Source organism: Centropristis striata, chromosome 1, assembly GCF_030273125.1.
Source record: "Centropristis striata isolate RG_2023a ecotype Rhode Island chromosome 1, C.striata_1.0, whole genome shotgun sequence".
Lineage (NCBI taxonomy): Eukaryota > Metazoa > Chordata > Actinopteri > Perciformes > Serranidae > Centropristis > Centropristis striata.
In genome coordinates this window covers 37,672,623-37,960,980 of record NC_081517.1, presented here as the reverse complement: position 1 = coordinate 37,960,980, position 288,358 = coordinate 37,672,623, and the positions used below count along the sequence as shown (strand labels likewise).

General features: G+C 38.2%; 9 protein-coding genes, 1 long non-coding RNA gene and 1 pseudogene across 15 annotated transcripts; 10 read left to right on the top strand and 1 right to left on the bottom strand.

Annotated features, from left to right (window-relative positions):
• The first annotated feature begins 36,211 nt into the window (after nt 1-36,211).
• On the top strand, nt 36,212-50,737 carry dkk2 (dickkopf WNT signaling pathway inhibitor 2). Its single transcript, XM_059330567.1, has 4 exons — nt 36,212-36,724; nt 48,517-48,670; nt 49,160-49,291; nt 50,487-50,737. Exons 1-4 carry the CDS (start codon nt 36,521-36,523, stop codon nt 50,735-50,737), a joined length of 741 nt encoding a protein of 246 aa, XP_059186550.1. The 5' UTR covers nt 36,212-36,520.
• A 46,200-nt stretch (nt 50,738-96,937) lies between these two features.
• aimp1a (aminoacyl tRNA synthetase complex interacting multifunctional protein 1a) lies at nt 96,938-116,988 on the bottom strand. The gene is made up of 7 exons (XM_059341437.1): nt 116,876-116,988; nt 110,550-110,680; nt 109,320-109,433; nt 105,235-105,390; nt 101,962-102,170; nt 100,268-100,436; nt 96,938-97,253 (listed from the first exon to the last, which is right to left on the bottom strand). Coding segments are annotated over exons 1-7 (948 nt in total). The 5' UTR covers nt 116,878-116,988; the 3' UTR covers nt 96,938-97,086.
• A 226-nt stretch (nt 116,989-117,214) lies between these two features.
• tbck (TBC1 domain containing kinase) lies at nt 117,215-240,126 on the top strand. 4 transcript variants are annotated; one of them, XM_059341381.1, is made up of 26 exons: nt 117,215-117,339; nt 117,945-118,157; nt 165,010-165,082; nt 165,739-165,853; nt 166,468-166,541; nt 167,927-168,068; nt 168,212-168,272; nt 168,358-168,419; nt 169,973-170,034; nt 170,535-170,683; nt 171,745-171,883; nt 171,999-172,098; nt 173,078-173,127; nt 173,253-173,382; nt 174,973-175,071; nt 175,155-175,217; nt 175,317-175,443; nt 176,480-176,530; nt 176,622-176,705; nt 180,472-180,557; nt 184,730-184,766; nt 190,028-190,189; nt 202,676-202,848; nt 220,881-221,044; nt 229,085-229,244; nt 239,987-240,126. In XM_059341381.1, exons 2-26 carry the CDS (start codon nt 117,965-117,967, stop codon nt 240,095-240,097), a joined length of 2,667 nt encoding a protein of 888 aa, XP_059197364.1. In that variant the 5' UTR covers nt 117,215-117,339; nt 117,945-117,964; the 3' UTR covers nt 240,098-240,126. The 4 variants fall into 4 exon arrangements, with proteins under 4 accessions (XP_059197364.1, XP_059197382.1, XP_059197356.1 ...); XM_059341399.1 differs by having other exon boundaries at nt 117,257-117,339; nt 118,039-118,157; XM_059341373.1 differs by lacking the exons at nt 117,215-117,339; nt 117,945-118,157 and adding exons at nt 161,876-161,974; nt 162,970-163,171.
• Nucleotides 120,523-125,033, top strand: LOC131977980 (uncharacterized). Its single transcript, XR_009394921.1, has 5 exons — nt 120,523-120,906; nt 121,467-121,523; nt 122,300-122,411; nt 122,833-122,969; nt 123,070-125,033. It is a non-coding gene; the product is annotated as an uncharacterized LOC131977980 (long non-coding RNA).
• Nucleotides 133,486-141,868, top strand: LOC131977969 (polyunsaturated fatty acid lipoxygenase ALOX15B-like). The gene is made up of 14 exons (XM_059341458.1): nt 133,486-133,840; nt 134,449-134,668; nt 135,333-135,414; nt 135,676-135,798; nt 135,908-136,011; nt 136,177-136,349; nt 136,492-136,635; nt 137,683-137,886; nt 138,062-138,148; nt 138,263-138,432; nt 139,541-139,662; nt 139,809-139,909; nt 140,526-140,696; nt 140,894-141,868. Exons 1-14 carry the CDS (start codon nt 133,688-133,690, stop codon nt 141,071-141,073), a joined length of 2,034 nt encoding a protein of 677 aa, XP_059197441.1. The 5' UTR covers nt 133,486-133,687; the 3' UTR covers nt 141,074-141,868.
• On the top strand, nt 149,145-160,633 carry LOC131977930 (hydroperoxide isomerase ALOXE3-like). Of its 3 annotated transcripts, none has more exons than XM_059341426.1 (16): nt 149,145-150,586; nt 151,535-151,631; nt 151,742-151,895; nt 153,308-153,512; nt 153,916-153,997; nt 154,533-154,655; nt 154,747-154,847; nt 155,470-155,636; nt 155,768-155,911; nt 156,677-156,880; nt 157,078-157,164; nt 157,278-157,447; nt 158,171-158,292; nt 158,439-158,539; nt 159,055-159,225; nt 159,343-160,633. In XM_059341426.1, the coding sequence occupies exons 3-16, from the start codon at nt 151,767-151,769 to the stop codon at nt 159,520-159,522; spliced, it is 1,986 nt and encodes a 661-aa protein (XP_059197409.1). In that variant the 5' UTR covers nt 149,145-150,586; nt 151,535-151,631; nt 151,742-151,766; the 3' UTR covers nt 159,523-160,633. The 3 variants fall into 3 exon arrangements, with proteins under 3 accessions (XP_059197409.1, XP_059197394.1, XP_059197402.1); XM_059341411.1 differs by having other exon boundaries at nt 149,145-150,597; XM_059341419.1 differs by lacking the exon at nt 149,145-150,586 and having other exon boundaries at nt 151,243-151,631.
• A 680-nt stretch (nt 240,127-240,806) lies between the features above and the next one.
• On the top strand, nt 240,807-251,362 carry LOC131977958 (polyunsaturated fatty acid lipoxygenase ALOX15B-like). Its single transcript, XM_059341447.1, has 14 exons — nt 240,807-241,183; nt 243,666-243,870; nt 244,007-244,088; nt 244,362-244,484; nt 244,591-244,694; nt 244,798-244,964; nt 245,083-245,226; nt 246,327-246,530; nt 246,664-246,750; nt 246,855-247,024; nt 248,817-248,938; nt 249,029-249,129; nt 249,753-249,923; nt 250,083-251,362. The coding sequence occupies exons 1-14, from the start codon at nt 240,953-240,955 to the stop codon at nt 250,260-250,262; spliced, it is 2,091 nt and encodes a 696-aa protein (XP_059197430.1). The 5' UTR covers nt 240,807-240,952; the 3' UTR covers nt 250,263-251,362.
• Nucleotides 251,363-251,851: 489 nt separating this feature from the next.
• LOC131968361 (polyunsaturated fatty acid lipoxygenase ALOX15B-like) lies at nt 251,852-259,051 on the top strand (annotated as a pseudogene).
• Nucleotides 259,052-259,591: 540 nt separating this feature from the next.
• LOC131968734 (arachidonate 12-lipoxygenase, 12R-type-like) lies at nt 259,592-265,997 on the top strand. Its single transcript, XM_059329737.1, has 15 exons — nt 259,592-259,608; nt 259,816-259,988; nt 260,410-260,614; nt 260,773-260,854; nt 261,098-261,220; nt 261,367-261,470; nt 262,026-262,192; nt 262,355-262,498; nt 262,645-262,848; nt 263,014-263,100; nt 263,214-263,383; nt 264,269-264,390; nt 264,533-264,633; nt 265,179-265,349; nt 265,549-265,997. Exons 2-15 carry the CDS (start codon nt 259,836-259,838, stop codon nt 265,726-265,728), a joined length of 2,013 nt encoding a protein of 670 aa, XP_059185720.1. The 5' UTR covers nt 259,592-259,608; nt 259,816-259,835; the 3' UTR covers nt 265,729-265,997.
• A 4,446-nt stretch (nt 265,998-270,443) lies between these two features.
• LOC131971896 (hydroperoxide isomerase ALOXE3-like) lies at nt 270,444-274,201 on the top strand. Its single transcript, XM_059333598.1, has 7 exons — nt 270,444-270,666; nt 271,059-271,263; nt 271,422-271,503; nt 271,636-271,654; nt 271,751-271,894; nt 273,626-273,784; nt 274,022-274,201. The coding sequence occupies exons 1-7, from the start codon at nt 270,514-270,516 to the stop codon at nt 274,199-274,201; spliced, it is 942 nt and encodes a 313-aa protein (XP_059189581.1). The 5' UTR covers nt 270,444-270,513.
• An 836-nt stretch (nt 274,202-275,037) lies between these two features.
• LOC131966094 (polyunsaturated fatty acid lipoxygenase ALOX15B-like) lies at nt 275,038-282,511 on the top strand. The gene is made up of 14 exons (XM_059328548.1): nt 275,038-275,246; nt 276,362-276,566; nt 276,720-276,801; nt 277,072-277,194; nt 277,294-277,397; nt 277,596-277,762; nt 277,925-278,068; nt 278,429-278,632; nt 278,973-279,059; nt 279,167-279,336; nt 281,106-281,227; nt 281,369-281,469; nt 281,995-282,165; nt 282,332-282,511. The coding sequence occupies exons 1-14, from the start codon at nt 275,094-275,096 to the stop codon at nt 282,509-282,511; spliced, it is 2,013 nt and encodes a 670-aa protein (XP_059184531.1). The 5' UTR covers nt 275,038-275,093.
• Nucleotides 282,512-288,358: the final 5,847 nt, after the last annotated feature.

The following is a 288,358-nucleotide window of genomic DNA, read 5'->3' as shown; positions in this document are numbered from 1 at the left end:
AGTACATGTACTTTGTTTAGATTTCACCACTGACTAAGGTCTATAAGGTCTAAAGCTTGGTGAAACGTTTTATTTTGTGGTTATCTCTAACACTGGAGCATGATCACCAAAGAGGAAAAGACAAGATTTGACTGGGGAACCAAGAGGGAAAAAAAGGAAGAAATATCAACACAAATGGAAAGTTCTTGTAGTTTTTAAAAAAAAAAATTGCCATCAGACAAATGACTTATAAAACGGCAACATAAACATAACATTATATTTAAGTTAATACATTTTTTTTCTCTCAAAATATATAGTATGTTATATGGACTTTTTTGGTGACAGAGAAGCTTTGAAACATTGGCACAAATTCACAAATCACTTTATGGTTGATAAGAAACAGATTCACTGCTGATACAGCAAGCAATAATCGTTTCATCAGAGTCACTGTGATGGGGACATATTTATTTCCAGACATTTCAATCTGTTTCCAAACTTCAATATTATGAAGCAGTTGAAAGTTTCGTGTCTTGACTGTGTCATAAGCTGCCATCTCAGGTACTCTGGTTTCTATCTTTGAGACAGAGTGTTTAACTTTTAACAAAAACTGGATCAGAGTTGATTGGATTGAGTATTTGAGTGATTTTCCATTTCTGGTGGGTTTTTGGATATATTCTAAACTGAATAAACCTCTGTCAAGCCCTTTAACAGGAGCTCTTTTTATTGAGTTACTCACGCCAAATTCTATTTGGAATTCAATGGTTTATTGAACCTGGACAGTTTGTAACAGCCTGCATGTTTCTGCTATACAACAATCACAATTTTTCCAACTGACGTTCTACAATATGTGTGTGTTCACAGGTGCAATTTAATGGATGAAAGAGCACAGCTGGCAGAGAACAATCCACTCAGCAGATCGCATTGTCGGCTGTTTGTTTGCAACAGAGCATTTCTTGATTCGAGGAAGCAAAGTTCTCACAGGTTGCCAGAGAGTTTAACCCTGACCACTGCCAGGTGTATGAGGTAGCAAAGCCAAGCTGGAGGTTTAATAGATTTGTGAAAACCATGTGAGAGATGAGCCATGTGAGAAACGTAGGGGGGGGCTTGTAATGTCTCAGAGTAAATGAGATTTTGGAAACATCCAGTGCAAATCCACCACAGGCACACTGAAAACAGGGGGGAAATGTTGCTGTGGATCACATTATCATTACTTAATGACCCTTATAGGTAGAAGGTTATATTGATCTCAACAACATAATGCCTTATTGAGTAGCAGATTTAAAAGAAGCATACGCTAATTTTCAGGTTCATACTTGGGTTTTAGGTTTGTACCAGAACATTTACATGCTTTAATGTTCAAAAAACACATTATTTATTTAATATACAAAAAGACAAGTTTTCTCTGATTGGTCATAGTTGTGAGTTTTTTGCATTTGTGTTTTGCATTTGTGCTCTTGGTGTCTCTGCACTGTAATTGCAGCCAGGGAATGACTGTCAAGTCACAGACAGTTTCTACCTATAAATAGTGATGATTCCTTTAAAGACACAGTTACTGAATACAGGCTGTGTCCATCATCTGTGGATTGAGCATTTTGTGCCCAGAGCTGCTTTATAATAAAAAAGGACACAGAAATCTCACATTTTACAATATGGGACATTGATTATTTGTTTAACTGTATTGACTAACAACTAATTACACTTTAAGCAATCCTAAATTAATTAGAATATTGTTGTTTACAGATTACTGAGCTACATTTAACATTACATATACAATTTTAGGGTTCTTTACCTCAATACATGTGAGTTGTTTCCAGCCCCCTAACGATAAAAGTGTATTCCATGCAGTTTTCTGAGATTTTGTGGGTTCTAAATGAAATCTGGTCCAGTCAAAAGTTTTGACACACCTTCTCATTTAATGGTTTTTATGTTTATTTTTTTATTTTCAACATTGTAGAAACATGTCAAACAAACCAGAATATGTTTTATATTTTAGACTCTTCAAAGTAACTCCCTTTTGTTTTGATGGTCTCAAACACATTAAGACAAGAAATTCCACAATTTAACTCTTGACAAGGCGCATCTGTTAACTGAAAACCATCCAGGTGAACACCTCATGAATCTGACTGAGAGAATAACAGATGTGTGTAAAGCTGTCATCAAAACAAGAGGTGGATACTTCGAAGAAGCTCAAATATAAAACATTCTTATTTTACTATATAATTCCGCATGTGTTCTTTCATCGTATGTTTTCAGTATTAACCCACAATGTTGAAAATAATAAAAAATAAATAAAAACCATTGAATGATAAGGTGTGTCCAAATATATATATATATATATATATATATATATATATATATATATATATATATATATGGTTTAACTGATTTTGAATATTTCTTCACATTTCTGCACGCACTGTAAAAAAAGATAAACAATAGCTACACAATAAAATTGAGGCAACAGATTGCACGCAATATTATTAATTAAATCTAAGTTACAAGTTGAGTTAATAACAAAAACGGACTAATTCTATTGTGTTGGATTCATTAAAAATTCTCTTGATTTAGAATTACATACACATAAAGATTATATTTAATGTGATCAAAAAAGGTTGATTCTATCTCAAACATTTTTATATTAAAGTTACTTAAACAACTGCCTCAAAATCAAGGACGCGTTTATATTTAATACATTTTATTGAATATATTAAGTAAAATGAAATGACTACAGAATAATTTATTACAGTGTGATATGAGCCCAGAGAACAGTTTCACCAAAGGAAATAAAGTATTTCAGTTGCATGCACATTAAGATGATCCGTGTTGGATACTTTGCAATTAGAAGCTTGGTCAGCTGAAAAAAAATCTGGTGGACATTTTATGTCCTTTCAAGACTTTACACATCCATGTGACAATGGGACTCAGATGTATTTTAAAGACTGTCCTGCTATGTGTTTAGGAGTTGTTGCTTTACAATTTCCTTTTGGTGCATCAAAACAGTCTCTTCACATAGCACATGGGCAAATAGTGTCCACACAATAAAGAAAGTTTAATTATAACGTTGAGATAATTATTTTGTCTGATTCATGTGGCAAACTTAAAATAAGCGCCCTATTTTGGGAGGCGACAGATAAAATTTGCAAAGCTGTTGTTTGTCCTTTTGAAAACAAGTGAGATGGGAGTGAGCTGCTGAGCAGATGGATCACAATGCAGTGAACTTTAGCTGAGGGGACTAGAGCATGGCAACATCTGGACATGGAAATCAGTGCACGTTTACCAAAAAGGTTGCAGGGGGGGGCTTCACCTCCTACGAATAAGGGCTTAGAGAGTGTGGGAGTTATCACTAGTTTAACTTTTTCAGTAGCTTGTATAAAAGGTTTCTGAACAAATGAAATAATTGAACTGGTTTAATTAACTGAGCCAGTAAAGAAGCATCTTCATTGTTAATGGAAAATTAAAATATAATAATAATAGGTCAAGGTAGAGGGGCACGAAGAGGTCAAACCACTGAGTAAATTAAAATATAGCAAATTACATTGTAGAAAGCTGGATCGATGTAGAAATATATCAAATAATTAGTTCTCTACTGGATTACCGTGTTGCAAAATGGCATACAATTAATGAAAGAATGATGCTTTGTGGCTTTGATGTATCATCTGGTATTTCCCGTGTTTTCCTAGAAGTTAGTAGCCTGGGTATACCCATACTGCCTTGCGCGCTCGAATTTCATTTCGAAACCTCCAGGCAGTCTGGCAACCAGGGCCGTTTCTTAGTCTTGTTTTAGGGATCCAATCAGAGAACGGGGAGGGACGGCAAGACGATGACGCGTACTACTCGGCAGACGGAAGCTTGTAGTTTTGTAGTTTTCTTACGGATCCAACATGGCTGCAGCAGACTCCTGTTTCACCACGAAAAAGGATGTTTTAGCCTTGCTTCCGACAGGATTTGGGAAAAGTGTAATCTACTTATCTACCAATTGGCGCCACTACTAGCCCCGCTACCAGCCCCGCTACTAGCCCCGCTACCGTAATGCCGGTGATCTCGCTACGAGCCGGGGGACAGCGGAGCCGCCGAGAGACCCGCAGCAGCTTGTTTATTGCCCATAAAATCAGTGGAGGTGTGTGGCTGAATGTGAACATGCTGCAGAAAAACGTTGCAGAAGCAGAATTGAGCATTTTAGCCTCAAAGTAGAGATGGGCTAGTCTGGCTATGTAAACCATCGATGTAAGCATCAATTTCTGTCGCTCTACATACGTCATCTGGTATAACTGATACGATTGGCTAAGAGCTACCTACAGATGGTTTTGATAGACATTCTAAGCGCCCAATAAACGGCTCTGGAGGATGGTAAACCACGCCTCCTCTACAGAGAAATGAAAGGCTGGTTTCCAGACTAATCTCATTTGTGATTAGTCTGGTGTTAGCCAGGCTAGGAAGTTAGAGGAACTAGAGTGGTAAAAGGGGATATGACCAAATAAAAAGCAGTTACCTGCAATCAAATTACAGATTTTGCTGGGTTTATACATTGTTAGAAGTGTACAACTCAACAAAATATATAACTAGATCGAGTAATTTTAAGATGGAAATGTTGTATGTTATACCTTAACCCTCTGAAATCTTGGGCTATTATGTCCTTTAAAAAAATCTGTTAAAAATCTTTACCATGCCATGTTGGTATCAGTTTTTTCAGCGTTACCTCACCGATATGTCCTGATAATTCATTTTTAACTTTGACTTACTTGATAAAAATGTTGAACCCAAAAGAAACAAAGGAGAACATAAAATCTGATCTTGCAAATTATATTTCAATACACAGAACTTTAAATGTTGCAAATATGAATACAGGTTGCAAATATTACATATAACAGGTAAAACAGTGATAATCTCTCGTTCTATATTTTTTATACTAAATATATTTGACATTATCTCCGGTTTTACTTGGCCGAATATAATCCAAAAAATATCTGGTATGGAGTTTCAAGCCAGAACTTTAGAGGGCAGCTGTTGGCTGAAGGCTCAATGTTGCTTCATTTTTATGTCTTCACGTCATGAAGAAGTAATGTGCAGGTGCTTTCATGGACTCCAGAGGGTTAAAGTACTGTTACATTCCAACACTGCCCTGAATATAAAGTTGTATGTCAAACCATATCATATACCATTTATTTGACTACATTTTATGAGCCTACATTATATGAATAAATAAATTGGTTCTGGCAGGACATAAATTGAAGCATCACAGCGTGCTGAGTCAGCTGACAGCTGCCTCACCACACCCATCACCTCTTACGGTGCTGATCTGGCAGCCCGCACGCTGTCACTCAGTCTGTCTGCTGGTGTTTGCTTGTGTCTGTTGGCAGGAGCTTCATTCACCCGAGCCTCCGCCTGCTATTGTTTTCCTCAGTGGCATAAACCTTAGACTGTGTTTATGTCTAGATTTACATGCGCCCTGTGTGTTGTTTATGATGTTGTTATGTCGTCCGTGTTTTCATGTCACAAAAGGGAGCAAGTCCAAACATTCTGCCATCTCCAGTTTGGAAATATATTGATCACCAGCAACAATTATGATGCTCTTTTTTGTTGTTTCATGAAACTGTTTAAATATTTCCCTGCATTCATTCATTTATCTGTTTTGAAATTTTATTAAAGGTTAAATGTCTTAAGATGCACCATATTGTTTTCACAGGAAAAGATGGAACATGGACGTTAACAAACATTTAAGCACATGAATAAATAATAATAAAATTATATATATATACATATACATATATGTATATATACACACACACACACACACACACATATATACGTATATATATATATATATATATATATATATATACGTGTATATATATATAAAAATACATTAAACTGTATTTAAAAGCAGAAAGAGTAAAGTTACTTTGATCAATGACAAAGGCAAATTTGTTTTAAAAAAAATGTTGATTTCGCTTTAAAATCATCAGAGGAAAGTAGAGCTGGAGGGTGAATATCAGTTAATCAGCTCATTGGCACCAGCTGTGCCACCTGCTCAGGTGCAATCAGTTAGACTGATGATGTCACAGGCACACTGCTGCTCCTCGTTAGACTTTTTTTCACAGCAGAAATTCGACTAAAGATCAAGTTTTTTTGAAAATACCATTAACAATGGCTTTGTTTCATTCAGGTGGCCCAGTAAACCAAACACCAGGATGCTGAAACTAGAACAGATAAATTAAGTTGATCATTCTTTTTTTTTCTTTTTTATTATTATTTATTTATTTTGCCTGATCTAAATTGATTGAAGGAAAAGGTTTTGGTATAGGACTAAAAAAATAGGTTTGACCAGGATATTTTTTCCATGTGACTTTTTCGTCAGTTAAAATAATGGTTTATTTTTGAAAAAAGCCAGAATGTGTGTCACGAAAAAAACACAATGTCAAACAAATGCCAAACTGGCGCAAGATCATTCAGTGTGCGTTGGTATCATAAGCCGAGGGCCGTGACAAAACTTGGGCGAGTTATGATGAGAATGCACTGAGATATCGCCACAAGTTATGCAATATTCATAAGAAAACAAGCCATGGGGAAATGATGTGAGTCTCGTGTTTAAGAGAGATTTTAGACATGAGGATTTGTGAATTCAAGAAAACAAAAACATAAAATCCTAAAAATATTTTGTCCTAACGCAGATCTGTACCACATCCCCTTCCATATTTTGTGAATCATAAATCATGTGTTGCAGTTCACGCCGAGTTCATGAGGTCGACTCATACATGAAGACATAATGAGTACCTGTGATTGACTTCTAGCCGCTTTTGCCTGGAAAAAAAAAAGAAGTGTGGTGTGGTTTCAGCCTCTCCCTGCCTGGCACGGCTCACTCAGGCAATCTCAAGTTCCCCCATATCATCAGATGTACTGCTATCCGATGCCACGATTGTATTTGTCTTGGACATTGTTCTGGCTTTGATCATAAATTGCAGTAATTACTCTGGGCCTTATCCTTCCCTCTGGAAACAATGCGTGGAACAGGAGAAGCCAGTGCGTACACAAGAACCGACACAGAGGCCTACAGTATGTGGGAGCACCGGTGAGAGGATAAATAGCCTAATTAAATGCAGCCTTTATGTTTTTCATCCGCAATGGACTTCGCAGTTCGGCTACCAGTGTGCAGCCACTAAGCAGCGGATCACTTAAGTCCGGATGTGCTAACGAAACAGGGTGTTGTGTAATTGAACCAGATCTTTTTCTGCCTCCTCCTCCGCCTTCCCTCTCCTTTTATCCTTACGTCTCTGAGCACAAATAAATAAATGAGCAGAACCTGAGACGTGACTACAGGGAATTGTTCATTATGGACTGGAAAACAGCAGCAATCAGGACTAACAACAGGCTCTGTGAATCATTTTGATCCCTGAATAGTACAGGGGCCACACAATTAACCCCCCACTTGCCACATGGCCTTTCATCTACTTCACACAAAAATGGTGTCTTTTGTAGCCTCCCCTCAACAGGAAACAAACATGTTTGAATTCCAAGTGCTGCGTGCATACCATGATACATTTTTGTAATTAGAATTCCTTTCATACTACGCTGTAACTTCCTGGAATATCATGAACCTCCATCTCTGGGAATTAACACCAGGCCGCGGTGGGACCTCAGTGTGGTTATCCAAAAATATGGTGACAGAGATTCCAAAAATTCTCTATTTATAACCATAAAACCTTTAATGATGTGAGATCTAACTTCCTGTGGTGTTAGGTCACTTTTTTCTTTCAAGCAAAGAGGTTGTGTGAGCGAGCTGATCTTCCTAAAGTGCTCCAGTTTTCCCTCCGACAATCAGAGCATCGACATGTAACACTGAACTTTGTGAGGGTATGTGTGATATATTTTTTGTCCATTATGTTTAACCCTCCGGAGTCCATCTATTTATTGAAAATACACGTTTTATTTACACTAATAACTTTATTTATATATGATATGTAGACAAGATGAGAAAGCCAATTGAAAGAGCATCAAAGGAGCTTTCACAGTGTGCCATTTTTTTTTTCATTGTTTTAGACCATTTTTGAAATGTGAATTTTCTTTTTACAGTTAAATATTACTATTACTTTTTTAAATTTACATGCAAATAGACTGTTTTGTAGTTTTATTCTTTTTTTCTGCTGTTTTTTTGTGTATAAATGGTAAAAAATGGTACATTTCCATAGACACCTTTGTCTTTTGTTTGTATTTTTGGTTCCTGGCAGCTTTATACTTTGTTAATTAAAATAAAATGAAAAATCTGACTGATAGCCAAGTTTGTGTCAAGAAAAAGGAGCCATGCTAATTTGAACCAAAATCTCCTGGACTTCAGAGGTTTAAAATCATGTTTCAGCACAACCCTGCTGCCAGAATAAATTTTGGCAGTGTATGTTTTTGCATACCCCAAATAACATTAAATCTCTACATTTTTAAACATAAACATGTTGAATATAAATGTTTCCGAACTGCGGCGACTGCAATTGCAGATTGTAAACGTGATGCTCGCTGCTTTGAACACTTTGAAGGAAACATTTGCGTAAAGTTAGGCAGCAAAACTACTTTAAGATTAGGTAAATCGTCTCCAATTTCACCGAGCCCATTGTGATTGCTTCATCACTAGACCAAAAAAAGCAAACGTTTATTAATGTGAACATGATAATGAAGGTCCTCTAACCTCAAATAATTTCTTATGTTCACCCAAATGATGATGTTTCCTTAACACCTTTATTATGTAGGTGGATGCCATATGTGAACACAATCTTCTGATGATGTAATTCCACTAAAAGCTCTAAATCAACTACAAAATTAACCTTAAGGTTGCTTTCCTAACATTAACAGTGTTTTAGTTTTTGCTTGATGATTCCTTTCAGTCTAACGTTCCAGTTTATTTGATAAATCCTTTAATCAGGTTATATAATTGACACACGCTTTAATTTGATTGTTTTATTGTTGTTTCACAAGATTGTTTATCTTTTACCCCTGTGTGTGTGTGTGTGTGTGTGTTTTGTTCAGCCTGTTGGGTAGATCAGCTGCTCAATCAGGGATAGTGAAAACAGGTGTGCATCATTATTTCCTGGGAACGGTTAAGATGTAGACAGACAGGTAAGATAGTTCTTATTAAATTAAATTATCAATCAATCAATCAATCAGACTTCATTTGTATAGCACTTTTCATACAAAAGAAATGTAACACAAAGTGCTTCACATAAAAATGAGAAAATAATAATAATAATAATAATAATAATAAAACATAGAAACAAGCAAACACCCTCCATCCCACCTATCCCATTACAAACAAAGCACAAACTGAAGAAGCGCCGTCTTAACATGGAGCAGTGAGGAAACAGTGGAGGCAGGTTATAAATTAATTAGATAAAATAAATAAGAATAAATTAAGGTAAGATAAAATAAAATAAAAACAAAAGTAAATTATAATAACAATAAAAAGTAAAAAAGCTAGATAAAAAAAGATGAAAACAATAAATAAATAATTAAGAAGTAGAGCACGATAAAAAAAATATAAAAATAGACTAATAGAATAAATAGTAGTAAATAAATAAATAAAAGAGAAGATGTAATACTAAGATGCATGGGCAAAGAAATATTTTAAAATGGTTCAAGTAAAAGCCAAATTAAAAAGATAAGTCTTCAGTTTGCTCTTAAAAATATGAACAGTCTCTGATGCCTTCAGGTCTTCAGGGAGGCTGTTCCACAAACGTGGACCACAGTGACAAAACGACGCCTCACCGTGGGTTTTAGTTCTTACTTTTGGTATTATTAAAAGGCTACTTCCAGAAGACCTGAGAGTCCTCGAGGGTTCATAGGATAAAAGTAAATCAGATAGATAGGCTGGACTAAGACTATTAAGAGGTGTAATATGAGCTCTCTTTCTGGTCTTTGTCAACAGACGAGCAGCTAAATTTTGTAATAACTGTAATCGATCAAATTTTTTATTAAAATAGGTGTAATATGAGCTCTCTCTCTGGTCTTTGTCAACAGACGAGCAGCTGAATTTTGTAATAACTGTAACCGATCAAATTTTTTGTTAGGCAGACCAGAAAGTAGAGCATTGCAATAGTCAATTCTACAGGTGATGAAAGCATGAATCAGTGTCTCTGTATTGGCTTGGGAGAGAAACGGTCGTACTTTGGCAATGTTCTTAAGATGATAAAAGGCAGTTTTGGTAATATTTTTAATGTGGGGCTCAAAGCTAAGATCACAATCAATGATAACTCAGGTTTTTAACTTGTTGACAAGGGTTAAAATTCAGTGTTTGGAGTTTCATAGTTAGTTTTTTTGTCTCTGTGCTTCAGTACAGATAATTAAAACTTCGGTTTTGTCCTGGTTGAGCTGTAAAAAATTCTCTGCCATATAGTTTTATGTTTAAAATACAGTTAAAAAGGGCATCTATTGGCCCTGAGTCATCAGGAGACGCGGCATTGTAAAGCCGTGTGTCATCAGCATAACTATGGAAGTTAATGCCGTGTCTCCTGATGACGTCCCCAAGTAACAGCATATAAAGGTTAAAAATAGTAGGTCCTAAAATTGAACCTTGGGGAACACCACAATTCATTTTTAAACTACTGGATGAACAGTCACCTATACTTACAAAAAACTCTCTGTCATTAAGGTAAGATTTGACCCAGTTAAAAACAGTACCAGAGATGCCAAACACATTATTCAGTCTATTTAAAAGAATTGAATGATCAACTGTATCGAAGGCTGCAGGTATGTTACATTTGGTGCAGTCATTGGTATGTATGGATGCTCATAGATAAACTGTGATGTCAGCAGTAACTCAGAACTCTTACATTTATATTTTCTTAATCGTTTTGTTTGATTTTGAAGCTTGTAGTCAGTTTAGCTATTCCTGATGGGGTGGTATGGTCCAATTAGGTGAGACAGAGAAGATAAAAGAGTAGTGGGGTAGAAGGAGGTGGCAGCCGACTGTGAGGCTGCTTGATTTAGTTTTGTTGATTTCCCCAAGTTTGTCTCTGTTTCAGAAATCTTTTTGTTGATAAGTGCCAACCCTTTATCCACTTTCCCCTGCCCATCAACCTGCTTCTTCAACATCCCTTTTTAAGTTTATTGGTGCCATGTGCCATCTTCTGCCCTTTATGTTCACACATATTTCTCAATCAGCTACTAGAAAGCCACAAAGCTGACACATCCACTGATCTAATGTCAAAAATGTGACTGTGATTCAACTAGTGTTCCCAGGATTTGAGCCAAAAGTCTAGAATGGTGATCTAAGGAATGTCATGCTGCCAGGAATTTAAAACCAAATTCCATGCGCATTAGTTTGAGATTAAATGCTTTTTTGGACTATCAGAATATCTAATGAAGTTTACAGGAAAGACTAAACCCTGATGAAAAGCAGTGTTTCGAAATAAAATTACTGTTAACAGGGTAAATCTTTGCCAGTATCTTCATTTGACCTAAAACAAGACGGAATGATTTCAGAATCAGCCCCAGACTAGCACTGAATTGTGCAACGCTTAGGCTGTGCTGATTTCCATTACATTTTGTATTGGAAAACATGCTCAGTACACAGTGAGGGAAATATGCACCCACCAACAGTATCAGATTTGTATCCTGGGGGATGTCATTACTTTATGATGTGGTGTGTTCAGATGCCAGCATGAAATGATCCACCTCAAGACGGTTTGTTCACTGTCTTCCACAAATACTTTTGACATTTCCAGGGCTGTATTTGAGCATTATTCACACAAATCACAGATCGCCTGTTACCGCATGACACATACCTAAAAGGAAAATCATGTTCTAATTTCATTGTTGAACACAGAGCTGTGTTCTTTGGAAAACTTTACATTTTTGTTATCACGAAAAGCATTGCATCTATGCTAGCATATCATAACTGGTTATAACTCCAGCAATTCAATTTTATTTTTGTCTCTATTTGAGTCAAAAAAGGTCCACTAATAAAAATTCACTTTATTAGCTTGAAGCTAACTGGTAAAATACTGCAATCATATAATCTATGTTTAATGTTGTACAAGGCCTCTTTCAAATAAGAAAAGAGCCTATGCTCACCTTGATATGGACCTTCATTATGATGCATTTGGAATTTTTTAGCCACCTGATGAAAGTAAATCCAGTATTGGCTCGGCCTTCAGCTCTGCTTTGGTCTCCAACAACGCAGGAGGGAAATCATAGATTGCATAAAACAAATGCAAGTAGCTTCCTGTTCTGGAAAGTGAAGACTATGCAGCGGAAGCACCTTAAAACCTGGATTCTTTCTAATGACCAGCAGGGGGCGACTCCACCATTTGAAAAAAAAAGTCTAAAGTCCATGAGAAAACTTCTTCTCACTTGATTTATTACCCCAATAAACATTCTCCTAATAAGTTTCTGGTCTTAATCACTAGTTTCAAGTACAAGAATAACCTGCCAATCAGGATTGAGGCATAGCAATTTATATTCATGGCACCGTGTAGAGTCGATGAATTTACATTTGGGTCTTGTCTTGTTTTCCTCTTAGCAGTTTGACCCTTTCACAGTGTGTTTACATTTCATTAAAGTTTTTCTAACATTCTGGTCGCCTTAAAGTGTTTTGTTCAGCTTCTGGTTCAAAATAAATCAAGAAAATGTGGTTTGAAAATTCTTTTGGGCGCTTTCACAAACCGAAGTTTACTCCGTTTTAATCAAACTCTGGTGCCTTGTTACGGTTCGTTTGGTTGCTTGTGAACGCTCCAATTGTACTCTGGTGTGCGCCAAAACAACCGGTCCGAGACCACTTGCAGAGAGGGTCTTAGTCCGTTTCCAAGTGGCCCCTAGTGCGGTTTGATTGCACTGTGAACGTAATCTGACCAGAATCAGACCAAATTAAAGGAAATGAACCAAAACGCAGTGGATTGAGGGCTACCTGCGCAGTGAGATATACATAGATAATATTATAAAGATGAAATTTGTGTCCCTCAGTTTCATTCTGTAGGCTACTACTGAGCTAAAGCTAATTCGCCATTGCAGAATTATCAACATATTGCTCAGAATAACTTAATATGTACCTTTGTGATAGAGGCAGATCGTGGTAGGAGCATCAAGGCTCACCTTCTCTCATTATACAGGTTGTTCATCACAGCACGTTGGAAATAATGGAGCTCATTCTGAGCGTTTCTCTTCAAATTAGTTTTGGTTGGAACACCAGAGCAGATTACATCCGGGATGATTATAGGTACTCTGTTTGCACTCGGTTGTGTGAATAGATTTCCAGCCCTCCACCTTCGTACATGCCCCTCTTCAAATCTTTTTTTTATTTGGTCTGCTCACATTTCTGCACTGTGATGACAAACCAGACTAAATACAAAAAACAAAACAAATGTATCAATCTATCAAAGTTGTGAAAGCACCCATACAGAGCGGTTGAGGGCCGGAAAACTAAAACGATGAGCTGAAAGAGATTAAACGAAATATCCATTAAGATGACAGGGACGAGAGTCAGGTGATTTTGACCCTTATTTTTTAATGAATGCGGACTAGTACAGCTTTAAAACTGAGGCTTAATATGAAATATAGTCACTGAAAGGCTGTTTAAAAAATGGTTTCATGCAAGATGCCTCTACAAAACTTTTACTTTTCACTGTATGCAAACACATTAAAGTGCTTGGGTGAAAGTGATCCTAACTCTAAACGGTTCTGTTTTTCTATATCCTCTGTGGTTTCTGAAAATCAAACAAACTCTGTTGTAATGAACTGCCTTCAAATTAATTTAGCTGTACATCAAGGTGAAGTTAATGCCCTGTTATATAATTGTGTTTACTATTCCACATAAAGTCGAGAACTTACCCAGCTCTGTGTGGTTGGAGTTTTTAGCCCGAGGCTCAGCTTGCTCTTTCAGTCATCAGTTGTGTCACAGCCTGAACATCAACATTATAATATTATCCTGCATTAGCCTGGGGTTAAGGACCTCCAGTAGATGAACACCCTGTCTGATGGTGTTCATGTACTGTAAGTACACATAAGCAGTAATATCATACAGTGTAAACAGATTTTTTTTTTAAATGTTCAGAGTTTGTGATTCTTTCCCAGGATCCCTGTTTGTTAACTACAATAACCACCCATTCAGAAAGCTTCTTCACTGTTTTCACCACACTTCAATTTGGCCCGTTTTCTGGAACAATTCTGACCAAAGCAGTGTTCAGTCTTGTCTCAGATTCAACCTTATAATATAATATTATTCAGGTGATGCCTCATGATATTGTATCTGGGTAATAAAGGGTTTAAGTGAAATAGATAATGTTCAAGACCTACTCTCACTGCATGAGTCATGCATGAGAGCAACACAATGAACTTACAGTTTAGTAAAAGTCATACATAACATCCAAGTATTTTTTGCTATTAAATCAAAAAAGACAGAGCCAGGCCAACTGTTTCCAGGGTTTATGCTAAGCTAGGCTAACCTGCTGCTGGCTCCAGGTTCAAATTAAGGGACAGATGAAATAGTGCAGGCTGTTGTCAATCACTGTTTGAAGTTATACATACAAAACTTAATGCACTATAACTGGCATATATCCCATGTAATCCTGAGTCAGGAGATTCAGATCATTATGTGGTGTCTTTTAACAGCCGTAGTAATTATGAGGCAGTGAGGTGATGTAGTATAAGGAGTGATAAAGTCCACAATCTGAGGAGGTCGGGGTGAATGGATGGATGTGTTTTAAAAATTACCTACCTATTATCCTTAACTGCTTATCCGGGGTACACCCTAGACAGGACTATCACTGACACATAGAGACGTCGGTGCGGCTGTGGCTCAGTTGGTAGAGCGAGTTCTGATCGGAAAGGTTGGTGGTTCGATCCCCGACCATGGCAGCTACATGCCGAAGTATCCTTGAGCAAGATACTGAACCCCAAATTGCTCCCGATGCTGCGTTCATCAGTGTGTGAATGAATTCCCAATGGTGGCAGGTGACACCGTTTAGGGTAGCCTCTGCCACCAGTATGAATGTGTGTGTGAATGGGTGAATGAGCGTAGTGTGTAGTAAAAGCGCTATGTAAGTGCACCCCAATCACACTCATTCACTCCTACGGGCAATTTAGAGTCACCAATTAAACCTAAGTGCATGTTTTTGGGAACCTGGTCTCTCAGGAATCCGTGGAATAGCCACGGAATAACTAAAATTTCCGTGAAACTGACACGGATTTCGTTACAATGCAAGTTAATGACAGTCATATCCCGTGGCTATTCTATGGATATTTTTTCCTATTGGTTTGTTCCAAGTCACATGACTTTCAAGGTCCCGGCGGTCAGAACAAAAAACATGGCGGACAGTTCTCTCATTTTTAGTGAAAAAAATCAATATTTTGACTTAGTTTCTGCATAAAAATGGATTTTGATCACATTTCTAGCGAGAAATATATGTTTTATTTTCTAAATATTCACTCAGTGAATGTACATAATCACTTTGTATGTTGGAATAACTTGCATTGTAGCGAAATCCGTGTCAGTTTCACGGAAATTTGAGTGATTCCGTGACTATTCCACGGATTTTGAGTTAAGCAAATCAGTGGCTATTTCACGGATTCCTGTGAGACTATGTTGGTTTTTGAAGTGTGGGAGAAAGCCAAAATGCCTGGTGAGAACCCACATTGACACGGGGAGAACATGCCAACTCCACACAGAAGAGCTGCAGGCCGGAGTCGAACCGGTGACCCTCTTGCTGTGAGGCAAGAGTGCTAACCACGACTAGCCCCTCAATGTTACATTCCATATTTAAATTAACTTGTAAACTATCTTCTACAGGTAACTATGACAGCATTGTACCTCACCTTATTTACATAACCTAGTAGTAGTTATGTACAGAACTATTTATTTATGTTTGTTAGGTGGTGTCCTTTAATTATTTTTAGTAATTATGAGGCAGTGAGGTGATGGAGTATAAGGAGTGAAAAAGTCCACAATCTGAGGAGGTCAAGGTGAATGGATGGGTTAAAAAATACAGAATTTTTACCCAGGTGGCTCATGTCCCCTGAAGTCAATTTTACATTCCATATTTAAATTAACTATCTTCTATATGTAACTACCATCACCTTATTTACGTAACCTAGCAGTAGTAATGTACAGAAGTATTTATTTCAACCCAAGCCCTGATCTTTATTCTAAACTAAAGTAGTTTTGTTACCTAAAACCTAACCAAGTAGTTTTGTTCACAACACGTAACCTCGTGTTCAAAGCAGAGACTGTTTCACAATGCTAAAGAGAACATTCTTTTTCCATAAGATATAACACAAACTGTTGTGTCAGGATGCATTGAGGAGTGTTATCAATTTTTCTTCTCAGTGAGCAAGAAAATAAGCGTATGTTCCTAAATGTAGAAGTATCTCTTTAAGGGTGTACCAGTCATGATGTTTAGGTGTTAAATGGTTTGTTTTTTTAGTAAATATGTTGTTTGTTTGTAGTAAATGTTATACCACACGTGGCAGATTTGCCTGATAAAGTTATTAAATGGACCTTCAGTTTAGTTTTTGCTTCTATAAAATGTCTTTTTGTTTCTAAGATATAGCAATATTAGATACAACGGCTCCACTTGTTGGCTTTCACTGCGAACAAAACAAACCCCAAAAAAGTCCTTTGTGGTCATAAATAACATTTCAAGGCTACTCCATTAAAATACAAACCATAATTTGTTTCATTTGTATTGAGGTTAAACAGTTTCACAAACCACAAAGATTAATTGTTGATATTTATAATAAATCATTGGCTCAATGTGAAGACATTCAGTGTACATTACTGATGAAATGGTAATAATTCCATTGTTGTTGCTGACAAGTTAAAACTCTGGTTTTCCAAAATGTCAGCTCTTCATAAAAATAAGAGAAATAGGTTTTTAAAAATGTAATAACATTACATCTTAAGAGTTTAACCAGTGGGTTTAAAAGGGCTTTTTGAGGACAAGAGCATTTTTCCGACCCAAACATATAAACCCTTTTAACTGATGTGAAAACATGATGAGTTATGAGGTTGTAGCATGACAACAGCAACATGCAATATCACACACGAAGAAACCAGAAGTCAGCTCTTTTATGTTGGTCCAGAGACATTTTTTTTTCATGTGTGCGGCAAGCCACTTCTTCATATTTGATTCTTTTGCATTGCCTGCATTTGATCAGAAACCCAGCTGAATTATACTGCTGTGGAGGAAATGTACTTATGATTACTGATGAAATTATGGGTTAACATTCACAGAAACAAGAATCCAAACTGAATGATTTACAGCTTTCTGATCCTAATGGGATAAAACCAGCAGATTCATCTTGTTTCATTGGTTACAGTTACTTAAAACCTAAGCAGACTATTTCAAAATTCATGTTTAAATGACAGCAGCTATGCCAATCTCAGTCCAGTCAATGAAATAAACAAAACCAGCTGCGAGAGAGTACAACAGTTGTGTGGAGGGAAGCTGGGCAGCCAGGTCTCACTTCCAAATTTTCACATACCAATATTTTGTCAAGGCCCATGGAGTGTGATACTGATGTACAAGACACGCTGTAGCATGTGCATAAGACACACCAGGATTTCCATGGACTGTAAACTGAACTTGTCCACAGCAGATCAGAATTTGACCCAGGAGATCAGTGTTTGTGTCCCTTGTGAAACCAAGAGACCAGCGTTGTAACTGCATCCAGGAGAAGTACGAAATTAGTTGTTTTAAAGCCCAACCTTGTTCTTTGAAGCCAATGCAGCGGAAGTGCCTCAAACCTGCATTCTTTTGACTGGCCAGCAGGGGGCGACTCCGTTGTTTGAAAAAGAAGTCTGAAGTTAGAGAAAATGACTCTACTTCTCTCTTGATATATTACTTCAGTAATTTTCCAAATATGTTTATGGTCTCAATCGCTAGTTTAAAGTCTTCTTCAATACAGTATGATGTTAATTTTGTAAATAATGGTCCCATTTAAAGTGAAATAGTCAATAAAGCAGGGTATGCCTCAGGGCGTGCCAACCATGAGATTGACAAGCTGGTTTTAAGGTGATAAATAAACACCTTGAATGTGAATGCAAAAGAACATTTTGGTAAACCATTATGCATGTAGCTAGTGGAAAGTCGCCGACACATTTTCAGTTTGGCACATTATTTTTCTAATACTGTACTGGATATACCTGTATTCACTTTCTGTCTGAAGCACTCTGTTTAAGTCTCTTTAAGACACCTTCACAAAAAAGCCAAGTCTGCACTGATTTGTTGGTGTTTCTAGGTTTACCGCATCTGTACTCTCTGTCTCTGCACCATCATTGCAGCCAGGGAATGACTGTAATGCCAAAAAATATACCAAGCAACAGCAAAGTGCAGCTTTTAGGCGAGCTGCTGTGCAATGCCTGATGCAAGCAGCGGTGGCTGTTTGATTCTGTGGCCAAAATAAAAACTGTGGCTAGTTTAACTCTTGGCTGCAAATTTTGGCCAGAGAATACCTGCAGTAAATGGAGTCCTGTGACACGTTGATAAAGTATTACCTCCACTGAAAAATGTAACTATTATGGCGAGCCAAACTTTGCGGCTGCTTGGTGTTGTTTCGGCATATCAGGTCCGTAGCATCACTTTCTACCTGTACGACATTTCTTATATAATTTGTTAGCTTGATGGTCTGACTGACTGAATACTAGTCAAGCAGGTGAACCGTGGGATTCTTCTTGGTAACACAAAACAAAAACCTTTCATGCAAAAGTATTTCACATACTGCCGCCACTGTTTACAACACAAACTCCTGGTGCTGTCACTGGCTCATGAGTTGACCTCTCTGTAACATCCTCAGCACAACACTGACACATCATCTCCTCTTGTAATTACCGCGCTGGCATCATAAAAGGATATTTATATGTCAGCCCTGTAATCTGCTTTTACTGGCAAGCTTTGTATGTGTAGTTAACATGAAAACCTGTCTCAATAACACAGGATTTGGTGACGCTCAGTGGTATTGTATAATATTAATACATGCTTTAATTTAATTCAGCTGTGAGAAATGACACTTAGCTGTTTCTAATTGTTTCTGTGTAATTTCTTATCCAACCATATTTTCCTAAGTTCTCCATTTTATCCTCACAGTCCAAGATGTTTTTGGCTGCAGGGTTTAATGTAATAGGTGAAGGGTTCCAGTTTCACATGGCCTGGAGCTATTATGTTATATAAAAAAAAATCTAGGAAATGTTTTGAGTGTCATTTACATGCAAGAAAAGGGACATTTTGTTCTTCACAGTCGCCTGAGGGAAGGATCTTCTCTTTGAGGTTTCGCCCACTGACCACACTTTGTTCACTTTCTTAAGGCAGGATTCCAACCAACATCCACGGCATCTGCACGGTGACTGAGGATAAAAACATGCCCAATATGCATCACATCTGCCCCAACAACTCCCAGGGGGGGAGCGATGGGTCAGCATGCCTCTGAGAAATTCCCAAGACCCCGTGAGCATTCGAGTGTTGTCAAAACCACCATGACAAATGTGGTTCTGCACCACAATTAGGGCCAACTGAAATTTTACCAAATATTGCTGAAGACTAAAGCGTGTTCATGACATGCTCTCTGACACTGAGAATTTAAATTAACTTTCTTTGACTGGGCTGTGTTGCTCTCACTGCCAACCCAACCATTGCTGTTTAATTTGGTTTGACTCAGTGCTTTTTAGAGTCTTTCTAATGTTTTTGAGGCAGTCAGTGTAAATCAATGGTCTTTTCAAGTAGCAGACCTCCATGAAGTCTAACATCTGCTATGTAAATATGCCTGCCCAACACGGCCCGCTTCGCATCACTCATCATGTTGTGGTGTCATCTGAAGCAGTTACAGAAGCTGTCTCACATAGTTTTAACCAACCTTGCATCACTGCAGCATCACAGGTCCACTGCCAGCGTGTTTTCACGTTTGTCAAGGTCACCTATCAGGTCTTTTGTACTTTATTGCTCCTCTACGTGAGAACGGCTGAGCGCCTGGCATCTATTACAGCACATATTGGATTCACACATGTACAGAGACACCAAGGTAAACACGCTGAATCACTGACTTTGTGTTATCACATTTGTCATACCTTCCCTGCTTGCATGTGGATCTTATTTGTAAAGCCGAAGTCAACAGCTCTTTTCATCTTTTTTCTTCAGGCCTTTTAGTGAGTGACACTTTGTTTGAAACCAGTGGCGTTGCAGGAAGCAACAAGGGCTTTGGCTTTGACTTTGATAAGAGAAAACAGAAAGTTCAACGCACACAATGTACACACAGAGCTGTAAACAACTTATAGAAATATTCGTTTTCTCATGACTTTAGCCGTTCTTACTGTGGGTCAATCTAACTTTGCACTCCCTACATCTGTTAAGATTCAGATAAAAAAACAACAACAACAAAGTGCAATACCTGTATCCGTCAAAACAATCATCAGGGCGAGCAGTATGGTCCTCCTAAAGCTTTCACAAAAAAAAAAAGAAGAAAAAAAACATTCTAGAAAAAAATAATTAAAAACACCTTTTGACACTCAGAAAGTGCTTTAAAAGTCAGGTAGCATAGTTTAAAGAGTGAGAAAGTCCGTGTAGGGAGGACAAATGTTACTTTTACCCAGCAGATCGCTATTTGTGTCTCCTGTGAAACCAAAAGTTAACGTAGACTTATTTATATTGACTATTTAACTTGCCTATGTAACTTAATAAACGTACTCATTTTAATCCCATTTACTACCTTTTCCAAAACTTAACGTAACCAAGTAGTTTTGTTCGAATTCACAATGCTAAACACGTGTTAAAAACCGCAACTGCATCTGTAATGAGTTGGGGATAATGGCGCACGAAATGTTCATAAAAGTGTAATATTGTGTTTACAACCAAGACAATTATCTTGTGTTTTGAAAGTGTCTAAACATTACCATAAAAAGCTTAATATTGGTGTAGGTGCTGCGGACAGATGTTGTATTGGAAGACTGGATATTTTGATAAAAAACAAATTAAATATGTTGACACTAAATTCAGTCATCAAAAAGCAATCCAGTTGCATTTAATTTAGCCTTCTGCCAAAATGGGTTATTCCTAGAAGAAAGGGTTGATTTTTACAAAACAGATTTCTCAGATGAGAATAAAATGGAAGAGGAGGGACAAAGAATAGAGAGAGAGACTGAAGAAACTGGTGGTGTTCTTGTGGTCACTGGTCTCCACAGCTGACTGAGGAGGAAAAGAGAGACTTAAAACGTTTTGTAGAAGCAGCGGCGGTTAGTCCAGCAAATCATATTTCCCAATTGTGGACAAAAACAAAAGAAATGTAAGAACAAAATACTAAATGAAATGAGTGTAAACCATCAACAACAAGCAGAAAAACTCACAATGTAAAGGCAGTTTCCATCATTCATGAAAGCCTGTTTTTTCCATCCCAGCAGGATATGTGAACATCTATGAATGTTGTTTGATCAGCGATGGCTGATCTGAAGCTTGATGGTTTTCTTTACAATTTAGAAAAAACTTTAGGTTGTCCACTATGAATACTTCCTGTTTCAGGGCTTTTCTTTGGACGACAGCTGAGTGCTGGTTGTTGGAGGATGAGCAGAGGAAAAGGACACAACATGGTTAAGATGTACTGTAAACAGCAGCATTGGTCTGTCCAGCACAAAGAAGCCAGTGATTATATTTTGTAAGTGGAGAGTGGGTGCACCTCGCCACATGGTCATAAAGCATCATTTCTCAGTGGTGAGATCATGCGCTGCCAAGATAAGCGCTCAGCTAATTGAATGGGCGGCTCAGAAACAAGACGGATGTCTCTTATTTGCTTGTTGTCTCAGAAATGTCTCGGGAGTGCTTAGTGTACAGAAATGGGCCGAGGACACATGAAAGGAAGTATTCCCTGAAAGATGCTCTTTCAAAAGTTGCCAGGTTTGACTTATCACTGTTAGCATATACAAATTGCTTTGGTTTTACATTGCTGTAGAGAAATTGAAAACATACCACAAGAATATGTTTCATCTTCGTTCTCCTAATTTTTTTTTCTCTGTGGGACAAAGACAAAACAAGTTTTACCAGGTCAAAGTTAACACCTAGAGACATCTGGTCCCATCACATCAAACCAATAAAAACACCAAGGATCAGGACGGATGACAGTAATAAAAAACACCCAGACATTTTTTTTCCCCGGTTGTTCTGTGATGTATGGATGTTTCACACGCCGCGGCAGTTTAGAAGACGTCCAGAGTTTGTCCAGGGGGGTTAAGTCTTGTGCCTCTGGGATATTGCTGATGCTAGAAGGGTGAAAGGTTGTGACAATGTTAGAGGCCCACTGCTGAGGAAAAATTCCAGTAGGATTATTTTATTAAGAAGTGGGTGTCCAGAGAGATAATAGTCCTTCCGGGGGACCATAATTCATAGCTACGCCAATGCACATGTGAAGCTCAAAGCTTGGAAACCGAGAGACCACAGATTTGTCTCCTTGTGTCTCACCTAGTTTGTCACATAAATAAGCAAGAGAGTGAGCAGACTTTTCACTTTGCTGATTTTAAAATTATTATTTTACATTTTGAGACTGCAACAGCATTCCTACGTTCCTACATTTCATTTTTGATTATGTTTTATTACAACTTCTTGTTGTCATAGTTTTGGCCATGACTTCTTTATTCAACAAGTTAACTGCTGAGATCTCCAAACACAGCCATATTGCTTAAAAGTTAACAGAGCAAATAACACAAGCTGTCAGACAATCATAAGGAATTTAAATAAATCCCCAGGGTAGCCACACCTATTTGCAGGAAACAAAAGGCTCCCTTTTGATTTATACCCTAATGGTTTCAGCCCCCCTATGCTCTGTGATATTACAGTGATCTTATAGGTTCATATTATGAGAGATAGGTTTAGGTTTGTCAGAATATGTCAGACAATGCAATAATAATTTTGTATCATGTCAGATTGTGCAGTATAGGTCTTGGGGGGAAAAAAAGAGACTGTCTTCCCCTGAAACACGACCCAATGCGATATTTGTACAGCACCTTATTACACCCTATATTTATGTTTGTAGGATGCCAAAACAGAAATGTGAGAAAACAAAGAAGAACCAACAGGTCCACTTAGTGAGAGTGGGACACATGCACAAACCTAGGACATTCACCCAGGAGAGCATAAAAACATTATTTAAAGTAATGGTACTTCACTTTAAGAAGTTAAATTTCTGACACTTTCATGAATCCAGTTAAGGCTGACTTTGATGCCCAAATTTCTGGATGTGTCTTCGTCTGGTACAGCCCAAAATCACACTGTTCATGGGTCTTGGGATAAACTGTTTTGAAAGCTTTATGATCATCTGTTTGCTGTTCCCGGATCTCAGTAGTCACTTTATCGTAACTTCAAGAAGGGATGGCCAAAACTACATTGTCAGAAAGTCCAAACTTGTAATAAACTGGAATGATTCTTTAACAATGTCTGGTAACAAAGCTGTAAAGCTATTATATCTGCTGGCCTCCACGAGTGGGAATAATAAGATTTTCAAGGTCCATGCATGTAAGGATGTAGGATTTATGCACCTAAAAACATGCGCGTGACAACAGGATGCTGCGGCCAAGATAAATGTGCTAAACTATTTTGCTTTGCGGATGGGTGATTATTGGTGTTGACTGAATGCTGGCAGATAGTTTGTCCATCTTTGACCAAGAACCCTCGCTGTCCAGAGATGAGTCTTTTTACGATGGGAGGGTCGGAGAGTTTGAGCTGTGACTTAACAATGTCTTCACACTTGTCCAAACCAGAAATATTCAAACACTGACCAACACATCTGTGTGTCCTATGACAGAACCAGAAAACATCTGGAATTTAAAGGCGAAGTCAAAGATGTTTGAGGTCTTGTGGTGAACGGTGGTATTGGGAGTATTGAAAGAAGCACTTGTCCCTTCCTCATTAACATTGCTATGGGTCCATTGAGCAAGGCTCTCAACCTCCAACTGCTTCACAGGAGCTGCTCATCCAACGGATAGGATTGTGTTTGTACTGATAAGCCACATAGATGACTATCTATCTCATTTTATTGGGCTTGGTTTGACTTAAGGATTCTTAAATTGGGTGTATGCTTGGGAAGAGCTAGTTTGTATGATGATTCCCATGTTAAAAACTTGAGATTGCTCATCACTGGTCATCAAGACAGTTGCATTATAAAGGAGTTGATGGTGTGAGAATGAAAAACCACAGTGCATTGACAATATACACCATCCATTAAACTATTGACTTTAGCTGATGTTCTTCAGATACTTCCATCAAATGGGCCAAGTCGGAAACATCAGAGAAAAATCTTTCTGAAAATCTTTTCCGAAAAAAAGTTTCCGAGGTGTAATTTTGATTTGGAAGATGACACAAATGCTGTTTAAGGAATTCGTAGCTTTGCACTTAGCTAAACACGCAAACACACTGAAACAGTTGTGTAAAGAATGAAAAAAAGAGAGCTTGAGAAAGAAGTTCAAACCCTAACTAGGACTGCAAGCAGTACTGAACGGGCCCTCGCAGTACACGCGTGTCGGGGCATGCTGCCGTCGGGGTGTGTACGTTACAGGGGCCAGTCTATACCACCCCTATGAATTTCATTGCCTTAAGTGTTATAGTGTGGCCACGGTACCAAATATGAAATTAGACTGCCACCACAGTGCCACCTAGGGGCCGATCAATAAAACCTTAAAGGGTTATCCTCAGGAGGGCATTGACAATAATTGTACCAAGTTTTGTATAATAATGCACAAACTATCCCTTTAATCCTCATACAGTTTCGGAAGGAGGACTCTTAACTGATATGTAGAAGTTAGAAGAGGCAGGTAGCAATGGTGGAAAGTAACTATCTACATTTACTCAAGTACTGGACTTAAAGTAAAATTTTGAGGTACTTTTATGTACATTTTATGTAACTTTATACTTCTACTCCACTACATTTTGAGGCATATATTGTACTTTTTACTCCTCTACATTTAGCTGACAGCTTTAGTTACTTTTCAGGTCAAGATTTAAAATGAAGACATCGACATGGAAGATCAGTTGGTTGCCGGAGTTAGCCCAGTCGCATCAGTGTCGTCACGATCAAAATAGTCGCTAAATGATTACGTAGCATTGAAATAGATGCAGAGTGTTTACGTAATCAGCAAAAAGGCGCGAGGGAATTGATGTAAGTGGAGATACGCTGTCTGAGAAGTAAGCAGGAGGGGTGACTATTTCACAGTTCATGCATAACCATCACCCTGCAATAAACATAACGCACCACGTGATCTAGGTGAAAAAGTGTGTGCATGTGAGTCACCAGGGCATTTCTGAGGAAGCGAGTATTGCCATCTGCAAAACTCAAATGAATAAATAAAAATGAAATGTTTACTGTTAATAGATTACACAACTCAAGCAGGTCTGCTGATCGATTTTTTTACTGTGTTGAAGTTCATGGTGAGGCGGTCCAGAATGTGGGCCCAGCACTAATGTACATATGACGTGCTTAGGGAGCTAATTGCAAATACACTGGTACACTACCACTACCTTCAATGCCCAACACCTCTGCCTGTTGAGCTATTATCTCAAAAAGAGATTTCGAGATGAGTTACAAAATAAAACCTCCATAAGACTAGTAGGCATTAAGTTAATCATATAGTCCACAAACAAGCTAAGGAATGCCTGGGATTTTCACAGGCAAACAGTGCTGAATTGACTGAGTGGTCACAAATGTGCAGGGATGAAAAGATCTGAGAGGGAATTACTCTGAGAGAAGCCTACGCTTGAAATGTACAAAGAGGTCCACCTCCGAGACTTTCCTGTGCACCAACATCACAGGTTTGGGGACAATGGAGCATTGTGTGGCAGTCATTTAATCCAGTACTACGCAGTAACACTGATAGCGAGTGATCACAGAAAAATGATGTCACCACAGCTGCTTGCAAGAACAACAAAGAAGTACCTTTTAGGATGGGCAGATCTGAAGTCAGATTAAAGCCAGAAGGGAACTCAGAGTTCGAACAGCCCCCAAAATAACACACACACACACACACACACACACACACACACACACACACACACTAACAGAAAAAGAGACACTGATTACATGGCACTGTTGGGTGAATTTCTCAGAAGATGTGACTGTAAACCAGGGTCAGGGGTCACAAGTATTTTAAACATTGCAACTGCTTTTTAAATTTGAATGCCTTTGAATCTCTCATTGAACTCCCCACAATTTAAATTAAAGAATAACCTAATAACAAAACACAAAGACTGACAGTCCAAGGACTAAATCTCAAACCTGCATAAATTCATGTTTAAGCCACCTGGGGTCAGCAGAAACAAGCAAAAAAAAAAAAAACTGACATTTTAGCATGATTTATAGTTGATAAAGTGAGCTTTTTAGTAAACATAATTTACAAAACACTTTTTTAACTAAAAGTAATTTGGAGTCAAATTTGGGGAACCCATCGGCTCTGTCTGATGATGATTTTGCATCTGAGGGGAGCACTAATGTTTCTGGAGTTCCGAGGTAGCCAGCGGATGTCCAGATAACATATCTGGACGAAGGCTTCCTCTTTTGCGAACTGGTCATTGTTGCGAGAATGGAGTTGGAGTTGGGAGACAACATCTATAACTTGATTTTTTCATAAAAAGCCAGTTTAGCTAAGTTAGTTAAGCTACGAAAAAAATGATCATCAGACGATAGCAGATGCATTTTAACTGATGCGTTGCACCTTTTTTTCTCTGCATGGACTGTTTATCTTCAGTTAATCTAACCGACTCAAACATGGTTAGTAAATACTGCTCGGACTACGAAATGACAACAACCCACTCCTGAAACCTAAATATGGTCTTGTTGCCTACAGATTCCACACACCCTTATGATGAGTTCAAGGATAGGTTAAGTCTGATACACAATGTTTTGTATGATATCTTACGAACTATATCCATTGTATTTTACAAAACAAGTTGCAAGATATTGGAGATCTCTCAACATTGGCAACAGATTTAAAACATGTGGTCAAGCAACTGCATCTGAAATGGAAACCAACAGTTTTCTGGTTGGATTCCTATATGGCGCTGAATGACACAACTTCTTAACATTTATGAGAATCAGAATCAGCTCATGTTGTCTGTCAGTCTGTCTGTAATCCAGCTCATGTTGCAGAGAAAAACAAGACTGTTAGTTTTATGACAGTAAAGTCACATTAGTACCAGGACTGAATGTTCTGATTCTTTAAAGCCATGGTTTCAGCATGTCTGTGTACAGCTCTTCCACCTTTACAGCACACTGTATAACTCCTGGAATAAAATTAGCCGACATGCTGATACAGCTATTGGCTGCAGTACCTACAAAACCTGAAAACACTGCACACACACAGGTCTGCAAGCTGCAGACCAAAAAATTGTACGCTATAGTAATTACCGCAGACATTTTAAAGCAGCACTTTAGGGTAAACTGCCGAGTGTATGCGTGAGCCAGACATAGCATGTATACCACCAGGCTCACATGCAGGCTGGCTTCAATTAAAACACAATTACTGTCAAAACTAATCAACACTCCTCATGGGGATCCCAGCAGGAATAATTAAGCTTACATTTATCTGTGCTGTCCATGCACCGCTGGGCTCTAAGTATGCTATTAAAATCCCACAGATGGTATTATCTAATTTTCTGGTTTACCATATTGATTCAGTGGAATATTTGGAAAATCACAGTTTATCATGAGAACATGGTATTTATAGCCCATGTTGGTCAGGCACATCATAAATCTCATTTGGAGAGTCGGCCACAAGCTGCCAGAGTCTGGCCCCAGTGCACGCTGCTCTGCTGAGTATGTACCTGGTGCCTGTTATTCACGGTTCACGCTGGTCCGAACCACAGGCTGAAATTTTCTTTTCAAATATGTCAGCCTCAGCATAGACAACTATATTTAATCCTCCCTCCTCCCATGTAATATTGCAGAGGCCTCTGCGTTGAAGAATGAACAAAAGCCTTGTATGTATGCAACCTATTGTTCTGCGGGATACCTGTCTTTTGGTTTACGTCTTTGTGATACTGTGCATTAGCCCATGAGACATGATGATGGAATGCCAGAGCTGCCTTTTCTTTCATATCAGTTGTCTATAGTGAAACTTCAGGAGGACAGCCAGCCGCATCTTTAAAGAAGACCTCAAATAACAGGGGCAGCAGTGACAGTGCGCCTCTGTGTGTCGCCACTTCCCACAGCCCAAGGCAAAGAGGGCATCGTTTGATTTAAAGGCAGGAATGGCCTTCTGGGCCCTTGATTACCAGAACCCTGCCTGCTTTCATGTGGTCAGCATTCTGCCAGAGAAGGGTCACTGTTATCGATTAAATAATCTGAGTCAGTTAAAGGCAGAAACAGGGAGCATTCATGTGCCAAACTGAAGGCCCGACTCTTTCGGAAATGGCCTAATCCATCTTCCCAGGAAATGAGAGGATAGGAACAATTATCTGCCGAAGCAACATGTCGTCTTTTAAACAGAGCCGTGCCCACCGCTCGCTTCAGCCTCCAGTTCATCTTCCTGGAATGTGTGGTTGAAAAAAGTTATGAAAGCAGTGTTAAAGTGATTAAAGTGATGCTGTTAACGATCCAGATCAGAGCTGCAGGACATGTAGTGTATGGAGACCGGGCCTCGCTGGAACAATGGATCATTTGATTTGGGAGGAAGTTATTCAGCGGTTTCAGTTCCACTGGCTCTAACATGAGTGAACATCGAGAGCTACTCCACGCTCCTGTGTGCCTGAACGTCTCACAAATGACTTTCATTCATTGACTAATGAACAGACACATATGGCAGACATTACCAAATCAGAACTGATACTACACTAATGACAATATAATTACGTTCGCTCAAGTACCATCGATGTAATTAAGCACTTTGAATGTTTTTTTTGTGTCATTGAGATCACAAATGTAAGGAAAACATTCATACATTATGTTTGATGTATTGAAAGTTTGTATTAATTCTACTAATAATCCTTAAAGCACTTAATTGTTTCCTAGTACATTTCTTACATGCTCACTGACTACAATCTCAGGTTGTGGTTTTCTGTTTTTATTTTATCTTACATACCATATGTTGCTTGATTTGAATAAATAATTAAAGTATACTCAAAATATTTTTTTTTCGTATGTTTATGTCCCCTAAAATGTCTGATCTTGACTATACTGACTTGTACCTGGTTAGTTTGTCAGAGATGGGTTTTTCCCCTGCATTATTCTACTGAATTTGGAAATGTCCATGCACATCTCTAAAATCTATTATCTGCCAGTTACAAGGTAACAAACAACATAAAAAATGCTAGCTACACTTTCCTTTGTGATACGCCTGCTAGTCGCTGATTTTCTTGCAAACTAAGAGATTCCTCATCGGTGTCTGGAGGCTGACTGATGTTTCCTCTAACAGAGAAAATGGACCAAACAGTGAAATTACGTCTTCAGTATGCAGATTGTGTGCTGCGGCCGATTTGCACTACTCTTTCACCGGTCAACCCAGCATGCGCATCGGTGGCGGGTATGGCCAAGACCAGATTGAAAAGTTTCTTAATTTGGGAGAAAGAATAGATGTGCAATCAGCCCCTTCTCAAAGGTTTTCTTTCCACTTCTGAGAATGGGTACTCTATAGTTCCCATATTGTAAAAAAAAGTGTGATTTACATGGCTTTTTGATTATAAAGCAGATCTAGGTACAATATAAATACTGTGAAAGTATCTAAACGCTCAATCTATGGAGAAATGCACACGGCCTGAATTTGGAAGCTGCAGCTTTTTAAACGAGGAGACAAATCAGAGCAAACTGGGCTTTTTCGGGAGGAAGGCTTAAAGACATATGCACTAAAACAGAGCAGAGGGTGAATACAGGTATATTCAGACAGATAAACATCAAAGCATATGAACATGTTCTAGTAGAAACCCAAAGTATGAACCTGAAAAACAGCACAAAATGTCCTCTTTAAAGAGGTGACAAACTGTACTTGTTTCCCAGTACTGTCCACAAAAACATTTTAAAAATCCTTTGATCTCTAATTTCTTAATTTCTGGCTAGTTCCTGTATCTCCGACAAAGCTCACCCTTTATTATAAACATATGCACAAGATGTTTTTTGTAGCTTATTTGGGAAGAGATGAGAGGACTTTAAAAGAAAACCGAAATATACCCATCTCTACAACTGATCGTTCTTATCAAGGACTTAAAAATAAAAAATAAAAATTAAGTCGACCATTGGAATAAGCAAACTGAAATCCTGTTTGGAAACAACTCCTAATGAGAAGAGATTTCCACATAATCCATCATCAATGTCATCCCGAAGGATTCCAGTAATAAAAATAAGACCAGTCATCTGCATTTAAAATCAAAACAACTCCCAAGAAATGTGTTTTTCTTGTGACGTCCAAATGCTTCATTCTGGAACTCGACCTGCTTCCTGTTGGCCCGCTGCTCTAATGGTTAGCCACCTGCCGTAGGGCCGCCGTCATCCAGCCGCCAGCTCACATCTGCCGGCCACAGAGGTAGTGATCTACTAAAGGAGGGAGTGACAGTCTCTTGGATCATTTGTTTATCATCTAGTGTGGGTGTAGTCCATATGCATGTTCTGTGTGAGTCACATCAAAGTCAGCAAGACAGCCTTTCACTGATCTCCACCACACTAACAAAGCATGATTTACCGACATGTTGCTGGGTCACAACTGTGGGGAACCCCATATTCTGCACAGAGCAAAAACACCCACATTTCTGAACACAACCCCTGAATCAAAGGCAGACTCAGGGTGGGCTGACTGATGTGTTGTACTGATGCGTGTCTGCGGGTGGTCAACCAGGAGGGTGAAACCAGTCCTGGACTGTGTGATCCATTAATAAGAACCAGTCTCATCGTGCCACAGTGAAACTGGTCTACACTGTCTTCAGTTACATGAAAGGATCAACCCACAGTCATTTTAACCCCAGTCCAAGAATTTTAATCCCAGTTCAGACTTCACACAGCATGTAAGATGTTGTGTCTACAGACTACTGCTTTCATGAATGTTACATTATTTGGTTTATACATTGTGTCATAACCATTTTACACATACTTCATTGTACATTACACAATGTTAACTCAATAAGCAGATATAAAAGAAAAGACAACCATGGGCAAGGTGCACAGAGACAAACATCTTAGACTTGAATGTAACTTTAAGTTGGAGACTCTGAACCTCTTGTAGTCAGTTTGTTTTTAAATATAATACACAGTTTATTTGCCTTGTGTAAAGTGCTTTGAATTGCCTCTGTTTGAAATGTCCTATATAAATAAACCTTTCTTGCGTTGTCTTGCCTTGTGGCTAGACCAGCTTGACTTAGATAGCCAAGCGCGCAATACGTATTAAGTCAAATCACTTCAAGAAAAAAGGATGACAAAACAAATCTAACCTTCACTTTTCTCCAGCTTGTTTGTTGACAAAAGTTTTCAATTTGAGAGTAGGAGGATCATGAGAGGAATGGCAGGCAAGCAATGCAACATTCAGGCCAGGGCCACTCAAAAGAACATAAACCCACTGATATTCAAAATGTCGTAAATGTTTAGGAAAAATGGTTCAAAAACATGCTTTGGGAAATTTTTACTTTTAGTTTCACCTGCATTTATTTGTTCTTATATTTGTCTGGCCACTTGGGTCAGTGCAGAAACCTGTAAAGACAAATCTGACACCTAATCTAACTAAAATGGAAGGAGCCTCTGTCTGTCCTTCGATTATCTCATGAACTGTTCATTCGACTGACTTCACATTTGGTAGATGTATTGTTGAGCACCAAAGGAAGTGCAGTGTTGAGTGAGATCTTAAGATTTATGATCTATGATCATACTTAGTAGTAGTGCGTTATGTACAACTCTGTGGTTTTTTGAGAGGCAACCCTATCTGTTCCACAATAACACTCAGGGTAGAGCTTGCTGCCTGCATTTCATGCATCAGCAATGTAACTTTTTTTCAATAAATGCTTTTGCTCCTAGAATTAGCCTGCACACAAAAAGCTAGCCGTTTGCAAATGACTATATACTCTAGCATTTCTAAGGGATGTAACTTTGTCATGGCAGGTATTTTGCTCAGGGTTTAAGGATGTGCAGTATTTAGTTGTATGCTGTTTGGATGAGTGGTTCTTGAACAGGCATGTTTTAAAGGGGCACTGCAGTTCTTTACAGTTTTTGAAGAAAACAGATGTCTCCTGCATCTGGAGATGATGGTGATGAGAGCGGTGAGGCTGGAGTCGCAAAACCAAAACAATGAGCTGAAACCTTCTAAAATCCTTCATGGAGACGCGGAGTGAAAGTAGTCTTTGGGCTTGCCACTATGAGAAACCCTTCTCATATTTTATATTGCTATTTCAGCCATTGTTAACAGAGAAATACTGAATATTCCATGTCTGTTGGTCTTATTTATGTCTGTATGTTTAACCCATAAGAACCCAGAGCCAGTAATCCTTAAAAAGGAAAATTATGGGGGATATACCATAGACCAAGTGGACCTTATGATATATCTTATTTTTAAATGAATAAACTAGACACCTTTTCTGCTTACAGAAACACAAATTTGCCTTTTTCTTTGCCTCTCCACCACATATATCATAATTGTGACTTTAATAGTGCTGTTAGACAACAAATTCCATTTCAGATTTGTTTTTAAGTAACAAAATAATAATAAATCGAGAATAAATTAATATAAATAACACTGCCTTATTGGACGGCTTCTCAACAAGCTACTGTAGCTGTAGAACACTAAAAAACACACTTATGTACTTGAGAAAACATACATGAACATTACTAGAACATTTAAAATGTTTGTGACACCCATGTCACCGTGGGTTCTTATGGGTTAAGAATCTTGAATCTAAATTGATTACAGCAGCTTTAACTAAGACAAAATGAGGGGAAAAGTGACCAGTAAATTAAAAGTCATCCAGTTTTACTATTTGTGCAAGAAATGATTTTTCTCTCCTTAGTCTAACTCAACAATCTAAGACCAGTCTTGAACTATATTTATGCTATTAGCCCTGAACATTCAACCATGTCAGCCACAGATTGAAACTGTGGCGCCTGGCAGATGACCACCTGCGTCACACAGCTGTCTCTGCGAGCATTAACATTACTATTATTCCACTGGAGAAGACCTTTTCCCAGTTATGATTCACCTGCGAATGATGCCAGAGTTATCCAGTCTGGCGTCAGGGGGGACTACCTGCCATGAAGTGACTTTAATCTTCCCCTCAAAACAGATTGCAAATCAGCAGCGGTTTGCTTTCCTCGTTGTCAGGTGAACTGATATTGATACGTTCTCGGATATTGTTTTACACATGGTTTGGATTCTTTCACATCTGAGACACAGTAACTTGGTTGTGTCGTCAGAGCATTAGCGCTGCGCAAATAGTGGTCAAAATGTGATTACTGTGTGCAGGCCGGGGTGATGATAGCATGTCAGAACACAAGATAATCCCACGGTAAACTCTTTCCAACTGAGTGAGCCAAGAAAACAATCATACATCTTGGCCCGGGTGTTCTTGTCTGTATGTCTATGACGCCAAGCTGTAAAGAAACTGAGCCTGCTTCCTCTCTTTTTTTTTCTCCAAAGACCCATTTTGACACTAATTGGTGACATCCTCAAAGCTCTTTGTTAATCCACAGTGTTGAAAAAAGTGACAAAGCACCAGCAGGGGCGTACTCACACCACCATCCTTAAAAATGTGCATTCAGTAACCACATGCAGAACCTTTATCTAAGGCAGCAGAAGCTTCGCTGTCCAAAACATTCACATCACCTTCCCTCCATCGGGATACTCTATCATCTGTTACTCAGATTCCTGTCACATCTCATCTGCTATGGTTCCTCTGGACATCTCCACACTTATCAGCACCAGAGCATCAACATGCTGCTTTTTGCCCTCCGGGGTTTCAGCAGTATGACATTTTAAGTGTCTCCTCTTTTCTACTTGCACGTATTAAAGTGATGAATGTGTTTGAAATGCCAACCAGCCCCGTCCCACTTTGAGCCACTTTCACTGTCTCTTCAGGGACTTTTTCAGCTGTTTAATCAGCGGGATCGAAGGCAGACAAAATCCAGCTGGGTATCACCCGCCGTTTATGGAATAAATCAAAGGTCTTTCCTGCGAGGCATTGTTTTTGTTTTGCTTGGTTATTTGAACATCTTTCATTTAACCCAGTGGCGGACTGAGAACTTTTACTAAATAGGCCAGCCCAATATGGCACTGGATCTTCTTCATTCTAAGGGCACCCTGGAGGACGCTTTATTACATTTTTTTCTAATGAAAGGGCACCCTAGAAGGCAGTTTATTCTTATATTACATATATTATTTCTCATATTTTCTCCATTGACAGGCACCCTAAAGGGCGCTTCATTTTTTTTCCCATTGATGCTCCCCCTGGAGGGCACTTTGTCACATTTTTTTTCTTCTAGAAGGCACCCTAGAGGGCCCATCACGTTGTTTTCTCCATTGACAGGCACCCTGGAGGGCAATTTACCTTGTTTTCTTCATTGACGGATTATCCTAAGGGGAACTAAATTATGTTTTCTCCACTGAAAGGGCACCATAGAAGACATTTTCTCATGTTTTCTCTATTTTTGGGCACCCTGGAGGGCACTTTACCTTGTTTTCTCCATTGACAGGTTACCCTAAGGGGAACTTTGTGCAATTTGTTTTCTCCACTAAAATAGTTTTTTCTCCATTGAAGGGCACCCTAAAGGGCACTTCATTGAAGTGAATTCACTGATTTTCCCACGGACAGCATAAGTGACATATTCCTGATAGCAGTCGTGGCCCTTGAAAAGTTGGGCAGTGTCACTCTTTTCTGAAATGTCAAAACTTTGTCAAGCAAGTAACTCTTCCTGTAAAAATAGATGATTTCTGAAAAAAATCTATTTCTGCAACAAAGCCGCTGTCTGACGGCAGTCTTTCAAGGTAAATCACTGTGCACTCAGGTGACAAAGGTGGCTATAAAAGTATCACCTCTAAGCATCTACAGTTACATCAAACAAGTCCAATACTTCCTCCCACTCCCCAGTTCAGTTGGTTGTCCATTGTCTCCAACAAAGGAACTTGACACTTTGAATTGGAGCCTGTGATGGATCGCTTTTGAGGTCAGAAGCCTTTACCGGTATACTGATTTCATCCCAGCCCAGCCGAGCTTCCAGCCTTGAATAGATCATTCCAACTGTGTGTGAAGACTAAAGCATTAGGCGTATAGTCACATGGCCATTGTGGGAAAGATGGTGACCAGCTGCTTATTTCTTCACATTGATAAAATGGCTTTTGTGCTTAATTTTCACGTGGTTTCTATTTGCACATCATATTTTCGGAGATTTTCAGGAGATTATGGTGTTAGTGTACTGAGAAGAAGATTTTGGTGGATGTTTCTGTTTTATAATCGCTGCTGAATCTAAATAATACCTATCACAACAGTATACATCCATCAAAGAAGTCAGTAGAAGGCATATATTTACAAAAAATGTGGCGTTACAAAACTATAGGCAGAAGATTTGTCCATGTACTAAATGCATTATTCTTCCTAAATCTCAGGCTTTACCTGCCTGAAACTGAAAGAGTCCATTGTGCCTCCATATGTATTATCTAACCAACATGAATATAACTTATCCTGATGCAAGACTCTAACTATCAAACAAAGGAGTCTCTATAATACTTATATCACTAACTTTATCACCATTGGCATTCCATGCATCATGAGGGACGCCTTTCCCACAGAGGGAAAACAATGGTTATCAGATAGGTTTTTTTATTCTAAGTTATTCTGGAATGCTGGTTAAATGAACCCTGAACCGCCTCCTGCTTATTTACATTTGGTCAGGACAGCATTTCAATGAGCCAAAGTCTAAATAATGAAGCGTTCTGCCTTTGAGGTGACCTGAGTGTGTTATTTTAGATTTTTATGCACACAGGTAAACGTTCCTAGAAACACAAACCCATCCTTGTGATCACAGAAAAAATGTTCCCTACAAACTATTTTTTTCCATATCCTGTACGCGCCCAACCACCTAGCAGTAAAAAGGGTCAAGCGCCCAGTTAAAATACACACTGTATAATTTTATAGCTTTTTCCCAACGGGGCTCCTGGTGCCGGTGTCGAGACGACAATGTGCGAGCAGCAGTGCCGCACACAGATCAGTTTCATTCTTTGTCAGTTGTGAATAGGGGCGGAGGAAGCAAACTCATTAGAATCCTATAAAAAGAAAGTATCCGAGATCATAAAACACTCTGCTGCAGGACTAAGTGCTCACTCACAGCCAGACAGAGACAGAGAGGAAACCTCTTGTCAACTTACTTTTCTGACCCTCAGAGCATCTGCGTTTTAACAGATTCACTTCTTCATTGTTTCCCTGCTACACTGGGCTCTCTGTGTTTGTCAGATAACTGTGTTGATGGCAGTCATTCTTCCGAATATCTGATTCTCAGGAACAAAAACGTGGCCTCATCACCTTACTCTGAATCGCAGTCGGCCAGCGTGACGCATGGACAGTGACAGGGCGCACACTTCTCATTGAGAAACTTCACTTCTGCGAAGTTATTTAAGTGTTTTCCCCCGTTTTTTTTTCCAGTATTTTTTTTTTCAAGGATGCTCGTCTTAACTTGGAATAGATGCTGTGCTGTGCTGTTTCTCGTCGCCACACTGAAGACGGGGACATCCCAGGTATCAGAGGCGCGCCCAAAGGCGAACTTAATCAAGCCGTCTCTGTCGGAAGAGACACCTACAGCCGCTCCAAACCGCTCCACCACTGTCCACATCGGGATCACCAAGAAATATAATGTCCTAGCGCAGGTAATTGTAATTATTTAATTGTCCAAGGACTTATAATGCCAGCTGTACATTTACGCACAGAAATAAATTGGGAAGAGGGATTAGTAGTACTTTATTATTAGTGGTTATAATGACTTAACGATTCCAGAAGTAGTTATTATAATAAGCATGGCAAGAAAGAACAGTTTTTTTATTTAAATTACTTTATGAGTGTGCGGTTGATATAGATAATCGTGCGTAATTGTGCGATACGTCTCCAAAACTGAAGTATTTTGAGGTGTGTGAGTAAAATAGCCCCATGCCTTGAAAGAGCTCTCTCACGTGTGAATCGTTATTGGAAATTGCAGGGATTGGACCCCTCATAAACCCTAATTGCCTTTCAGACCTGACGCCACAGTCGGGTGCAGCAGCACTTCCACAGTAAATCATTAATGCCAGCAGAAATGTGAGAAAAAGTTAACACTTGAGGTAATTTTCTGTCTGGGTCTTAGTGTCATTAAAGTGGTCCAGACGCTTGCTGGGATTATGAGATTCTTACTGTGGGGCCTCTGAGGGGTACTCTTACCGACCACTTAATACCCACTCAAAGAGTTATCAATTCCTGCTGTTTCAACAAAGTGCCATATTACTGTAGTTTGACAGCAAACCTGGGATCTAAAATGTAAAAAGATTTGGCACGTTTCATTCTGGCACAAAGTTGTGAACATTATGAGTGATTTTTATCAAGTGGGAAATTAGAGCTGTACATTTATTGCTTGGCCAGGAAAGCAACGCTCTCCAGAATTATTTCTCATAGGCAGATTATTATTTTATGAAGAGGAAAACTGATACTGCTGTGGGACTGAAGCATGACACATCAATCAATCAAAAAAAAAAAAAAAAATGACAAAAGACAGATGTTTTTTTTCATCTCCCAGCACAATTACAACTAACTCTTAAATTTGAATTAAAATGTAGGAGTCTCATTATGTTGAGTATCTTTTCGAGCAGCAGATGGCACTGCCACATCTCCATCACAGCAGCTGTTCATCAGCTCACTGAAACAGCTGACTACTCGTCTCCTTTCTTTATAAAAATAATAACTTTACTATGTATTTTGTGAAGCAATTTGTGACCTGATGAGTTATACAAATAATCATACAAAATATACTTATATTCCGGGGGAAAAAAACAAAATAAAGCAATGCAACACAAAAATTACAAATCATGCATTAAGAAAGGATTTCATATATAAATGTGTTTTAAGTGATTATTTAAAACAGGCAACGTGCTGGTAAGCCTCAGGCAGAGAATTCCAGAGCTGAGTGGGATTGATGTCAAAACCCAGTCCCCCCCAGTTACCACCATTGACCCTGGGACAAGGAGCGAGGGTCGGCTAGAGGATCTCAGGTCACCACTTTGAACATAGAGTCAAAAGCGCATTAATATAACTGGGGACTAGACCATGCAGGGCCTTTAAAAGTTATTAAAATAATCTTAAATGATGGTTTCACCCTCTAGATCTAACACTCACTTGTGTTTACATTTGGCCTGTTCCACTGTCTGTAATATCACTTTCAGCAGTGATAGTGTTGGATATCTGTGAAGCGCGTAGTGCTGAGAGCAGCGCTCTGACATCTAGCTCAGGCAGCAGAAATTATGGAAAAGCCACTTTCTCTCCTCTGCGGAGATCCAACCTCAGGCAGGCCTGCCAGACCTCAATTTGAACGCCTGCTTACATCTTTGCCATTGCAATAATCTGAGGTGGTTTGGAAGAGTGGACTGAGGGGAAACAATATGTGTGCGCAGAGACCACCACACTGTTAGAGAAGTAAAATGTCATGGTGCCGTGTGTCCAAATGAAGATTGTTAATAGCATTCATGGCAGGAGGGGGTATATATATTTATACATATAGATGTGTATGTTCAGGCTGCCAGGAGGTTTTCCAGAGTTGTAAAGTAACAGCCACAGCTCAGCCTTGGCCAGATATGCGGTTTGATGCTGGCAAGAGAACTTCACTGACCTTCTGCATCTCATCATACAGTGGCCATTTATGAGCAGAATAAATCAAAGATAACAAGTCTGCTCTCTTCATGAGGCTGTACCGGCAAAGTGTGGCATATATTTTGTCTTGGAGTGATCACAGGGAGTGTACTACTGCAATTACTCTACCTCGAGATTTTTTAATTATGATAAATGCCTTGAAACAGGTTTTTATTAGAGTCATTTTCTTTCTGAAGTGGTTCACAGCATACACCCCCAAATATTTTCATCTTCGTCTGCATTTGTGAAGTGAATTACTGCTGATTAAGGTTTGGGTGTAAGTTTGGAAAATGGGCATGCATCAACTCAAATTTCTTCTCTGGCGTGTGCATTATGGGAAACCTCAGAGCTGATATCCTACAAGTAGATTTATGGTCAAGTCGTCATGCTGTTGAGTTTGTTACAATTGTTGAGGAATAGTTGGCAGATTATCACACCTCTGGAGAGTTAACAGTGGGTTCAGGATGTGAGTGATTGTCAGCTTGCCAGATTTCAGTTTTTTATTTTTTTACCTACTTTGGTCCAAAGTCGATCACAAAAATAGAACATTTTAACATGGTGTGATGCAGCTCTTTCTCTCACAGTTAAAGATTATAATTACAAGAAATCTACCCAAAATTAACCCTCAGCGGCTTAGTTTCAAATGTAGCAAATTATCGTGGGAGAGAGACCAGCCACCCTGCAGAGGCGAGCCGCTGCAGCAGGAAACAAGGGTGTAATTTGATGTTTTATCCATCAGATTAGAAACGCTGTTCAAATCCTTTTCGGTTACTTGACAGCTTAATGTGTTTTTATTTCCTGTAGCTGCTGACAACGTTTGGGGATAAAAGTTACATTAATCACACACAAACCAGGGTCAGGTTTTGACTATCCCTTGGCGTTCGGTTTTGGGGGTGAACTGCTGAGTGTTTTCCCCCGTTGTCTCACCCATTTTTACATCAGCCTGGCTTGAGTGAAACCGACAAAACCAAAAAATGTAGACCTTGACAGCCGGTGCTCGTGGGTGGCACTGTTGGCTCCTTGGAAGGGAACCAACAGAAATGGATAGCACGGGCAGGCAGTACTCACCACTGTAACCTCTGAACCCACAAGGGAACCGACAGCGTGGCGGCATTCATGCAGTACGTGTCTGTAAAACATCAGCAGCCGGTCAGTCAGCCTTAACAAGTTGCTTTATTTAATTCAACACAGAGATTACTTTAACAAGCCATCTCTGAGAGCTCTGCCCATAAAAGCAGAGCCACGTCCTTTCTCTTTCTCAGCCCGGCCTGCCCGCTCTGTAACCTAAAATGAATGTTTAGTGATCCTAATGAGCTGAGAAAAGAGGTGTGAGAGCTAGTTAGCGCGCGGCTCAGTTTGGGCTCCAGTCTCTTGTCCTGTGGCCTTTCCAGTCTGTGGGTCCCTTGGGCGCTGAGAGGGCTCTGCGCTGGAGCCATTAGGGGTCTCCTGTGGAAACCTCCTTTACTGAAATTGGACCTGTTAATGAGAGAGGAGACCTGTGCACCTCTCATTCCACAGGATTACACCTTTTAGAGCTAGATTACCATCAAGAGCTTCCCCCTCCTTTCCTTTGATAGTGTTTGAAGAGAGCAGTCATGTACGCTGACTGTGTGCCTCTCTATGTGTCCGATGAATAAGATCAACCCACAATGTATACTTAACTTAAGGAAGGTCTAGTTTCTGGAGACTTTGGATTCTAGCACTCAAAGGGACATGCCCATAAACACATGTGTTTTGAGTGATGAAAGACGCCAAGTTTGTGTTTGAAGACATGGTTTGTACGAGTGACTTGTGTGCAGCCATCCCTATGTTATCTGATACCGGCTGTCTGTGCTTTCAGGGCATATGAAGTTTGTTTATTCAGTGACATCGTTTATTTGACTCTGTAAGGCCCCTGCCACTCATTAACACCATTCACAGTTTCAGGTTACGGGGCTGATTTCTGAAGGTCAAGTGTAATCACGACACAGAGCTTAAAAAGTGTGGATGTGTACTCAGTGTTTGAAGAAGTCCTTTACATAAGATTTATTGTTGTTTATGACTCAGGGGATGGATAAACTGTTATTACTCAGGCAGTGGTTGGTTAGGAGCCCTTCATGTTGGTTAGGATGGGTGGATGGGGGGGTGGGGGGTCAGAAAGGGGGAGGGAATTGTAGTTTTTATTTTTTTACTTTTCTGGGAGAGCTGAGGAGTGTCCCTTTCTCTCATGTCTGTGCAAAAAATGGCTTTGTTCTGTTTAGAGAAATATCAAGATTTTGGTTAAAGTTATTACCTTATTAAATTAGGGTATTGCTATCATGGTCACATGATAAGCCAAAAAAATGTAAGCCTATGCAGTAGTGCGTTAAACCTGCATTCTACCTCATGGCCAGTAGGGGGCAAGCCACTGGTTAAGTTTCACAGTATGAAAGCCTCTACTTCCCCCTTGACTTATCACCTCAGTAAACATTTTCTGAATACGTTTATGGTCCTAATTGCTAGTTTCAAGTCTTCTTCAATTCAGCATGATGGGAATTTACCATTGAGAGTAAAATTGGCAATAAAGCAGGGTATGCTTCAGGAAGAGGCTACCTTATGATTGACAGGTTGGTTCCGTGGTGCACTGTATTTTTGTCTTAGAACTTTCAGTGTGTTTTCAGTTTAATCGAAGTGCGTTAGAACATTTGTTCAATGTACAGTTGGTCTAAAACACATTTTAATGAGTTGGCTGTTCTTTTTGAATAAAGGATGCCCCTTGCTAACCAAGTTAGTGCTAGTTTTGCCCAATAACATTTTGTCCTTATGTCTCCCTATGCATTCAACGCATGCAACTGAATGACTTAGCAAAAATCCAAGATGGAGACAGACAAAATGCTGAACTGAACCCCAAACCAATGGATACTACATCCATTATTTTTTTGAGTCTACTTAATAAACTATTGGTTAAGGCACAATTTGTTAAAAAAAAAAAAAAAAGCGAATAGAACAGCCACCTGTGTTAAAGGCCGATATCATGTTGATCGATCTATCCCCTTTAACCTCATCTCTATGGAGACTTTGTGGCTCTAAAATAACCCTACTTCTCTATTTTCTACCATTACAATAACTAAGACTGCTAGAGGGCTTTGTCCCTTGAAAGTAAATAGGATTTAAATTTGATGGTGTGTCTTAATTTGGGGTAAAACAAACAGCAAAGAAATTTAACAATTTAACAATATTTTTTGGGACTTGTTGTGGGTGTTGCAGTTTTTCTATTGCTTTCTCATAAAGTGAAACATAAGGTTTGACCCCCATCACCATCCCAATACTTTTCATACTGTTCCAACATTTTAAACCCTCAGACTTAAACTAAACATTAAAGGTAATACTTTGTGTTATTTTTACGCATTACAGGGCACTTCCAGCGAATTATATCAGTGCTTTGGAATGAGTCTACAGAGGTAAATAAGGGACCCAAAGACCAGGGGGGAGGGTTCAAAGCCCTGTATATCCGGCAGTAAATCCCTTGTAGATTGTTGCTCCTGCACATTTAAGGTTCCTCTTCAAAGCCGTGGCGCTTTACCAGCACGAGAGCTGCACGAGACAAGGCCGGGGGCTTCCCTTATGACTCTCTGTCTGTCTCTTCCTTTATCGTCTCACCAGCATACCAAGAGAAGCTGTAGAGTACACAGTTTTCAGCCCACTTCCTCTGCAGGATCCAAGGCTGCTCTTTTATGTGCAAAGGCTGTCCAGGGAAAAATAAGGGAGCAACAGAAAAAAAAGATGTGAGATAAATGAGATGCATCCAAATGAAGGCCCATCCCTCAGAAGATGCGAATGAGGCGTTTTAAAACATGACAAGATAAGGCGAGATTATCAGCCGTGATTCGGGGTCAGCCTTGTATCATTGGGTTTCAAAGGGCTGTCTTGCGGTTTGAGCCGTGATGGAAGAGGTGAGCCCTGTGCTGCTCCTTCTTCTGTTCCGCTCCCCTTCCATATGCACTATACACTGTAATCGATCCAAGCCTGCTGGCCAGAAAGGCAGATAGGAATCAGAGCAGGTAGAATGAAGCACTACTGCACGTGGCCGGGCCCATTTGTCTTCATATTTAGATAACAGCACATTTTTCATGTCAGGGAAAAAAACTCCCACTGCACTTTCTTGAACTTTTCTTTGGCCCATTTTTTTTAAAGCATATTTCTCCCCTCAGCTGTTATTATACCAATCACCCATGGCTATGTACATGTTTCTTTGTATGGGCTGCAAAAACAGGCCTCCGATGAGGCTGACAGTTCATTTTTTACTTTAGAAATAGTAGTTTGTCTCTAAAGATCTTAACTTAAATCTTTATGGTCTTTCTCAGTTTAGCAGACTCCATTAGCTGAAGAAGACTGTGAGATGTGGTTAAAAGCACTAGAAAACTGAATAAAGGAAGCCTGCTATATGTAACTGTATATCTGTTTTATATGCTTTGTCTTGCCAATTTGTAAACGGATTGTACTGCAGCAAAAACGTTCTTGATCTTCAGCCTTTAGACTGAAAGAAATCCAAAGGATGTGACATTTATGCATGCCCCCAAATTCCTCTCTTCACTCCCCCTACACTGGCACCAGTATGCAACACTAGCTTGCTTCTCGCTAACATTGTTGCAAGAAAAATACTGTTAGTTGGCTAGTCTACCAAATTACTCCATCAGCTAACCTATTCAATGATTCTAAATTATGCATTATGAGTAATTGTTTGTTTTTGTTTTTGTTTTTAGCGGATAATAAATTATGCAATTCTACAAAGCAAAAACGTATAACCAGCTCTCTACTAGCCAACTAACTGTAAGCTAAGCTAAGCTAATGTTATCCAGCAAGCTTCGACTTAGCTATGTGCCATGGTTGCTTCATAACGTTAGCTGATAAAGCATTTGCAGATGGAAAGCTAGTTAGTATCATGGTGCCAATGGTCCCAGTGAAATAGGAACAATACAGATGTTTTTATTTTCCAGCAGTCTTTCATCTTGACAGTCCTACTGCCTACAACCTTTGTCACATCACTGTTTTTTCTCCTTGCGCCTAAAGAGCGTAAGAAAGAGCGTGAGCAACAGGATGCTGACTGCAGTTCACTAAACGGCCAGCGGTGTCATTTAGTATTTTCCGAAAATTCAAAAGTGGACTTTGAGTTTCACTTTCTGGCTGAGAGTTAGATGAATACTTCCGAAATGTCTGTGTTTTAAAAAACAGCTGGGGTGTGATTATATATTAATTAGGATAAAGGGGGGAAAAACACCAACCACAGCTCCTCCAAAGCTTACTTATTAACACATCATATGCTGTTTCTGTAACTTGAACACAAAAACAGAATGGAAATTCACGGTTTTAAAGCGTGCTAACCTTTTTGACCTTTTTTTTTTTTTTTTTTTTACATTTTTGCCTATTTGCAGATTAAACAAAAGAGAAACATCATGTTAATGAGTGATCTTGGTGGGCAAAGAGAGCCAGGCTAACTGTTTCCACCTAGCTGTTGCTTCCTGGCTCCAGCTTAATGGATAAACATGAAGCGGTATAAATTTTCTGCAAGAAAGCCCAAATCTTGTGAATTAGGAGCTCATATATTAAGGGCTACTCAAGTGATTTCATGTTGCACTTCAATAAAGTCAGTGAACTTAAAGAGAGCGTTTAAACTACTGGTCAAAATGCTGGTTCCTACTCTTCCCATAATGCAACTTATGGCATCTATTAGACCCCACCTGCCATGTCTTTCAAACCCCCAGTTTATGTAAATACTGTAGGGTCTCTGTTTAAAGATGTGATTTCCTCTTTCTGCATTGAATTATCGATCCAGTCAGAGAGAGAGTGACGGGAAATGACACAAAGTTGAAGGTATTTTAAAAACTTAAAAGATTTGAAGCATTTGAGAACACCAGCAGCCACCCTCCCGCCCCCGGCTAACTTCTCCCGATGACGTGTAAACAGGTCTTTATGCCTACAATTGTGTACAAGTGTCCCTTTGAAATAAGGCCTTTGAATATATTGAGAACAGCTCTGAACACAGTAGTAATTAAGAAATATTTAGAATCCATCAAACATCAGGGCTTTGTTACTTTCATCAACACATTAAACATTTGCAATGTGGGATTCTGTCATAATGATGGATGAGGATTCAGTTAAATATTTCTGCTCATTTTTCTACGCCTGTATCATTGCCTCCATGTGTTTCTATCCTGAGAAAGTGAGTATGGCTTCAGTCCAATGAGTCTAATCTTGTTCACTTTTTGAAGCACATGCACGTCACAGCTCCTAATGTGCTGAAATATTTATATTTCTGAGGATAAGTTTTAGCATGTGGTGAACATTCCAGTTAACCTATTCTTTTTGGGCATGGCAGCCACCGTCCGCTGACCTTTATACCCCAGATTGAGTTTTCTATTTATTGTGGCTATAATGATTTTACTCTGATCTTGTTCATTTTCATGTTTATTGTTCCATGTTTGTCAGCGGTAAGCCACACTAAATCAAATCTGTCAGCGCAGTGCCAACTCAATGTGGTTGTGGTGCCGATGGTGGTGTGCCAGCCGAACATGCTGTTCTAATGTCGGTCTACACCGGACAAAATTTACACAGCCCGAATCATTATCCTGCTAATTTTTACTGACCTGCACACTTGAATAAGTGTCTAATAAATATGAGATAAAGATGGGCTGCAAACGGAGGAACACAGTGACCTCACCTGTATTATGTGTCCCTGCAGCTGTTCAAAATATCCGTCTCTCTTCAGTGCAAAACGTGTGACATTATTTTATTTGAGTTCATTTGATGTGCAAAATAATTTACAACCAAAGTCCTTTGCTCCTGCTCCAAGTCTAACAGGGAAGGGACTTGCATGTGCAGGGAATTATATCCAGTTCCAGTAAAACTTCCCGTCGGGGCACACACTTGTTATGGAAAAAGCGAGCTTGGCTTTAATTGCACTTTATTGCTGCTGTGGACAGTGGATGTTGTATTTGTAAAAGGTGGTCATTTCAGTGCACTTACAGAAAAGACTTCTTTGTGTGCTTTGTTGGACAACAAAATATGTCTCAAACTTTCAATGTAAACACAATAAATACTAAAGCAAAAACAACGCCAAATTGACTATGAAGGAGTATGATTAGCTAAGGTAATTGCCCCTCAATTATGTCTGAAGACTCATTAAGCCTCTGAACACTTTGAGAGAAATTGAGAGAAACTAACTTTGGAACTTCTAATAGCTCCATTGTTTGGGACCCGAAACGAATGACCACACTAGTGAGAGACATGTTAATCCCTACAACATGTTGTCCTCTAAAATTGGACGCAGGGAGACCGCAGCTTGCAGTCCGTTCACCCAAAGCAAACAACCCACATATTTTCCCACTTACCCCCAATGGTATCTGGCCATGCAGAGAGTTAGAAGGTTTCTAAATTCACTGCTTGCTGCTCAGGCATATGTCACTATCTCAGAACTATAAAGTTGAATTGTAATTTGGTTTTAATGTCCAAAAGATCACAAACTAGATTTGTGATGTTAAACAGCACTGTCCCTTTCTAGAACCAATCACACTACTCTCAAACTGTGACTAAACAACCAAAAAGTGACTCTTAAAGTAACATTCAAAGCTTCATATACCTCTTTTCCCTCAGTATAAGATATAACATTTCTGTCTTAAAGCAATGACATGCCATGCTCTTTAAGTGCACACAAACACAAATTCTCTTACTGATGGCTTCCTTGACAAAATGAGATTCTGGCTTTAGTTGGGTACTTCTCAGGTCCTGTTTTTGGTCCGACCAAAGTTTATTTTCTTGTGGTAAAGTGTCTCTAGAGACCTCTAACCTGAGTTTAACATGGGTTTTATTTGACTTGTTAACTGCTGCAATTTCAATTTTGAAACCTGAAAAACCTGAGGTGCATGGGATGGAAATTAGAAGGAATGTAGTTACTGTGTGCAATCATATGTTGCGGTTTGCTGGATTACGACCAACAAAATAAAAAAAAGGAACAGGAGCGTTCTTTTTTTTTTGGAACAATGTTGCCCCTTGCAACAAAGCATGCTAATAATCTGGGAGAAATATTATAATATTATAATATATCTGATGCCCATGTGTTGGAGATAGCACACCACCGTAAAATATACCCCCTAGTTATTTAAACCCATTTGGCACATTGGTTTGCCATCCCAAGAGGAACCATTGACCAACAAAAAGAGACAATGGCTGTAGCTTAGTGGCTAGTATAAATGATGTAATTAAGAGAATGTGTTACACGCATGCCACAGCCACATGTCACCCACAGGCAAATATATCAAAGTCAAATATCAAAGGCAACATTTTTTCGGAAAGATTTGAGTTTTTAAATAAGACCTGCTCAGGGTCGGCACTATAAAGCCACAATAATGGAACAAAACATAACAGCACCATGTGACACGCACCTTTGACGTAATCTGAGCAGACAGGACACGCAACTACATTTGCACCAACATTTGCACCAACATTGCACTTCAGGGCTCGATTCTTACAATCACACTTCCACAAAAACACATTGTACATGCAGTGGAGTGTTGCACTGAGTCAGATCTTTGTGCCACCTCATCCAATCAATGCTATGTAAAGAGAACCACAAGGTGTTTTAGTTTCAGTTTTTTAGCTTCAGGCTGAGCTGTTCATTGAAGGTGCTACATGACATTCAGAAAATAACTATAGCAGCAAACAACTATTTGCTATGTAAGTCTTCCAAACCATAAGACCATATAGGTCAGTTGTTTCTTACCCCATTGACGCCTGAAACGCCTGTAAAACCTCTGGGTGATTTTAAAATAAGCCCCTAAAACCTGAAGTTTTTCTGGAAATTCAACAGAAGTGTCAACGCTTCTACTAAATAATAGATTTTTCAGCCTCTGTAGCAGATAGAAATGAAATTCAAAAAGTATTTGAGAGCTTATACAAATACTACAAAACGACGTATCCGCTTTCCAGGCTTCAATGGGTTAAATATGAGCCATAGAAGCATTACATAAATTGGCGCCCCAACTGCTGCCAGGATATCTACACATCCTCATACCTCACAACAGTATTGACTTTTACTTTTACACAGGATCCAAACAGGGTCTCCTGGGTCAAAGACTTGTGTTTGATTGACCGATCCTTTCCACTCAACAGAAGTGGACTTTGTTGTTCTTTATACTCTGTATCCTCGTTTCCACCTTTGCTTGACCACTACATAACGTCACTTTGGCCTTGTCTTCCTTCGTAATTAGTGCAGCCATTCGAGGGTACTGCTAACTACAAACAGTAATATGGGTTGTAACAGACTACTGCCCAGAGGACCCATAGGATTGTCTTTTGGGGGAGGACAGTCTCTTAAATAATGGCATCTTGACAATGAGGACACACTCCCTCTGTGTGTGTTGTAATCTGAGCTTTTCTGGATATTTGGCCCAAGGCTTCCTCTTTCATGTGCTGGTCATTACTGACCTAGTATCTACATCACTGTCTGATAAGCAACTTAAGACACGGAAGTAGACAACACTAAGTTTGCTAGGCTTATAAAAGGCTAAATCACCGTCAGATGACAGCCAATGGGTTCAGAGATTGCATTCCGTTCCACCTCTTCTGCTCTCCACGTGGACTATTTATCTGCATGCAACCAAAGTTTGCTAAAACATGATTGGTCAATACTACTTGGACTACAAACAGAAACCAGAACGCGTCTGATATTACTGAAATTATGCACTTTAAAAACACCTGTGAGATAAATGTGTGCTCCCACAATGCAGGATCCTTCATGGATTGAGTAGATTTATTGAGAATGCATGTTTCTCTTCAGCAGGTGTATCCATGCAGCAACGATAAGGAGTGCAGCGTGGGAAGCTACTGCCACAACCCTCAACAGGCTCGCTCCCGCTGCATCAACTGCCGCAGGAGGAAGAAGCGTTGCCATAGAGACGCCATGTGCTGTCCTGGGAACCGCTGCAGTAGCTGTACGTACCCTACACAAACCCATTTTCACTGCATGTCAGTTTCAGTTATCTTGTGACTGCAGGGTTCGATTCTGAAATTTGATTTCTTGTCTTATGCAGATATTGTGGAAAAAGTGACTTGTACAGCTTATAGCCCAGAGACTTAGCGATGCAGCCAGAACATTTAAATAATGTTAAACACATGCTTTCAGACAGGATCCTGAACTTTGGTTTCAATTGATGCCCAGCGTTTAGGGAACAGAGGTCACATTTTAGAAGGTGTTGTGCCCAAAAATTGTTCTTTGTTTAAAATTTGCATAGCTGACCAGAACTGTAGCAGTTAGTTCTCCTGAAAGCCTAATTTAGCAATCAGTTTGTTTTAACTCGTTGGCCTTCAGGTTGAACAATTTCTTGCGTAGTTTCTTAACAAAATAAGCAAAAGCAAAATAAAGCAAAAGCATGCCTGGAATTGTTTTCCATCATGTTTGATCTCTTTTTTCCTGTCTGCAGATATTTGTGTCCCTATCTCAGAGAGTGTGCTCTCACCTCACATCTCGCCTTTAGACGAGCACAATAAACTCCCCACCAAAGAGCACAGCTGGAGGAAGACTGGGAAGGCACACCCTAAGCATTCTCTCAAAGGTGAGATAATGTTTAAAACATGTCCACTGGAAATCCTGCCCTCTCCAAACACTGTCGCTGTTGTTTTCCCTCTCTCCTCTTTTCTGCTGTCGGTGGCTGAATCTTTCTGTTGTTCACCGTCTGCGTGTCCTACAGAGTTCATGGGCGACGCCAATCCACAAACTATGTTGATAATTACCTCTCAGCTCATGTGTCAGTGCCTGTGAGCCCAAAGCACAGCATGGGGAGCCTGCAAGAAACCACAAAGCCCCTGCTGTTTCTGCACCTACATAAAGCTACTTTCATTGACAGCACACACACTTGTGTGATGCACAAGTGAAAAACCACAGAATGCAGGTTTGGCATGATTATAGCGAATATCTCTCTCTATGCCCCCTGCTTAACGTTCATGTCACCTGATTTAACTTCATGTAAAGGCCCGTCCATAAAGCAATACGTTTAACGAGACACTCAACTCTAAATGCACCCTCAAGAAAGCAGGCCGCATGTTAAAATCAATGTGAAAATAGCAGCAGTACTTAAAGCTGCTATAAATAAGACCATTTACTTTTATTTGTGCTTGCCTCACTCGCTCCTTAAACATTATTACATTATAATGGTATTATGCACCAAGAAGAATCAGTGGTGTGAAAGCAGGCTTAGCAGTCCATCACGCTGACGCTTGGAGCTTCATGTTGAAATCAGCAAAGTGTGGTTTTGTCAGCGATACAGGACGACTGGTTTGAATGATGAAGCTTTTGGCAGGACGTGAGGCAGATTAAAAAACTGCATGACTAAATTACACTAATAAGGCATTCTTAAGAGCAATACTAACATCCTGCCAAAAATATTGGGCTCAAAACCAGATGGGACGATATGGTTAATATATAGAATAAGCAAATTGTTTGCTTGATTTATGTTAAAAAAAAAAGCTTCATTTTTTTCTTTTGCCTCTGACATGGCCACACATAATGGAATCTGAATTGAAATGCATATGGAAAACATAACAGCTTAATGAACAATAATCATACATTTCCTGTGCTTATTTAACTGAAGCACACAGCAAGACGCTGGGTGATTTATAATTTCATGCAGGTCTTTTTTGTCTCTGATGAAGCATTTGTTTCTGTTTTTCTGAGCAGACATGTCAGATTTATACACTGTATTGTTCGCGGTTCCCCACTGATCTATGCTGTTTCTCGTCTTGTTTTTTTAGGGCATGAGGGCGACCCTTGCCTGCGTTCATCCGATTGCTCGGAGGGCTACTGCTGCGCCCGCCATTTCTGGACCAAAATCTGCAAGCCGGTGCTGAGGCAGGGAGAAGTGTGCACCAAGCAGAGGAAGAAAGGCTCTCACGGCTTGGAAATCTTCCAGCGCTGTGACTGTGCCAAGGGCCTTTCCTGCAAGGTGTGGAAAGACGCCACCTCCTCGTCCAAGTCCAGGCTCCACATGTGCCAGAAGATCTGAAGCGGAGAGGAGGGGGGGGCAGCTGCTGTCGACATCGAGGCCTCTGTCTCCATCTGCCAGAGAAAAAGATTTTTTTAAAGGATGGGTTGTGGCTGTATTGAAAAGGACCAAAAGACAGAGACTAACAAGAGACAGAACAGACTGTGTGGGTTCAAGCTCGCTATTCGGCAAGCAGAGAGTGAATGGGATTGCTTTAATGTGTTGGCTGTGAGTGGTCCATCCCTGCACCTACATACAAACACCTTCACACACACACTTACACACACACACACCTCATGGGAGATCAATGAGCTGCTTGCTCACAAATATGACAAACTTTTTACACATTCTCGTGACATTCAGGGAGCCACAAACTTAGCCAGTAGATGCTGATAGGTGTGGACCTTTTCTAGACGGAGTCTTTTTATCAAGCTTCTCATAATTAGACAGATCGACTATTTACAGAAAAGCCATATCTTCCCTGCACAGTACATTCTTTACCCAATCTTCAAAGTAAAACATCTGATGTGTGATATTCTGTGTTTCATTACTGGATCTGCCATCATTTGTTATCTGTTATGTCAAATATCTATATCTCACTCATCTTGAGGAATGCATGTATTGCTATGCAAGACATTTACAACCAGTAACAATGTCCAGACCCGGAAAATACCAGTCATATCATATGAGGAACTAATTGCATGCACCCCAGAGCTTGACTTGAGACTTCAATGCGACGCATAATACTCTTAAACCAAAGAATGAGAGAATATTTACATCAGAGTGATGAGTTTCATCTGGGACATTAGCTCCTCACCCGATTTTTTAGCCACAAGAAGAGAGATAAAGCATTGTGTCCGTTTGTGGGGAGCTCGTTTGATCTGTCAGATGCAGCTGCAATCTATTGTGATACAACTCTATGTGGGTAAAAATAAATGGCTTGCACTGAGGTAGTGCTCTGCTGCAGACTTTAGCGGCTCCGATACCCGACCAGAGAATGGTTCTGCTTTTCCAATCACATGAACGGGATTCAAGGATATCGTGGAAGTGCAATTTTTTCCGTTTACAAAGCCAGTAGGAATGGAGTCGTGAGATGATTGATTAAAGTCACAAAAATGCTCCATAAACCTGATGTTTTCAAAGAGAAATGCAGTTTGAATCTTGTTCATGGCACACAGCCCTGTTTATTTTTCTGTTTTGCAGTTTTGTTGTGCTGAAGGGCGAGGCCATGCTTTTTCTCCCCAGTTGTTACCTACATAGTCAATATAATATTACATTTTCCTCTTTTTGCTTTAATGTTTTTTAGAGCATCAACTACACATATTTTGTAACCATTTAAAATATCAATAAGCTCTTATATTGTAAATAGATCGGAAACAATGAATATGTATTTAAGAATCAATGTATATCATGTACATATAATAAAAAATATGAATCTTAAACATTACAGTAAAATGATCTAGGTGAGAAGAGGGATGAAATAGGACGAGCACAGTCTGATAGATTCAAAACAATATGTAGTTGAAATGATAAAAGCTGTGTGTATAGGCGGGGGGGGGGGGAGGGGGGGGGGGTGATAGCTCTACAGACTGGATGCATCGAAAGGATATTTACAAAAAAGGGAGACAAGCACATTAATTTCCAAAATAGTTTGTGTAAATGGTGTGTAAATGGTGTCAAGATTTATATCCCACTAAATATTGTATGTGTTAATACTTTGCATTGATTTGTTTTGTGTATTTACAATGATGAATGAATAAAAGAATGTATTTTGTATCAGTGGTTACACAGGACTGGTTATTAACTCCACCAGGGTTTTTTGCGGCGTATACAAATATTATTATTATGTAGTTAATACATTAAAATCAAGAAAAAGCTTATTATTGGTCTGGCTTGTTTTAGACTCGCAGAATGGCACTTAACAAGCTGCACATTTAAAAATTACAAGCCTATTCACCTGTTTCTTTGCATGGCAGGAACATTAAAGCCCCAAAGAACTTGGTTTCAGATCTTGAAGGTGCCCTGTGAAGTTTTCTTGTAAACAAACTTATGTTTACATTCAGTGTTCCTCGCCAAAATGTGCTGTGTGTATCCTAGAGGTCTAAAAAAATGTGCTGCATGCATTTCCATATGCAGAAAACATTTGAAAAGCATATTTTTCCAAACAGTTTAAAGCATTTATTGTTTACATCTCTGTTTACTTTCTTGCAGTCTTCCTGTGGTGCATTGTTATATTTCTTAATAATATATATTTATATATATGCAAAATAAATATATATATATATATATATATATATATATATATATATATATATATATATATATATATATATATATATATATATATATATATACACACACAAAAACGAATCAGTTTGAGTGTTAAGTATCTTGTCTTTTCTGCAACATATTTAACTGAATGAAGGTCGAAGGTTTTCACAGCAGAATGTTTTTGTAATCTGGGCTGTACAATGTTATAGTGTTGGATGTTCATTTTAAACAAGGCCCTAGTGTCTAATAATGCAGTTACACACATGTAAAACTAATCCCTGTGTGTAAAAACCTCATGTTTCATACTGCTCTGAACACACAGATTCCTATATTGTTTTTGCAGCTACATGTACAGTAGCTACATGCTAATGTCAGGGAATCATGTAATCTTGGTTGCCGATGCAAATTACAGATCACATTCCTGCTGAAACACGTATAATTTGGTAGATTTTGGATTTTATTTTTCACAATTAAAAAGTGCCAATATACTCTGTTATCAAGTCAAGTCGAAGTTTATTTATAGAGCACATTTAAAAACAACCTCAGATGACCAAAGTGCTGTACAGTTATTAAAATACAATACAAATCATACACAAACATAGTAATAAATAAAAACAATGAAAACAATAAAATAATACTAAAACAATGAAAACAATAAAATATCAATAAAAACCCAATTTTAAAAAAAGTTAAAAAAGGAAATAAAAGAATAAAATTAAGTAGTGTTATAGTCATTCCTCTGGCCAATGCGGCTGCAGTGATGGACATTACAGAGACAGTCAGTAAAAGCACAGATGCGAAAGAACTGGAAACACTGAGCTACCGGGTCAGACTGGACCTTTTTTTTAAGGATTTGGGCTCCAAGAGACAACAAAGCATTTCAGACGGAGGGTGAAAGGAGGTTCAGCAGCTGTGGAAAATAGTGTTTTTTGAACAACTTAAAATGAACGTAACGTCTCCTTTAAACATGCATGAAAAAATAAACAACAATCAAAGTTATGAAGATTAAAAATCCCCATGATTATTAGGAACTGAATGTTCTTTAAAATGTGCTGTTTCAGGACTATGTGAGGTTGGTTTGATCACAAGTGATTGACAAATTCTGGAAACATAAGCAAACTATCTCAAAATGATCATTGGATTTTGATTAAAATTGCCAAACCAAAATAATTAATATTTGTCTGAGATCAGAGAAAATATGGGCCTTTAATAAACATTATCAATAAAACTGATTTCTATGTTTAACAGTGATTGCACCTCCAGCATTGTGACAATTAATTTATTCCCTAAATAATCTATTTTTTAATTAAAACCACCATATCCATTAACAGTTACAAGTAGCTTGCAGTGCTTAAGCATAGTAAAATGTAACAGAACATTATATAATATTAGTGAGATTATACGCTGCCATGTCAGCTGACCATAATTGTAATTTAAAATATATTTTGGATGCACTGATGCGGTAAATCCTGAAACAGTTCAAAGGTCACTAAAACCACCAACCAACCAACTGTGTCTGAGATTTTTTCATGAGTACAAATAAGACTTCTTCAGGCCCATTATAGGCTGATGCATTGCAGATGTGATCTATAGACAATCTGCTTTGATTTGCAGTAAAAAGAAGAAAAAAAGAAAAAAAATCTGCAGGATATGTTTGGTTAGGTAGAGGCCACTTGCAGTTTTTTATTGCTTCTTTTACTCAGAATATGATGAAATAGAAATGCTATTCATGCCATCTTCGAATGCGATCACTGTCCTCACCACTTCAGACAATGTGTGCTGAAAGAGGCCACTTTGTAGACAAAACTCATGGTTTTTTTAGGACATTATTGAACAACTTCACTGGGTCCTATTTTGACAGTTCCCAAGAGAGGGACATATTTTTTCCATCATCTCTCACAGGAGACGTACAATTTGCAAAAAACATCAAATGCAGCATCATCATAACGGGGCTCCTATTGTTCTCCACAGTATGCCTCATTTACTATGTTCAAAAGAAGTTTTGATTTATCGACCAGAGGACTTCATGTTTCAGCTCTACTTTTTATGCCCCTTGCTCTATGTTAAAACAATGTTAAATAAAATGAAAAGCTGTTGAAACCTGCCTTAGCAGCAGTGCCATGCGGCTGCTTTGAGGCCTTTTTTCCAGGTTGTTGTAAAGGCAGTTTGAACCAGATGTGAAGTTTACGTGGCCCTACAAACTGCTACAATATATCTACTACAAAATTGTTTGGGATTTACAAGCATTGTGCAGTAAATTTTCCTGGACCTTTAGTCAGGATTCATTTACATAACAGTGTAGCCAGGAATTCCAAGATAAGCTCTTCTCATTGCGATCAGCACTGTAAGTACAAATTCTTTGGCTCCAACATCTGGCGCTACCACGAGCCGACCAGAGCACATCGGTAGGATATTTAAGGAGTCTTGCTGAGTTTGATTTGTTTTCTCTCTGTAAGTCCTCATCATTTAATAATACATATTCAATCTTTCCTTCAGTCATTAGCTTATTTTACAGAAGATGTGGAAAAGTCTCGGAGTGACCTCTTATGTATGAATGTGTTCGCCAGATGTTCAATATTTATATTCCAAAAAAAGGTGTGACTCCTCAAGGTATAAAAATTTACACAATTATCTTTTTTCCTCTTTGTCTTAATAACAAAAAGGCATCCAACATGACTTTTCTACTCAGTTTTTAAAGGATATTTTATTACTTTTTTTTCAATCTAAAGTGGTGAGAGACACAATAAATCATTTTCTCACATTCCCTGACAGTGAAAAACAGAAACCTGCAGTAATTATTCAGCACCGAACCCTGCGATCTCCGCTTTACAAGTTTGTGTTTTCAATCCAGCAAGTGTCCAGTCATTTTTTTTTTCACATGTGCTTTTGATTGAAAGTAATGACTCTACCCTACCTTTGTTTGGATAAGGTTTCTATTTGCTGAAATATTGGATGCTTTTTTATCTGAGCAGACACTGGAAAAGGGTACATTCAGGGTGACTGGAGACTTTAAGGTCTCCATGGAAAGAAGAGGTAGATACAGAAAAAGAAAGTACTTTTCTCCAGCTTTTCTCCAGGCCACCCACAGGCTCTGGAGTCTCCACCAAAAACCTGCTAATGAGAGAGTGACTGTCACTGGCTCGGCACTTTCCCGCATGTGTCAGCAGAAAATACAAATGAAGGAGTTCACACAGGCAGGTTTGACTGCCCGTGAAGTTGCCAGCTAAATAAATATGCTAAATGATTCAGTGGAAGGCTTTGATTTTGTGCCCGTGTTGGCACGCCGCACATCATAAATGTAATTTGGGATTGTACGGCTCATATCATTCACTGTGGCAGAGAGGGAAAGTCTTCTCAAGCAAACAGGCTTCATGACTTTATCACATGGACTTCTGCATCTGTGTGTGATGTGTTGAGTCAAACTTGTTGTAAGTTGATGAAAAGGATGACGAATGTCAGTTTTATGACGGCATAAAGATGGCTTTTATTTGCCTCAGGCTTTTATCTGTGTGTCTTTATTTAACACAAAACAAATTCTCCTCCTGAGCAAGGCTAGACTCATACTGCAAAAAGCCCCAAGGACAAATTCTTCAACATATGAAGAAAGTTGGGTTGACCACAGGAAACATGTGGTTGGATGCTTGGCGACATCTTACCCCTCTGTCACAGGGTCTGTTGGTCATTCTCAATTTATTCTTCTTCAGTGTGCATGGGACCCAAAGTTCAGGAATGTTCTTCTGCACTGTGATTAGGAGCGAATTACAGCAGTAATATTGTTCTGCAGGAAGTGGTTGAGGACATATGAAAAGCAAAATAATTTAGACACTGCATTTAATGGTGCATTCACATGCTCCAAGTCGACATTCCCCCAAGTTAGGAAGTTGTCCTTTGAATGACGGTGTGTTCATGAGCATTAAGTCATAATGTGGAAAAGACATGAGGCGTCTGAGATAATAGATCAGAAAATTGTTGGTTCAATCCCTGTTCATGGCAGTCTACATGTCAAAGTATTCTTAGGCAACATACTAGACTTCAAATTTCTCTCAAGAGCTGTCCCATCAGTGTATAAATGAATGTGAATGCTCTTATTTATGAATGATCAGATATGTGTGTGAACGGGTGAATGCTGACTGACCATTTTAGCACTTTGTTCATTAGGACTCGAAATGCAGTATACAATTGCAGTCCATTTACCAATTAACAATGATGCTGTATAAAAAAATAGGTTGATGGTTAAAATATTGCTTTAGTTGACAAGTCAGGGTTAATTATGTTAAACAATTTACTCATTCATTCATTATTCTTAACCAATCTTCCGAACTCTCGCAGGAGGCTACTACCAATCCCAGCTGGCTATTGGACAAGAGGCGGGATACACCTTGGACAGGTCACCAGACTATCACAGGGCTGACACAGAGAGACCTTTTCGAAGGCAGTTCCAGAGCCGGTTTGGAGCTGGTGCCTTACTTTGAACCAGTTCCTCGCTTTTCAACTGCCAAAGAACCGACTCTCGGCCAGAAAAACTGGTTAAAGAGTGGCATCAACTATTTGCTGGTCTTGATCCATGAGCCACTTACATCAGGGGCTGGGGACGGGATTATCTGACCAACAAGACCACCTAAAACTTGTTAGCGGGCTAGCATTAGCGGGCTAGCATTAGCGGGCTAGCGTTAGCTTACAACAAAGTCTTACAACAACATATTACGTTCAGTGTTAATAAGGACATAAGCACGGATAGCGATCAAGTCAAGCAGAACAAGTGTTGTACGTGTCGTGTTTGGATACCAATGTATGCAGTCTGCCATTGTTGGTCTTATAGATGCTGAGACCGGAGACGTTTCCAGTCATATACAGTGACAAAATTACGTGGCTCTCAAGCCTGTGGAGAACAGGTTCTGAGACAATTCACAAGTTGAACTAACTGCAAACCAGCACCAGCACTAGCCCAGCAAAAGAATCAGGTTTGCGTTGGTCGAAAAAGGGTCAGAGACAACCATTCATGCTCTTATTCACTCCTCTGGGCAATTTAGAGTCACCAATTAAACAATTGTCTTTAGACAGTGGGAAGAAGCTGGGGGACCCAGAGAGAACCCACTCTACACAGAAGAGCCGCAAACAATTTCAAAAGTTTATGGTATTAATCTGAAAAATTACTTGAAAATGTTTCCCTCTGCAGTCTAAATCAAAGTATACTCAAATGATTAATAAATAAGGATTAAATGAAATGTCACAGAGTAAATGCACCTTTAAAATGGAAATATTTTAGAGCTCAATTTGTGAGGGGAAAAAAAAAACATACTTTCTGGGAAGCCATTTAGGGTCATGACCCATAATCATCATCCAGAGAGAATATACATTTACTGAGGGCTATTATAAATGTATAGAATCAGCCAAAGCTATATCAGATATAGAATAACGTCTCAGCTGGCCTGGAGGCTTCTTGTTGCTTATCTCCTCTATCTATTGTAAATCTGCAGTCTGCCTGCATTGAAGCAATCATGACAACTGGCAGAGTCTTTGTTTTATCATTGCAGTAAGGTTCACGGTTATTATTTTCCACGACCTTTCTTCGCAGCAACAAATGGTCCAAGAAAAGAACCGTTTTTACGTCGGGGGTTATCCAAATAGATGAAATCTCTCTGCCAACTCTCAATCCCTGGAGCCCTGCCTGGTCAACCACTGCTTTTTGTCAGTTCTCAGTATCTCTGCTTCACTGTTATTAAACAGTTGCATTAGTCCTTAATGGAAATACCACAGTGTATGTAACGGCTGTCCAATAATCGTGAGAGAGACAAAATACTAAGTGTCATAAAGAGAAATAGTGTCATGTCATGACAGAGTAAAGATGATTGATAAGCAAATCATGTCTTATCCTACGAAAACTATGGAGTTCCTTCCATCGGCAACACTCACCAAACACTCAATTTACATCTGTGCTTTTTAAATCCTCCCAATTCCCACTGTGACTTTCTTTCTCTCTCAGTTAACCAACATCTCATTTCAATCATTTTAGTCAGAGGGTTGGTTTATCCTCGTCCATCACACAGCGTGAACTCGGGTTTCATCGATCTGTGAGTCACGAGCAAAAGCAGATGCAGGCATCTTTTTAAAGTTAATGCAACAATTTATGACAATTTTTTTTTTTCTGTCTTTCTGCACGTTGTGTATCAAATCGCTGCTAAACCAAGAACATCAGATAATCATTTTGTGTGTAATTGGGTTTATTATTTATCATTGGGTGGTGGAAGAAACATCTAAGTGAAAGTAACAATACCACTGTAAAAATATTATTAGCAAAATTAACATAATTGCAAAATTAAAAGGACTTCTTCTGAAGTGTGGGGAACAGTGTTCCCCAGTGTTTTACTATCATAAATTATGTTTTGGATTAATATTCCTGCTGCATTAATGTGTGTTGCATTTTACTGCAGTTGATGTGTATGCTTTAACTTTATATACTGCTGGGTATCTACAGCAATGCATCAGATTCTATACGAACATGAGAACAACATGTCTGTTTTCAGCTGTTTTTAGTGTTACGATGATGATTTTTCCAGCTAAAAATCCTTCAGTTTATCATGAACATTCAAAATCAAAAATTATGGAGATATATGGGGTAACACTTTATTTGAACGGGTATGCATAACCATGACATGACATCAGTCATTAAGATGAAGGAGGCTTTATGCATGCTTATGAATGTTGTCATTAACTGTTATTCGGTCAATTATGTCACCTTTAATGGAAAGTTGACATTGTTTGGGAACACATGATTACTTCCTCAAACAGAGGGCCCCGATATATTCACGTACATGTACATTTTGTCTGAAAAAAGGTTTCTTTTAACATTTGTGATCATGTTCAAACAGGAAGTAAGGGAGTAGTTAAACAGATTATGATATTGATTTATACCTACCTTAGTCAACAATGTAAGTGTACTGTATATTATTGGGAGGACTTTTCCACTTTTTTCTTTGCTGTGATAGTTTCAGCCATCTCAAACAATTTAATTTTTGTATTAAAGGTGACATAATTGACCGAATGACAACTAATGACAACATTCATAAGTATGCATAAAGCCTCCTTCATCTTATTGACAGATGTCATATCATTCTTATGCACACCCCCATAAAATAAAGTGTTAGACTGCACAGGAGTAAGATGAAAGACTGTAATATGAAAACTAACTAAAGATAATAGTAAAACTAAAACTATTTTCATAGTTAGAACTTAGATTTTTTATTTAAAATAATACTGTGGTAAGGGGAGATGCACTGCTGTGCAATGGCTATCCAGTTTTCTAAAGTACCAATACCTTGTATTTGGATATAAGTACAGTTGAGTAAATGTACTTCCATCAACAGTCATTAGTTGCTGACCAATAAGGTTTCTTAATTAAGAACCAAAGACTGGCAATTTTTCAATCACAATGAGGTCGACTTAACTACCTCTTACGTTTCCCAGTGTTCTCTGTTGTTTTTCCCACACTCACTTTTTGCCAGACTGTTTAACCAACTAATGTTGTAGATACTGTTCCGCCCTTTCAGTACCTTTTTGTGAAACTCCTTGTGTTACCTGCTAATACCTTACCCTGTATCACTAGTCATGTTTCCATCAATTTCTATGTGCATTTTGAAGACTTGCATGAGAAAAGCTTGATGAAAATACCCAAAATTTCATGAAACTTTTGAAAATGCAAATAAAACATTTTTGCGCTTGCTTGAGGTTTTTTTTTTTGCCTTTTTCAAAAAATAGATGGAAATGCTTTTTCCAAATAAGTTCTGACGTAGTAAACATTTAACTCCCATGACTGATCAGCTGCTTCCACTGACATGAAAGAACAATATAAGTTGTCCAATTGAATCATATTCCTGAAGACCTCTCCATTTTCTCTCATGGGTAGACAAAGTTTTCCGATTAGCAACCTCTTTTTTGTTGATTTTTCTCTCTTGCGCAATCTCTGCTTCTTCTACTGTTAACTGACGGATTAGCCAACAGAAATATATTACATCGCCATCTTCTGACCAAAGTACATTTCTGCAGCTTTGTTTATTGGCCCTAAACTAGTTGATGGTAACGTATGAAATTCGCATTTTCTTTAATGCAACGTTTCAGAATTTGCTTCAACTTTAATGGAAACACAGCTAGTGTCCCCTGCCTGCCTGTCCCCCACTCATCTCTGCCACAGCAGCTGAAGTCCTGTCCTCCGTTCCCTTTGCCACATTCCACCTGCTGCACCACCACTCCAGTCCCCGCCTCTCTCTGAGTCTCCTCCAGCCCCACCTGCCTAAAAATGAAACTAATAAATCCTTTCTCTGTGCCTCCTGTGTCTGTGTTCAGCTTTTGGGTGCCCTTTTGAACATAACACTCTTGAGAAGAAACCTACAGTAAAAACCTACAATATTAAAATGTTTATTTTGGGAAAACATGAAGCTCTTTCCCATTCGGTTGAGGCAGATGGCCGCCCACCCAGATCCTGCTTCTGCTCGAAGTTACTGCCTGTTTAAAGGGAGTTTTTCCTCGCTGCTGTCGCCAAGTGCTTGCTCATGATGGGAATTGTGAAGTCTCTGTAAATAATATTATAAAGAGTTCGGTCTAGGCCAGCTCTATATGAAAAGTGCCCTGAGATAACTTCTGTTATGATCTGACGCTATATAAATAAAGTTGAAATAAGTAGCAATTATCTCAACTAGCTCTGTCTAAGCTTACTCTAATTGTGCCAAACTCTAAAATTTGGGTCCCGAGTCCTCCAGATGCCCCCAAAGCCCCAGCACCACTGTGTAGCTGTTTTGTAGTGCTTTGATTCATTTAGTTTGGTCATTTACAGAGAATACATTTCAAACAAGTAAAGTACTTTCTTGACTTAAATTTCAACAAAATATGATTATAATTAAAGCTGTTAAATTCTTTAGATTACTTTCCAAATACATCTAAAGCTGTCTACAAAGGAGTCATCTGCAATCACTTCCTTGTTGTATTTCCCTGGATCTGCACATGCTGTAAGCTGGTGCCTGATTACAAAAGCGGCGACATCGGCAGAAATATTTTCTCGAGCACAGCTGCTACGTCTTATTGCTTTTTGTCTCATATGTAGAATAATTATATTGTCTGGTGAGGACAGAATGATGTAAACATTTAATTAAAAAGCACTTTAGAGATCCAGGCATGTTTTTAAAACAAAAAATAATCCTCAGCTTTGAATATTTAATCAATCGGATATGGCTTATGTATAAAAAAAGTTATTAAAGGGGCTGTACACAACAATCAGAACAACTATTAAACTATTTTTAACTACCAAACAACAACTATTAAAGATGTAGAGTATTGGTGTCCCTGACCAGAGAATGACGCTCCCTTCATGTCTCTGTGTGTGTCCCACTCACCGCCCATCCACACTGTTCTCATATGGAGGTTGTTGCCAACAACACCTGCCTGATCACGGCATTGTCGTAGAAGTGTAACAGCCACCAATAAGTTCCCCATTCAGGTTACACTGTTAGCTCTGTTTGCGGTGGCATTAGCCTCGTTAGCATGGCCGCCAGATCAGCCACCGCCATGTTTGTTTTTTTTTTAGTACCTTTTATTTTATTTTATTTTTTTTAATCTTTTTCGGCTTTACTCGATGTTTCCATTCAAATTGAAACAAATTTTGCCAGGGCTAAGCTGGTGAGCCACTGAGAAGCCCCCAGCAACCGCCATGTTGAGAGCTGCGTGCAGGAAATAAGCTTTAAATCACGAATACAACGACTCAAAACCAGAATATGCAAATGAGTTAACCACCAGTTGCAAGACGTCTCCTACTTCACCGAAAAGTCAATCATATGTTAGCTGGAGGTCTCAGGTTCCCACATCACACTTGTGTAGATTGTATATTGGACCATGATAAGGTTCCCAATGTGACGTCAGAAATCCTGCTCATACGTCCACGTGTCAAACTCAGATTTAAGGTGAGTGCCGTGAAAACAGATGAACGTGAAAACAGACTTCAAGTGTGAAACTCGGCACTAAGTGTGAAGTAACAAAAAGCAGAACACGTTTCCGAGTTAAATTCTGAACAAATAAATTGGCATTTCAATTCCACAAAGCTGAGTCATGTTAGTTTAGATGCCAGTTTATTGAGTTTTTACCCGTCCTGTTGGTTAATCCCCAGCGCTGTTCCGCTGATGCAATTTGTACGTGTGTTTATGTCTGACATATGTTCCCATCACTCCCCGGTCTGTTCCCCATAACTTACCAAATAATTTTGGAATTTGGTCACACATCATTTGACATCTTTGAAGCTGTGTTATTTGTCTCATGTTGTTTTGAAAACTTTCACATTAAAGTGTTATAATCTGTGCTCTTTTTACGACTGTTAAGTGGCATTTAACTTCATATGACCCGACTTTGTTGTAATGTTTGTCATCTCTATAAAATGACTTCAAAGTTAAAGCCATGTTAAGAGGTTTTTGTGTTATTTTATCTGCCACCTGTGTGTTTCTGGGAGTACCAGTCGACATCAAGGGAGTGAAAAAAAGACATTTTTCCATCTTTGGCAGGTTGAGATGCAGCTGAAAAGGAATGCTGCTTGACATGCCAAACCTCAAGCATTTCCTCTTTGTCCATATTGTCTGTATTTATATTATTTGATTTCTGTTTTTATAATGGTGAAGTTTAGATTTTGTAACTTTCTTTTTTGCACAACGGTGCAGGGAAACATTAGAAGACGGTCCAAAACAAGTGAACAAAAACACGTGGCGGACTGCCAAAGACTTTTGTCCGTATACTTCTCCTGAGAAGTTTCAGATGGACGCTTCATCTGGACATTAGGCAGGACATTGAAATAATAGATCCAATTACTTCATGCAGAAGTTATGAATCAGACAACATGTGCTCAAACGATTTCTGTTTTCCAAGGCCTCACATCTGCATCACAGCCTACATATAGGACCTCTGCTGGGTGATGTCTGTATATGTATGCATCCAAATATGTGCATAACCTCATGTATCTGTGTAAATAATACATATCAAGAGTTGTCAGAACTGAAGCATATTTATTATATTTATCGCTTAAGGGACAATTACCCCCTAAAAATACATACTTTTTTCCTCTAACTTGGATTGCTATTAACCAGTGGTGTGTAACGAAGTACATTTACTCAAGTACTGTACTTAAGTGCAATTTTGAGGTACTTGTGCTTCACATGAGTATTCTATTTTATGTAACTTTATACTTCACTACATATTGAGGCAAATATTTTACTTTTAACTCCACTTCATTTAGCTGACAGCTATAATTACTTTTCAGGTCAAGATTTAACATTAAAAAAAACACAATGCATTTAAAGTTATCACTCATTTTTATTATTTAACCACATATAAGTATATTATGTATATAAAATTAGCCCTACCTTGACAACATTAAATTAAAGCTTACATAAATGCATAAAAATAATAATACAGTAATATATTTCGATAATCTGGGTGGGGTCATCCTGCATGAAGAGTACTTTTGATACTTTGATGCTGACATTTTTGTACTTTTACTTAAGTAAGTTTTGAATGCAGCATTTTAACGTGTTATGGAGTTATTCTGCAGTGTGGTATTAGTACTTTTACCTAAGTAAGGGATCTGAATACTTTGGTGTGAGTGTTGGAGTTATCGGCCGTAGAGATGTCTGTCTTCTCTCGGATATAATTTAGCTAAAGGCCACTCGGTTTCTGGTGCTCAAAGTGCCAAAAGAGAGAACCCATGAACCTGTTAGTCAAGATAATCCACAGACTTGTTGGAACTATTTTCCATCTGACAACCATATCTCCACGCAGAAGGAAGCGACATGGACAAGAGGCTCATGCTCGGGCCAGCTGAGATGTAGACATTAACGTCCTGAGCTATAACGTTAGCTAGCTAGTTATGCACATTTCCTTCTGCATGGCGATAAAGTCAGTTCCTTAAAAAGAAAATAGTTCCAAAATGAAACAACAAGGTCTGTGGATTATCTTAAGCAACAAGGTCAAGATTTCTGGAAAAAGACATAGATTGGATAAGACTTTGCGGTTGAGTTTTTCTAATTTAGTTTTTTGGCGCTTCGTGCACCACAAACTGAGTGCCATCCTGTTAGATTATAGCCGATAGAAGGCAGACATCCCTACAGCTGATAGTTCCAACACTCGGCAGCTCACAACTAAACAAACTAGATTGATAAATAGGACTACAGCAAAAGAGGAAATATGCTGGGGGTTTTGGGGTGAACTGTCTCTTTAATGGTCTTAAAAAAATAAAAGGTGATTGAAATGTGCTGTATATCCAGCAGCACCTGAGCACAGAATAATTTATGAGTTGGTTCTGTACCTCATGACAGCATCTCCACCATTTATAACAAACCCGTTTACACCTGCTTGAGGCTGATCTCCAGCTCTCTTCTCCGGGGTCGTGACTCTTTTCTCACTTTTTCAATCTTGGAACATCTGTTTTGGCTTCCTCGAGTTTCGCCTCTGCCAGACTATGGAGTGTAAAAATTTATGAGAACCCCGGGGAACTAGTTGTTTGTTGGTATACGCATTGATTTTCTTTTCAGGAAACAGCATGGGGGGAATAAAGCCAATTGAAAGAGCAGGTAATTACGAGAGAAAGGCCACCCTGGTGAGTGCAGGATCTGAACCCTGGCAGTTAAGTAAGACAACAAAAAAAGAACATGTGTCAGGTCAGTTTGATTTAGGTACAACACAATTAACGCCCTGCCTAGCTTGATGTCTGTTGTTAGTAAGTAATCACGGCTAATGTTCATGCCAAACACATGTTTATGCGTGACCAATTGGGTTTCTGTTACATTTCGCAATAGAGCACAACAGGTTTTTATAAACTGACAACAGGAAACCAGAAAACCAGCTTCACATCTTCTTAACCCATAGTATAAAATCATATTTAATGACTTTTAGAGCACAGAAATCGACAAAAGTATGGCGTGTCTTGACTTGTTCATATACTTAAAACTTCCCAATGCTTTCTTCTAAAGTCGTTCTTTCAACTTTAGCTGTAATCTCTGTTAAAAAATAAACAAGTTTACTGTCTTCGTCTGAAGAGGGAAGGCAATGTGGCAGAAGTGCCATAAACCTGCATTCTTTCTGATGGCCAGCAGGGGGCAACTCCACTGGTTGCAAAGAATAAGTCAGATTGATAGAAGTCTATGAGAAAATGACCCCACTTCTCACTTCATTTATTACCTCAGTAAATATTTTCCTGATGAGTTTATGGTCTCAATCACTATTTTCAAGTGTTCTTCAATACAACATGATGTTCTTTTTTGTAACTTATGGTCCCATTTAGAGTAAAATAGACGATAAAGCAGGGTGTGCCTGAAGGTCTGCTGATTGTTCACCCTGATGGAACATGATTATCTAATCACCATCACATGTGTGATGAGGGTGTGGCCTATATATACCAGCGTCTGTGTCTCATTTTCAGTTGGTCTTGAAGAGGGCTGGTGGGCCAGAAACTTTATCAAATAAAAATAGAAATGTATATGGAACCAGAGTGTGCGACACCTCTCTTCTACTTTTAAGTCGACTTCCAATGATCATCGTTACTTTTCAATGGCTCTAGATAAAAAAAATGTCAACCTAAAAAGGTTAAGAGATCCCCAAAGTTTAAGTTAAGAGATCCCCCAACAACTCTGTCCAAGTGAACTTCCTGGTCTGAAAACTGAAGCCAATGCGGAAGTGCCTTAAGTCTGTGTTGGCCAGCAGGGGGCCACTCCACTGGTTGCAAAAAGAAGTCTGATTGTATAGAAGTCTATTAGAAAATGACCCCACTTCTCACTAAATTTATTACCTTAGTAAACAAATTTCCTGATGAGTTTATGATCTCAATCACTAGTTTCAAATATTGTTCAATACAACATGATGTTTATTTTGTAAATTATGGTCCCATTTAGAGTAAAATAGACGATAAAGCAGGGTGTCCTTTAGGGCGTGTCTACCTTGTGGTTGACAAGTCGCTACCACATTTATCCTTTGGTTCTCAGTCACAGCTCCATCCTCTTGTCCAAATATGGCTCCAAAAAAAAAGAGGTGACGGCCAAAATGCTGAACCCAAGGCTTCAAAACGGTGATAAAAAACAGAAATTTTAATAAACAACAATATTGGATGATAAAAAAAAAATCAGTTTCAAGGCTGGATTTTTAGTGTTTTTAGTGCGATTACAAATGTCAATATGTTTTTTCTATTAAGTAGAACCTTGAAGTTTCACTTTTGTAAACCACTCAACATTTGAAGGAATGCTTCGTTATAGTTGCTAAAGTGCGGATTTGGCTCGATTGGTAGAGTGGTCGGCCACTGATCGGAGGGTTAGAGGTTTGAACCCTGACCATGGCAGCCTACAAGTCGAAGTATCCTTGAGCAAGATACTGAACCCGAAATGGCTCCCGATGCTGCGTTTATCTGTGTGTGAATGAATTCCCAATGGTGGCAGGTGGCAGCGTTTAGGGTAGCCTCTGCCACCAGTATGAATGTGTGTGTGAACGGGTGAATGAGCGCAGTCTGTAGTGTAAAGCGCTTAGTGGTCACCAATTGACTAGAAAAGTGCTATATAATTAGGTCCATATATAATTGGCCCATTTACCATTAAAGTATGATAAAGACAATCACTGTTCAGGGAAGGAGTTCATTAAACAGACAGTTGTTTTGATTTTATTTGTTTTATTGCACAATATCAACTGAAATGCTTACCTGATGGGCAGATGTGATGAAGCAATGAATCCAAAGTATGACAGTAATGCAAAATTAGTGGTTTATTTGAACGATAAAGAACTTTTGCTTGAATTTAACTTGAAAAAGCTGCTGCGGCTGGTCATCTTTGTATAACATACTCCAAACTGTTGTCTCAGTCAGTGATGGTTAAAAACAAAAACTGCTTAAAAAAAAAAAGAGACACAGTATCACAAATCGTGACCAATGAGTGTGACCAATCTCCATGTTTGCGCCCAGAATGAGATCCTTCTCCGGGGAATGGTCAGATGAATTCAGCTTCAAATGAGAAGAGCGTTCAGGGCTTGAAATGGATATGGGGTCAACAAACAAGTGCTATGCTTTTGAGTGCAGCATGTGAATGTGTTTAGCGTGGAATGCAGGATATGCCATGTAAGATTCACAGCCCCGCTTTGATCAGCGCTCACCCTGATTTACAGGGCCTGGATCGAAGATTTGTGTGTGGTTTTATTGGCGAGAGTAAGTCGAGGATAGCAGTCTCTCAGTTCAAAGGCTGCTTTTTTTTGTACATAGGTGAGGGCTACGCCGACTTCAGGGCCAGATATGTCAGAGCAGGTTAAGTATTAGGTATGAAAATGTGTGCCTGTGTGTGGCGAGGGGCTGTCTTGTAGTCGTGCTCAGAAACAGTTTGTTGGTGTTGACCTCCTTAAATCACTCTTTAGTGCCTGCGTGTGTTTCTTATCACTTCTCCAGAATAAAAACTGAAGCAAAACACAATGTGAGGTCTGCAGTGTACATCCCAGAGAATAGGGCTTTAGTGAGTTGCAGGTGAAAAGAAATATTTGTGTCCAGGTTGAAATTGGTTTAAATTTTACATAAAAAGCATTTGTTTTTGGACCCTTTTCACAATATAAAAAGCATGTTACATCTGTCCTGTGAGAACACACACATATCTCTAAAAGTCATGATGTCAGAAAAAACAGCCCTGTTTTCAGCGTTGTGGTGATGCAATTTCCACCAGATCCAAGAAAGTTTTTAAAGAGTTTATTTAGCTTACAATTACGAGAATTTTCTCAACACATAGCGGAACACTTCCCTCAATTTATCACAAACATTAAAAATCAACACATCTGGAGCTGTGGGGTTTTTACTGGGGATAAACAAAATAGCTGAAGTCAGATAGATGTTGTGTAGTGTGCAATGAGATGTAGTGGAGAAGAAGTATAAAGTCCAATTAAAAGGAAAATGCGCTTCCTTTTTTCTCTTCTTCTTTTCTTCTTTAACATATAGCACTCCTGTAGCAATGACAGTTGGCTCTTAAAGTTATGTACTTACTTGATTCCTGTGGTCTATGTCTAGTACCATCAGGTTGAATGCACTTATTGTAAGTCGTTCTGGACAAAAGCGTCTGCTAAATGACATGTAATGTAATGTAATGGAAAGTAGTTAGTAAATGTATTCCACTGCTGCCTTTGTATAGCAACAATTCATTTCAGACAGTTAAGGCAGTTAACATGAGTCCTTCATTTGCAGCGGGTGACGACAGCCTGTGTTCCCATTTTGTTTGACATCTCCACTTTTTAGGGACATTGAGTGTGACTGACTGCAAACAAACACAGCCTGTGCTTATTTTACCATGGCCTCTTGGAAGTCAAGAGTAATGAGCATTCTGTTTTTTTTAGGGGGGTGAGTTGTTTTGTTGCTCAAACACGATAGTTGGTTTAACTCTTGAGTCCTTCATTGGGTGAATTTGCACATATTTCAAAGTTTAATGAGGGACAACTGTTTGGTTCATTGGAGGATTTTAACAGCTTGATTGGCAGTAGAAATTCTTCATATTGCTTGTAAACATTTAATAATATGCTCCATATTTATCTCCATCCTCTGTTGTTGTTAACAGATAACGCTCTTGCACTCGCCACGATCACAGCAGGAGATCCATTTGTCAAACAGGTAAACTTGATACCGGGCGTCATTGTGCTCCTTTCAACAGCTCCAAACGGTGACACTGCCCCTCCTACTCCCAGGGGACAAGCTTTAACCCCCACCCCGTCCCCATCTCACTGTCATCCCTCATCTCTAAAAGGAGGCTTTGTCACAACGTCTCACTTTGGCAGTTTAACTTGATAGTTGCCATTGAGTGCTTGTGGGTGGCAAAGGGTACAATTTCCTCTGGCTAGATAATAAACTCCAACAATTACTGGAACCTTCCCATGGTGGATCCACGGATCCTTTCTCTATTTGCCTGTCCTTCTGTCCTTGATCTCTTGGTTCTCCGTCCATCTATCTTTCTATTATTCTGAACCTATAGCAATCAATCTTTGGTTCCCTCCCACTGCTCCATGGTGCAGATAGTGGAATATTCCAAGCAGCTCTACCGGCTATGATTTAGCTCTGCAGCTCTGCAGCAAGCGGGAGCCAACCGACTCTGTAAGCAATCAAGACGAAGAGACAAACACATGCAGAGTCACATAGTCATGCAAGCTCTTTTTGCTATTTATTTACACCATGAGATGCCCTGGCCTTTGCTTAAAGTCTTCTTCACGCCATGTACCCCTAATTGAGCAGACTGTTGACATTATTTTTTCAGTCCCTGCTGTAAAGCAGTAATGGAAGCTTCCCTAAGGTCATCTCTGTTGCACAAATTGGACAGGGCAGACGGGAACGTTGCTGAATGTTACTGAAATTGTTTCTGAGTCGATTCCTCCCGGAGAACTTGTCCAAGGCTGTGCTGCATTTACTAAAAGTTGCATGATGGGTGGTTTGGATCCCAACAATCTCCCTTGCTCTCTTCCTGGCTGGACTAAATTCATTTAAAAAAGCACAAAGTCATGCACCATGGGGGATTCAAATCCACGCTTGTGCCTCGTGTATTACAGTTAAATGCGTGTATTAATAGAGCTGCTCCTGCCAGCTGATTCTTTTTTCTTTTACTCGAGGGGCCATTCAGGTGTTTCTGCACACGTTGCGGATGTGTTTGGATTCCATTTAAATTTGTGCAGAGTCACTAATCAAGCTTAGAAGTTCCTTGTAGAATAACTGCAAGATGTGGGTGTTTATCTGAGAGGAAATAGCAGAGCATGAACAGGGAGCGCCAAAAGGACAAGACCACACAACAGTCTAATACAGCCCATTAATTATTACCTCATGAATGTTAGGACGGTCAGAAAACTAATGGTTTCATATCTATATATGATAAAGAGTGAGGGAGAGAGTTAACTTACTGAATGGGCCTTCTGAGCAAAGGCACAGGGGCCCAAAGTGTCAAGGGCCCCCCCACTGGCCTTCACCTGCAAAATGTCACTTGAAGAGTCACATACCATCCACAGAAAGATGTAAAATGATCACAAAGAAACATAACAACTACAAGAGATGCAAAGTGACTGCTACAAACAACTACAAAAAGACACACAAAAAAACAAAAAGATGCAAAACGACTACAAAGTGACACGTGAAGGAAATTTGGTGTTTCCTGTCATGGTGGGACATGAAGTAGGTGGCGACCTACTTGGTATTCAAGAAGCAAGGCCTTCTGGGAACTCAAACTGTTCACTTAGAACACACAAAACAACTACAAAAAGAGACTTAAAGCCTGAAAAAGCTGCATGACGACTACAACAAAAACAACAAAAGAGACCAACATAAAGTCTGCTGTTCTCGTTGGGTAAGATGGTCGGGCCATTTACATGTCTGTGCCCAGGGGCCCATTGTCTCATAATCCACCCATAATCCTTGACTCTAACCCCTGTGTATAATTAAATCCATAAGAATATGCCATACAAATATCATGATTTAATCAGAAAGTAATGACTCACCAAATCCAAATGACTGAGTTACACATTTTTAAGTGAATGAAAGCTGCATTATTGAGTTTGCAAGTTGGATGGAAACTTTATAGCAGATTTTAATACTGTGTGAGAGAACTGATGAGAAAATAGAAACCAGGAAAACTAAATAAAAAGTCTAAATAAAGCCTGGAATTACCTAATGACAAAATATTTCATTTTCATATCTGTTGAACAGTTTTAAAATAGACTGAGCAAAACAACCAAACGTACGTTACTGATACGCTTTGTAACCTGCCTTTCCTAAAATCTGTTACAACCTGCAGCTGGGGCTGTCCCCATGTACTGGTATTGACGATAACTTGAAATTTAAATAGCTAAATATCATGTTATTAATACTAATATGATAATATTGTGTAAATAAGTAGTTCAGTTCAACTGGTTGCCATTTTACCATTCATTAAGTGCATTTGTTCCTTTTGTACAGCTGTGGTTCCAGACTCTTTCTCTACCTGATTATACTCATGTTTTGTGTGTAATTAATTAGCCAAAAGAATGATAAAATGCACAACAAAAACAATTAATACATTCTTTTTGGCCATGAAAATTAAGTAGTAAAGATCTGATATTGCATCATTCCTATCTGCAACAGTAGACGACATGCGTGATCCGAACTCAAGTGTGAAAGGCAGACAAGACCATGAAAAACAAATGCATGTTAAGTGAATTTAATGCACTTTTATGAGGGGCCGTATAGGCCAAATTTCATTCTTCCCTCTCACATACACACAAAAATACCTCTCACATTCACAATTTTACCTTTCACATACATTTGTAAATGTGAGAGGTATTTTTTTGTGTATGTGAGAGGTAAAATTGTGAATGTGAGAGGTAAAATTGTGAATGTAGGAGGTAAAATTGTGAATGTGAGAGGTATATTTTGTTAATGTGAGAGGTATTTTTCTGTGTATGTGAGAGGTATTGTTTGTGAATGTGAGAGGTATTTTTCTGTGTATGTGAGAGGTATTGTTTGTGAATGTGAGAGGTATTTTTTTGTGTACGGACAGGTAAAATCGTATAAGTGAGAGGGAAGAATGAATTATGGCCTTTATGGCCCCTCATACACTTTGCAGCCATTTGTTTGATAGTTTTCTTTCAGTTATATACTTCACTTATCTGCATATACATCCTCTCCTTTTCCCTCCACCTGCAGTCTTCCCGCCTCCCCCTAACAGACACACACACACACACACACACCCCTGAGGGCGATCCTTTACCAGGCTTCCCTCTCCCTCTCTGAGCGGCGTGCTCAGTGGGGACCGCAGCATGAATGAACGACCTGGAAATCTCACTGTTTCAAATGACGGTTGTGCGGAAGTGGAGCTGTGAGCCGGGCCCATTATGCTTCCCAAGATTCATTCACTAAAAAAGGGAGAGACACACATGGGGAGAGGGAGGACAGACAGAGGTATGGCCCCACCCAGCCTACACGTCCTCCCACCCCCACACCAGGGACTCCACTAATGTGACATCATGTCTCTATCACAGTGCAGACTGCATTGTTGTCAGTGACTGGCTCTAACTTTCTGCTCTCCCTCTCCCTCCCTCCTGCTCCTTTCCCCCCTTTTTTCTCTCCCTCTCTCCCCTTGTCCTCCTCTCTTTTTGTTTTGTTTTCACGAACAACAAAGGGACGCCAGAGTCAAGGCTGGAGACATCCTTCCTCTCTCTGGCCATTTAAAAAGACAGCTCCCCCTCCCATCCATTCCTCCACTTGAATAGACACCACACACACGTATACACACTTGAACCTGCACACACACACACACACACACATAGGACCTTTGGCTGCGCCCAAAGCTTTACATCGGCCTCTAATTTCCTTTTACAGCAATGCCCGTGTGCACACCGTGAAGCGCCCCGCCATGATTCCCTCCTCTCTCATGCACACACACACACACACACACACACACACACACACAACCACAAAACTGGCTGCCAACCCATCATTTATCAACAACTCGCTGGGAGGTTTTCTCACAGACACTCGAGGTGACGTCCCACTCGCTTCTTGATTAACTGCTACCACCCAGATTCATTTACCATAACAGATAGGGAGTGAGTGAGTCCTGTGTGGGCTACTTCACTTGTGGAAACCTTAAATGTCCAGATTAATATTTTCATGTTACATTACATAACATTTGGCTTTTATTTATCGTCACCACAATGGTTTCAACAGCCAATAACCTCCAGGGAAAAAAAAAATCAACCATCAAAGGTAATACGGAGCTGAGATTAATGGTACGACATGTACTATAGATATAACTGCACTACAGGCACCATGCTGTATTTATGATTAGGTCCATTATGTATACTTCATTACTCATCGTACATAGTGCTTTTTATGTGCAATATATTTCTTCTTTTGTTCTCTATCTGTCTGGAGTCACAGCAAGTGCTGTCATGTATCATCCGAGGTCACAGCACTTGTCAGAAGGAGTGATTTAACGTTATCTGTAGGGGTCCCACTGTGTTTGAACTCAGCACAATACACAGTTAGTCGCCTGATACGCCTGAGTGCCTGCTTAAAGGAAGTCTGTTTGAAGTATTTAGGCTCCATATTATGAGCATATTGTTTCATTTAGCTGCAGTTGCATGATCACTATGGTACTGTTAATGGAGTTGCTAAAATTAAACACTCATATGCTTTTAACCGTCTCCTAAAAAATGAAAGTCCGACAAAATGAAATTGCATTTTCAATAACATTTCAAGGGAAATACTTTATAGTTTCTCGCGTTTACAGTCACAGTTTTAAACACGTGGTTGCAGTTTGTTTAGGTTTAGGCCCTAAAACTACCTTGTAAGGTTCAGTAAAAGTCACAGTTTTGGTTAAAATAACAAAAAGCTTCAAACCATAGCCCACATATGCCTCTTGTTCCTACCCTCAAACACCACCCACAGGAGATCAACATGTCCTTATGCTCAAATGTCGAAATATGAATAGTGTGAAGCTCCACTCAGGGCTGGTGGGTCAAACAAACCCCAGACTTTGACCCAAGAATGAAACCAAGAATCAACATTATTATGTGGAGTCAACCCATGTAACTGCATGTGGTAGTTAAGTGTGGAAGTAGTTGTTTATAAGTGCAACCGTGTCTTTTTACCCTAAACTTAGTCAATTGGTTTTATTGCGAAAAGTAAACCGCTTCCCAAGAACACAGATGTTTATTTTGAAATGCCAATACACATGTAACTAGTGAACAGTGACACATCATCCCGACATGGACCGACACTAAAGCAAAGGGGTACTGCGTGTGTTGGTATCACACACCGAGCGCCATGACAAAACATCTGGAAGTGACTAGCAAGGTTATAAAAGTTTTGGATTTTTCATTTGTTTTAGTTTGAATTTTGTTGTTCATTTTTGTTTTCAAATTAAGTTAGTTTTAACTACTTTTTAGTGTGAGTTTGCTAGTTATAGTTTATTTTTATTTTTTTTGAAAATGCTTAGTTTTAGTTTTAGCGTTAGTTTTTTTTTTTTGTAATGGGATATTTGTTGGGTGCAAGATTCAAAGATGTCACAATAAATTTTCCATTCATTTCCTTTGCTTTATTCATCTTAGCCCCAACAAGGTTATTAACTCTTACAGCTCCGGGTGTTTTGGATTTTGGTTTGAGTGAAGTGCTGAACTTTTTAAATAACGTTAGACTGCTGCAGAAATGTCTAATGCTACACAATCCACTCACATAGTCGTGTAGACATCCCAGTCTCAATAAACATATTTACCAATGCTTCCTGTATGAAAAAAGTTGACAAAGACGAAAATGAATAATAATTTTTTAGTTTTGTAACCACACAATACAGTTTCAGTTAGTTATCATCTTTTTAAAAACACTATTTCAGTTATTTTTATTTCAGTTGACGAAAAATGTTTTTTCAATTCTAGTTTTCGTTATTTTGTATTCAGTTTTCATTAACTATAATAACCTTGGTGACGAGTTGGGACGAGAACGTGTTGGACAACTAGAGGGCACCACTAACTACACACGATTCATTGGTTTGTTTTCTTTGGATGGACAAAACAAATATGTTTGTAAAATGAGTTCTTTAGGTTTAGGCAACAGAAATAAGTGGTGAGGGTTTAGGGTTTGGGTTAAAATTAGTACATTTTTATGTAAATAACTCAACTTCGTCCCAGCAGTCTTCTGGGTAAAAGTCTTGTGATTGTTTGATCCATGCATGTGCAGACATCCCTGGACACAGATCTGACATGTTTGTGAAAAATACACCCGGAAAAAACGCGTTCCCCTGGAAGCTTAATTGACAAGTTGCATAGAAACATAATTTTTAGAGACCGGCCTGTGATGAAGCACTGTTTTTTCTCACTCAAGAAAACTCTTGCCTCTGTTTTCCTTTTTGGAAACACTGAGACACGTTAAGTGGACTGATTATCACTTTTGCGGTTCATTTACTCTCTTTTTGAAATGCAACTTTTCAGTTTCACAATAAATAAAGGGTAATTTAAAGATATTATTGACACCCTGTGGTACAGAACCAGAAATAACACAATCTGTTGATGCAGAGCAGCCAAGCAGGAGGTCTGTGTTCTGCTGCAGAACTGTAGTCCTTGGCAGGTAAACTGATCTTATATCAGAAACTATATCCTACACTGTCATAACAATTTAACAACTTTTTTTCCCCTTAAGACATTTTACACGGTATCTATAAATGCTAATGGTACACCATGTTTAGTATCCATGGTGACTGCAGTAAGACTTTCTGGAACCAATATATATTAGCAGAGCTGTGCATCTGCCGGGTCATTAGGAATACTCCTCATATGTGACATTAAAGAGATTCACAGAACACTTTGCCATGCATTGGACTTAAATGAGTAATGAGATCTGAACCATTTGTATGATGGAGCCCTTCTATGTTTTGTTTGGAAAAAAGGTGCAATGAGGTGTTTTTCATACGCATGGATCTCTGCATATTATTAATGAGCTTTGGTGTTTTCTTCTAGTAATTCTATCCATGCATAACCATGCAGAATGATTGCTTTCCTTTCCTTTGGCACACTATATCTGACAGACTTGATTACTCTTGAGACAGATGTTGCAAGATTATACTGTACAAGTGTTCAGATATCTGTTTCACAACGTCCTGATAAAGGCCCGATGGGGATTTAAAGTCAGCCTTCATGTTAAATGAATTCATGTTTGCTTCAGTTAACAGTACTCCAGTGTACAACAAATGTCTTGGCTTTTGTTGCCGCCTTTGTTGCCTGAGGAAAAAAAATCAACTCTGACAAATCACACAGTGACTGTCAGGATGTCTGCGTATTTGGGTCCTTGTCATTGTCATCATGAGGACTCATCAGTAACTAATCACTGTCTGGGTTGTGTTTCTGCTCTTTGTGTGTGTTGGTGTTGTTTTTAAACTGGATCACAAAGTTTGATACAGTGTCAGACATCATATGATTAAATCCACCTTTTAAACAATGCTCCTGCAGCAAATTTGCAATAAGCGAGTGCATTGAACATCACTCAATGTTTCTCTTTGTAGAGATTCTACATACTCAAGCAAAGTTGTAATGATTCGATTACTGTCGGACTCAAGTGAGAGGTGTGTTTCTAATGTTTCTTTCTTATTACCCAAACAAATAACATATGTCACATATTTTCTGTCTTGGTGGCTTCGCCAGTTCATATTGATCCCACCTCGAACAGTCTCTGCAATTCAACGCCTCTGTTGCTACCTCTGGCGGCGGCACAGAGCTGAAATCACTTGGTCCCCCCTTCACGCCTCTGGTACGTTCGGATCATAGACTGTATTAATAATGGACGTAGTGACCGTGACGTCACCCATTGGTTTGTGGACTGTCTGTTTGAGGCATTGACTTCAGCATTACACTCGTCGCCATCTTGTTTCCGATACGGGGAGCAGACCACATTTAGACTGTGGAGGATCGAGAGGGATCTGACGACACTGACTACACGGCTCTCTACACCTCAACCTCACTGAGAGAAGCCGCTGCTAATTGTTAGCATTAATGACTGGAATGTTAATTTTGGCTAGCAAAAAACGAAACAATACATACGAAAACTGAACAGCGACTCCTTGAAGTGCCTGTTAGTCCAACCAAACGCTGAACAAGACATTTTTAATGAACAAAATGTTGAAATAAACTGTCATTAAGTGGAAATACAATGTGAAAGGGTCAAAGTTATGAGACCAAACTGTTAAACAGCCTTTTTTTTTTTTTACTTTATTGCCACGTTGCCATGGATACGTATTGCTTTTCTTGTCTTCTGATGACGGCAGGCCTTGTTAGTGACCTGTCAATCAAAGGTAGCCACGCCCCAAATCATACGATTCTTTATCTTCTATTTTCTTCTAAATGGGGCCATTATTTACACTATTAACATCAGATTGTCTTGAAGAAGATTTTTTACTAGTGATTGAGACCATATTGTTGTCCTGAAAAAAAATTCTGAGGTAATAAATCAAGTGAGAAGTTTTCTCATTTTGTATTGAAATGAATGGACCCAAATGCTTCTGCAACCTTCGTCAGCACCCCCTGTTGGAAATTTTCGGTAGAATGCAGCTTAAGGCACTTCCTGGTTTACCTCACTGCTCAGACCCAGAGGTTGCCGTCTGAAAGGGGCACTGACTTAAGTTGCAGTATGAAGCAAAACCAAAGTATGAAGCTTTGCAACCGGGCCCGGTAATATCCACGGTCCGCCTTTTTGTCATCACCACTCACGAGGACCAGGAGCTGTCATTTAAAAAGTCCTTTATTTTCCTCTTTACTATGACAGTCACATCTCCTTCGAGTACTTCTCTATCGTCATCCATGGAGAGGAGTAGCTCTATTCCTCTAATAAAAATAAAAAAATAAAAACTCATAGCATTGGAATACAGACTTGGATGTTGATTATAATGGTAATATATGAAGCTTTGAAGCATTGGGGTCAGCCCTGTATCAAAAACATCTGTATATAAGAGCTCTGAAAACATACTTATGGATGTGCATTACCAATTGCTGCATTAATAATATTTGGAGTCATTTGTTTTGCTTCCAAAATGATATCATTCACTTTCCAAACATCTCTGGTGAGGATATAATGAGAATAAATCTTTTACGACATCCTAAATTGTTTTGAGGTTTAAAAAGCTAACATGTACATGTCAGCCCCACCAAAAGCCCTTTGACTGAAGTTATTGGTAGATTGACTGGTTTCCAAATATGAGTGGGTGATTCAGAGGGGGAATTTTACTTTGGGCCTGGATGCATTCAGAAAGGCTTTTATTTTAATATAAAGGTGGAGCCCAATCAAAACCATTTTGCTTCTTGCTTCTCCACTTTTGTCTTGTTTAAGAACTCGGAAAAAAGCAATAGATAATTCTTGGGTGAATCAAAGTCTGCGTGGCAGTTACTTGGCAGTCAGCTAAAAAAACACAGATGAAAAGTGTAAAGTGTTGCACAGTCAAGCTGTTCAGTGATTCAAACAGTGATTCAACCATCCGTCAGTGGCAGTCTCACCATCCAGCGAGTCCTCAGGTGAAATGGGTAACGCTGAGTGATGACAGTTGTTGTAAGTGACCTCTAACTTTTCATAGTTTCTTTTTCATGTCACGACCCCATTGACCATAAACTGATACACTTGGCCAAAGGCTCCATCCAAAAGGCCTCTTCGGTCCAGCTGTCTCCTCAGGCCATGACTGACTCCTGAGACAAACCCACTATACTCACCCAACTCCAATTATTATATCAGGTCTCCAGGCCATTGTTTTGAGGCTTTGAGGGATGTTTTTTTGTATTTGTTTGAGAAATTATGGGTGTCCGGTCTGCAAAGAGGAAAAAAAAGAATTACCTGGGATAGAAAATAGAGCGACCACAATGCTTTCACAATGCTTTTTGCTTCTCCTTTCTCTTACCAATACCTCATGGTGCAACCTGACTCCCCTTCTATTTTAGCTGTGTGTTTATCTAAGCGTCTCCACGGGACAGGCTGATGTGATTCTTTAGTGGACATCCTTTCAGTGCTCCACTATGAGAAAAAAGCAGGATTCCCATGCAATCTATTCTTCTCACACAACCAACACACACAGTACACTCACTCACACACACGTAAATGTATATAGGTACTACCTATGTCCTATCATGGACTTTTCTTTAAGTATTTATAAAGTAATAAAGAAGAATAGGTGATGATACAAACAAATACATCAAATAATTGTGATTAAAAAACCACAAACAGCCAGTTTAGGACACATATATATAAAAGCAACCTGTGATTAATTTAATTTATCATTTTAAAAAGTTGTGTGATAGTATTTGGTATATTTTTGCCTCTTGTATCATCTTTCTCATGGGATTCAGCACATTGGACAGCTCAGTTTTAAAGTCCCTGGTTTTGCCGCGGTGACATAATCCTAAACATTTGTTCACACATGCACAGGCCTTATATCATGTGCCAAAAATTCACCCCAAAGTGCTATGAAGGATTGTCTTTAAAATCCCCTTTAAAAGTTCTGAAGAAAAACAACCATGGAAACTTTTACCACTTGTGTCTCCAGGAAAATAAGCTATAATTCTTTCCAGTGTAATCGGCTCAGAATTGCTTTTTATAAGCATATTTAATCTATATCTGATGGAGGGTCTGCTTATCAGGGGAAATTATTTGGATGTCTTTGTCATTATGTGGAGGAATGAGCCTGTATGGAGCTCCATTTATCTCTGTGACTTTTTTTGTTTACTCCTGTAACATAATCTGAGGCCTCCTGTGAGATAAGATCAGCGAAGGGGACGGCTTTATACTCACTGGGAGCGTATCTCTCAATCAACTGCTGGACGATAAGGCAGACCTGACTGACAGGATTTTAAACTGAGGGTCACAATACTGGAATCAAGGCCAGAGATTTATCATGGTAAACCCAAAATTACATGGTTGCACTTTAGGCTGTGACTTTGACTGAGGAGCTGTGGTTGCTTGGCATGCCACTTGTGGGATTCATTGTGGAGAAACAAGATTAAGAGTCTTAGCACAGTGGTTCTTTGAGCTAAATGCTAACATCAGCATGCTAACATTCTTACCATGACAGTGGTGAGTAGGTATACAGTTCTACATGTCCACCAACTTAGTTTATGCTACGCTTTCATAGTTAGAATACAGAACTGAGGCTGAAATGGCGGGAAGCCATTAGTTTTGCAGTGATATGTGTCTAAAGCAGTGGTGGAAAAAGTATTCAGATCCCTTACTTAAGTAAAAGTACTGATACAACACTGTGAAATTACTCCACTACAAGTAAAAGTCCTGCATTCAAAACTTACTGAAGTACAAGTACAGAAGTATCAGCATCAAAATGTACTTAAAGTATCAAAAGTAAAAGTACTTCTTATGCAGAATGACCCCACTTGGATTGTTTTATATATTCTAAAAATATATTGTTGGGTTATTATTTTTGATGCATTTATGTACGGACCGCTTTAATTTTCCCAAGGTAGGGCTCATTTTTACTACTTAATATACTCTTATGATGTTCAATTTAAAACATGTTAACATGTTAGCAAACATTTCATATTAATCATGTTTTTATGTTAAATCTTGAACTGAAAAGTAACTAAAACTGGCAGCTAAATATAGTGGAGTAAAAAGTACAATATTTGCCTCAAAATGTAGTGAAGTAGAAGTATAAAGTAACATAAAATGGAAATACTCAAGTAAAGTACAAATATCTCAAAATTGTACTTAAGTATAGTACTTGAGTAAATGTACTTTGTTACATTCCACCACTGGTCTAAAGCAAAATAGTTGACCGATAAAAATGTAAAAACACTTTCTCACATTTTGGCCCACTGGCTTTCTTCAAGATCAACTCAAAATAAGGCACAGCCACTTGTATGTATAGGCCACACCCTCATCTCACATGTGATGGTGATTAGATAATCTCAACTGAAAACAGTCACCTTGGGGCCTGTTCACATTTTATGCACACTTGTACTGCTTAGCGCATAAAATGTGCTCCTAAAAATCAAGCTATAAAAAATATTATACGTTATGATATTCTACTGTCATTGTACTGATATTTTCTCCCTACATCTGACCTAATTATTGAAATATATTGTTTTTTTAACATTTTAACCCTTTATATGCCAGGTTTCTGTCATGATGCCACCATTTTTATAGACCTGGCTGCAATAACAGCTGTGTAAATAACTCTATTTTTGTTATGAGTTTGTCATGTCTCGCTAGATGGCTGCATCTTTGATGATGATCCATTTTTTAATTTATTTGAAGCATTGCATACGCGGGCACATATCACCTGTCCTAGCTTCACTTTTAGCTTTTAGAATAGATTTTAAAATGTTATTGTTTGTTTTTAAAGCTCTTAATGGCCTAGCCCCCCAGTATTTGACCGGGCTCCTTCAAATCCACGCCCCTGCCAGAACACTAAGATCCTCCAATCAGCTGCTACTGAAAACCAAAGGGAGCTGTGCCTTTGTGGCAGCGGCCCCGAGGCTCTGGATTAACCTGCCCTGGCACATCCAATCTGCAGGATCTTTTGAGGTTTTTGAATCCTCCCTAAAAACACACTTTTTCTCCCTGGCTTTTAGTTAAATTTAAGTGGACATCTGGCAAAAACACAATTTTATTCAAATTTTAACATTTTAATTTATTTTATTCTATTTTTATTTTTTATTATATTGTTGCATTGTGTTTATGTATTTTAGTATTTGAGTTTTTACCTTATTTCCTGCAACTGTGATATTTGTACAGCACTTTGGTCAACCTCGGTTGTTTTAAATGTGCTCTATAAATAAAGTTTGAGTTGAGTTGAGTTGAGTACATGCCTGTGTGTATGGATTGTGTGTATAAATTGCATGTTTTTTCTCTATATGCTGAATATGGTCAAAATGATGCAATCTGGTGGAAAGTAGTAAAAATGATCAATTCCAAGGCCAAAGCCCAGATTGACACTAAGATTGAATAAAATGCATGTATTATGCTTTAACGTAAGTGAGATCAAAAATTGCATTTTGAATGGGTTTCAGTGGTGCATTTTACGCACTCAACCTTAAGAATGTAACTATTGTTTGTACACAGTGTATTATTTTAGCCTTACTGCAGGAACTGAACTGGAAATAACAAGATCTAATAAAAACACACAGTCTTGCCAAAATTCATGCCAAAGGCATGAACACAGCCAACAAATGAAGATTGGAAAGCTTTTGCTATATATTTATAAGAATCTATTTGTGTGAATATATATAACTTTTAAATATTCAGTACCAAATCATTCTATATAAAATGTATGTGTCTGTATATTGCAAGAGACACAATTCAAGAGACACGATGTGCTCTTTCCACTTTGGGTTTTGTCTATAATCAAATTTGCAATCAACTGAAGGCCTGCTGATTGTTCACCCTGGTGGAACATGATTATCTAATCACCATCACATGTGTGATCAGGGTGTGGCCTATATATACAAGTATCTGTGTCTCATTTTCAGTTGGTCTTGAAGAGGGCTGGTGGCCCAGAAATTTTATCAAATAAAAACAGAGATGCATATGGATCCAGAATGTGTGACACCCCCTATGCTTTTAAGTTGACTTCTAGTGATCAGTGTTACTTGTCTAGAAAAAAAGATCACCAGAAACAACTAATTTTGTTTGGGGCATGAATGTGTGTGCTTTACCAAAATGCATGTCCATCCATAAAGTAGATCCTGAGAGATTTTACTCAAAACCAAGTGTCCAAGTGAACCTCCTGGTCTGAAAACTGAAGCCGATGCAGAAGTGCCTAAAACCTGTGTTCTTTCTAATGGCCAGCAGGGGGCGACTTCACTGGTTGCAAAAGGAAATCCAATTTTATGAAAGTCTATGAGAAAATGACCCTACTTCTCATTTGTTTTACTATCTAAGTAAATATTTTCTCAATCATTGGTTAAAGTCTCCTTCAATACAGCATGATGTTAATTTTGTAGATTATGGTTCCATTTAGGGTCAAATATATAAGATAAAAGATTTTTTAAAAATGGATAAAGCAGGGTGTTTTTTTTATTATTGTGTGGCTATCCAAACTAATTAGCTAGCGCTAGTGTTCGCCCTCTTCCCCAGCTTCACTCTCCCGTCCAAATATTGTCATTTCTGGTTCAAAATAACAAGATGGCAAAAGTCAAAATGCAAAGCTTCAAAGCCATGGTCCACCAAGCAATGGGTAACATGTCATGGTGACTATGGTGACTGTGTTCACTTCTTTTACACAATCTATGCTCAAAACCATAAATGTCAAGTCAGGGGCTCATCTTCTGGTAACCATGAATCTTAGCATATAGGTTTGTGTCTATCTGTTTTGTAGATGTTGAGATGTTTCACTGGATAAGTGAAAACTTGTGCATATTGTGGCGCTAGAAAAGGATCTCCATAGTCATCATGGTCCATCATCTGGCGACCAGGAATGCATTTACAAAATGTCATGGCCATCCATTAAACAGCTGTTGAGTCTGAAAGTAGTGGGCCAGCTGTGAGACGAATGACTCAGCAGAGGCCCCACGATACAATTTTATCCTGATAGAGTTATATATTGTATCGCAATACAATATTATTGCGATTTTAAGCATTTTGCGAGTATTGCGATACAATATATAACTGTTTAACTGCATTTTGTGTCCACAAAATTAACTTCAATCAAGAATTGTTTTTCCAAATAAGAGAAAATTATCTATTCATCTCACTTCAGTCTTTTTATTTCTCTACAATGAGAGTCAAACCCACAGACTGATCAACAAAGTATTCAGTCAAATTGAATTTAACTGATATCAAACATGTATGGATGACATTTTTTCTTTTTAAATGAAACATAAAAAAAGCCTGAATTTGCAGCGTTATTTTGAAAACTTCCCAACATGATATCCTTACGCATATGCCTATCGATCTTCTAGTTTCATATATTCCTAAAAGTGAGCCTGCTATGGCCTCTGGAAAAAACAAAAACGGCGAAAATTCTAATGGCTACCAGAACGCTAAATTTCGATACTTTGCGGCCATGAATCAATATATTGCCACGCAAAATATTGCGATACTATGCCGCATCAATTTTTTTCCCCCACTGCTTATTACCATATCCCCAAAACTAATCTCTGTAAGCAGATTCTACATGAGAACACAGAATTTATATTTTGGTATTGGAAGCATTCTGTTTTTTATTTGCAGTCCAAGTAGTATTCAATCCTAGACACTCACAGCTCCCAACAACCAACAGATGCAACTGTCTCTATTGGTGATGAAAGAACTGCAGGGCAGCAGTGAGTGCTGCTTCACCCTGGAGTGAGAGATCAGGTCAGGAGGAGTCATAGCTGATGTGTTTTTCCACTTAGGGGTGTCATCAGAGCCCACCATGCGCCTGTTGGCTGCTGAGTGGCGTTCGTAACCAGAACACACACACACACATCCAAACACGGCGGCATGAGTCAGCGGCATGGTTCAGGTGTGTTTTTTGGGGTCTGGAGTTCAGCCCTTTGGTCTGACTATTAGGAGACACTGAAGTCATAACACTCAGTATTTCCATTGTCTGATGTTGTGTTACTGGAGTGATGCAGAGCTTGTGTGAGTGGTCCCCCCCAAATACTCTGGCAGAACTCGTTCGCATTAGTCACAGCTGCTGAGCCATACGCAGTTGAAAAGCAGCAATACCTAATATTGGAATCACCTGCTCAACATCTGAACAGATTAATGGTGTAATAATATAATTAATAGAAATACCGCATTAGCTATCCAATCTATTCATGTTCATATGAAAACATAAAACCCTCTTCTTGGTGTATAAAGTATCCAGTTTGTGGAACACGTCAGTATATTTCTTGGATATAAAAGGTTAGGTCTGGTCTCAGTTTGATTGTGTGCATGTGTGGTTGTTTAGTGATTCAGTGTCAGGATGTCAAAACCCTGCATCAGCACTTCCCCTCCTGTCCATACACCAAGGGGTTTTCCCCCAAAACGCTATGGGAAAATAAACCAAATCAACACGCATTAAAACAGGAACATTATATCCAATGTGGCAACTAAGGACTGTGGGCACCAATAATGCCTGTCTTGGTTGTTTATAACTAAACCAGCTGCTCAGCTGAGTGCACCGCATGTTATTCAAGACAAAGCTGGATTACATGGTGCTCTTCGCTAATATCACAATATCACTTGTCCGCATATGGTAACTGACTGCATGTACGCTCCATCTGCTTTCATGTGAGTTGGACCTTGTCCTCAAACAAAATCCCTGACGGAGCTTAGAAAGGTAAACTGATCTCATTCCCTGAATAATAATGCATTATAAGACAACAACCACAGCGAAACAAGAGCTCCCACTCCAACTCTCACTCTGTAAATCAAATAATTGTGTTCACCAATTCACAAGGTATAAAATTACCCTTACCCTACACTTCTGACTGTCATCCGCCATCATACCCAAGAAGCTCATCGTCCTAACTGGTGGCACTCATGTCAGTCATGATGTTATAAGAAGGCCCTTTAATAGCTAAAAAGCCATAAACCACAACAGGTAAAGGGTCTCAACCTCAAGCCTTAATTTGTCCAAAAAGCTCCCATTCACATCTCCCTTCCTTGTTATCTTGGGTTTCACCTGTGGATGCAGGGGACAGTGGTGTCCTTGTTTGATTCTAATTATGATCCTCACCTCAAAAGTTTCCCCCTGGGAACTTCCCTCCTCCCACTCCAAGGGGCCTAAAGACACACTCAGGCTGACTCATTAACTGTCAACGAAAATTAAGACAACCCAGAGCTGTCTGAGAGGACGCTGGAGACGCTCTCTGTCAATTGTCTTATCTCCTTTGGCATGTGGAAGTGTTTCTGCAGGCCTGTTGACTGCTGAAAGATGAATGAGCTCATCAAGACGCTTAGACCCGGAGTAGAGTTTTAGTCTGGGGTCACTTCTCATGTGAGGTGTTTTATTTTTAGCTGAGTATGGTTTACCGAGCTGATCCATGATCTGTGCTGACAAATATAGCCCTTACAAAATGTTTTGAGTTATTCTGTTTCTCAGCCGTCTCCTAAGACAAATGAGGTTATAAGAGCGAAGGTTGCAACTCAAAACACATGTCCCGGCAGTCTTTTCTTTTTTCATTCTTTGGCAACAGGTCCAGTAATTAGGGAGGCTAACCACATCCTTATTTACTCTGTTCTGATAGATTTTTTGTAAACTCAAATTTCTGTTTCCAATATAGCCTTTCATCACTTTGCGCATTGATAAGAAATGGATGGCTAGATGTACCAGCCGGGTATGGATCAGTATCACAAATGGATCAGATAAGCACAAACAAAGCATTTTCCTCTGAAGGATAATTATACAGTCATATAATACTTCCTCCTCCTCTGCATCCTCTTACACATTGCTGCAGCAATGAATGATTCCACATGAGTAGGACTTTCCTTCTGCCACTTCAAATTGGCTTAAATGTCAACAGAGGGAAAAAAGACAATTCGCCGTACTAAAGGTCAGCTCAATCAAGCATGTTTAACTCTTCAGTGAAATGCACAAAGCCTATTCTTTGTGTGCCGGGGATGGTAATTTAGTGGTGGGGTTCTGCCCTCCTGTGGTCAGCACAGCAACTCTCAAGGTGTCTCAGAGGTACAATGAATTTTCCTGTTCAGTGGTTTCTGTTCTTGTGCACGATGACAATTATCTCTGTAGACAAAGACCCTTTGGTTGGTTTAAAATGTTCCCTTTGTTTTGAGTTATTCATCTCGTCAGCACATTTTGACATGTCGTAGTAGGAAAAGCGCAGGTGTAAATTGGACAATTAATGCTGGCTGAATTCCATTTAGCTGCTTCAGTTTCAGGGTCCTGTTGTTGTGCATGTTGTCTGACTGTCACACTGGCTTACTTGAATAGAGCAGAGCCACCATAAATGTTAAAAAGGGCCTACACTATGTTGCCATGTATTTAACATGTAGCCAGTATATTTGCACTTTTAAAAGGACATACAGTACTGTGCAAAAGTCAAGGCAGGTGTGAAAAATACCTAGAAGAATTTATGCTGGTTTGAAGGCAAAGGGTGGTAACACCAAATATCGATTTAATTTAGATTTTTCATCTGTTCACTCACTTTGAATTTGTTAATAAATAAAAATAAACTATTAACATTTATTTTTTTGAAGGAATTCTTATTTTACAGCATTTTTTCACACCTGGCTAAAACTTTTGTACAGTACAATATATGAGTCAAAATCCACTGGGAAGTTCTTGGAAATATTGAAAAGAGGAGTATACAGAGACAGAGTTAAAGTGAATGGCTCAGAAGACAGAAAAAAACTCAATGTTCCTTGTCATGAGAGCCAACAGGCAACCCATCTAATATTAGATACTTAGAGCAACAGAAGTACTATAAAGGGTGGGAGGGACTAGTTCTGTCAAACAACACAACACCCTGGGCTCTGACCCAGAAGAGTCCAGGGTTTGTTTGTTTTTTGTGTCCCATGTTGTTATTTTGATTTACTGTGAATTAACTTCTATGTGTCGTGACGTCACTATGCCATCTTCTACGACATGTTCCACATCCCAGTTACTACATGAGGTATGGAAGTAGGTTTTTTTTGTTTGTTTTTTACCTCCACCCTGTTCGAATGGCCTTACCTTAATCAGTATTTTTGTTGCCTACACTGCAAAAAAAGAAAAGTTGAGTGAACTCAAAATTTCAAGGCAACAAACTTCGATAAAAACTAAATATTTTAAGTTTTGTTTTTGAGTTTGCTCAACTCTGAATTCAGATTTTGGTCAACTCAACTGTAAGTTGTACTAACTTATAATTTTACATTGTAATAACTTTTAATCCTTACTTCTGCTAACTTCTGCAATGTGCTGAATTGGCACGATTGTAACGCCGCTATGAAATGTTAGCTAATGTTGTGACCACAATTTTGAGTTAGCATTGATACGCTAATGGCTACTCTTGTAGCTGTAACAAGCAGCGCCGCTAGCATCAGTTAGCCGCTAGCATCAGTTAGCCGCTAGCATCAGTTAGCAGCTAGCATCAGTTAGCCGCTAGCTTTCGCTAATGACCAAATTTCACCGCATTCCACAACAAAGAAATAAGAGTTAGCAGAACTATTGTCCCTTGTTGTGAACCTCATCTTAAAGATATAAGTAACAACAACTCACAAACTTGTTTTTGAGCAGACAACTGGCTTCCTTTGTTGTGCTAACTTACATTATTGCCCTAAATGTCAATAATTTGTATTTACAAGTTTTACCAACTTAAATCACTGTTTTAGGCCAAAAAACACAAGTTGGCCTATTTTGCAGTGTAAATGTAATCATTTCCTGTGAAGTGTGTCTGTATTTTGAAAGCCATTATGCAGGTAATGAGTGGAAATTTTGCAGATAATGGGCAGAAACTGAAAAACTGTCCCCATCCATAAAAACAGGCTCTAGAGCAGACATGGGCATTAGGCGGCCTGGGGGCCACATCCTGTCCCTGGCTGTCCCTGTCTGGCCCGCGTGAGGTTACCCCGAGATTAGAAATCAATACAACCGCAGTGCTTTTATTTTGAAGACAATTTGTGTGTGCTTGCTTTAAATAACACAAGTTACCTTGTTACCTTTTGAAAACAGTTGTAGCATAAAGTTTATAAATTGCTGGTTTACTGCATAACATACATGCTCCATATTGTTTTTGTGGTTTATGTTTAAAATAAATGGAGTTTTAACTATTTTTACTGCTATATTTGACTTCAACATTAACATAGTCTTATCATAACATGATTGAAATCTCAAGATTGGTTCTTATGTCTCTTATACTTTCATGATAATTCTTTTTTTAACTTATTGTACTGCCCTTTTTGGATTTCAGCTGTATTTTCATTCCACGTGATTTTGATGTGTTAATAGTCAGTAATCTGTTTGACCACTAATTTCTCTGTCTTGCTTTTCATCAGTTTGCTATGTTTACAGAATAAACTGATTCCTGCTTCAAGTTGGACCTGTCAGACAACATGACGCAGACTGAGGAGAACCTACAGCTGTTTCCTTTGGAATTAAGTATTATATTAGTCTGAGCTGCTCCCCAGAAGTTTATATATTCTGCGATTCCTGTGGTTGTCTTATTGTTGCCTGAGGAATTGAGGTCCTACGACAGAAAAGTCACAGCAATTAAGCAACAAGTGAAGACAATGTGCAGGAGCTGAAATTGCATTGGCTCTTCAGATTTCTATCAAAATACTCACTTCACTCAGACAAGATACAGAAATGTTGGCTTGTATGTAACTGTTGCTTTAAGATAAATAATAAAAAGGGCCCATAATATGGATAATAGATTTCCTCCAGTTGAGAGGGAAGCTTGGATAATTTTGTTCATTGTGAACACTGGCGAAGCATGAAACCACACACAGAGAAGCATGCAAGAGCGGCTCTTTCAACTATAGCCAACATGTGTCCGTGGAGGTTTGTCTTTCCCTCAGCTCTCGCAGCAGGATTTTCCACCCAAAACATGTTTCTGCCCACCTACTGCTTTTATTGAAACAAAGCTGTTGATTATTTTAATTTGTAAGCAGTTTGTTTATGGTGATCTGGTCCAAATTTTGAAAAGTCACGTTTAACACATTTTCCATTATGTAATAACCACCTGCATTATGATGGGGTTCGGAGAAATGTTTATTTTCAAATATTTAACTTCTTAAACAACATTTTTCTGGATTAACACTTCAGACCTGGTATTGATAAAGTGTGATGTCACAATCACTAAAATGAAGGTATTACTTAAGGTAATTATTAAAGCGATGAATTACTTCCATGGTTTGTGGTGGTTGTTCAGTGAGTCCAGAATAATAATTTGTAATTTCACCCCGAAGCTTAAGTGCAGAACAAGAGACTTCAAGATGAACGTAGAGTTTATAGACTGATGCAAAACACATCTCAAAAGCAAATCAAGGTGGACACTGAGGTGAAGAAGAAGGCTCCATCTCTGCCATTTACACTCCATCAGCTATGTTATCAATAATACGAAGCACAGAGTTTAATCACTTAAAGCTCTACTGATCAAAATTTAATAAAAAAAAACCCCGAACCACACCAGTTGCGACCATGGTTGCGACACCAAATTGCACCAGGGGCCTCATCTCTCCACTGTAAAACCCAATTTGATGTTTCAACTTAAATATTTGAGTGTCCATGCTGCAAAAGAATTTTAAGTCAGGACAACAAAGGCAATCAAGTTAACTCAAATGAATCTCGCTATTTGACTCAATATTTTAAGTTATAATGACTTTTGCACAAATCTTTGTTGCATTGAAAATGAAAAATTAGTGATAACAAGTGTTTTACTGTCAGGCACAATTTAAGGTAACTTGTAGTATAAACCACACCCATTTCCAGTCTTCTATCCAAGTACAGATACAGAAAGAGATAATTTTGTTAGTTGAACAGATACAGATGTTTGGTTAGCAAGGTCCATCTGTAATTCTAAATGAACAGCGGACTCCTGAGAGTATCTTAAGTACATCTGAAAGCAGAAAAATACATTTTAAGGCGACCAAAATGTTAAAAATAATTTTGAACTAAAAATATTCTAAGATAAAATGCACAGTGCATCGTAGTAGCAACCTGTCAATCACAAGGTAGTCAAACCCGAAAACCTTTATCTTCTATTTTACTGTTAAGGAGTCCATAATTTAAAAAAAATGAACATCATGCTGTATTAAAGAAGATTTGAAACTTGCAACTGATCGCATAAACTTATTAGGGAAATGTTTACTGAGGTAATAAATCAAGTGAGAAGTAAATCTTACTGACTTTTTCAGCCATTAGTCGCCCCCTGCTGGCCATTAGAAAGAATGCAGATTTGAGGCACTTCGGCAGCATTGGCTTCACTTCTCAGACATGGAGGTTGCTGCTTGATCCAAAACAGTCTGACGGGGACAGAATATTAAATGATGTTGCTTCATATTTTATTGTAAATGGCCAATTGTTAACACATCATCCGTAACAATTGACAACACCACATTATCTCAGGGCTGTGTGCGTATCAGCATTGTTGTGCTGTTCCTCTTCCCTTTCATCATGGGCAGCTTTAATCACTAAAATTTATTTTGCAAAAAAAGAAACTGTCACTCGATGACAGGAAAATTATTAAAGCCATAACACTGGCTTGGGAATTATTTACGAGGATTTGGAAATAACAATACTCGATGACATCACTATTAGTTGTAGATGAGTCCTGCCAATGTAGATTTTAAAAAAAGGAAAAAAATGTATTCTGTTATAGTCACTTAACATCAGTTAGTAGTGATGATGATAAACAAATGACGGTTATGTTGGGCAATTCCACATGTTCCTGCGTCCAGGCGAAAATCAGCTACATAGAGTAAAAACTTCTCTATGAAATCTATTTTCATTGTTACGCTGATGATGTTCAGATTTATCTCCCCATGCAAATGAATTGTAAAGACTCTGTACAATCTTTACTGGACTGCATAACTGACATCAAGACTTGGATGAGCCTCAGCTTCCTAAATCTGAATGACAGCAAGACAGAGGTCGTTGTGTTTGGGCGTCATAAACATTACAGTGACTGTGCTGATGCTCTGCCCCCCTCCTTGGTTTCAAAAAAGTGCTCTGTCATTAAGAGCCTTGGTGTCACTTTCGACAGTGATTTTAAACTAGATAAGCAAATCGGCTATGTGGTCAAAAGTGCCTTTTTCCAGCTGCGACTTCTGGCCAAGGTAAAACCGTACCTCTCTCCTAGTGACCTGGAGAAGATTATTCATGCTTTTATCTCTACAAAGCTGGATTTTTGCAACTCGCTGTATGTAGGTTTAGACCAGCGCTCATTGCGACGCCTACAACTCGTACAAAATGCTGCAGCGCGTCTTTTAACAGGCACAAAGAAACGAGAACACATAACCCCAGTTCTGGCCTCTCTTCACTGGCTTCCTGTCCGTTTCAGAATAGATTTTAAAATCCTGATGTTTGTTTTTAAAATTTTAAACGGATTGGCTCCAGCTTATTTGACCGAACTGATACAGGTTCACAGACCGACCAGAGCTCTGAGGTCTGCAAATGAGTCCTACCTGGATGTGCCTAAATGCAGGCTAAAAACTAAAGGCGATCGCTCTTTTGCAGTGGCTGCCCCGAAGCTGTGGAACAGTTTACCGCTGCATATCCGGTCGTCAAAGACACTGGACAATTTTAAATCTTCTCTCAAGACGTATTTTTTCTCCCAGGCTTTTGAACCTGCGTGAGAAGAAAGTTGTTTCTGTGTGTTGTGTTGTATTGCACATCTCATGTCATATATTATTAGATTAAATTGTCTTTTATTTTTATTTTGTGAGTTTATTGTTATTCAATTATGTATCTTGTATTGCATTGGATTTTTTGTTGTGATTCAGTTATGTAAAGCACTTTGGTCAACCTTGGTTGTATATAAAGTGCTCTATAAATAAACGTGACCTTGACCTTGACCTTGACCTTTTTGCGCTTGCCATTAATTGCATCCAAGATCAACAACTGTGTAGAAAAGAATCGACTAGAGCAAACAGCTCCTGTAAAACACTGAAATAAATGTAAACTATAACTGTCTTTGTTATAGTTTAGCATATGTTGGAAACATGAGGCCTCTGTTGATCCAACAGTTGAAGTCGACTTGCATGGGGGGATTTTATTGCTACACAACAGCTAATACATCAGTTTTGAAAACAAAGTTGGGGAAAATGTAAAAAAAACAATAACACATTTATCAATTTGACAGGACTCTACGCACGTCCAAAGGGTCTTGAAGTAATCAAGAAACACACAATGTCTTGATTCACACCAAATCGGATCAGAAATGCAAATCATGCAGTCCAATATGAATCCTGACTTTTATCCCAGAGGTTTGCATTCCTTCATAAAGACCTGTCATAGTTTGACTTTCACGCCTTGCCACAAACTGACTGCTTGGCTTTAGAAATGAGAAATATATTCCTCATGGCCCCTGCTGCTCCATGATGTTCTGTTGGGTCACTCTTTGTGTAACTTCAAACCCGACATTTAGAGAGAAATATAATATTAAATTAGCCTCTTAGTCATAGTTACCAGAACACCAAATCCTGTTTTCAGATGGGTGAGTTAAGCTCCATCACATCAAAAGACTTGTTGGGTTTTTCCAAAAATCCTTTTCTTTATATTCAATCATGTCTGAAGGTGTCAAATTTGTCTGTGTCCACCTACATAAAGGTCTGCTAGAAGAATCCTTTTTTTTTTTTTTGCGCAGGTCATTTTGAGGACATAATAACCTTGAGGATAAAGAATGAGAGTGAAATAATAAAGCAGCAGCATTTACAGATCTTTTCTTTTAGCTTTTGGCACTGAAAAACCAAACATCTCAGTGTAAACACAGTGTTTTCACGTTTGGCTAATCACCGAGGACAAAGTGTGAAATCGGTAATTATTACCGTAATGTGGCCCACACCCACTCTCGATGCTTGGTCCCAATAGAGAACAATTGATGTACTGATCGAGAAAACCCCTAATAATCCATGAATGACATATGAGCAGATATTCTCAAAGGATATAATAGGTAACTGCTGCACATAGTGTACAACAGTTGCAGCTGAAAATTCAATTAGGAAACGTGTGGTCTCCAAACGTCTGACTCAAAATATCCTGGAGTGAGTTTTCTCTCAGGTTGCAACACTTCTTGTGGTCACAGTAAACCCTGGAAGGAGTCTGAGGTTTAGGTGAGAATACACTTCAGCGGAGGTCACTTACTAGAGCTGTCTATGTCATCTAAACCAAAATGAGAAGCTTTAAATAGTTATTTTTAATTGGAGGAGTATAGGGATCCTGAGGACAGATTAAGTCATTTAAAATCATATAACCACCATACAGGACACTGTGTAATGGACAATCAGGTGTTAAAGCACTTGTTGGAGACTTTTTGTTTCCTCAATCTACATCAGAAGAATAATGGCACATTGAAAGCGTTGTGAAGCACCCTAAAAACAGTCCTGCTTTCAAAACTGCAGTTCATATCTATACTGCACTGTTTAATGAAGAAAAGTAGCAGCAGCAGCAGCATTCTTTCTAATGGCCAGGAGGGGTCGACTCTACTGGTGGAAAAACAAGCCAGATTGCATAAATATCTATGAAAAAGATTTGCAATAATTTTCCTCACAAGTTTATGTTCTCAATCATTAGTTTCAAGTCTTCTTCAATACAGTATAATATCCATTTTTGTGAAGTACTCATTTTGTGGAAAATAGACAAAGGGGCAGCTGTGGTACAGTTGGTTGGCCACTGATCGGAAGGTCACTGGTTCGATCCCCGGCCATGGCAGCCTATATGTGGAAGTATCCTTGAGCAAGGTACCCAAATTGCTGCCAATGCTGTGTTCATCAGTGTATGAATGAATTCCTTGCATATAGGGTAGCCTCAGGCATCAGTATGAATGAGTGAATGAGTGCCATCTGTAGGTGCTTTAGCTGGTTGCAAAGACTAGAAAATACATACAAGCTCTATATAAATGCAGTCGATTTATATAGCACAGTATGGTTTAGGACTATTTTGTGATTGACAGGTCACCACCACAGTGCACTGTGTGTTTTCTCCTTAGAAACCCTTTTTCATGTGTTTCAGTGTTTTCACTCTTTCACTTATTCATCCTTAACCGCTTCACAGGGCAGACATATAGAGACAGACCATCATGCTCTCATTCACTCCTACGGGCAATTTTAGAGTCACCAATTAAACCTCTGGAGTCCATGAAAGCACCTGCACATTACTTCTTCATGACGTGAAGACATAAAAATGAAGCAACATTGAGCCTTGCCATTAGCTTCCCTCTAAAGTTCTGGCTTGAAACTCCATGCCAGATTTTTTTTTTGATGATATTCAGCCAAGTAAAACTGGAGATAATGTCAAATATATTTAGTATAAAATTTTGAACTAGATATTATCCTAATTTTATGTTATATGTTATATATGCAACCTGTATTCATATTTGCAATATTTAAAATTCTGTGTTTTGAAACATAATTTTCAAGATCAGATTTTATGTTTCCTTTGTTTCTTTTGGGTTCAAAATTTTGTTCAAGTAAGTCAAAGTTAAAAATTAATTATCAGGACATATAGGTGAGGTAACGCTGAAAAAACTGATACCAACATGGCATGGTAAAGACTTTTCAACAGATTTTTTAACAGACCTAGCCGAAGATTTCAGAGGGTTAAACCTAAGTGCATGTTTTTGGACTGTGGGAGGAAGCCGGAGTACCTGGTGAGAACATCGCTACTAACAACTACACCGTGTAGTGCACTTAGATTGCCTGAAAAATAATATTGTTTAGTGTGGTTGTACTTAAAGACACTCTAAGGAGTTGGCTGTTAATTTTGAATAATGGATGCACCTTGCTAATCAAGTTAGCTGATAACTTAGTATACTCCTCCTACACTTCGGAGAAGCAGAAAAAAAGCTTTATGTTGCACTTCAAGTCACTAAATCTTTACGTTTTTTTTACAAAAAGTTTATGTTGAAGTTTATATATTAGTGTGAGACAACATAATGTTCCAAAATTCTGTTTAGTTTTGCTAACAAGTAGCAAAAACATACTGTCAATGATGTTGCTTTACATTCCTGTTCCAGTTTGAACTTTTTATAATTGATCCGACAATAACTAGACAGACCGATTAGCAATGTGCATGTGTGAATGTGAATTTCTGAGTTCCAGGCCTGCCCTATGAGGCATTTATTTAAGAAAAAAACAACTACTGGTATGCAAAAGCTTTTGTTTTTATCCTCTCCATGACACTTGGGAACCTTATGGCAAAACAGATCTAAGAAATGCCCAGTTGAACATGTGCACAAGAGCATACACTACATTTTTGGAGTACTCAGACAGTAAGCACAAGTTGTGCGCGATGGTCGGATTTGACCCGTGACAGATGTTTTTGTAAAGTGGATGGCCTTAATTACTGTTGATGTAACATTAGAGGCTCTGGTGCACAGCTCTCTGTCTGTTTCTTCTGTGTAGTTTGATACTTCCGGAGGTGGGCAGACTTTTTCTTTCAAGGAGACAATAAAACAAAGCACATGGCACTGGCATCACAGAGCCCAGACTGAGGGCCAGGGGATTGAGAGCTGGTACTGAGTACCATCTAAATAGCCTCTGCAAAGAGCTCGAGAACACGATCTGTTTTTGTTGGGCTTTGTAAAATAACATCCCTGTTTCATCTCCTGCTCATTAAAATGCCCAGGACTAGATGAAGTGGGAAGCAATGATGCATGCTCAAGTCCGGTACTGCATGTCCTTTATAGTTATAATCCTCAAAATGAAAGCACAAATCAAGCAAATGTGCCTCAGGAGAAGAGGCAATACTGGTGAATTAAAGCAGAAAACAATTGTACTGATTAACTTCCCTTCCTGGACCATGACTGCTTGTATTTTAGAGGTCAAATAAAGAACAGATTGTCATACGACAGACACTTTAAAAGTATTTTCAAATCCCTTTATTAAACATCTTCAAAGCTTTTACTTCCATTCATCGCCCTCCTGTTTCTCAACACCACCGTTGCCATTGCTGCTGATGACTGCCAAGTAAACATGGAGCTATTTCAAGCAGCTCTGTTTTTTTTAATTTATTTTATTTGATTCCACTGTTGCTCATGGTTTGAGCTTTGCACACTCCCTTGCCTGCGACTTCAAAGGCCGATCCCTTGTAGGTTGCAACAAACTGGCCGTCTGTGCGTAGGTCCGGCTGAATCTGCTCCCACACCTTCTTTTTGGGATTCAGCTCTTTGTCCGGTTCACCTGCAAGAGAAGTCAGTTTGATGCATTAGAAACTCCTCTGCTCCTCTGCTCACACATGCAGGATTTATGGATCCAGTGCTAAAGTTTTATGAACTTTTTGCAATGTGTCACGTCCTTGCATAACCTCCTGAAACACTGCTTTAATATCTTCATGCTAAGACACATTGATAGATGACTTTTTACTTTCCTTCACTGATTTTTCATAGTCAGCATACACCGATACGATCTGTGTAATAAGCCGAAGCCAATACAAATTGTGAGCAAATGACCGTGATTTATCAGGCCAATTTGAATTTTATGTCTCCCAAGTGAAATGTGAATAGTTTGACTTTCTATCATGTTCTATTAGAGTTTCAGCTTTTTAAAAAACTGCCATTTGTTCTCAGTCATAATTCAAAACATCTAAACTGAACTTCTCAGAATCAAAATATGCATCAAGGGAAAACAATTCAGCGAGGTTCTCGTTTCACGATGCCTTTTGTTTTTGATGTTGCCCGGCATTTGTGAAAAATCTGAGCCGGTACTGGCTGGCTTCTGTCTGGTGTCAGCTTTTTCCTCTCTGAACAACCATCTCAGCGTATGAGGACGCAAATGTGTTTCATTTCCCAACGCTGCCATTTCTGCCGCTTTATGACCCAAGAGTGGCAACAATCAGTTTTGATCAGAAGCGTGAAAGAGGTTTTGATGAGCAACTTGAGCACATTCTTAAGTTCAAGCAGAAGTGCTGGGCCCCATTAGTTGGGGAAATGTGGGCAATTACAACCATGTACTCACACCAGCAGTGGATTGGCTGTAATTGAATCTGCACTATGGTGCTTTGGTGGGAAAATAGAGGAAAAATGTGTGAGAGAAAAAAACTTCCTTTACCTCCTATTTTCCATTATGTAGCCATGTTTCCACTGCATGGTATGGCCCTGCTCTACTCAGCTTGATTCCCTTTTGGTACCAGATCCATTTCTCTTTTGTTTTCCACTGTGGACAGTACATTCTCAGCTGATCTCCACAAGAGGTGGGCAATATATACCGTCTATGATAATATCATTAACATTGTTTTGACAATGTGCGATTTTACATATTTAAGTATTTATACTATCTCAAAAAGAAAACAAACGAAAGGGTAACTTACGCTTTACATTAAGGTCCTTGTAATAACCATTAATTAACAAGTAATAAGGCCCTTGTAAGTCCTTACAAGATGCTTATTAATATTATTGTGTGTTTATAAGCTTATATAAGTGTTAATAATGGCATTACAAACACCCATGACTCACCCATTATGTCTTTGCCATGCCTTTATTAATCTTATTTTGTTTGCTTATTGATATTAAAATATACTTTATTGCTCATCTATTATAAGTCAACTATAAGTTAAATATGCTTTTTGCAACTATCGGATCTAAAGCGCGAACAATGCCTTATTACTTGTTAATTAATGGTTATTAAGGACCTTATTATAAAGCGTTACCAACGAAAGGCGCATAGATGGTAGAGGAGAGGTGCATGGAAGTCCTCATTTGCCAAATTCGAGCCTCAGAAGCCAATCAGTGGGCAGGATTCAGTCATGTGACGATCAGGTGATAGATAGTCTCACATGGAGGAAATAAGCATGAATCTTACGTCTCAGGAACGACTTCAGCGGATGATTTAGTGGCGAAGCATGGGTCTACCTCACTAGCCTGGAAATGGTTTGGTTTTGGCCGGACTGACATCTGTTAAGATAACGTTATTTACACGATATTTTGAAAAACTGTCACCATTAAGAGCAGCTTAAAGACCGAATAATTTTAACAGCTTTTTTTTTTGGTAAAGAAATCACATTTAAAGATATCATCAGATTGTTGTTATCGGAAAATTTTGAGAAACAATCAAGATATTGTTGTGACATCATCTTAAATGAGACACTCACTGGAGCCAGGAATGTCTGAGTCTTGATGCCCCTTGTACAGAAGTTTACACCATAGTTTTGCTGGCTCAAACGTTTTTACGGTTGTTGACAGAAGCCATTTAAAAATCGTGGGTTTGTGCAATCAGTGTATGTGAACCAAATGTTGCTTTTTTCCTTACCTTGAAAACATAATGGTTAATATTAAGCATTTCCCAAACTTTCAAGACTTCCTATAAACCCTGTCAACAAACAAGAACTGAAAACCTCATCATCATCCAATCCTGTCTTTGTGCCATCCTGCACTCCTTCTGTTCTCACTTTCCAGAGGATGGTTTGAATAGCACTCTTTTTAATGTAGAATCCATAAAAATGATTCTGGCCCGAGAGAAACCCTCATGAATCAAACAGCTTTCAGAGTGGCTGGGACATGTGTATTGCAGGGATAAAAGTCTCGACTGATGCAGCTGGGCGGTGAGCCACAGATCCACCTTCATTATATCCTCTGCCTCACTCTTTTTTTTTTAAAGGGAACTCTTATTTCTTTCTTATTGTTCTCAGAAGAATATGAGAATTACAAGACCATAACCACTAATCAGCCTGGCAAACTTCCATTATAAATGTGAATTTCACAACCAGGAAGACTTAAATCAGAACCACACCAGCCTGTAGGTGGTGGTATTTAATTTGAGGCCTAAGTTATTAGAGGCTGTGTTTCAAACACTTCACAGGAGGGACTGAGACTCTTGTACGGTCTGGTTGGTGTGTACATTAATAAGGAATACGGTTCACACAGTCTTTTTCCAAACCCATTTCAATTAGTTGAATTTAAGACACTTACTGTAGGACACTAATTCTTCCAACTGATTATTAAACAAATGGTGGATTACATTCCTAGCAATGAGCGTTGATTAGTCAGTCAAATCAGCAGTCACAGGCCATTTAGCCACCACCAAACACAAGTAAGGAGCCCTTCAATGAGAGCTTTCAGTGGGGCCTGAGAACGCATCACAACGAGTGTTGTTTCTGGCAATGAGAAGGATAAACAGCCTTTTCCTCAAGTCAGAGGCTATTCTGTTGAAACTAGGCTGGGAAAATCTGTTTAGAGGGTGCAGTGAGTGGGTGCTGGTACCTGGAAAGCCCTGGAAGGTAAGTCTGTCCCCTGGTACCGATCCACTCGGAGGGTCGAGGATTTCGACCTTGTCTGGCGAGCTGGCACACATGACCATAGCCTGGGACACCACTCCTCTCATCTTGGCTGGCTTCAGGTTACACAGCAGGACTGCCATGCGGTTTTGCATCTGCAAGGGGGGGGGGGGGGGAGACAGAGAAGAAAAACAAATTATACCCAATTGAGTAGAAGTAAGAAAAAACACCTCCAGCTGATCTGATAGAGAATTTCATAATCCAATCCAAACAACCATGCCAATTCAAGTCGCCTAATTTAAATTCACTTTGTCCGAGGTTTATGGTTTGCCTCATTTGATAAACCAAAGTGAGCAAACAGGAAAACTTTAAACTGGAGCCTGGAGACCCTTTGCGGCTTACCGAAATCTAAGAAGAAGACCAGAGGCAGTTTCTGCCAAAGGCTGAGAAAAAGAGAAATCCAGCATTCCATGAGATGATGAATACCAGATCTTAGAAAATAATCATACCTTTTTTTTTTGAGGTATTGTTGCATAAATCTAAAATCACTCTCTCAGGGTTTTGGTTGTAGTTTTCATTATTCATCTTGAGTCAGGGATTATATGTGAATGTTCCGTAACAGTATTTACAAAACAAACTGTTGGTCTTAAGCAATACTTTATGGGCAGTGCACTGTGGACATTATATTATGATTAGTCGGTCTCAGACTCATATTGATCTTGGATAACAACCTATTGTTTATCCAATAGACACTAAAGAGTACTGCCATAAAACCCATTATGCATTTCCTGACATATTTCTCTCCTGCTTGCTTGACAGAAATAAGTAATGGCCCATACAAACGAGACAGTTAGCAGGAAAGTAAAGTGAATAACTTGATTTTAGACTGAGAAATGACTGCAGACGGGAGAGCATTTCAGATTGTGCTGCAAAATGCCACTGCTGCAACATTTTAAGAAGCTAAATATTTGTTTCTGTCCTACATCCAAGTATTTTTCCTTATGTATAAGAGCTTTTTCTGGCAAAGCCGGGCTGGGTTTGTTACACATGATTTCAGCAGGCAGGCACATGGTTCCATTTATATACACTGTCTGAATACAGTATAATGCAGAAGTGTGATGCACAAAGGCTCAGACTCACAAATACTGAAGACCATAAAACTAATTCACAAATGAGTTTTCCATAAATGTGCAAGCAAAATAAACATTAAATTTCAATGGAAATCCTGAATTCCCAGCATGAAATGTTCTAAGCAGCACTGTGAGGGAGCCATTCATGTATAAAAGCTTGTGTGTCTAGTTAAAACAACTCTCAAATAGCATCTCTGCAGGGATTCATAATGTGAAGACGAAAATTTAATTTGTATTGAAGTTGAAGTAGGCAGGCAGATGTTGATTTTGACATCTTGCAACCTGGCGCCTCATTTAAAAACAAGTTTGTTTCTGTCCCTCACACTGCCTCTCCCTCCCTCCTCCCTCTATCTTATTTTTACCCAGGCTTCTCTGTACTGGACTCTGGGCCGTCCAGAAATCTCTCTCTTTATTCTGGCTGCTGGTGAATACATGTTGGATGATTGGAGAGCCCCCTGAGGCAAATTTGTGATTTTTGGCTTTATACAGTAAACAAAACTGCCTTGATATTCCAGAAATGTCCTAATCACACTGTGTACAGCTACTGTACCTGGTCCAGAGGTATGTGCTTGACCAGCCCGCTGACCACTGTCCTTGGAGAAGCTTCTCCCACATCGACCTGCTCTACGTACAGACTGTCAGCATCTGGGTGCTTCTCTGCCGTGATTATACGTCCGACACGCAGGTCCAGACGAGACACGTCCACCTTGGCATCTTCTTGGCTGGGGGCGGCCGGCTTCTTCTCTGCCTTCTCCCCTCCTGGAATACAAGAAAGGCACATAGTGTTATGCATTGCCTTTTTATATCATTTTACTATTTCTTATGTATTTGTTTGGTTATGTATTGTCATTTTAGCAAGGGCAACAGTCCGTTTTGATTGTTCGCCTATAACTGGCATCATATCCTTTGTGCATACAACTGCATTTTGGTTGTCTGCCATCAACGGACATAAATTGATTCTTCATCCATTTATTGCCACATTTTTATGATGCACTTTTTAGGTCTTGGTCGTTTTCAAGTTATTTTTTTTATTTTATTTAACCTTTATTTAACCAGGGAATATCCCATTGAGATTAAGAACATCTTTTTCAAGGGAGCCCTGGCCAAGAGGCAGCAAACACAAAATACAGTTACATATTTACATAACATAACCTTAAACACATCATGAGAAACAAGTGCATGTTGTGGAATTGGCCTCAATAACTCTTAGTTTGGATTTAAAAGTGCTCAAAGAGACAAAGTCAGTTAATTTCCATTCTTGTTGCCGCATATTCCAGCATAAGGTGCAGAGTAAACAAATGCCCTTTTACCGAACTCTGTACGAGCAGAAGGGACAGAAAGCAACAATTGATCTTGTGAACGAAGAGAATAAGATCCTGCATTACTCACAGTAATTAAGCTGCAAATGTACGAAGGCAGCAGTCCCAATGTTGCCTTATAAATGAAGGTATACCAATGACTAGCCCTTCGAGTGGCCAGAGCAGGCCATCCTACCCGAGAGTATAATTCACAATGGTGAGTGGACATCTCACAGTTAGTAATGAACCTCAAAGAAGCATGATAAACACTATCAATCATTCTAAGACATTTAGCAGCAGCATTCATGTAGAAAAGATCTCCGTTATGAGAGCAACTAGCTGAGCAAATGTTAGCAGCAGCTCAGCTCAGCCCATCAGGGAAGTTCTGTCCGCATACAGGGTCGTAGAAACACTGATTTTTAATGTGAAACCGATTTATTCTGCGTTTTTACTGGTTTTAATCACCGGGTCTGTTTGTGACCTGAGCAAATAATTAGTCTTGGGAAATAACCTCCATAATCATCCTTTTTCTAAAAAACAATTACTATGTTAGTCTTTTTGTCTTAATTCAATAGTATAGCTGGAGATTGACAGGAAAGAGGTGAGGGAGGAAGGAATCCTAACAGGGAGAAGCTAACAATGACGGCAATGGGGGTGAAGGGAACAACTCCGATAATCTAAAGCTACATTACTTCACCATGTCAACAAAGTCTGTTTTTTTATTGTTTCGTTTGAGACGCCCCTAGTGGCAAAAAAATGCCATAATACTGCGAGTTAAATTTGCAATATCAAAATGAAACTCGTATGCTTGTTGGACGTTTGCGTTGGATGCACTTCGAGGCCAGAAAGTCAGACGGTAGCTATCCATCATGTGTTGAAGAAAGGCTCGCTGTAGAAAGGCATCTGCGAAAGTTTTCATGCTATTATTTCTAAATGTGCATGATATTAGCGGAAATGTTTGTTTTAAAGCACTGAGAGTATTTCTGCCAACTGGTATGGTTCCAAGGGAAATTATAAAAAACAAATCAGAGTTGAAACAATACTGGGCATCTGTCTGGAATCTGATTTAATTTCCTCCCATAAATGAAAACAAAGCCCACCAATGACAAGCCTCAGGGTTGCATGCAGGGGCATGCGTTTCAAGTGACCCATGCATGAATAAAAAAATAAATAAAAGGACAAGACAACTTACTTTTTCACATCTTCCCAGAAATATAGAAAGACATACCTTGACTAAATGACAATACCAATACCCACTTTTGGCTGAGTGCTACATGATCCAATAACATAAGAGAATAGCAGATGCTTCCTGCTGAGAGACAAAGTACCTTTCACTCGCCTGCTTTGCTTACATTCATTCCAGTGGGTTGCACTGATCAAATGATCACACAGTCTTTAATCATTCCCCTGAGCCAACACCAGCTCTGACAAATATGAATTCCAACCCCTGCCTTTGATATTCAACATCTCTCCTCTGTGTAATCAATGCTCTGCTGTGGTGACAGCACAGCGACCTAACATTACCCACTTTGGGTTTGTAGACTAACAAGTGGTGACTGTTTGAATGAGGTGAGAACCCGGTTACATTAAAGCCTGAAATAAAGAATTTAACACGTTCGACACCTTATAAAGAGGAAGAAGTACCGCTCATTAACAGCTCCTAACATCTGGATGTAAGAAATGCCAGACACGGCAATGAATTTGTCAGTGTCTTAAAGCTTGTTTCTAAATTATAACCCCATAAACACATCCAGCGCTAACTATTCCCCATCAATGCATGACATGTTCCTCTAATTATTCCGGATAACTTATTGCTGACACAGACTTAAAGTTTTGAGGGTTTTACTGAAAATAATTGAATTCTGTCACGGGGATTTTCTTGTTTTATATTCAGAACTTATCATGAATGGAGAACTCTTTAACACCATTATATGTGACACACTGGGATGCTTTGGTTTTATGATCGGGCTCTAGGATGACGCACATCCACAAAATATTAAATCATTTTGGAATTGGGTGTAATTATTGGTGATGGACAAGGACATTGTATCGCACACGTAGCTTATTATAAATCATAGAACTTTGTAACAAATGAGGCAAAAACTCTTCCAACTGTGGCGCAGAGATCTTAGATCCATTAAAAGGCAAGTCAATCGCCGCATTACATTCATTATCACCTGATATTAGAAATGCAAGTGGAAAAACATGTTTGGAGACGCTCAATTGACTTTTTCAAGAATCGAGCTGCATCTGTCATACTGTTGATGGAAAAACCAGGATCTTAAGCAAGTTTCGAAAAAGCAATAATGATGCTGATGAAGACCAAATATACCCTGCAGTGGTGTGAGGTCACTTTTATGGCTTTAATATGGTCCATCCTGCAATCAAAATGAAATATATAACACTAAAGTTGCTATATGACATATTCTAGAGAGGTTTAATTACATTTATTGGCTGTGAAAACTTCAAAGGATTCATAATAAAAACCCTGCAATGTGTTATCATTTTCGTTCTCCAGCTGTTACCTTTCTTCTCTGGCTTCTTCTTTTTACTCTCGTCTTTGGGAGGGGGGCTCTGGACTGCAGCAGCAGGGGAGGCAGAGGGTGCTGGTCCAGAGGGAGCGGAGGGCTTCGAAATGCACTCCACACTGTTGTCCCCCAATGGCATGGCCACTGACGGCACTACAGGAAGAAACACAGGCACTAGGTCAATAGAAACAAGTGATTTAATTGTGGGTCATGGCTACTCTGAAGGCTAGTTCGGAGGTTTCTTTGAAGACTCTCTCATTGGTTAGTTTTTATCTACAAATCTATTCTTGGGCCGCTCCCTTCATATCTGTGTACATATATGTGTCGAAACCAAACTCAATGTGATCTTCGCTCTCAAAATACTGTACAGATGTTAGCTGTGTTTCCACTATAGTCGAATACCCGGAATGAGGAGGGTCTCCCTCGCCGAAAAGCCCCTAAATTGTATGTGAGACACACCCAGCGGCCGTTTGAGCGGGGTTTTTTTGGCCCCGTCGAAGAGCAGGGCCCTTTTTCTCCTCTGAAAAAAGCCTGGTTGCTGATTGGATAGAACGGTAAGCGGGATGTGACGCAGTACTCGACGCCACAACAACACGGGCCAATTTTTAAAAGCCGGCGATGTAGCGAGAGGATTCGTCTCCTCTCGTCCTTAATCATCGCCGCCATGTGTACGAACAAGAAACAAGCAAGCTCTGTTCCTCCCATCTCGGTGGCTCCTTTCTTATTGTTATGTTTGGCGTGTCTCCTGTGTTAAATCCGTGACGTATGTGACATCACGGTCGAAACTGTCGCTAACCGATTACGTGACGATCGAAAACGTCACCTCCTGAAAATAAACTCCTGAAGACCCAGCTCTTCAGAGAGCATCTTCTTCCTAGCACCACATGATAATTCTGCTCCTCAAAGAATTGTCACTAGCACTTATTGATGCACTAATAATTATTGCAGTATACCTTGATTGTTTGTTTTTACTCTTCCTGTAAGTCGCTTTGGATAAAATCGTCTGCTAAATGACTAAATGTAAATGTCACCTCCGGAGTAAATCCCTTTTGGGCCTATTTTTGTGACATGCCGAGTGCGCGGTCATTTGAAAGGGTGTGGCCTGAAGCTTTCCCGGCTGACACTTTTTTCCCTAATGGAAATGCGCCTGTCGGTGCCAAGAGTGAGAACTGAGTAAGGTAAAAAAGCTTTTAATTACTCTGCCCCTTTGTCCTGGAATAATTTGCAAAAGGACTTGAAACTGTCTGAGCTGATCACAATCAGGGAATTTAAATCGATTTTAAAGGACAAAGAAATCCCATCCATTAGCCAATGTGACTGCTCCATAGAAGCTGGCTACTGATGCTCACTCAGTGTTGTTGTGATGGCTGGATTTGTATTTAATGTCTGTGATTATTGTGTTTAATGTTGTAACTTGTCTCTTTTATATGCTGCCTTATTGGCCAGGTCTCTCTTGAAAAAGAGATTTTTTTTATCTCAATGAGGATTTTTACCTGGTTAAAAAAAAAAAGGAGATATACATTCTCTTTGACCACCGAGTTTCTCTGCATGTAGTTTCCAAAATCCCAGCCATGAACTTAGCAGCAGTGCTGTGAAAGAGGTAATTTACATCACAAATACACAAGATCCACTGCTTTATAGTTGCCCCATTTCACACACAGAGCTGGTTGCTTCAACACAGCTCAATGAAATGATACAGAGGGAGCTTTATTTACACACCCAGTGGGAGGACTGCTCTCCTGATGCAAACAGTTTGGATGGGAAAATGACAGTGTCCCAGTTGATGGAAACAAGGAAATGGAGCCATAAAGTAGGGAACAATGTCTTACAATAACTCTCCAGAAAAAAATAACCCCTCATTTAAGGCGCCTGATGTTTGAATTCCTACAAAATCGAGTGCCCGTGTCTGACAAACATCGGTCTGCAGGCACACCACCGTCGCCATAATGCTTTTAATTAACTTAATTCTATGTTAGGACCTGAGATCAGGACCTTTCCCGTTTACCTTGGAATTACGGGCAACGACCTCTTAAACTCTTGACATTCCTGCTAAGTCTGCTCTAAAAGGTTTATGACAGTGAGAACCAACTTTTTACACTCTATATGACGATATCGCTTACTGTATGTACTTAGAGTGAGGTTAAATGGTTGCATCATTATATCAAATTAAGGTACTGTAGATGTGTTGTGCATTATTACCTCCAACAGGAGGTCAGGTTTTTTTGTTAGTGTGTAAGCAGGATAAGAGAAAAACTTCTGGCTCGTTTTTTCTATGAAACTTGGTGGAAGGCTGCAGCATGGGCCAAGGAGGAACCCGTTACATTTTGGAGCAGATGTGAATCACAGGGCAGATAAATACATTATTTGTCACTTTTGTTGACATATCAAGATAGGACGTTAGCTCGGCAAAGTATCTTTAGTGATATTCCAATCCCTGGAAACTTTGGGATCTCAACTAGAATTTTAAAGTAAAGACACACTAATCAAGATTGTTGCTCGGCCTGGGCGGTATGGACCAAAAGTCATATCCCGATATATTTAGGCTGAATATCTATAGACGATATAATCCTGATATTTTTATCGCAAAGTGAGAGCAAATGTTCAGTCAAAGCCAAATATGACATGTCACAAGTAGTGTTATTGAAACTGTTAGTGAACATAAATACTGTATAACAACAGTATCACAGTATCTTTTTTTCAAATCAAAGCTCCATAAAGTGCACATTTAAAAAAAAAAAACTTAAATAAAAATAGCCTATGAAATAAAATAGGCCAATCTTTTTCTGAAATAAATATATTTATATGTGAAAAGAATAACAAACATTACAAAAGGACTAAATATGACAAACCCTAGTAAGGACAGCATTTATATATAAAAAAAGAAAAAAAATGATATAGTTCAATTCCAAATCACATTAAAAAATAGGCCGATATATTTTTTATATCAATATATCACCCAGCCCTAATTGTTGCATTAAAAAAAGTGAAAATTAAAATGGAGAGACTTCTGACCCTAACTTAGCAACTAGGTGGAGAACAAAATGAAGCATTTGGCAGCTAAAGAGACAGATATTTGAATTAGGAGTTGGTGGAGACCAAAACAGAGCATAAAGGAGAGCAAATATAGCCAGAAACAGAATACCTAACGAATGTTGCTCCATGTATGCTGGATGTGTAAATATGGACTACTTGCAATCATGTTTGCCATAACAACTTGATGAGGTGATAATATGACAACCAAAGTGGATCTACTGTCAATTCTGAGGGTTTGAACAATGCTCGTCTTCATACTTGTTGTCAACTTAAAATGCTGCTAGAGCAAAATTTCATGCTGAACTTCATTGGTCACAGTTCTTACTCCTTGGTTGCAGAACTGTTGTTTTTCTCAAGGCATTATTGTATTTGTATCCAAGAGTTTGTTCTTTTCATCTCAATAACAAATCAGCAAAGCTGCCTAAAATTCCTTTCAAAAAAAGCTTCATATTTATCCATGTTGTGATTAAGGCATGTGATGCCACCTTAAAGCCATTGAAAAGAAACCCCAAAATATAAACATCACAATTAGATACGATGTGTGGAAAAACATCGTCTCGGGTGTATTGGAATGCATTCCTTCTACGTTCCAACACTAACATATTGAGTCTTTTTGAATAAGGTTAAATTGCCAATTTTTTCCAGTTCGCCTTCATTCCTGCAGCGTCTTTTTCTGGAACGCATTAAACGTGTGTTAATGATCCGTTTGCCCTTGAATGTCAGCGTATGTCAGACGCACAATAGCTGACAGACATGCTGCCCACATCACTCTAAAGGGGGATTCTTGGAGCACTATGGCTGCTATTAATAACAACAAGATCTGGTTATAATGGGCGGAGGCGAGAATGCACAAGATGTTATCATTGATAGCACAAACCAAACAATGTTATAATGAGCAACAACTGACATCAAATGCTCCGATGTCATGGGCACGCAACTGCCTCTATAACTAGATATAAATGATAACAACATCAAGGACTTTTCTTAAAAAGACAAACAAACATTTGATCTGCAATGAAAGTCTTTGCTGGGAACCAAACTCAACATACCTCCCCTCTTCTTCTCTTTTTCCAGCAGCTGTTTTTTTAGCTCCTCGATGTCATTCTTCAGTTTGGCGTTCTCCACCATCAGTTTCTTCTCTTCTCTGACACTGGCTTGGACGCCTGCAGAAAATTCTTGTTAGCTCTCAGCACTGGAATACAATTTCACTGTCTCACAGGACATTTTAAGAAACTGCTGAACTAGAAAAGATATATGATCGAATAAAATACAGTGGCCATTAAAATCGACGTTGAGTGAGAGTTTAAAAGAAGCCATGAAATCAACTTTTTTGGATTTAAATTATAGGAAAACACTCAGTTTTTACACTTATGGAGTCATTTCTGGCAATACCTTTAAAGTATGCAATTATAAAAGATGATGGACAATATTTAAAGTGGAGCTTCTGCTCACATTACACATTGTTAAAATAAAACAGGTCACTACCTAATAACAACAATAACATGTATACAACCTTTATTATTTAGAAATGACCTAATGTCAAGTCAATGTTGATTTGAATGCCTTGTCTATAGGGTATAGAATATATTTGGCCCCACTTTTTATGAGTGAAACTGAAAGATATCTTTGGAAATTATCATCAGAATGACTTGTAAATTTAAGTGCACTTCTCCATAACTGGGGCCTCAGGTTTCATAAAACTGCAGGTAGTCCAACGGGGATTTCACTCTTTAATCTCTGAGACTGGCTGAAGAGCTGCTGACGTACATGATTCACAAACATTACGTCACTCTTTAACCCAATACCAAAACTCTTTATAAACTACCCCTGGGCATAGAACAAGGACTTTTTGCATTAAGAAGTAGCCTTTCTAACAGTGGCGAACTCAGACTGTTTGAAGGGCAGGGGCGAAAAAATAAAAAGGGCACATTCTGCACTCATTCTGCTTTATTGTATAAAGGGGAACCCTAGAGGGCAATCAAGTTTTTTCATGTGTAAAGGGCAGCCAATAAGGCACTTTCTCTCATTTTCACCACTCTAGAGGGCACTTTAGCGCACTTTTTTTAACCATGGAGGCATTTTTAACCCCCCCCCCCCCCCCCCCCCCCCCCCCCTGCCCCCCTGAGTCCGCCACTGCTTTCTAAACAAATCTGTGTACCCAAGTATACTTTTTCTTAGACTGTGTCACAATGAATTGGCCCCTAATCAGCTGACAAAACATTCTTTAGGCCTATAAAAGCGTCTTTAGTGTCCAGTCGTGTGTTTTCAGCGTCTCTTACTGGCTTTCTCCTTTAGCAGCAGGACTTGCTGTTTCAAGTACTCGATGATCTGGTCTGCCTCGGCCGCCCGCTGCTCCAGCCTCAACAAAGGATTGTGACTCGACATCTTAAACAAGGAGCGAGCTAAAAACCTAAGAGACAAAAAAAGACATTAAGCAATCTCAACATGACAAAAAGCTAGATATGAAGCTGTACAAGATATTTAGCTATATTTCAACATCATGAAATACAAACTGTAGGGGGCCAATCCTGCAATATCCTTCTGGGTTTTATAGATGGAGTATCTTTTATTTGTTTTTAATAGAGGCACAGGTTCATGCATCAAGCTCTCAAGTCCAGTGCTTATAAAGCTACCCTCAACTTTATTCAAGTGACACTAGCCATGTAAAAAGAGATGGTATTCCAAAGTATCGTGCAGAACATCTACAAAAATACATGTTTGGAGTTACAAGGTTTACATTCCAGTACAACTGCACCACAAACTACAGCCTCTAAAATGACCGCAGAGTTAAGTCAACTCCTCTCTGACCGTCTCTACAAAAACATTTTAACTTCAACAAAAGGTTGGTCTGTATGTGTTGCAGGGCTGTGATAGGACAGTAGAACACTGAACAGAAATTTCCTATTTTCTGAAACAAGGGTAACGCTTTATGATAAGGTCCTTAATAACCATTAATTAACAAGTAATAAGGCATTGTTCTCGCTTTAGATCCGCTAGTTGCAAAAACATAGTTAAGTTATAGTTAACTTATAATAGATGAGCAATAAAGTATGTTTTAATATCAATAAGCAAACAAAATAAGATTAATAAAGGCATGGCAAAGACATAATGGGTGGGTCATGGGTGTTTATAATGCCATTATTAACACTTATATAAGCTTATAAACACACAATAATGTTAATAAGCATCATGTAAGGACTTACAAGGGCCTTATTACTTGTTAATTAATGGTTATTACAAGGACCTTAATATAAAGCGTTACCATTAAGTCATAATATAATGTCGTAACTGCTTCATTAGTAAACACTTTCCTAAAGCAAAATTTAGACAATGTGGAAACAGTATTGGCTTTGCACTGTGGCTGCTCCTTTCTGCTCACTTTTGTATCACTATTGATGCCCTTTATGATATGTGCATGTGTTAAGTATGTCTGTGATGTGATTTTGAAATGCCTTTGTGATCGCTACAAACATATTTCCCCACAGAGATGAAAAAAATAATAATATTGCAATATGTCTTACAATAATCATATATACAATCATATATTTATGATGTAATGGTGATTTCCATGTGCAGCCCCACGGGTATAAACCATGTGCTTATTGTTTTTTCATGAATTTATTTTGACTGGTTGCCCAAAGCGACAAAATTTGACCTCTGTCCACGAGGCACGCTGAGACATAATCAGAAGAACATGTCCCGCTTTCTAGAGAAATGAGATGATAAATGTGCAAATTATGATCCCACAATCATGAACCTTGAATGTTTTTTTCATCATTTTAGTGTCAGAAAAAGAGTTCCAAGAACAATATAAACTGAGATAAAGAATATTTGTGACATTGTTTGTGTAATGGCAACTGTACAGCCTGAAAAATCATATGTGGATAAACTGACTGGATGTTCTTCTCAAAACTGGAGAAGTTAAATCTTATTTATTTTATTAACAAATGTATTCCATTCTAACTTTATAATGATAAAAAATATAGAAATCTACAATTTTGGATAAACTCACAAAAGCTGAATAATTTACACTTGGTGTTGTATAGATCGTAGCCTGCATGTTCCATAGAGCTGATTAGATCTGGTAACTGAATTTAATTCCCATTAGTAACCAATGTCATGTTACATTTTTTACGTTTATAATAAACCAAATTTCCTGGTTCAGATTTAAGTAACAGTCAATAACAGTCAGTCGATTTTGTAGAAAAGTCTTCATGTGAGTATCTAGTCCTATAAAAAATTAAACCAAAGGGACCTGACCAAGCACGTTGAGAATGAAAACGAGAGCCATGTGGAGGCAATCCTGACTCAGACTCGGAACCGAATAATAGATACGCTCTGAATGTCATGTACAGCACCTTTAAAGCATCAACAGTATATGCATTCAGTTTTGGAGATTAAGTTTAAAAGGAATCAGCCACTCTCCGGCCACTCAACCAAAACACAACTGGACACCAGTTTGGGGTAATCATGTTGCGCTCGGCAAATTACTTTTTCGAAGAAAGAGGAAAAGAAGGATTTTTACAAGGCTGAGGCATGGAGAAGAAAACTTCTTACACATATTACAGGGAGGCGCTGGAAAACAACAGCTGGCCCGAGATGAAAACAAAATGTTGGGGGATGAGGAAATTAGAAACACAAAAGAGCTGGATTTGATAAAATCAAGGATCAAAGCATTGCTTTTTGAGAAACTGAATTGATTTAAACAGGACCAGTGGTGGAGTAATGACAAGAGCCACAAAAAGGCTGATCTCATTTGGATAACCCCTGAAAATGGGTCCTGGGGCCGAGGTATGGTCTGCAGCATGAAGACATGAAGGGGTCATTTTTGCTTTGGATTTACAATGGAAACGTGTTAACAAAGTTAAAGTGACGTGGGCTTTCAGCAGCATTCAGGATGTCTAATTTTCTGGTCTAAATTGTATGGAAATTGCATATTCTTTGATCCATCTCCTTATGTGCAACTGTATAAATTTAGCAGGTTGACTGTGCTGATCAGGAGACAGCTGGAGCTCAACTGGAGAAGGCATCCGTCTTATCAGTTCCCTAAAAATAGACACGACTGGTTTGCTTAGTCATACAGTTCTCAACAGTCCATGCTAACACTTTATGTCTACTTCCGTTTTCAAATTAAAATATCAAAGCTAATACTGCATAGCCATACACAGGCTACACAGGTGGTTTGAATCAAATCTGTTACATTTAACCACCAGCTTTCTTTGGTATGGTGGTGGTGTGAGAGCAGACCCACAAGGGCACAAGTGTTTCCTCTTTTCATGCTCCATTCCCACAGTAAAAACATACTGTCGGAGGATACTTCCCTACCTGTCTGCCAACCAGACCATTATAAAGGAAAAGAGAGAGCAGTATGCCAGCACCACCTGAAGGCATAAGAAGGATCTACATGTTTTCACTGAAAAGACACCATGAGATGCATAGTTTTCAGCACCAGATGTACTCACTACTTTTCAGGAGACCTTTGCGCTCTTCCATTTCATATTTGCACTTTTAAATTGTTTTTTGGAATGCACAGATGAAGATAAATGTAGACATAACGGAGTGAAAAAACACAGACAGAAAACACTGAAATAATTGACAACCGTGTTTAACAGTTCTGAGGTGCATAACTATCAAATATATAACCCATTTGTGCCTGTAACTGAAATCTTGAAAGAGTTTTCTAGGCTTGCATAAGCACAAATCTGAATTTTTTTCAAAGTTAGCCAAACTGTTCGGCTGAAAAGTGATTTTTTCTTACAATTCTATAATCTAATCTTTGGGCACATGTGAATGATGTTTTTTGTAATATATTTAATTATATTTTAAGAAACAACAGTACTTCCAAGTCTCCACAGATAAATATTGTGTGATAAGAATATGACTGCATCTCAGAAAATACAAGAAGAGCGATCAAGTATTTTAAATTTATAAACTCATAACACTTTGAATATTTATGTTTTGCAAACATATGCAGTGTAAAAAAAACGTTTATATAGAAAACATCTAATAAAAACATAATGTGAAAGTTGTAGTTTTAGAAACTTGCCCCAACAATTTTTTTTTCCAGACAAATGTTGTGGAATGTGTCCTTACACTTATACTACAACTTATACTAAATATAGTTTTGGGGACACATGGGTCATATCAGTTCTTTAAGTAACACTGATTTAAATATTAAGAGCATAAAATGTAATAACGTCATGTTCGTGTTGCAATATTTTCTATTTCCAAATGCACAGACTTCTTACATTTTGAACAATGATTGGATTGGTTAGATCAGGGAGAGGAAATAATTGATGATCATTTTAAAAAGACGAATTATTATATAGCGGCATTGCAGATGTGTCCGATTTGGGATACAGTCTCTATACATATTCAAAACTTACAATATTTTAGACATTCCTTTAGAGGTAGACCAAAACATTGGCCGGCCGATATATCGGGCCGATATTTGTGTTTTTTACTTGTATCGGTATCAGCCGATACGTGTGTGCGTTCGCCGATCAATTAGCCTATTTCACTGAGCCAACAGCAACATCTGACATTCGCTGGTGAGCTGCTGCTGATACCGGAAAAAGAAAAACACATCAAATATGTGGATCATCTGAGGCGCTACCACCTCGAGGCCTATAAGAACATAGAAAAAGGAAAGGAATGTTTCTTTTTTTGTTTAAATTAAGACTTCTGTAACATTTGTTATCATTGTGTCATTTTTCTTATGTAAATGGAGGGAGAAAAGGCAATATCGGCTTCAAGAATCGGCCCCAAAAAAACGGCAGCACATATCGGGGATCGGTTAAGACTGACAAAATAATCGGCATCTGCCTTAAAAAACCCGTATCGGTCGACCACTACATTCTTTTAATTACTGGTATTGTCATTTGCTCATCAAATATTAGGATTTACGTAATTTGTTTTGATTCATCACATCAGATTAGTTTTGGTTCTGTTGTTGTGACATTCTCTCGAGTGTTATTGATAATGAAAACAAGTGTTGGCTGCAGTTACTAAGTTACCTATAACGTGAGCTAAAATAAGACAAAATACTACATAGGAATAAGGCATGGTAACATTTGAAAGTCACAGTGATCAAACAAGAACAATCTTATTTCACATTGGGGCAGTTCATATTAGGATTTTCTGATACTTTGATACTTTGATAATAAATTGCTCAACAAGGTGTAGATACTGAACATTAGTTAACGTTGTCAGGTAAATCAGTGATCTATTAGCCTGTGTTGTGTCCTTACTGGTTTCCGAACTAACTGGTTGCCGTACTGGTGTGTGCAGCTGTTTTCTGCTTCATTTAGCAGACCGTCACATATTTAATGAACATATACAGTCATGGAAAAAAATGATTAGACCACAATAGTTTCTCCCAGCTTTCTTGTTCATTTTAATGGCTGGTACAACTAAAGGTTTGTTTGAACAAATATAATGATAAAAACAAAAATAGCTGATAAGAGTTTAATTTAAGAGCTGATATCTAGACATTTAACATGGTTTTCTTGATAATGATTTTGGTTATAATCAATAAAAACATGGAAAATGCCTAGATATCAGCTCTTAAATTGACCTTTTATGAAATATTTCTGTTGTTATTATTATATTTGACCAAACAAATGTACCATTAGTTGTACCAGGCATTAAAATGAACAAGGAATTGAAGAAAACAAGGTGGTCTAATCATTTTTTCCATGACTGTAGAGGTGATGGTTCATGAACAATTAAATTGTGAGGTAGTGAATTTGAATCCAGCTCTAGCTGATCTTGCAAACATTATATTTCCATGCTTTCTTTTTATTTATAGGTGGCTGTGATGTAGTGTTCACTTATACAACAATATAATCCACAGTAGACAGGAGATGCGACCTGGAAAGCTGGAAATATGTGACGAATCTGCTAACTGAGGCAAAAGACAGCTGCACAAACGACAACATCAACCAGTTAGTGTGGAAACCAGTAAGGACACAACTATGGAAGTAAATCTGTGTCATCGGAGTTTGAAATAAAAAAGACATAAATTAATATTGCTCCTCCTTGGGTCCCCGGATGTTGCAGTTGAATTTTTTGCGGTTGAATTTTTGTGGTTGAATTTTTTTTTAGGTAAATTTTTTTGCGGTGGAATTTTTTGAGGTTGAATTTTTTGCAGTTTAATTTTTTTAGGTTGAATTTTTTGCGGTTGAATTTTTTTTTAGGTTGAATCTTTTGCGGTTGAATTTTTGTGGTTGAATTTTTTTGCAGTTGAATTTTTTTTTAGGTTGAATTTTTTTAGGTTGAATTTTTGACGTTGAAAAACATTCAGATACATAATTTCAACGCATAAATATTCAGTGCTAGAAATTCAACGTCTTTTTTTATTTCAAACTCCAATGACACAGATTTACTTCCATACACAACACCGGTTCAGCTCGCTCAACTACACTGGGACAAGAGAAAAAAGCAACTCGACTTTCTGCTCCCTCTCATGGAGCTACCAATGAATTATTTGTATACAGTAAATGGCAATGAACTGCTAGCTTGACGGTTGGTTATACGTTATTAACGGTTTACGAGCAGTTAGTTAAAGCAGTAAAATAAAAACACAGAGGTTTTATGAACTTACATGGACTCTGAGCAGGAACCCCAACACGTTTCAGGGAGAGCTGGGGGCTTGACAGCGGCTAGTCTTTGCTAACGTTACATCAGACAGACAGGCAGGCAGCTAGCAGCTAGCCGCAGATCCGCTGATTCAGGCCCCCGCGGTTAGATCTCAGCACCATCCGGATGTGAAGCAAACCGTCAGATTTAGTTTTGTGTTCGCTAGCCACATGTTCTATAGATCTGATACTGCCTGACATTGTAAGGTGGCAACGGCTATTGCCTGTGTGAAATTACTATAATGTGAAACAAACTATTAAACTACTAAAATAATGCCAAATCGCCATCGAATCAATTCAGTACGACTTTGTTGAGGATTTGAAATAATTTAGTTTGATTTAAGTTTAAGCGTTTTCTGTGCACTACTTTGTCGCACAATAACAGCGTCAGTGGTCACTTTCACTCAGCTGTTCCCATCAAATTGCAGAGGTAGGAAATACATTCATTTAAAAAATATTTAATCAATAATTTAAGTTAATTCTGTCATGACAATGCAGCATTTCCATCGTGAGTAGGCACATTTTTCAAGACATACTGCAGTTTTCATCATTGACTTCAAATGATGTTATTTGCCTCAGCTGGCTTTATACAGTCATGGAAAAAATATTAGATTAAATATTGTTGTTTAATTTAAGAGCTGATATCTAGCCATTTTTCATGGTTTTCCTGATAATAACCAAAATCATTACTAAGAAAAACATGGAAAATGTCTAGATATCAGCTCTTACATGCAACTCTTATGAGCTATTTTTGTTGTTATCATTATGTCTGTCCAAACAAATGTACCTTTAGTTGTAGCAGGCATTAAAATAAACAAGAAATTGAAGAAAACAAGGGTGGTCTAATAATTTCTTCCATGACTGTATGTACAAGCAGTACACATGTTGTTCATGTTTTTGGTGGCATACAAATCACAAAATGAATCACAGAAATGTACCATCACATTGTGATAATCACAATGTTCCTCACATTCATTGTTATTTATTATCTCATTTTATTTGTATGTCATATTGAAGGCTGTTTCCCATTATCAGTGCTTGTAGTCTGTGGCAAGATGAGGCCCCTCAAAGACGCTCAGCTGGGAGCCTTCACCTTCTTTGCCTCAGCTCTCCCTCATGATGTCTGCAGGAGCAACGGCCTCCCTCTTACTCCCAACTCCATCAAAATCCTGGGACGTTTCCAGATCCTCAAAACTGTCACTCACCCCAGACTCTGCCAGTATGTGGACATCTCCAGAGGGAAACACGGTATGGCTGTCTGACTTGCCCCTTAAAAGAGGTCTAATCATATTGTTTGTCTGTCCTCTCATTAAATCACCCTTAATTTATTTCCTTTCAGTGTGTGATGTTCTGCACTTGTTCACTCTCATATAGTTTATCCAAAACACACACACACCCAGCATGCCCTTTTTATTTGTGCAGTCAAGATTGAACTCACTGTATTTATTAACTTTCTAAGCCGGTGGTCTGGTTTCATCTGATTGCATAGTTGCAGTGATTTACATGCAAGTCTGATGTTAATAAATTATATAATTATATACTGTTTTGTATTTACAAGTGGGGAACACAACAACATAACATGGGTCCAACACAATAAATTACAGCCTTTAACATTACTTGGGATGTCACAATTAAACGTGTAAATCAATAATCGATTGAAATGAGATTTTAATCATCAAAATGAAAAGCAGCATCGGCGAGTCACCCCAAATTATATATTATTTGACTTTATGGCCTTGCAGATAGCGTATGAGGTCCTTGAGGGTTTGGAGCTCATGAACAAACATGGTATGGTTCACAGAGCGCTCAGCGCACACAATGTGCTCGTGGACTGCAAGGTAAAACTCACCTGTTTTATGTTCGCTGTCTTTTACTGATGAAACTGTCCAATTAAAAGACTGGCTTGAATGTAATGCTGTCACTCTGAGATGTATTTTTTCTGTTTAGGGGAATGTCAAGCTGGCAAAGTTCGGCCTTTATCACATGACTGATCATGGTGCGGATGTAGATTTTCCCATCGGGTACGTCTTTGTCTCCTCATTCATCACACAGAAAGGTCCATTAGTGCTCTGGAAGTCTTCAACTGGTGGGACTGAGTTATGTGAGCTGTCTGTTCAGGGTCAAAGTTTTACTTGTATCTGTTTGCTGTTAGTCAAATCATAAAACAGGTGATTGACCATAACATTAACGCATAATGGACCATGGTTTTTCATAGAAACCAGCTTTGGGGGCATGGAAATAGCTTCCTGGTTTGGGGACTGTAACAGATCGTTGGACTTTTATCCTAATCCAAAGGCCTTTGTGTCCTACCAAGTATCTCTGTGTAATATCCTTTTGCAGATTGAAAAGAGGAAAGATGGCACATACCCATGACTTTCAATAAAACATCTGGATGGAAAATGTAATAAATGTAACTGTGAAACACGATGCAAATTGCTCTTAGACACAGCTAAATATGCATCACCTAAAGTACATAGAATAATTTTGTAGTTAGATAATAATGGGTAGGAACACATTTCCTGTTATATTTGTTCTTATCCAGGATTTGTTCTGTATTTGAAATAATTTATTGATTTCTGTGATTCTCCAATGTTTTCTTTTTTTGCTCTTAGTTTTCTTGGTTAATAGAAAATTTTACGAGTGGTCGAGAGCACTCTTATGAAAGATGAGGAAAGGAAACACACGTTTTGAATTTGGGTAACATAAAAAAACACATGAATATAATTTAATCCGATTTTTAGAAATTAAGGGTCAATGCAGTTATATATTAAATTATTATATGTTTAAGCTGAGTTTTTGATCAAATATGATTTTGATGAAAATCATGTTTGACTGATTTTGAACTTTTCTTCAGGTTTATACTTCAGGTTATAGGGTTCTTCAGGTTATAGGGTTCTTCAGGTTATAGGGCACGTAAAGCCGGCCTGAAAACAAACAGGATTAAATACAAATGGTGACTGTGAAAGACATGCATGGGACTGCAGACTCCATCAACATTAATCATCCTCTGTTTCAGAGCTTAATTCCCAAAACTTGTTCAGTGAAACATCATGTTGACCGCACAAGATGGACTGGTTTCTCTTGGCTCTCCAATTCTGGAAGACATTTTCTTAGATTTACTGTTTGTTTTAACTATTCAAGATGAAATCACGCATGTAAAATATGTTTTTAAGTTTTGTCCAAACAAGACCCATTGCCATGATATCTGGATTATAAAAAAATGTGTTAAAATAATAATTTGACTGTGTGTCGGAGGTGTTGATATAATGTTGAATTATTGGCCTATATTTGCCCTGTTTCATTGTGAAAGGTTTTAGTATCGGCAGGTTATAAAAAATTCAATTATTCAGATACTGATACCAAAACAATACTTTAAAAAACTAAAAAAAGTTAGCTAGTTTGGGAAATTTCAACAGTATTTCTAAAGTGCTTAATGTGTCAGGGTTAAATACAGATTGTTGCCTAAATAAAATATTGTTTTTAGTTTTCCTCATTTAGATTAGGAAATATCTGTTTAAAAAATAGTAAGCAAGGCTAATAATCTGACAGAGCATTACATTCTTACTTAACTTGACTTCGCTGCCCGTTTTCTATACTCAAAGATACAGATGATACTCAAAGGTGTTCATGGACAGATCCGGTAGGTGTTTCAACTGTTTAATAAAAGCTAAATTGTCATTTGTATGTAGGTAGTCTGTCACTGTCACACAAACCTCCAGAAATGAATTATATTTTGCATTAAATTAGAATTGCACACTTTTTTATACGTTTGAATGCCTTCAATCAGACATCTAGTCGAACTAGTATTCCAGTCAGCACTTTCTAATCTTTCTTGACTTTTCTGGAATGACTGGAAATTTAAATCAGACGTGTATGTATTATGTGTACTGTTGTTTTGCTTATAACATCCTTTTTTTCTTTTCTTTTTTTTACAGGCGCTGCCTGAGAATGTTCTGGAGTTATTAAGGAAATGCTTGACATTTCTTCCATCCAAAAGGTAAATAAGGTCGCTGATGGATTCATCTTGTTGTTGCAGGATATTGGCCGAACATTGACTTCCCAAAACACTTTGGTCAGGCTATGACATACTTGCTGCATGTACGTCAGAAAGTATTCCAGCATGTTAAAACCAACAAGAGAAATGATTCCAAAATAGACATGAGTTATTGCCCCGACAGTGCTTTTATGACTTTATACAACAACAAAAAACAAGTGTTTTGTATCATAAATTGTCAGTTCTTTGAAAAACTTCCCCTTTTAATCCTGCTGGCCGAAGCTTTGCATTATGTACTTAGGAAATATCCATATTTTATAATCATCCATTTATAGAAGTTATGAATGGTATTCTTTTTTTGAAAAAAAGATGAGGTCTTCAGGTTTCAGAACACGTGAATTATATTATATTTTATTATACATTATTCAAACTATATCTTATTATAAAGTATTTCAAAAAGGTATTTTTCCACAAAAAAATGATTATAGGAAAGTAGAGGTTTACGGCACACTTCATGTTTATTGATATTTTGCTGTCATGACCATTATGTCTTTGTGCTCCAGCCTGTGAGTCTGTTCTCTACTTTACTGCGCTGTGCACATCTGGAGACTTCTGCAAAGGTGTCCCCCAATAACACACCACTGCACATGCACTCAAACTTTCACACTACACACACAGCATTCACCTGTCAACACGCATTGATTATCATTTAGTAGGTTTAATTGAGTATGCCGGCATTAATGTTAATAATAGTAGCAGATTGATCGAAGGATTTAGTGGTAAAAGATCTAATTGATGTCTTTTGAGAAACTTCTTTGATATTTAAGAAGTTTTCCATTTGATATCTTAAATAACCTTTTGTGTAATAATTATATTCATGTTTTTTAGGTATTTCTAATTTGCATTCTTGAACATTTGCTCCTTGCTGTTATTTTCAGCTATTTCAATTATGTTGATGGTGTTATTATAAACTATTTGAATATATGTTATAGGGGCTGTAAAGCCCGACTGAAAATAAGCAGGACTAAATACAAATGGTGACTGTGAAAGTCACGCATGGGACTGCAGACTGTAGACAGGGGGACATGTTTTTTAGTCCATCAAGATTATTTCTCCTCTGTTTTAGAGCTTAATTCCTAAAACTAGTTCACTGAAACATCATGTTGACAGCACAAGATGGACTGGTTTCACTGGGCTCTCCAATTCTGGAAGACATTTTCTTAGATTTACTGTTTGTTTTAACTGTTCAAGATGAAATGACATATGTCAAATTTGTTTTGTCCAAACAAGATCCATTGCCATGATGTCTGGATTATAAAAAATGTGTTAATAAAATATTAATTTGACTGTGTGCCTAATCTGAGGTGTTTACTGTTTTGTGTGTTTGTGTTACCAGATGATGATGAAGACTACCTGTTGCCAACACTGGCTGTCACACAGTAACACAAACAACCTGATTAACTGATTGAGGCAGCTTTCCCCATTGGAAAGTGCTGTCTGACATCAAGGTAAAGTGATGAAAATACTCTAAACATAGCATACACTTAAACTGATATATATATATATTTTTTTTTTTTCAACTTGTTTTTCCAACTAGGTGGCTAAATATGTCACAGCCTGATCATTGTTTCAACACCAATACAATTTCCTGTATATTCATTTAAACAGCTTATTGTTTCATTAAACCTTTATCAGGCGAAGAACCGTATTTGGTAACTTGAGTGGATATCCAAAATAAAAAATAAAAATATTTTGAGAAAAAAGTTGCAAATTTACTAGATTAAAGTGGCAGATCTACAAGAAAAAAAGTTGCAACTTTTTTCTCGACCCCATTTTGATATCCACTGAAGTTACCAAATATAGTTCTTCGCCTGATAAAGGGTTAAAGTGTGGTAGTATATACTCTGCTTTCTGTTTTTTCCCCCTCAGGCCTATCTTTACAAGGAGAACTTGGTGTGGAAAGAGGCCAGTGTGGATATTCTTCCTCTTGTTCGAGGCCTAGGGGTGGGCAGCCAGTGCAGTTTTAACACTGTTGTGTTTAGACTCCCATACCAACTGTCAGACAGGTAACATAGTTAAAACTAGACGGCATTAAAATGTTTTTTTCACTTTTGAAATGACTCTAGCATAATTTTCTTGTTGGGGTGTGTATGTTCGTGATTCCAGATTGAGGTGGACATCTACAATCTACAAAGTCATTTAGCAGACGCTTTTATCCAAAGCGACGTACAAATGAGAGTTAATACGACACAAGCAAGGATGAAGTCAAGAAACATAGCAAGAGTAAGTGCCATGGGTTAAGTCTGAGTCCATTAGGACGCAAGTGCTTTTAGGTTGTGCAAGCGGTCAGTGCGATACTTATGGTTGTCATCTGTGGAGATCAGGGATGGGCAACTGGAGGCCCGGGGGCCGCATACCGCCCGCACCCTCACTTGAAGTGGCCCTCAGTACAACTACATGCATTTGAGCATGAAATTTTAAAAGTGCAGTGTAAAAATGCACAAAATGACTTCTTGCAATTAATGTTGGTCTGCTGTTCTTGCACTGAAAAAAAAGAAATCACAATAAGTGGTTATTTTTTATTTGCTTCAGACCTTTTGTATTCCTATTTATACTGTTATACATGCATTTGAGCATGAAATATGTTAAGTTACTGCACTATAAACATATTTAAAATTGCAGTTTCATCATATCTGATTAAGTGCACGGTCCTATATGTGGCCCTGTGGTCGTGTCGATGAAACATTGTGGACCCCTCCAGCATTTAAGTTGCCCATCCCTGGTGTAGATCAAGTGTGAAGATGTTCAGTAAAGAGTTGGTCTTCAGTATCTTCTTAAAGATTGATAAGGACTCAGCAGATCGGATGGAGTTTGGAAGTTCGTTCCACCACCAGCTCACTACAGAGGAGAAGAGTCTGGTTTGAGGCGCAGGGCCCTTCAGCGGCAGAGGAGCCAGACGTCTCTCACATGAAGAGCGTAGTGGGCCGGAGGGTTTGTGGACCAGAACAAAGGAGATCAGATAAGAAGGCGTTGACGTTGCTATTTTGTAGGCAAGAGACAAGAGACGCTGCCACCAGTACGATGAGCTGCTGTCGTCTCCTCAGGGCCACATCAAGTTCAGGCGTGTGTTGAAAGCCTGGGTGGTGTCCCACCCTGACCTGGTCTACTGGCAGGGTCAGACACTCTTCCTTCAGTCTCTCTTGAAATTTCTTTTTAAGTCTTATTCTCTCTTTTTTTTCCTTCTCTTTGTTTTTCCATCAGTTTTCTTTCTCCCTCTATTTCATTTTCGCTATTCCTTCTTGTACTATACAGGAGTAGACACTAGATGGTGCTCACGTCACATCTTCGACTCATCTCAGTTACAACTGTGTGGCCCTATTCAAAAACAAAAAAAATGTTTTGATTTTCTTTGCATTATTTCAGATTTGGAATGATGTCCATCTGACCAATTATGTTATCACACATCAGTGCAATAAATGCAAAGGATCCTGGCGGACTGAGCTTGGTAGCTGTTGTCATGGAATTCATGAGAGAATATTAGAGAATCTGATTTATTAGAGAATAACGTAGGTTTTCAATCACATTGGCACACAACAGAAAGAACACTCGCAGACATCCTGTCATCTAAACAGGATAAGCAGGACGGTTAGGATAAGGTGTTGATTCTGATTCAGGAGAATAATATGAGAACAAATCCAGGAAATAAAAGCGTGTGAACCAAGCCTCACAAGAGTAAAATACACATGAACTCCACATTATAAAAAGACAGGACAGAAACGTGGGCCGGAGCTGTTTTGACCAAATTGCATGTCTGTACTTTGCCAGTGGAATCTGTATTTTGATATATTTTAATTTAATTCAGCACAAGGCTGTTTCCCAAGAACTGTTCATTGTCATCCATTGTTTGTCAAGATTTCCCTCAACAATGTCACCCTTGTTTGAGAACAAAGTGATTCAGCTGCCATTTTAAGAGTTTGACAAATGGAGCGACAGCCTGCAAGCTAGTTCAGCAAAACACACCTTTATCCAATCCAGCGGTCTCCAATGCTGCTGCTGCTGCATCTGTATTGTTGCTTGCTTACAGCATCCACCTGTACGCTCCAAGTCCGGGGGGGGGGGGGGTGTTACTACATCACTCCTCCGTACCTCATGTAACTGCCTGAGGAGTGATGAGGTCGGAGCCTAGACCCCTATTCTAATATGTTGTGCTGTTGCAATAAACATAAAAAGCATAACGTGAGTTGTCTGACTGAAATGAAGAATATGTTGCATTTCTATTAAAATCTGTCCAGTCCAGTCAATCCATCTGTGGGTAACCTGGCCCAAACATATTCACTCATTCTGAATTTGATGCATTCTGTTTTTATTTAAGTTTTAAACTTCAATCCAAACTTTTTTGGAATCTAGGTTGTAATAGGCTTAGTAGTACCATAGAACAACCCCCGGATGACAATGTTAGGGTTGACCTATAGATAGAGATACTGTATTTCCCCAGTAATAAGACTCCATTTTACAAGTGCAGTCAGAGAGACTGATTTGAAGGTATTTTTAAAAACTTAAAAGATTCAGGTGGTCATAGTAAACATTCAGGGCTGGAGCCGCAGCCCATCCCACTGCTCTGCCCCTGGTTCTGATAAAGGTTATTATGTTGTTTATGACTTTGCTCATTTGGATTAACCTGAATATTGGCAGGTAACATTTTCATATTTGTCTCCTGTCCTTTTTGTTGTATAGAAATTGACATTGAGCGCTGTGTTCGTGAATCCATCAGCCTCTTCTGCTGGACTCCAAAGAGACTTTAAAGGTTAAACCACAGCGACCATCAAGGAAGTGGAAGTCTTCTTTTATTCTTCTTTTGCTTTTGTTTTTTCTTCTTCTGTGACACGATTTATTTTTATGTTATATATTTTATTCAGTGATTCAGTGACTTTAAAGGTTAAACCACAGCGACCATCAAGGGAGTCTTCTTTTATTCTTCTTTTGCTGGTGTTTTTTCTTCTTCTATGACACAATTTATTTTTATGTTATATATTTTATTCAGTGCAGTATATGTTTTTGTTCCTGGTGACTGATATCTGAAATCATGAGCTGTCTCTATTGGACACAATCGGACTATTCAAGGCCTCAACATGACTCCAAGTATATATTTTTTTAAGAGCAATGCACTTTTAATTCTCAAGAATATTAAACATTGGAATTGAAATGTGAAAAAGAAATAATAAAATATCCTAATTAAATAAAACATTAATAAACTACAATCAAACCAAACCTGCTAACAAAAATTATGCTGAGATAAATATATATTTTATTACTTTGTATTATAAATAAAAACATTTGAAATGGCTGTTGGCAATTAGTACTGCCTCCTTATAGTTCAGCTTGCAGAACTGGTCTTCCTTATCTCCTGGCATCAACCTCTGAAGCAATACACCTCGCTATCAGTGATTCAGCGGTAGGTGGGAAAGTTTTACTTGTTTGCTTCAGGGGATTTCACTTCCTCTTTGGCACTAATCCAAGAGTCTTCAACACTGCAAAAAGAGATGTGTTAAAAATGACACATGTTGTGCAGAATTTTAACACATGAGTGTGTTAAAAGTTACACAAGGCAGTTACACAATAAATGTGTGAGCCATTTTAACACACAAATTGTGTCGTTTTAATTCATATGTTGATAATGTGTAACTGAAAATTACCAAAAACTACTACTTAATGTGTTAACAGCGTCCACGTCAAAATATGGCAAATATGACAAATATGACAAAAATATGGCCGTTAAACTTTTAAACTTGATATATTCACAGGCCTATATATTCATTTAATATATAAATATTATTTTTCATTCTTTTTAAGGCTATTTCATGTGCTATCATATACATTTTTATCAATTTTTTTGTTATTAAATACAAACTATTCTCCAACCAATCAGATCTATCCAGAGGCATGGGGGAAAAAGAAAACAAAAATAACACATTGTGTGCTAAAATCTACAATGTGTCAAAATGATCAACACAGCCATGTGTGTTGTTTTTTGACACATCTCTTTTTTTGCTGAGTTGCTCTGAAGGAAGTTACTCTTAACCTGAAAAAGAGATATTGCTTCAGTGGTCCAGTGATTCATAGGGCTATTGCTTCTTTCTATCTGCAGAATTGTTTTTTGCCATGACAACAACAACAAAAAAGCGAAAGACGAATTTTAAGAATCACAAATGTAAAGATGTGAAGCTGCTACAGTGTTTTTTTGTAGTTGGTAACACCAAAATGTATTTTATTAAAATGTACACATATATTAATGTAAACAATTCTATCATTACCGTAACATTTAACCATTTTTTTTCTCATCAATTTTCATTCAGATTTTGTTCTTTATACATCGTTAAAAACCATTATATTTGAATATATTCTGTTAAATTATACATTTTTAAACAAATGTATAATTATTTTTATAAAGTTTTAAATATGCAAATAAAGTATTGAATATTTATTGTATATAAATGTGGGGGAAACATGACATTTTTATCTGGCCGCATTAGAGTAATACATTTGTGAATCAAAAATATGTTCAAAAATATAGAAAATATTATTTTAACACAAAACAATGAATTGTGCCTCATTATGGTTGTATTATTCATTCATATAAAATTGAAATATATTTAGTTTAATAAAGTATGTCCTTATAATCTTCACAATTTAGACTGGCTTCATGAGAATCACCCTACTGTACTACTACATGTAACACGTAGCATGGGAGTAACACATCAGAGCTAAAAGTGCTGTTTCATTCTCTCCTATGCATCACAAGACCAATTTTCCTGGTAAAGAGGAACTTTCTTTCTTCTACAAAATTAAGCAAACCATGTGTTGGACTAAAGACTAAGGAAATGAAAGCAGGCACGCAGTTCATCCAGAGGCTCCGTCTTCCTTTCAGTCTGATTCATTTCACAGCGTGCACCACATTCATTTATTTATATAAAAGTCTATCTATAATCATCGAAAAATTGAAGAAGACTTAAGATGCTGATTATGACTTAAAGTACATTTTCCTCTGCATTTACATCAATCTGGTGGTAGAAAACAGATCAGCATGTAAGATCACAGATTATTTTTAAGATTTTTTCACCTACACAAGTAATATTTTCAGGAGAATTTTCTATCTGCTATGATACGCCATTGAAAGTATTTCAATGGAGTTAACAAATCTGTTGGCAATTAAATCAAAAGTAGATGCTATCTGATTTTAAAAGTGAAGCATATGGGACTCAATTGTAACAGCATGAGTTGCGTTTGTAACAAGGCTATTAACAAACCAGTAAACAAATAGTTTTCATTGCAATCAACAATATTTCAGTCAAGCAACTGTTTTATATTCAAACACATCTTTTACACCAAAAAAATGTTCTTTCAGACAACCCTGAAGGCTAACTTCTATGTTCTGCTGATCAGGGCCTAAAACCTTGAAACTAAACTGAGAAGTAAATGCTGGTATGGCAAAGGAACATCAAATAGGAACAAATGTTTCTATTTTTCCATTCATCACGTGTATGCATCTGCTTCTAAGTAATTGTTAGACTTTAGACTGAAAGCCAGAGATCAGTGACTTCCTTAGAGGACCATCTTTAATCCTGTGTTGCAACAGTTGCAACAATATGTCATGTTAATCTCATGACCTATTTCAACATTGTTGCTCAATGTTTCTCTGGAACACAATTGACAACAACTTTGGATTGTTTCCAAAGAAACTGCTACGGGGTCATTGATCCATTGCTGCACCTTCCTGCACTCCACCGTTACTAAAGAAAACATTCAGGCAGCAGCACGTTTTATTGAAACCAAGATAATGTAGACGCTGTTAAAAGTGTCGCCATTCTTTTGATTGCTAGTTGATACGGTCACTTTATAATCCATCATTTTCACTCTGGAAACCAGAATAATCTGGTTAGGGAGGGAATAAATGATAGGATTAACTCTAAATAGATCAATGTGAGTGCAAAAAAAAGATTTACAATACTGGTATCACAATGAAAATAGCACTGGCAAGCCTCTTTCTTACTGGGTAATTCCGGTTATATTGCCCCTTTATTGACATATGTTTAAGAACAGATAATATCAATTTTTGTGTTTTATTTGACTTTTTCCTTTTAGAAATTCTACATGGTAGAACTCGTGATACTTTTTGATTATTTCGTGCACTACACTAAAGCTGCACTGAAAATTTTATTCTATATTTTCCATTCTTCGTGTCAGTAGTGGCTCATAACGAGATGTCTTTTTTAAGAAATTTGGCTGTAAGTGATGAAGGATCTTCCACAGTCCTTGCTGTGTGCAAAAATGCATAACACATTTTATCTTATGTGAGGCTTCAGCAGTCTGAGTTAATCTAATCAAGTGAATGGCTTCTGAAGACACCACCCTTTTAGTTGGAAATGTATTTTATCTCGTTTAGTCTCTCTTATCTTTTTATAATCCTATGCAGTAAAATTGTACATTTAGTGTTTGTTTTGTGTGTGTGTGTGCGTGTGTGTGTGTGTGTGTGTGTGTGTGTGTGTGTGTCCAGAGAGGTGCATCAATGGATCAGTGTGTTTGTGAGCTTTCTGAACATGACGTATTCAGGTGTGGCCAAACAGGGCTGCACCAAAACAGAAGGGGGGCATCAGATGTTTATTTGTTCAAACTTTTTTGAAAGAGGCAATGTAAAACAATATGAGCCATGAGCCAAAGCAATACAAATAAAGAAAAAGGGGCAAAAAAAAAAAATTGTAATAGGCTCGATCAGAGGCGTGTCCATGTTGTTGGAGGACAGGAATGATGTGATTTATGGAGGGGGTTCTGGTGATGATCCGGGCAGCTGAGTTCTGGACCAGTTGGAGTTTATGGAGAAGCTTGAGAAGTAGACCAGAAAGGAGGGAATTGCAGGAGTCTATACGGGAGGTGACCAGGGCGTTGACAAGGATGGCGGTACTGTTAGGTGTGAGAGACGGATGGAGACGGTTGATGTTGGAAATATGCTGACCGAGTGATATTGTCGATGTGAGATTCAAAGGAAAGAGTGCTGTCGAGGATGACACCCAGGCTCTTTACTTGGGGGGAGGGAGGGACTATGGAGTTGTCAATATTCAAGGCCTCAACATGACAGAAAAAAGGTCTCAGTGGAAATAAACTGTATGTTAGAGACAGAGTGAGACAAGACTCTTTACAGAAATTAAATTAAATGAAACCTATATATCTGCAGATATTCTTACTACACATTAGCCACTCACTAATCACCTGATTTTGAAGCAATGCAAAGCAGAGAAATGATGGTTTATTGGCGGTGCAGATCCCTACGAGTTGGCTCCCTGTTATTGGATCCATGAAATACAGCACATTTTAGCTCTACATTTTAAGAACAATCAGAATAACATATTAAGTCATTAATGCCGCATGTGGGAGCTTGATATGAATTATATTTTGTCAATGTCAGCTTTATTTATATAGCACATTTTAAATAGCCAGTGTCCTACCAAAGTGCTTCACAGTAAAATAAGCAAACAGTAAAAACAATAAAAGCAATAATTGTTTTTACTATTTACTATTAAAAATATTATCATTACAGAAGAGAATTTGAGAATTACATTAGAGAATTTGTCATGAGCTGCTGCAATCAACATTTCACTTACCTGACAAGGTATGTGAAATGTCCTTTCCTCTAAAAACTTCTGGCTTTCCTCTCCCTGGTTTTTAATCACTTTTGGAAGTCAATAATATTCCAAATGTTTTTCTCAATCTGACCTATTGGTACAACCTAAAACACGGCAATAATTAAACATTTTCCTTGACACCCTGATGATGTGTCGTTAAAAACCCTCTATTAGGGTTTTTCGACCGGGAGCCGGAGCCCGGCCAGTGCTGGTGTGGTTCGCAGTTATTTCATCTTGCGAACCAGCTCCGAACCTGTTTGCTTTTCCATGGGCTCTAGAGCCACGTCATTGCGTCACTGCTAACGTATGTCTCCGCCCTCTTGGCAAGTATAATAACAATGGCAGACTACATGTTTCTACTACGGTGGCCCTGAAGTGCAAACTACACCAGCAATTCACACAACACGCCAGCAATTCACCACAACGCGCTTGTAATTTTTATAATTTTTATTTGTGGTTTGGTAAGTTAGTTTCAATTAAAAGATATTTTGTTGTTGTGTTGACCACGCCCACCCTGAAAAGAACTACCTTTTGTGTTAAAAATAAATTTGTGTTGGACTGCAACTCTGGTCATATTCTTCTCGGGGAGTTGAGAGGGAAAAATGAAGCACTTTATGTTCAGCTCAAGTTACCCCTAGGCCGGGGCGTAACACTTTCAGGCCCTATCTACTGTGTGCCCAAGTGATTGCTGTATCTTTCTCATTTAACCGAAGCTGAATGAGAAATGGGTGGATGGTGGCATTGATCCATGGCCGCATCTGTCAAGACATGCCACCTCTTCCAACAGAGCTGTTGTTTAAATTTGCACACCCACAAACTTGTCTTTGTGAAAACAGGGATCAGTTGATATTCACTTTAATAAAAGAGCAGTTCATCAAAGGGACTACATGGTTTCATAACCAGGTAGGGTGGATGGTGGCATTGATCCATGGCCGTATCTGTCTACACAGGCCACCTCTTCCTCAGAAATCATTCATGAGTACGCCTACACAAACAACATCCAACACTAATTGTACTTTTGTTATTTTTTTACTTGTAAAGTGTCTTTGAGTACTCTGAAAAGCGCTCTAAAATAAAATGTATTATTTATAGAGAATAAATCGAGAAATTAGAAATCTGAATGTTGGTCTTGATATTCTTTGCTCTACCTAAGACAATTGAAACATAGCAAAAAAATACAAAAATGCTCTACCATAAATTAAATGCACTCTGGAGAGAAGACAAAGCACTATCATAGGCAGGGTTGTAAATATAAACAGTGGTAGAAATATTCTTGGACATACATTGACTACTTTACAAACACCTTTAAAAGAACAATAAAAGTCTCTTTCATCAGGCTAGTAGGCTGGAAGATAAAACACTGATTTTGCCAATGATGGAGATGATGGAGTCAGAGTATTAAGATTAGACTACGCACTATATGGTCATGAGCGTTGACCAAAAGAATGAGATAGCAGATACAAGCATCTGAAATGAGTTTCCTCTCATTGGCTGAGCTCAGCCCGAGAGTTAGGGTGAAGAGCTCAGACATCAGGGCATTCGGAGTAGAACCGCTGCTGCTTTGTGTCATAAGGTACCATCTGAGGTGGTTCATGTATCTGATTAGAATGCCTCCTGTAGGAGGTTTTCCGGGCATGTCCAACTGGTAGGGGTCAGGGGTCAACCCAGAACATGCTGGAGAAATTATGGCTGTATCCCAATGTCAAGGATCCTTCCTTGGTAGCATCCTTTCTTCGGAGTTGGGTCCTCCAGAGGCGAGGCCAGAATCCTTCCAGTCACTAGTATAACGCACAAATGGAACAGCCTTCAGAGTGTGCAGGTGTGCGTCATTGCGTAATTTGACAGTCCGGCTTAAATTCAGCACTGCAACATATGACCTGAGTGTTAATGGAGTGATAGTTTTTACAATTGATGAATGTATAATCATTCATAGATGGTGGCTTAAGATGCAAGAGTACAATTGATCACACCGATCACATTAGGAAACCCAACAATCGCATAAAATTACCTCTCAAACACAGTTTGCTAAGCATCATTGTATGGAAATTTTTTGTACTGAGGAGAAAGTGGCTTGAAAGCTGCAAACACTGCTGGCATCATTCTGCTGATGGTTGGCCTAGATATACCAGACCTATCACGTATCTCCCATTGAATGGTCCCTTTGTTCAAAAATCCCAACGTGAAGAGCACCTGCACTGGCACAGGTATGGCATTTTGAGCATACTCATACACAAATACAAACTGATGATAAAGATGAAACATTATTAACTGATTGTGTTACTATGCTAAATTTCCAATTGGTGTAAGCACTAGTTAGTAGTTAGCAATGATGATTCATTCGATGGGATTATATTCCGAAGTGTTAATAGGGAAGAAAACACTTCTTGTCCAGTGCAACAACTATAACTTTGACCTCAGTCATAACCATATAATTTACTTAAAATATTTGTGACAATGTCAACAAACATTTGCATTTGCAAATGCAGAAATTATGGCAGAGCTGTTGTATTGAATCATATTAGATTGTACATGTGTATCAATACAATAGCCACTAAGTGTACATATATGTTAGAATAATACAGTGATTTGTGCATTTGGTGATTTATTAACTGACTATTTGCATTTGCTATTTTATTGTCCTGATGGTATATCCAGCTATATGTGTTTGTCATAGAAATGGATTATTATAATGTTACAGTTGTTTGATACTAAAACTATCTGGATCAATTGTGAAAGTGAATGCCTTGTTTGCTGTTTTTGAAAAAGCTGGTTCATCCAGTATGATGAGCTGGTACTGCTTGAGGTTTTACATGGCTTTCCACATTACATCAACAGAGGTGTTGTTTAAAACTGCACGCCCACAAACTTGTCTTTGTGAAAACAGGGATCAGTTGATATTCACTTTAATAAAAGAGCAGTTCATCAAACGGACTACGTGGTTTCATTAACAGGTAAGAGAGATACATTATGACCCTTAAAAGACAAATGTAGCAGTGGTTGTTATAATAAGTCATTGTGATACTAGCATTTTTAAGTTTTTTGCACTCATATTCCCTCTCGTGACAGTTTACCCTCTTACTCTCTCCCTGCAAGGACAAGATCAAGTGAAAATGTTGCATTATAAAGTGATGGTGACCACTGGCAATCTTGCCCGTGCCTTCACTTTAAACAGGGTGCTCATTAAGCTGGTTGGCACGAATGGGGAGAGCAAACACAGGTCTCTCTTTGGCTTCAAATGGATTTTCCACTATTTCAGAGGAACAGTAAGTCTGAAATATTCCACATCCCGTGGATAACACACTGCTTTACTTTACCTATATTATATAGATTATGGGGACATTTAATGTGAATTGAGAGAAGCTGATGTAAATCCTCACCAACTGAGACTATATTATGTTATTTTATTCTATACATATTTGATTAAATTACTGAACTTGCAGGATTACCTTTCTGTTCATATGTTTTAAATAGGAGCACAATTTTAGGTTTCTATGAGAACATGTTTACATGCTTTAATTAAAAAAATAAAATAAAATAAAATTTCATACTATATGTTTGAATATACCTGTATTGACCTTCTGTCTGACGCAACCCATTTCAGCACCTGTCTCTATAAGCCCCCTTCTGTAAAAGTCCTGTCTGCTCTGATTGGTTTGCGAGAAAAATATGGTTCACCTTTTCAAAGGTAGTTTTGAAAGCTGTGGGTGGAGATACATCGGGAGTGCTAATTCTAATGGACCGGCATGTGAAATGTATATATGTCCCTGTCCCTTAATTTCTCCATTTAAATGTGAATCATTTTGGATTTAAACTGTTAGTTAAATAAATGTAATGTATGGAAGTTTTCAAACCATTTCTGTCATTACTCCAGGTGCCTAGTTTTACCCTGTCCTGCCCTGCCTCCATTGGAAAGCTGGTCCTGATAGAGCTAGACAAACGGCCCTTCCCACTGATACCAATCTCTTGGTTTGGTAGAGACTCTTGGTTCCCTGCCAAGGTGGAAGTGAATTCCCCTGAAGGACATACCTACAAGTTCCCCATCTACCGCTGGATCACTGACTTCGAAGTGCACCGCTTCAGAGAGGGAACAGGTTTGTGGGGAAAATTTTGGTAACACTTTCTATGAAGACTACATCTATAGTGCATTATGAGCGCATTCATAGTGAATTATAATGCTCATTATAATCAATCATAATGCATTATGACTGCATTCATAAACACATATAAAACATCTATAATGCAGTATAGCTAATCATGATGTTTCATGATTCATCATGATTAGCTATACTGCATTATAGATGCATCTATATGAACCTCACTTTACTTAAAGCATACATTGATCATTTATTTATACTTATGGCATCCTATGAGTCCTTATAACAATTGATTGTTGAGGTGTGTGTATAGAGGGGTATGAGTAGTTGTAATGTATTATAAGCCTCATCAGTCAGCCTGTAGTTTATAACCAGTCAAGAGCACTCATAAGACACTTGGATTTATAAGTCATTATAAGCTATATTCATAACTGTTGATATAGTGCATCGTGAAGCTTTATATGTGTTTATGAGTGCAGTCATAATGCATTATGATTGATTATAATGAGCATTATAATTCACTATGAATGCGCTCATAATGCACTATAGATGTAGTCTTCATAGAAAGTGTTACCAAAATTTTTTACTTCCTTTTGTACTTCCTGTACACTGTTCACTGACCACATCAACAATTTAAAACTTGTGTGGTTCCTTCTTTAAGCTCTGAGAGTCTTTGAAGACAACCATCATCTTGGCCTGTACAGTCGACATCAGGAGCTGATCAAGCGATCGAAAGACTATTGGTGAGAGCTCACAGCTCTACACATTTTAACTTGATAACGCCTAAAACCAACACACATCCAAACTTCATACCTTTGTTAAATATTCATGATATATAATATTAAATTAACTATCATATGACATTGTTCCCTGCCAGGTTTTATTTAAATATATTATACTATAATATAAGTGGCAAAGTTGCAAGTACATTATTCTTGGATACACACTGGTTTCAAGACTGTTCATTGGTCCTACACCACTCTGCCCTTCTCTCTATTTCTCAGCTGGGATGTGTATGCTGAGGGATTACCCCACATCATGAAGGCACAAGACACTGATTCTCTGCCTCCTGAGGTCCAATTCTCCTTCACCAAGGACACAGAGTTTAAATTCACTATAGATACTGCGTAAGGACCTGAAATTCTGTCAGATATCTGTCTCACTATGTAACTATGTACCTGCCTATCAAAGTGATTTAATGCCTCATAGTTAGGTTATTCTGCTTTATTTTTTTAGTCTGGCTGAGCTGGCACTAAAAGGACTGGCTTTTTCCAAGGAGAACTGGTCTGATATTGATTCAAGTGATCATGTGTTCTGCGGGAAAAAAACTGAAGTAACAGGTACTGACATGGTAGTTTAATTAAATACGATCAACACCCTGATAACTAGAAACAGTATCCAGTCATTTCTGTGACTCTAAATTCTGTGTTACAGAACAGTCCTGGAATAAGATTTCTAGCCCAAAGTTTGAAACTCAACAAAGTTCTTCTCTGGCCTTTCTCCAGAATATGTCCAGGACCATTGGAAGGAGGATGCTTTTTTTGGCTACCAGTTTCTAAACGGAGTCAACCCCATGATGATCCGACGCTGTTCAGCTCTACCCGATAACTTCCCTGTCACTGATCAGATGGTCTTCCTCCATGGTCAGAGTAGCTTGGCAGATGAAATGGAGGTGATTGTCTTGACCTAGATAGGCCTTAATAGATTCTTTTTTTTTTTTTTTTCACGATTACATGTTACATTTGGAATGCTCACTTATTATATGTAATATTAACACTGTATTCATATGATTCAAATCATTCTCATTCTCACTAAAACAGAAAGGCAACATCTTCCTGTGTGACTACAAGCACTTGGATGGACTGAAAGCAAACACCATCGATGGGAAGAAGCAGTACTTGATGGCTCCTCTTGTCCTGCTCCAGAAGACACCTGATAAGAAGCTGATGCCAATTGCTATTCAGGTGAGATTAGCAAATATAGCTAACAATACAGCAGTATGTCAAGGAGTGATCCTCCTTCGAGGACGTGTAGATGTCATACTGTATACACAGTGCACACAGAAATATCCATCCATCCATCCATTTTCTTCCGCTTATCCGGGGCCGGGTAATATCTTTTGTAAAAAAAAAGGCAGAAAAAAAGTGACCTTTTTGTATTAAAATGTGATCTTTTAAGTCTTTTCATTGCAATTGCCAGCTGGCTCCTTCTTTTCCAACATGATCTCACAGGAATCCGTGAAATAGCTACGGATTTGCTTAACTCAAAATCTGTGGAATAGCCATGGAATCACTCAAATTTCAGTGAAACTGACACGGATTTCGCTACAATGCAAGTTAATGGCAGTCATATCCCGTGGCTATTCCAACATAAGAAGCGATTATGTACATTCACTGAGTGAATATTTAGAAAAAAAAACATATATTTCTCGCTAGAAATGTGATCAAAATCCGTTTTTATGCAGAAACTAAGTCAAAATATTGATTTTTTCACTAAAAATGAGAAAACTGTCCGCCATGTTTTTTGTTCTGACCGCCGGGACCTTGAAAGTCACATGACTTGGAACAAACCAATAGGAAAAAATATCCATGGAATAGCCACGGGATATGACATTAACTCATGTCATTAACTTCCATTGTAGCGAAATCTGTGTCAGTTTCACGGAAATTTGAGTGATTACGTGGATATTCCACGGATTTTGAGTTAAGCAAATCTGTGGCTATTTCACGGATTCCTGTGAGACCAGGTTCGTCTTTTCCTTTGTCAAAGACAATAGACTGATTTGATCTGAATTGATGAATGTAACACTGAATAAAGTTGGGCCTGTGACCTGGGATTGAATGAAATTTAAGGAATCAACAGAGTATCTAACTGTAAAGCATGTTAAACCTATAGTAAAAAGGCAACCACACAAAAATTACAGGAACATTCTAAACATTTTAGACCAGTACATGTATTGGTAAAGTATTGAATATATTCAAAGAACCACATTCACATTCCTTCTCCTGCAGCTGAAGCAGACTCCAGCAGAGGGCAATCCCATCTTCTTCCCTACTGATTCTGAGTATGACTGGCTGATGGCCAAGATTTTTGTGAGAAGTGCAGATTTCAGTGACTATGAGCTCAACACTCACCTGCTGCGCACTCATCTGCTGGCTGAGGTGTTTGCAGTGTCGCTGCTGCGCAACCTGCCCATGGTGCACCCACTGTACAAGGTAACTGAAGGGAGAACACTGAGTCAGAGTTTTTTATCTTGCTGATTTTGTGTCCTCCAAAGCTATTGATACAATCTATGGTTTTAGTGTGTATATATTTGAATTTCACAGTGCTTGAAGCATCAAGATTTCTGACTTTCTTAACAACAATAACAGAGTTCCCTCTCTCCCTCAGCTTCTCGTACCTCACACTCGCTACACTCTGCAGATCAACCTCTTAGCTCGAAATACTCTAATATCTGACACTGGAGTTTTCAAAAGGGTACGAAAAGGCCTACACAGTCAGTAGACCTCAACCTAAATAATGTTTTTTTTAAACATCATGTAAAGTATCTGTCTCCAACTTTAATTCCCTATATATTTGAATGGTTCTTAGATTATAGCCTCTGGTGGAGAGGCTTTGACCACACTCCTGCAGAGATCTCTGTCCTCAATGACCTACAGCTCTCTCTGCATACCAGAAGACATTGCTGAGCGTGGGCTGGAGGATGTGCCGAACTTCTACTACAGAGATGATGGACTCAAGCTTTGGGATATTATCCACAGGTACTGTAGCTATTCCTGATTTAGGAAAAAAGTCCAAAAGAAAAAAAAAGAATCATGCTGGCTTTGGTCTCTTATGTCATTCAGTTGGTTTACTCATAAAGGATTTCTTTCAACAGTTAAGCTGCAACATAATTGTTGTACATAATCCAAAGGTATCAACTACTAAACCAGGGGTGGGCACCTTTACTAACTAAAGAGCCACTGTTGAACAAAAAAAAGACAAAATCGCGGAATGGAGCCGCAAACCTTATATTGAGCCTAAAATGAAAATTAAACGGCCTAATAAATCTAAATTACCAACATTATTAATAGTCATATTGAGCATTTATTAATATGATTTTGAAAACTAGTCTATCTCGGGGAACTCAAAACTAAACTCAAAATTGGCAAAACTTAAAAGTTAAGGCGCCGGGCCAGAGACTTTCGTAAGCTATGAAGCACATTTTAGTTGACTTAAATGTCTTTTTTAATATGCTGTAAAAAGGCTATACAATTTTACAATTGAGGAATACAAATAGTGTTTGGTCTACACCATCGACAAATGACCATTTTAATGTAAAAATATGTATAGAATTTTTTTTGTCTCAGCCACAGGGAGCCCCTGCAGGCGGCCTAAAGAGCCACATGAGGCTCTGGAGCCACAGGTTGGCCACCCCTGTACTAAACTGTCACATTTGATCTCCACCTCTCCTATTCCCCTTTATTCTGCTCTTTACCAAGAGCTTCTTTGCATCAGTTATTTTAGTTAGTCCATCTTACAGCAATTTATTTTAATTTCCTCAAGCAATCTTGAGCAGCACTGCAGGCGTTTTCAGAGAAACACAAAGAAGTAACAGTACAGTAAATGGATGATCTAAAGTTTAGCCACTGCCTCTTGATTGGCATTTAGCTATGAAATGTTGTAAATGTCGCCATCTGAACTACTTTACCTCGGCGAGATGAGAAGAGAGCCATTTCCACTTTCCAAAGCAGCAAACAAAAAAGTGTAACTGAAAACTCAGAGAAATAGGCAATGCAGTAACATAATTCATATTTGATCACTGTTTTCTAGTTTGGCAGTTTGATGAATTCCATGAGTTCACATTTCACCTATCTACATTTTTTTAAGTTTTGTGAAGGGAATGCTCGGCTTCTACTACACGAGTGACGCTGAGGTCCAGAAAGACACTGAGCTGCAAAAGTGGATTTCTGACATTTTTGAACATGGATTCCTTTCCCAAGCAAGCACAGGTGAGCTTTAAAGAACGGCTCAATTTTAGTGATAAGAATTGTGCATATTCATGTACCATTATATATCATAATTCAAACATAAGCCAAACTTGAATTTGTCATCTAGGCATTTCTAATTATTACAGTTTATTCCCTCTGATTCTCAGGAATTCCACAGAAATTTGACACCATGGCTGAGGTGGTCAAGTTTGTCACCATGGTGATCTTCACTGGCTCAGCACAGCATGCGGCTGTGAACAGTGGACAGGTGAGGCCTTCTAATTTATTCATTATTTATTATATTTGTTGCATGTATCATTTTCACCAAGCTCACATTGTGCAATTAAGATAAGATAAGATAAGATAAGATGAGGTAAGAAAAGATGTTCCTATATGAGTCACACAGAGGGAAATTTTTAGTATTCCAGCAGAATACATATAAACATATGTATAGCAGAAAAATAAAGAAGCATCAATAAAATAACAATTAATAGTTAACAAGCAATATTAACAAGAAATATAATATATATATTAACAATTTAAACAAGAAAAAATATAAAAGTATTAAAATATTAGCATGTGAACCTTTGGCACCAAACACAAAGCACAGCAGAAGATGATGTGAAAGTCAAAGTAGTTTTGCAGGTATGTTGTCATAGACAAATAAAGAATTTGATGATGGCTGATGAAAAGTCAGAGGATCCCCAAAGTTATAGTCCTGAGGTCAGCATGACAATCCAGAAAAAAATATTATATGTAAAATATTCCACAGACAAACAAGAATGTTAACCTCATGCAAGCAGGGAAATCACGGCTCGTCAGTCTGACCAGCAGACTGACAAGCATTAATCACTCATTCTATGTCAAATGTTCCTTCGTTGCAGTATGACTATGGTGGCTGGATGCCCAACGCTCCCATGACTCTGCAACTTCCTCCACCAACCACAAAGGGGACAACAAGCGAGGCCACCATGCTGCAGACATTACCTAACAAGGGGGAAACATCTAATGGACTGGCCGTCTTGTGGCTTCTCAGCAAGCAGTCCTCTGACTTTGTAAGTGACCAACACTATAAAAATAATTCCATCAATCACATTTACATTTAAGATGTGTTCAGTCGGTCATAATACGTCAATACAGCAAAAATACGCTCTTTGAGCCACAGAAGAAAATATTGCTTACTACAGCTGTACAGGATATCACCAATAGTCTATGTTAAAACACTTTTGAATTGTTTTCTTAATCTCATCAGGTGGCTCTCGGCCAGTACCCAGACGAACATTTCACTGAGGATGTTCCCCGCAAGCTGATAAAGGCTTTTCAAGGAGAGCTTGAAGTACTCAGTGCAGTCATCCAAGTCAGAAACAGAACTCTGGATTTACCATACACATTCCTGGATCCTGTAAAGGTAGAAAATAGTGTGGCCATTTGAACATCAGAAGGTGTGACCTCCTCAGCTGTCGGCCAAATTCAGCTTCATATTAACAAAGTTGAGAAAGAGTACTGGATATTGTTAGCTGATATTGTAAAAGAAAAAAACTATACTGTTTAAATCATAATCCACATCCTAAATCTACTTAGTTTTTCAATGGATATAAAGGACATCTTATAAAAATAAATTACAAATGTAAAGGACAACATCCTTGAAGCTGCTCCATTAAATCATATAATTAAGCAATAACTCACGACAGGCCGTTGTATGTTGTGATTATACCACGGCTAAGGGGCGTTGTTCGACCCAACCATAGCATATTAATACAAATTTATACCTTTTTATACCTTATCCCAGAAGTCATTCAACCTCATAACCTGATTGAGTGTGTTATCAATCAATCAGAAATGTTTATTTGTCACATGTGATCATATAAGTTAGGATGACAAGTTGGTGCTGCTGGGCGCTGTCCGCGGTGCTGAACTTGGTGACAGCCTAGACACTGACAGCGGAGATTTCTCTCTCTCTTAAGAACATTCACTTATACACAAATATAGAGTCAGATACACACTCTTCAATCCACTCGTCCATAGTTAGGCCACCACAGAGGACGAAGTTGACCATAAATGTTTCCATTTTGTACGCTAGAAAACCAGTTTGATACTAATGGGAGATTAAAGAGACTGTGGAACAAGCTGTTTTAGTTGCTTAGTAATCGGCAGCTACATGTCGAAGTATCCTTGAGCAAGATGCTGAACCCAAAATTGCTTGTGTGAATGAGCATAATGTGTAGTATAAAGCGCTTTGGATGAAAGCGCTATATAAGTGCACCTCATTTACATCATAGCTGTGGTTTACAGGATTTATACCACGGCTAACAACCAATCAGATTGCTCTGTCTCAACACAGGAATACATGAATTCATTATTTTTTTCTGGTAAAATACAATATGTCTGTTGCATAAGTAACCTTTCGCTGATTTACTGAGCTACAGCTTGTTCTCTAGGTGAGCCAGTGCCCCTATGTTCAAAAGTGCCCTCTCGGCTGCCTTCCAGTAATGGGTGCCCTTAAAATTGAGAAAACTTGATGCACTGCCATATATAGGCTGCCCTACATGGACAATGACTTGATTCTCTCTCTGTATTTCATGATGCTGCATCTTTTACTTGATATCATGTGAAGTTTTGCTTCAGTAATTAGCCTGTTCTAACCAGCCTTGCTAAGTGCTAAGCTAACTGTGTAGCTGTGTATTTTATACAGTCTATGGTGTAGCCTAGCTATGTTGTCTGTTATTACATGTCTGCTAATATATATGCGATTTCAATGTGATATCTAAAACAATGGTGGTCACTGCAACAGTTGATGTTTGGTATTCTGGATGCAAATCTCATATTACAGTCATGAAATGTTTCTAGTTAATGCTGACTGTTCACATTCATAGATGTGCGTGCATTTGTTTCTTTGTGCTTTATTTCAGAAACTATAACAATACACACCATTATGCTAACCTGTTTGTACTACTGCCTTCACTCAAGTAAATGCAAGTAAAGAGCATGAACTACACTACCAGTCAAAAGTTTGGACATTACTTCTCATTCAATATTTTTTCTTATATTCTCTACACTGAAGATTAATATCTAAAAAAAAATCAGAACTATGATGGAACACACATGGAATTATGTAGTAAACAAAAAAAGTGTTAAACAAACCAGAACCCAGAATGAGAGGCATCGTGCACTATGTAGGTGGTGGCATCAGGACTCCAACATCTGACAGTTAGGCTTATAAAAAGCCACTTTATTAGCTAGTGAGGTGTACCTAATAAAGTGGCTGCTGTAGCCCATCTGCTCCAAGGTTGGACGTGTTGTGCATTTAGAGATGCAATTCTGCAGACCTTGGTTGCAACGAGTGGTTATTTGAGTTACTGTTGAACCAGTCTGGTCATTCTCCTCTGACCTCTGGCATCAGCAAGGCATTTTGGCTCACTGGATATTTTCCTCTTTTTCCGGCTATTCCCTTCAAACCCTAGAGATGGTTTTGTGTGAAAATCAGCAGTTTGTGAAGTACTCAGGCAAACCCGTCTGGCACACAACAAGCCACGTTCAGAGTCACTTGAATCACCATGTCTGCATGCCTAAATGCATTGAGATGGACTGATTAGATGTTTGCGTTAATGAGAACTTGAACAGGTGTACATAATAAAGTGGACAGTGAGGGTATTTGTGCCTGTCACACTGTCACAGACTCATTTGACACACTGACTTAGTTTTTCTTCAGCAACCTCAATTGCAATATGTAAACAGTTTAGCGTTAAGAGTGACCAAGTACATTTAAAAAAAAGTAATAACCAATGTACTCAAATGTACTCAAATAGCTTGTTAAATTTCAATTTTTTTTCTTTACAATTATTGACTGTGATCTCGTCTCTATAACTTAATTTGATGTTTTGTAGCCATTGAGTCTTCTCCTGGTTGGGACATTGTCCCTGTAAGGGGCATTTTGAAGGTGAAGCCGAGGAGGGTTCCCCTGACACTGTCGGCCCCTGGGTCTGGTCACTGGTGCACATTTATAATTTCAGAGTCAGTGGTATACAGTTAATGCAAATGAGTCAGGTGTTTATTATGTTGAACCCTCATACCTATAATTCACAAGACTATAAATTTATTTTATGCAGAGAAGATTACTGGGGACCTACTGAGGTGTTCAGAGTGTCGAATGCACTTCATCTCTTCCAATTAATTCCATCAGACAAAAGGTCACCTCATATAATAATCAAATCAATCATATCAAATCACAATTACATTATTTATCCCCGAGGGGAAATTCAGTTAGTCTGGTAGAATCTCTTGAAGAATGAGACACAGAGTCCTGCAACGGAGAGAGGAGCCGTCCATTGCTGTTTTTTTTCGTCCATAAAAGTTTTGTGTAGCAGATGATCCGGGTATTTCGGGATGGCCTGTAACATGTTGAGCTCTCAGCTCTTTTGACCAGTCTGTCCAACCGCCTTGCATCTCTGGGTCTGATGCTGCCTCCTTTTATTTTTGGTACTGGCACAGCACAGGAAATTTTCCACAGTGACGGCGCACGCCCCAACTGTAGACTGAGGTTAAAGATCTTGTGGAGAGGTTGACACAGTTGGGCAGCACAGTCCTTGAGCAGCCTTGGACACACACCATCAGGGCCAGCAGCCTTCCCAGAGCAAAGTCTTCCCAGTTCCAACCTCACTCCCATCTCTGTGACAGACAAGGGTGGAGGCTCAGGTGTAAGAGGGGGGGTGGATGCTGCTTTGGAGATGTACACATGTTGAGGAGGAGGAGGAGGAGGAGGAGCAGCATTGGCATTGGGTGAGGCCGCTGGATTGAATGTGTTGAAGAACTGGTTGAGTTCATCAGCTCTTTCTACATCACCCACCACTGGCTGTCTTTTCATTGTTGTTGTAACCAGAGATGGTGATAGAGAGCAAATAAAATTATGAGAAGTAGTTAGAATTGCCACAGTGTCTATTGAGAATTTGCCAATGGGATTTTTGCATTGGGTTTTGGATCATTGCAGAAAATAAGCTCTGTGGCAAACACGTTTCTGATCCTTAAGCATTTTTTCAGCAGGATGATCTTCACAAACGAACACCACTTTTATGATGTTGGAAGCCTAAATGCAGCTGACAAGGTGATGCCAATGACTTCATCCCCTAATATGCATATTTGACCGTGTAATTGCAATTGATTCTTGTTTTTTTATTTTAATGTAACAATTCCAACCCTCCTCTTTTATCCGGGCTTGGGACCGGCAAAAGTGACTCAAAAGAGACACTCTGGCAGAGTTACTTAGGATTTGTTTATATTTCTTTAGCTTAGTTTACCTAACTAAACTAACTAACTAACTAACTAACTATACTACCTAACTAACTAACTAACCAATTAACCAACCAACTAACTAACTAACTATTTTCAAAACAAACAAACTAATAAAAACTAGCAAACTCACTCTAAAAACTAATTAAAACTAACTGAATTTCAAAATAAAACTAAAAACTAATGAAAAATCCAAAATTATTATAACCTTGGTAAGCAGCTGATGTAAGCGCCAAAAAGCTGCAAAACATGATCAGGCAGCTGGTGCTCATAGCCAGTCTCACCAGACAGCTTCAATCCGTTTCCTGTCTACCACACTCATCTGGCTGAACACTCTCTCGACTTCAGTGTTTGAGCCTTAAGGAGGAGACCATGGTGGAACCTACTGTGACACCTGCCTGTGTGCTCACTGCTGCCAAATGGGAGATTGAGAGTGTGTTCAAGGAGGCTCAACACACCCAAGCCCTTCCAGGTAACTGCCCTCCTGTCGTCTGTTGGACCCCGATTCTGTCTGCCGGGGGAAAAGAGACAGTGATGTTATCTCACCTGACTACCACTACGCAGACACAGTTTTAACACCGCACCTTTTTTTTTTGTTGTGACACAAAATTCTGGCAAACTGGAGCAACCCAGAGAAAACCGCATGTAAATCAGTGTTAAACCCTGTGCCTCTGTGTTTTTTTATGCTGTTAATCGAAATTTGGGAGGAAACTGGAGCACCCAGAGTAAACCCTATGTCTTGACGTTTTTCACAGCGGACATTTTGACACCAGTACAACTATATATGATTTAGATGAGGCTTACAAACACATCTAAATGGAACAGCTGCTATTTTGTGTCAAAATGCCCACTGTGAGAAAGGTCTTTATTGTCACTCATCTTGAAAGAAAGAATTTTTATAGGTATTGTAACAATGGAAAAATCACTATCCTCTACCTCATCTGACCTAAATCAGGTGAGATGAAAGGTGTAATATTGAACCTATTAAATTGTTTCCATCAAGATGAATGCAGGATGCTTTAAGGTGTTAAAAGAAGCAGGGGCATGGGAAAAGGGACAGTGATGTTATCTTACCTGACTACCACTGTGCAGACAGTTTTAACACTGCACCTCTGGGTTTTTTTTTTTGTTGTGACACAAAATTCTGGCAAACTGGAGCAACCCAGAGAAAACCACATGTAAAACATACCCATAGCTGCAAGGACAGTGTTAAACCCTGTACCTCTGTGTTTTTTTAATGCTGTTAATCAAAATGTGGGAGGAAACTGGAGCACCCAGAGTAAACCCTATGTCTGTATATATGTAAAAGAAGCAGGGGCAAGGGAAAAGGGACAGTAATGTTCATTTAGTCAGTGCAGCTGCAGCACATGAAACACTGGAAGGGCATGGCTAAAGTTTTTCCAACTGCGGAAAAAAAACGAGCAACTTTGGACTCCGGGGCTGGAATTTGTAGGGAAGGCAGTCGGGCATGCAGACTACTCAAAACAGCCTCATCAAAAGAATCGTCCGATGCAGTTGCAGCCTTCAGTATTCCATTTTTGGAGCCAAACGCCTTTTCAAGGTCTTTCATCACAACCTTGTTGAAGTTTTTCATGTCCTCTGGGGTTGTCCTGACAGAACATCTTGGCATGTCGTCATCCTCCTCTACCTTCTCTGACAGACGCTCGATAACAGTCTGGACCTCTGCCATCGTCACAGAGGTTCTGCTCTTCCAAGGGGCTTTCATAAGAATCCTCTGGAGCAGAGCAGAGATGAAGCCCTTTGATTCTGATGAGGTATTCGTTGACAAGAGTACCTCATCTGATTGGTCAGGGACTGGTGAAGACATCTTTTTGCATGCAGCCAAAACCCGACTATCAACATGGTGCCTGACATGCTGAGAGCGATCACTATCACTGCGGCTGGTCTCTGATTTTTGGCTGCGAGGTGACATTTTCTGTTTGGCCGACCCTGAGCTTCTGTGTGACGAAAGCTCAGTGCTTTTTGTCTGACTTGAACACGAGAGTGTTTTAGTCTGACTGCAAGTGGCTTCAGGGGACGCCTCTGTCTGATCCTTGTTTTCTTCTGGTGCTGGGGTCATCATTCTTGCCACTAAGTCCTGGATGTCATTGACTGCACCAGATACTTTGTCGCTGTAAAATGCTTCTTCTGGTGTTACCTCTACCACCCAGAGAAGCACCTGCTGCAAGAACTTTCCCACTATGTCTTCTGTGATGGCGTAAAGAACTTCAGGAGGAAAGTAGAGACCACTAGCATCCACTCTCCTCCTGACCACAGAGATGACAGAGTCAGAGAGACATCTTCCTATTTGAACCCTGGGAATCCGATATCTCTGGCCAGCCATCAGTTGCTCGTACATTTTATCAGTCAGTTCCTTTGAGAACTTCCTGACCTCGCAATTTGCAATTTCCACAGTTTTACTGTCTCCTCCTGAGGGATTTCCTAGCGGGGTTAGGTTGTCAAACAAGCGGTCAACATCACCTCTGATGGCCTCAAACTCTATTTCAGAAGACTGCTTCTTCGTCACAGTACGCAATGGCCTCTTGTTGGTTAGATCGCTGGACTGAGATTTGCACCTGGGAGACTGTGGCAAAGATTCATCAGAAGTTTGGTCGATATGTTCATCTTGTGTAGACTGAGGCCGGGACCCTGGATACGATGACAAATAAACAAGGGAGTATTGTTCTTTTACCATGAATACGTCCCTCAGCTCTGTCTTCATTTTTTCAAACTGTCGTTGAGCAAACTTCAAAAAGCCATAGTTTATAACTTTCTGGCTGACAGTCTGAACTTCTGAAGACTGAAAAAAGTCTTTCACCTTACTAATGATTAACCGCATGTTAAAATGAGGCTTCACAGAGGTACTTTTCTCACTGCCGCAGGGAGAGGGTCCATCTTCTATGTAATGTAGGTCATTATTTATCGTCCCGACAATATCTAATGCCGCAAAATGATAATCTCCCTCCTCTTGTTTGATTTCTGGTGTCTCACCAGACCATTTGAGAAGGATGTCAGTCACAGCTTGAGTTGCAGAGTGGAAAGAGATTCTAGATTTTACACTCTGGGATGAATCGCATCTCTCTGCCTCTGCTATTACAAGCATAGGTTTGGGAGATTCAGAGCTTCTTTCTAGAAATTTCTCAGGTGCTTTTTCCCGACTAAACATTCCCAGGCACTGGCTGCTCAGCTTCCGTAAAAGTCTTTTTAGACATTTGAAAGTATGACTCACCATGTCATGAAGAGATTCTGTGTTGGACAGGGAGCCATGCACAAAAATGGCAGGCTCTGATGGCCAAACAGAGGTGTTGGTGCCCACAGATAGAGCAGAGTGTACTTTTGCAGCAACTTCACTCTCGACCAGTTCTGTCAGTTCTTCAGCACTCCTACATTTCTCTTGTGCTAACTGAAGAGCAGAGGCAAAGCTATCAGTGAGGGAGTCTCCAAGTTGAGGTTTGAAATTCTCCAAATATGTAGGAAGATCATCTGGAGATATATCCTCGGGAGTGTTGTCCTGAAACATTGACATAATCAGTTTCAGGATGTCTGCAGAGACTGACTGTACAATTTCAGCCAGCATGTCACTCAGTGTAGCTCTTGTGTCTGAGTCCAAGATCTCTGCAGCTAACAGACTCCACTGTGTTGGGGAGATTCTCTCAAAATATTTGTTCACTATAGGCTGAACAGACTCCCGTGTGACATTGATGGTCATCAAGGCTTGATCCATGGTGAATAATACTGCTTTCCGTTTGGGTTTGAAACCGTCAAAATGTGAACTTGAGTGGTGATTCTTCGAACTGTGTCCTCGGAGTGTGGTCCCTCTGTAGTCCTAGTGGATATTGAAATTAATTCAGTTCTGTCTGTATTCTCTCTCTCTGCATTTATAACCATCTAATATATAAAGTCTGATGTCACCATAGTACGTCACATGTTTGTTTCCAAGATCAAAGCATAGACTGTATAAAATAGGATCAAAGTAAATTACGTCACATTCCACACATACGTCACATTCCAAATATACGTCACATTACTCAAACGTCACATTCCTCAAACGTCACAGCATCAGGTATTCCAGTGAGCGTTCCAGCAACTCGCGCATGCGCACACGTATCAAAACGTCTAAATTCATTCTTTCATTATCCTAAACGGTTTATCTGCACTCCGGTCGCGGCGGGCTGGAGCCAATCTCAGCTGACATCGGGCGAGAGGCGAGGTCCACCCTGGACAGGTCTCCAGACTATCACAGGACTGACACATAGAAACAGACAATGCATCTAAATTACATTACAAAATATAATGATATAGTTATTGTTATAATAATTACAGGTGCATCTCAATAAATTAGAATATCATAGAAAAGTTAAATTTATTTAATTCCTTCTAAGTATAATGATTATGGCTTACATTTAATGAAGACCTGAAATCCACTGTCTCAAAAAATGTATATTACAAAAGAACAATTTTAAAAAGTATGTTTAATATGGAATTGTTGGCCTTTGAAAAGTATGTCCATATATGCACTCAATACTTGGTTGGGGCTATTTGACTTGAACTACTGGACTTTTCCATGATATTCTGATTTATTGAGATGCACCTGTATAATTTTGTTCATTATAATTTTTGTAACAGTTGTTATTGTTTTAATAATTATACATGTGTTAACAATAACAAAATTATAAGACACTAAAAGTCGCGCATGCACACACATTTTGCCACCATCTATCAGCCACAATGCGACCTGAAAGTTACATATTAAACATAAAAGCAAACCATATTTTCGCTCACTGACACAGACATTGCTCGGTGTCAGGTGTCAGATCATCACTTGTTTAAACGAATGAGTGATTACTGAAGTAGTCAAGTTTTGGCAGTATATAGCGATATACATTTTCAAACATATTTCCTCATATCATTACTTATTTACATATAACAAAATATATAAACTGTGAATTTGTGTATTTTTTTGCCAATGTGATGGGAAATTAAATAATTTCAACTTGGTATTTAGGCACACCTGTAGATGAGTGGATGCCGTTTTAGTCGTCTAGTCCAAGTCTATGATCTGACATTAACGTATGAGCCCAATTTATTGCCCTAGGCAAATTGTATGTACTACCCCAGGGGTGGACAATTAATTTTCGCAAGGAGCCACATGACCAATACCACGAAGGTTGCAGGGGCCGGACCAAAACTTTGAACTAAATTCTGCTCAATATTAATTTAATCGCTTTATAAAATACAGTAAATTATCTGGTTTTAAGCTGCTACTGACATGTTATGATAAGACTGTTAAAGTGGAGTATAAAATATAGCATTAAAAAGTAGTAAATAATCCAATCACTATATCATTTTTCCATTTATTTTAAACACAACTGTAAATGACTTTTAGCAAGGTTCCTATTAGTGTTTTTGTATTATATAGCTTGTTTTTCATGTTTGTAAATTATCTAGGTGTTTTACAATGTTGTGATGCTGTTATTTTGAAAAGGTGCCGTCCTTTATGAAACGGGTGCTTTAATTTTGAAAGGTAGTGACAGGAAATAACAGTTGGAACGGTAAAATGAAAAAGGAACTAAAAATAAGAGTGAGTAAATAATAGTGCGTCGTTATTAATAGAAAATTGATATACAGTATCAAAAACGCTTCTATAGTGTCTGGATTACAGGTATATTGCAGGTTTGTTAAAGTTTATGTTCTTCTGTCATATATATTAGTGGCTATATTTGTTGTTTGAACTATAGTAAAAGTGCTTGTTTGCTCAAGTGCTAATGCTAATGTTTGTTATTGTTTCCCACCTCGTAGCTCTTATTCACAAGGTCACCAAGAAATGTCTTATTTTTATTTTCACGGAGCAACGATTTTCAATAAATCTTGTGAACCATCAGTTAAAGGGCGACCGTCATTCAGCCAGGAATGCTACTAAACATACGTTCAAACCACAAAAACAATACAGAGCATGTATGTTATGCAGTAAACCAGTCATTTATTAACTTTATGTAAAAAGCAACACGTGTTTTTGACAAGGTACCTAGGTAACTCAGTGTATTTTGTGCAACGCATTTACTTTGCAGGTGGGTATGCATGCAGCCACATATACGTAAACCGCCTACAAAATAAAAGCACTCCGGTTGTATTGATTTTTAATTTCTTGCGGGCCGAAATTTCAAATCATACACGATCATGCATGATCGTGTATGATTTGAAATCATGCACGCCCCCCTGCTGCATTTACTGTCACCGTGACAGTAAACGCAGCAGGGGGGGCTCTCCATGTCCAACCGTGGTTTTTGTTCCCAACTGAGAAAATTGGCTGGCGTGGTTATGTTTTAATAAGCACTTTCAGGTTCATTTTATTACCATTGTTTACTTTGCCACTGTTCTCACACGGGCTGGTTGACGTTTCCGGGTTCTCCTCTCCTCATTCGGCTGAAATCCGAAATGTTCCCGTCCATTCGCCAGGAACCCTCGCTACTAGTAATATAACTTTGGATAAACTGCGGAAGCGAATGCCTGTTGTTTTGCCTTGTTTAAAAAATGGCTGATTCATCCAGAATTACGAGACAGCACTTCCTGATCACTGCTTAACTAGAACTGTTCTTTTCAACCGCTACAGGCACTCCCACAAATCTGTGTGTTAAAAGACAGATCAACGGTAATTACTTCTAGTAAGAGAGCAGTTCATGAAAGGAACAACGTGGTTTCATTAACAGGTAAGAGAAAACATTGGACGCTTTTTTTCTTCTTTTTATTATTATTGTTATTATTTTTTTACATCAGGGTTATCTAGTGACAGTTAACCCTCTTATTCTCTGCCCGCCAGGATTCTTCTGCTTTCCAGAGTGAAAATGGTGGATTATGAAGTGACCATGACCTCTGGCAATCTCGCCGGTGCCACCACTTTTAATGATGTCTTCATTAAGCTGGTGGGCACGGATGGGGAGAGCGAACGCCAGTCACTTTCTAAAGGAGGAGCAGTAAGTCTGAAATATCCCCCAGATAGATTATGGGGACATTTAATATGAATTTAGAAATGCTGATTTAAACCCTCACCAACTTCAACCATGTTATATTATGTTATACTATATGTATTTAATTAAATGAATACACTTGCAAGCATTTTTGCCTCATATCCACATGGTTGAATGCATATTACGCTCATTTTCATGTTCATACTCATACTACAGGTACATCTAAAAAAATAGAATATCATGAAAAAGTTCAATATTTTTTGTCAATCATTTCAGAAAGTGAAATTCATACATTATATAGATTCCTTACACAGAGTGAAATATTTCAAGCCTGTTTTTCTTGTAATTTGGATGATTCTGGCTTAGAGATAATGAAAACACAAAACTCAGTGTCTCAGAAAATTAGAATATTGTGAAGAAAGTTCAATATTGGAGTCCACAGTCAGTGGTGATTGGGGGGCCATGTCCTCTGCTGGTGTTGGTCCACTGTGTTTTCTGAAGTCCACAGTAAACATAGCAGCCATCTACCAGGATATTTTAGAGCTCTTCATGCTTCCACAAGCTCTTTGGAGATGCTGATTTAATTTTCCAGCAGGACTTGGTACCTGCCCACACTGGCAAAGGTACCAAAAGCTGGTTCAGTGACCATGGTGTTACTGGGCTGGACTGGCAAACCTACTCGGCTAACCTGAACCCCATAGGAGTCTATGGGCTGTTGTCAAGAGGAAGGTGAGAGACACCAGACCCAGATGGCCTGAAGGCTGCTATAAAAACAACATGGTCCTGTTGGCTGATCACCGCCATGCCACGCCGTATTATTGCAGTAATTCATGCAAAAGGAGGCCCAACCAAGTATTGAGAGCATAGAAATGAAGATACTTTCCAGAAGCCTGACATTTGTGCTAAAAATATCCTTTTTTTAATTGACCTTATGTAATGATCAAATATAACATCAAAATTACTAGAAATACAGGCTTGATATATTTCACTATGTGTAATTAATCTATGTAATATAAGAGTTTCACTTTCTGAAATAATTGACAAAAAATATTGAACTTTTTCACAATATTCTTATATTTTTTTTAGATGGACCTGCATTGTGGAGTTCTACTAGAACATGCTTACATGCTTTATTTTTTTTTTTTTAAAAAGCATAAATGTTGTCATACTATCTGTCTGATTGTACATTTTAGCACCCAGTCTGCTCTGATTGTTTGAGAGAAAAATATGCTGGACGTTTTCAAAGGAAGTTTTGCAGTTGTGGTGGAGATTTTCAGATTGTGGGTGCTGTTTCTAATGGACCTGCATGTGAAATGTATATATGTCCCTGTCCCTTTAAATGTGAATCACTTTGGATTGAAAGTGCCAGCTAAATAAATGTAATGTATGGACGTTTTCAAACTCTGTCATTACTCCAGGTGTCTACTTTTACCCTGTCCTGCCCTGCGTCGATTGGAAAGCTGGTCCTGATAGAGCTAGACAAACAGCATTGCATACCGTACACAGAGGACTCTTGGTTCCCTGCCAAGGTAGAAGTGAAATCCCCTGAGGGAAACACCTACAACTTTCCCATCTACCGCTGGATCTCTGACAGCGAGGTGCACCGCTTCAGAGAGGGAACAGGTTTGTGGAAATTAGTTTCTGTACACCATGTACTGACTACAGAAGACATAAAAGAAGGACAAGTTCTGATTGTGACTATTTATTACCATCCATTCATCTACCTGCACTGCTGCTTTACTGTACATTCTCTACTGTATATATTTCTATAACTGTATATATCCTATAGCATATTCAATTCATACCTGCACTATATTTATACTCTGTGTTCATATGTAAATACCCTGCACTTTACTACTCTGCACTTCTGGTTAGATGCTAAACTACATTTTGTTGTCCTAGTACTTGTACTCTGTTCAATGACAATAAAGTTGAATATAATCTAATCTAATCTAATCTAAATTTACATTCATGCCAACAAACTGTTTACATCAACATTTTAAAACTTCAAGGTTCCTTCTTTTAGCGCTGACAGTCTCTGAAGATGTCGTAGATAGTGGCCTGAGCAGTCGGCAGCAGGAGATGAAGGAGCGAGAGAATGAGTATCGGTGAGAGCTCAGAGACATTACACATTTTGACCTTTTACACCCCCAAGACTAACATGCATCCAAACCTCATCCTTTTGTTGAATATTCATGAAATAGAATGATAAATGAATCACCATACGGCATTGTTCCCTGCCAGGTTTTTATTTTAAACTATTACAATATAACATAAGTTGCAAAATTGCAATATTAGGTGCAACGTATATTATTCTTGTATACTCTAAATTAAAAACTAAATATACTGTCATGACAGAAAAATATTAGACCACCCTTGTTTTTTTTTAAATTTCTTGTTCATTTTAATGCCTGGTACAACTAAAGGTACATTTGTTTGGACAAATATAATCATAGCAACAAAAATAGCTCATAAGAGTTTAATTTAAGAGCTGATATCTAGACATTTTCCATGGTTTTCTCGTTAATGATTTTGGTTATTATCAAGAAAAAGGGTGGTCATATATTTTTTTCCATGACTATACACTGGTTTCAAGACTGTTCATCGATCCTGCACCACTCTGCTCTTCTCTCTATTTCTCAGCTGGGACGTTTATGCTGAGGGAGTTCCCCACATCATGAAGGCAGAAGACACTGATTCTCTGCCTTATGAGGTCCGCTTATCCTTCTCCAAGAAACTACAATTGGGCTTTACTGCCGTCGCTGCGTGAGGACCTCAAATTATCTATGTAACTATGTACCTTCCCATTGAAGCGATTCAGGGCATCATAATAAAGTTACTCTGCTTTATTTTCTAGACTGGCTGAGCTGAAACTGAAAGGACTGGCTGATTCCAAGGAGAACTGGCCTGATATAGATTCTATCAAGGTGTTCTGCTGCAAACGGACTGACATGTCAGGTACCTAATGTGGTGGCCTGTTAGTCACTTGCTACTTTTAAATGCTAAAAAACACTAATGCCTATCTAAAATTGACACAAGAATCAAAAAGTCAAATCCATGTTGAAGAAAACATGGCATTTAAAACAGCAAGCTAATTAATAAAATATATGTACAGTTCTTTGCAGAATTGTTCTCATAGTAAAGACAGACATGACATAGCAGGGGAGGAAGCAAAAAGAAGTGATCCCCAAACAAGTTTTTTCTCCACTTGACCTCATCCCCTAGTTACTCCCATCAGGTTAACGGCAATGTGATCTGGCCACGTTTTTAGATTTTGCTCAAGACAATGCAACAACAGGATTGATGTAATCCTGTTGTTGCCATGTCTTTAGATTTTGCTCAACTGTCTTGGCAAAAGACGTGGCCAGATCACATTGCCAGATGTTTTTGTCTGCTGTTCAAGAGGATGTCAGCTTACAATATCCATATTATATTGTGTGTGATGTGTTTTTTTCCACTAAATTCTGTGTGACACATCGTTTTTCCACTTTCCAGCTTTACATGCATTATAGAGATAAGGTGATAACAGTTGTGGAATACGTCTGAAACTCAACAAAGTTCTTCTCTGGTCTTTTTCCAGGCTACGCCCAGCGACATTGGAAAGAGGACGCTTTTTTCGGCTACCAGTTGCTAAACGGTGTCAACCCCATATTGATCCGACGCTGTTCAGCTCTGCCTGATAACTTCCCTGTCACTGATGAGATGGTCTTCCCCAGAGGACAGTGTAAATTGGCAGATGAAATGAAGGTGATTGTCTTGACCTGGATTGATCTTAATATAAGAGTCATCCTTTGCCCCATTGCATGTTACATTTATCATATGTAATATTAATACTTTATTCATATGATTCAAATAATTTGTCATTCTCACTAAAACAGAAAGGCAACATCTTCCTGTGTGACTACAAGCGTTTGGATGGACTGAAAGCAAACACCATCTATGGGAAGAAGCAGTACTTGATGGCTCCTCTTGTCCTGCTCCACAAAACACCTGATGATAAGATAATGCCAATTGCTATTCAGGTGAGGCCATATATACAGTGTAGACAGAAAAATCTTACTTAAAATACACAAACATAGAATGCAAACATATATGAAGAATGTGGATCAGAGAAAAGTTACATCTGAAGTCTTTTCATTGCAGTTGCCAGCCTGCTCCTTCTTTCCCTTTACCTAAGACAAGAGACTTTAAAAATCCCAAACATTGATGAATGTAACGCTGGTTAAAGTAGGGCTGCTGTTCTCAAGCTGACCCTGTTTTCGAACCTGGGATTCAATTAGGTAACGCTTTATAATAAGCTCCTTAATAACCATTAATTAACAAGTAATAAGGCATTGTTCTCGCTTTAGATCCGGTAGTTGCAAAAAGCATAGTTAACTTATAGTTAACTTATAATAGATGAGCAATAAAGTATATTTTAATATCAATAAGCAAACAAAATAAGATTAATAAAGGCATGGCAAAGACATTATGGGTGGGTCATGGGTGTTTGTAATGCCATTATTAACACTTATATAAGCTTATAAACACACAATAATGTTAATAAGCATCTTGTAAGGACTTACAAGGGCCTTATTACATGTTAATAATTACAAGGACCTTAATATAAAGCGTTACCTTCAATTATATTGAAGGAATCAATGGAGTATCTAAATGTAAAGTATGTTAAACCTATAGTAAATAGGCAAAGACACAACAATTACAAAAACATTCTTAACATTTTTGACCAGTACTGGTAATGGATTGGATAGACTGAAAGAACCACATCCCCCTTCCTTCTCCTGCAGCTGAAGCAGACTCCAGCAGATGACAATCCCATCTTCCTCCCTACTGATTCTGAGTACGACTGGCTGATGGCCAAGATTTTTGTGAGAAGTGCAGATTTCAACGAGCATGAGCTCAACGTTCACTTCCTGCGCACTCATCTGCTGGCTGAGGTGTTTGCAGTGTCGCTGCTGCGCAACCTGCCCATGGTGCACCCACTGTACAAGGTAACTGAAGGGAGAAAACTGAAATTACTGAAGTTATAGTTTTTAATGTGCCAGTTTTCTTCAAGTTGCTGATTTCTGTGTCCTCCAAAGTTGATGAATTATAAGGTTTAAGTTTGTATATGTTTGTATTTCACAGTGCTTAAAGCATCAAGATTTCTGACTTTCTTAAAGCTAACAGAGTTCCCTCTCTCCCTCAGCTCCTCATACCGAACACTCGACACACTCTGCAGATCAACGTCATTGCTCGAAAGCTTCTTTTTTCTGAGACTGGAATTTTCACAATGGTACAAAAAAGCCACAATGCACAGTAGACCATTACCTAAACAATGTTTGTTTTTCAATATGGTGTTTATTATCTGTTTTTCACTATATTCCTTGCATTTTTCACCATCTCTAGACTGCAGCCACTGGTGGAGAGGGCATGATCCCACTCCTGCAGAGATCTCTGTCCGCACTGACCTACAGCTCTCTCTGCATACCAGAAGACATTGCTGAGCGTGGGCTGGAGGATGTGCCGAACTTCTACTACAGAGATGATGGACTCAGGCTTTGGGATATTATCCACAGGTAGAATGCTTGTCCCAGTTTAGGAAAATAAGAGTCCAAATCATGTCGGCTTTTGGTCTCTAATGTCCATTCATTCCTCTTTAGGATTTCTTTCAGCAGTTAAGCCACAACATTTAGAGTTTTTTTGTACATAATGCAATTTAATTGAATTTCTTCTTAACAGATTGTGTCGAAACATATGCTCTTTTGTAGCGGTCACTGTGATTTCTCAGTGTAACACAACAGAATGGCAAAGGGCAGTTGTTAAGTAATAAAACTACTGAATGTCTTCTTCCAAATAATACTGCAGGACTGAGTCTTTTTAGAAAAGGCAAATCACTTACTTTGATAATTCTGATCAGGTGATACCTCAGCTTTAACATTCTCAGAGTCTCAAGCCATTTAGAGCAGTGATGCAGCCGTTCAGAGAACCACAAAGAAGTAACAGTACAGTAAATGGATGATCTAAACTTAAGCTACTGCCTCTTGATTGGCATTTAGCTATGAATTGTTCTTAATGTCACTGTCTGAACTACTTTACCTCAGTAAGATGAGAGAAGAGGCATTCCCATACTTAAACACTGAAGGTGTCAGTTTCTATAAAAATTGTGGTTAAGTCCTGTAGCTCTGACAGGTGATGTCCCAATGTAATAATTATGTAGTAATTATGGCAGAGAGGGCTGTGTTGGAAGTTTAATGAATTTTAGTCATCCTATCAAACTTATCATTCACAATTTCTCACAGCTTTGTGCAGGGACTGCTCGGCTTCTACTACAAGAGTGACGCTGAAGTCCAGCAAGACTCTGAACTGCAGAAGTGGATTGCTGAAATTTTTGAACATGGATTCCTTTCCCAAGCAAGCTCTGGTGAGCTTTAAAGAACGGCTCAATTTTAGTGATAAGAAATGTGCATATTCATGTACCATTATATATCATAATTCAAACATGAGCATAACTTGAATTTGTCATCTAGGCATTTTTAATTATAACAGTTTATTCCCTGTTATTCTCAGGAATTCCTCAGAAATTTGACACCATGGCTGAGATGGTCAAGTTTGTCACCATGGTGATCTTCACTGGCTCAGCACAGCATGCGGCTGTGAACAGTGGACAGGTGAGGCCTTCTAATTTATTCATTATTTATTATATTTGTTGCATGTATCATTTTCACCAAGCTCACATTGTGTATTTACCATAAGATAAGATAAGATAAGATATTCCTTAATTAGTTCCACACAGGGACATATTTCAGTATTCCAGCAGAAAATAGATATAATTGTATAGCAGATAGAAATAGAAAGAAGCATCAATAAAATAACAAGAAATAGTTAACAAGAAATATAAAATTATTAATTTCAGACTGACATGGTTTGGCTCCTACCATTCAAACTCCTTTTTAATGAGAATTGGGGATTCTGAGCAGCGGATGTTTAAGGGGAGACAGCAGGTCAACAATAAATCTTACATAGACGTGATGGACATCATCTGAAAGCTGTGAACCTGAAGATAATTTTGAGATACAGCTCAAAACTGTGTGTCAAGTTTCTCTGGTCAAAAATCTGTAATAAACATGACATTAATTTATTAAAAGCATTAATCAGTCATATGTTGCTCATTCATTAATTGCAGTATGACTATGGTGGCTGGATGCCCAACGCTCCCACCTCTCTGCAACTTCCTCCACCAACCACAAAGGGAACAACAAGCGAGGCCAAGATGCTGCAGACATTACCTAACAAGAGCACAACAGCTTACGGATTGGCCGTCTTTTGGCTTCTCAGCAAGCAGTCCTCGGACTTTGTAAGTGACCAACACTTCATAAAAATATCCATAATATTTATGTTTAAGTTGTGTTCAGTTCATAATACGTCAAAAGAGCAAAAATACGATCTTTGAACATTTCTGTAATCTCCCCAGGTCCGTCTCGGCCAGTACCCACAGGACCATTTCAGTGAGGAGGTTCCCCTCAAGCTGATCAAGGTTTTTGAAGCAGATCTTGAAGTGTTAAGTACAAACATCAAAGCCAGAAATAAAAGTCTGGAGATCCCATACACATACTTGGATCCAGCAGATGTAGAAAATAGTGTGGCCATTTGAACATCAGAAGGTGTGACCTCCTCAGCTCTCGGCCATAATCTAAAATTGAGAAGGAATACCGGATGATTTTAGCTGATCTCTTAATGGAAAGAAACTACTGTGTATTATGATTAAACATGATTATTACACTGATCTGTCAAGGTTCTTAGTTTGCCAATGAATATACAGAACATCTTATCAAAATGAATTTAAAATGCATATAAGACTGCTTTATTGAATCATATAAACAGAAATAGCTCTCATGAACAAAATGCATCACTTTGCACTTGTCTGCCCTATTTAGATAATTACTCTGTTCTGTCTCCATTATTTTTTCTAGTACACATCAATGTGTCTGTTGCATAAATAACCTTTTGCTGATTTACTGAGCTACTGCTTGTTCTCTAGGTGAGCCTGTGTCCCCATGTTCAAAAGTGCCCTCTTGGATGCCTCTGTGGTAGATAAAATATGATGAAGTGCCCTCTAGGGGGCCTCGTAGGTTGCTTTAAGATTGAGAAAACTCAATATATAGTGTCTGCTCAACACTGACCTACCTTTTTTTTTTTTTTTTTACCCCTACCCCTCAGACAGCCTAAGTCCACATCGTGCATATGAATATAAAAGACATGTGGCTGATTTGTCATTTCATAATCATAGCAGAGCCCTAATTAAACCCAGTGCCAAAACTTAATTTAGGATATTGTTGATGATGATTAAAAAATGAACTCTTTGATTTCTTGATTAAAACTGAATCAGTTGTCTCTAAATTCTAAACATTCTTCATATTATTGAATGTTTGCTCTGATATAATGTGGGTCTGGTTCATTTGTGTGTATTAATTTCTGTCTAATAATACTTCCTCTGTGTGGTCATTTTTAACCTGAACTGTAACTAAGGTCTGCTGTAAACTGGGATCAAATCCCCTTACCAAAGTTAAGCATTGGCTCAGGCTACGTAATGATAAGTGCCTTGGATATTATTATTGCTATTATCATCATTACTTACAAACATTGTCTTTCATTGATGTTGTTAATGTTTACTGAGTGTAACTCTCAAAATCAAACTGTATTTTAAATAGACTGACAAATAAAGATTCTGATTCTCAGTGTTTTAAGAAATAAATCAGATTTATGAGATTCAAGTCTGAAATTTTATTCTCAAAATGCGTATTTTTCTCTTTGTATCATGGTTTTAGTTAATCCATTTAACAATAAATGTGCCAATTTATATCTGATGAAGCTCAGAGAACATAATTATACCTTATTACTGTTCACTGGATACACTTTTGAAAGGAGCATTTGTGGATGAAATTACTGTAAAGAATAATCTATTAATACAACCCAATACAGATCATAGTCACATTCATAAACCATATAAGCCTTATGAAACCTTATGCCAACCGCTTAGTCAAATTCCAAAAATCGCATTCAACACAGACAGCTAATTTCACCTAGAGACTCCATTTAAACTTTAAACAGTAGACACAAGTCTTGTGTATCGGTGTATTAATCCACGTTTCGATAGATCATATAGTTTTTTTTATCAATCCATAGTTACACACGCGTGTAAGCGCGCACACTCCTTTCAGATACACACACACTCCTCCAGATACACGTTTCACACACACACACACACACACACACACACACACACACACACACATTTTGAGATTAAAGGGCATAGGTTGCTGTATAAATACATACTTGAAAAGGAATGCTTGTTGTAGGTGTGCTCCTTGTATATAAAATAGTATCATAACATTACTATTATTAATTATTTGAAATCTCTGAAGAATCTCATCATAGTATACACACACCGTCAGTAGCCCCGTGGCCCTTTCAGAATTTCCCCAGAGGAAATTTTCTAGTTATTATTATTATTATTATTATTATTATTATTATTATTATTATTATTATTATTTATTATTATTATTATTATAATTACCTTTTTAATGTGTAATTCTTCAATATATTATGGTGTTGATGATGATTGGTTGTTCTTCTTTGTGACAGACAGACAGGCAGCTAGCAGCTAGCCGCAGATCCGCTGATTCAGGCCCCCGCGGTTAGATCTCCGGACCATCCGGATGTGAAGCAACCCGTCAGATTTAGTTTTGTGTTCGCTAGCCACATGTTCTATAGATCTGATACTGCCTGACACTGTAAGGAGGCAACGGCTATTGCCTGTGTGAAATTACTATAATGTGAAACAAACTATTTGAAAAAAATACCAAATCGCCATCGAATCAATTCAATGCGACTTTGTTGACGATTTGAAATAAGTTAGTTTGATTTAAGTTAAGTTTAAGTGTTTTCTGTGCACTACATTGTCGCACAAAAACAGCGTCAGTGGTCACGTTCACTCAGCTGTTCCCATCACATCACAGAGGCAGGAACTACATTCATTTAAAAATATTTTATCAATAATTTCAAGTTAATTCTGTCGACATGACAAAGCAGCATTTCCATTAAGCGTGAGTAGTCACATCCTTCAAAATATACTGCATTTTTCATCATTGGTTTCCGACCCGGGCAAATAAGGCGGATATTTTCATAACCTAGCTACAAATACACAGTGGCACTGTGGCATCACTGTACATTGTGTTGTTTGTTTTGGAAGTTCATATACAGCTGTATGGTATACACATAGTGTGTTTACAATGCCAGTGTTAACCTGTCATTCACTTTAACGATGTAATTTGCCTTAGCCAGCGTTAAATAAACATACAAGCTTTAACTCTTAAGTTAACATTTCGTACATGTTTTTATTCTCCTGGTAACACTAGGCCTGTCACGATATTTACTATATTAACTTATCGTTCGATGTATAAAAGTGGACACAATGTTTTTTTTGTGGACTCAATATATTGTCGTTTACATGCGTGACTTTTTTTGTGTTGTGTTTAAAGTAATACTGCAAATGTTTGACAGGCAGTATGAATTGCAAAAAAAACCCCAACTATATTTCCCAAACAGCCACTCCAGCTTTTTATATATTTATTTAATAATAAAATAATATAATAATATAATACATAGGGTGGATTCGGGTAATGTGGGACACTTAAGGTTTGGCTGTTTTTTTTTCCTGCTTAAAGTAAATATAGTCATCAAAACCTTTACTACTGGTCTAACATGCGTGTCATGTGACTGAAATTACATAAAATATGTTTAAATTTAGAAAAATAAAAGAAAGTCAAAATTGCTAAAAGTGTCCCACATTACCCGAATTCACCCTAATGATTATCTCATTTCAATTAATTAATTATTAATTGATTAATATCATTATAAAACTAAAACAACATTGATACAACAATACTAACGTTTATCGTGATAGTTTCTGGGAAGATGTATCGTCCTAAAAATGTGTTATCGTGACAGGCCTAACACTCGGTGATATAAATATGATATTAACTCATAAATTATCTCATATTATCCATATATAATATTGAAGGCTCTGTCTCATTATTAGTGCTTCAAGATGAGGCCCCTCAAAGACGCTCAGCTGGGAGCCTTCACCTTCTTTGCCTCAGCTCTCCCTCATGATGTCTGCGGGAGCAACGGCCTCCCTCTTACTCCCAACTCCATCAAAATCCTGGGACGTTTCCAGATCCTCAAAACTGTCACCCACCCCAGACTCTGCCAGTATGTGGACATCTCCAGAGGGAAACACGGTATGGCTGGCTGGCTGTCTTGCCCCTTGAATGAGGTCTAATCATATTGTTTATCTGTCCTCTCATTGTACCCAGAAGTGTCCACACTCTGAATGTCTGTCTGTTGATTTATGTGCAGGGAATTTAAGACACTCGCTGTCATATGTAGTGGATCCACACCGAAAATGTATAATCTGTATATCATCATTCATCAAACACTCCCTATTACTTTCCACTCTTTTAAATGGACCGGCTGGGGTTAAGAAGGCTTTCTTCGGAACACATCGATATATAAAAACAGTGCTGCAGATCTCTAAAGGTGGTGTTGATACCATTATAGTGTGACAGTTGCATCCCATAAGATACTACAGTAAGATTGTGTTGATTAATGTGAACAATAACTGACAATTTAGCTCTTTTAAGGCTATTTAAGGGGCTATTAGGAACATTAGGAAGGAACTTAGGAACCATACTGTGGAATAATTAAAGTTGGGGTTTTTCTCTCACTTTAATATGATGGTAAATGTTGGGCATGTTGCTGCCAGACCTTTTACTGTTTTAACTGTTACTTTTTTTCTACATTAGATTCAAAGTTTTACTTTAAAAAACAACGGAAAGTTGCCTTAATTTTTTATTCAGCAATATGTTGTGAATTTAACAATCAATTTTTTCACATTCAGTCACTCTTAATTTACTTCACTATTAGTGCGTGATATTCTGCACTTCTGCACTCTCATATATTTTATCCAAAACATACCCAGCATGCCCTTTTTATTTGGGCAATCAAGATCGAACTCACTGTATTCATTTACTTTCTAAGCTGTTGACAGTGACCTGTTTCATGTGGTTGCTTTGTGTGGATGAATACTTACAGTGATTTAAGTTTGAGTCTCTTGTTAATAGATTATATAATTATATACTGTTTTGTATTTACAAGTGGTGAACACAGCAACATTGCATGGGTCCAACAGAAAAAAATACATCCTTTAATTTTTACTTGATGTCACAATTAAAATGGTAAATCAATAATTTCAATCATCAAAATCAAAAGCAGCATCATTGATTCCCCACAAATTATTTAAATTTCACCATATGGCCTTGGTGTGGTCATATTACACTTGATACCACATAGCCCATCTTTTTAAGTTTTAACATTAAAAACATTTGTCAGTGCAGAAAATGAATGTCTTGACCTGGCATAGTCTTCAGGGCTGAATAAAAAAAAAAAAAAAAAAATCCAGTCCAATCAACCATGGAAATGTAAAGTCTAATCAAATTGTGGATTTGGAGAATCATAACACCCCTAAAAGTTATCATATCAATCTGTGATGATCAGCCTGCAAACTCCACCACTAATGTTCCTGAACCTTCAGTCACCAGATTACTAACACTATTACTACTATTGCACAAGGACTACATTTAGTTCCAAGTTCCTCCGCTCAAAATGTAGGTTTAGATTCTCAGTTCCTTCAAAGTTCCTGTGGTGAAATTAGTTTGTAGTCATATATATTCCTTGATGACACTTTGTCAAGAAACCTTTTCTCTGTTCTTTTAGACTGCATCACTGTTTATCTTAGGTGTGTCAAAAACCTAAATACTTCTGTATATTTTAATCTTGATAAACATAATGAGTGCCTCAAAGTTTAAGGAACATACAGCTTTACTTAGCTTTACTTTTTTTCTTAATCAGCTGTGCATGCTTACTCATTAAATATAGATAGATAGATAAAAAACAGAACACAAAAAGCAGAACAACAGGAGAGCTGCTGGTGTCCCTATTTTTTTCTTCTTTTGAATAGATAGATAGATGTTTGCTTTATTCCAAATCTTTATTTTTGTTTCTTCTTCTTGCTCTACAGAACGCCTGATTGTTGTTGCTGAACACTTTGAAAGCAGTTTGAGTGATTTCCAAAAACAAGGAAAAACAGTCAGGTGAGATAATCATCATTACAATCATCAAACTCCTTTTTGATGATTTTTGTTTTCAACTTTTTTAAACCTTTGTCATTTTGTGCATTGAGTTGTACATCTTCATTGAGAAAGAATTTTTTTTATTTCTTTGTGACCTTAAAATAAAATAAAATATTTTAAATTTTCTGAGAGTAGTTGTTTATTCATTACCGAAGCATTTATTAATAGGTCTTATTGAGTTAAAATGGGGGTAGATAATTGAATAATTGCATTGCAGGTCGATTTAAGGTGTGCCTCTAAATTTTCTGCTTGTACCCTTAAAATTTCAAGTTAGGGGCACCAGTGCTCCTAGTAAAATGAGTGAGTCTGGGGCCCTATCCTTATTAATTATTCAGATGTAATCACATCACTGTAATTACTTGCACAAGCGCAAAATAAAACTACTGTAATATTGTAATAATTACTGTAAAATCCACAAAATGAGTTTTGTTTTTTACTTTTACTTTTACTGGTGGTGATGTTGTATAACCCTGCCATCTACTGGCCGAGGATAGGTTTGCATATTAACAACAGTGTATTAGAACATCTTAAAAATGTGGATAAATTCTTTATCATGTCTTTTCTCTGAGCCAGGAGCCACTTGGTTTAACACACTGCTGTGTTTTTGTTTGTGTTAGCTCAGAGAAGGTGCTGCAGATAGCGTATGAGGTCCTTGAGGGTTTGGAGTTCATGAACAAACATGGTATGGTTCACAGAGCGCTCAGCGCACACAATGTGCTCATGGACTGCAAGGTAAAACTCACCTGTTTTATGTTCGCTGTCTTTTACTGACGAAAATGTCCAATTAAAAGACTGGCTTGAATGTAATGCTGTCACTCTGAGATGTATTTTTTCTGTTTAGGGGAATGTCAAGCTGGCAAAGTTCGGCCTATAATTACTATATTAACTTATGGTTCGACATATAAAAATGGACACAATGGTTTTTTTGTGGACTCAATATATTGTCGTTTACATGCGTGACTTTTTTGTGTTGTGTTTAAAGTAATACTGCAAATGTTTGACAGGCAGTATGAATTGCCAAAAAAACCCCAACTATATTTCCCAAACAGTCACTCCAGCTTTTTATATATTAATTTAATAATAAAATAATATAATACATAGGGTGGATTCGGGTAATGTGGGACACTTAAGGTTTGTCTGGTTTATTTCCTGCTTAAAGTAAATATAGTAATCAAAACCTTTACTACTGGTCTAACATGGGTGTCATGTGACTGAAATTTAGAAAATTTAGAAAAATATAACAAAGTCAAAATTGCTAAAAGTGTCCCACATTACCCGAATTCACCCTAATGATTATCTCATTTCAATGTTTTGTTTATTTTTTTGTTTATATTTTTTCTGTTTAGGGGAATGTCAAGCTGGCAAAGTTCGGCCTTTATCACATGACTGATCATGGTGCGGATGTAGATTTTCCCATCGGGTACGTCTTTGTCTCCTCATTCATCACACAGAAAGGTCCATTAGTGCTCTGGAAGTCTTCAACTGGTGGGACTGAGTTATGTGAGCTGTCTGTTCAGGGTCAAAGTTTTACTTGTATCTGTTTGCTGTTAGTCAAATCATAAAACAGGCGATTGACCATAACATTAACGCATAATGGACCATGGTTTTTCATAGAAACCAGCTTTGGGGGCATGGAAATAGCTTCCTGGTTTGGGGACTGTAACAGATCGTTGGACTTTTATCCTAATCCAAAGGCCTTTGTGTCCTACCAAGTATCTCTGTGTAATATCCTTTTGCAGATTGAAAAGAGGAAAGATGGCACATACCCATGACTTTCAATAAAACATCTGGATGGAAAATGTAATAAATGTAACTGTGAAACAGCAGATTGTCCTTAGAAACAACTAAATATACATCAGCTAATGGCAGAAATATGAGCAATATCATAAAGTACACAAATAATTTAGTAGTTAGATAATAATGGGCCTCTCAACACAATTTGTTCTTATTTTGTAAAAATCTATTGATTTCTGGGATTTACCAATGTTTTCTGTTTTTTTGCTTAATTTTCTTAGTTAAGAGAAAATTTTACGAGTAGTTGAGAGCATTCCTATGAAAGATGAGGAAAGGAAAGGAAATTTGAGGAACATAAAAAACGCCTTAATATCTAATCACTTTATGATTATTATAATGATAAATCAATGTATTTATATACAGTCCCAGTCAAAAGTTTGGACACACTGTCTCATTTAAATGTTTTTTCTTTATTCAAAAAAATATTTTCTACATATTCTACATATTTTCTGTAGGATATTATTAAAGATATCAAAAACTATGATGGAACACAACACACACAAAAAGTGTTAAACAAACCAGAATATGTTTATATATGTAGTAGTAATATGTTTATATTATTATATATATATATATATATATATATATAATATAATATATAGGCGTTGCTTATAATAATAATAATCATAATAATCTTATGATTCTCTTTATGATTCAGTGAGATTCATCATTCAGCACATCTGGGTGAGAGCAGATTTGGATGCATAAGAACTTTTAATGCATCTGGAGCTGACTTCTATTTATTTTTCTCTTAACAGAAAATATAAGAGACTTTTAAGAGAAAGTGGCTGCATTAGGTCCATTATGCATTCTTTTATAGTGTGGAAAGTACATAGTACATTTTATTACTTCAACAAAGCTCATTAATGTGTGTTGTATTTCTCCAAATGTTATTTATTATGGCTATTCATTTTATTGGGATAATTAATTATGGGGGTTCACACTGGGTATCTGTGTTCTATAGCAGCTGATAAAGTAATGTGTTCATCCGCTGTGTGAACATGACCTCAGGTACCCATCATACCTTGCTCCAGAGGTGATCGCTCAGGGCTCCTTCCACCCCAGTGACTCTTCTCATGATGAAGCTCCTCTGCCTTCAGGACCCAAGACTGATGTCTGGTCTCTTGGGGTTTTGCTCTTTGAATTATGTGCCGTAAGGATCCTTTATAAACCTCTTCATACAAGAATAAGACGCTCATACATTATTATTTTTTTATTGCTGTTTGGGTTCTGCCTGAACTCGGCTCGACGGATAATTTTCCTCATAAATTTTTTTGTGCTGGGAATCAATCACAGGGGAGACGGCTGCTGCAGAATATTGAAATAAGCGAGAGACTGAAATTCATTCTAACCTTGGGTGAGTGAAAAGGAGGTAATTTGCAATACTGCAGTACTCTTAAGCTCTATTAGGCTTAAGCTGTTATATTGCTTGTCATTCTCAGGTTGCATGGACGACATTGTCACTGTCCTTGCTGAGGAACATGGTTGCCTTGATGCCATTAAGGTAAAAGTCAAACTCAATCTCCATCTTAGTCAATAAGATGTTTTATATATAGTTACTTTTAACCCATTTTTATGCCCAAATATTATATTTACTATAAAGAAAAATGCCACATTTTTCTGATCAGTCTAAAGTCCTAAAATCTGCATTTAAAATAAAATCACTTTATAAATAGGTAATGAAAATTTCTAACATTTTGTTTATAATAGTAATGATAATCATAATCATAATAAACTATTTATGATTAAGTGGGATTCATCATTCAGCACATCTGCACATCGAGGGTGAGAGCAGATTTGGATGCATAAGAACTTTTAATGCATCTGGAGCTGACTTCTATTTATTTTTCTCTCAACAGAAAATATAAGAGACTTTTAAGATGTTTTATATATAGTTACTTTTAACCACATTGCCACATTTTTCTGATCAGTCTAAAGTCCTAAAATCTGCATTTAAAATAAAATCACACTATATAAATAGGTAATGAAAAGTTCTAACATTTTGTTTATTAAATGTCTTCCATATTAAGTTTTTTCCCCCGCTGCAAAGTGCATATTTTTGATCTTCAACTTGTTTTGACTTCATAGATACTAAATACTTTATTGAATACTTATGGTTTCTAATAGAAATATATATATTTTTTACAATCCTACTATACATGGTCTGTGGGCCTATGGGGCAACTGTTTATTCTAAAATAAAATGCAATCTATTGCAAAAACTGTATAATAAGAAGAACTTACTCAAACTCAAATTGTTTGATTGATTTTGAAATTTTCTTCAGGTTTTGATTTTTTCTTCTTCTTTACTTAGGTAAGCCCACAGAACAAGAAGAGTGAAGGAAAGAGCTGTTAGCCATTTAAAAAATAATGTTGCATTATTGGCATCACAATATTTGCCTTGTTTAATTTTGAAAGGTTTTAGTATTGGCAAGTTATATAAAATGCATTTGTTCAGAAACCAACACCAAAACAATACTTATTATAAATGATTTAATGTTTTTACTCAACAATATTACCAAACTGCCCAATGCATCAGGGTTAAATATATATATATATATATATATATAATATATAAAAAATAAAATAATATATATAAAATATAAATATTTTCTTAAATAGAATATTGTTTTTAGTTTTCCCGATTTAGATCAAAGAATATCTGCAAAAAGACTTTAACCAGGCTTAGAATCTGACAGTTTTCTATACTTAATGCTGTAATCTGCATTTAAAAACGTTGTTGGACAGATTTTATAGTTTCTAAATATTCTCTAAAAGCTAAAAGGTCATTTGTATCTACGTAGACTGTGTCACTGTCTCACCATATCCAGAAACGATTCAAAATAAAATAATTTGATCGTCTTTTAAGCTAGAATTGCACACTTTTTACCTTTTTTGAATGTATTCAATCCGACATAGTATTTTATTTGATTACTTTCTAATCTTTCTTGACTTTTTTTGTGAGATTATTGGAAGTTTAAATTGGACCTATATGTATTATGTGTACTGTCACTTATAACACCATTTTTTTTATTTGTTTGTTTGCTTGTTTACACAGGCGCTCCCTGAGAATGTTCTGGAGTTATTAAGGAAATGCTTGACATTTCTTCCATCCAAAAGGTAAATACGGTCTCTGATGGATTCATCTTGTTGTCGCACGATATTGGCCGAACATTGACTTTCCAAAACACTTTGGTCATGCAGGCTATGATGATTACTTCAGAGAGTATTCCAGCATGCTAAAACCAACAAGTGAAAATATAAAATAAACACATATAAGTTATTGCCCGACACTGCAATAATCCGCTTTTATAACTTTATATAACAACAACAACAACAACAACAAACAAGTGTTTTATAATAAATTGTCAGTTCTTCCAAAACTACAACTTAGACTATGCTTTATATACTTAAGAAATACCCATATTTCATGATCATCCATTTATAGAAGATGTTAATTTGTTTCAAAATCCCTAAACCAGTTCTGTGTTGTCTAAACTATGTCTAATTATCAAGTTTTTGAAAAAGGTGTATTTTCCAGTTGAAGTTGAGGTTTAAGGCACGCTTCATGTTTGTTCATCATATTTTGCTGTCATGACCATCATGTCTTTGTCCTCCAGGCCGACCCCTGCAGAGCTGCTGGGAGACCCTGTGTTCCATGGCGTCTCCTTCCTCTACACGCCCTTTCAGAAGCCTGTGAGTCTGTTCTCTTCTTCACTGCGCTGTGCACATCTGGAGCTCCCAGAGGACATCAGTGACTTCTGCAAAGGTGCGTCTGAACAACACACACCTGCACACGACTCACACTACACACACTATTCGCCTGTCAACACTTCTTCCTTTTGACTAAGGAAAAGCTTAATTGTTTATCAGACTTGTTACAGGTGCATCTCAATAAATTAGAATATCATAGAAACATTTATTTTGTCAATAATTCAATTCAATAAGTGGGAATTACACATTATATAGATCCATTACACACAGAATGAAACATTTCATGTCTTAATTTATTTGATTTCTTCTAATGATAATGATTATGACATTTAATGAAGACCTACATTTCAGTGTCTCAAAAAATGTAATATTACAAAAGACCAATTTTAAAAAGTATGTTTGATATGTAAATGTTGGCCTCTGAAAAGTATGTCCATCTATATGACTCAATACTTGGTTGGGGCTATTTGACTTGAACTCCTGGAAATTGACTTTTCCAAGATATTCTAATGTATTGAGATGCATCTGTAGGTTTAATTAAGCATGCGGGCATCAATATTAATATTAATAGTTTGTTCTTGAAGGTACAGTTCATTTGCATTTTTGCAATGCTGCTTACTCTTATTTCCAGAAATTGCACTTATTTTAATTGTTCCATTATAAACTCACCTGGAAGAACATTTATACAGTATATAAAGTGCCTGAAAACAAACTTAATACAAATGGTGACTGTGACACTTATGGGACTGCAGGGACTGTATACGGGGCAACATGTTTTTTTTAGTCCAACAACATTATTTCTCCTCTGCTTCACAAACATTTCAGAGCTTAATTCCCAAAACTAGTTCTCCACAAGAGCTCCACATTAAACATCATGTTGACAGCACAAGATGGACCGTTTCCTCTGGGCTCTCCAATTCAGGAAGACATTTTCTTAGATTTATTGTGTTTGTTTTAACTGTTCAAGATGATATCACATATGGGAAATGTATTCTTAACTTTTGTCCAAACAAGATCCAATGCCATATGAGTGTCTTGATGTCTGGAGATTATATTAAATGTGACTGTGTGTGCTTAAGCTGAGGTGTTTACTGCTTTGTGTATGCGTGGTACTAGATGATGATGATGACTACCTGTCGGAGCGAGCCATAGATGAGGTGTACCATCTGTGGTGTCTGGCAGGGGGAGACCTGGAGAAGGAGCTGACCAACAAAGAGATCATACAGTCCAAACCTCCAATCTGCACACTGCCAAAGTACATCACATTCATGCATATGTGCAAATTGTGCATCAATGAAATCGTGCATCAACTTTAGATGGTGTTCAGACCTGATAAAACGTCTCTTTCCCTCTCTCCATATTTCTTTTAGTTTTGTCCTGGAAGATGGGGAGTCATTCGGGCAGGGAAGGGATCGGAGTTTCCTGCTCGACGACACAACAGTGACACTGTCTCTGTGTCAACTCAGAAATGTACGACAACAAAGTCAACAAGTCGCTGTGACCTTGCACAACACATTTCTGGCAATAACTTAAGAATCCATAAAAAATAATGATGACATCATTTGAATACAATACAAAGTTGAAGTCATGACACTTTATATCCAAAAGATTAATGGTCAGCTTCACAGTGACATCATAATGTTTTGCAAAAACACTTTTCTGGCAAACATTTAACACCATAACTCGGGAACATTTGGTTGGATGCTATGTTCCTGTGCTGCCAAATTAAAGATGTGCGTGACTTAAAAAAAAGAAAAAAACAACAACAAAAATAGCGTTTAGAGAGTTTAATTTAAGAGCTGATATCTAGCCGTTTTCGTTGGTTTTCTTGACAGTGATTTTGGTTATTATCAAGAAAACCATGGAAAATGGCTAGATATGAGCTATTTTTGTTGTTATCATTATATTTGTCCAAACAAATGTACGTTTAGTTGTACCAGGCATTAAAATGAACAAGAAATTGAAGAAAATAAGGGTGGTCTAATCATTATTTCCATGACTGTATATATATTATGAGTCTGGACAGACACTGATGCAAAGTGCAACTTAACAGTTTGCCCGGAGGCATATAACTTAATTTAATTAATTTAAGTTCCAGTTTGAAAAACTCATTATCAATTCAACATGTTCTCCATGCCCCTTATCCCTTTTACCATCACTTGTTACAAACAAAGGGGGAAAATCCTCTTCATTTCATTTCCACAATGAAACATTAACCCACATTATTTGTGTTCATGCCATAGCTAACAACTGTTCTATAAACAATTCCCCCCTTTATTATTTTGTTAAATGTGCCCTCGATTTTGAACAATTTTGAGTGCTGTTGATCTGTGATGGGGACAAGCGCACTTGGGGTAATAGTAGGTGTTTTATTTATGATGTTAGCATTTTTAACCTTAATTGTGAATCCATATTCTGCTTTATTTAAGCCTCTCTTTTCCTTTTTCAGAGACTGAAGGATGTCGCGGGAGAAGCCTATTATCCTCTACTTGAAGACGAGTAAGCAATCTCCGTCCTGAACTTGAAGCTTGTGCCTCTCCTCCCCTGTCACTATTTTTCACATCACCCCATCATTTATTTTGGCCCGGGTAATGTCATATTCCCTTTACTTCTCCCTCCTTCAGACAGTCAAATCTGCCCCAGTCAAACAGCAGCAATGAGCTGTCGGCCACCGTCACGCTCCCACTCATCATCCGAGAGAGAGACACCGAGTACCAACTCATCCGCATCATCCTCTTTGACAGGCTGCTCAAGGTCTGGGCTCCATACAAATTCATACGCACACACACACACACACACACACACACTCATTGGAACAGTGAATCCCCTTGCAAGGTTATAATAGTTTTGGAATTTTCATTTTAATTTTGTTGTGAATTTTTGTTTTGTTAGTTTTAATGAGTTTTTAGAGTGAGTTTGCTTTAGTATTAGTTTAGTTTTAATTGGGCTTAGTGTTAGTTTTTTGTAATGGGGTATTTGTTGGGTGGGAGATTAAAATAAGTCACAGTAAATTTTGCCTTTATTTGCCTTATCCATATTCATTATGTACGAAAAAAGTTGAAAAAGACGATAATGAAGGACATTTTCCCTATAATTTTAGTTAGTTTTGTAACCACACAATACCGTTTCAGTTAATTATCATTATCATTTAACCTTTAATCCTTAAAACAAAGTCTGAAATCTCAAAAAAGCCTTTTAAGAAGTGGCCAAAATGTCCTCACTTTGCAAAAATGCCCTCACTCTGTTGGTTAAAAACGTGTTCTGGTCCTCACTATGTAGGAAGTACAAAAACACACACACACACACACAATTATAATAATAATTCTGATTTTTTGAAGTGGGGTTTTATAAGTTACTTATCCATAGTCAGCGTGTTATCTACAGTCGGCATGCCCCCAGTTTGGAGAAGCAGGCAGATTTTCATCTCTTGACGATAACTGAAGCCAGTGTTGGGAAGATTACTTTTAAACCATCAGAGGTTACAGAGTAGTCACAGATAAGATAAGATATTACTTTATTTATTCTGTAGTGGGGAAATTTAGTCATCAGAGCATTTTGGAAGAAAAGGTTTTAAATCTCAATGAGTTTTTTTTTTTTTTTTTTAACTCAAGATACATACATACAAAAAAAAAGAATAAGAATATAATATATAAGACATATCCATACATTCTATACACATTATACATTTCTGCAACATTTCTTAGCATTTATTATTTATTTATATTTTTTGTGTTTGTTTGTTTGTTTGTTTGTTTGTTTTCCTGAAAGTACTTTGCATTTCCTGTATCCACCACGTACAGAAGGGTAACAATATTGGTCATTTTGTGTATTTTTTTAGTAATTTTGTGTCTTTTTGGTCATTTTGTGTCTTTTTTTAGTCATTTTGTGTCTTCTTTTAATCATTTTGTGTCTTCTTTTGGTCATTTGTGTCTTTTTTTAGTCATTTTGTGTCTTTTTTTAATCATTTTGTGTCTTCTTTTAGTCCTTTAGTCCAACATAAAATGTGATTTTGAATCTTTTTTTTACTTTCAAAACACTATCATGCTCAAAAGTACTTTCAGGAAACAAACAAACACAAAAATATATATATATATTAATAATAAATGCCAAATAGCACAAACATGTATATACTGTATATAATGTGTATAGAATGTAGGTATAGTATGTCTTATTTTTTATATTCTTTATTCCGTCTTCTATATCTATGTTTCCGTACCTTGTGACAACTAAATTTCCCCACTGCAGGATAAATAAAGTCGTATCGTATCGTATCGTATCGTATCGTATCGTATCGTATCGTATCGTATCGTATCTTATATACTCTGCTTTATGTTTTTCCCTCAGGCCTATCCTTACAAGAAGAACTTGGTGTGGAAAGAGGCCAGAGTGGATATTCCCCCTCTTGTTCGAGGCCTGGCGTGGGCAGCATTGCTGGGTATCGAGGTACAAGTGTTGAAAAAAATCTGCAGTTGTAACAGTGCTCTATGCAGACACTGATCTTTTTTAATGTATTCTTTATTTTTTAGGGAGACATTCAAGCCAAATATGAGAGCATTGACAAGGATACTCCCATACCAACTGACAGACAGGTAACTTTTTTTAAAACTAGACAAAAAAAAATGTTGAGTCACTTCTAAAGTAAATTGAGGATCATTTTCTTGTTGGGTGTGTTTTGTTGGTGATTCCAGATTGAGGTGGACATCCCACGCTGCCACCAGTACGACGAGCTGCTGTCGTCTCCTCAGGGCCACATCAAGTTCAGGCGTGTGTTGAAAGCCTGGGTGGTGTCCCACCCTGACCTGGTCTACTGGCAGGGTCAGACACTCTTCCTTCATTCTCTTTTGCTGTCTCACTGGATGTTTCTTTTTTTAATTTTAAAAAAAATATATTTTTATTGCTTTTTTCGGAACACAAAACACACAGAACTGCTCAGACATGACAGAAAAGAGGAGTAAAAAAACAAAACAGAATTTGGGTACAGCATATACAAAAATGTTATGGACAAAATAACAAATGACAGTGGGCACATTTTCAGAGCAGCCCCTTCCCTATCATTCTGCATCAGACACAACAGTATCCAAATGACAATCAATACAGAGCATACAAACACAACAAGGCCAGAAGGTGCTTGTTAGAAAGTGAGCACTTAGAACAAAGTTATGAAAACAGGCTAGGCTGATTTGGGAAATCCACGAAGCAAGGAGAATGACAGTGTGGGCCCGATATGCTGCAAGTAAGAGTTCCAGACCCAATAGAAAGCATCTATTTTGGAGTGAAGCATGCATGTGATGTATTCACTAGGGATGCAGTCCATAACGATGTTGTGCCATGATTTTTTTGTTGGAGCAACATTCTTAATCCAGATGAGTAAAATGTTCTTTCTAGCAGCAAAAGTTGGTATATTGAAAAGTCTCCTGTGTTTACTGTCAGTGATCTGATTATCCAGGAGACCAAGTATCAGGCACATAGGGTCCATCCGTATTGAGACACCAAAGATAGCAGTCAGTTCATTCACAATACTAGACCATTTGTAACTTCACACATGACCAGAGGCAGTGAAAGTAATCTCCAGTCTGAGAATCGCATTTCCGACAAAGTGGGGAATTATTAGCGTCCATTTTTCTCTTGACAACAGGTGTTACTGGATGTTTCTTTTGAAGTCTCATTCCCCTTATTTGTTATTTCCTCAGTTATCCTTCTGTTTCATTTGCATTTTCTCTTCTTGTACTATACAGAAGCGGACACTAGATGGTGCTCACGTCACATCTTCAACTCATCTCAGTTACAGCTGTGTGACCCTATACAACCAATTTTATTAAACACTTTTTGTATTTTCTTTGCATCTTTTCAGGTTTGGATTCACTTTGTGCACCATTCCTTTACTTGAATTTCAACAATGAAGGTAAGAATTGAAATTATAATGTATTTATTTATCCTTCATTTTTTTTTTGTTTTTTTGGCTTCCTTTCATCCTGATCTTTTACTCTTCACAGCACTGGCATATGCCTGCATGTCTGCCTTCATCCCCAAGTATTTGTACAACTTTTTCCTGAAGGACAACTCTCACGTCATTCAAGGTAAGATATATTACAATAAATATTTGTTGTGCCTGGAGAGGTTTTATTGCTCCGTTCTGTTTTGCACAGTCAAACAGTATTGTATGGAAGTCCCGAGAGGCAAATATGGTGATCCAAAAGAATGGAAAAAAGTTTTGCAAAGGTGAATAAAAGTTTTGCCTGGATCACTTTTCTTAGTTACTTTTTTTGCTTGTGAAAACAGGTGGAAAAGGAAAGTTCTGGCAAGTGAAACAGTAGATAAATTCTATTTCTAGATAAAAGAAAGATGCATAACATGCTAAAACACAATATATGTACTTTGAGTTAATAGTGTATGCATATTTTTCCTATTTAGAACATATAAAAACACACAAAACTCCAATTAAACACTCCTGAAAAAACTTTTTTTTTTTTTTTTTTTTTACCTGTTTTTACATTTAAGCAAAATAACCCTGGAGTTTGTTGTTGTTGTTTTTTACCTAGCAAAGCCTTTTTTCAACCTGCTTCACAGTTTAAAAATGATAAGGAACTGAATCGATCAGAATCAACAGAATATTTTTCTCACTTGCCCCTCAGGGCTTCAGTAGTATATTGATTCCAAAGCATAATTTTTTTTCCTCTCCTGATTGTAATATAAATTACAAACTCTGCTTTAATTTTCTATCTTATCTCACAACTTGTTTTCACTTCGGCCATCCAGTGTTTTTGAGCTGCTTAAGTCAACTGCCACTGCAAGTTCTGTAATAAGCATTAAACATGGTCAGAGAATTCGGATAAGTTCAAAAACAAATTACCATCAGCTGGCACCGAGCATCAGGCCGTCAGCTCAATGTTGATTAAATTTTGGCTCCATGTTGTTCCTAAGCTGTGAGAACTAATTTCAGTTTGTCTTAATGGAGTTTGCAGCAGAGACACATCATTTAGAGATAGGGAAACAAATGAAACTGCAAAGGCCTGCAGAGAAATGTCACAAGCAATTCTTATGTGACTGATAAACAGCTACACCATACACCTCTTGAACTCTGTGGGGAATGTGGCTATTATCCTTCCCTTCCCCTGCTAGATGCCCTGGAGAGCTGGCTAATGTTTATCTGTCTGGATGGAGCTCTTTTGTTCATTCACAATGTGAAGAATGGTGGTGGCACAGCATTACAATGGTTCCATTTGATATGTACAAAAGTTCGTTTCCAAGGTCGCCCAGTGGATCGGCGGTCTATTGGCAACATCTCGGCTTTCTGTCTCCGTTTGAAAAAACACAGGAAATAAACTCAAAACATTCTCTCTTCGCCAGTCTCTTTGTTGTCATGCAACAAATAGCTTACAAAACGTATCTGAACTATGAGACCTACGGAAACCCTGTGAGGCGAGTGAGAAAAACAATATCTGATCCAAATCGTTTTCTCTTTATGACTCAAGAACAGGTGGAAAAAGTGGTTTTGCTAGGTTAAAAGTTCCTTGTTCTTTTTGTTTTTTTACTTTAACATCCTGGAAAATAATCTGCACTCTACCCACTTTACTCCTCTGACACTTTATTCTTTATTTTTATTTCTATATTGTTATATCTATATTCATATTCATATTTATATTATATTTTGTTATTGTTACTTATTTTGTTTATTGTTTTTCTTGCATTATCCTATGTTTTGGTTATTTTTGTCATTGTTTTTGTAACTTGGAGCTTTCTGGAACAAGAATTTCCTTCACGATTAATAAAGTTCTATCTTATCTTATCTTATCTTATCTTATCTTATCTTATCTTATCTTAACTTAACTTAACTTAACTTAACTTACTGTAACATTACTATAAGTACTTTAATATTACATCACTTGATCACTTGTTTAAAGTGCACAGCATAGAGAAGTTAAAACTCCCCTGGAAGAAAACACAAATGCTTTTAGTCCAATGAGAAAGTAAACATCTGTGAGTGCCAGTGTTTTGTTGCTTTGTATCCTTGTTGGTACCATGGACCCTCAACATTATTCAAGACTTGCAGCTGTGAGTGCGGCTTCTTTCTGTTATAGGTTTAGTCATGTTTGGAATACGGCTATGGCCTAGTGGTACACTCTATGGGTACACTTGAGCCTCTTGTGGCCGAAATAAGTAAAACATTTTTCTGTAATAGCAAAATGTTTTTTCCCACCTGTTTTACGCATGATAAAAGCAGTTTTAGGGAGGGTTTTTTTCATCCTGTCGCATTATTTTCATTGTAGCCTATTTGTTTTTACTGCAATAACTGGTTTTACACATGAAAAAACCGAAGCCTTTGAAATGACCTAGTTTTCTGCATTAATTTGTCACAAAATGGGATCTGATCTGAATTTGGCCTAGTGGAACACTTGAGCCTCTTGTGGCAGAAATGTGTAAAATATATTTTTCTATAATAGCAAAATGTTTTTCCCAAATGCTTTATGCATGAAAAAAGCAGTTCCAGTGTTTTTTTCCCCGTCCTGCATTATTTTCATTGTGGCCCTGTGTTTCACTGCAATAAATAAGTCCTGCATCTCTATGGAAACAACATAATCATGGTTAAAAGTAGAGAAAACTCTTTTGTGCAATATAACACAGTTGCAAAACCAAAAATCATAAAAACAGGAAAAAAAGTTACATTTCTTTCATAAGTAATTTACACAAATTGGAATAAATTGAATCTACAGTGGTAAGAAAAAGCAAGTGAAGCTTTTGAAATGAGCTAGTTTTCTGCATTAATTTGTCATAAAATGTAATCTGATTTACATCTAAGTCCAAAGTTGAGGTTATTGCTGCCAAAGGAGGTTTGACCAGTTGTTAAATCCAAGGGTTCACTTACTTTTTCCACCAGCACTTTGAATGTGACATGTTCAATAAAGAAATGGACTATTATAATTGTTTGTTTGGTATTAGGTAAAGCACATTGCGTTTGTCGATACTTTTTATAGGGTTCACATACTTTTTTTGCCACTGCATATATACATGTATATTCAGGTGCATCTCAATAAATTACAATATCATAGAAACGTTTATTTATGTCAGTAATTCAAGTCAAAATGTGGAGCTAACACATTGTATAGATCCATTACACACAGAATGAAACATGTCCTGTCTTAATTTATCTAATTTCTTCTAATTATTATGAGTTTGGCTTACATTTAATGAAGACCTAAAATTAAGTGTCTCAAAAATATGAAATATTACAAAAGACCAATTTTAAAAAGTATGTTTAATATGGAAATGTTGGCCTCTGAAAAGTATGTCCATCTATATGCACCCAATACTTGATTGGGGCTATTTGACTGATTGATTTATTGAGATGCACCTGTATACATCATTTTCCAGGTGCCCACAACTATTACCAATATTGTGGTTTTGGGATTCAGAGGGTTGAATCATATACACAGCAAAGAGAACAATTTCAATCAGACTTAGAAAAAGAATTACAATTTTTTTTCTCACTTGCCTGTCAGGGCTTCAGATTTCATTGTTTCATGATTTATTAACCCATTGACGAAGAAGTGTCAATGCTTCTACTAAATAATAGATTTTTCAGCCTCTGTAGCAGATAGAAATGAAATTCAAAAAGTATTTAAGAGCTTATACAAATACTACAAAACGACGTATCCGCTTTCCAGGCTTCAATGGGTTAAGTGCAATCATTTATTTGATAAGTTTATGTTTCTGTGTCTTGTTTATAACCTCTTGTGTTCTTACTGTTGACTGTAAAGTCTTCAGTCGAGAAGATTTCCTTTCAGGTTTTTAGCACTGAAGCTGTAGAGTATATTCAGACCTCTGGCCCTTTTGCCTGTGTTTCAGAGTACTTGACCGTCTTCTCCCAAATGATTGCCTTCCACGACCCAGAGCTCAGCAACCATCTAAACGAGATTGGCTTCATCCCAGACGTAAGTTACCAAGAGTGCAAGTGCCCTGACACGCTGACGACAATAGGTAGCAATGAAGGGCATGCTGGGATAGTAACTTTGTCTTCTATTGCAAGTTTAGCTTTAATGGAAAGTCGAAGATAGTAAGAAATAATTCCAGTTTCTGTCTCCGATCCAGGGCCAAAGGAAATAGCCAACCATAGATCAACTTGTATATCTCTTCATTGTCATTGACATTTTTTGTTCCACATCCTCCTTTCCAGAATCTGTGGCGAGGGTCAGGTTCTCCCTATAGTCTACTGGTGATGATTTATACAGCAACTAATGTCTGCCAGGCACACTTAATGATTGTCCTCTGCCAGGCTTACCTTATTTCTCTTACTCTGTGCCACCTCTTCCTGCCCTTCACTTCCCTCTTTACAGCTCTGCTCAGACAGTGACAAGGTTAAAGTCTCTGCCGTCTCTCTGGGGTTTCAGTTAGTGTGCTGATGAATGTGTGTCACCTGTGGACCGGCTCCTGGGACATTACCAGATGAAAAGTGGGGTCTTTATCATAGAGGAGTCAGGGATTAAAGCCGTCTTCTCCTCCTTGCAGTTTCTGACGCTGCAGCTCCTTTTTCTAAAGTGGTCTCAAGTGAAGCACAAAACTGTGCTTGTCTGTCATACTGTAAAGTGTGTGGGTAAAACAAAATTAGGGAGGTGAAGTGGCTCATTGCAATATTACATGTTGTTGTTGGTGCTTTTAAAAAGCCCCCTTCCGCTTAAACATGTGTTTTTCTTATGCTAATGTCCCTTGAAAATGTCTGACCTTGATTATACTGACTTGTATCTGTACAAAGATTGCCACTAAAGAGGCGTTTTCACATTAATCGAGTGAAGAGGGAGATTTCTGTGCACTTCCATAAAATCTGAAATTCAAATGCATCCAGAGCAGGCTAGATTAGGAATGTCACAACTTTAAAAGGCGACCAAAAGCCAGAAAAGAAACCTGAAGCCTCTAGTGCGCAGAGAGTGAAAACCGCACATTATTGTATGTTTCAAAGCCACTAAAAGTGACATCCATCATCAATTTCAAGCTAACAAACAACATAAAATATGCTAGCTCCACTGACCATTCTGATTTATCTGCTAGTTGTTCGTTTTGGTGCATAACACACTCTTCGTCTGAGTCTGGGTTATTAAATATGTAAGGCTGAATCTCTGATGTTTCCTCTAACTGAGAAAACAAACCAGAGGCCAAAACTACCGCTACAATCAGCAGGTTGCTAGATCTTTGCCAGGCTTGCACTGCTCCCTCTCCCGTCAATCTAGTGCTAGCAGCCTAGGTATGCAAAACGGAGGCCAGATCCAGAATATCTAAATCAGGGAGAAGGAGTAGATGTGTTCTCCGCCCCTTCTCAGAGTTTGTTCCCATACCTCTGTGTCAACGATAGCTAGAGGTGGGGGAAAAAATTGATACAGCATAGTATCGGGATATTTTGCATGGCAATATTCTATCGATTCATGGCCGACATCGATATTTAGCGTTCCGACAGACAGCGAGCCGCCAGTATTTTTGTTTTTGTTTTTTCTCACTTAAAGGAATAAACTGGATACCATATGAAACTAGAAGATCTAAGGAATCTATAGGCTATGTGTTGGGAATTTGTCAAAATAACGCTGCAAAATTGCTCTTTTTTTATGCTTCATTTAAAAAACTTCAGAGCAGTGAATCTTAAAGTTGAGTAAAGTTTGAGAAAATGCTGCAGTTGTTGTCGTCCGTAAATGTTTAATATCAGTTCAGTTCAATTTGACTGAATACTTTGTTGGTCAGTCTGTGGGTTTGACTCTCATTGTGAAGAAATAAAAAGACTGAAGTGAGATGAATAGACTGAGACACAAAATGCAGTTAAACAGTTAAATCGCAATATATTGTATCGCAATGCTCATTGTAACGCAAAATGCTTAAAATCACAATAATATTGTATTGTGACTCAAGTATCGGGATGAAACCATATCGTGGGGCCTCTGCTGATTCACACCTCTAGCAATAGCCGTGGTAGGTTGCATTATGTAGTCTGCCTAGTCTGCCTTGGTACAAATGTCCACTTGGACTCAAAGATGAACTGTTTAGATATTGGAGGTCAAAGGTCAAGATCACTGTGACCTCATAAGATAAATGTTTGACTATATCTCAAAAATTCACAAACTAATTCTGACAATATCACACAAAGATCTAAGAGAATAAAATGATGAAGTGATAACATTTTTTATTCAAAAGGCCGAAGGTCAGCTTCACTGTGATGTGGTATAATGGTTTGCAAAAACACTTTTCTGTCCATTATTCAATGCCATATCTCAGGAACAGATGGGGAATTATTTGATCGGATGCTGACTTAAGTTGAAGATGTGTGTTGGCAACCAATTTTTTATCGTTTGTAATTTTTTTTGCAGCAACATACATTTTTGAGGCACTGTCTACTGTGTCATGATTACAAATGAATCTGCACAGACATGGATGTAAACTGCAACTCGGCTGGTTGCCGGAGGCAACAAATTGTGCTGCGGTTTTTCTAGTTCTAGCCAGCTATTCATTTATTAATCCTTTCCCTTAATGGAGCCTATCCCAGCTGACTATCACAGGGCTGACACATAGAGACAGACAACCATTCACACCTACGGGCAATTTAGAGTCACCAATTAAACCTTAGTTCATGTTTTTAGACTGTGGGAGGAAACCGGAGTAAACAAGATGAAAACATGCAAAATCCACACAGAAGAGCCGCAGGCCAGAGTCGAACCGGCGACCCGCTTGCTGTGAGGCAAGAGTGCTATCCGCTACACCACCATGTGGCCCTGGTCCAACTATGTTCAACAAAATATTAATCACAGCAGTTACATACTTTAAAATGTGTCTGAAGTAAGACATCAAACAAAGCCCTACCTTGAGGAGCTGTCCTTAAGTGATTCTTGAAATATCTTACTCTGCACTTTTTCCGACTCAGCTGTTCAAAGAAAAACATGCTGTTATGATGCTGACTTGACACGTCCTGCATGTACAGTACTACCGGCATTGACTTGCCTTTCAAAGGAGACTATGTATGTCTGTTTTCGTTGCTAGGCCATGATGATATTGGAACGAGCTTTGTTGATACAGCTTTCATGCTTGATGTCAATCCCAGTAATTACACTTTACAGACCATAAATCCCTGTTTCCTCTGTGAACCTTCACAACACTCTGAACTGTTGTTTTTACGGAGGCAGTAAATCCATCAGCCGTAAAAAGACCAAATGTCACTGCAGTATGAACTGGATTTGATTTCCCATATATACATACCAAAACATGGCTAGCGTGATGCAGTTTGTCTTGTGCAAGCACGCAGAAACTGCAAGTAATCTTTGGAAATGCTGTAGTGTTCAGGGACTCGGCTCCAGTAATGGCTGAAGCCATCGGCAGAGAGCCAGATTGCATGTGGCCAGTGGTTTAATTCAGGCCATTCTCAATTTGGCCACATCTGCTCTCCTGGGTCCACCATTTACACCTACACTAATCCAATCTGGCTGGACTCTCCGTCCTGCTACCGAGCTGCTGAAATTGAGGCTGAGATTCAGTGCAGTGGCTCTCTCTCCTGGTCATCACTCCCGGGCACGGAGGAAGTCTACAGAACTGTCACCAGCTCTCACGCAATTAGCTATCAATTAACTGACCGAGATAAGCTCCAGTATCCATGCACACTCTCTGCTCCAGATCTGTCCCTGCTTAATATTACAGAGCCTCGGTGACGGTGGCCAGCAATTGGCAGGTGTTATAACAGGTGGTTAATGGCGGAGTGTGTGTGCGGTCTTTAATTTCAATTTTATGCATTTTCTCCAGGGAAAGTGTGGAGCGGAGAGTGGGAAGGAGGAGAGCAAAGAAGGATGGATGACAAGATTTGTATAATGAGATTCATTGTTAGCTTTCTCCCCATTGACTAATAACCAAACTCAGCAGTTTGCTCTTTATTGCCGTTTCTGTTTCTCAGAAGCCGTAGAAATGTGCAGCCATGTGTGCTGCATTTCTTAAAGAAATCTCTCTTGTGAGAAAGCAGTTCATTTATTTCATTTGAGCTCTCAGCAATTTGTTTCGACATACTGAATATTGCATACAAATGAATGCTACATTATTTCATAAATGTGCTTATATCTTGTGTCTTTTTTTCTTTCTTTCCACACAGCTTTATGCCATCCCATGGTTCCTGACTATGTTTACACGTAAGTAGCTTTTCTTTGTGCTCACTTTGTGGATCTGTTGTGGCATTGAGCGTAATCCAAAACTTTCAGAGGGTATTTAGAGTCTGCATCAATAAAAGAGACTGAAAAGGTCACTGGGTCCAGTATGGACCAGTTCTGAAGGTTTTTATATTTTTCCTCTGTGTGACCTTTATCCCAGCTGCTAATTAATTCCAGTCCTGAAGGGAAGGGACTCTACCACTCAGTCCTACACTACATCAGATTTTCACCGGCACATCTTTTATTTATCTTTATTTTGTATTTATATGAATACATTTTAAAATCCTAACATAAGCTGATAAGACACCTGCTTGCGGCAAATTTTTCTCCTTCTTGTGGGAAAAAGATCAGAAGGCTAAACCGGCCAAAAACATCACAAATCTTTTGACAGGCAAAATCTGAACTCAGGGTTTACTCACTAGCTTTTTCAGAGCTCCAACCTTTAATACATCCGCATTACAATATGATCAGTTTTTATAGATATTCTATTACAGGATTCATGTCAACTGACATAAATGAGGTCATTACTGAATACAAGAGTGCATGAAAAGACCCTGAGGGATGCTCAATAGGACAACAGCATGCAACTAGTGAGTGAGAAATGGAGATTCTATTTTTATATAATCAGTGTGAGTACCATGTGGATCCTGTACAGCTCTATGGCTTACAAATGTCAAGCTCACTATGTCAATCATCAGGTTCCCAGCTTATATATGATGTACACTACTTCTATGTGACATCTGCTGTTGGCCTGCTATCTCCTACTTAAGAGACCCTTCCCCCTAAAAAGAACAAAAATTGCTCTATTTGGGGTCTCTAAACGCTAAAACCATTGGTGAAAAGTAAGTAATTACATTTAATTAAATACTGTTCAAGGTTGAAACACTCTTGCTTTATTAATGTATCTCAATTTTCTGTACTTTATACATAAGGCATTGCTATAGGTGCGTTTCCACTATAGTCGAATACCCCGAATGAGGCGTGTCTCCCTTGCCGAAACGACCCTAATTTGAATGTGAGCCATTTCTAGCGGCCTTTTCTCTTCGACAGGGCCATTTTTCTCCCCTGAAAATAGCCTGGTGGTTGATTGGATAGAGCACTAAGCGGGATGTGACCTATCAAACTGCTTTTCGAGGATTCGTCTCCTGTCGTCCATTTTTCGCCGCCATGTGCATGAACACAGCGACAAGAAACACAGTGAGCTCTGCTCCTTCCATCGGCGTCTCCTTCCTTTTGGCGCGTTTCCCTTGTTAAATCCGTAAATGTATGTGACGTCACGGTGAAAACTGTCGCTTAGCGATCACGCGACGATCGATAACCATACGTCACCTCCAGGGTCTCGTAAATCCCTCTGGGGCCTTTTTTTGTAATCGAGACAACAACTAGTGGACACTTTTTACCCTAATGGAAACGCACCTTATATTACTTTATTTCCATGCATTGTCATACCCAACTACCAAACATTACGGTATGTAGAGCAGATAAAGAAGCTAATTCTAACTCAACATTTAAGTATTTGTTACATGTTGATACCTCAGTAAATGAAGTGTATATATATTGTAAACTTGTAAGTACAAGACTTGTACTTCTTATGGAGTGTTTTATAATGTGGTACTTTCACACCACAACTGTTTGAAACAAACACGCTAATGAACGACTCTTTTAATCTACCTAAATGAAGTACCTCCCTTGTGATGTAATGAACCTGTGGTTTTTGACATGCTGATTGGTGGTGCACAACACTGATTTATAACAAAATACCAGCCAGAACGGCTTGTCGGGCAGCTTTTAAAAGGCAAAGGGTTTTGTATGCAAACACATGTCTGCTCCGAGTGTCACGTCTCTGTGACTCTGTGACTAAACAGAGTGGCAGAGCTGAGCTGTAGACTTTACAGGCTTATTATTGCGCTCCCCGTGGGCCGGTCTGCACAACTTTCTGTGTCTAAACTGACTCACAAGACTATTAATGCCCCGAGTTATAAAAATAACACCCAATTGTGCTTGAGATATTTTTATGAAATGCAGTATATAAGACATTGTGGGTGTTGGGGCAGTTGTTATCACGCAGCCACTTCAAGAATATTGATTACATTGTCGTGATTTCACAGTCTAATATATTCTAACCTACATTTTTGAGGGAACATTAACAAATAAGGAATACAGTATGTCTCAGTGCATGGGATGTAGCAGGCACAATCAATTCCAGGCGCCCTATTCCAGGATGGTAGAAATAAAAAGCTTTTATTAAATATGGATTTAGTACATTATAAAAATATATCAACACTCATCTGCAAGCGTCCTCCAGGGACCTTGAGGAGGGTATGATAGTTTTATAACTCATATGTTATGCTCATATTTATTATTTATTATATGTTTGGGTTTTTTTTATAACTATCTTGAGTCACCTAAATTGGATTTTGTGTACAAAATCCTACTTGTGAATCTTTTCCCTGTTTAGTTGTTAACGTATATATCTCCATTAGAAGAGACAAGTAACTTCAGCAATGTGTTAAAGTTAGACAATAACACATAAAAACCCCAGTGTCAATTTTATTACCTCAATTAAAGGTAAATAAAATTATTATTTATAACATGAGCAATAATCTTTTGGCCTCCTTTTTTTGTTTTGTGTACATTGTGCTAGACACTGTTCAAATAGTTAGGAGACAAAATTAGAAGAAACAATCAGGAAGGAGCATGATTTAAAAGGACACTGCAGCTTTAAAAAATGAGTGATTTCACATGTTCACAGTTTGAGATTGCAGCTCATATCCTGCTGAGGTTGTATTCAGGATAAGCACCATCATATTCCATCATGGCTGTATTTGTGAATAGCCAAAACATGATTGTGGAAACAGGAAAAAATAAGATTTTAAAAAACCCTGCTGCTAGTTTTAGGGGAAAAAAATTAAGCTTTGACAAAAAAGTATTAAAAAGCTCATGAGGACATTTGGCAGAGCTATTTATTATGAGAGGAAATGTGCACTTTGGTTGTATAAAAAAAAAGAAGCAAAAAGCACTTTAATAGAATCCATTACAATCGCCCTGCAGTATCTGCTACCTTTGCAAGGCTTCTGTTGAGACTTACAAGTTTTTATTATGAGAAAAAAAAGTGTTTTTCAATTGAATTTGTACTTTAGTTTGTGATGTTAACATGGACTGTATTATACAGTCATGGAAAACATATTAGATCACCCTTTTTCTTCAATTTCTTGTTCATTTTAATGCCTGGTACAACTAAAGGTACATTTGTTTGGACAAATATAATGATGACAACAAAAATAGCTCATAATCTAATATCTAGCCATTTTCAATGGTTTTCTTGACAATGATTTTTGTTATTATCAAGAAAACCATGTTAAATGTCTAGATATTAGCTCTTAAATTAAACTCTTATGAGCTATTTTTCTTGTCATCATTATATTTGTCCAAACAAATTTGTACCAGGCATTAAAATGAACAAGAAATTGAAGAAAAAGGGTGGTCTAATAATTTTTTGTCATCCCATTGTGTTTACAGGTAATAAAATAACAGTTTTCATCAAGCTAGCATTTCTTTAGATGCCACTCATTACAGTCAGCTTTGGTCCCGGCGGCCAAATTATTTCAGTGCCTGCAGTTCTGTTTGTTTTTATGTTTTTTTGTTTGTTTTTTTTGAAGATGAGGAAATATTACAGATTTCAGCAATAATTGAAGAGTCAGTTCACTCACCAAACATCTCACACCAAAACAGTCTGGATTAAGGAATATTACTAAAAGAAGAGGAAAAACATGTATTTTTGATTTGGGGGCGAGCTGTCCCTTTAATAGTGTAAATCTGTTTATTCCAATTAGCATCATTTATGAGCCCTTTCACCTTCTGTGCTGCAGCAGAGGTACATAAAGTAATATTTTTTGGCTCGTCCTCAGCATGCAGTTTGTCAGTTGATGGCAGTATTACGCTTTTATCTTCCACAGTGCACAGTTGGAGCTCTGAAAAATGATCAAATTAGCCAGGGTCATAGATCATTGTTACAAATTAAATAATATGCAATTAACCTCAGTCTTTTAGGTAGCAACCCATCCTATGGTACAACTGTTTGAATAGCTTTTTGGCTTCTGGATATAATTTCAGATAGTTGCATTTGCAGACTCTCAAAGGCAGAACACAACCTGTGATTTACATGAATTGTCGCTAAATTTATCTTGCTCAGCACTTGCAGTGAGATATTTTATTCTTCAGCTAAACACACACACACACACACACACACACGCACACACACACACACACACACACACACACACACACACACACACACACACACACTCACCACTCCTGCGGTGGAGAGTGTGAGGTGTGACCCTTTTACCCCTTATCCTCCCCTTGAGGCAGTGTGTGAGTCCAGTATTCAGGAGGTGTGCCCCTCTGACTGCTAATGTCCCCAATCCAATATGAGACAAGGTTGGAGGGTCATCTTCAATTCACACACAGAGTCACACACACACACTCAGACACACTGCCTGTCACTCACATGCAGCAGCCTGCGCCACAGACTGCTAATGTGGCGTGGACCCTCCGAGGCATTTCCTCACCACTCCTGTTCTCTCCGCCTCAAACTCCACACACACACACACACACACACACACACACACACACACATACACACACACACACACGCACGTCTGCTGCCCAGCATCCACCTTAACAAACCGCGGGACGATAGAAACAGGTGGACAGTACTGGTTCTCATGCATAAATCTCAACAGGAAGGAAACATTAAATTTTCAAATACAGAAAGTAATATGACTGAAATGATAACTGCAGTGGGACACATAATCAGGATGTGGTTTTAGTTGGCTCGAAATAACCTGTGCAGGTTCCTTGCTCTAAAGCTCCTCAGCCCCCTGATGTTCTTCCTGTCATTTTTCCACAACAACACCCACCTAAAAACATTTTCCCAGCTGCCTCCCCCACATCAAATATCCCTCCAGGCAACCTTGCCAATGCACAATATTGCTTAGTGAGCTTCCCATTTTAAAGCCATAGAGCCATGTTAAGTAAGCACGCCATGCACATGCAAATCACACTCATTATGTATGAACTGATCCCCATTTCTCATTGCTTGTGTGTTGCATGCTATTGTCCTGCTCGCAGGATCCCATTGTGCATCACTCGAGGGATTTGTCTTTTCAGGCATTCTCGTATTCAGTCATTTTGTAAAAAATCTCTCCTTTGTTGTGTTTATTTCTGCACCTGTCATACAGATGTGTTTCCACTGCACAAGATCTTCCACCTGTGGGACACTCTGCTGCTGGGTAACTCCTCTTTCCCCTTCTGTATCGGCGTGGCCATACTGCAGCAGCTCAGGGACCGTCTGTTGGCCAATGGCTTCAATGAGTGCATCCTACTCTTCTCTGACCTGCCAGGTGAGAATTCAAGCTGGGATTTACATCTTTGTAGATCCTGTGTCTTCCCTTTGTCCTTCTCTTCTGGTGTATTCCGAACCAGGCCAAATGTTACTTGCAGGGTTTGTAAAAAGTCTTGGAAAGTTTGAAGAATGCTAAATTCTAATCATTATGTTTTCATGGTTAGAAGAATGCTTGAAAATCAAGATTCTCCCTGAAAAATACTTAATTTTCAACATAATCTGGTGTTTCATCTACAGAATGACTCATGTGAACCAAAAAGCTTTTAATATTTGAAATGAAACAAGTTTGTTTGTTTGTGTGTTGTCTCCAGGCATCTCACACCAGATGACTAAGCTGACTAATCGCTAGATAAATCATCCCCTGGTGCCTGACTCAGATCATTTACAAGCATTAAATAATCATGATCAAAACATACAATCAAAGCTAATATAAGCAGCGGGTAAAATAAAATAAACAGTGTCAATATACTTATACATTGATTGCTGTGGGTAAAGATTAATTTTGTAAACTGTATTTTTCGCAGTTGCATTTACAAAAAAAAGTAATAATTTCGATGTGATGATAAAGGCTTCGACAGTCTGGAATTATTTTTGGTTCATGTACCTTGTAAGTGCTTTTCAAGCTCTTAAAAAGCTGCACAAACTACCACTTTAGTATAGAAAAAAAACAGCCTAACAGCACCTTTTATTATTGATTTTCTGCGCGTGTTAAGCCGTTGTACCTCTGCAGTTATAAACAATTGAAATTTACAGAAATACTATTTTTTTCTGCCTTCCCTTAAGCTGACTGAAAGGTCGTCCATCTGTATGAGCAAGTGGCATTTGCAGGACGCTGTCTTTTCATTTCTCAGAGTACTAATGTGTGCTGATGTGTCTTGGGTTAATGACATCCTCAAAGCAGGCAGCTCTGCTCTCGTACAGACCGACTGGCTCCTTGATGCGCTCTAGGCATGTCACGCTCCGCTCTGCATCTGCTGCACTCCGGGAATTGTCTGCCACTAAAATCACATCCTCTATGATTCTCCAGCTTTCCCCATCACTTACAATCTTCATTCAAAGCTCTAAGTCCATCTTTAGTTTGTGTTGACTGTTAAACCACTGAAGTAAATTGTTGTTATTGGCTTCTTCTGTGCTATCATGAGGTGAACCAGAGGGAGTGGCTTTTTTTCTAGCTCTGGGCCAGAAAATTCAGGTTTACTCATGCAAGAAAAGTCGATGGACACAAATAAATAAAGCCAAGGGTTAGCATGGGGATGTGAGGCGAGCAGGCTGCCTGGAGCAAGCATCTGCTTTGCAAATGCAGAGATGCAAAGATTTGTGTTTTGCACTAGCAGAGGGAGAAGGTTGCTGCTGGTGAATGGCACTCAAAGAAAACAAAAGGGTAGGAAATGGGTGTAATCCAGCATGACAAACACCATACCTGCACCTGTCTTATTTTTTTCCCTGCATTCATTTTAAATAATGACACACATTGCAAATCACAGTTCTTTATACTAATAATAACCTCTCATGCTGCCCAGGTGAAATGTCACTGCCGTGCAAAAATGAGATGCGTGTGGCAAATATTGAATTATAGTCTTTTAACTCAGCAGTATGGTTGTTAATACCAGCAGCTAAAGTGCATTGTAGGTCAAAGGAGTATCCTTTTGTCAAATAATACGCAGAAGGAGGGCTGACCAATCATGAAGATATTCAATTGGCTGATTATAATACAAGCTTGATAGAAAAGCATACTTAGCTTTGCTCTGACCCCCAGTCCAAAGGGTTTTTATCGTGCTATAGGTGGCCTCTGACGCATCACCACAGAGATTCTGATGTTTTTGTCTGCTGTAAATGCCACACAGAGTGAGGACTCCTCACCGTGTCTTTTCATATGTGCCCTCTTTACTGCTCCTTTTCTGCTGTACAAAGAGATTACTTCATCAAAGTATTGGTGACATAAAATCCAAGAGCGGGCATTCATAATGTATATCTTCAGAATGTACCTCTCGCCTCGGGGAGAGCTCTAACAATTTTCTTTAAAACTCTATTTCCAAATGCTGCTTAGTCCTCTATTTTCTAGCTGAAAAGCCAAATGACATTGGGGTTTTAAAACCAACAGAGACAGGGACGATTTGTCCAAAAGGCATGCTGGAGCACTCTGTAAACTAAGGCCAGCAGCCTCCCCTTCTGCCTAAATTCAGCGTTGCCATACTTCACTGTGTTTTACTGTCCAACAGATTCATGTGATTGAGGCGGAAGGGAGAAGGAGAGCCAGTTCTCCTTATAAAGGTAAAATATGTTGGCCCAGAGCTGCAGTCAGCTTCCTTGGCAAGATTTCCTAAGAGTGGCTACCGCTGCCAGCTCGTTTCTGTATATCACTTCCAGCCTTATTATCGCAGCTTGTGTATACCTGGGTAGTTACACTGTAGTATCTGGCTCTGGCTCTCGCTCTAAACTATATTAGGAATGAATTCTGGGCTGTAGACTGACCTCAAACAGGACTTTTTTTTATTAAGTTTCCAGCAAAGATCTGGTCCATACTCGAGAGAATTATATAACCTGTTACAGACAAAGACTGTAAGGCCTGTAATGTGCAGGATATATTTTTTAACCAAGTGGCAGAACGGCTCTCGAGGTGAGAATGTCTTTGTCTGTCTGTTGTTTGTTCCACCACAGTGGTGCAGACTGTAATTTCTGAACAACATGTGGATGGATTGTCATGAAATTTTGTACAGGCATTTATGTTTCCCAGTGGATGTGGCCTACTTACTTTGGTGAACCTCTGACTTTTCTGCCATCACTGCCATCAGCTCAACATTTACTTTGGTTTATGACCTAATTTCTGCAAGAAGTAACAACATTCTCAGCTGCCCCAGCTATACTTTTGATGTTGAAGGGCTAAATAACAACATGTAACAGATGTACACCATATTGCACTGAAGCATGTTATCACACAGCTTTGCTGAATACTTGATACTTGATTGGTTAATTGATCTTTCACTCAGTAGCTGTTGGAGCTAACTGCACCCCCTGAGGAAATATCATAATTTTGGGGGAAAACAATAAAGATAGAAGCTAAATCCTACTGATCACAGTGTGTAAGTGAGCCATCAAATCGAGGATTGAGACTAAATAAATGACACTTTATTGGAACAGTGTTGCTCCTTAAGGAAAATAATGCAAATTTCCACATTAAAAGCGCCTGATCTCCCTCCATGCTGCAGAGCTCTCTAAAGCAGAAGCAGCATGCTAGCCTTCAAATCAAATCAAATCAAATAGTCTTTATTGTCATTATATAGGTAACTATATAACAAAATTAAGAGTGCCACTGCTTAAGGTACATAGTTAATGCAATCATAAGAACAGAACAAACATGAGTAAATAATTTAAAAACACTGAGCTAAAACAAGGACAAGGACGTGGAATTTGATAAATACATTTAAAAATGAATAATGACCACAAATGCTACAAAGTTATAGATGAGTTAGATAGTGTGTCTTGCACAAATTAAATGTATTTCACATATCCGTTCAGTATCAGTAGCTAGTGTAGCATGTATGGTGTGAGGTACTCTGCTAATTAGTTTGTTAGTTCTTTGTTAATGCATATCTCCTTCAAACCCCTCATTTTAGCCATGACTTGCTGAAAATGGACAAAACTTGAAAATATATTTTTTAAACAATTATATTACATTTTAGGTAGCAGAGTCCTATACAGTAGTCTTTAAGAAGAGACTGAAGACCCAGTTCTTTACTGAACACCTTCACACGCTTAGTCTTGTGTTTTTCTTTGACTTCATCTTTGCTTGTGTTCTATTAACTCTCAGTTGTACGTCGTTTTGAATAAAAGCGTCTGCTAAATGACATTGCTGGCCAATACTATGCTATGATTGGCCAGTCTGCGTTTGAGGGGCGGGACTTAGCGAAGGGTCAATTACAGCGTCCTACAAACTATTATTTTCCAAATCTACTTCATTGCGGACTCTGAAAAAATGCTTGTTAGATTCAGAACTGCATCCTTGGCAACAATCAATAAACTAATTTAATAATTAATGTAATTATTTATTTGGTAATTAGCCATGTATTAAGTGGGCTGGCTAGCTCCAGGTTGATTTAAGACACAACTCCACTTAATGACGGCGGTTACTGGGTCCCCCTGTGTGGGTTTATTTTGCGATAATGACACTGCTAGCTGTACATTATCACTTACCTAGCAGCATACTTAGCATGCTGCTAGCCTGTCTGTAGGCTCTGTTAAAGCTAAATATTTTGAGTTAGTATATCCGTCAAAGGCTTGCAGTACATGTAATGCAATGCAGAAAGAGCAGTAAGTAAAAACATTTTGGCCTGGTTATATAAGTAATAAAAGTTTCTAGCAGACGTTGTCAGCCTTTGTTGGAAACAAGGTTTTGGAGGTCACTCTCTATGTGCTCTCACCACATTCATGAAGTGATGAGTACACACCCCCACCCCACCCCACCCATCTCCACTCACACACACATACAGACAGACTGTGAGTTATGGGAGATATCTTGTGATTTGTGGCCTGCACCTGCTCCTTCCTGCCATCAGGCGTGCAGAATTGATGTCCTCATACAACTGAGGCTTACATTCATTTGTTTCAGAGCAGACTCCACATGCTCCACATGCTTGTAACTACAGAAAATGTGAGTGTAATGCCAAAAAAAACCCACGCCCTGGCTGGACGTTATAAAACAAGAAAAATGGACCCAATCTAGTTTATGTAACACACAAGGAAAGAATAATCAGATAGGATGGAGTGGATTTCATAGAGAAAGTATTACATATCTCACTCAAAAACATGTCAACATTTACATTATAAACCGTTTCAAACTGATGCATCATGCAGTAAAATGACTACATGAAACTATGTCTGCAGGAGCACATCGTTTCCCGCTCTGTACCATTTGTGTGAGGTAACACCATCTTTGACATTTCTGTTAAATTTAGCCTGTGCCTGATGGAAGCGGCTATTAAGCGGTGATGACTGCGTTGATGGTAAAAAACATAAAAGAACATGAATTATGCATTTTGACTTAAGGTTCGTGGATGAACTTTATTTTACAAGACGCATAAGTAGGCTTGACATTTAGTTGTCAAATTAAAAAAAGTCTGCTCACTTTCCATTCCTGTCTGCAACCGTCGGAATAAAAGTTAACGGTCAAGATAACGTTACAGGACAGCGGCTCTTAAATGATTCAGACACACTCCTCTCTTTCCCTCCTTCTCCGCAGTAAATGGGGCCAGTGACAATAATTCTCAGTGACAAGCCTATTACACATAACACTGTGAAGTCTATAGTTGCCAATATTCCGACCAAGAGGAGAGGTCCAAATTTAATGCAAGTGATACAGACGATACGGCCATGTTCCACCACTCGTTCCCCAAACTGTCAAGAGGAAGTTGTGTGAAGGATGCTGAGTAACAGTTTACATGAGTCAGCTGAGTCATGTACAGATTGTACTATTACTCAACATCCTCCACACAACTTTCTCTTCACAAATATATAAAAGCCATCTTGACTCTCTGGACTATCACCAAAGACTAAATTATTTTCAATAAAGTTTTTGTGAAGGATATCCCACTCAGTATATCAGAGTCTGAAATAAAATTAAATGTGAAGCAGGTAAGACCTGTGCTGCAACATCTTGCCCTGGAGCCAGCAATACATCTCAGTCTGCCATTTGTTGGCAATTAATCTCATTTTGTGATTCCCATTTGCTTAGTCTCGTAGCCTCGGGTAATCCATAACTTTCTCTTGTTTGGAGACTTCATTGATTCACAATGGACCAGAGAGGCTCTCCGGATGACAGGAACCGTGTGTTTACTGATGATGCAGCGGCATTTGCCTTCACGGCACATTAGCATCTGTCTCAATGAGCAGCGCTGGGCACAGAACCGATGAGATCTAGTTATAGACGTTTAGTTCTGAGAAAAACAACCACCAGCAGCTGAAAAGTGCTTGAGGCAACCTTGCAAACAGGGACACCTTGAAAACACACGCAGAAGGAAAAGTAGAACATTGATGTTGACGGTTTAGTGTTGGTGGAGCATGATAAATTTCACATGACATATATGCACTCAGGGATTTGACTGATAGCATCTGGAGCATTTAAAAAGGAGTGTACAAATGAAATAATACCATTACAGGCAAGAGACATTAATGCCAAGAGTGTTATGACAATATTTACCTGAGGCTGAGTTTATTAATTGTCTCAGATTCACTCCAGCAATTGGAGTCAAAGTTTAACCTTGTCTACAAATACTGAGACTCAGAGAAGCTGAGAGTTGTTTGTGAGCTCCTGACTCTCACTGTTAGTAGAAGACGTGAAGTTCTTATTTGAGAATGACTGACACTGAGGGTTTTATAACATTCAGAACTGTAACATTTAATTAATAATCTCATCCTGTAGTTTTTCTCAGGGGTAAATAAACTGATAATATAACACGCATAAAGTCAAAGTCAAATTTATTTATATAGCGCATTTACAGACGGCTGAGTCACACCAAAGTGCTTCACATAAAAGTGCAAAAAGTGCAATAAAATACAGAATTGACAAAGGTAACAAAATACAGCATACAGGGTGTCCATAAAGTACGACGGAGAATTAGGGCAACATTTAGAAAAAAAAAAAATTAAAGTCGTAAATATTTAATTAATTACGAGAATAAAGTCAAAATATTTTTTAATATTTTCGACTTTTTTCTCGTAATTAATTAAATATTTACGACTTTAATCTCATAATTACATTTTTTTTCCTAAATGTGCCTTAATACTCCGTCGCGCTAAAGTCTCTTTACAACTTAAAAAAATGATTACAAAAGAAAATGAACAGACAAATATGTGGGAATTATTACAAAAGTACAAAAATAAAATACAAAAGTGTTTTTGCCTCATTTAATTCACCTCTACATGGGCACCAATAGTTGCACAGCGGACATGAAGACGGTACTCGATTTCTTGCCATGTTCGCTGTAGGGTGACAGTCTGTTATCCTCCTCCTCGCTTTCTACCGTCAACTCTACGTCAACACCGTCTCTCGGGCTCCCTGTGAGTCAAACTGAGACATGGAGATGGAGAGAAACTGTCCCCCGTGATTTTGTTTCAATAAACCATGATGGATATTGTGCCTTCTCATGAGGAGTTTTTATTGGGGTTAATTTACCACTACCTATTTAACAGTACATTCGACAAATCTGATTAAGATATCTCATCAATTGCCTTTGTAATACTTGTTTTATATTGTATTGAGACTTTATGGACACCCTGTCTTTTATTATGAACAGCAGAAAAAGTAGATTTCAATTCAATGCAATGTGCTTTATTGGCATGAGTGTAACAAAGACAATAAAGCCAAAGCATAAAGTAAACATTACATTGAAAGTCATAAAAAAGAGAAAATAGCAGGAAACGTGTGTATACGTATATTACATTTATGCATGAGTATCCATTAACTTCACAATACTTTCCCAGGAAATTAATTTTAAATTAAATTAATTAAGTCAATCCAGATGTGCTTTTCACATTCTAGTGATGCATCTACCATTTTTTCCCACCCTGGTCATTTTTTTATTTACTGTCCAAATTTAGAATACAAAATCCTTTGATTTGTGTCTTGAAGACAATAGTAATTAAGACGATGCTGTGACACAGCTGTTGGTTCCCTCTTGTTTCTGGTACATCTGTGTGTCATGTGCGGCTCAATTATTTTGACGCAACATCGAGGGTCAGAATATGCATAACCAAAAAGTTTGTTTTCTTTGTTTGATTTTTCATCTTGTAATGTAAATTCAACAAAAATGACCACAGTTGTGGCTTCCCAGAGTATTTTCTTCATTTTTTAAGTCTCAGTTAGAGCCGCACTTAAAACTTACTTAAAAATTGCAATATGGACAAGTGCAATATACAGTCGTGGAAAAAAAATAATGGACCACCCTTTTTCTTCAAGTTCTTGTTCATTTTAATGTCTTGTACAACTACAAAAATAGCTCACTCTTGATGTTGATTTTGGTTATTATCAAGAAAACCATGGAGAATGGCGAGATATTAGCTCTTAAAATAAACTTTTATGGGCTATTTTTGTTGTTATCATTATTTTTGTCTAAACAAATGTACTTTTGGTTGTACAAGGCATTAAAATTAACAATAAATTGAAGAAAACAAAAGTGGTCTAAAAATATAATTTTATGACTATAATATATACATTACTGTGCAAAAGTCTTAGGCAGGTGTAAAAAAATGTATTGATGATGAATTGATGCTGGTTTGAAGGCAAAGGGTGGTCACACCAAATATTGATTTGATTTTGACTTTTCTCTTCTGTTTACACACTTTGCATTCATTTATAAAAATGAACTATTAACATTTCTATTTGTGAATGCATTCTTATTTAACAGCATTTTTTCATGCCTGCTTCTGACTCAGTACTGTAAATATATGAGAGCGCTCTTTGTAAAAGCCAAAATATCCATTTTTTAATAAAATACTATAGTGCTGCAGAGATGTTCTGGCTTACAAATCTTCTACAGACTTCAGAAAAAAATCATAGTTTCATACAGCTTCTTGCAAAAATATATCTTACCCTCATCATTTCAATATATTTTTTTCAATGAAAATTAGAATAATGATGCAAAAAAGAGCATTTTATCCAATATCATGAAATGCATGGCAATTCCTGACAAGTAAAAATATTGGCAATTGGATATTTTTCCAAATCATGCAGCCTTCCTCTACATTTACTTGACATGAACTTTCCTGGGTAAATGTATTGGATAAATGAGAGAACCCAGAAAACTGACCGACCATTGTAAAGGGAGCAGTGCTAGTAAAGACCACAATTATGCCAACTTCAGTGTTTTCCTCAAAAAAATGATGCATGCATACCCTTAGGCCATGCAAACACAACGCACATCATCCATCTAAGTTTCATCTAAACAAGCAGCTATTGAAAACCCCTCTCATGTGCAGTTTTATAATGTAATAGAGCAGCAGCATGCATGTTTCTCCTCACATTTGCCCAAAGTTGCATGGACTGACAAACCCCTGAACAATACATAATCACTATTCACACTCCTACCTAATATTATTAGTGTGATCATGGTTTACAATCAAAGAGCTATTCAAAAAGGGAGAAGGAAACAGCCATGATTGAAGATTGGCATTATAATCTGAGGTTAATTTTCACTGTTTATCTGCTGTAATATCACAAAGCAACAGATTTTCTCTGTGTACTTTTAATTTGCTTTCATCTCCATTATCGTCAGGTCTATCTTCTTTTTGCACCACAATCTAATCCCCCAATTCCCCCGAGTTGCTCTTAACTAATCATGCTATTCTTCTAGTTGTGGCAAAAAGTCACAGCCCACAATCAACGCCTGTGCATAATTACTGGGATGTAATTTTGCCCGACTCAAAAAGAGAAATTGCTCTTTGAAAGAATTGGCTGCCTTGGAATGCCCAGCTGAGCCCAGGGCTTGTTAAAACCACTATCAATCTCCACTTCCTCATTCCTGCCTCTTTTAGCTGGAGGAGTGATTGCATGCAGCATTCGTCGCCCTAGGGAGGGAGAATGTGTTTCTCTGAACTGCCTGTGAGCCTGTTGGTGAGGAATCTCAGACCACCAGTGTGCTTTTCACTGGAATGAACCTTGTAACTGAGTCTGAGAGGTCCGAGCCCACGAGAGCTGACAAACCCCCTCACCTTTACGCCGCTGTGGGACAGACAGTGAGGGAATGATACATCTTTTATATAATTTCACTTGAGCCTGGGCCAGGTGCAGGTCATATGAGGGAGCACTCATTAGGCAGGCTTGCTTATTATCCACGACAAAAAGGGGAGTGAAAGAGAGTGGCTGTCAGTGCGAAAGACTGTGAAGAAAAGAATTCCTAATTTACCCAAATCCTCGGCTAATCCAGTGAGTCCCTGTTCCCTAATCCTCTCTATTCTCAACGCAGGAAGCAGGAGAAGGATGGATACTGCTGGAGAGGCATTAGGGGGAAGAGGAGAAAATGTAGCTTTGCATGAAAAACTTATTTTGGGATGAGCTCGGATGAGGGAAAGCAGCTAAACGATGACCAGTTATTATCTTAAAGAGCCACTGGCGCTGCTGGATGACTACTTAAGATTATTAATGGCAGCAAAATGCCAAGGTCAAGCTGCTCACTTCCTCAGCTTCACCTCCCACACTCCATTTACATAATCTTTCATGCTCCATGTCTGATTCAAGGGAGGGAACTACATTTGTATTCATTCATTTTTTTCTTTCACAGCAGTTGAATCATTTGTGGGAGCAAATTGTTGTCCGTGGTAAATGAAAATTCTGAGATTAATAGAATCCCCTCTGTTCCGAGTTTATTTCCTTTTTTTAAGTGAAATGTCTTGAAAGCTTTTTAAGTGGGTAGCCATTAGATTTGGTACGGACAGCCGTGTTCCCTGCAGGATGGTTTGTAATTACTTTGTAGATCCTCTGAGTTCTAATCTCCGGCCAGCATAGGTCAAAATGTTTGTTTGTCCAATACTTTGGTTTGTTTGCAAATATCTTCAGCACAAATAATGCTCTTCTCAGTTTCTCCTTTGTGTTCAGAACCAGAGGTTGTAAACATCTGGGGCTCAGCTCAAACCTTGGGGGGTCAGGGGCAATGCTCGAATACTAGAATGCCTAATCTGTATACTGGGAAAAGCATGATGGTCACCGAGGAAACAAGTCATCCTGTAGAGCTTACATCCTATTTTATAACTAAGTGTTCTCCAACTGTACTCACCATTCTGAAACACAACAGGTGTTAAGGATGACTAATTCTTACTCCTGCCATTTAAAAAGAGGCCTTGTGTTACTATTTTTTTAGTTGCATAACACACAGCAGGTACGGTGAGAAGTTGGTGTGAACAGCATTACTAATCTTAAAACCTTTTTTTTTGTTTTACAATGCAGGAGTTCACAAAGCCAATGTTGAGCTGACAAACTTGGGACTAAATCCCATATTAATCTGGGCTGCTAATTGCAAATCAAGAATCCCCAACAGTGCCAAGAAAACGTGGTCTTCGATGATCTGAACTGAATATTAGTGGTTAGCACTCTTGCCTCACAACAAGAGGGTCGCCGGTTCGAGTCTGCATGTCTTCTGTGTGGAGTTTGCATGTTCTCCTCGTGTCAGCGTGGGTTCTCACCGGGTAGTCCGGCTTCCTCCCACAGTCCAAAAACATGCACATGGTTTAATTGGTGACTCTAAATTGCCCGTAGGAGTGAATGAGAGTGTGATTGTCTTTCTCTGTCTCATAATAATCAGGCAACCTGTCCAGGTGTACCCCACCTATCGCCCAATGTCAGCTGGGACCGGCTCCAGCCTCCCGCGACCCGAGTGTGGATAACTGGTTAGGGATGATGACTGACTGTAGTAGTAGTAGTACAGCCCTTATTCCAAGTGTTGGGATGCTGCTTTATAAATCCTTTGAATACTAAATAAAAACAAGATATTTAATGCTAAAACTAGGAAACTTGTACATATATTCACTCATCATTAGTGTCAGGGTGGTAGTTGGCCTAGTAGTACCATAAAACAACCCCCCATGGTAATGATAGGGCAGACCTATGGATGGAGATATTTCCCAGTAATCGAACTTTTGCTCTATTGATTTGCCGGTCATGTCAGAGAATCTGAGGGGAACATTGAAAATGTTCTAAAAACCTAAAAGATTTGGGGCATTATGACAACATTCAGAGCTGGAGTCCCAGGAAACACCCAGCCAGCCCACCGCTCTCCCCTTGGTGCTAATCTGCAAATGTAAACAAAAATTATACCGGCTGACATCAGAATGTTAGCATTGTTGATGTGAGCTTGTTAGCATGCTAGTGTTAGCATTTAACTCATAACTCATGTCTGCAGGCTAGGGTTGTCAAAAGTATCGATACTCAAAAAAGTATCGATACTAAAACGTTGTATCCAGATACGATACTCAAAAGTATCGATACACCCTGTGCACAGCATACAACCTCAAAATATATTTCTAATTGTTGTTTATTGTATTTATTTATTTTTTGCACTACCTCAGACCTGAAGCTTGTTATCATAGTTGCATTTTCTTTTTGCACAACTGGTTTTTATTATAAATATTTAACCTGTGCTTCAGTTAATTTTTACATGTTGCATTTTTTTTGTCAATAAAAATATTTCTGTTAAATTTTGGGGTCTTTGTTTTTATCCTTGTGAAAAAATGGTATCGAGTATCGAATATTTTCCTGAGTATCGGTATCGAGTTGAAAATTTTAGTATCGTGACAACCCTACTGCAGGCTAAGCTCTGTAAACATTTTTAAAAAGTGTGTTTGTAGTAATTGAATTAATAGGGTGAAAGTTGATAAAATCAATTTATGAAAACAGTGATTTTAGTGTTACTCTGTTGTTTATGACTTTGCTCATTTGGATTAACCTGAACATTGGCAAGTAACATTTTCATATTTGTCTCCTGTCCTTTTTGTTGTATAGAAATTGACATTGAGCGCTGTGTTCGTGAATCCATCAGCCTCTTCTGCTGGACTCCAAAGAGCGCTACGTACCGACAGCATGCTCAGCCACCAAAAGCTGCTGGTGACAACGGCTTTGGGAAAACAGCAACATACTACTCATCCGACTACCAGGACATGCACAAGACTGACCTGGTGAGACAGACACACACACACACACACACACACACACACATTCTTGTACTGTAACAGTGAATTCCCTTGCAAGGTTATAATAGGTTTGGATTTTTATTATTTATTTATTTATTATTTTTTACTTATTTTATTATTTATTTAATTTTTTATTATTTTTTAACTCTTTTTTTAACTTATTTTATTATTTATTTATTTTTTATTATTTTTTACTCCTTTTTTAACTTATTTTATTATTTATTTTTATTTTTCATTAGTTTTAGTTTTAATTTTGTTGTGAATTTTTGTTTTCAAATTCATTTAGTTTTAATGAGTTTTTAGATTGAGTTTGCTAGTTTTAGTTTAGTATTTATTTTTTGAAATGCTTTAGTTTTAGTTTAGTTTTTTTAAATTCGTTTTAGTGTTAGTTTTAGTTTTTAGTAATGGGGTATTTGTTGGGTTGGAAATGAAAAGGGGTCACAGTAAATTTTGCCTTGATTTCCTTTGTCCTATTCATCTTCATTGTGTATGAAAAAGGTTTACAAAGCCGAAAACGAAGGACATCACTATAATTTTAGTTAGTTTTAGTTAGTTTTGTAACCACACGATACAGTTTCAGTTAATTGTCTTTTTTTTGTAAAAGTCTAATTTTTATTTCAGTTAACGAAAATGTTTTTTCAATCCTAGTTTTCGTTATTTCATTTCATTTTCGTTAACTATAATAACCCCTTACCCTAACCCTAACATAAACCTACTTGTAACCTTTAACCCTTAAAACAAAGTCTGAAATCTCAAAAAAGCCTTTAAAGAAGTGAGGACTGGCCGAAATGTCCTCACTTTGCAAAAATGTCTTCACTCTGTTGGTTAAAAACGTGTTCCGGTCCTCACTATGTAGGAAGTACAAGAACACACACATACATACACACACACACACACACATACACATACACACACACACACACACACACACACACACACACACACACAATCAACTGTACAAGAAATACAAGAAATATATACAATTAAAAGTTAGCCACTTCTTTTTTTCTTTATTTTTTTTAAGTTTTCATTATTCACACCTCCAACTTTTAGTGATTCAGTTGCTTTAAAGGTTAAACCACAGTGATCATGAAAGAAACCTTCTTTTATTCTTCCTTTGCTGGCATTTTATATATTTTTTTCTGTGATTTGATTTTTCTGTTGTATCTTTTATTCAGTGCAATAGATGGCTTTGTTCCTGGTGACTGATATCTGAAGTAATGAGCTGTCTCTATTGGACTATTCAAGGCCTCAACATGACAGAAAAAAAGGTCTCAATTAAAATAAACCATTTTAGAGACAGAGAGAGACAGGACTTTTTACTGGATTTAGATTCACAGTAACCTATATGCTGCAGGGAAATCTACATGTTAACAGACCAGTGACATAGTTGATTTTAAGATTGAAAAAAGTTTAATTTCTGTAATGAAATACTAAAAATGGGGAAAAATATCTTAAGATAATAATAGGGTCAGTAAATGTAATTAAAATTTGTTATTGGGTAATATTGTCTCAGTAAAAAAATCTGAGTAAATTCTTGCAGATTAAACGTTAGACTGATGTAATCACAGAGTAACAATAAGTAATATTAAGGCAAGGTTTTGTTTTGATGAAAAAAGAAGGTAAAAGTAGGGAAATAACAGTGTAAAATGGTTGTTTATGTTAGGATAATTCTTATTCTAATGTTCAAAGTGCAGTAATAGAATAGGTTTATTACGAAATAATGTTGAAATTATATTCTAGTTTTATTGTAAGATAATGCTGGCCAACATTTTCTATAAATTTCTATTCAATAATATATCTACAGCGTGTGTATTGTGGCTGCAGGATACTTTCCACATCTCATTCAGACGATGATGAGTGGTTTTGAAAAGGTTTGCTCAATGTGTAATCAGCAACTTCTGATTGTGAGGTAGAATGTTCTTGTGAGATATTTATCATCTTTCACACTTACATTTCTCAAACTTGAATATCATCAGACTGTTTCCATCCAATTTTTCTGCTCTGAGGTAATACATTCTTCTTACTTACAGCCTCTCTGTTATTTTCACAAAGAGTGACTCACTGCACATTCGCCAGCACCTGTTCTTCTCACTAATCAACACCTGATTTTAGAGCAGTGCAGTGACTCCAGTACGCCTGTTAAGCTCTATTGATTTTTCATGTTAGAATGAGTTCCTCTGGAATTAAAAGTTACAGTTTAATGCTCGATACAGTACAAGGCAACCTTAGTCCTTAATTCCCAAAGTGGCCAAATATCGATTTGTTTTAAAATGCCCTCTCTTTACAAACACATTCGAAGTGTGTCAGCAAACTTTATTTATATGGCACAAAATATGGTTACAAATTGCCTTGCAATGAACAAAATACATTACATTAAATTAGATTAATTTGGCAGTGGCTTTTGTCCAAAGCAAAGTTAATTTTACTTCCAAAGGAGCGAGTGTGAGATGTTGCCAATAAGTTAACCCCATCTCTCCTCTGATACAGAAATACAGATATAAGTGCAATTAGAGATAATACATAACAAGAATGTTTTTTAAAGCAGCACCAGTGTTCATTAGGGATGGGAATAATTAATCAATGATCGACGGTCATGGTCAATGGTCATTAAGAATTTGCTTGATTGGGTGGAATTTTTAATTGATCTGTATTTTTTTATTTTGATTTTATCAATGACTACGTATCAGTACTCACTGAACTGAAACACGGCCGAGCGTTCAGTTCTGCGACCGTAAGCCAGTGAGCTGAGAATTAAGTTGGATAAAGCTACAGTTTACAAACTGAAAGTTGCAATAACAATTATAAAACACACAGAAATACAGAGTATTAATTTAAGCAAAATTTGCTTACTGTATCAAACCTTGCTAGCATGAAATACTAGGTTTAATTTTATCCAAAACTTATTTAAACACAAAACACATTAAATATGCAAGATTACTGTGAAAACTAACCTCATGCCTCTTCGGGGGCCAAAACATAAAACATTGAACTCCTTGACGTTATCTTTACAGTATAATCTAACTTGAGTTAATTTTTACGATCGACAGGAAGTCTCTATTCGTCCTTTCAAAATAAAAGCATCCGTTATCAAAACAGGCCTTTTCTTTTATATATATATATATATATATATATATATATTATTTCATTTTGCCCTTGTATGCATGTTATTACGCATACCGGAGTATGTGTAAAATCATAGTGATTAATCGATGAATTGATGGTTAACGTTATAGATGATCAAGTTGGCAGGTTTCTTCCAAACGCCCATCCCTAGTGTTCATACACTTTCTTTCTTTGTTTAGTTTTTGCGGTACAGCCCTGTTTGCCTTTCACACCTCAATGCATTGTGTCCAGAAAGCTCACAAACACTCTTGTCATCCCCTATCTGCTATGTGCCCAAGTGATTGCTGTAATCTTTCTCATTCAGCCAAAGCTGAATGAGAAATGGGTGGGCGGTGGCATTGATCCATGGCCGCATCTGTCTGCAACCCCCAACTCTTCCTCAGAAAACCTTCAGGCAGCATGAGCGCACTTTGTTGAAATGTCATTTTCATCACAGGTCTGACCACAGACACACACATACAGGAACACACAAGACTAATTATTCAATATGACTGCAGAGGGGAAATCAAGAAATGAGTTATCTGAATGTTGATCTAGAAATTCTTTGCTCATTATTACTCACGTCGGCACAGATTAAACTTAAAGAGTGCTGACTATGTGAAATTCTTTTCAGGCATTTAACTTTCTCAGCTAAAGCCTGGTGAAGTTTGTTCAGTGTGTACAGTGCTGCAAAATTAAAAGTGAAGTCTGTGGAAACAGCAAATGATGGTTTATGGGAAGCCCTATCTGACAACATGCAGCTTTTTGCCCTTCAATCAGAAAATAACACCTTGTGTAAACACTTTAATCAGGATAAACAGGCAATATGTTCACTTATTTATTACTATAACTGTTTTTCTGACATTCATGCACACTCCCGACCATCTTTCTTAGGGCAACTGTCTTTAAAAAGGCAATGCTATTAGTTTTGGTGACAGTTCAGTAACTCCAGTAATAGCATATTCTGATAAAAGTACAAAACTGCCACGAACCAATTACTATATATTGCCAAGTGTTGAATTTAGGCCCATTTTTATACATTTGCTTGAATAGTGCTTGTCAACAGGACATCTTGTCCAAATATTTAGTTATAATTCATGCAAACATGAGATGAATTTTATTCTGAAGAAAAAATAAGTGTCAGTTAGCCAGAGTATGTGTAATCTAATGATGGTTTCACTTTAAATGAGTATTGTAATTCAAATTTAGACTGAAGCAAAATATTTTTTTTGCTTGTGTCCACTTTGTGACTTAAGGCTGAGCACTCTGAGTCTGACAAGTTGCATATCGTACAAAGTTACAGTCTTCTTAGTACCAAATTACCTCTTTCTGTTTCATACTGAAAAGCCTGAAACATTGTCAGATATCTCCTTACAATGTAAGGAGATATCTGACAATCCTGACAATTAAACTAAATATTTTGAGTTTTGTTTTTTAGTTTGCTCAACTCTGAATTCAGATTTTTGTCAACTCAACTGTTAATTGTACTAATTTATAATTTTACATTGTAATAACTTTTAATTCTTACTTCTGCTAACTTCTGCAATGGGCTGAATTGGCATGATTGTAACGCCACTATGAAATGTCAGCTAATGTTGCGACCACAATTTTGAGCTAGCATTGATACGCTAATGGCTACTCTTGTAGCTGTAGCAAGCAGCGCCGCTAGCATCAGTTAGCTGCTAGCATCACTTAGCCGCTAGCATCAGTTAGCCGCTAGCTTTCGCTAATGACCGAATTTCACCGCTTTCCTGCAATTCACAACAAAGAAATAAGAGTTAGAAGAACTATTGTCCCTTGTTGTGAACCCCAACTTAAAGATATAAGTAACAACTTTGTTGTGCTAACTTACATTATTGCCCTAAATGTCAATAATTTATATTTCCAAGTTTTACCAACTTACATCAATGTTTTAGGCCAAAAAAATACAAGTTGGCTTTTTTGCAGTGCATGATACGATTTTATCCCGATACTAGCTTTTTGCCTTATGGTGAATATTGCAATACAATATATTGCGATTTAACTGTTTAACTGCCATTTAGCATCCACAAAATTTAATTCATTCATGAATTGTTTTGTCAAATAAGAGAAAATTCTCAGTCTATTCATCTTGCCTCCAGGGAAGAAAAAAAAAAAACGGCGAAACTACTGACCCTAAATGAACGCTAAATATTGATACTTGGCGGCCATGAATCAATACAATTTTGCCACACAAAATATCCCGGTAGTATGCTGTTTTAATTTTTTTCCCCCACCTCTACCATTCATCCCGCTTCAGTCTTTTTTTTTTCCACAATGAGTCAAACCCTTAGAATGACCAACAAAGTATTCTGTCAAAGTGAACTTAACTGATATCAAACATGTAAAATGAAACATAAAAAAAGTCTTACTTTGCAGCATAATTTTGACAACTTCCCGACTTGATATCCTGACACTTATGGTGCCTATAGATTCCTTCCATCTTCTAGTTTCATATGATACCATAACTCCAGTATATTTCTAAAAGTAAGCCTGCTATGGCCCCGAAATGGGGAAATACTGGCGGCCCGCCAGCTGTTGTAACACTAAACATCGATACTTCGATACTAGGCTGTATCGATTTCCCCCCACCTCGAGAAATTAGGTGAACCTATTGTTTAGGCTAAAATTCAATGTAAAAGAAAAACAACAAACAATACTGCTACTGTAGTCATGTATAACTACAGTCATACTGCCAATTCTAACATTATTTTGGTTCTCCAAACTGTCCTGAATGTTGTAACAGTGCTATGGCAGATACATACAGGCGCATGCTGTCTGTTTGTGTGTCATGCTTCCCTGTTGCCCCTCCCTCTCTGCTAAGAGAGCAGGAGGCTCTGTCAGCAGATTCTCAGCCCTCGTAGTGAACAGACATCCATCTCACTGGACAGCTGCTGTCCACTCAGCTTGGTCTGAGTGGTGAATTGGAGAAAACAGGCTCTCCTTCTCCTTTCTCTCAGCCGCTAATAAGACAGTCAAAAAGATAGCAAAAACAAATAAGAAAATGCTCTACCGATAAATTAAATTGACTCTGTCTCATCTGTCTTCGACGTGAGTGTAGTTTGTCTCCAGTTAATTGATGGAATAAGGTGGCCTCCCTGTTTCTCAGATTGCTTATTGAAAATGGTGTTTGCATGCAGAGTTGAGCACGGCTGCTAGCACGAGAGTAGCAGTGCAGCATTTTGGCAACAATATCTGTAAACAGCTACCAGATGCATTAGTTGTCTACTCAACACAACTGAACACACAGGATCAATGTGTGTATTTGCTAACCACTGCAATGTGCTGTACAAAAAGAGGACAGTGTTAGTATTGGCTAAAAAGTTTGAGCTTTGAAAAAATAAAAATGTAAGTGGTAGAGTGAACGGGAGGCTGGTGCCATTCCCCGTGGATCAGCAGATGTTTCACTCATTGTCATAAAGCAGCTGGCAGAGCTCGCATTTCAGTGATTGAGCGAATAGATGTCCATGAGTAAACAGGAATGTCTCCTCGTTCCAATTTTTCAGAACTTGTGCAGCACATAAACATGTCATGACCATGTAAAACTGCGGGAGAATGGAGCATTCCCAATTAGAGAGGGTAACGTATACACAAGTATTCAGGAAGTGTTCCCTCACTAAGGCACATACACACATACAGTATATGATGCAATCTAAAACAAAATATCTGCAAGGATATGCAACATTTTATAGCTTATTATATAAATTTTTTTCTTCAGTTTGAAAAGTTGCTTCAACCCTGAAAGACATATGTCAGAATTGTGCACATTATACAAATGGCCATCGAGCTTGATGAATATCTCTCTGACACATTGTCAACAGACAGTAAACTTTACAAATACATGATTTACACTTCAGGCTTGTTTTTTTTGTTTTTTTTCAACAATTTTATTGGTGAGAAGCATGAACAAACACAAGCACAAACACAGCGTAAATATACATATATATGTGTAAAAATATATATGTAAATGTAAATATATATGTATATTTACATTTACATATATATTGTCCGTTTTTTTTTTCCATGGCCCTAATACACTGTCGTATCTTAGTGTAAACTTCAGGTTTGTTTTAAAGTTTTGGGTTGTGTTGCATGTTACTGTGTGTCCACCTATGTTTCCAATTATAAAACCAAAATAGAGCTCTGTACATACTGGGGAATTTAAAAGGGTTTTAATGTCCTTACAGTTTCATGAAAGTGTCATGAAACCCACCTAAAGTGATGTTGTGTTATGATCAGGTCTCCAAGTGTTTGAGCCATTAAAGGTAAGTGCAGAGCAAATTGCTTATGCAACACTGAAGCAGCATTATAGTTGAGCCACTGTAACTCAGTTGTCAGAGTGCACGTCTGGACTCCAATTCTGTCTTTTGTCAGCAGAAATACAGATGAATTTTCATTAGAGGAGGCTGCTGAAGAAATCATTCATGTTCAGGCAATATTTATAACTGCTGCGTGGCCAGAATTAAAACAGGAAGTATATGAAAAACTGTGACGACTCTTTGCTTTAAGTTTCTCCTCTTTGTAGAAATAGGTGTGTGTGTGTGTGTGTGTGTGTGTGTGTGTGTGTGTGTGTGTGTGTGTGTGTGCGTGAAGCCGCTGTGAGTGGTATTTGTTGTCAGCATTTTTCTCAGATCATGGCCTCAATTATGCTCTTCTTCTCTTTGTCTGACTGCAGACTTGGCAGATAAAATGTGTTTTTGCTTTAGAGATAATACAGAAACACCACAGACGGTGTTGTTTGTGAGTGAAAATCTCTGCACAGTTACAATCACCGAATCTGAAGGCGCTTTAAATGAATCATTGACCTTGTCATCAGGCTTTATCCAAGCTGGACAACACCGTTGTTCCCAGTTCAATATGTTAAGTGATTGGGCTTCTTTTGGCAACCGTGAACCATGTGCATTTGTGCGTAAACACACACACACACAAACAGGAACCACTGCAGAGGATTTGTGTCTGCTTATCAGCGGCTCCAGTTTAGCCTCATCACTGTCAGGACAGTGAAATGCAAAAGTGTCATTAAGCCATTTTCGGCTGGCACACACATGCTCGTCATGACATTTAAGCACCGCAGAATGCTCCGTCAGCCCCAGGCAGTGACAGGCTGCATGTGTCTATTTCTGTCACTATATTATATGTGTATAAATACATTCATGTGTATGTGTAGAAAGACCGAGACATTCATGGTTTTACTGCAGGATATCTATAGGTGTTGCCACTCATTGTCACTGATCAGCACACTGAAAGTGTGAGCTCAGACACACAAGCGAGCCCCTTCAACTGGATGCAGATATCAAAAGTTCTTATCCACTTTAATTCGGAGGCAATCACAAACAATACAACCCAGTTGGGGACAGCGGTCCACAGCTTAGCACTGTTCGTTGTGTCAAAGCCAAAGCAGGCACGATTGCTGTGTCAGCAGATCGTCTGGATGTCTGAGTAGAACTGCTCCTCCTACATGATGAATCAGCTGTTTGCACTAATTTGCTGCCACCAAACTAACTTGTGGGGGGGTTTAATGATTAGTTAGGAACAACAACATATTTAATTCACCATTGTAACCCAGCTGAAGAGGAAATCCTGGCTGAACAGCCATGTATCACTTAGTTATGTTTTAATAATGTGTATAGAAAAGATTAGTGTTAGTGGCTTGGCATACCATCTATTTATCCGTAGTGTTATATTAAGTGCATACCTAGCCTGCAGGCCACATCGGACCCAATAAGGAATCTCTGAATGGCCCAGCTTACATAGATCATCAACTGTTTTATTCATGAAATTAAGTACAAAATTAAGGGAAAATATAGTAAAGACATTGACAAGGGTAGAAATAATAATTTTAACGTGTACAAATCTCCAGCTTTGCTTCTCAAATCGGCACAAAACAGAAAGAAAATCAGCCGTTTCCAGATTTAATAGTCATTTATTAACAATGTCTAGACCAGGGGTCGGCAATCTTTACTAACAAAAGAGCCATTGTTGGCCAAAAAAAAACAGGAAAAAAATGTCAGAATGGAGCCACAAACCTTACTTTGAAATATTTTGAGCCTATTGAGTCTGAATTAGACTGCCAGTATTACTAATAGGTCAGAATGAGCATTTATTAATATGATTTTGTCAAAATTCAGCACGGACCTGAGTGCAAATGAGAGGCTGGACACCAAAGAAATATCCTAGGAGATTTAGAATCAAAAGGGAAACACAAAACAAGACATGAAGTTGGCAAAATGTAGAGGTGTAGGCACCAGGCCGTAGACATTCATAAGTTATGATGCACATTTTAGTTGTTAAAACATTTTTTTATGCTGTATAAAAGCTACACATTCTTACAATTGGAGAATACAAATTGATTTGGGCCTACACCAATGATGAATGAAAAATAAAATATAAGGAAATCATTCATTCATTGGTTTCATTTCATATCATTTCTTTGTCACAGCCACAGGGAGCCACTGCAGATGGCTTGAAGAGCCACATGTGGCTCCGGAGCTTGCCTACCCCTGGTCTAGACTGTATGTCTATTATTTTAATTTTTAGTGTGCTTTTGTTTCAAAAGTAAGAACATTTCTACTTGACCCCAAACTTTTGAGCTGTAGTATATATATGACAGAATGTATTTTATTTCAAAAGTGAGCTAATAAACATTGCCAGTTTTGCTCCATTTATTTGCATTTGTGCAAAATTTGTCATTACTAAAAAATATATTTTAAATAGGTGCCTGAAATGTCTGGCTAATCTGGAGTGGAGTGCTACTTGATTTTTTTTTTTTTTTATAAATCTTGTAAGTAATCTTTTAAAAGCATTCCTTGAAGGCAGATTGACTTGTTGTTTTCACCACTTTTTGTGTGTTTGATGCTTGCCGAGACAAATGTCCTTTCCCCCAAACGTCCTCTCTGTTTACTCATTAGCTTTAGTGACTCCCTGCACTCCCTGTGTTTTAAGATGACTAACATCTTTCCATCTAGTACACTTCTGATTTATGCACACCCCCTAGAAAACAGCCACATGCACCGATGCTCCAGTGATTAGATGGTATGTGATAGTCAACAGGATTTGCTGTAATCATGGCTCATCACAGCAAAAAGCTGCGCCAGCTCAGGAGGTTAAAACCCAGCTGAACACACACACACACACACACACACACACACACACACACCCACACACACACACAAACACACACACTGTGTATCTGGTCCAAAACCAAAACATTGTTTCACATTCAAAGGAGAGGTTGATACAGTGTGTTCCCTCTGGATTTTATTTAATCTTTTTGCAGTATTCATATCCAGGTACAATTTAGGTTAGATTTTAAATAAATAAACTCCATTTCCTAGTAAAGTTGAAATGCTGTTTTTGAAGGGAGCTCAGCTGTCCCTAGTTATGTTGTAATGCAAACATGATTTGCACATATCCGAGTTTTTCCAACAAAAATGTAAAAATGCTGTGAAAACATATTTTATGCTGCCGGAGATGGCATGAACTAATAGGAAATGACAAATTTCAGTTTATCTCAACCCTCTTTGCAAAAAATCCTACACTACAATGTGATGCAGTCATATTTTCTAAAAAAACTTCTTGTTTAAGACAAGGGACATCTGACCCCTCAAATTGTTTATTTAGATCTATGACGTAACAAACAAACCCTTCCTTGTACTGTATCCATAACATCACTAGGCAAGACAAGTTTATTTGTATAGCACCTTTCAACAACAGGGCAATTCAAAGTGATTTACACAAAACATTTAAAGCATTATAAAGAGACTTACAGGTGCATTTCAATACATTAGAATATGGAAATTGGAAAAGTCAATTTCCAGTAGTCCTAACCAAGTATCGAGTCATACAGATGGACATACTTTTCAGAGGCCAACATTTCCATATAAACATACATTTTAAAATTGGTCTTTTGTAATATTCAATTTTTTTGAGACACTAATTTTAGGTCTTCATTAAATGTAAGCCATAATTATTATAATTAGAAGAAATTAAATAAATGAAGACATGAAATGTTTCATTCTGTGTGTAATGGATCTATATAATGTGTTATTCCCACTTTTTGAAATTAATAACTGACATAAATAAGCTTTCTATGACATTCAAATATAAAAAGATTTAAGACCGAAAACAAGCAGATAAAATATTTAGGAAAAATATAAAAGTACATTCAATTAGAAAATTTTAGAATTGAAATTAGGCTGATAAAATATATTTTTTAAATATCAAATATCAAAGGAATAAAAGTTACAGTGGCAGTGGCAAGCAGAAAGTCAAGTTCAGTCTTGATTTAAAAGAGTTGAGAGTTGCATCAGACCTGCAGTTTTCTGGGAGTTTACTCCAGATATGTGGTGCATAAAAACTGAACGCTGCCTCTCCATGTTTAGTTCTGACTCTGGGAACACGGGGCAGACCTGTCCCAGATGACCTGAGAGTTCTGGGTGGTTCGAGCAGAAGATCAGAAATGTATCTTAGTCCTGAACCATTCAGTGCTTTGTAGACCAACAACAGTAATGTCAAATAAATTATTTGACAGATAGGAAGCCAGTGTAAGGACCTCAAAACTGGAGTAATATGATCTACTTTTTTTGGTCTAAGTGAGGACTCTAGCTGCAGCGTTCTGCTGTAGCTGTCTGATCGTCTTATTAGGGAGACCTGTAAACAGTGGCTGCTGTGGCCCCTGTGTCAAATTAATAATAAAATAATCAATTTATAACGATGAACAACGGAACAATTCTTACCTATTTTCTGTTCAAACAATATCTTATTGTACACAAAATTAACCCAGAATGTGTACATTGTATAATAGTTTATTGTGCAATAAAAGCTTTCAAAATAAAAGAAAGTGATTGTGCACAAAAATGACAAATGTCATTGTCGTACAAAAATAATTATTGTTGGTAAGTCTCATTGTTTCAATCAATGTATTTGTATCTTTCCAAATATATTTAAATTACATTTTTAAATAAGCTAAAATAAAGGTTTTGAATGCTTAAATATAATCTTTGCCATTTGTTAATGTGCCCCTCTGATTAAACACTGGCCCCTCCTTGGCCCCCACAGTGAAACTGGTCTAGAACCGCCACTGCCTGTAAAGACACTGTTACAGTAGTCAAGCCTGCTGAAGAAAAACACATGGATAAGTCTAGGAATATCTGTTTATGAAAGAGTTTATTCGTTTGCAAAGAGAGCACACTCCTCCAATTTAGCTCTTTCATTGAAGTGAATGATGCATGAAATGTCATGACTGATTACTGTGTAGATGACAGTTATCTATTACATTTATAAGCTTGTCTACACAGGCATGTTTTACTGGGCAGGTGTGTTCAGTCACACCCTGGTTTACCGTTAAGTTGAACTTACTGTACTCTCGCTTTGTTTTGTTTTATTGCCTTGCACAGCATTTGATCTTAGACAAGTTTTCACTGATCCTGGACAGGTAGCTTTCACTCTGAGCAAGTTGGCTTTTATACATGCTGCCCTGACTGTCACACCTGGGTTTCAGCAGGTTTCTTAAATAGTCTAAAATCCAATAAGCTCAATTATAGACCTTAAAATGTCTTAAAAAGTGCAAAAATATTGCGCCAATTGCGCCATTACAAAACCTCAAAACAAATGCAGAGCTAATTACTAGCAACCTGTACACTTGCTGATCAGTGTCCTCTTGTTTTCTAGGATTGACGTATAATTAACTTGTTCAGATATAATTAACTAGAAGAGCATGATATCAGATAATCAACTAAAGCAGGGGTGTCAAACTCTGGCCCGCGGGCCAAATTTGGCCCGCAATGTAATTTTATTTGACCCGCGAGGCAATACCAAATTATTATATTATTATTGTACTATAAAAGCTGACCCGCCGTTATTATACGGCGCATTTACCGCTAATACTACAAATCCCACAATGCCCTGCTGTTGTTTTGGCGCGTCAATCAGGACAGGACCCAGAAACGTGCTCCTCTGTGACAGTCGTCATAGCAACTCCGAGCTACCCCTTCCCAAAAATGGCGAAAAGGCAGAATTTATTAACCTATTGAAAAAGTTTATTTTGATATTCAAATCAGAAGGATGCAAATAGAAAAGAGGCATACGATTTTTATTTAATTTTTATTTAATAAATTAATGACATTGATGTGTTTTTTATTTGAAATTTGATTTTGCATGTCTGCACTATTTAGTTATATATTGTATGTTTATAAGCGTTGCTGGTTCCATATTTAATGTTAAAGCAAAACATGTTTGGTATATTAAAAGGTTTATTTGTTCAATGTTGGCCCACAATTTGGCCCATTGTGTATTTGAGTTTGACACCCCTGAACTAAAGGATGAAAGGAACACGATATCAGATGACATGCTAGATAACGGCTTTTTCCTTGGAAGATTGTTTTTCCTTTAAAGCAGTGATGAACCTTTGGACCTGTCTTTTATCTTGACTATAACCTGACTGTACCTGACGGTGAATTAACAGTGTGTGTGTATTATTAGGCTTCTATCTGATCCACCAACCAGCATATATTTTAGTGAGAAATCTTTTTGAAACAGATAGCCTCTTGTTCCCACAGTCTGCTGCCACTGAAATATACATCAGACAGAGGCTGCAAGTACCAAATAAAGTTCATCTTTATGGATTGATGTTGACTTTGATGTTGTGGATTCATGCAACAGATATGAAGAGCCTTTAGACTTTATCATCTTTATTTCTGACAAGCGCCACAGACAAGTTCACAAACATCACTGTTAACAACAAGAGTATCCGAATGAATTACTTCCTGTCCTTAACACATGTAGCTTTCAAAATAAGAGCTCATTGAAGTATTACCGGAATCCACCACAGAATTAACAAAAACGATGCCTTTTATCTCATGTTTCTAAAGTTCAGTGTTTTTGTGGAAACATAAACTGTTGCTAATATGTACTTTCCTTTTATGTTTGAATTGGTTATTGAAGGTGGCTGATCAGGCTTATTAGCTCCCTGTACTTATTACTCCTGTACTTTCTAACCGCACTTAATACTTTTTGTGCCCGTATGACCGTGCTCTTGAATTGCATAATGGGCTTAAACAGGTAATAAATGTAAGTTTTTGAAATCTGCGGAAACCATAAACACCATATTAATGTCTTTTTACAATTCCTTTTATTTTTTAAAGGGCTATTTGAAATATGTTGATGTTGTGACTCGGAGGCTCAACTTCATGGTAATTGTGTGGCTGCAGTTTGCAGTATTGTTGTGCTGGATTGCATATCATATGCAGGGTTTCTTGCTGTGTTTTTTGTAGTAGAGGTGCATGGTGCATTGCAAAATCAACCCACATCCACTATCATTAAAATATAAATAAACAGTACTGTGTTAAAGTCTTAAGCAAGAGTAATAAACATGCCTAGAAGAATCGATGCTGGTTTGAAGGCAAAGGGTGGTCACACCAAATATTGATTTGATTTAGATTTTTCTTCAGTTCATTCACTTTGCATTTTGTTAATTAAAAACAACTATTAACATTTCTATTATTGAAGTAATCCATATTTTCCAGCATTTTTTCACACCTGCCAAAGACTTTTGCACAGTACTGTAAATATATAAGAGCGCAGTTTATGAAAGGCAAAATATCCATTTTGAATTAAAATACTATGGTGCTGCAGAGATGTTCTGGCTTACACATTGTATTCTACAGACTTAAGAAAAAAAATCATAGTTCTATTCAGATTCTTGCAAAAGTAAATCTTACCCTCATCATTTTAATATTTTTTTCAATGAAAATTAGAAAAATGATGCATAAAAGATAGTCCTAGCCAATATCATGAATAGTATTGCAAACCTAAACCCCACACTACTGCATATATATTTGAATTAACATAGAAAGATGTTACTATTTCCATATATAATAAGTTTGACTGTTGTTTTGGCCCTCAGCTACTAACTAAATTGTACATGAGGCAACATGGTTTATCACCTCTGCTACAATTTCCTGGTGGAAACCTTGATAATGTAATCTTGCTTATATTAGAAATAGATCACCTTTCCATAAACTTCTATTCCTCCAACACAGTATCAAAATGTACTATAGTACTGATCCAAAGCACAAACGACTTCAGCGACAGGCTGAACAAAAACCTTTCATTTTGTGTATGTAATATTTAATTGCTCCAGATATGTACAATAGTTTCTATATTTCTGCTCGCTCAGTATACATTTGCATGTCAGGGATTTTTATACAGTAGATTAAAAGTTGAAAGAGGTGAGAAAGGTTATCTGCAACATAGCAAATTGTTGGTCATAGCAGTAAGACATCATGAATATGCAGATATAGCACTGCCTGTGCTCTTGTTCGCTCTCTCGTTTCCTACAATAACTATTGTCGAGCTCTCTGTTGATAATTCAGCAGAACAGAATAAAGGTATTTGTTTAAAACAATGCACTACTCCTCGAATCTCTTCCTTTTTTCCCAGTCTGACTCTATGTTTATGCAGCAGCTGCACCCTATCCATACAAATGACTACTATAGAGAAGTGAGACCGAGATTTTGAAATCAAATACCTATTAACATAATCAGGCTCTGAATATTTATTAGTAGCAGAAACAAAAAAACAATTGTTTGAGAAAATTTGTAAGGGAAAATGTAAGAGCTTTACACATCTCTTGTCAACTTAATTAGAACAGTTATACCTGGATTTATAGTCACTAGCTTAGAGGCACAGTGCACAGAATTCTTCCATTGAATGCTGAAAAAATAAATCTTTCAAATCTTTTCTGGACTCACAGATGTCACTGACTTCTTCACTGTCGGGGAGGACAGAAGATTGTTCAGTTGACCAACGAACTTAGCTGCCTTCAAACATTTTATTTCATGGATGGCAGATTTTTTGGCATTCAACCTTCTCGACATGCAGTTGGCCGGTCTCTGTTCTGTAAATGGCTTTCACACAGTGTGCTGAAATTCATGGATAATACTGTTAGCGTTTGTCCCCTCTTTGATTTGCATATCAATGAACAGAAGTGAAGGACTGCTTGTTGACCGCTCATTATCACAAAACATTGTTTGTTTGTTTTTAAAAGAACTTGGGGGGGGGGAAAAGTCAGCATCCTCATTTATTTTTTCAGATTGTATGCTTTAAAATGATTTCAGGGCATCAGGGAGTTCCAACAGTATTACACTGGCTCACCATGGCAGAGAGCAGGGTTCAGTCCCCTGCAGCCATGCCTCTGGCTCGCTGCTTTAATGAACCCATTTGGCAGCGAGTGGAAGCTGGCAAAGAACCATGTTCTGGTCACTGCTGCTGGTCGTCTGTGTGGTGCTCTCTGAGCTGTTATACTGGTTTTTCCGGTAATATATAATGCAGTTCTATTCCTGAGTGTGGCCACTGTGTCAAATTAATAATAAAATGATCAATTTATAACAATGAACGATGGAACAATTCTTACCTTTTTTTTGTTCAAACAATATCTCATTGTAAGGCAAGGCAAGTTAATTGTATAGCACAATTCAACACAAGGTCATTCAAAGTGCTTTACATACACATTAAAACAGCAAGACACAATTGAAAACAGTAAAAACAGTCAATTAAAACAGGGAAATGGAAATAAAAATACAAATAAGATAAAATAAGATACAGCAGGATAAGAAAATAGATAAAATAATAAAAAGCACAAGTCAAACATTGCATAGTTAAAAAGTAAGGGCAGTAGAGTACAACAGATAAGTGTTAAAGTTAAGAGTAGACCTATCTCTTCCAACAATATCTCGGTAATGTCATGGTCACCTAACATATATATTTTTTTTAAAAAAAAGCTCTTATTTTTTTTTCTCTTCTTTTCTTCTTTAACATATAGCACTCCTTTAGCGATGACAGTTAGCTCTTAAAGTTATGTACTTACTTGATTCCTATGGTCTATGTCTAGTACCATCAGGTTGAATGCACTTATTGTAAGTCGCTTTGGACAAAAGCGTCTGCTAAATTATGTAATGTAATGTAAAAGAGTACGCTGCAGTAAACAATAGTGTTTTTAGCCCTGATTTAAAGGAGCTGAGCGTTTGGGCAGACCTCAGATCTGCAGGTAGTTTGTTCCACAGGTGAGGAGCAGAATAACTGAAAGCTGCCTCACCCACTTAGTACTTGTTCTTGGGACACGCAGCAAGCCAGTTCCAGATGACCTAAGGGGTCTGGATGCTTCGTAGAGAGGTAGCAGATCAAGCATGTCATTTGGTCCGAGACCATTCAGTGCTTTGTAGACCAGCAGTAAGATTTTAAAATCCATCCTCTGACTCACAGGAAGCCAGTGTAGTGATTCAAGGACCGGTGTAATATGGTCCAGTTTTCTCGTGTTTGTGAGGACTCTGGCACATTGTACACAAAATGAACCCCAGAACGTGTACATTGTATAATAGTTTAATCGTGCAATAAAAGCTTGTTTATATGTATAAAAAAAAGTTAATTTTTACTGTACTGCACTTTCAAAATGGAAAAAAAAGTAATTGTGCACAAAAATGAGAAATGTCTTTGTCGTACAAAAATAATTGTTATTGTTAAGTTTCAATGAATGTATTTGTATTTTCCAAATATACTGAAATTAGATTTTTAAATAAGCTAAAATAAAGGTTTTGAATGCTTAAATATCATCTTTGCCGTTTTTTAATATGTCCCTCTTTGGCCCCCACAGTAAAATTGGACTAGAACCGCCACTGGATAGCATCAGATATAAATAAACCTAATCACTAGTTTCCTGATTTTTAATAAGCAGTAATATCCAATCTGGCACTATTCTTTGTGTCTCTCTCGTGTCATTTTACAATGATTACTTATCAAAATTCCATTATTCAAATTATATTCAGAAATTCTCTGAAAGCCTGCACTACGGGTTTCTTTCTCTTCATCTGATCCCCTGTGTCTTTCTTTCTTTCTTGTAGTCTCGGGAGCCTCTGGCGCTGTGTGACCTGAAAGCAGAAGTGTCCCCGAGGATTTCCGCCGAGGACTTAATCGACCTCTGCGAGCTGTCGTTGGCCGGGCCCCCCAAAAGGACCAAAGCCGGCAAGCCCAAAATCGTTGCTGTCGACATCCGCAGTGTGGAGGAGTATCCTTTTTCAGTTTCTATGTCGCTATGACATGAACCTCCCAATCCCTGAACCCTATAATGGTGGCATTTTATTATTCACATAAAATTTACAATGTCGGGGCACATCAGGACGTGGTGCACAGGCTAGAGCTTGTTTGAACATCCTGGGATTGTGTCCAACGATGACAAAAGCAACAAATGTTCTGCTGACATGTAGGTTTGCATACTTAAGATTTGCAGTATTGCCAGTTCCAGATAAAGTTGTTTAAAGTAGCATTTACTTTAGCAAACCTGCTCCAACTTGAAGCTTTCTGCTGCATAAAGGCACGGTGACTAGGATTTGTCTGTTGCTGTTTGTAAATGGGGTGCACTTATATAACGCTTTTATCTAAAGTGCTTTACACTACACACTACGCTCATTCGCCCATTCACACACACATTCATACTGGTGGCCGAGGCTACCAGGGCACACTGGTGCCACCTGCCACCATTGGGACACACACCAATGACGCAGCATCAGGAGCAATTTGGGGCTCAGTATCTTGCTCAAGGATACTTTGCCACTGTTGTAATATAATATATATGTATATATATATATATATATATATACATAGATAATTTATAGAGGAACAAAGCTGTTCCTCTATGTTCTGAATATTGCTGTTGATCTGTGTATGTACATAGTACATATACTTTTGTAAATTTATAACATGAATAAAAAGTAATGAAACGGACAGCTTCAATATTTCAAAACAAATCCTTCAATACAGTTTCACTATTTACTTGCTTGATGCCAATTCTTCTGCTTCTGCAGACCTGGTTCTGTGTCACTGCAGCAGGACAGCACATGCAGAGGGCAGGTTATCTGCAGATACAGACACCACCACACACTTCTGATGTCCCATAAGTGTTGATTGAGAAGGTTATATAAAAATATATATATATTTTTATGTCCGTCTGTTTCCCAATTAAGGAGACCTAAAGCAACTACAAGAAACTTTTTTTGTGTAGAGTTTGGCAGCGCCTGTGGACAAAAAAGCAAGTGAGCACCAGATTGCCTTTAGAAAACCTCTAATTGTGCTGCAGCAGGGTCTGACAGTCTGCTCCACTCAGTTCTGGGTCTGGTTCTACCTCTCTTGCCCCCAGTGGGCCCAGCAACAAGGTGTGGGCCTTCAGCAGCGTGGCGTCTCTGTCTGGCTCCAAGGAGCAGCGGGTTGAAGGTCATCTGATTTTCTTTTTGGATGTCAACAGGACAGGCATTAGGAGTAACTACATAGAAATAACAAATATTCTCACTGATGGCCTTAGCTACTCATAAGTTGTTTGCTCATGTAGGTCATATAGAGGCATCAGTACTACATTTACAGTGTTTAATCACCAATTAAAAGGAATAATCATTAAACTCTTATTCCAGCTTAGGGGTTGTTAGTTGTGTTAGTTGTTCTCCGCGGTAAAGAAGTGTTTCCTGCAATGTGTTGTCCAAATACTTTGCAAAGCAAAAGTGTTTATAATTGTTCCGAAGGGTTGCAGCGGATGGCTGACTGAAAATCTGTCTGTCAGGGAGGAGAGGAGGGAGAGGGAGAGGGAGATGCAATAACCACCCACGCTTTCAGACTGTCTCTCCTGGAAGATATTCATAGTGTTGCTATTATTTGTGTGCATGAAAAAAAAAAGTTGTGTTAATGAATGAAAAAAGGGAGCAAGGGGGAGAAGACAAGAAACTGTGTAGGAAGGGTTGTAAATATAGACGGTGGTAGAAATATTCTAATCAATCTAGTAGGCTGGATGATTAAAAAAACACTGATTGTGACAATTATTCATGTTGTCAAGTACTAAACAGATGGAGTCAGTGGATTAAGTTTAAACTACGCACTATGTGGTCATTAGGGCGGCTGGGTTCAGCCCTAAATTAGGGTGTGGAGCTCAGACGTCAAGGAGTTCGGAGTACAGTTGCTGGTGGTTCAGGCATCTGGTTAGAAAGCCTCCTGGGCGCCTCCTGATAGAGGTTTTCTGGGCATGTTCACCTGGCAGGAGGCCCCCGGGGTCGACCCAGGACACTTAGGAGAGATTATGTATCTCATCTAGCCTGGCAGCGCCTCAGGGTTCCCCAGGAGGAGCTGGAAGACGTTGATGTGGAGAGGGACGTCTGGAAGGATTTGCGTAGCCCGCTGACCCTGATGGATGGACACGTTGTGCACTGTGGACACTCTGATGGTGATCTCCTCCACTATACCTGGCTGAAATACAGATACACTCTGCTTTTGTTCAGTCAGGTTCCTTTATGTACTTGAGGGTATGCCAGATTTCTGTAAAAGTTCTTGATTCATGCATCTCTGAATGTATGCAGGTTGTTTTTATACGTCATGTTTGGTACAGATGTATCATTCATTTGCTAGGTGATGTGTTTCACCAAACATTGGTGTCTTTTTAATAGCTGATAAAGAGTCATGTTTCCATACACTCATGAATATTTTGTGAGTTAAATAGACACACTGGCCCTCATTTATGAAATGAGCGTACGACAGAAAGTGAGTGTAAAGTGGACGTACGGCCATTTCTACGCAAAGCTCGGCATTTATCAGTTTGGACGTTAGCGGAGGGTACGATCAGATCTCACGTCTGGTCTCAGCTTGTGTACGCAGCGTGAAGTCCACACGTCTGAGATGGAGAATTGATCTTAGACTATTGTATCGACGCCTGAAGCTGATAAAACTCTGCCGTGTTTTTTTTATAATGGTGACAAATCAAAGCATGTTTAGGCTATACCATTTATTACGAGACATCATCAAAAATAAATACATGAAATTATTTAAACAGAATACTAGCCGAGGCTATTAAATGTTGTTGTCTTCTGCTGTTAAATGTTTCACCAGCAGTTCTGCCCGAATAGAAACATTCCCAATCAGAGCTGCCACACACTCCTCTGACTGGGACATAATTCTTACTAAATGTAAAGAAGTGAAAATATAATATATATCATAATAATAACAATATTTGGATATTATATAGGCTATTAGACTTTATATATCACAATGTATAAATGAAATATTCCAACCTCACCGGGAGTTGGATGGTTTGCTGCTACTCTGCTGACAGCAACACTGATTTCATTACATTACATTACATTACATGTCATTTAGCAGACGCTTTTGTCCAAAGCGACTTACAATAAGTGCATTCAACCTGATGGTACTAGACATAGACCATAGGAATCGAGTAAGTACACAACTTTAAGAGCTAACTGTCATTGCTAAGGAGTGCTATATGTTAAAGAAGAAAAGAAGAGAAAAGAAGAAGAATTTTTTTTTTTTTTTTTTTTTTTTTTTTTTTTTTTTAAACATATATATCTGTTAGGTGACCATGACTTAACCGAGGTATTGTTGGAAGAGATAGGTCTTCAGCCTGCGGCGGAAGATGTACAGGCTGTCTGAGGTCCTGATGTCGGTGGGGAGCTCGTTCCACCATTTGGGAGCCAAGACAGAGAAATTCCTTTTCACTTTTTATGCTGCCAAACAAAACCAGTTTGTTCTGTTGCACCTGTTGGATGTCATTGTTTCACTTTCTGCCTCTGAGACATTCCTCTTCTTTTGGAATTAAAACTTACGTTAAAACATTGTTTACCTCCTGGCTGCAACCAAAAAGCCATGGAAAATGCGCTCCAAATTTAAAATTCTTACTGAACTTGTTTGAGTATATACTTTTTATTCCATAAATCCCCGTTGCTGCGTATTTCTGTAAAATGTATTTCGCTCCTGTTGTTATTTGTCTCATTGCACTTTGCTAATGAAGGTGAGTTTTAAAAAAAACCCTCTTTTTGACAATATTGTGTCCTTTGGTGTCATAATCTTTAAGGTGTGACATTCAAATGACGCTTGTTCTCAGCCACCACATTTACCAACAGCCGACCATTCTCACGCTGTGATTGGCGGGTCATGAACGTTTGACAAATCATACGTGAACCCTGTCGTAAGACAAAATATACGCTCAGATCTGCACTCCACATCCACATTTCTACATTTCTTAATAAATGAGGGCCACTGTAGCAGAATCTGCACACGGTTCATGTGTGCATGCAGTTGCACAGCGTCAATGATCTCATGCTTACCTCTTGAGCCAGGGCCAGTGCTTTGCAGAGTTTTATATTGAATCACAGGCACAGAAAGTGAAATGGCTTGATTCCCATTTAAGGCAAGTAGGGGCAGGTTTATGATGGGTATTCTACTTCAATTATGTGGTGCCAGTTTCTGCAACATACAGTTAGGCCCTTCATATCCACCCAGGCTACCTCACCACATCCTGCAGTCTGGGAGACGGGGGGCATAAAGTAGTGGAGATTAGACTGTGAACCCGAGCAAAATACAGTCTTCTGTCCTTATGGGTAAATCATAGTTTCCTCTTATGGAACACTGCTGATAACCAAGACCAATACATTTTAATGTAGGATGTAGCTGACATTATTAATTAAAAGCTGTTATGCAACCTGACTATATCAAGAGATGCGTTTCTTTGCTACAGCTGAGTGCCACTGGGTGTACAGTATGTGTGGGCATGTGAGTGTCTGCTGTTGAAAGAAAACCACTTATCAGTCAAAGTGAGAGCACAAGTAAGTGATCCTTTATGAATAGAGAATATCTTCTATCTTCTTCTATCTTGCTTTTTGAAGGAATACTTCACCCGCACAAGTATCGTTTGTATATATCAATTACTCACCTTGTGCTCCTTGAATTTGTAAACTATTTTTGTTGCATGGCTTCAGTGTGAAGAATCCAAACCAGAGAAAATGCAAAAATGTATGCATCTGAGAATTTTTTTTCCAACCAACATTCCAATTGCCTTGTTAAGTCTTCATAAAACACACTTTAGTCAGACTTGACAGAAACAGAATAACTCACCAAACCCATCTTGATTAGTTAGTCTTTCCACTGTTCCAACCAAAAACAACTCTGGTTTGGTTGAAATAAATCCTTCATTCACTGAGTGAGATTGTCTACTGACTGCTGTTTTTCTTTGCTGTCTCTCTGTCTCTTTTTGCTGGCCTCTTTGTGCTACTGTGTTAGCTCGCTGAATGCAAGTCTGTCACTGAGTAGGCTCTCTTCACCCTGGGTGGTATATATACTGCACAGTTGATAATCTCCACACTCTGTTAATGCAGCTTCCTGCTGAACAGCAGTTATCTCTGGATTCTTCCATGCACCGCATCCGGGAATGTCACAGCCATCAGAGCCATGGCTCTTCTTCAGAGGCATAACATTACATTTGGGAAATAAAAGGACAAAAAAAATCGCTGATAGTCAAGATATTTGTTCAATCACCCAGCCCTATTATGAGGAAGTGTTTTAAATTGCAAGGTTTTAGCAAAAATGTATGTGTTTGGGATATACTGAGCATACAATTGGATAAATGAGACTTGTATGAAACACGGCCTCTGTTTACTTCCATTCATCAAGAGTTTTCTACGGTGGCCCTGAGAGCTCACATCACTGCAACTTAAGAAAACACATGCAAATACACAAATTGAGAAAACATCTTCATCAATTTGACAACACAAGCGCAGAATTTAGAAACCGCGCTGCAAGGACCAGAACACAACAGAAGTGTTTCCAGAGGACTCTTAAAAGTGATGCACACGTCTGGACACGCTTGTGACATTAGTTATTTCAAAATAATGATAATTTCATGCTATATATAATAAATACAATAAATTAATGATACACATTTTAGTTGGTCTCTCTCAACGGCACCAAGTTGGTCTTGGTCATGTTAGCCCGCTAACGTTTGCACGCTATTGATCGCCGGCTAAAGTTAGCACGGTATGATCGTTGTAACATTGAAATTATCGGGATAACTTCACGTTATAACATTATGACAGTGAAAATTACTTTATCTTGAAATAACTCCGGAAACACTAATGTTGTGTTGTGGTCCTTGCAGCGCGTTTTCGAAATGCTGCACTTGTGTTGTCAAATTGTTGATGTTTTCTCAATTTGCTTGTGTTCTGTGTATTTGCATGTGTTTTCTTAAGTTGCAGCGCTGCAAGCTCTCAGGGCAACCATATTTTTCTGACATTTTTTGATTTACCTTAAAGGCATGCAACAACAACAACAACAAAAAGTTTTCTTTCTTCACAAATTCAAGGTAACACAGAGTCAGTAATTGATATGCAAATGATCCTTTGGGAGTTAAGTATTCCTTTCTGCTAAATAAACAATTAATATTGCAAAAAGCAAGCTGAAATTGCCCAAAAAACAAACAAAAATAAGGCTGTATTTCTTTTACTCTCTAGTTGACATTTTGGAGATACATGGTTTTCACATGACGGCGACAATATGCATTGTTTGATACACACACATGAATGTAGGTCTTGCAGACAAACAAAGTCCCTGTAAATCCTTTAGATTAAAAATGAAAATCCTTACTGCTTGTCACATTCAATACCCTCTTTATCCATCTTTTTTTGTAGCTCTGCACAATATTACAATATTACACAAATAAATTAGTTTTGCTTTTGCAGAACAACAGTTTTTATTTATTACTAGGAGTATAGTGGCCCAGATAGCCCTGCCTGCACAACTTGCATTGGACCTGAGTGGGTGAGTCTCATCCTTCAGATCAGTGGAATGGTAATGGTCTAAAGGGGTTAAAGAGCCATTAATCAATAAGGATTAGTGGATAGAGTAAGGATTTTGAAATGGCGATTCCTCTAGCCAAATTCCTCCACTGGAGCCTCCTTATAGATGGAAGCTCCTCAGGCTAAATGGCATAGACAAAAGGGATTTGACCACTTTCACAGGATTTGGCAACCCTAGTTCACCTTTATTGTGATCTCAGGCAAAGCTCTGTTGTGGGTGTCTGCGGTCACAAAAAGTGGATTAAATTAAGACCTCTGCCGGGTTAATCTAGATTTGTCTGTCTAGGTACCTGGTGGTTATTCTCTGCTGTAAAAACAACTGTCATATGCTTCTTGTAATTCGAAGGCTGAATGAACCACAATAGGATTTGCCAGCTCGTGGATTATACTAACTATGTAACAAGGCGCTACATGATCTTGTGGCGGCTGGTGTGGTTTAGTCATTTGACTGAGAAAGAAGAACCACTTTTCTTCAGTGGCGGTTCTAGACCAATTTTACGGTGGGGGCCAAGGAGGGGCCAGTGTTTTATCAGGCATATTTAAAAACTGCAAAAGATGATATTTCAGCATTCAAAACCTTTATTTTACTCTATTTAAAAATCTAATTTAAGCATATTTGGAAGATACAAAAACATTGATTGAAACAATGAGACTTACCAACAAGAACAGTTATTTTTGTACGGCAATGATATTTCTCATCTTTGTGCAGAATTAATTTTTTTTATATTGCTTTTATTTAACTACACAATGTACACATTTTGGGTTCCTTTTGTGTACAATGCAATATTGTTTGAATAGAAAATAGGTAAGAATTGTTCCGTCATTCATCGTTTTACATTGATCATTTCATTATTAATTTGACACAGGGGCCACAGCAGGGGCCAAGGGTTTCTTCACAGGGGCAGTGGCCCCTGTAGGCCCCTGTGTAGAACCGCCACTGCTTGTCTTAATATATGTAGCAATAAAATGCTTCCAGAAAAAGGACAACCTGCTTTTCTCAAGAGTTATTTTTCTATTACATACCACTCTGGGGTTGTTCACTATCCCTCTGCTGATACTCAATCTGTTTTTTCCAGCAAATCCCTCACTAAGATCCTATCCGTTCTCCTTTTTCCCCCTATATCCTTCCCTCCCTTCAGGTAGAAGTGATTTTTTTCCCACAGAGCTATCATGAAGCTCATCTTACATACTTTTTGTATTGGATGTCAGCCTGATACGCAGTTTAACAAGCACTCTAATTAGCCTATTATCATCTGACTGACTTGATATTGTTTCATGCTGTTCATTGTATTCATGCTGCCCAAGGATATTATCGTTACTTTTCCCTGCATGGGAAGAAAAAAACCAAGGTTCCCCTCCTTCTTTGGCCTTGGTCCCAGGCAGGTGTCGTCCCTGTTCAACGCTCTGCTCCTTAACTTCACCGCCTCCAGCTTCAGCAGAGGCCATATTTCTGGCAGCATCAATATTCCCTTCAGCTCAGCGTTCAGCCCTGACGGTGAGCTGGTGCAGTGTCCTGCAACAGGGACCCTTCAGAACTACAGAGGACGAGTCATCGTGATCATTAGCCACGTCATGAAGAGTGCTGCGATGGTGAGAAAGCAGTCTCAAACACACACATTACAGCACATTAGTGTACATGCTATTCAGAAAGCCTGAACTCAGATATAGTTAGTCTTTGGCTAGTGTGAAAGAAATGCCTTAAAGAATTGATGCTAGTTTGAAGGCAAATATTGATTTGATTTAGATTTTCTTCTGTTCACTCACTTTGCATTTTGTTAATTGATAAAAATATACACTTCTACTTTTGAAAGAATTCTTATTTTACAGTATTTTTTCACACCTGCTAAAACTTTTGCACAGTACTGCTAATATCCAATCCAATCCACTTTATTTATATAACACAATTTTAGCAAACACAAGGTTTCCAAAGTGCTGCACAAACAATAAATAGATAACACAATACAAAGAGATGTAGTAAACAATAGAACAGTAACATGCAATAAGATAAAATAAATTAAAATGGGATAAAAATAAATAAAATAAAATGTAAAATGTACTGTCCGCACAAAATAAAATATGCATGTACAAATAAAAACAAAAAATCGTAAAAAAACATAAAATCAACAATAATACTCATACCCAGCATGTGCAACATATGACCCACAATGGTACGAATGGTTGGAGAAAGTTTTCATGGCCGCCAAGTATCAATATTCAGCGATCCAGTGGGTCATCAGTATTTTTTTTTGGAGGCCGTAGCGGTTTCACTTGTAGAATTATACTGGAGATACTGGTATCATTTGAAACTAGAAGATCTAAGGAATCTATAGGCACCATATGCATCAGGATCTCGTCTTGTGAAGTTGTCGAAATAAGCAAAGTCAGGCTATTTTATGTTTCACTCAAAATAATTCAGAGCAGTGAAGCTTAAAGTTGAGGAAAGTTTGAGAAAATGTTGCAGTTGTTGTCGTCCATACATGTTTGATATCAGTTAAGTTGAATTTGACTGAATACTTTGTTTGTCAGTCTGTGGGTTTGACTCTCCTTGTGGAGAAATAAAAAGACTGAAGTGAGATGAATAGACTGAGAAGGTTCTCTTATTTGACAAAACAATTCTTGATTGAATTTCATTTTGTGGACAAAAAAATGCAGTTAAGTTAAATTGCAATATATTCTATCTCAATACTCACCATATCACAAAATGCTTAAAATTGCAATAATATCGTATCGTGATTCAAGTTTTGGGATAAAATCGTATTGTAATAATCATGCCAAATTAAAAGCACAGATGTATTCCTTTTTTTACATTTATTTTTTTTTACATTCTTTAACCGTAGAAACCATTTAAGAAAACTCCAAGGAAATGTCTCTATATTCCTTTTATCAGAGGTTTGTCTTGGAATGTGACTCCCCTTTATTGTCCTGGATGGGGGTGATGTCAGGGCAGGGAGAGCAGACCTCAGGGTCACACTGGCTCCTTTAAAACCCCTCTGATCATCCACCGGATCTGAGATAATCTTAGGTGAACTCTATAAGTTCATAAGCGGCGACGCGCCTGGTCTACAACCAGCCAAAAAGGTCACATGTCACACCGCTGCTCATTGAGCTCCACTGGCTTCCTGTTGCAGCCTGCATCAAATTCAAATCTCTAATGCTGGCCTACAAAGTTGTCTCCGGTACTGCTCCTACCTACCTGAACGCCCTGATTCAGGCATATGCTACCTCACGACAGCTGCGCTCTTCCAATGAACGGCGCCTGGCTCTGCCCCCCGTTGGTCCAAGGCAATCCAGACTCTTTGCATTTCTTGTTCCCCGCTGGTGGAACAAACTACCAGTTCCTACCAGAGCAGGAGCGTCCCTCTCTACCTTTAAAAACCTCCTGAAGACCCAGCTCTTCAGAGAGCATCTTCTCTCCTAGCACCACACGATAATTCTACTCCTCAAAGAATTGTCACTAGCACTTATTGATGCACTAATTATTATTACACTATACCTTGATTGTTTGTTTTTACTCTTCCTGTAACTCGCTTTGGATAAAAGCGTCTGCTAAATGACTAAATGTAAATGTAAATAAGCAGTTGTCTGGGGCTTTGAATCATTCTGATCCCCTCCCCAATTAAACATTTTAGTGTGAAATTACTCACCAAGACCATTATGGCAAATCTTAGTGTTTAACAACCCAAAAAGCAAAGACAACTCCCAATTCCCCACTGGCTCGCTTCCTGCTGAAATAGTTATTTGATAACATTCTGTGTTCTTTTGTTTGTTTTTGCTAACAAAATAAAAAATCCAAAAAGCAGCAATTACACAACTATTTCACTTTCACTATCAACACACAGTAGTTTTCACCAATGTATGTATTCCTATATGTTATAAATATACAGTGCTTAAATAAGTAATTACCAAAATATTTTTTTATGTTTCATCACCAGTATGTAGAAGCTCTCTTTAACCCTTAATAGGGCACTCATTGAAATACTTGCAAATTCCAAATTTCAACCCTAGAGAATATTGGAGGATATTAGATACTGCCAGAATGTGTAAAAAGAGATTAAAGTGGCAAATCTACGAGAAAAAAATGCACAGATTTATGAGATTTAAAGTGGTGAATCTGCAAGAAAAAAGTTGCTTTTTTCCCCACTTTTTTCTCGTAAATCTGCAACTTTTTTCGCACGGATTTTCCACTTAAAATCTCTTAAATCTGCAACTTTTTTTTCTTGTAAATTTTCCACTTGATTCTAGTAAATTTGCAACTTTTTTCTCGAAATATTACCCCCCCACTGATATCCACTGGAGTTACCAAATATAGTTATTTGCCCGATAAAGGGTTAAAATGTACTGTTTTACAAAAATACGTTTAAAAAAAAATAAAATAGTAAAGCACATTATTATTTCTTGATAAAGATGTCAAATTATATTTATGTACTTGCATTCCTGAACATAAAAGAGAGTTTTAGTGATTAATTTCTGACTCCTCAGAGAAGCCGACTGAGCCGGCTCAAATTTGGGTATAAAAGTAGAATTCAGTTTGTTATTTGCCAAATAAACAACAATAAAATTTTTGTTTTGAACAAGCTTTTGAAAGACTTCTAAAATATTTATTTTTTCTTGTTTTTATGACAGGGTAAGTATAGGTATAGGAGAAGTTAACCACGTATTTATAGTTGACCAGTGTTATCATTTAGTCTGTTTATAATCATAAATAACCTGGAACCATTCCCTGATGTCTGTATGAATCCTCACCGAGGCTTTCGGGTGTAAATGACACAGATAAGCTACCAGCCACAGAAAGGAAGCAGTGATACAGTAGAAAATTGTAATGATTAACACAGAATAGGGGTGTGCCATATCGTATCATTCACGATAATATCGGTATATTTTTTTTATGGTTAAAAAAAAAATACATATCATGATATTGGCAACATTCCTTCTTCTTGATGTAGTGGCGTAAGGTTGACACTCACACAACTGAATATACCGAGCTGCCCTCCAAACACACTGCTGCATTATGCATTTTGTTAGCCACGACCTAACATTAGCTAACAACTAAAGTTGTTTTAATCACAAAAAGCTACTTACTCTCTGTCACTAAACACATGCAGCTTTCAAAATAAGAGCACAGTGTGTTAACAGAATCCACCACAGAACTTACAAGAAGACTGTCAAAATAAGATGCCTTAAATTAAACATACAATAACCTTTATTCTCCTTTACAAAATGTCATTAAAATATGCCCCCGAAACCCCTAAATGGTTATTTTTATTATTTTCTCATACTCAAGAGTAATTTTTTTTGTATTTGGCAACTGTTGAGATTTGCACTTCACACTACATTTTAGATTTTTATTTATTTATACAGACTAAAAAAAACATATTTTCTATATATTTTTAAGTATTTGGTAATATCGTCAAGAATATCGTTATCGCAAAAATAGCCTGAAATATCGTGATATTCTTTTGGGGCCATATCGCCCAGCCCTAACACAGAATCACAGGTTTAGTTTATTGTCATCTTCTCAGGAATGTTTGGTCATGTTTATTTTTATCGGTTTATATTATCACATCACTCATTTCAGTCATAATTCTACTGTATTTCATGTTGCAAACGGTTACATCATATCCTAAAATGTGACACAGTAGCTTTTGCTTTATAATGCCCATCAAGAAGAAAACATGAAACACAGATTTTTTTTTCTTGTAAAGAAGTGAAAAAGGAGGCTGTGACGCACAAATGGGCAGAATACCAAGTTATAACGGAGCGTGTGATGTATATAGAGGTGTGTGGGGTTATTTTGCAGTACCCTGGTGTCATTTGAATGGAACTTAATGATTGTAAACACAGTGGGTGTTCGGGCGAAATGGCAGTGTGCTTGTGAATCAGAGGCTGCAGATTTATCAACGTGTCTCTTTCTGCCCTCAGACGTCTGCAGGGATTGAACAAAGTCAGGAGAAACCTTTTATATATATTCTAAAGCAGCTTATTTAGATGTATCAGCTGGCTGAAGAGTGTTTGATAAGGATAGTTTATTTACAGTTTAAGCATTATTGCCTCATTTGGAAACATAAATACCACACAGAACGGTAAAGCAAAGGTCAATGTGAGGAAAATACCAAAAAGTGTGAGGGCTACTTGCTTTGGCAGCTAATCTTGGTAACATAAAAGATTTTGCTAAGGCACTAATTTAACATACTCAGGCCTAGTGATGGGAATAATTAATCAATGATTATGGTCGTTAAGAATTTGTTCGATCACATTGAATTTTTAATCAATCTGTGTATTTTTTTATTTTTTATTTTTTTTCTATGTATGCATATCAGTACTCACTGAACTGAAACACGGCCGAGCGTTCAGTTCTGCGGCCGTACATCAATAAGCTAATGAGCTGAGAATTAAGTTGGATAAAGCTACAGTTTGCAAACTGAAAGTTGCAATAACAATTATAAAACACACAGAAATACAAGAGGATTGATTTGAGCAAAAGTAGTTTACTGTATCCAACCTTGCTAGCATGAAATACTAGGTTTAATTTTATCCAAATCTAATTTAAACACAAAACACACTTAAATATGCAAGATTACTGTGAAAACTAACCTCATGTCTCTTTGGTGGCTAAAACATAAAACATTGAACTCCTTGATGTTATCCTTAGTTTAATCTCACTTGAGTTAGTTTTACGATCGACGGGAAGTCTCTTCTTGTCCTTTCAAAATAATAGCGTCTGTTATCAAAACAGGCTTTTGCATAGTACTGTATATTATTATACATATACACTACTCGTCAAAAGTTTTAGAACACACCAACTTTTCCAGAATTTAATTGAAAATTATGCAGTTTAATGTCTCAGTGTACTCTGAAATTAATGCACATTTGCAACATTTAAAATTGTTGATTGAGCATGGTAGTGTTTTGAAAGTAAAAAAAAAGATTCAAAATCACATTTTATGTTGGACTAAAGGACTAAAAAAAGACACAAAACGACCAAAAAAAGAAACAAAATTACAAAAAAAGACGCCAAAAGACACAAAATGACTAAAAAAAAGACACAAAATTACCAAAAAAAGACACAAAATGACTTACAAAGACATGAAAAGAATTCAAAAATGGACAAAATAGCCCAAGACTCCATAGAGTTAAGTTGTTAACCCATTTCTTGTTTCCTGAAAAAGGCCTACTTGTATAATTCTGAAATGTACATTATTTTTCAGTTTTGGTTAAGCTTACCTTTTTTTATTTACCTCTGGCAGTTCACCACTTACCTTCGTACCCTTTCAAGCTGTTCATTTGACTTGAACTGCTTGAATTTCAATAAAAAACTGGAAAAATTGGGGTGTTCTAAAACTTTTGACCGGTAGTGTATATTGCTGTTAATTAATTAGTTGATCGTTAACGTTATAGATACTCCAGTTGGCAGGTTTCTTCCAGACGCCTCTGAATGAGGTCTCGGGAAAACTTTGGGCTACTCTGGTTGAGTTTTGTTTGTGCATGAATACTGTGGTGATATAAGTTTATAGGTCTGATGTACAGCATGATAAGAGATACTTTGTCTTTGCCTCTTTTCTAAGAGACACAAGGACCTTAGCCGAGGCTGTATTTTACATAAATCATTGTCTCTGACATTTCAGTGCACAAAAATAACTTTGCTCGCTTCAGCGTAACAGAACAGAGAACTATATTGATCATTATAAATTCTCCTTTTGTGCTCTTTTTGGAATAAATTAGCCAAACTTAAATTTAAAAACTCAGCAGGGATATTGCTTCAGGCTATACCCCAATTTAGAAAAGATGTCCTCCTTCCATATGTTGGAAAGTCGGAGAGGAAAATAAGTTGAAGACAGTCTTGCATTTTTTTAAGGCTCAGCAGCAATTTCTCACTTCCTAACCTGGTTTCACAAGGAACCATTACAGAGTGTCAGATGAATTAATCTGCAGAGAGACTGGAGTGTAAATAACTGTGAACTGTGTGTAATCAGTATGTGGATGTATCTCTTTTATAAGGTGCAGTAATGATAATGTGCTTTAATCTGAAGCTTAAGCACAAAACCAGTTTATAATGTTTCATCAATAATGTTTGTATTTGTGTACGAGCCCCTCTGTCCCCTCCACCGTGACCCACCCCACACTTGAAATTCAACATCTGGGTTCCATGATAACCCACAGTAATTCATCAGACCTCTCAGTGGTGCAGGTCACAGAATTAAAGGTCGATAAAAGAACTCAATTGTGCTTAAATGCCATCCACATCTCTGTGCACCGCTCCGGTGGCATTATCATTACCTCTGGGGCAAAACACCGCGTCCACTCACCGTGTGCTCTGACTTTACTGTACAACTTTAACATTTAAACCCATTGTCATTCAGTCGTAAGCCTGATATTTAATGGTCAGTTTTTATGTGGACACTTCGGTTGATTGAATCTGAATTTTTTAACTTAACTCTCAAACTGCTCTTTGGCCGCATTCAGACTGCCAGCCAAAATATGATTTTTAGCCCATCCAGATTGGAACTTGATGGCTCTTTTGAAGTCTGAACAGTCACAAATCACATGAAATCCAGATGCGGAGATGAGGACAGATGCGTCTCAGTCTGAACCGGTCCAAGCACTCAGATTGGTTTTGACGCTGTTACTATGGCAACCTGTCAGATCAGTCAATAATGTGGCACAGTCTGAACAGAACCATATCCAATTTGGACACTTGCTAAAAATAGTGTGAACAGTCAGCCCTAAAAATCAGAAAGATTCTTTTTTGCAGACAGAGTCATTTGGACAGATTTATTATAATTATAACTATTATATATATTGTATTGAAATACAAATCCAGTAATAGTCATTACGCATTCATGTTTAATGTCCAGATTAGGGATGGGAATAGTTAATCGATGATCGATTAATGGTCGTTAAGAATTTAGTCGATCACATGGAATTTTTAATCGATCTGTGTATTTTTTCATTTTTAATTTTATCTATGACTGTGTATCAGTACTCACTGAATGAAACACGGCCGATCGTTCAGTTCTGCGGCTGTACGTGAATAAGCCAGTGAGCTGAGAATTAAGTTGGATAAAGTTACAGGTTGCAAACTGAAAGTTGCAATAACAATTATAAACACACAGAAATACAAGAGTATTAATCTGAGCAAAACTAGCTTACTGTATCACACCTTGCTAGCATGATTTACTAGGTTTAATTCTATCCAAAACTTATTTAAACACAACACACACTTAAATATGCAAGACACCTCACGTGAGTTAGTTTAATGATCCACAGGAAGTCTCTTTTCGTCCTTTCAAAATAAAAAAGTCCGTTATCAAAACAGGCTTTTGCATAGTACTGCATATATATATATATATATATATATATATATATATATATATATTTTATTTTATTTTTTTTGTTGTTTTTTTGCCCATGTATGCATGCAGCGATTAACCGATTAATTGACATTATAGATGCTCCAGTTGGCAGGTTTCCACCAAACGTCCATCCAAAAGTATCTGTGGACTGCAAAAACATAAGAAAATGTGGCAAAAGAGAATCCTTAAAAGACAGAAAATCTGTTTTCCCCCCCTGACATTTCATCAAAGCTATGACTTTCAGAATAAATGTAACATAATTGCACATTGCACAACACCCAGGAACGTCATTCATCAATTTGTCAGTTAGAGTTCTTGTAATAACTGTTGTGTATGATGAAATTGTACAATCAGATAAAGAAGTTTTATAAGCAGATTTCCTGACATTGCTGTAATAAAAAGAACATCACATCATACGCAAGTGTTGACGTAACACAGGTCACATGAGAGTTCACAACAAATGTAACTTCTGTTCAGTCTGACACAATTTCCTTTTTTTTTTCTTTTTAGCTGACACTATAATGCTTCAGGCTGATTTAATGATTTTGACACCATGTTGGAGAGGTAACAGTGGTGATAATAATAAACATTATTTATGCAGCACCTTAATAAAATAAAATACAACTCACAATGCCTTACAATAGAAATAAAACAATAACAAGGGGAATAAAAGGACAAAAAACAAAAAAAGTAAATTCCTAAAAATTAGTCTAAGTTATACAAAAGAAACCTTCAGCCAAAGCTTAATTGTGAGTTAACTGTTCTTGTTTTGTGGAAAAAGTATTAGGAAAATATTAAAACCATAAAACAAGTATGCAAGATATAAAATGAATGTAAATTAATCAAAATGGTATTAGATAAAGGTGTAGTTAATTAAAAGCAAAATTATAAAAAATATTCTTAAAACTCTCAACAGAAGTTTCTTGTTTTATCTGAGATTGGTAGTTTGAGTATAGAATTTATGCTTGTATTAATTGCTTTGCATTGAATAGGAAAATGTATTTACATTAAATAGAGGGACAAAATGTTGGGTATACCAAATGCACTATCACCCTTTTTAGTTATTCATCTAAAGAATGTGACAGAGGAAAATGTTATCCAGAGGCAGGTTCAGTTCAGTTTTTTTCTTTTTCACTTCTTTTCACTTTACTTCCTCAACGGCACGCTCAGTTCTTGTCGTCTCTGTGTCTGCTCTGACACTGACACACCTGCCACATTAAGAAATGCATTACACATCAAGGTGTTTCCTAAATGTTGTGCCATCATGTTATTTCCCATGTGGCAACTGCAGGTGTTCTGAGTATTAACTCAATGAAAACCTCAATTATTATCAGCCCATTCAACCGCTGGTTGTTGAACACTAAGCAGTTACATTACGTTAAATTGCTGCAGTTTTGTTACGATTATTACAAAATGATTTAAGTTAAGGGCAAACAACTTCATGGTTTACATTCATAGGCTTTACTAAAAGATAGTTTAAAGTAAACTAAATGCATGTAAATGCTGGAAGTGACATAGTTGATAGATATCATCACTGACTTTTTTCTCCTGCATCAAAGTCCTGGGTTTGTTTGACCCCCCACCCCAAGAGCAAGTTTTTGTGCTTGACATTGTGTTTTCTTTGCTTCCCCCTTTGCTTTCACACTCCATAATGCCACTTCCACCAACAACACATTAATATAGTGAACTTTTAGTTGGTTAACCTCTTTGACATTTTTGTGTAGTTAAACTACTGAAACTATAAATTGGGCCATAAAAGGATTTTTTCTATTATTATTTTGTATTATTGTTTGTATTTACCATTGCTTTCCTACTGTAATTGAACCCCTTTGAGAATAAACATGAGCAAAGGGCAATTAAAGTAAAAACATGAAAATCATCAAAGGTGGAGCCCAGTAGTGCTGTTGAATCTGGCAGCAACAGATAGCAGCATTATTTTTGGTAATTAAATTCATGGCAAATACCCCCCAACAACACACACACACACACACACACACACACACACACACACACACACACACACACACACACACACACACACACACACACACAACACACACACACCCTACGCTCACTCACCAATGCCTACCACTGGTTACTTAATTTTTAATTATTAAGACATATATATACCAAATAGAGGAAGAACACCATTAGGAGACCTCTACTTTTAACTGAGGAGATGTTAACAGTGACTTCCAATATATATATATATATATATATATATATATATATACCTCAGTACATCAGAGATATGCTCATCACCTACACCCCAGCAAGAACACTTCGGTCAACAGGCAGTGGCAACTTACTCATCCCTCACACCAGATCCAAAGAAGGAGAAGCAGCTTTTAGTATTTATGCCCCGCGAAAGTGGAACACCCTGCCTGACACAGTTAAACTTGCCACATCAGTAGCCATTTTTAAAAACAGATTAAAAACCTATCTTTTCTCTACAGCATTTGGTTGAATTGTGTGCATGTGTGGTTGTGGGAGTGGGTGCACATGTGTGAGTAAGTAAGTGTATATGTGGTGAATATGGAATAGCTTGTCTACCTGCACTCTTCAATTAATTTGTAATCGATTTTTGTTTATTTTTTCTGTGTTTTTTGTTGTTGTTGTTGTTGTTTTTTGCTGTAATTATGTGTATACATTGTGAAGCACATTGAGTCTGCCTTGTGCATGAAATGCGCTCTATAAATAAAGTTGAATTGAATTGAATATATATATATATACTTTTTCTAAGTAGTTGACCAGACTACATTTCTCCCTAATGTAGGTTACTGTAGTTCAACTTCTTCTAGTGTGAGGTAATTGATAGCTTCCTTAAACACTGCCTACTAGAAGGTGGGGCAGGCCCGTACTGGTCCGTTCAATGAGAATCAAATGGGAAAACACATAATGATGTAGGAGTAGTGTGAGGTTAAGCAATTCCTAGAGGGAGGATAAATAACTTTCCAATGTTTTTTTTTTTTATCTTCACAGTTTGCAGCACACCTGGTCAAAGTAAATTTCCAACGGGTTTGTATCCTGGATGGAGGCATCAACAAGCTGAAGCCCACTGGACTCCTGACTGTCCCCTCCCCTCAGATCTGACCCCAGACCTGAGCTTCACACGAACAAAAGGGACAAGTGGAAAAACTGTATTTTGTCTTTTGAGCTGATGTGGAAACACAGAAACAAATTTACACATTTTATTAAACTGTGCAAACTGAAAAAGCTGCATTGAAACAATTCCTCACTAAATATACTTACAGGGCAATTATTTTATTATTTTCTGTCTCAAAACAAGAATGATTGAATCAGTTTTTTTTCTAGAACATCTGCTATGTGTAGTAGCTTTGCACTGATAAATTGAGCTGTCTGTGACCAATATAAATATCTTGATGTATGTCAGCCTGTCTGTTCTGAGCCAGTTTATCTCGGGAACTGTGTTATATACGCAGGAACCACTTTATTAGGTACACCTGTCTGCTCTAATGCAGCCCAACAGTTCTGAGTATGTATGTGTTAGAATAATACCATGATTTGCGCATTTGGTGATTTCATAACTAACTATTTGCATTTACCTTGTTTACCTGTAATTTTATTGCTCCTATTGTGTAATCTACTGTGTGTGTATGTCATATAAATTGTTTACGATATTGTTACATTTGTTTATAATAAAATCATCAGGATAAACTGTGGAAGTGAATGTATTGTGTGTGTTTTTCAAAAACCTGGTTCATCCAGAATTACACTGCCTTGAGACGTGCAGTGGTAAACGTCCCACATTCCACATTCCAAGATGAGTTTTTAAGATTACGACAGACACTCCCATGAACGGGTGTGTATAAAAAGAGGGATCAGTGGAAATTACCTTTACTAAAAGAGCAGTTCATCCAAGAAACTTTTTGGTTTTATTAACAGGTAGGAGAGATCATTTTATTTAAATGGCAAATGTAAGATTGGATGTTATATCTTTTTTTGCCGTACCAGTATCTGCACTATTCTCTCCATGACAGGGTTCTTCTGCTTTCCAGAGTGAAAATGTTGGATTATGAAGTGACCGTGACCACTGGATATCTCGCTGGTGCCACCACCTTTAACAATGTCTTCATTAAGCTGGTGGGCTCGGATGGGGAGAGCGAACGAACGTGGCTCTTTGGCTTCAAGGGGCCTTTAGCCTTCATCACAGGATCAGTAAGTCTGAAACTACCTGCGTTGTCTTATTTCACAGCTTTTTAGATTTTAGCTACAGTACAAGAGAGCAAGAAAAAGCATGTGAACCCTTTGAAATGATCTAGTTTTCTGCATTCATTGTTCATAAAATGTGATCTGATCTGCATCTAAGTCCCAAGTATAGACAAACACAGAGTGCTAATACCTTGCAAACTATTATAATATGTCATGTTTTTATTTAAAATATCCATGAAACATTAATAATACTGGTTTGAAAAAGTAAGTGAACCCTTTGGATAATGACTCCATTAAGAGCTAATTGAGTCAGGAGTTAGCAAAATTGGAGTCCCAAAAAATGAAATTAGATTTAAGTGAGGTGTAGAGTACTTTGACCTGTAAAAAACACTTTTTTAATTTTTTTTTTTTTTTTTTACTTTTTGAATGTGCTATTCACAAGAAGCATCTGCTCATGTGAACCATGCGTCGCAAAAAAAGAGATCTCACCGAAGACCTGCGATCAAGAATTGTTGATTTGCATCTGACTGGAAGGGGTTACAAAGTAATCTCAGAGTCTTCAGGTATTCACCAGTCCACAGTTAGACAAATGGTCCACAAAGAGACCATATAGTACTGTGGCGACTCTCCCTAGAAGTGGGTGCCCAGCCATGTTCACTCCAAAGGCACAATGCAGAAAGCTCAGAGAGGTAAAAAAAAAAAAAAAAAAACTCCAGAGTTGAACTGGTTAACTTATAGTCGTAAATCTACCGAATACACTAGACTGAACAGGTCTGGTGGCAGGACACCAAGGAGTCATCGCTGATTTACAAGGAAACATCACTGCAAGCCTGAAGTTTGCCAAATGGCACCATGACACTTCACAACACTACTGGGAAAATGTTTCGTCAGTCCACAAAACAAAGGCTGAATTGTTCATGAAAAACACAGAGCACCACTTATGGTGTAAAAAGGGCCCTGCATACCAACATGAGAACACCATCCCAACAGTGAAGTATGATAGAGGGAGCATCATGATTTGGGGCTGCTTTGCTGCCTGAGGGCCTGACCACTTGCTATCACAGAGGGGAAAATGAATTCCCAATTTTATCAAGGAATCCTACAGGTTAATGTTAGGGTGACTGTCTGCCAGCTGAAGATCAGAAGAAGTTGGCTGATGCAGCAGGACAATGATCTAAAACATCAAAGTAAATCTGCGACAGAATGACTTCAAAAAAACAAAATCTACCTTTTGGAGTGTCCCAGTCAGAGTTCAGACCTCAATCCAATAGAGATGCTGTGGAATGACCTGAAGACAGCCATTCACATGGTCCAAAATTCCTCCTGAACGTTGTGCAGGTCTGATCAGCAGCTGTCAGAAGTGTTTGGTTGAGGTAATTGTGGCCAAAGGAGGCTCGACCAGTTATTCAATCAAGGCCTCACTTAAGGGCTGAAACTAACGATTATTTTAATAATCGATTAATCTGTCGATTATTTTTTCGATTAATCAATGAATAGGATTTTTTTTTTTTTAATACAAAAAAGCATTAATTTCCAACCCTTTATTCCAAAAACAGAACTGGCAGTGCAAAAAACTCAACAGGATTTGTTTGAACGTTAGAAGTTGTTCTCTACACTACACTCACACGCTGCAAAAAAGCCAACTTGTATTTTTTAGCCTAAAACGGTGATTTAAGTTGGTAAAACTTGGAAATATAAATTATTGACATTTAGGGCAATAATGTAAGTTAGCACAACAAAGGAAGCCAGTTGTCTGCTCAAAAACAAGTTTGTGAGTTGTTGTTACTTATATCTTTAAGTTGGGGTTCACAACAAGGAACTCTTATTTCTTTGTTGTGAAATTCGGTCATTAGCGAAAGCTAGCGGCTAACTGATGCTGGCGGCTAACTGATGCTAGCGGCTATCTGATGCTAGCGGCACTGCTTGATACAGCTACAAGAGTAGCCATTAGCGTATCAATGCTAACTCAAAATTGTGGTCGCAACCTTAGCTGACATTTCATAGCGGCGTTACAATCATGCCAATTCAGCACATTGCAGAAGTTAGCAGAAGTAAGGATTAAAAGTTATTATAACTTATACAACACAACAAATTGATAATGAAATATGTTGCCAACACTTTTAATAATTGAATTTTATCGATTTTATTGATTCGTTGTTGCAGCCCTAGTTCACTTTTTTCCACAGTGACTATGAATACTTTATGGATGTGTTCAATAAAAACATGAAATATGATAATTGTTATGGCTGGAGGGTTAAGCATGTTGTGTTTCATCTATACTTGGGACTTCCAGATCCAGATCAGATCACATTTTTATGACAAATTAATGCAGAAAACTAGGTAATTTCAAAGGATTCACTTATTTTTTCTTGCAACAGATACTCTTATGTATACCCACATGTTGATGTGTTCCTTTAAATCTAAATCACTTTGGATTAAAAGTGTCAGCTAAATGAATGTAGTTTCAAACTCTCTGTCATTACTCCAGGAGTCTAGTTTTACCGTGTCCTGCCCTGCCTCAATTGGAAAGCTGGTCCTGATAGAGATAAACAAAAAGCGTATTCCACTGTTCCCAGAAGACGATTGGTTCCCTGCCAAGGTGGAAGTGAAATCCCCTGAGGGAAACACCTACAGCTTCCCCATCTACCGCTGGATCTCTGACAGCGAGGTGCACCGCTTCAGAGAGGGAACAGGTTTGTGGAAATTAGCTTGTCTGACATCTTGTTTACTGTTCACTGACCACAGAAGACATAAAAAGAAAGAGTTAGAGTCGTTCCATGCCAACATACTGTATACATCACAAACAACCTTGTTTGGTTCTCCTGTAAGCTCTGAGAGTCTTTGAAGACGACCATCATCTTGGCAGGTACAATCGAGAGCAGGAGCTGATCCAGCGAGAGAAAGACTATCGGTGAGACATTTTAACTTAATAACCCAAAAACTATCATCATTCCAAACATCCTTTTTTCTATATATATATTCATGATGTACAATGATAAATTAGTCACCATATCACATTGTTACACCTCCCAGGGTTTTTTTTCTCCAATCTATTATACTATAATATAAGTTGCAGAGTATATTTTGAAGTGTATTTTAAGTATATTATCCATGTATACTAATTCACACCGAATATAAAATGTCCATAGTTCCTCAACACTCTGCTCCTCTCTCTCATTCGCAGCTGGGATGTGTATGCTGAGGGAATACCTCACATCATGAAGGCAGATGATCCTCTTTCTCTGCCCTCCGAGGTCCGCTTCTCCTTCACCAAGGCCACCGAGTTTCGCTTTACTGCTCTCACTGCGTAAGGGCCTCAAATTCTCTCAGATATCTGTCTATCTATGTAACTATGTACCTGCAAATTAAAGTGATTTATTGTATCATAACGTTATTCTGTTTTTATTTTCTAGGCTGGCTGAGCTGAAACTGAAAGGACTGGCTGATTCCAAGGAGATCTGGTCTGATATTGATTCTATCGATCAGGTGTTCAGCTACAAACGGACTGACATATCAGGTACTGACATGGTCGTTGCGTAATAGTACATTCAGCCATATTCCCTGACGTAAACTGGTACATTTTACTGAATACTAAATATTTGATTGGCTTCTTTTTCCAGAATATGTTGAGGACCATTGGAAGGAAGATGCATTTTTTGGCTACCAGTTTCTAAACGGAGTCAACCCCATGATGATCCGACGCTGTTCAGCTCTGCCCGATAACTTCCCTGTCACTGATGAGATGGTCTTCCTCCATGGTCAGAGTAGCTTGGCAGATGAAATGGAGGTGATTGTCTTAACCTTGATTAGTCTTAGTATTACAACGTTTTACCACATGGCATGTTTACTTACTACATGTATTATGTTCATGGGAGTCAAATTATTTCTCATCCTCACTAAAACAGAAAGGAAACATCTTCCTGTGTGACTACAAGCATTTGGATGGACTGAAAGCAAACACCATCAATGGGAAGAAGCAGTACTTGATGGCTCCTCTTGTCCTGCTCCACAAAACACCTGACGATAAGCTGATGCCAGTTGCTATTCAGGTGAGATTAGCACTGTTAGCTCATACGCCGAAGATGTAAGTTAGAGTATTGATCAAAGCATCTATCATTCAAACCATAAAAATGAAGATTCCTCTGCGACAGGAAGCATCCACCTTGATGAAAGTGTTTTTTTAGTAAGATACTGGGTTTTGTGCAGTCACTGTGGCTATTATGTAGATGGCAACTATGAATTATCTCTGCCAGGAAGGCAGTTAATTTCCTCAGCCATGTAAAAAAGTTCCCCCCAACTAAGCGGGGCCACTATAACTTAGTAGGACTGTGTGTTACAATGACTGGTGTTTCCCTGGGGTTGTTCTCGGGGCCACCCAGTGATGCTGCTACTATTCGGACTGTGTACCGCAACCTCATTGGGTTTTTTGGCCTTTTATCCCAAGACACCCTTAGTCAAGGTGTTAGTAAGCCTCTGATTGGTCATTTGGCAGCCAAGACGGCATCTCTTCTGCTTCTTGTGACTGCTCCATTGGCCTCCATTGGATAGCATTTTACTCCTACTTACCTCAGGAGCCTTGCAGTGAACCTGGTTACAAAGTGCCTGCAAGCCACTTCAACATTCAAGCCTCAATCCTCCGGTTGGTATGAGATAGAGTGATCTTGTAGATGGTAATTGGCCACATGAGTTAGGGCAGGAGACCGAATTGATTTGCCTAAGGCCCCTATACTTTCTGAGTTGTGCCAGTTCCTTTACCCTCAGGAAAAAGGGTCTCCGTAAAAACTTGGGTCGCGGGGGCTGGAGCCGATCCCAGCTGACATTGGCGAGAGGCGGGTTCACCCTGCACAAGTCGCCAGACTATCACTTTCATTCACATCTACGGGCAATTTAGAGTCACCAATCAAACATGAGTGCATGTTTTTGGACTGTGGGAGGAAGCCAGTGGGAACATGCAAACTCCACACAGAAGAGCCGGAGTTGATCCGGCAACCCTCTTGCTGTGAGGCATAATATAGATAGATAGATAGATAGATAGATAGATAGATAGATAGACAGACAGACAGACAGACAGACAGACAGCGGTAATGACTAGCACTGGTAATGGATTGAATAGATTGAATGAACCACATCCCCCTTCCTTCTCCTGCAGCTGAAGCAGACTCCAGCAGATGACAATCCCATCTTCTTGCCTACTGATTCTGAGTACGACTGGCTGCTGGCCAAGATTTTTGTGAGAAGTGCAGATTTCAACGAGCATCAACTCAACGTTCACCTGCTGCGCACTCATCTGCTTGCTGAGGTGTTTGCAGTGTCGCTGCTGCGCAACCTGCCCATGGTGCACCCACTGTACAAGGTAACTGAAGGGAGAACACTGAACTTACTGAAGTTATAGTTTTTATAAGGTGTTTTTTTCCCAATTTGTTGATTTTATTTCTGACTTTGTTACCTATAATACTATTACTGACTGAGTTCCAACTCTCCCTCAGCTCCTCGTACCTCACACTCGCTACACTCTGCAGATCAACTATTTAGCTCGAGTTCGTCTGATATCTGAGACTGGAGCTTTCGCTAAGGTACCAAATGACCAACTAAAGACCTAAACAACATGTTTTGGAATATCATGCACAGGATTTGTCTTTCACTTTATTCCTTACATTTATTTTTTACTATTCTCTAGTTTGCAGCCTCTGGTGGAGAGGGTATGATCACACTCCTGCAGAGATCTCTGTCTTCAGTGACCTACAGCTCTCTCTGCATACCAGAAAACATTGTTGAGCGTGGGCTGGAGGATGTGCCGAACTTCTACTACAGAGATGATGGACTCAGGCTTTGGGATATCATCTACAGGTAGAATCGTCAGTTTCTATTTTGCATTCTGTGTATTTGCCATGCTATACATCACAAGCCTTAAAGCATATTAAGGCTAGTTAGAATGTATTTAGCGTGAAAAACATGCTTTACACAGTGTGTGAGTCAGATGAGGGTTTAATTTTGATTTCAGGGAAGGATTTGCTTTTCATTTCCATTTGCAGCAGGAAAAGTTGTTAAACATAACTCATGTAGTTTGTTAGAAACCAAGCAAACTGAATTACATACAACTAATGATGTAAATGAGAATAAGACAGATGAGCTGGCCAGCACAAAGGCAACAGATCTGTGTTAATGAGATTTTTCCATTTGGAGGAAAGCAACCTGAGGTAACAAATGTATAATTAAAGAATACATTTCATTCCATAGTGTTTCACTCTCTGGTATATGATGCCAGGCCATCCTACTTCACAACAGGAACCATGCATAATATTCAGACTGATCAATGATTTTGTTACAAATCTATTATTTAGTCCTTTTCTGTTGAATTTAGTTTTGGTTTTGCCACTACTGATTACAAGATGCCAAACATCCTCATAAGACATCAGTAATGGGCTTAAATAAAAGGAATATTTCAACAGAGAATATTCTTTTCCTTGCCCAGAGTTAGATAAGAAGATCGATACCACTCTCATGTTTGTGTGGGTAAGTACGGAGCTACAACTAAAAGCTTATTATTCCTGCTATTTGATAAGGGCAGGAAGATGTCACTAAACTTCTAACTTCTTTTTTTACAGATTATTTACAGAGAAGGAGTTGCAGCATGTAACTCCCAGAAAAACCATAACTTGTTTTTACACTTCTGTTTGTGCATGGTTTAAACAAAATAAATAAAATGTGCAATTTTAAGTCAATATTAGAGGCGCTGGTCGGCTTATATTTGAATTGATGCAAGCCAGGCTAACTGTTTCCACCTATTTCCAGTCTTTATGTGAAATTAAGTTAAGTTGAGTTAATTGACCATTTGCAAAAGCTTGCACCCTTAGTTACTGTTGCCATGGCCGTCAAGCTTCCAGGACCGTCAGCAGCCATGGAGCGGACCGGCGCTGTGTTAATGAGTGTTTTTAGAGTAATACTTTCAAGAGGTAGGCTGCCCATTCACAAAATGCAACAAAGATTAAAATATTACATTACAGGGCATTAACATAAGTTTGTTGGACAAGTTCTGCATTCGTCGTGGTAAAAATACTAGTTGACCCATCCAGTTTGGGTTATCTCATCTAACATAGCTAGACAATCATTAGTTAGCTCATGTTTGCTAGCTAGCAGCTTACCTTGAAGCAGACATTTGTGTGTCTGTTGATCTTGGAGATATAAAGTTGTGGGTGGGGTCTCTCACACTGTTACATCCACAGCCAGCAACGTTCCTCTTGCTTTTTGAGTTTTTTGAAAAGGGAAAAAAATGACAGAGTCAGACCGTTTCATCTTGTTGCATAGAGCTCAAAGCTTGTCGGACCTTCTTCTTTTAATAACGGTTGCTAAGGTAGGATTGGATAAGGGACATTCGGGGGAGGAGCTCTGCGAACGGTCTATTGCCACCTGGTTGTAGCCCCATGGTTAACACACAAACATGACTGTATCGAGCTTCTCGTTTAATTATAATAACAGTGTCCTTTAAAGTTGTATGATCTGCCATGTCGTTTACCAAATTCTTTAACAGTACAGAATTGATCATTCTAAAGAGATGGCCAATGAGTTGTATCAAAAAAGAGTATGTTACTACAGTTAAGTTGAAAATGCATCTTACAGAACATATCCACATTTCTCACAGGTTTGTGCAGGATGTGCTCAGGTTCTACTACAAGAGTGACGTTGAGGTCCAGAAAGATTCTGAACTGCAGAAGTGGATTTCTGACATTTTCGAACATGGATTCCTTTCCCAAGCAAGCACAGGTAGCCTTTAAAGAATAAATCAATTTTAATGTTGCACATTTATTTACCATTGTATGATCAGAATGCAAAAACTTTCTCTTTAATTCTCAGGAATTCCTCAGAGTTTTACCACCGTGGCTGAGTTGGTCAAGTTTGTCACCATGGTGATCTTCACTGGCTCAGCACAGCACTCAGCTGTGAACACCGGACAGGTGAGGCCTTCTAATTTACCAGGATGATCAATTATAATGTGGCTATTTTTGTAGAATGGGTTGATGAGGGTTTTTTTTTTAACTCTACAGCCATGCTAACAGACCCACGATATTTTACTACTGTGATGTTTTGAGCTAAATGCAACAAATGCTCAAGAAACATTCTCAAAATTACAATGTAAACATGCTGATTTTTAGCAGGTATAAAGTTTACTAAGACCACAATGTCAGTTTACCACACACAAAGTACAGCTGAGGCTAATGGGAATGTCATTGCAGGTATTAAGACACAAACCAAAGTATTGGACAAATAACATTTTGATGTGCAGGATGAAAGGTCAGCGAATCACCAAAGAGTTCATCCTTAAGTCAATTTAAATGCCTTAACCAATTTTAATGGCAATCCAGCTGACACAAGTTCTCAAGATATTTCTCTGGAAACCAAAAATGTCTCCCCATTATGGGGCCAGAGGAAGAGTCAGGGGATTCAAAAAGTTTTAGGATTCATCCTCTGGAGACCTTTAATGTCTGTACCTTTTTTGTGCCAATCTAAATTCCACAGAAATACGTCCACTTGTTAAAAAGTGAAAATGTTTGATCTGTCAATCATTCCTTCATTGCAGTATGACTATGGTGGCTGGATGCCCAACACTCCCATCTCCCTGCAACTTCCTCCACCAACCACAAAGGGAACAACAAGTGAGGCTACGATGCTGGAGACGTTCCCTGATGTCAATGCAACAGTTCGGGGAATGTCCACCATGTGGCTTCTCAGCCGTGAGTCCTCTGACTCTGTAAGTGCCCAAGATGTCATAAATGTCCATGTTAAAGTTGTGTAGAGTAGGTTTATATGTAATTAGAACAAGAACACCCTAACAGAGCCACTGAAACTATACACTATGTTGCCAATAGTCTGTTTGCTAAACTTTTTTAATGTTCATTGATCTCATCAGGTGGCTCTCGGCCAGTTCCCAGAGGACCATTTCAGTGAGGAGGTTCCCTGCAAGCTGATAAAGGCTTTTCAAGGAGAGCTTCAAGTGTTAAGTGCAGTCATCAATGCCAGAAACAAAAGTCTGGAGGTCCCATACACATACATGGATCCAGCAAATGTAGAAAATAGTGTGGACATTTGAACATCAAAGGGTGTGACCTCCTCAGCTGCCTCTATATTAACCAACATGAGAAAGAGAAGAAGTGCATGTTTTTAACCGATACTGTAGTGAAAAGAAACTACTACTTTGGTGAAAATGTGCTGTTTTATATTATTATTGCATTGAAGTATAATCTGTGTCCAATACAGGCAGTATTGGATGAAACGTGGTACTGCATAAGAGCCTAAAAATATTTTTGTATTGTATTGTTTGTCATGTCCAGAAAAAAATTGTTAATTAATTTAATTCTGTCTCGTGTCTATGTTGTCTTGTGATTTCCTGTTTTATTTTGGTTCCACTTCCTGTCCGAGTCCATTGTTCCCAGTTTTACTTTCTCCCTGTTTTCCGGCCTTTAGGATTACCTGTCACCGCCCTGACTGTTTCCACCTTTTCCCTTACCTGTGTATATATAGTCTGTGTCTCCCTTTGTTTTGTGCCAGTTCATCTTGTCCCATGTCAGAGAACCAGCGCATTGTCCATTTCATTGTCAGGTCTTGTTGCTTTGTTACTTTGTTTTCTAGAGTGATTTTCAGTTTGTTTTCTTAGTATAGTCTCGTAAGAGTGATTTTCTGTTTGTTTCCTTATTCGTAGTTTAGCCTCTGTAAAGAGTGATTTTTATTTTGTTCAATAAAACTTTATTTTGAAACTTTAGTCTGTAGACCTGTGCATTTGGGTTCGGGTCCATGGTTCGGTCATGACATTGTTTTGCATGGATAATACAACACAATTTTGTTGTGCTAAAAAACACCATTATTGTTTTTATTTGAATTATTATTTTATTTTGTTTCATTTTCAATGCAAACACTGGATCAGGAGGCTCCAATCATATTTAAGGGTGGAGCACACCCCTGCCCTACATAATTATCCAATGAATGTTTAATGCATCTCATCAAAATAAATTACAGATGTAAATGTGTCTTATGAACACATGAATCTTTCATGAAGGAAATGTGACTTTTCTTTTTTGTATGCTCCAGCTGACCTATTGTTTATGCCTTTCTGCCTCAAAACAAGAATGACAATTAGTATTGTTATTATTGTCATGTTGATTTTAATAAAACCGTCTGATAAAGCTGGATAAACTGTGTTGGTGAATACTTTGTTTTGTTGTCTCACTTAATCAGAGTTCATCTTTTTAGTTGGCTGCAATTGTCTCCCATTAAAGCTTATTCATCTCTACCAAATGAACTACTGCTACCTTAAGACTACGTGAATTATACCATCGTCCTGCTGTTTTCAAATTTCAGTAAATCATTTTTGTTGGGCAAATTCATACATGCCCAACATCCCCTCAGCAGAGCTGACTGGTCTGATTGTTATAGGCACTCCCACAAACATGTTTTTATAGAAAAAAGATTCAGTGGTGATTTCTTTTTAAAACAGCATTTCAGCAAAGAAACTTCTCAGTTTCATAGACAGGTAAGAGATGCTTCATGAAAGACTAGTTTAATATTATTTGTTATATATATATATCTTTTGCAGATGCAGTTTTGATACCTGTATTTTCTAAAGCTTAATTGCATGCAAGTTTATTTAGTAACTGATAATTCTTCCACTTTCCAGTATGTAAAATGGTGACTTACAAAGTGACCGTATCCACTGGATATCTCTCCGGTGCCACCACTGTAAACAATGTCTTCATTAAGCTGGTGGGCACAGACGGGGAGAGCGAACAAAAGTGGCTCATGGGCTTAAAAGGAGCTTCATCCTTCATGAAAGGAGTAGTAAGTCTGAAAAGTTCCTCTCTATGTTTAAATGCTTAACAATCATACATAAAATTGTTTTTGAATACTGTGTCATTATTGTGTGCTAATTATTGGGATCTTACAACTCTGCTCAATTCTAAGTTGTCAAATGCACTTCTTTCCCATCTCTTGTATGCTGTCCTGGCTCTACAACTGTTTTGATCTTTTTAGCGTTTTGAAATGCAGCACTCAAAGCAATTCAGTATATTAGGTGGAGTTGATTTACTTGCATGGTTCTTGCAATTTTTGGGTTGTGTCAACATTGGTTAAAATGCAGTTTATGTAAGTTGCTTTGGAAAAAAGCGTCAGTGACATACATTTATTGTCAAGTATAAATGTTTTAAACCGCTTTCTGTCATCACTCCAGGTGTCTAGTTTTTGTGTGTGTTGCCCCGTCTCCCTGGGAAAGCTGATTCTGATAGAGCTAAACAAACAGCGTCTGCCACTGTTCCCAGAAGACTCTTGGTTCCCTGCCAAGGTGGAAGTGAAATCTCCTGAGGGAGACACCTACAACTTTCCCATCTACCGCTGGATCACTGACTGCGACGTGCACCGCTTCAGAGAGGGAACAGGTTTGTGCAAATTAGCTTGTCAGACATCCTGTACATTGTTCACTGACCACAGACGACAAGAAAGAAAGACAAACTCATCTTTCTCTTTTGTCGTCTGTGGTCAGTGTCATTGGACGATAAAGAGGATGGAGTGTTAATGCTAACATACTGAATATAAACAGTTTTAAACCTTGTTTTTGTTTCTTTCTTTAAGCTCTGAGAGTCTTTGATGACAGCCATCATCTTGGCAGGTAGAGTCGGCAGCAGGAGCTGAGCAAGCGAGAGAAAGACTATCGGTGAGAGCTCAGAGATTTTACACATTTTAACTTAATGAACCCCAAAACTAGCATGCATCCAAATCTCCTTCACCTTTGCTCAGTGGCAGTTCTACACCGGGGCCTACAGGGGCCACTGCCCCTGTGAAGAAGCCCTTGGCCCCTGCTGTGGCCCCTGTGTCAAATTAATAATAAAATGATCAATTTATAACAATGAACAATGGAACAATTCTAATCTTTTATTTGTTCAAACAATATCTCATTGTACACAAAAGGAACCCAGAATGTGTACATTGTATAATAGTTTAATTGTGCAATAAAATATATATATAAAGATCATTCTGGCTGTAATGCACTTTCAAAATAAAAAAAGTTATTGTGCACAAAAATGAGAAATGTCATTGTCATACAAAAAAACCCCTGTTATTGTTGGTGAGTCTCATTGTTTAAATCAGTGTATTTTTACCTTCCAAATATACTTAAATGAGATGTTTAAATAAGCTAAAATAAAGATTTTGAATGCTTAAATATCATCTTTGCCATTTTTTTATGTGCTAATGTGCCCCTCTGATTAAACACTGGCCCTCCTTGGTCCCCACAGTAAAATTGGTCTAGAACCGCCACTGCCTTTGCTTGAATAATTCAAAGTTCCCCACTCTTCTTTTCTCTACTTTTTGCAGCTGGCATGTGTATGCAGAGGGAATACCCCACTGCATAAAGGCAGATAACCCTCTTTCCCTGCCTTGTGAGGTCCGCTTCTCCTTCACCAAGAACACAGAGTTCAGCTTTACTGCACTCACTGGGCAAGGACCTCAAATTTGATCAGAATATAGTTTTCTCATTAAAAACATCATGAATCTTAGTAAATTTTACTTCTTGTGTGTCAAAGTACTAAACAATTTAATTCATGTAGGTTTTAAAGCTATATGCTTGTTTTTTCTAGGCTGGCTGAGCTGCAGTTGAAGGGACTGGCTAATTGCAAGAAAAAGTGGACTAACATTGATGCTATCAATCAGGTGTTCTTCTGCAAAAGGACTGACATATCAGGTACCAGTGGTAGTTCAATGAAAATACTTGGTAATGTATTCATAATAGTACATTTAACTGTATTAAATCAGGGATCCAACTCTACCTTCCAATCTGCCTAAGAAAACACGACTGAATACTGAATAGTTAATTGGTTTCTTTACTTGGCTCAATAAATTGGGGAAATAATGTGACACAAGAAAATATATTTGCATTTTAAATGTGTAAGTTTCATAATTTTAGGCTTTGCTAATGCATAAAACATTGTTTGCTACTTTCTAGTTTCACATGCAGTGTACAATTAATCTGCTAACAGTGGTGGATTCAGATTTTCTAACCCAAAGTTTAAAACTCAACAAAGTTCAACTCTTTCCAGAATATGTCAAGAAACATTGGAAGGAGGACGCTTTTTTCGGGCACCAGTTTCTAAATAGTGTCAACCCCATGTTGATCCGACACTGTTCAACTCTACCCTGTAACTTTCCCGTAACTGGAGACATGGTTTTCCTCCGTGGTGGATGTAGCTTGGCCAGTGAAATGCAGGTGATTGTCTTGAGCTTAATTGATCTCAGTATTAAATTCGGTAACGCTTTATATTAAGGTCCTTGTAATAACCATTAATTAACAAGTAATAAGGCCCTTGTAAGTCCTTACAAGATGCTTATTAACATTATTGTGTGTTTATAAGCTTATATAAGTGTTAATAATGGCATTACAAACACCCATGACCCACCCATTATATCTTTGCCATGCCTTTATTAATCTTATTTTGTTTGCTTATTGATATTAAAATATACTTTATTGCTCATCTATTATAAGTCAACTATAAGTTAGCTATGCTTTTTGCAACTACCGGATCTAAAGTGAGAACAATGCCTTATTACTTGTTAATTAATGGTTATTAAGGACCTTATTATAAAGTGTTACCAAAAATTCTACCCCTCAATGTCAAAGATCTGTGATGTGACATATACAATACATTGGGGGGTTTATGGTATTTATGTTTATGATATTTCTTATTTTAAAATAAAATAAAAAATAGACACATTTTCTGCTTACAGAGACACAAATTTGCCCTTTTCTTTGCATCTCCACAACATTTATCAAAACTGCTACATTAATAGTGCTGTTTAACAATGAAGATTTGTTTTTAAGTAACAAAATAAGACTAAATCAATAATAAATAAAAACAAATAACCATTTGCTTTTTTGTTTGCATCTCCATAACATATATCAAAGTTGTGACTTTCATTTGTTCAGGAAATATGGTCCGAACAAGTTAAATGCAATACAGGACGCCCTATTAACGGATTAGAATAAATTAGTTTAAACTTAGCCTCGTAACAAAAATATGATTTTTGAAATTAGCTACTTTTTCACATTTCTGTTTCTAGTCAAAGTCACATGACCACCACACCAGGGTGTTGAGTATACATCGCTAAGGGATTTAATGAGTTAAGGTGAAGCATAAAGCTGAATATGGGAGATTCTAGAAGATTTAAAGTGTTTGTTACACGGGTGTCACCATGGGTTCTTATGGGTTAAAATCATGTTTTGCCCCATGACGTTTGATTTGGGAATTGCCTTTTGCACTTACTGCATGCATGTGTGTCAAGTCATTTTTCATCTCTTTAAAAAAAAATTAAACAGAAAGGCAACATATTCCTGTGTGACTACAAGTCTTTGGATGGACTGAAACCAAATGTCATAAATGGGAAGAAGCAGTACTTGGTGGCTCCTCTTGTCCTGCTCCACAAAACACCTGAGGATAAACTGATGCCAATTGCTATTCAGGTGAGATTAGCATTCAGATATAGCTAATAGTAAAGATTTAGATTGGAGTATTGGTAAACAATTTTTTAAAAAAGCGTTTAAACACTGTTCCCATATAAAAGGAAGCCTAACCTAACTGTAATTGTTTTTAAAGCAAGGTATAGTTTCTTTGCAAGTAGCAGCAACCATGACTGTGAAAAAGCAGCTGTGAAGTTTTTCCCTCCACTGGACTCTCCTCCAGTGACCAACACGCGTTTGCCCACTGAAACTTACATAAATCTAGCCAGCCAATCAGGACTTGTCCACCAAGAGGAAGTGCCTACGGCTTACAGTGTCCATTTTCTCCTCAGTAAATGGCAGTTTTAAAAGTTTGTTAACATTTGGATGACAGGAAGCCCACGCATGCTTTGTTACCATTCCACCCTCAGTCCAGGATAACCAAAGATATTGGGGGTCTCGACAACACCTGTTGAAGGGAACACTTACATCTACCCCCCTCCCTTCCCTTTTGGTGAGGGTGGGACATGTGCCATAGGCCCATTGCCAACTTGAACCACATCCCCCTTCCTTCTCCTGCAGCTGAAGCAGACTCCAGCAGATGACAATCCCATCTTCCTCCCTACTGATTCTGAGTACGACTGGCTGATAGCCAAGATTTTTGTGAGAAGTGCAGATTTCAACGAGCATCAACTCAACGTTCACCTGCTGCGCACTCATCTGCTGGCTGAGGTTTTTGCAGTGTCACTGTTGCGCAACCTGCCCATGGTGCACCCACTGCACAAGGTAACTGCAGAGATGAATCATATTGTTTTGTGTATAAACAGTGTGACTGACATGTATAGTGTTACGAACAAATGTCCTTTTCCCCTCAGCTCCTCGTACCTCACACTCGCTACACTCTGCAGATCAACTTCTTGGCTCGACGTCTTCTAATATCTGAGACTGGAGTTTTCAGTAAGGTACTTCAACAGACATTTCATGAACCATGTTTCTTTTTTGTCAATATCAGTATCTATCTCTAGCTATTGTCCTTACATATTTGACTATTATATTTGACTCTAGTTTGCAGCCTCTGGTGGAGAGGATATGATGACATTCCTGAGGAAATCAGTTTCTTCAGTGACCTACAGCTCTCTCTGCATACCAGAAGACATTGCTGAGCGTGGGCTGGAGGATGTGCCGAACTTCTACTACAGAGATGATGGACTCAAGCTTTGGGACGTCATCCACAGGTACTTCAGTGTCCTGATATTGGAAAAAAATAATTAGTTTGTCAAATTTAGAGGTGCTGGCGGGCATATATTTAAACTTGAAGGCAAGGCTAGCTGTTTCTCCCTGCTTCTAGTCTTTACGCTGGACTAAGATAACGTTAATTGCCACCCATCTGCAACTCCATACTTGACCGACAAACATGAGCTGTATAATTTAATTTGAGGTGAGAAAGCGATTGGGCATGCTCCCAAAAATGTCCAACTATTCTGTTAAAGTTGTATAATCCACTGTACCCACATTTTTAAAACTGATAAAAAGAGAACTGATCATTCTGAAGAATGGTAATTAAATTGTCTCACAAAATATTGTCTTTGTATTATTGTTTAAATGTATAATTTAATCCAAGAATGTGTGTTACAGAACTTATATAATTTTATACATTTATTATATATATTTCTCAAGGTTTGTTCAGGGGGTCCTCAGCTTCTACTACAAGAGTGACGATGAGGTCCAGAAAGACTCTGAACTGCAAAAGTGGATTTCAGACATTTTCGAACATGGATTCCTTTCCCAAGCAAGCACAGGTGGGCGAAATCTTAATGTGCACATGTATTTACTATTGATGAGGATGCAAACACAAGTTAACAATGTAATCATATTGACACTTATAACTATTACAGTTTTTTTCTCTGTAATTCTCAGGAATTCCTCAGAGTTTTACCACCGTGGCTGAGTTGATCAAGTTTGTCACCATGGTGATCTTCACTGGCTCAGCACAGCACTCAGCTGTGAACACTGGGCAGGTGAGGCCTGTACATTTATGATCAATATTATGTTGCTGTTTTTGTAAATGAATTTGCATTGTAGCATTACTTTACAGACAAATAAAGGTTTATTTATTTGGGAATTTTATTTAAAAAAAAAAACACAAAACATTTTCTCCATAAAATATGATCAAGTTTCAGCTACTTCAGTTCATAGCATGTTACTTGGCACAGTAAATTAGCCAAAATCCTATCGGTTACGAGTTATATAACATCATTACTAAAATCTTATATTACTGTAATATTAGTATATTATCTTTGTATAGTGTTATGCCCAACACTGGCCATGATACAAGATGAATAAATCTCTGTTTTTGGTAGCTGGAAGACAACTGAGACAAAGTGCAGTAAAAGTTTCCTTTGAGTTATTCACAAAAGTCATCAAGATGCATCCTCTGGGGAACATTATTGTCTGTACAAATTGTATCTTCTATCCAGATTTCATGGTCGCGTATCCAATGTTTGTTTAAATGGTTCAGTGTGGAACACAGTAGCAGAATGACCGACCAGCAGCCTGCCGTGGCAAGACTTCCAGAGGTTTTAATCATTCATCTGTCAATCATTTTTTCATTGCAGTATGACTATGGTGGCTGGATGCCCAACACTCCCATCTCCCTGCAACTTCCTCCACCAACCAAAAAGGGAACAACAAGTGAGGCCACAATGCTGCAGACATTGCCTGATGTGAACACAACAGTTCAGGGAATGTCCACTTTGTGGCTTCTCAGCAAGCAATCTTCAGACTCCGTGAGTGCCTGAGATTTCATGACAAGTTACATAAATGCTCACTTTCTACAGCTGATCATTATATTAGTCTACGTTTGATAAATATCCCAAATGCAACAAACTTTTAAAATAATAACAAATGTCTTCAAAATGTATAACATTTTAATTTTTTTTTTACCAGGTCCCTCTCGGCCAGTACCCAGAGGACCATTTCAGTGAGGAGGTTCCCTGCAAGCTGATAAAGGCTTTTCAAGGAGAGCTTGAAGTGTTAAGTGCAGTCATCAAAGCCAGAAACAAAAGTCTGGAGGTCCCATACACATACATGGATCCAGCGAAGGTAGAAAATAGTGTGGCCATTTGAACATCAGAAGGTGTGACCTCCTCAGCTGTCGGCCTAATCCAGCCTCATATTAACCAAAATGAGAAGAACTGAATGTTTTAAACTGATACTGTAATGGGAAGAAACTAATGTATGTGAGATTTTTTTTTTTTTTTTTTACACCCGATTGATTTAACTGTTGAAACTGGGGAAAATGTACTGTTTTAAGTTGACTCCAACATCTTCAATCTTCCATATAATGTATTGATTAATATACAGGGCACCTAATCAGAAACAATCACAAATGTAAATATAAAATGTAAAGAAAAAAAAACACATGATCTGTTCTTGTTAAATGTATATTGTTCTATTGAACAATACAGTTGTTTATAATAAAACTATCTGATGAATCTGAGTAAACTTTTTTTCCTTTTTTTGTTGTTGAAGCATTTAATCAGGGGCCTGTGTCATTAAGGGTTATTTCCTGCACAAGTCACCTTAGTAACTGATTATGCTGAATTTGCTTTAGGCAACCTGTCATCAAAAAAAAGAATCAGTCTAACCGAAATGAGCCTAAACTTGCTTAAAAATATATTCCCATTGTTTGATGTTTTCACTGGAAATTGCGGGCGTATCTTCGTCAAATCAGCTGTTGCAATGCCTTTTAAAAAAACAACTCTATTCCCATCATCTTGTGGTTTCACAAGTGCACTTATTGTTTGTACATGTGAAACATTCCTTTGCCAGAGATGACTATTGACTTTTCCAACTGACTGGACACTCCCTCATAACTGTACATATAAAAAGAGGAATCGGGCTGAGATATCTTTTATCAAAAGTTCAGTCCATGAACAGAACTTCTTGGTCTCCTTTTCAGGTAAGAGGCTTTTTGAAATTACTTAAGCTAGCAAAGAATTGGCTGTAAAAAGTAAAAAAGACGATTTTATTATTAGTTATTATAATACCTTTTTCCAATGCCCTTTTCATTCTGATACCAGGATTTTTAATAATTTTTTCACTTTCATGTAGTGACAGTTAACCTAATCAGTGCTCAGAATGGTTATTAGTATTCTCTGCCCTCCAGGATTCTTCTGCTGAGTGAAAATGGTGACTTACAAAGTGACCGTATCCACTGGATATCTTGCTGGTGCCACCACTTTCAACAATGTCTTCATTAAGCTGGTGGGTACGGACGGGGAAAGCGAACACAAGTGGCTCATGGGCTTAAAAGGAGCTTCATCTTTCATGAAAGGAGTAGTAAGTCTAAAATATTTCTCTCTATGTTTAAATGCATCACACTATTCCTCAAATTTGCCTATAGGGACATTACACATTGCATAAAATTGTTTATTTTTATGCAATTTTCTACATTCTGAAATGTTTATTAGGATTTAACTGCTTTTCTTTGTTTATCAAATAACTTCATCATCACGCCTTGTTTTCTTGACTGGCTTTGAATGATTTATCTTGCTTTATCTCTTCCTTTTTCTTAATGGAACACTTAAAGCTGTTCAGCATTTTTGATGGTGTGCTTGCATGATATTTGCATTCTTTTGAGTTCATCCACATGGTTTATTGCACTTAATTTAAGTAGCTTTGGATGAAACATGAGCTTGATTTAAGTAATGGGAAGTGTAAATCTTCAAATCAAGTCAAATCATTTCTGTCATTACTCCAGGTGTCTAGTTTTTATGTGTGCTGCCCTGCCTCCCTTGGAAAGCTGGTCCTGGTAGAACTAGACAAACAGCGTCTCCCACTGTTCCCTGAGGACTCTTGGTTTCCTACCAAGGTGGAAGTTAATTCTCCTGAGGGAGACACCTACAACTTCCCCATCTACCGCTGGATCACTGACAGCGAGGTGCACCGCTTCAGAGAGGGAACAGGTTTGTGGAAATTTTCTTTTCTTTTCTTGTATGCTGTTCACTGACTACAAAAGACATAAATAGACACATAGACACATTCTGACTATAAGGAGGCTGGAGTAAATTTAAGCCTACAGATTTTATATAATAACATTGTCAAACTTGGTTCTTTCTTTTAGCTCTGACAGTCTTTGAAGACAACCATCATCTCGGCAGGTACAGTCGGCAGCAGGAGCTGATCCAGCGAGAGAAAGACTATCGGTGAGAGATTTTACACAATTTAAATCTATAACATCATTCCAATCATCCGCCACCTTTGGTTGAATGTATTCAAGATAATATAAATAGCAATATATGAGAGTTCCATCAGCCAGGGTTTATGAAAATGCATTTTATTATAATATATGCGAAACTGTGTAAGTTATGGTTGATTATAACTGCAGATACACTGGGAACTAGACTGTGGAAAGTTCCTCACTACTCTGCTTTTCTGTATTTTCCCAGCTGGGATGTGTATGTAGAGGGAATACCCCACTGCATAAAGACAGATAACCCTCTTGACCTGCCTTGTGAGGTCCGCTTCTCCTTCACAAAGACCACAGAGTTTCTCTATACTGCATCCACTGGGTGAGGACCTCGAATTTTATGTTATACATCTAAATACATGTTATTTTTTGTGCATCAAAGCACTAATTCCTTTGACGTACTCTAAGGTTAAGCCCTCACTTTCTGTCAGATATCTGTGTCCTCATATAAGTGTTTTTTTTCTCCAGGCTGGCTGAGCTGCAACTGAAGGGACTGTCTAATTGCAAGGAAAAGTGGACTGATATTGATTCTATCAATCGTGTGTTCTGCTGCAAACGGACTGAAATATCAGGTACTAACATGGTTGTTTGATAAATTACTGTTCTGGTATGTACTGGATAATACTGAATGCTGAGTAGCCTATTGGTGTCATAATTTCAGGAAGGCAGGTTTGGACCTAGATGCAGTTTCATGATGAGGAGCCTGCAGAAAAATGTTTGATTATTTATTTATTTATTAAAAAGACTTACAGGTCAAAGTTAAAATTAGGCAGGAAACAAATAAATGGAAATAAAGGAAATACTGAATCACTGCAAACACTAGAAACAAGGGCAGGGACAGTGGATGCAAGGAATGATGACCATGAACTGACTCTGAAAAAGGGAAAACACACAAGTTCAAAGTTGTCTAGGAAGTGCTGGACACCTTGTCCAGCAGAACTGGAGACCTTGGGCTGATGGCATATGTAACTTAACGTGAAGAAGTATCCTAATTTTAGGCGTGGCTCGTGTGGAGCACATTGTTTCCCATTTTCCAGTTTCACCTGCAGTGTACACTTAAGTTGATGTCAGTCATAGAGTAAGATTTATTGCCAAAGTTTGACACCTCAACTCTGGTCTTTCTCCAGAATATGTCCAGGACCATTGGAAGGAGGACGCTTTTTTCGGCTACCAGTTTCTAAACGGTGTCAACCCCATATTGATCCGACGCTGTTCAGCTCTGCCTGGTAACTTCCCTGTCACTGACAACATGGTCTTCCTCCATGGTCAGAGTAGCTTGGCAGATGAAATGAAGGTGATTATGTTGAGCCTGATTGGTTTCTGGGTTAAAATCATGTTTTGCCTCATGACATTATGAACTGCTTGTTGATCTTACATATTCACTCAGAATATGCAATATCCAAACTGTATGCATGAGATTCAAATCATTTTCTATTCTCCCTCAAATTTTATACAGAAAGGCAACATATTCCTGTGTGACTACAAGCGTTTGGATGGACTGAAAACAAACACCATCAATGGGAAGAAGCAGTACTTGATGGCTCCTCTGGTCCTGCTCCACAAAACACCTGATGATAAACTGATGCCAATTGCCATTCAGGTGAGATTAGCACTTGAATATATTTGGGGATTTGGGGGGAACTAATGACAAAAATGGAAAGACCACATCAAGTCCAGTCACTTTTATTTGTAGAGCCCAAAATCACAAAATTCAAAAGAACCACATCCCCCTTTCTTCTCCTGCAGCTGAAGCAGACTCCAGCAGATGACAATCCCATCTTCTTCCCTAGTGATTCTGAGTACGACTGGCTGATGGCCAAGATTTTTGTGAGAAGTGCAGATTTCAACGAGCATCAACTCAACGTTCACCTGCTGCGCACTCATCTGCTGGCTGAGGTGTTTGCAGTGTCGCTGCTGCGCAACCTGCCCATGGTGCACCCACTGTACAAGGTAACTGAAGGGAGAACACTGAACTGAGTTGTAGTTTTCTTCTTTCTTGTTCCAAAGTTGATGGATCATGATGTTTTAGTGTGTATATAGTTTCCTTTTTTTCATACTGGTATGGTTGGCTGTTAACATATAAACGTTTTTAACAGAGCTCCCTCTCTCCCTCAGCTCCTCATACCCCACACTCGTTACACTCTGCAGATCAACCACTTAGCTCGACTTGTTCTCATATCTGAGACTGGAGTTTTCACACAGGTACGATAAGACCAACATGCTCAGTAGACCATTACCTAAACAGTGCTTTGCTTCAATATATTGTGCCATTTTTGTCTCTAACTATTGCCCTTCCATATTTGACTTCTTACTAGTTTGCAGCCTCTGGTGGGGAGGGTATGATGACACTCCTGCAGAGATCTCTGTCCTCAATGACCTACAGCTCTCTCTGCATACCAGACGACATTGCTGAGCGTGGGCTGGAGGATGTGCCGAACTTCTACTACAGAGATGATGGACTCAAGCTTTGGGATATCATATACAGGTAGTAAAGCTGTCCAAATATTGTAGAATAAAGCCCAATTGACCGTTCGCAAAAAAAAAAACCTCCCTAGAATGGTCCTTGTCCAATCCTACCTTAGCAACCGTTACTAAGAGGTCCGTCAAGCTTTGAGCTCTGGGCAAGATGGTGAACCGGTGTGCCTACGGGATTTGTAAATCTGACACCAATTACCCTAAGAGTTTAGCGAGAGGAGTCGGTTTTTCCCCTTTTCCATTGGATTGTGCTACAAAACTCTCAGCCTCTGTAGCACCAGTGCTATGAGCAAAAAAAGTTAACATACAGCTCTGTAATGTATAAATCAATGTTGAACATAACGTCCCAACAGGCCATTATGAGGTTTTTTTATTTTAATCTTCGTAGCATTTTGTGAATGGGCAGCCTGCCTTGCGGAGGTATTACCCCAAAAAGAATCGCTAACATTCACAAACAGTCAGTTCTGCTCTGTCTACTAGCTAGCATAGATAAAGTTTGTAAAACTGTGCAGCTTCATCAGAAGTGATGAAATGTGTGCATTAGTAACATTCATAGGCGCTAAAGGGCATATATTTGAACTTTGAAAACAGGCCGAGCCTTTATGCTAATTTACCATAACCCTGGATGTAGCATATTTAATGCACATTTGTCTAAATGCACATCTCAACTAGTAGGCATGTGGCACATTTTCCGTAATGTCAAACTTTTCCTTTAAAATTGTATGATCAACTGTGTAACATTGCACCCAAAAATCACACAGCTGATCATTCTTAAGAGATGCTCATTAAATTGTCTCTCTTGTTAAAATGTGTGTCACTGCTATTGCAGTGTGTACAAAACATTGATTGTTATCCAAGGAATGTGTTTCACATAATATATCCACATTTCTCGAAGGTTTGTGCAGGGAGTGCTCCGCTTGCACTACAAGAGTGACGCCGAGGTCCGGAAAGATTCTGAACTGCAGAAGTGGATTTCGGACATTTTCGAACATGGATTCCTTTCCCAAGCAAACACAGGTAGGCTTTAAAGAGGAGCTTGATCCCAATGATGACAAATGTGCATATTTATGAGGTGTTTTATTATTACAATTTACACATATGTTAAAGTTTTGCCATCTAGATGCTGTAAGTAATGCAGTCTATGACCTGTAATTCTCAGGAATCCCGCAGAGCTTTACCACCGTGGCCCAGGTGGTCAAGTTTGTCACCATGGTGATCTTCACTGGCTCAGCACAGCACTCAGCTGTGAACACTGGGCAGGTGAGTCATTTTGATTTGATGGATAATACAGTTGCTATATTTTGTGGAATTTTGTGGAAGAGATTTTGCAGGTCTCTTTTGAACCAGACAAAAATGGATGAAATCCGGCCTTGAGATGTCTTGAGGATTGTTTGCAGGCATTTGATGCTTTGAGTTAAATGCAACAAATGCTAACACACTGACAATGACAATGCTGCCATTTACAGTTATGTGCACTAATATAACAATGTCAATTTAACATGTAACCATTAAAAAGGTGCTAATTAGCAAAAAAACAAAAAGTCAGAGGATCACCAAAGTTGTTAGGATTAATCTTCTGGGGATCTTGAATGTCTGTACACATTTTAGTTCAATTTCTTGATGTATTCTCATGGACTCTGCATCCTGGTTGATCTGGACCCAACTATCCTTTTTCCCAGCAGGCCACTTAACTCGACAATGTTCAGATTACCTGACTAAATAAGTGTGAAGACATGGCATGGCTTTAAAAAAAAGTATTAATCAAAGTTAATTTCATTAATTCGTCAATAATTCTTTCATTGCAGTATGACTATGGTGGCTGGATGCCCAACACTCCCATCTCCCTGCAACTTCCTCCACCAACCACAAAGGGAACAACAAGTGAGGCTACGATGCTGCAGACGTTCCCTGATGTCAACACAACAGTTCAGGGAATGTCCACCATGTGGCTGCTCAGCAAGCAGTCCTCTGACTTCGTAAGTGCCTGAAATTTCATGAAAAAATTACATCTATCAAATTTATGTTCAAGTTGTTTAAAGTAGGTTAAAATGTCATTAGAGCCTTAATATCCTGTTTGAGGCACTTGAGTAAATTATATTGCTATAGTTCATGTTTGAAAAACACTGAAACATTAGTGGGCGAAAAAAGTTTTTAAATGTATTTTTGTCTCATCAGGTGGCTCTCGGCCAGTACCCAGAGGACCATTTCAGTGAGGAGGTTCCCTGCAAGCTGATAAAGGCTTTTCAAGGAGAGCTTCAAGTGCTCAGTGCAGTCATCAAAGCCAGAAACAAAAGTCTGGAGGTCCCATACACATACATGGATCCAACTGAGGTAGAAAATAGTGTAGCCATTTGAATATCGGAAGGTGTGACCTCCTCAGCTGTTAGCCAAATTCAGCTTCATAATAACCAACGTGAAAAAGAGAAGAACTGCATGTTTTAACTGATACTACAGTGAGAAGAAAGTACTACATGTCATCATTTTAGGCTTATATTTTATTTCCATACCACCTGTTTTATGTAAAAAACAAAATGTGAAGCTGTTAATTTTGAGAAGTTTCTTCTCAAGACATGCATCTTTCCTGAGAAAATATGACAATTTGCACTTGACTGTTGTAAATGGACTATTGTTCTATGTTTTTCTGTCTCAGGACAATAATAAATGAATCAATTCACATCATGTGACGTTGTAATGATAAAACTGATTAATTTGGATGAACCGTGGAGGTGAATATTATCAGCAGAAAGTCAGAAATGTCCATCTCTTAACACATACTCTTGTTTCTCCATCTTTACCTATATTACCCCTTTACGACCAAAGTATTTCCAGGGCCAGTTCAAAGCCCTGGTGCTAATGCTGGTTCGCAGTTGGTTCAACTTGCTAACCAGCTTTGAACCTGTTTTGCTTTACCAAAGGCTAGAGGCCCACGTCATTACGTCACTGTTACCGTCTGTATATGTCTCCGCCCTCTCGACAAGTATAACAATAACGGCAGCCTACATCGTTTCTACAACACATCTGTGCTGTTCATCTTGATGGACGCCAAAAACATTCTTATTGACACTGAACGTAAGATGTTAATGTTGGCCTGTATAAATAAGGTGCTAACGTTACATTAGCCTAGTCTGTGGTTAGCATGCTAGTGATAGCCCGCTAACGTTAGCATGCTGGCTAGCCCCATATCAGTTAAACAAATCAAATAAATGAATGATACATGTTTTAGTCGGTCTCTCTCAACGCCACTGAGTTGGTCTTGTTGCTCAGATAACCCCGCCCCCAGCCCCTGACGTAGGCAGTTCGCGGTTCAAGACCAGCAGAGGATTGGTGCCAATGTGGAACCAGTTTTCCTAGCAGAGAGCGATTTTTATCAGTCGAAAACCAAAGATTGAGCACTGGCCAGGCTTGGTAGACAAGGGGTATATGAGATTACAGGCACGTTAAACAGTATACTGTACATATACAGGATGTATTACAGCTCATTTCTTAGTTATCATTAAATACAGTTTATCTCTATCTCTTGTATAATCAAACCGTTACCGTCATTACTCCAGGAGTCTAGTTTACCATATCCTGCCCTGCCTCGATCGGAAAGCTGGTTCTGATAGAGCTAGACAAACAGCGTCTAACACTCCCAGAACACTCTTGGTTCCATGCCAAGTTAGAAGTGAAATCTCCTGAGGGAGACAGCTACAACTTTCCCATGTACCGTTAGATCACTGACAGGGTGCGCTGCTTCAGAGAGGGAACAGGTTTGTGGAATTAGCTTGTACGCTGCTCACTGACCACAGAAGACATAAAAGAAAGACGAGTTCTGCAAGCCGACTGTATTATATCAACAAATTAAAACTTGAATGGGTTCTTCTTTAAGCCCTGAGAGTATGTGACGACAACCATCATCTTGGCCTGTACAGTCGGCAGCAGGAGCTGAACAGGCCTGAGAAAGGTTATTCCTGAGAGCTCAGAGCTTCTTCACATTTTAACTTGATAACCTCAAAACTAAAATGCATCCAAACCTCCGCCTTTGGTTTAATATTCATGATATATCACACAGTTAACTACAGCAAGTTAACCCAGAGACCACAACACAAGTCTTTCTGCTAACTTCAAAGGCAAGAGGAACCAACAGAGTGAGTCTGCACAAAGACACTAACCCTGGACTACAACACCATCTGCAATTGTACTCACTAAAGGACTGAACCCAACAAGGAATTGGTAGTAAGTTTTTCCAACACACCTGTGAACCGTGAGACACACATAAGTGGGGCTCAGGTTTAAGGCATATGCCTACCCCAATGCCTGCCTATCAAGGCAATTTAAGGCATCACAGTAAAGTCTTTCTGCTTTTATCTTCTAGGCTGGCTGAGCTAAAACTAAAGGGACTGACCATATATTGATTATATTGCTAAAAATGAAAAAGGAGCTTAATCTTAGCTGTAATATACGTATGTGCAAATGTATCGACTATTATTGAAGTAATTTAATTTAATTTAGTCATTTAGACATATTTAAGTATTATGTTTTTTATCCTCTGTAATTCTCCTGAGTTTTGCCACCGTGGTTGAGGTGGTCAAGTTCGTCACCATGGTGATCTTCACTGGCTCAGCACAGCAGTCAGCTGTGAACACCAGACACTGGAACAATGTAACACTTTGACCAATTATAATGTGATTTTTTTTGTGCATTGAGGTGCATTGTAGCGTTACTTTAGCAACAGGTAAAGGTTTCTTAATAAATCACCAAGAGTCAAGGGAGAGCACCCAAAAGACGTGAGGGAAATCCACATAACATTTTCACTATAAAATATTACCCAGTTTCAGCAAATTCAGTAAATGTATTAATATTACTAAAATCTACTAGTAGCATGCTATATTACATCATTACTTAAAGTAATGTATTCCTGTAACGTGTTATCTTTATGGTGTTACACCTAAATCTCTGTTTGTGTTATCTGAGACATATACTGAGACATATTGCACCCATAAAGTGCAGTAAAGTTTACTTTAAATTGATCACCAAAGTCATGAGTATTCATCCTCTGAGGAACATTATTGTCTGTACAAATAGTTGTTGAAATGTTTCATTGTGGAACAAAGAAGTGGAACGACTGCTCAGCAGTTCGCCTCGGCATGACTTTGAAAGTTTTTAATTGCCAGAGACATCACGATGCAATACAGTAATTACATAATTGAAGGACATTTATGTCCAAGTTGTAGATCAACATGTCATTGGAGCAAAAATATCCTGGTAAAAATAAACTTTTCAATTTTATCATTCATCTCTTTAGGGCCCTCTTGGCCATTACAACAGACAACCCATGCAAGCTGTTAAGGCTCTGCAAGGAGAGCTTGAAGTGTTAAGTGCAGTCATCAAAGCCAAAACAAAAGTCTGGAGGTCCCATACACATACATGGATCAGGCAAGGGAAGAAAATAGTGTTGGCATTTAAATATCAAAAGGTGTGACCTCTTCAGCTGTTGAGAAAACTGAGAAAGAGAAGAACTGCATGTTTTAACTGACACTACAGTAAAAAGAAACTACTCCATGTGATTTTTGTATACTGATAAGTGATTTTTATGCACCTGATTGATTTAGCTGTGGTTAAAAAATACTGTTCTACATTGTCTCAAACATTTTAAATCTTCTATATAGTGTATTAATGAATATACAGATGTAAATACAAAATGTAAAGCTTTTTATAAACATATGTATCTTTCATAAACACAATATGAAACTTGGCATGTCTGCTCTCATTGGACAATTGACCTATGGCTAAGCCACACCCCCAAACGCGATGAGCCAATCACAGTGCGCATAGCTAACTCAATACACTCGGACATTCTCTGCTTCCACATCCATTGAAATGCATTGGAGTTAGTCCGTTTTCAATCATTTTTATGTGTTTTTTGTTGAGATTTTAAGTTTAAAATGGTCAAACGGTGTGCATGGGGTACATGCAACTCTGACACAAGGTATAGCCCAATAATATGGGAGCAGTAACCCGGTTCCCTATGGCAGTGATTCCCAACCGCTGTTCCGCGGCACACAAGTGTGCCGTAAGAAATCAATATCTATCAATATCAAATCAAGCGACTCTGTCTTAACGAGCGCTAACGAGGTCGGCCGGCTCGTTAACAAGAGCCTCTTGTTAACGAGCCGGCCGACCTGTTAGCGGCAGTTAGCTACAGTTAGCTCTGTAGCAGTACAGTGTGTATGTGCTGCTGCTGCAGGAGGTGTTCACTTAGCGATCTCTGTTTATTTACAACAAGCACCGGAATGAGCGGGGTGAAAAGGGGTGAAAAGACGAGTGAAAACCTCTAACCTGTTAATGAAGGCCCTTTTGGTGACTTCGAGATGATATTTCATTTTTCTGTCTCCAAAAGTGATTAATTGCCTCCTGTGAAATTTCTCTGACTGTCACAGCTGCCATAGCGCCCGTCAACGAATGTTGACAGTTTGTCCGAGTGAGTGGAGGGGGCGGGGCTTAGCCATAGGTCAATTGTTCTATTCATTTCTGTCTAAATAGAGGCTGAATGATACATGGAGAAAGCTGGCTTATCATCAACAAATCAGCTATAGCACTGCCATAAAAATGTTTTATCATCTTGTAGTTTCGCAAGTGAAGTTATTGTTTGTTCCAACATTTCCAACATTCATCCACCATAGATGACTGATTACTTTAGTACTGTCTGGACACTCCCCCAGAACTGTACGTATAAAAAGAGGAATCAGCTAAGATAACTTTTATCAAAAGTTAAGTTCATCAACAGAACTTCTTGGTCTCATTTTCAGGTAAGAGGCATTTTTAAATTTTTTGTTAGCAAAGACTTATACGGAAGAGGATTAGGTTCACAAATGAAAAAAAATATATCTGAGATTTGACTTTATTCTCAGAATTCTGCCTTTAAAGTCAGAACTCAATTTTTTTTTCTTCATGTGTGGCCCTAATCCTCTTCCATAGACTTAACTTTAAAAAGTAAGTTAATTAATTATTCTATAATACAAATGCCCTTTTTATTGCCATACTTATATTATATTTTAATCATTTTTTGAACTCAGATTCAAGAAGTGACAGCTAACCTTATCAGTGGTCAGAATGGTTATTATTATACTCTGCCCTCCAGAATTCCTCTGCTGAGTGAAGATGGTGAATTACAAAGTGACCGTATCAACTGGTAATCTCTCCTGTGTCACCACTTTTAGCAATGTCTTCATTAAGCTGGTGGGCACAGATGGGGTGAGTGAACACAAGTGGCTCATGGGCTTAAAAGGAACTTCATCCTTCATGCAAGGAGTAGTAGGTCTGAAACAATTCTCTCTATGTTTAAATGCATCACAATATTACTCAACTTTGCCTGTATGAGATCATAGGGACATTAAACATTGCATAAGATAGTTTTTTAATGCAATTTTCTAAATTAATTCATAAATATTTTTATTAGGATCTTACATCTCTTCTTGGTTATCAAATAAACTTTATCTTTACGTTATCTGCCTTGTATTCCTCCTTCTTCATGTTTTTTATTGGAACACTTGAAGCTGTTAAGCATTTTTGATGGTGTGCAGCATGATATATGCATTCTTTTGGATTCAACCACATGGTTAAATGTGCCTAATTTAAGAAGCTTTGGATAAATTTAGGTAATGAAATGTATAAATGTCTTCAAATCATGTCTGTCATTACTCCAGGTGTCTAGTTTTTATGTGTGCTGCCCTGCCTCCCTTGGAAAGCTGGTCCTGATAGAACTAGACAAACAGCGTCTCCCACTGTTCCCTGAGGACTCTTGGTTTCCTACCAAGGTGGAAGTTAATTCTCCTGAGGGAGACACCTACAACTTTCCCATCTACCGTTGGATCACTGACAGCGAGGTGCACCGCTTCAGAGAGGGAACAGGTTTGTGGAAATTAGTTTTTCTTTTCTTGTATGCTGTTCACTGACAACATAATACATAAATAGACACATAGACACATTCTGACTAGAAGGAGGCTGGAGTAAATTCATATCTTCAGATTTTATATAATAACATTGTCAAACTTGGTTCTTTCTTTTAGCTCTGACAGTCTTTGAAGACAGCCATCATCTCGGCAGGTACAGTCAGCAGCAGGAGCTGATCCAGCGAGAGAAAGACTATTGGTGAGAGATTTTACACAATTTAAATCTATAACCCCAAAACTAACATCGAACCCAATATTGATCAGACGCTGATCAGCTCTGCCCGATAACTTCCCTGTCACTGAACATGGTTTTCCTCCGTGGTGGATTTAGCTTGGCAGATGACATGCAGGTGATTGTCTTGACCTTGATTGGTCTTAGTATGAGTAATAAACATGTTTAGCCCCATGACATGATGAACTTCTATTCTCCCTCAAATTTTGAACAGAAAGACAACATATTCCTGTGTGACTACAAATGCTTGGATGGACTGAAAGCAAACACCATCAATAGGAAGAAGCAGTACTTGATGGCTCCTCTTGTCCTGCTCCACAAATCACCTGATGATAAGCTGATGCCAATTGCTATTCAGGTGAGATTAGCACTCAAATATAGCTCATACTGACCAAGCTTTAAAGGACCAGTGTGTCAGATTTAAATGAAATATTCATTCATTATCCTTATCAGCCTATCTGAACTTGGTTCATGAGGGGCTGGAGCCAATCCCAGCTGACATTGGGCGAGAGGTGGGTTACACCCTAAACAGGTCACCAGACTATCACAGGGCTGACACATAGAGACAGACAACCATTAACCCATTTAAGCCGGGAAAGCATTACCGCATTTCTACCATTAAGACCAGGAGTGCTGTTGCACTATTCTACCATTAAGGCCGGGAAAGCGGATAAGTCGTTTTGTAGTATTTGTAGTTTTTTTCTACCTATTTTCGGTCTCTTGGACAATGAAATGCATCAGAATACATGCGGGAGTGTCGCAATGCAACATGGGACTTTTCCAGAACTTTGAAATCATGGCGGAAAACGACTAAAGTAGAGGGAGATTAGAAGTAAGTGATGGAAGCGATCTTGATGAAAACAGCATCGGCCATTTTATTGCTGATCCGGACTTTGAACCCTCGGATCCAATCGACCGGGATTTATGGATGAGGATTATGTTTTTTGACGACACATTTTCACCGAAGAACAGACAGATTTGTGGCCATCTGGAGATAATAACAATAATACTACTAATTGATTGTGATGATGATATAAGAAATCATGACTGTTTATGTTTTATATTACTTTATGCATCATTGAGTACCCTGAAAAGTGCAATATAGATAAAATGTATTATTATTATTATTTATTACTATTATTATTATTATTTTTATTATTATTTTTTTTAATTGTTATTTTATTCGCTACGTGAACACCTCCTGCAGCAGCTGCACATACACACTGTACTGCTACAGAGCTAACTGTTAGCCTATTAGCACTGTGCTACTGTGCACCTCGTTGCGCGATGCAACACTATGAAAGGGCTGAAAATCACTTTGCCTTTACTTTGCCTTTGCGGGATCACTATGAACGCCCAAGGGCAAAGAGCTGGCACAGATCTTTCCAGCAATATAGTGGGGATTTGTGGAACCACACTATGAAAGGGGGTCATGTTTATTGTCGCTTGTGACTACTCGCTACTTTGTCTGCTTTTAAAAATGGTGCGTGTTGTTGTAGCGTTGAGTACTACGTCATATCCTGCTTAGCGTTCTATCCAATCAGCAACCAGGCTTTTTTTAGGGGAGAAAAACGGACCTGCTCTTTGACAGGGCCAAAAAAAGTCTGGTCAAAAGACTGCTCAGGACGGCTCATATTCAAATTAGGGGCGTTTCGGTGATTGAGACCCGCCTCATTCCAGGTATTGGACATTAATGGAAACACCCCTAATAATACTTATACAACAATAAATCGAGATGCCATGTTGGGAGGTGAATGGAAATGCTGCTGCATTTATTCCATATCAGTTCAAATTCACAAATGAACCCAAGATTCACATTTGGCAAGATTCCAAGAAATGTAAGCTTTAAAAATTAAAAAATAGGATTAATCCTCTGGGGATCTTGAATGTCTGTACAGTGTTTTTCTATGTAGTCTCATGGATTCTGTGTCCTCATTGATCTTGACCCACTCTCTCTTCTTTTAAGCAGCAGGACACTTGACCAGGGGACGTGCTGATTGGCTGGCTTAGGAAGGGACTAAAGAAGTGCAGAGACATGGTGTGGCTTTCAAAAATATTAATCAGTCATCTCTTTGTTCTTTCATTGCAGTATGACTATGGTGGCACTCCCCTCACCCTGCAACTTCCTCCACCAACCACAAAGGGAACAACAAGTGAGGCCACAATGCTGCAGACTTTCCCTGATGTCAACACAACAGTTCAGGGAATGTCCACCATGTGGCTGCCCAGCAAGCAATCCTCTGACTTCGTAAGTGCCTGACACTTCATAAAAATTTAAATTAAAATCTATGAAATTAAGTGGTATAAAGTACATTATGATGTAATTAGAGTTAACTCTAAACTCTGACCTAATGTCCCTTTCAAGCTACTGGCATGATTACTGCTCATTTCCTACAACTGTACATTATTTTGCCAATATTTTATGTTTGAAAAACACTGAAACATTGGGGGAACATTTTTATTTATTTATCTTTGGTCTCATCAGGTGGCTCTCGGCCAGTACCCAGAGGACCATTTCAGTGAGGAGGTTCCCTGCAAGCTGATCAAGGCTTTTCAAGGAGAGCTTCAAGTGTTAAGTGCAGTCATCAAAGCCAGAAACAAAAGTCTGGAGGTCCCATACACATACATGGATCCAACTGAGGTAGAAAATAGTGTAGCCATTTGAACATCAGAAGGTGTGACCTCCTCAGCTGTTAGCCAAAATTCAGCCTAATATCAACAAAGTTGAGAAAGAACTGCATGTTTTTAACTGATACTGTAATGGGAAGAAACTAATGTCTGTGATCATTGTTGGCTGATCTGTGATTTTCATACCACCTGACTGATAACTGTGGTTATATGTATTGTTTTATGTATAATACAAAATGTGAAGTTGTTACTTTGAGAAGTTTTCTTATCAATTCATGAATCTTTCCTGAGAAAATGTGACAATTTGCACTTGTCTGCTTTAATTGTCCTATTATTCGATGCTTTCTTTCTCAAAACAATAATAAATCAATCAATTCATGTCATGACACAGTTGTAATAATAAAGCCGATAAATGTGGATGAACCATGTCGGTGAACATTTTATCAATTATTTAAAACAAATATTCTTAGTTGACTGTGATGGTGTCACATTCAACAGTTAGAAGCTGGGCTATCTTTCATCAAAGGAACTAAGGATGCATGAAGACATAATTACTTGCATCGTCTTCCTGTCCTTTTACAAAAGCGGTAATAGTTCTATCACCAGATGGATATTGCAACTGACTAGATACTCCCACAAACCTGGATGTATTTAAAGAGGCATCATTTACTTTTATCAATAGAGCAGTTCATTAGAGGAACGTCTTGGTCTCATTAACAGGTAAGAGAGATGCTTTATTAAATGTTTCAGTGAGTGACAACTAGCCTGTAATTGTTACATTTTTCCTCAGCTGTTATAGCCATTTTTATCGTCATAATAGTATTTTTAATTTGCAATCAGGTTCATCTTGTGAGTGTTAATGCAATCATTGCTGAGATGGAAATTGTTACTCTCTCCCCACAAGGATTCTTCTTCTTCCTAGAGTGAAAATGGTTGATTATAAAGTGACTGTGTCTACTGTGGACATTGCTACTGCCTCCACTTTCCACAATGTCTTCATTAAACTGGTGGGCGAAGATGGGGAGAGCGACCATACGTGGCTTATAAGCCTTAAAGGGGCACTATCCTTCAAAAGAGGAGCAGTAAGTCTGAAACATCCGTCTCTTAATACATAACACTCTTGTTTTTCAACTTTACCTCTATGAGATTACAGGCATGTTAAATGTCAGTTTAGAGACCAAGATGGGCAAGGACAGTATGTGTGCCACTTAACAAATCTTCAACTTATGACCATATGGTGACCAAAGCAGCAAAATATCCCCAAACTGGGCTTCATAAAGCTGGAGTTTCATGCAGTATGTTTATAATATATTATGTCGTTGTATTGTTCTACATTCAGAAATTGTTTGGTTATTGTTGGGATGGCACTCCAGATGCTCTAATGCAGGGATTCCCAAAGTGTGGTGCGTGGACCCCTGGGGGTACACGAGCTGCCGCTAGGGGGTGCACGAGATGAAAAATGTAATGGCAGTCTGATAATTACACAATTACATTTTTTTCCCCACACAATAAAGATGTGTAAATAAATTTCCTTTGTAAAATGTCAAATAAAAAACTCTAATATTAATAAATAAATAAATGCAGGCTATTCAAAATGCACTTCATCTTAAAATGAAGCGTAGAAGAAGTTATCTTCTTCCATTTTTTCCAACCTGTGTTATGATGACGGGTTGTGCTAGCTCCACGCTCATTTAAACTTGCTGCAATTTTTGTTCAACGCGGCTCAAAATATTATAACATTTTCCCAACTTATGTGCTTTCTGCCTCTGATCCTGAGCCTGTCATCATCCTCTTTGCTCTTAAAAGTGGAAGCTTGCGCATAACTTTGCATTATATTGAAACTGTGTTTCAGATGAATTCAAATGCAAGAGCACATTGTTGTGATCGGGATTATTTTGTTATATGTGTGTTCTGGTCATTTGAGCATGATTAAACATGCCGCCTTTAATATGGCTATAAAAAAACGTATTGCATTTTGTGTTTTTTTTTGAAGGTGTGGGGGATTGGGGGTGCGTTAACCCGGTTGGGACATAGAAGGGGGTGCGCAGATAAAAAAAGTTTGGGAACCGCTGCTCTAATGTATACCCAAATGTTGATGTGTCCCTTTTCAATGTAAATCACTTTGGATTGAAAGTGTCAGCTCAATAAATTTAATATTTGGAAGTTGTTAAACCATTTTTTCCCCCCATTTCTTCAGGTGTCTACTTTTACCGTGTCCTGCCCTGCCTCTCTTGGAAAGCTGGTCCTGATAGAGATAAACAAAAAGCATCTCCCACTGTTCCCTGAAGACGATTGGTTCGCTGCCAAGGTGGAAGTGAAATCCCCTGAGGGAAACACCTACAGCTTCCCCATCTACCGCTGGATCTCTGACAGCGAGGTGCACCGCTTCAGAGAGGGAACAGGTTTGTGGAAATTAGCTTGTCTGACATCTTGTTTGCTGTTTACTGACCACCACAAAGACAAATTCTGACAACAAAGAGGTTAGAGTACATTCATGCCAACAAACTGTATACAATATATCAACTATTTAAAACGTGCACGGTTCCTTCTTTAAGCTCTGAAAGCCTATGAAGACAACCATCATCTTGGCCTGTACAGTCGGCAGCAGGAGCTGATCCAGCGAGAGAAAGACTATCGGTGAGAGCTCAGAGATTTTTCACATTTTAACTTCATAACCCCAAAACTAAAATGCATCCAAATCTCCACCTTATGTTCAATATTCGTGATATACAATGATAGATTAACCACCATATGGCATTGTAACACCTGCCAGGTTTTATGAAAATATATTATAAATGTTTCAAATTTGCAACATTGCATATGTGCCAAGTATGATGCCTGCATATTCTAAACTAAAACTGCAGATGCACTGTTCCTCCCTACTCTGCTCTTCACTCTAATTCCCAGCTGGGCTGCGTATGCTGAGGGAATACCTCACAACATGAAGGCAGAAGACCCTGATTCTCTGCCCTCTGAGGTCCGCTTCTCCTTTACCAAGCAAACAGAGTTTCGATTTACCGCGCTTACTGGGTGAGGACGTCAGATATCTGTCTATCTATGTAACTAAGTACCTTCCTACTGAAGCAATTTAATGCATCATATTAAAGTTATTTTTGTTTTGTTTTCTAGGCTGGCAGAGCTCCAGATAAAAGGACTGGCTGATAACAAAGAGAACTGGCCTGACATCGATTCTATCGATCGGGTGTTCTGCTGCAAACAGACTGACATATCAGGTACTGACATGGTTGATTAATGAAATACAATCAAGACCCTGACAACTACAAACAGTGTCCAGACATTTCTCTAAATTATGTGTAACACATCGTTTTTCCACTTTCCAGTTTTAAATTCATTCTACAGATAAGTTGGTAGCAGCCCTAGAAAGCCCAAAGTTTGAAACTCACCAAAGTTCTTCTCTGGCCTTTCTCCAGAATATGTCCAGGACCATTGGAAGGAGGACTCTTTTTTCGGCTACCAGTTTCTAAACGGTGTCAACCCCATATTGATCCGACGCTGTTCAGCTCTGCCTGGTAACTTCCCTGTCACTGATGAGATGGTCTTCCCCAGTGGACAGTGTAGCTTGGCAGATGAAATGAAGGTGATTGTCTCTACCTAGATTAATCTTGAGAGTCATGTTTTGATCCATGACATATTCAATTTGAAACTGCACTGCAAAGGCCCTTACATGTTGACTTGTCACATGTAATATTAGCACTGTATGCATGTGAAACAAATCATTTGTTACGGTCACCACAAACAGAAAGGCAACATCTTCCTGTGTGACTACAAGCGTTTGGATGGACTGAAAACAAACACCATCAATGGGAAGAAGCAGTACTTGATGGCTCCTCTTGTCCTGCTCCACAAAACACCTGATGATAAGCTGATGCCAGTTGCTATTCAGGTGAGATTAGCAAATATACCTAATAATACAGCAGTATGTCAGGAAGTGATCCTCCTTCCAGGACGTATAGATGTCATATACACAGTGCAGACAGAAATATCTTTCGTAGCCTGCTCATTCTTTCCCTTTGTCAAAGACAAGATAGTTTAAACGCACAAACATTGATGATGAATGTAACACTAAATAAAGTAGGGATTCAATGAAAATACAAAGCAATTAAAGGAGTATCTGACGGTAAAGCATGTTAAACCTTTAGTAAACAGGCAAACAGTTACAAAAAAATTACTAAACAGTTTTGAGCAGTTCTGGTAATGGATTGAATAGACTGAAAGAACCACATCCCCCTTCCTTCTCCTGCAGCTGAAGCAGACTCCAGCAGATGACAATCCCATCTTCCTCCCTACTGATTCTGAGTACGACTGGCTGCTGGCCAAGATTTTTGTGAGAAGTGCAGATTTCAACGAGCATCAACTCAACGTCCACCTGCTGCGCACTCATCTGCTGGCTGAGGTGTTTGCAGTGTCGCTGCTGCGCAACCTGCCCATGGTGCACCCACTGTACAAGGTAACTGAAGGGAGAAAACTGAACTTACTGAAGTTTTAGTTTCTACTCTTCCAAGTCAATGGATCATAATGTTTTTGTGTGTATATATTTTCACGTATTTCCCACTGGTACATGGTTGGCTGTTAACATATAAATGTGTTGTGTCATGTTTTTAACAGAGTTCCCTCTCTACCTCAGCTCCATACCTCACACTCGCTACACTTCACACACTTTTTCAACTGGTCAATTTTGTTTCTTCCAAAGTTGATGAAGTGTGCATATATTTGTTTTTCACAGTGTCCAATGGTATAAAAGCATACATTTTTCTTACCTTTTTAACAGAGTTCCCTCTCTCCCTCAGCTCTTTGTACCTCACACTCGCTACACTCTGCAGATCAACTTCTTAGCTCGAAATCTCCTAATATCTGAGAACGGAAGTTTCACAAAGGTACCAAAAAAAACAACATGCACAGTAGACCATTACCTAAACAATGTATTTTTTTCTCTTAATATTTCTCTTTCACTATATTTCTTACATATTTGACTGTTCTGTAGTTTGCATCTTCTGGTGGAGAGGGGGTGACCACACTCCTGAAGAGATCTCTGTCCTCAATGACCTACAGCTCTCTCTGCATGCCAGAAGACATTGCTGAGCGTGGGCTGGAGGATGTGCCGAACTTCTACTACAGAGATGATGGACTCCAGGTTTGGGATATCATCAACAGGTACTGTAGCTATTCCTGATTTAGGAAAATTAGAGTCAAAATCATGTTGGCTTTGGTCTCTTATATCTTTCAGTTGGTTTCCTCATAAAGGAATTTCTTTCAACAGTTAGGCTGCAACACGCTGAACCTATTTTGTAATTTATCTGAAGGTATCAACTACTAAACTGTCACGTTTGACCTCCGTCTCTCCTATTCCCCTTTAGTCTGCTCTTTACCAAGGGTTTCTTTGCGTCACTTCATTCAGTTGGTCTATCTCAATGCAACTGAATGCAATTTCCTCTTAACAGATTGTGTCGAAACACATGCTCTTTTGTAGCGGTCACTGTGATTTCTGAGATTTCTCAGTGTATCACAACAGAATGGCAAAGGCCAGGTGTTAAGTAATAAAAGTACTCAATGTCTTCTTCCACATAACACTGTGGGACTGAACCTTTTTAGAAAAGGCAATCACTTACTTTGATATTGCTGATCAGGTGTTACCTCACCTTAAACACTCTCAGAGTCTCAAGCCATTTAGAGCAGCAATACAGCAGTTTTCAGCTGTTTGATGTATTGTTTGTTTGGCATTTAAATGTCAAGTGGCCTAGGCGTTAGATTAAGAATGCCTTAAAGAGATGACAGTACAGGGAATGGATGATCTAAAGTTTAGCTACTGCCTCTTGATTGGCATTTAGCTATGAAATGTTCTAAATGTCGCTGTCTGAACTACTTTACCTCAGCGAGATGAGAGGAGAGAAGAAGCATTCCCATACTTAAACACTGAAGGTGTCAGTTTCTATATAAAGCAATCACCAGTGTGGTTAAGTCCTGTAGCTCTGACAGGTGATGTCCAAATGTAATAATTTGTCATTATGGCAGAGAGGGCTGTGTTGGAATGTGAGAATGTGAAATATCAGACTAGGCATAGCCAGACTAATTTAAAATGTGCATTAGTTTGGAGCCTTTCAATTACATTTTGATTTCCAAGGGGCATTGTCGTTGGGCACGGACAAAAAGCCTCTGAAAAGATTTACAACCAATCAGAGCAATGAAACGTGACACCCCAACCAAAGAAGCATGCGGAGTAGTATTGAGTGACACAGGTTGGTTGGGGATGTGCTTGGTCCGTGTTCTAGAAATGACAGAAGTTTGATTAATATTTGATCAGCACTGCCTAGTTTTTACAGTTTGGTCTGAGTTTCATGAGTCATGCTATCAAACCCGCCTCATTTAAGATAAAAGGTTGTAATTGGCCTGTTCAGAGCCTGGCCATCTATAGGACATTTTAAAGAGCAGACAAAGAGCAGGCTCCCGGCCAGGAAAACTGGTTCAACAGTGGCACCAACTCTGGACTTGAACTGCTCACGTCAGGCTCTTGGGGCGGGGTTATCTGACCAACAAGACCAACTTGGTGCCGTTGAGAGAGACCATCTAAAACATGTATCATTAATTTTTTTGATTTGTTTAACTGCAATTTGATTGATACGGGCAAGCTAGCCGGCTAACGTTAGCCGGCGATCTCTAGCATGCTAAAGTTAGCTGGCTAGCATTAGTCCAACATAAACATCTTATTTTCAGGTTTAATAAGAATGTATTTGGCGTTACTTTAAAGCTGTATGATCCACTTTGTTGAATATTGCACCAAAAAAAAAGATCTGATGATTCTGAAAAGATTGACATTAAGTTACAAAGCTACAAAGCTCAGACTACTACTAAAGTGTGTATAAGAAAGAACAATATAATTCAACTAGGGATGTGTTTTACATTTCACCTATCTACATTTCTCCAAGGTTTGTGCAGGGAGTGCTGGGCTTCTACTACAAGAATAATGCTGAGGTCCAGAAAGACTCTGAACTGCAGAAGTGGATTTCGGACATTTTTGAACATGGATTCCTTTCCCAATGGAGCTCAGGTGGGCTTTAAATAAAATCTTATTAATAAGAAATGTGCACATTCATGTACCATTATACAATCATAATTCAAACATAAGTCAAACTTTGAAAAGTCATCTAGACAATTTTAATTAATGCAGCTCATTCCCTCTGTTTCTCAGGAATTCCACAGACTTTTACCACCGTTGCTGAGTTGGTCAAGTTTGTCACCATGGCGATCTTCACTTGCTCAACACAGCACGCGGCTGTGAACTCTGGACAGGTGACACCCTCTGATTTACTGGGTTGCTCAATTATCATCTTATTTTTGTAGAATGAATTAAAGAGGCTTTGCAGTTTTTGCAAGTCTTTAATATAAATAACAGTTTACAGCCATGCTCCCAGGTCTGTGAGGCTGCAACTAAAAGCAACAAATGCTCACACACTCAAAATGACTTTTTCAATTATAATGTTTACTAAGATCACAACCTTTCCTTAACATGTTATCAAGCGGACATTTGGTACTGGTGAGGTTGATGGAAAGGTCATTAGTTTCGCAGGTATTTGATCATAAACCAAAATATTGGACAAATGATGTAAAGTCTGAGTATCACTAAAGTTATAATCCTGAGGTCAACATGAATGTCTGAACCAAACTTGACAACAATCCAGCTGAAAGTTGTCATGATATTTAAAGATAAACAAGAATGTTAACCTTATGGAGAAAAAGCAGGGGAGTCTGACTCAGAGACTCACATGGCTTTAAAAAATAGTAATCAGTTTTCTGTCAATAATTCCTTCATTGCAGTATGACTATGGTGGCTGGATGCCCAACACTCCCCTCACCCTGCAACTTCCTCCACCAACCAAAAAGGGAACAACAAGTGAGGCAACGATGCTGCAGACATTGCCTGATATCAACGCAACAGTTCAGGGAATGGCCACCATGTGGCTGCTCAGCAATCAGTCCTCTGACTTCGTAAGTGTTCAGAACTTCATGAGAATAATCAATAACATTTATTTTTAATATGTGTCCAAAAATACGCTCTTTGAGCAACTGAAAGAAATATTGCTACTACAACTGTGTATTATATTGCTAGTAGTCTATGTTAAAACTTTTTTTTAACATTTTCTAATCTCATCAGGTCCCTCTCGGCCAGTTCCCAGAGGACCATTTCAGTGAGGAGGTTCCCCGCAAGCTGATCAAGGATTTTCAAGGAGAGCTTGACGTGTTGAGTAAAGCCATCAAAGCCAGAAACAAAAGTCTGGAGGTCCCATACACATATATGGATCCAACTAAGGTAGAAAATAGTGTGGCCCTTTGAATATCAGAAGGTGTGACCTCCTCAGCTGTTGGCCAAAATCCAGCTTGATATTAACAAAGTTGAGAAAGAGTACTGGATATCTTTATCTGATATCATAATGGAAGAAACTATTGTATTTGATCATTGTATGCTGACCTGTACTGTCATAATGCACATCATAAATCTTCTTAGTTTGTCAATGAATATAAAATCAGAATATCATGGAAAAGTCCATTTCCAGTAGTTCAAGTCAAATAGCCCCAACCAAGTATTAAGTGCATAGCTGGACATACTTTTCAGAGGCCAACATTCCCAGATTAAACATACTTTTTAGGTCTTCATTAAATATAAGCCATAATCATTAAAATTAGAAGAAATTAAATAAATTAAGACATGAAATGTTTCAATCTGTGTGTCACGGATCTATATAATGTGTTATTTCCACTTTTTGAATTGAATTACTGACATAAATAAACTTTTCTATGATATTCTAATTTATTAAGATGCACCTGTACAGGACATCTTATCGAAAATCAATTACAAATGCCATTGTAATGTAATCATATAAACACAAATATATGTCATGAAAAAAATGGGTCACTTTGCCCCTCATTGGATTATTATTCTTTTCTGTCTCAACACAAGAATCCATTATTTTTTCTGGTACGATACAATATGTCCATTGCATAAGTAACCTTTCGCTGTATAATTGAGCTTCAGCCTATTCTCTAGGTGAGCCTGTGCCCCCATGTTCAAAAGTGCCCTCTTGGATGGCTCTGTGGTAGAAAAAATGTCATGAAGTGCCCTCTAGGCTGCCTCCACACTAATGGGTGCCCTTAAGATTGAGAAAACACGATGCACTGCCATATATAGGCTGCCCTACGTGCTCTAAAATGTTTTGCACCCTGGTGGCTTTTTTTTCACCCCTACCCCTCAGACAGCCTGAGTCCACATCGTGCATATGAATATAGAAGTCATGTGGTTGATTTGTCCTTTCATAATCATAGCAAAGCCCTAATTAAACCCAGTGTCAAAACTTAATTTAGGATATTGTTCATAATGATTAAAAAAATAAACTCTTTGATTTCTTGATTAAAACTGAATAATTTGTCTCCAAATTCTAAAGAGTCTTCATATTATAGAAATTTTGCTCTTATCTTGTTATGTTGTGTTGCTGTAGTGTTCATTTGTGTGTGTGCCAAATTATACTTTCTGTTAATTAAAAAAATATGATAAGTGCCTGGGAGATTGTTATTACTATCATCATCATTAACCACATACATTGTCTTCCATTGTTGGTATTATTGTTTACTGAAAGTGACTCTCAAAAACCAAACTGTACTTTTAAAGAGGCTGACCAATAAAGATCAGTGTTTTCAGAATATACATCAGTAGTCTGATTTTCTACAACAAAATCTTTACATTTTATTCTCAAAATTTGTATATTTTTTTCAGAATTTTGGTTTTTAAGTCCATTAATTAATCAGTTAACAAATTCTGGTTTTAATATCACAATCATTTTATGTCAATTTTTATAATAAACCTGCATATAATAAAACAATACAGTTGCCATTTCATATTTTACTGGCTCAGGGAACATAATGATAATTATATCCTGTTACTCTTCACTGGATAAACTTTTGAATGGAGGAACATTTGTGAATGAAATTATTAAAAAGCATTATCCATCAATACAACCCAATACAGATCATAGTCACATGCATGAATGCAGATCACACATATTGTGTTTTGCATTTATAAATGTGCACCAGATCAAAAAAAAAGATACAAAATGAGGCACGAGTAAATGTGATTTTGTTGTGGTCATCTTTGCCAAACAAAGCCATTAATTCAGAGTACACAGAGCCATTGCTCTTTGCACTTGTGTGTGCTATAAGTGCAGCCTCCTGATCTGCATAAGCACCACTTCAGGTGCAAGTTGTGCAAAATTGGTTTAATGCTAACAAAAATAGTAATTGGCAGTTTATATCTGTGGCGGTGTTTGTACTTCAGCTGGCTGCACATCTGCACACAATCAGAGCAACACTTCTCTCACAGAATTGGAAATTTTCTATGACCTGCCCTACCTTTTTTGGTTGCGCTGTTCCCAGAAGACTCCTGGTTTCCCTGCGAAATGAAAGTGAAGTCCCCAGAGGGAGACATCTACAACTTTCCCATCTACCGCTGGATCTCTGACAGCGAGGTGCATCTGTTCAGAGCTGGAACAAGTTTGTGGAACTGTACTTGATTATTACAATATGTTGTGCTGTTTACACTTTACTCCAAAACAGAAAAGGCTAGTTTCAGAATCCTATCTCTCTTTCTCAGCTCAAAGACTCTCTCATGATCATCATCACCTTTGTAAAAAGGTGAGAGAAGGAGCTGAGATAGCAGCTGTGCATGTGAAACAGTACTGTGTGTTCATGATGGTGTTAAAATTAGTAACACAAAAGCCCTTCTTGCTTACTCTGACTTATTATGGCTCATTTTAATCTAATCTGTAGGTTACCAAGACAGTTGCTATATGGATTTGTTTTGCCTCAGTATGGTTGTATTAAGAATTGATTAGTTTAAGCTTGAACAACTGAGTCTGCCAGCTATGCACAGGAACAGTCTACCTTTTGAATTTTTAAAAAATCTTCACCACCTCAAATAATAATTGCTCTTACTGGTCTCTTACTGGACTGGAAAATGGAAAGAAAGGTTTTAGCACAGTCATTAAAACACACATGCTTATATATATATATATGTATATATATGTATATATATATATATATATATATATATATATATATATATATATATATATATATATATATATAAGCATGTGTGTTTTTAAGGACTGTGCTTAGTGAATCCTCCATCAATATTTAACTTCCTTCTCCTGCAGCTGAAGCAGACTCCTGCAGATGACAATCCCATCTTCTTTCCTACAAATTCCGAGTACGACTAGCTGATGGCCAAGAAGTGCACATTTCAACGAGCATCAACTCAACGTTCACCTCATCTGCTGACTGAGGTGTTTGCAGTGTACAAGGTAACTGAAGGGAGAAAACTTACTTGTTGTAGCCTTGTCATAGTTTTTCTTAAGTTGCTAAAATTGTATCTTCCTATTGTTCTTGTGTGTACACATTTTAAAGTTTTTCACATGGCTACAAATCCGACCATTCACTAGTTTGCAGTCTCTTGTGGAGAGGGCATGATCGTAATCCTGAAGGGATCGCTGCCCTCGGTAACCTTCAGCTCCCTCTGCATAACAGATGACATTGTTGAACGTGGGCTGGAGGCTGCGGCAAACTTTTTCTGGATATAATCCACAGGTACTACGGGCATTGACAGTGTAACAATACAAAAAATACAAAATAAATAAATCTAACTTTCACCTGCAGGTTTATAATAGCTATTGCTATATTCACAATCCAAATGATTGTGTTTTGAATGAGCAGGAGAAAAACAAAAACAATCTACTCCTACAGAAATAACAAATGCTAAGGGCCTAATCTGGTTCATTTCTGTCCCCTGTGTCAAACACAACTAGTGTCAGAAAGTCTTCTCAGTTCCAAGGTGCCCAAGAAGTGATGTGCTTATATTATGTATAAAGGGAGCGCATAAGTTACTGAGCCAGGTTCTGTGGGCTGTTTTAAAATGCAGGCAGCTCTGCGGGGACAGACTAACCTGTACCAAATAATGTTTGGAGTCTAAATGATAAGCAGCACAATAAACAAGCTTCCTTCACAAAATGGAAAGAGCTCAAAGAGGCAGCAGCAACAATGGTTACATTTTTAACAAGCATAATATTACTTTAACCGCAACAAACAGTAGAACAACTTTGTGTCTTGACGGTTGTTAACCAGGCTTCTTGCAAGTTATCCCTCATGTTTCAACATATTTCCTGCTGATCTGCTGTGTTTCCGCAGCAGGGAGCTTCTACTGGAGGGGAAGTCAAACTGTTTTGCTGTTTTCATTTGCTTTGTGACATGAGTGTTCCTGAAGGATGTCAAAGCAATGACGTAAAATTGTAGAAAGAGCAGAACGATATGTCAGACGCCTCTGAAAGGGCTGCAGTGTGGTGCATAGTGGTCGAAAAATTGATTTGATTTTGTCACAAAGTCGTAGTTTAAAATACTTAAATAAAAAGTATAATAGGCTGGATTCTGCAAAAAACAACAACAAAAAAACAATGTAAAGACTAATATAGAAGTAATCCCTCTCAAACAAACTTATGACTCACCAGAAGTGTGTGGTGATATCTGTATCTGCAGGGAACCTGGCCTCTGCCTGCATTTGCTTATTTTTTTTGTGTGCAGAAGGGAAGTTTTTGGGTGTCAGCTAAGAGCCTTTGGACCCTACGTGGGCAGATTACAGCACGCATGATCTGCAACCGTTGTCTTTCCATCCCAACTCCAATGCTTTACTACGGCCCTCCAGGTCTAATACCATCACATAAGGCAACCTTTAGCCTGTGTAGCGGGCTATCCATTGAGTTTAATAAAGAGAGGAAAAGAAATAAAGTAATGCTGTGTGCCAACTGGAAGTTAGGGTCTACTGGGAGTTTGCCTATGGTATTTTTGCATTGGATTTTGGATCATTTCAGAAAATAAGCTCTGTGGCAAACACATCTGATACTTAGTACTTGTTTTGTTCAGCAGGACGATCTTCACAAATGAACACCACTTTTATGATGTTTGAAGAGTTAATGCAGCTGACAGAAGTAAATAGCTAACGTTATGCTATAGCTAACTACACCACAGTCACATTACTTCATCATCACTACAGTTATGCTTATGATGGTCTCCTAGCGACACCATAGCCTAATAAATTATTTATTAACCTAATCTACAATCTACAAGAGTTTGTAAAAGCACTGAAAAAGACAACTCGAGGCTGTAAGGTGGACTAGTGAGAGAGTTCTCGCATGATGCTGTTTCATGTCCAGTAATTACACTGTAGTCTCATTTAGCCACTTGTTAGAATCTAGTGAATTTTATGTCGTACACCAAAACATCTCTTAAGCTTGTGTTAACCACAGACCTTATTTCATCCATCCACCCACAAACATATTCAAAATCCTCATTGAGTTTGACAGGATACACCCCAGGGTGCTAAAATGCTAACTTACTTCTTAGTTAAACAACTTATTCTTGTGGCGCCCTATAAACCCATTCATGGCAATATTACATGCTTTGGGTAATGGATGTAATACAAGAGTGTGAAAATCTGCTCAGGGTAGGTAGGAGGTGAGGTGGATGGGTCACACATCCTGTCTAAAGCCAAGAGTCAAACTGCGTAACAGCAGCAGCGCCTGAAAGTTAAGAGCTGAAGAAGTTGTTTTTAAGCCAAGTCCTGTTCTTTTACCCTGGCCTAAGGAAAGTGGTTATATTGTTGACAGCTGTTTTCAACTGACAAAAGTTGTTACGGCTCCACCCACATCCTCCTCCTCTGCTCCTTCACACCCCTCTGTTCCGGCCTCAGCCATTCCCAGCACCTCAGCTCGCTCCCAGCGGGCACTCCTCAGACACAGCTGCAACAGGTTGAGTTGACGAGGTGAATGAGCCGGATCACTGCACACCTGCTGCCACTCTCCAATCAACCCCTCTGCCTACAAGACTCCAGCTCTCCTGCCAGTCATCGCCAGATCTTCCCTGATTGTTACCTGGCAAGTACCTAGAAGAGAAGAGAAGTGTTTTGTTGCTGTTGCCTTTTTGCCCTTTTGGCTTTTTGAACCTTTTTGCCTCCTTGCCTTGCTCCAACTCATATTCAACCTCTCTTCCCACAGATCTCCCCTCTCCAGCAGTGACCCGGCTTGCCTGCCCGTCAACCAGCCCAGTCACCTCACCTGCTCTTCACCTCCAGCTCACCTCCGGTTCC

What these genes read in the sequence shown, in the direction of transcription:
- dkk2 (XM_059330567.1), top strand. Translation starts at nt 36,521, where the DNA reads ATGCTCGTCTTAACTTGGAATAGATGCTGTGCTGTGCTGTTTCTCGTC. An exon ending in TGGGAACCGCTGCAGTAGCT is followed by an intron (nt 48,671 to 49,159) that starts GTACGTACCCTA and finishes TCCTGTCTGCAG; the next exon opens with ATATTTGTGTCCCTATCTCA. An exon ending in CCCTAAGCATTCTCTCAAAG is followed by an intron (nt 49,292 to 50,486) that starts GTGAGATAATGT and finishes TTGTTTTTTTAG; the next exon opens with GGCATGAGGGCGACCCTTGC.
- aimp1a (XM_059341437.1), bottom strand. An exon ending in GCTGCTAAAGGAGAAAGCCA is followed by an intron (nt 109,434 to 110,549) that starts GTAAGAGACGCT and finishes AATTTTCTGCAG; the next exon opens with GCGTCCAAGCCAGTGTCAGA. An exon ending in AGCACATACCTCTGGACCAG is followed by an intron (nt 100,437 to 101,961) that starts GTACAGTAGCTG and finishes CCCCCCTTGCAG; the next exon opens with ATGCAAAACCGCATGGCAGT.
- tbck (XM_059341381.1), top strand. Translation starts at nt 117,965, where the DNA reads ATGAGGCCCCTCAAAGACGCTCAGCTGGGAGCCTTCACCTTCTTTGCC. An exon ending in GAAATTCATTCTAACCTTGG is followed by an intron (nt 168,273 to 168,357) that starts GTGAGTGAAAAG and finishes TGTCATTCTCAG; the next exon opens with GTTGCATGGACGACATTGTC. An exon ending in CTCTGTGTCAACTCAGAAAT is followed by an intron (nt 172,099 to 173,077) that starts GTACGACAACAA and finishes TTCCTTTTTCAG; the next exon opens with AGACTGAAGGATGTCGCGGG.
- LOC131977969 (XM_059341458.1), top strand. Translation starts at nt 133,688, where the DNA reads ATGTTGCATTATAAAGTGATGGTGACCACTGGCAATCTTGCCCGTGCC. An exon ending in AAATTCACTATAGATACTGC is followed by an intron (nt 135,799 to 135,907) that starts GTAAGGACCTGA and finishes TTATTTTTTTAG; the next exon opens with TCTGGCTGAGCTGGCACTAA. An exon ending in ACACTGGAGTTTTCAAAAGG is followed by an intron (nt 138,149 to 138,262) that starts GTACGAAAAGGC and finishes AATGGTTCTTAG; the next exon opens with ATTATAGCCTCTGGTGGAGA.
- LOC131977930 (XM_059341426.1), top strand. Translation starts at nt 151,767, where the DNA reads ATGGTGGATTATGAAGTGACCATGACCTCTGGCAATCTCGCCGGTGCC. An exon ending in CCGCTTCAGAGAGGGAACAG is followed by an intron (nt 153,513 to 153,915) that starts GTTTGTGGAAAT and finishes TCCTTCTTTTAG; the next exon opens with CGCTGACAGTCTCTGAAGAT. An exon ending in GCAAGCAGTCCTCGGACTTT is followed by an intron (nt 159,226 to 159,342) that starts GTAAGTGACCAA and finishes TAATCTCCCCAG; the next exon opens with GTCCGTCTCGGCCAGTACCC.
- LOC131977958 (XM_059341447.1), top strand. Translation starts at nt 240,953, where the DNA reads ATGTTATATCTTTTTTTGCCGTACCAGTATCTGCACTATTCTCTCCAT. An exon ending in CGCTTTACTGCTCTCACTGC is followed by an intron (nt 244,485 to 244,590) that starts GTAAGGGCCTCA and finishes TTTATTTTCTAG; the next exon opens with GCTGGCTGAGCTGAAACTGA. An exon ending in TGATGCCAGTTGCTATTCAG is followed by an intron (nt 245,227 to 246,326) that starts GTGAGATTAGCA and finishes CTTCTCCTGCAG; the next exon opens with CTGAAGCAGACTCCAGCAGA.
- LOC131968734 (XM_059329737.1), top strand. Translation starts at nt 259,836, where the DNA reads ATGGTGACTTACAAAGTGACCGTATCCACTGGATATCTTGCTGGTGCC. An exon ending in CTCTATACTGCATCCACTGG is followed by an intron (nt 261,221 to 261,366) that starts GTGAGGACCTCG and finishes TTTTTTCTCCAG; the next exon opens with GCTGGCTGAGCTGCAACTGA. An exon ending in AGACTGGAGTTTTCACACAG is followed by an intron (nt 263,101 to 263,213) that starts GTACGATAAGAC and finishes ACTTCTTACTAG; the next exon opens with TTTGCAGCCTCTGGTGGGGA.
- LOC131971896 (XM_059333598.1), top strand. Translation starts at nt 270,514, where the DNA reads ATGGTGAATTACAAAGTGACCGTATCAACTGGTAATCTCTCCTGTGTC. An exon ending in CATCCTTCATGCAAGGAGTA is followed by an intron (nt 270,667 to 271,058) that starts GTAGGTCTGAAA and finishes TCATTACTCCAG; the next exon opens with GTGTCTAGTTTTTATGTGTG. An exon ending in CCGCTTCAGAGAGGGAACAG is followed by an intron (nt 271,264 to 271,421) that starts GTTTGTGGAAAT and finishes TCTTTCTTTTAG; the next exon opens with CTCTGACAGTCTTTGAAGAC.
- LOC131966094 (XM_059328548.1), top strand. Translation starts at nt 275,094, where the DNA reads ATGGTTGATTATAAAGTGACTGTGTCTACTGTGGACATTGCTACTGCC. An exon ending in CAGCGAGAGAAAGACTATCG is followed by an intron (nt 276,802 to 277,071) that starts GTGAGAGCTCAG and finishes TCTAATTCCCAG; the next exon opens with CTGGGCTGCGTATGCTGAGG. An exon ending in TGGTGCACCCACTGTACAAG is followed by an intron (nt 278,633 to 278,972) that starts GTAACTGAAGGG and finishes TCTCTCCCTCAG; the next exon opens with CTCTTTGTACCTCACACTCG.